The sequence below is a fragment of the Muscardinus avellanarius genome, assembly GCF_963383645.1.
Source record: "Muscardinus avellanarius genome assembly, chromosome: 20".
Taxonomy (NCBI): Eukaryota; Metazoa; Chordata; class Mammalia; order Rodentia; family Gliridae; genus Muscardinus; species Muscardinus avellanarius.
Genome location: NC_137806.1, coordinates 23969471 through 24213263, shown reverse-complemented (window position 1 = coordinate 24213263; position 243793 = coordinate 23969471). Strand labels below are relative to the sequence as shown.

Below are 243793 nucleotides of genomic sequence, written 5' to 3'. Positions count from 1 at the left end.
CTCCCAGGCCGGGGCGTCGACAGCGAGCCCATCGCTCTGCTCCCACGGGGCGGAGCTTTCTCATCGATGCGGTCGGCGCTCGTCTCGTGCTGCCTCGCCCCGGCGGCCGTCCAGCGGGAGGCGGAGCGAGTCCAAAATGGCGGCTCTCAGGCTGGCGCGCTCCGTGCTGCTGGGGCTTTGAGGTGGTCGCCGGGGGCGGCGGGGACGATTTCCCCGCCGCGGGGGCCGCAGAGGATGAATCGCAGGCTCTGCTAAGACCAGGCGGCGGGTCTGGAGAGCAGTGGCAGCGCGGGCTGCGGTGGCGTCCACGCAGCGGGATGTGCGAGAGTTACTCCAGGTCGTTGTTGAGGGTCTCGGTGGCGCAGATCTGCCAGGCGCTGGGCTGGGACTCGGTGCAGCTCAGCGCCTGCCACCTCCTCACCGACGTGCTGCAGCGCTACCTGCAGCAGCTGGGCCGGGGCTGCCATCGGTACTCTGAACTCTGTGAGTACCGGCCGGGCGCGGGAGGGCTGGAGCCCGCGAGCCCCGAGTGACACCTCGGTCTCCCCGGCGCTGCCCCGGCGCTGGGTGCTGGCCCGGCCCGGGGGCCGCCGCCGCCCCGGCCTCGCCGTGCCCTTGCAAACTCTGGGCATCCCTCGCTGCCTCTTCCTCATCCGCTAAGTTCCCGCCACAGCCCCGAGCCGGGTCTCTCGCAGCTCCACACCCTCTTCCCTCCCTCGCCGGGTCTCATTGTCTCCCCTGCGCCCTGCGGGGAGCCGCCCCCGGGATGCCCTGCACCCTCTCTCGCCCTGGTCCTCTTCGTCCTTTGCCCGCAAACTACTACAACTAGTTGTCACAGGCGCTCCGTCTACCGGCCGTTTCTTACAAGACTGGCCCTCCTTGAGCTCCTTAACTCCAGTCTCGTTGACAGCAGCCCGGCTCCGTTAGGGACACTCGTCTCTTCTCGCCGGATCTGCCCCCTCCCTCGGGCAACAGCCCCGCGGGGCTGACTTTCTCCTCGTCTCCGATTCAGTGAGCTTTGACTTCATTTTTTTTTTTTTTTTTTTTGGCTCCCTCTGTGTTTCATGTCAGAAGTGTGGCAGAGGAATCGTAGGTGATTGGCAAGGTTCTCCGGGTAATCTGGATACAGTGTTCGTGGTGTTAAGTGAACGTCTGGAAGTATCTCTCGCTGGTGGTATTTAGTAATTCGGAATATTTTATTTATGTCTTTATTTGCAGTACTGGGGGTGGGGGGATCGAAGCCTGGGTCTCGCGGTTTGGAATATTTGAATACAGGAAGCGCTTTATTTTGGTGACGTGTGAAGTACGCAGGTGTGTTGGAGGGTACCTGTCATTTATATTGCAGGTTACAGTGATCAAGGTGGTAAGCTGGAGAATGAGCGGAAGCATTTGATAGAATACTTTGTCTTGTTGAGGTGGTTACTTCATGAGGAAATTGAGGCCCATAAATAGGCTCCAGCTTTTATTGCCACGTCCATAGCGCTGCCAGAGTCATCTGTCCATAACACAAAGCTGACCCTGTCCTTCTTAGAAGCATTTCAGTTGCTCTCCATTGGTTCCAGGCTAAAAATATAAACTCTTGGTAGCTCCCAATTCTCCTTCTCAGTTCTTATCTTCTCCCGCTCTGCGGTACTAATCTGCAAGCCAGCTGAGCTACCCGCCTTTTCCGAAACATTTTAAGCTATCCACGCCTTTATGCATGCTGTTTCTTAGGGTGTCCATCACCCTCGGGTCCACCAGTAGTACTACTTACATTTCCAGATTCCCTTGCTCTGGGGAACTCATTTCATCTCATTTAATCCCATGTATAGTTCCATTAGGTTATTTATCATGTTGTTTTGTAGTTGTCTCTGCATGTCTCTTTTCCCTCCTCAAGAGAAAAAATGGATTATATTTGTATTCTGTAACCTAGTATGGAACCAAAAATATAATAGGCACCCAGAAAATATTTGCCGAATAAATGAATGAACTTATACGCTACTGCCTTAATAGCTATTTACTGACTTAGTTTTTTGAGTTCCTAAAGTGACCATATTTTCAATGCTTGATTTCCCTGATACTTCTAAACTGAAAACTGCAAAGTAACATTCATTTATTGTTACATTAAAAGTATGTAGCAGCAGATACTCTCCGGGCTCTGGCTTTTCTTTCAGTGGCTCCTCTGTGGTCCTGGTATACTGTTACCAGTATGGGTAGTATAGGTTATATTTTTGCCACCAAGTTCCCAAGTTGTGTACCTTTTGTGACTCAAAATATTTCCTGAATCATAGCTGTCTTTTCTGCCTTATACAGAACCAGAGCGCTTGGCAACTGGGTGTTTTAAAGACATCAAGGAGTCATTCTACAAGGCTTTAATGTGAACCTTTACCCAGTTTCTCTGGTCATTTTCCTAGTTTTAGTGAGAATGCTGTTGTCAGGTGCATCGTTCCCCATCATGGTTTGATGACTTTCAAAAAATGTGAATTTAGGTATACTTATTAGTTTGGGGTTCTCTTTTCAATACTATTCTTACCTTGGAATTAAGTTCTACAAGCCCAGGCTACCACTTTACAGTCTTGTATTCTATCCTGTTCAATTCTGGTTTTTTTGACAGACATTTATTGAGTACCACTTATGAACTAAGGCCTGTGCTAAGTGTTGGAGACATAAAATTACCAAGACACAGTCTGCCCACACAGTGTGTACAAGTATATCAAAATCTCAACACAGTTAAACCAATGGTATTTGTTTCTTTAAAAAAAAAAAAGTTAAAGCAACAATTGGAAGTTACTATTAATTCAACATAAAAGGAGCTTTTAAATTTTTCTAAGGTGACAGTCTCTCCCAAAGTAATAAGGAGCAGATGTTTCTGTATGTGCTTTGCAGATGTGTGTGTGTGTGTGTAGGGGGGATTCTGGGGATTGAACCCAGGGGCAGTCTCACTCCAAGCTACACCCTAGCCCTTTTTAATTTTTTTTCATTTATTTAATAATTTTTTAAACAGTCTTGGTTAGGTCGCTGAGGCTGATCTTGAACCAACGGTCTTCCTGTTTCGGCCTCCCAAATACTGGTATTATGGGTGTGCACCACCACACCCATGTCTGTGTGCTTTCTTATGAATGAAGTACGTGTGTGGGCCCTGAAAGCACAGTGACTCTTGCAGACTCGTAGTCTACCTTAATGATCGCATGGTACCAGCAGTAAATGGAAAAAGGACAGATGTTTGGGGGCTGTAGGTTCCAGGGTAGGATAACCTCGCAGGAAAGGTGAAACTGGAGTTGAGCTACGAAGCATGATTGTATAAAGGTGAGAGTATTCGGTTAGAGAATAGCATAAAGTAAGGTGTCCAAAGGAGGTTAATAAGTGGACCCTTTCAGGCAGCCAGCTGTAGCTTTATGTATGTAGCTAGTTCATTTGAAGGATGTAGAGAGGAAATATTCTGCAGAGTATAATCAGCTTACGGGGGGATCTAAAAGCTTTACAAAAGAAGTGAAACGTAGCAGGAAACTCCTAAATCGGGGAATACTGTGATGAAAGGGGCATTTGAAGAGAATGAACTGGTAGCGAAGCGCGCCAGAGACTGGAGTAGCACAATTTGAAACCATAATAGTGCCCCTCTTACATACAATTTTGCATTCCGAGATTTCAGCTGAGGTTACACGTGGTCTGAAAGTATTACGTGGAATAAGTCTTTAATAAAAATAACTTTGATTAGATTATAGTATCGGAATTGTTCCGTTTTATAATTATTTTCTTAATCTCTTGCTGTGCCTAATTTATAAATTGAGCTTTAACCTGGATCTGTATGTTTAGGGGAAAAAATGGGAGTGTATGGAGGATTCGGTACTCTCTGAGGTTTTGGCCATCTACTGGGGGTATTGGAATGTACACCCCAAGTACATCTATACTGATGTCGTAATAGTAGGTCTGTAGAGTTAAAAAAAAATCCAAAATCTGTAGCAAGAGATGGGGGGGTATGGAAGTGCAGGTCTTGGGTCGAGACTGCATCGCATGTGGAGGAATTTAAGATAATTCTAGTTTTTAGACTGGGAATAATAATGACTCTCGTAAGAATAGAAGCGGTGAAATGCATATCCGTGTTCACTAAGAGGAATAATGAGTATTACTTTTTTTTCTTTTATGCCTCACAGAAGTAACCCTTATTGTAGAAATATTCAGCCTGCAGGTGTTTGAAGTTAGAAGTAAGTCTCCTGCTTCAACCATGATTCTCCTGTGCTGCAGTTTCCACCCGCTGGAACTGTTAATCCTTGGCTGTATATCCTTCCAGACTTTTCTGTGCCCCATGAGCACCTGCAGGTCTATTTCTTGCCAAATTTGGATTCTTCTTTTCCACTTTGCAGTACGATTTAATTTCAGACCCGCTGAGCTTGAGGTGATCATAGAAGAGCTCAGTTAAAAAAAAAAATCCTTTAAACTCATTGGAAATTGAGAACTGGAATTTTCATAGACTTTTAAAGTACATAGGAACCTAGCCGGGCGTGGTAGCGCACGCTTGTAATCCCAGCGCTTGGGAGGCTGAGACAGGAGGATCACACAGGTTCAAAGCCAGCCTCAGCTATTGTGTGAGGCTTTCAGCAACTTAGCGAGACCCTGTTTCTGAATAAAGTATAAAATAGGTCTGGGATATAGCCTGGAGGTAGAAAAGCCCCTGGGTTCTACCCTCCAGTACCACAAAAATAAATAAATATGTAGGAACCTTAAGTTCTATTAAGGATAGGCATAGGAAATAGTTGCTTTTGTAAAGAAACTCACTATATCTAATGCTTTTTTTCTCTCTTTCTGGTCCTGAGGACAGAACCCAAGGGAGTTCTACCACTAAGCTACATCACTAGCCCTTTTTATTTCAGGGCCTCACTAAGTTGCCCAGGCTGGCCTAGAACTTGGAATCCTCCTGTCTCAGCCTCTTAACGTGCTGGGATTATAGGCATGTGTCACCATACCAGGCTTTACTCTACCTAACTTTTAATCATTTATTTTTATCCATTTTATATATTCTTCAAATTACACCTGAAAATTCATGTTCTTCCTTGTAAGTATTTTCTAATGTAAAAATTTGATTCAAGCCAGGTGTGGTGGCACACACTTGTAATCCCAGCATTTAGGAGGCTGAGACCGGAGGATCGCGGTTCGCAGCCAGCCTCAGCTACTTAGTGAGGCCCTCTGCAACTCAGTGAGACCCGGTTTCAAAATAAAGAATAAAAAAAAAAAATAAAAAATAAAAATTTGATTCAAGCCAGGCATGGTGGCACACGCCTGTAATTCTAGTACTTGGAGGTTGAGGCTGGAGGACCACAGGTTTCACCTCCAACTTCAACACCTTAGTGAGACTATCATCACGCTAGAGAAACACTGTTTCAAAATTAAAAATAAGTCTGGAGATGTGGCTCAGAGGTAGAATTCCTCTGGGTTCTGCCTCCAGTACTGAAAACAAAACAACGACCACCAAAAATAAAAATAATAGGGCTGGGGATCTAGCTCAGAGGCAGACCTCTTCCGGGTTCAATCCCCACAACACACACAGTTGATTCAGTGGTATGATTCAACAGGTACGTCCTGAGCATTTGCCAGATGCTGGTCCCCCGTTCTAGGTTCCAGGACCAAATGGGTCAGAGAAGAACAGAAATAGGATGAGCATTTACTTAGTCAGTACAGCATGGGTGATGAAAATAATATGGTGATGAAAATAATGTTAGTGTTTATTGGGCATTTACTGTGTGTTAGCCACTGTTTTCTGGATGCTTTTTGACCATCTGTAGATTTCTTTTTTTCTTTTTCTTGTGGTACTGGGGTTCCAGGCTACACTCCCAGACCTATTTTTAGATTTTTGTTTGGAAACAGAGTCTCTTAAGCCAGCATGGCTGGCTTCGAACCTGCGCGATCCTCCTGTCTCCGCCTCCCAAGCGCGGGGATTACAAGCGTGCACTACCACGCCCAGCCCCCCCCCCTTTTTTTTTTTGTATGTTGGTGTTGGGAATCAAACTTGGACCTCACACATGCTATACAGGAGCTAAACCATTGAGCTATTGCTCTGTAAATTATATTGATATTTGTTCTATACTGAGCTGATAGTATGATTTGACATGTTTTGGCCAATAGAACATGTTTAAAATTGACTTTATGGACTTCAAGAGTGAGTTTTCTATTAAATAATGTAATGCTGTATTTTTAAAAATCTATTAAATTTGAGATAGAAGGATCTCAGGTTTAAGAACAGCCTCAGCAACTAGTGAGACCCTGTATTAAAATAAAATAAAAAGGGCTGGGAGTGTCACACACACACACACACACACACACACACACACACACACACCTATTAAATTCTAGCTAGGTATGATGGCACACACCTGAGATCCCAGGACTTGGGAGGCTGAGACAGGGGAGTGCAGGTTTGACTCCATCTTCAGCAAATTTGTGTGACCCTGTTTCAAAAATTAAAAAGTAAAATTGGGCTGGGGTTGCAGCTCAGGGGTAGAATGCCTCTGGGTTCAATCCCTAACTAAACTACAAAAAAAAAAAAAAAATCTATCAATTGTTTCCAGTAATTAAATTTTAAATACATAGTATATTGATTCTGAGCTGTACATTTTTCTTCATATTTTCAAAAATGTTCCTGGGATTTTCTTAAAATAATTTGATTTGCTTTTGACTTTGTTTCAGATGGCCGAACCGACCCGATTTTGGATGATGTCAGTGAAGCTTTCCAACTTATGGGAGTTAGTCTGCATGAACTAGAAGACTATATTCATAATATTGAGCCTGTCACTTTCCCACATCAAATTCCTTCGTTTCCCGTTAGCAAGAACAATGTACTTCAGTTTCCTCAACCTGGAAGCAAAGATGCCGAGGAGAGAAAAGAATACATTCCCGACTACATGCCGCCCATCCTGTCTTCTCAAGGTTTGTGAGCACACCTCGTGTGTAGTGGCTGCTAATGAGGATTTAACCTTTCTACCTTTCCTTTCTGTGCAGTATACAAATTCTAGAAATGCAGTCAACGTACTTTTATGCTGTTTACAAATTATTCTAACTCCTAAACCAACAAACTTAGAGTTGGCATCACCAAGCAGAGCCACGGTGTAGTTGAGTAACGTCTGATGAGGCGTTTTTCCCCTTTAAATTTTAAGCAGGGGAGAACAGAATGTGTTCACAGAGAAAAGACATGAAGTAGGCATGTTCTGTGAGAGCAGGATGCTGAGTAAATTAGAGAACGTTTAAAACAAAAAGAAAAATTGGGGTAGCGCCCTTCTTCCCCCGTTCTTGTATTATTACTGTGAGATCAGTACCATTGCTGTGTATGCCAGAAACAGTGAGCAGTTGTGAATATCCACTGATATTGTTCAGACTTCGCTCCTTTTTTTATAGCAGGTAGAAATGTTTATTGTTTGATCATGTAGAACTTTTGAGTATAAAAGTAATCAGGCATAGTGATCAATCGCATTGCATAGTTCAGTCCTGCAGCATTTTATATGTAGATCACTAATTTCACAGAGATTCTCAGAAGATACTTGGGTAATTGGTGGAATTGGTGGTCTCACTTATAGATGATATATATACATATATACATGTATATATTTACACACACACACATACATATATACTATAAAAAAATGGAAAAGTTAGAGCCAGGCGTGGTGGTGCACACCTATTATCCCAGTACTTGGGAGGCTGAGATTGGAGGATCGCAGATTCGAAGCCAGCCTTAGCATCTCGTGTCATCTTATCGAAACCCTGTTTCCGAATAAAAAATTGGAAAAAAAATAGAGCTGGGGTTGTAGCTCTGAGGTGGAAGGCCCTGGGTTCAGTCTCCAACACCACACACACACACACACACACACACACACACACACACACACATGGCATTTTTAAAATTCTAAAACCAAGATGATGTAAATTATGCCAGAAATAAATTTATGTCTGTTTTTAATCGTGGCAATGAAATATAATATAAAAGTGACAGTTGTATCCATTTTCCGATGGACAGTTCTTTGACATCATATTACTGTGCAGCCATTTGCACCATCCATCTCTAGAGCTTCGTCAGTCTACTCAAATGTCCCTACTGAGCATAAACCCCGCTCGTCACTTCTCCCAGCCCCTGGAAACTGCTTTCATTTTCTCTTTCTATAAATTTGTCTTTCCTAGTAGTTCTTAGAAGTGGAATCTTACAGTATGTGTCCTGTGTGTGTGTGTGTGTGGGGGGGGGGTTCTGATGGTGAAACCTAGGGCGACCCTGCCACAGAGCTACATCCCCAGCCTTCTTTAGTTTATATACTGAAGGGGTTACGTTACCCAGACTGACCTCAAACTTGCGATCGTCCTGCCTCAGTCTCCCATGTCTTTGGGATGTCAGGCATGCACCAGTGTGCCCAGAAGTGTTTCCCTCTTTATGACTGGATTATTTCACTCAGCGTAATGTCTTCAAGTTTTATCCATGTTGTCGCATGTATCAAAAGTGTCTTGTGTTTGAAGGCAGAATAACCTCACATTCTATGGGTCTTCCACATTTGTTAATCTATCACCAGTCAGTGGACATCGCTGGCGTCTACCTCTTGGCTGTTGTGAATAATGCCGCTCTGAACATTGGTATACAAACGTCTGATTAAGTCCCTGCTTTCAAGTTTTGTTGTTTAGTACTGGAGATTAAACTCAGGAATATTCTACCTCCAAGCTACACCCCTGCTCTCTTCTTTCAGTTCTTTTGGGTACATACTCAGAAGTAGGATTGTCGGATTACACAGCAATTCTGTCTCAAGGTTTTTGTTTGTTTTGGTGCTGGGGACTGAATCCAGGGCCTCGCGCATCAAAGCCAATGCTCTCCCACTCGGCTCTGCTCTCCGCAGCTCTCTGTCTTGTTTTTAAAGACCCAGCATGCCATTTTCAACAGCAACGGCAGAATTTTACCTTCCCACCAGCAGTGCCCAAGGGTTGCAGTTTCTTGCTATATGTTTCTTATAATATCTTATTCTGCTTCACTCTGAGCTAAACCTCTAGCCCCTTTTATCATCATTATTATTATTTTTATTTTAAAACAGTTGCTAATGGTCTCACTAAGTTGCTGAGGCTTTCCTTGAGCCTGTAATCCTCCTGTCTCAACTTCCCAAGTGCTGGGATTACAAGTATGTTCTACTGTGCCCGGCTGACTAGGTTTAAATTTGGATAATTGTTATAACCTCTGCATGCCCATGTTGCTGCATCTGAAAAGCTGGGCACATACTGGACCTAAGTTGTAATGCTGTGTTGGGGATTGGTGGGCCATCATCAGACATTGAATCTTGGGTGCAGTGAGCTTGACTGAATCATGTTAGTGTTATAATTAATTGTGCTCAAGATAAAGCTTTTATTCACCTTTGTTATTAGCCAATGATTAATAATGAGAAGTGTTCACTACAACCTTTTGGAAAGTTTCTATAGTTTCCTTGGGAAACAGACTCTGCTCAACAGCTTAGTAGGTCTTTTTTTCCTATGGTACTGCGATTGAACCCAGGGGCATTGTACCTCTGACCTGCACCTGCAGCCCCATTTTATTTTTGTTTTTGAAACTATCTCACTGGGTTGCTGGGAGTCTTATTAAGTTTCTGAGGCTCGTCTCAAACTTGTGATTCTCCTGTCTCAGCCTCCCGAGTACTGGGATTGTAGGTGTGCGCCACCACGCCTGAGTTTAGTGTTCTTTGGAGTTTAATCATGACTAAAGCCAGAAATCAGCATCAACAGGGCCTAGGATGGTGCCTTAAATAAAGTGTGTCATCAGCAGACATTCTGGAACTGAGTTGGACACTGGAAGGAGGGGGAGGAGAGAAGGGGAAAAGGAGGAAAAAAGGAGATACAATGAGCGCATTTAAATGCCAGTGTTATCAAGGGAGCATTCCTTGGGCAGAGGCTTGTGGTAGTTGGATGGGAAAGAACTCCGTGTTCTAGAGAGGCCTGGAATGTCAGGTGGTCTTGGAACGTCTTTGTTTTCCCTAAGCGTGACTTATTAAACACCCTGGATCTCTTACTGAAGGCTTTTTTTCACTGGAAGGCCACACTTATTAGTTCCCCAAATTAACAATTGTGCTAAGAAAACCTGAATGCAAATCAAACGATGGGAGGAAACAAGTCATTATAGAGGAAGAAACTGAAAAAAGATATGAATGCATAAGTAATTAGTACGTGAATGGTCCTCAGAATGATAGGCGATTATGAGTTTGCTTTTGGTTTTGTGTTCGTGGTACTGGGGAGTGAACCCAGGGACATTCTACCCCAGCCCTAGTTTGCGATCTTTATTACAAAGCAAGGTCTCGATAGGTTGCTGAAAGTCCGCCTACGTTGCTCATCCTCCTGTCTTAGTCTCTCAAGTACCGGGATTAGATTGTGAGCTTTATACCAGCGGATGAGACAGTGATCACGTTTAATAGTCAGAACTTAGGTACATTATCAGGTGGCCTGTGATGGAACCAGAATTGTCTTCTCCATGTTAAAAATTTTATTTTAGTCCATGTTTTCTGTGCCTTCGGTAGCTTTCTATTTTGTGGTTTCTGTCTTCTTAAAGAAGTTTGGACTCATGGGACTGGAGGTGTATTTTAGTGTAGAGTGCTTGCTTAACATGGGAAAAGCTCTGGGTTTAATACCCAGCACTGCAAAAATAAATGAATGAATATATATATATATATCTACCTCTAGACCCTGGATTAATCTTAGTCCTTGGTTAATGCATACAATCTATACTTATTTAGAGTTGTGTAATTATTTTTAATAATATATTAAGCCCCAGGAAATTGACTATGCAAAATTGAAGTTGACTCTTAGATAGTAATTTACCCTTAGTCATTTGGTTTTTATTTTACTTGTGCAGCGTGCAAATATGACACAATAAAATTCCTTTAAAGTTAAGGGTTATCGCGTTTAAATACTGCTAAGGAGCCAGGGTCGGTGGCACATGCTTATAACCCCAATACTTTGGGCGGCTGAGACAGAAGGATCACAGGTTCACAGCTAGCCTCAGCTACTTGGTGAGGCCCCCCCAACAACATGCCCCTGGGTTCTATCCCCAGTACCACAACAGCAAAAGAAAGGCAAGAAGGAAAGGAGGAGGAAGGGAGGGAGGGAGGAATGAAGGAAGGAAGGAAGGAAATAAAGAAAGAAATAAGAAATAGGGCCTTTAGTGTAGCTCGGAGGTAGGACATCGCTGTGTTCAATCTCCAGTACCGCAAAAATAACTAACTAACTAAATAAATAAATACTGCCAAGGTACTGTAACTAAAATATCAGATTTATATTGGATAATGAATGAATGTCAAAAATAGTTGAGTGATTTTTAGATATTGCTGGTGATTATTATATGACAGCAAATTTGGGGGTTTCTTTTCTCGATTATTTGAAGCAAAAGAATATTAATTCATTTAAAGCTCGTATGCAACGTGAACCATAAACGTTTTTAAAAGGTGGTAACAGGAGCTTTGAGAACTCTCTCCTTCCCTCCGCCTCCACTGCCTCCCCTCCTTTTCTCTCTGTGTTTTCGGGATGGCCGTTTCTGTGTTCTCCGCAGGTTACAAGCTCCTGGTCAAGCAGTCCTGCCTCCGCTTTCTGAGTGCTGGAGCTAGAGGTGTGCATCCACACCTGGCCTTCCTTTTCTCATGTCAGCTAACACAGATTATCTAAGGAGCAAAAATATGGCTAATATGCACATGGTTCATAAAGATTTATTAAGTGATAGGTAGAACAATAAGATGCTTATTAAAACCTTTTCCCTGTTCTTGCAGAAAGGATATAAAATGCAATCTTAAGGTTTCTCTTTCTTAATATGGCTACATAAATCAACTTACTAAATCATTTATAATATAATTTTTTTTGTGTGTGTGTGTGTGGTACTGGGGGTTGGAACCCAGGGGCTTTCTACCTCTGGGCTACACCCCAGCCCTATTTTAAAATTTACTTGGAAACAGGGTCTCACTAAGTAGCTGAGGCTGGATTTGAACCTGTGTGATCCTCCTGTCTTAGCCCCCTAAGCACTGGGATTACAAGCGTGCGCCACCACGCCCGGCTACAATATGGTTTTTTTATGGGTGCAGCATGTTAGAATGTTCCTAGTCTTCTGATCACTGGTACAAAGTGTGGTATGTATGTACAGAGGTGGACAACTTTGGTAATGAAATCGCTTATAAATAAAAGGAAAATAAAGTTTTTTATTTTCTTTCTATTTTCTTAAGAGCCACAGGCAGGGCCAAACTTGGTCATAAAATACTGTTAGCAAGCCGGGCGTGGTGGCCCACGCTTGTAAATCCCCGCACTTGGGAGGCGGAGACAGGAGGATCGCGCAGGTTTGAAGCCAGCCGCGCTGGCTTAAGAGGCCCTGTTTCCAAAAAATAAAAAAGTATAAAATAGGTCTGGGAGTGTAGCCCGGAAGTAGAGGGCTTCCAGGAACCCCAGTACCACCAAAAAAAAAAAAAAAAGAAGAAAAGAAAAAAGACTCAGCTTCTTACTGAGTTTATAGTTTTCCCAAGTTATTTTATATTTCTGAACTTTATATTCATCTATAAAGTAGGCAAAATACCGATCAAACTGGCCAAGGGAAGGTCGAGATATTTTACATGACCTTCATATAAAATAGGACAGTGCCAAACATAAAACACTTAGCAGTGGGTGCTAATCCTCTTCCCATCTCCTCATCCTTACTCTTAGGAATTTGCTTACCTTTGACTTGAAATACAAATTTAGCAAGTCACTTTAAAACAAAAATAAATGGAAAGCAGGATTAATATCCCATGCTTCCCGTGGAGGGAGCAGAGACCACGGCTGGCCTGGGGCTGTGTGTGGGGCTGCCTGTTCTCAGCAGTGTGAAGATGGCCGAGAGGAGATGGCAGGGGAAGCGGTTCTTAGCCGTCCGTGCCTCGGCGTGTGTTTAGAAGCCAGACCTCTTGAGACTATTTTATACCCACATGTTTTTTGCTTACAATGGTATAGTTCTGATGGCTGGAACCCAGTGTGAAGTATGGTATCCCACTTGGTCATACATATTTTCAGATTCACACTACTACCGTAATTTTTGCTTTGTTTATTGTGCTGAAGAATGTCTGAAAATAGCGCACGAGGCCAGAGCCCCTGCTGGCGCTCAGACTGTGGTCAGGAGATGCAGGTCTTCCCGGGGTCTGTTGACTGGTTCAGAGAGTTGACGTGAGAAAAGAGAAATAGAAGCCAGGCATTGTGCTTTACCTGCAGAAAACTTAACCAACCTCTGTAACTTTGGCAAAGATACTGGAATGGTGCTACCTTTGGAGGCTCTATTTTAATTTTTTAATTTTTAAATAGACTCTTTTAGAACAGTTATAGAATTACAGAAGAAATAAGAAATACAGAGGGTTCCTTTATATTCTGCTCCCATTTTCCCCTGTTAATGTTTTATACAAGCATGATACATTTGTTATAATTAATTAACCAATATTGATACATTATTATTAATGGAAATCTGCATTTTGTCCATCCATAGCTTTTACCTAATGCCCTTTTTCTGTTCCAAGATCCCATCCATGAAATAGGTTTTCCAGACTTTTATTGTTTTGAGTTTTGAAGATTATGTGTCAGGTATACTATGGAATATTCCTCTATTGAAATTTTTCTGATATTTTCTCATTATTAGACGGGGCTGTGAGTTTTTTTTGGTGAAAGACTACAGAGGTAAAGTATCATTTGATCACATCCTACCAAGGTTATAACATGCGTCAGCATCATTCATCTCTGCTGGCGTTGACCTTGGTCACTTGGCCAGCACGGTGTTTATCGGGGATCTCTACTGCAGTTACTCTTTTTCCCCTCTTTCCGTGCTGTAATCTCTGAAAAGAGGTTACTGTGCAACCCACACTTAATGAATGGAAAGCTGCATTTCCCCTCTTGGAAGGGGAACGTTACATAAATTATTTGGACCTATTTTGAATGAGTAGTTGTCTCATTTCTGCCCAAAGTTTCTATTTTTATTATGAAGCTCTTTTTTTTTTTTTTTTTTTTTTGGTGGTCCTGGGGTTCCTGGAAGCCCTTCTACCTCTGGGCTACACTCCCAGACCTATTTTTTATTTATTTATTTTTTGGAAACAGGGTCTCTTAAGCCAGCGTGGCTGGCTTTGAACCCGCGCGATCCTCCTGTCTCTGCCTCCCAAGCGCGGGGATTACAAGCATGCGCCACCACACCCGGCTATGAAGCTCTTTAAAAAGTAAAAATTCCAGGTTTGAAAAAAATTTAAAAAGTAATACAAACTTGTTGAAAAAAAGCACATCCCCCAAGATACTAAGGCCAGAATGAGAAGCGCGTCCTGTTCTCCTCCTGCACTGGTCTCCTGCCCGCTCTGATCCTCGTGGCTCGCCTCACCTGGAACCCAGGACCCCTCAGCTGCTGTTTCTTGGATGGGATTACTACTGCAGTCCACCTACCCGCCTGTCCTTTGTTCTCTTTATTTCAGGTATTTTTTTTTTATAGCAACAGACCATCCTTTTGTTTGAAACAGCTCTTGGTGAGATCACCAGTTACTATCTAATTGACTGAGCTAAAGAATATTAAAGAGCCGGGCGTGGTGGCCCACGTTGTGATTCCAGTACTTGGGAGGCCAAGACAAGAGGATCACAAGTTCATGGCCAGCCTCAGCTACTTAGTGAGACTCTGTTTCAAAATAAAGAATAAAAAATAGGACTGGGGGTGTAGATCTGAGATAGAATGCCCCTGGAGTCAATCCTCAGTATCACACACACACAAAAGAATATTTGATAGCCTTTTAACTGCCTCCCAGTTCAAGAACTAGAACTTCACAACTGTCTTAGGAGCCCTTATGTGCTCAGCTCTATTCAGAGTCCCCCCTCTTAAAATGGCCACTATCTCAACTTAATAGGAATGACTTTTTGCCTTCGTTTTATTAGCCAAGTGTACATCCCCAGAGCCGTAAATTTAATGTTCCTAGCTTTTAAGTCTTTCAGTTTGAAGGTTTCCTGCCCCCGCCCCCTTCCTTTCTTCATCTAATAGTTTCTGTGTTGAGGACCGTGGGTCATCTGACGCTCAGTTGGATTTTGCTGATTGCGCCCTCAGTGTGGCTCAGCGTCTGCTCTGCGGATGGTCAGTGAGAACGTGAGGCCTGGCCAGACTCGGTCTCAGGCCTTGGCAGGGTGCAAGTAGTATTGTATTCCTTCCTCAGGAAGCTGATGATGTCTGGATTTCACTGTTTTTATATTAGCCGTGTTGATGCTCAGTACTCAGACCCACTAAGTCAGTGGGGGTTGTAAAATAGTGATGTCCTATCATTTTGAGTTCATTCTAGGGTTGGAATAATTTTATAAGGAAACCCTTATCCTCCTCCACTATTTAGTAACCTAGTGGTATAGATCTTATAGGGAAAGCAAGATAAATACTTGTTTTTCTCATTTTAGATGCTCAGTTTTCAGGGCTATGATTGTTTCTTCGCTATCTGTAGAACGTGACCAGGTGGTGGTGGTGGTGTTGTCTTGTGGTACTGGGGATTCAACCCAGACTCATTCTGCCTACGAGCTACATGCCCAGCCCTATTTCATTTTTTATTTGGAAACAGGGTTTTGTGAAATTTTTGAGAGCCTTGCTAAATTTCTGAGGCTGCTTCAAACCTGAGATCCTCCTGTCTCAGCCTGCCAAGCACAGGATGATAGGCATGTGCCACCATACACAGGGAAAGGACTAGTTTTTTAAAATCTATCATTATGAACTCATTATGGTCCTCTAGCCTCGGCCTTTTGAGTAGCTGGAATTACAGGTGTACATCACCATGTCCAGCTCTTTTTATTTTGCTATTTTAATTTTTCTGTATATGTGGTACTAGGGATTGAGGTCAGAGTCATTCTACCTCCAAGCAATACCCAGCTTTATTTTATTTTTAAACAGGGTCTCACCAGGTTAACCACACACTGGCCTCAAACCTGCAATCCTGTCTCAGCCTGCCAAGTAGTAGGGTTACAGGTCTGAGGCCCGCACCCAGCTGGTGCAGTATATTTCAAAGAAGAAGAGGTGGTTCTTCCTAATTGAGGCTTTCTACCTTTGAGCTTTGCGCATGCTCTCCTCCTCCCTCCACACTCCCCTCTGGTAGCGACTATTCTACTTGCTGCATATTTGAGTTGAATTGTTTTGTGTTCCAGGGTCTCATAGTGTTCACCTGTTCATACTGTTGCAGGTGATGAAATTTCTTTTGTAAAGCTGAGTTGTATTGTTGGACAAGCTTGCCACATCCCCCATCACTTCCTCCATGGCTGGACACAGGTGCGTCCGTAGCTGGCCTCGTGAGTGTGGCAGGGAAGGAGGGACACTCCGCCTGAGTGCCGACCTGGGCCTGAGGGACACCCGGAGCGGCCTGCTGTCCAGTCCTTGTTAGTTTTCTCTTTAACTGTACGAGAAGCCCCATACAGTTTTCTATCATGGCTGTGCTAACTTACATCTTGACCAATGGTGTCTAAGGGTGATCTTTTCTCCGTGTCCTTGTTTGCACTTGGCTTTGGGCTTTTGGATAATCGGCCTTCTGGCTGATGTGAAGTGATAGCCCACTGTGGTGTTGTTGTTGTTGTTGTTGTTGTTGTTGTTGTTGTTGTTGTGTTACGTGGGGGCGGTACTGAGGATTGAACCCCGAGACATTCTACCTCCATGCTACACGTCCAGCCCTGTTTTTTATTTTTATTTTTATTTTGAAACAAGGTCTCGCTAGGTTGATGAGTTTCACTGCTTGCTGAGGCTAACCCAGGATCCTCCTAGCTCAGCCTCCCAAGTACCGGGATTGCACCCCTGGCTCTCACTGTGGTTTAACTTGCTTTTCCCTTTTTTTTTTAATAATGTATTTTTTTTATCAAGTAGTATGTAATCAAAAGTTTTATGTTTAAATACCTTCACCTATTGTTTGTAGCATTGTATTATCATAAACTTTATCCTTGGTGGAGACTTAAATTCTGCAGAATGAGTAAGAAAGTTGATTTCTTTTCCATATGAAAAGGCTTCGGGCTCAGTAGGTGGCACTCTCGCCTTTCTTGTTGAGGGTTAATGAATATCCAATTCCCGCCAAAACTTTGTTTCTGAAACCTTCTGGGTGTGTGCCACTCAATCCACTCTTAGCTTGTTTTAGGTGCAGCAGCAATTTCCTGTATTTGTTAGAATGATTGCACTTGAGTATACTTTGTTTTAAATGCCCAGTAACAATTTCCTTCCTAACTTAGCATCAGTGAAACTTAGAGTGATTACACATGAGTGTCCTTAAGATTTCTTTGCCTTTGAGGAAACTGCACGTGCGGAGGAGGAATTACTGGTATTGAACCCTGGGTGCTCTACCGCCCAGCTACATCCCCAGCCAGCCCTTCTTATTTTTGTTTTCAAACAGGGTCTTGCTAAGTTGCTGAGGCTGGCCTTGAACCCCAAAGCCTCTCATCTCTGCTTCCAAATATCGGGATTGCAATTGCATGCTGCCACACCCAGCTTCAGGAAACTTTTAAAAATATTATCATGAAAAGATACTTGAGAAATGAATATACTTCCTCCATTTTAACACAATAACTTTTCTTATTTTAGTGTGCCTTCCTCTTATTTGGGTGTGAAAAGGATATTTGTATAACTGAACTCACTTATACAATTAAGACTCTTTCTTCACATTATCTATGTCCATTTAAAAAAACCTTAATATTACTTATCATGGTGTTTCCTTTTCCTGTATATTTTTTATTTCTTTTTTTTTTTAAAGAATATACCATAAGTTACTATTGCTATTTGCTCTTGGTCTTACTATTTACTAGAATAATTTGCTCTTGGACTTTGTTTTAAAATATTACAGTATCACACCAAATATCCCTGTGCATATTTTCTTTTATGTCATTTCCTTACAGTATATTCTCGGGAGTTTTTTGGCCAGAGGTATGAACACGATTGTTTTCTTGCCATGTATTACACATTGCTTTCCAGGAGAATTGCACCGGTTCCAGTGCCTGCAATGCCATGATGAATGTGTGATTACGCCGGGACTCCAGAAGTCCCACTGGAATTGAATTTCAAAGTGTCATTTTTTTCCCTTTACTAGCTTAGATTAAACATTTTTTTGGGGGGAGGGTCATTTTTGCTTTAAAATTTTTACTTGGAATGTGGGAACTATTTAACCCCCCCCCCCTTGGAATATAACCGCTAATACTGTTTTCGTGTGGTCCTCCAGGCTTTGTGTTTGCCTGTGTGTATGCAGTGCCTCCTTTGGCATAGGTTAATTATAGTGTATAATTCTGTATGCTGCATTTTTCATTTTATTAATTTATCTGCTGTATTCTAACTGGTATCTAAATGTTTTTGCTGGACAGTGGTGAGTGTGAGATAAACAGGAAGTGTATGAAATGGACTGAAATTATCTGTTCTGAGCGGTTTTGTTAATTATGCTGGGGTGTGTAGAAGCAAGAATATCTTTGTCATAGTGTTATGGACGTATGCGGGTTCTTTAGATTTGTTATCTGACATGCTTTTTAAATAAGTATTGGTGAGTATATACCTATAGCAGTGACTGCTTAGTGTTTGTTTTTGTTTTGTGCTGCGTTGCTTTATTGAGATAGATTGTCCACCTCCTGGCCCAAGCGGGCCTCCTGCCTCAGCCTCCCGGAATAGCTGGTATCATGGGCGTGGGCCGCCGCGCCCGGCTGCTATTGGGATCTAACACTACGGTAGAGAGGTCCGATCTGAGGTAAAGGTGAACGTTATTCCATGTTGCTGTATAGACTTTGTAACCATCATTGTAAGTGGCTGTATCGTAGACCGTCCCTAAGTATTGACTATTTAGACTTCTTCTAATTTAAACTTATTCAAATACCACTGCAGAAGTACTTTTATTTACACAGCTTTCTCAATATTATGAATTACTTCTTATGATTAATCTGAAAATTTGAATACTGAGTTTATGAAGCTAAAAATAATTTTTTACAAAATTCCTTTTAAAAAGTGTTCTATTTTTATTTCATCATTGGTGATATGATGTACCCATTTTTTCCCATCCTTCCACTTAAAATAATGTTTCTAATGTTTTATTTGACTCTTTTACTTTTAGTTCTTTGGTGCTAACATTTAATATTATTTGGGAGAAAGATGCTTTTAACTTTTGGTATGCTGTTAGGGTCTACTGGCTCCAAGTTTTATTTTTGAGTTTCTTTTGTGGGCAGTTTTGGCTGTTTAAAAAGATTAGCATTTCAAAAGTTTGTTTTTTAAGGAACTTTACTGGGGATTGAGCCCAAGGGCTCTACGTAGCTCCAAGCTAGACCCTTTTTGATTTTTTGTGTTTCAAAGCAGGATCTCTCACACTGGTTGTTAGGAGTCTCAGTGTGTTACTGAGGCTGACCTCGAACCTTGATACTCCTGGCTCAGCCTCCCAGGTACTGGGATAACAGGCATGTGTCACCATGCCCAGCTTCAAGATTTTTATTCTTAAGTCATCATCCTTCAGTTTTCCTATTGTGGGACCCAGAATATTATATTCAAGAGCGTATTAAAAAGGACTGAGAATATCATTTTTAATCTAGTGTTACCTTTCATTGGAATACATTTGAAAATTTAGAATTTTTTATTTTCTACTTACAATGGAAAAGAGAAAAACTGACATTTCGCATTTATTAGAAGTGAAAATAAATGCAAAAAAAGAGCACTTCTGACCTTTGATACTGCTAGCAATGAAGTTGATAACAGTCGTGGGATTGCAGGCAGTGGGTCTTCAAAGGACAACATCCTGGATAAACTTTTAGATTCAAGAAACAATGTATTTCTTTTTTCTTTTCTTTTCCTCTTCTTTTTTATTTTTGCGATACTGGGGATAGGACTCAGGAGCATCCTACCTCTGAGCTACAACCCCAGCCCTATTTTTTATTATTCTTTATTTTGAAACAGGATCTCACTGAGTTGCAAAGGGCCTTACTAAGTAGCTGAGGCTGGCTGCGAACCGAAGTTCTCCTGTCTCAGCCTCCCGAATGCTGGGATCACAAGCGTGCGCCACCACGCGTGGCTTAAGAGCCAGTATATTTCTAAGAATAATCAGGAAATGCAGTCTTTCATGTAACCAGGAAGGGCTTCATCATACAGCTGTAATTCTGTCCCAACCTAAGTCATCCTGTTTAAAAGGCTGTACATAAAATACAAAGAATATATGCACTAAGATTTTTTTTAAAGGTTTGGTGTATTCAAGTTCATATCACAATTTCTAACAAAATTGTTTCTACTATTCTTTAACATATATATCTGTAAATTATGTATGAAATGACTTAAAGAGATTTGTGGCCTCATTTGTTGGTAATCGCTATGCCTCCTGGTCTGTGAGGGTTGGAGTAAAAGCTGTCTGTCAGCTCTAATGACATCGTGACGTGTTGACACACTTCCTGAGTGCACAGCCCTGATTGTGGCTGGCAGGCCCAACTGGGAATGGTTAGGGGAAGTAGTCCTTCTGGACCCATCGGCTGTGGAATGACACTCTCAGGAAGTCCCCGTGCCCAGGGAAGGGAGAACTCTCACTCTCCATTTCCTCTCCCGCGCGGTGTGCTCAGATTAACTTTAAAGGCGGCCAGAGGCGGGTCAGGAGGCTTGGTCTTCAGCCCAGCGTTACCTGTGTGTGGAGCCCTCGCAGCAGGCCTCGGGTCAGCGCTCACAGGCCCTCCGGCTCCCTTGACGGCTGCCAGCTATCCTGTTGCAAATTAAATAGGAAACAGCGATGGGCTTAGCTTTACATTTAAAGGATTGTTTAGAGTTCAGCTTCCAACGAAGTCGCTCGTGCATTCGCTTCTATTAAAGCTGGCTTCCTTGAGAAGGAAGAGATAGCTAGAATTGTCTCTGTGGTGTTAGGAAACAAATGCTCCGGGAAAATGAAGTGCGTGGCATAAAATTCTGTACTCTGCGTCCCCTTGCGGCACCCGTCCCGACTCGTCCTGGTAGATGCAGTGGTATTGTCAAGCCTGTGAAACTGGTATTTAGCTGTACCGTGGCAGTGCTGCCTGTTGGTAGACATATGCTTTTCACAAGTGTTAAATGCTTTAACAAATGTTTCACAGAAGGGGCTTTTCGAAACTTTCCTTTAACTTTGTCTTTCTAAATTTTAGTAGCAGAGGGAAATAAGACATGGTGAGCTTGGATGACACCTTGAAGGACCAGGCTAGTTTCTGGATTTGATCAAAGTTACTAACTGCAACAGCACTTGTGCGCCCTTACTTAGGTCCCACACACCGATCGGAGGGCTTCACACATATCAGCCTTTAATCCCCGTAATAACCATATTACCATCTGCATTTTGCAGATGAGCAGCATGAGCCGGGGGAGCAGGGTGTGGTGGCGCACACCTGCAGTCCTAGTATTTGGAAGGTGAGACAGGACGATCACAGGTTGGAGACCAGTCTCAGCAACTTAGCAAACGCATGTTTCAAAATAAAAAATCAAAAGAGCTGGGAATGTAGTTCAGAGGTAGAATATCCCTGGGTTCAATCTCCACTACCCACAATAACAAAAAGAATGGTGTATGATATCTGCCTGGCTGCCTATGTATCTCTCTATCTTATTTAGTCCAGGCCATCATCTTTGGAGGTGGGGTCTTGCTGTGTTGCCCAGGATGGTCTCAGATTCTTGGCCCAAGGGATCTTCCTACTTCAGCTTCCGGCAGAGCTAGGAGTGTAGGCGCACACCACCACACCCAGCAAGATGATAGCTTCTGTTTTATTTTATTTTTTGCAGTACTGGGAATGGGGCCTAGGGGCACTCTACCTCTGATCTATACCCCCAGCCCTATTTTTTATTCTTTATTCTGAAACAGGGTCTCGCTGAGTCTCAAAGGGCCTCACTAAGTAGCTGAGGCTGGCTGAGAACCTGCAATCCTCCTGCCTCAGCCCGAATGCTGGGATTACAAGCGTGCGCCACCACGCCCAGCTCCTGCTTCCTGTTTCAAGATGTAATTCCTCCCTCTACACATGCTCTCACCCTTGCGATACCCGGCGTCATAAGGGACTGCATCTGCAGCTAATCCAGCCTCCCCAACACTGCCCTCCCACCTCAACTTAGACTTGAAACTTCTAGCATTGTGAGCCCAAGCAACCTTATTCCTTTATAAAGTAGCCTGCCTTGGGCATTTCATTACAGCAACAAAATGGCACTTCTCTTTTACCCAGTTCATTTAGCACAGGTGTACTGTTCTCGGGTGTGCCGGGCACTACTGAGAACATGGCGCGTATGTAAGGGACCAGAACACGAAAATCCCTGGCCTTGTGTTCACACGGGTGGGTGGGGCCGGCAGGAAACAGTAAGCATAGCACACGACTAGATTATTATGATGAGAAAAAAAGGAGGGACTTTTAGGGGAATGAACGTGCTGGGCCGTGGGGAGGGAGTGTGGTGGCCCGGGGTGCTGTGGGGCACTGAGCAGGCGGGAGTGAGCAGATGGGGAGGGGTCTGAGGAAGGAGCGCTGTGAGCAGAGATCCTGTGCGGGCCCGGGGCGGCCGAGTGCCAGGGCAGGGCCAGGTGGCACCACTCACCACTGGGTGCCTTGGGTTGGGTCTCACCGTACCATCAGTGAGATGGATTGAGGCACTTTAATATACAAAACATTTTATTTTAGAAAATATCAAGTACACAAAAGCAAACAGGCTCGCGTGCTTTGGTCGCAGGCATCCATCGCCCAGTCTCAGCAGTGTCTGCCGGGTCAGCTGGTTCCGTCTGCATTGCTGGCCCGAGGCCAGGTTGATTGTGCCATCTGGGGAGGCTCCTCATAAGTTGCTGCGTCTTCTCCCAGCTCCAGGCTCACGAGCATCCTGTTGGTGTTTGAAATTGGCCCTTGTGAGGCACTTAATTTTATCGTAGAAATCAACAAATGCTGCACCATTCTGGACTTACTGTTTTATTAGTTGTCTGCATTTAGAAAGCGATGCTGAATTTGCTGGAAACATGTATTAAATTTCCAGTGTAAGAGCCACGGCCGCTCCGTTGTAAGTAGTGCCCAAAACGAGGAGATGATCCTCCAGTTTTCTAAAACGGATACCTGGCAAAGCAAAGAAGCCACTCCACTGCGGACGTGAAATTCGGATGTGCACCTCCCTTGCTTCCTCTACATTGAGCCACAAGCGGCCAGCAGGGCCCGGGGCGGCTGAGGCTGCAAGCACGGAGCTTCCGGAGCTCAGCTCTGCCATCCACTTGACAGTCGGCGGCTGCCCTGACACGCAAGGCAAGACTGTACGTCCCACAGGCCCCGATAGGTACCTTTGGCTCTTGAAGTAAAAGTTTACAATCCTCTTGTCTAGAGTGGCATTCACATCAGAATTAGTTCAGTCATCAGCTGCAAAAGCGGCTTGGCCTCTGATGAGTGTGCCATATATCAACAAAAACATTCTGCCAGAATCGGTTGATTCTTATGGAATATGTGATGAGGATGGCTGGGTGGGAGCATGCCTCGGTGGCCCATGGTGCTGCCTTCTGCAGACACGTGGCCGCGCACCCGCGGGGATCACCACGGCAGCGGGACCCGGAGAGATTTATTAGCTTTGCCTTTGAGGTAGCTGAATCGGAAGCTTATGTGGTCACGATGCACCTGCAGCAGCCCATTAGGTGGCTCTCACTTTCTACAATAGATGCAGATCTGAAATTTTGATGTTCAAATTTTATTTTTTATTTATTCATTCATTATTACATTATTATTATTATTATTATTATTTTCTTTTCGTGGTACTGGGGTTCCTGGAAACCTTTCTACCTCCGGGCTACACTCCCAGACCTATTTTTATACTTTTTTGTTTGGAAACAGGGTCTCTTAACCCAGCACGGCTGGCTTCGAACCTGAGCGATCCTCCTGTCTCTGCCTCCCAAGTGCGGGGATTACAAGCGTGCGCCACCATGTCTGGCGATGTTCAAATTTTAAAAACAGATTTTAAAATGAAGACAGAAGCCGGGCGTGTTGGCGCACGCTTGTAATCCCCGCGCTTGGGAGGCGGAGACAGGAGGATCGCGCAGGTTTGAAGCCAGCCTCAGCTACTGAGTGAGGCTCTCAGCAACTTAGTGAGACCCTGTTTCCAAATAAAGTATAAAGTAGGTCTGGGAGGATAGCCCGGAGGTAGAAAAGCCCCTGGGTTCCACCCTCAGTACCAAAAAATAAAAAAAAGATTCTATAATGATAATATTACAGTTCCAGCACTAAAAGTACCTTGAGGACTCTAAATTCCGTAGTGAATTTATTCTTAATGGAAGAAAAGAAATTCCTCTTTTTGTTTGAGTAACATTTAGTACACTAAGTACTTTGTTTCTAAGGTGGTATAATCTGGATGGTCATATTGGCAATAAAATTAATGAATGTGAAAGAAAATAAAGGAAAAAAATACACAAGGTGAATTAAGATGCAGGATCTTTCTGGAACTTTGTCTTTCCTATCACAGGTGCATTGTTTTATCACAACAGCAAATTAGAGCTGTTTCTTACCACTGCTCCCCTACATGATGGGTTCAGGAGAAAGTTCTCTGGGGTTGGAGGAGAAATTGGCAGGATGCCCGCAGAATAGCAACGGGTATTCCCAGAGAGTAAGAGGGTTGGTGCCGGTAAGTATTTGGAACTTAAAGTGGACACTGGATAGTGTAGTTGGTAGGCTGTCTGTCACAGGACTCTACTCAGACTTGTTTGAAAGTTTTTAGGGGCATTTTGATTTTATGTTGCTGGAATTCTTCATCCTATTTGCGAGTTATTTCATGAAAGGGTGATTGTATTTTGATTTGAGGGAAATAATGACTTTTTTCTTTCACACGGATATAAGTATCTACGAAAAGCTCTTAGCTTTCTCTTAGCTTTCCTGCGTGATTATTTACCTCAGTATATTAAGTGATGTTTTTGTTAAGGTCAAGAAAAAAAAAGTAGAAGAGAATTAGAGAAGTTATAAAACTACTTTTAGCTTTTTATATTCATTGGGGGGAAACTGATTTTCAGCTATATCACACCCCAGGGTTCTTTTCAACATTTCTGATTTTTTTTTTTTTTTCCTACCAGCCTTGGGGATTTCTCAGTAACTTTATCTGTCAGTTGAAATTATTTGAAGGAAGTCGGACAGGGAAGAGTAGAATTTGAGGGTGAATGAGGTTGACTGACAACAAATAGATGTAAATTACTCCCGTAGTGTATTAACTTTTGAGCTCTGTTTTATTGCAAATAGAGATATTAAATCATATTACTTTTTCAGGAAATGAGTAATGTATATTATAAGTGACTTACAGTAATTTGTGTCATTTGGATTTGAGCTTGGCTTGGTCATTGTATTTTATATTTAGGTTTCTTTCTGGCTTTGATGCTTTGGAACCTTCTAGATGACATAATACTTACATCAGCCACCATTGGTAGGGGTGATTTGTTCTTGATGTACTTAGTTTTTTTGCTAGTTCTGGTTCTTACTGATTAATTAGAACGTTTAGGCTTTCAGCTTCTACTGAATTGGGAAGCAGAAGAATCTAAAAGTGGTTCCTAAGTTCGTAGACATGGCAACCTTGTCTTAGTTTCTTAATAAAGTTGTCTTTTTGTTTTGACTCTCAGTACACCTGTTTTTAATGAGAACTTTATGGTTGTGAATATATTATATATATATATATGTATATATATATATATATATATATATATATATATATATATGATTTTCTGCCGTTCACTGATCTGATGGCACTTCTTTTATTCTTACCCCGCGTCTCTGCTCTTCATAAAGGCGAGAACTTCAGAGCATCGTTGGCGTGTGAGTGAGGCAGGAAATAGGGAATTCACTTGCCAGTTACACTGCTCTCCACCGTCGTGTATAACGGCTGCACTGTATTTTACCCATTTAGTTTATTTTCTTCCTCTACTAAAATGTCGTCCAGGAGTCTTCTGATGAATGAAGAGAGTGTATCCTTCCATTTCTATACACCTTCTTCAAGTTTTTTAGCCATGTTTTATTGTTCTGAGTGCATCCCTTGTATAAAACTTATAAGCCTACCATTAATATTTCATATTTTGACGTTCCTTTGCATGGCATAGATTTTATCGTACACTGTCTTTAGAGTGGTCTTAGGTTGACAGCAAACCAAGCATAAACTGTAGAGGTCTCCCCTGTCCCTGCACCCCTCTCAGGCTCCTGATCCAGAGCGGAGCCAGATGCCCTCCAGCGGCGCCTGGTATTACTTGGCGTCTGAGTGTGTGCCCATGCTCGTTCTTTTGTACATCCCGCGGGTCTTAACAGATTCCTTCGGCACGTAGCCAGCGCTACAGCACCATAGAGTGGTTTCACAGCCCTAACGTTCTCTGTGCTCCCCGTACTCGCCCTTCCTCTTTCTCTCCCTCCCGCAAAGCACTGGCCACCACTGTTCTTACTACACGTGGTTTTACGTGTCCCAGAGTGTCACGATCAAATTGGCTTCTGAGACTTAGCAGTAAGCACTTAGGGCCCTCCATGTCTAGCCATGACTCGAGAGTGCAGTCATTTTATTTTTATGTTTATATTGAGGATGAAACCCAGGGTCTCCCCCTTCTTAGAAGTTTGACCCCCTTGCATTTCACTTGCTAAAGGCTGCTTTCCAGAGCCTTCAAGTCGTTGCCCTGAGTCCTTTATCCAGAGCTCCTCCTGCTGTCTGAGAAGGGCTGCTGCGTGCCGTCCTCCCCGCTGCTGGGAGGAGGCTCAGGAGCCTGAGCGCCAATGGGCGCCACCTGAGCGGCAGCTGTGGTCTCTTGGTTCGGGCCTTCTCTTTCCTTTCTAAGTTGCTGTTCTCTTTGCTCTTTAGATGCTGGAATGAAAACATTAAAAAATCCTCTTTTCTGAGAATGCTTCTGATTTTATCTGAATAGCTCAGCATTGAGCATCCCACATTGATATTTTCAGGCATCTGTGTCCTCTTTGACCATGGCGCACGCCTGTCACTGTGGTGCCGGGAGGCTCAGCCAGGAGGGTCGCAAGTTTGAGGCCAGAACTCAGTAGCTAAGCAACATCCTGCTTCAACATAAAAATATAAAATAGGGCTGGGGTGTAGCTCAGGTGAATGCCCCGGGGCCATTTCCCAGTAGAAGAACAGTAGCAACAGCAGTAACAGCAGTAGTCAGCCCCTCGGAGGACTGTGCGGCAGTGTCTCAGCGTGCCAGCCGCCGCCTTGGCCTCGCGGCCTGTCTTAGGCCTCTGCTGGCCAGTGTGTTGGGGCTGCGTTGCTCTTTGTCCCTATTTGCGTTTACTTTTAACTTTTTAAATCCCCTCATTTTGACTTTCTCTAGAATTTCCTTCCTTTTCAATTCCTGTAGCTCTTGAGTACATTACTGTGGTTATTTGCACAGTGGGATCTTTTCTAGTTTAGTCTTTGTTTCTAAAATGGTTTCTAAGTTTTTCTAATTTACTTCTCTCGCCTCATTTACGTGTTTTTTCTGCTTTGTAGGGGTTTCCACACCTTATGTAGTTTCTTACAGGCTCTTGGCTTGTTTCAGAGTGGCCCTGTCTGCTTTCCCAGTTTGTTTTGCGGGAGCTGTCATTCTTACAGTGACTGTGGTTTGGGCCCTGATACTCAGTCTCTTTGCCAGCTCCTGGAGCTCCCCCTTCTGGTGCGTTCGTGGAGAGCGGAGCGTGGCCCTTGTTGCTGAGGCTGCCTGTGGTCCTCGCTTTCCCTCCTGGTCTTGAGAGTTCTCCAGCCCGATGGCGATGGCCGATGGCGTGCCGGCCTTGGGCTGGCTGGGATGGCCGGCCCTGCGCTTCCCAGTGAGCGCGGCCTCGCGGTCCTTCTCTTCTCGGGTGGAGGTGGAGCTCTGCTGCTTTGCTCTCCTGTTTCCAGAACAGATGCTGGTAGCAGACAGGTGTCTGTGGTCATCTGTTTACCTCTGCTCATGGAATTCCTTGGGAATTGGTGGGGTTACCGTATTCATTATTTTTGTCATGTGGAGGTTGAGGAAGACCCGAAAGTTGTGTTGCTCCCGCCATTTCTCCAAAGTCTTCAAGAAAAAGTTGACTAAGAAGTGATTTTAAAGTGGAGCCAGCGCATCTGGACATCGTGTTCTAGAACTCAGCCACGCAGAAGAGTGAGGCTGGGAGAGACCAGACACAGGGGACAGGGAGGCACCAGCTAAGTTACACTTTTCATTATTTTAGCCTCTCTCTTGTGTGCATGTGGTCCTGGAAATTGGACCCATGAGCATCCTGCCTTGGACTACTCCCTTAACTTTATTTTATTTTTATTTTGAAACAGGGTCTCACTAGGGTGGTGAGAGTCTTAAAATTTGCTGAGGCTGTCCTCAAACCTGAGATCCTCCTGTCTCGGCCTTCCATGTATGTAATCCATTTTTTATTCCCTTGGCTCCTTTTTTGACAACTAAATGACCATATCTGTATGGAGGAATTGGTTTTGATAAGATTGTTATCAGCCGGGCATGGTGGTGCACGCTTGTAATCCCAATACTTGGGAGACTGGAACAAAAGGATCAAACAGGTTCGAAACCAGCCTCATCTACTTAGTGAGGCTCTCAGCAACATAGTGAGACTCTACTTCGAAATAAAATATAAAATAGGCCTGGGAGTGTAGCCCAGAGGTAGAAGGTCCCCGGTTCCATCTCCAGTACCACACACACGCTCGTGCACGCACCACACACACACACACACACACACACACACACACACAGTTATCAAAGAATAATCAAAGGGAGGATTTCAGTAGAGATTCTGCTAGACTTCTAGAGTTAGTGATATATTTAGGAAGTTTCCAGTTTCTGGCCTCGGAACGAGAGGTTATTGTTTCTGTACAACACTGTAGAAAGTAAATACCTGAAATGGTAATTCCAAACTTAAAAGATAAATTTTGGGGTTCCGGGTGTAGCTCAGTGACACAGCACTGGCCTAACGCGCACGAGGCCCAGGGTTTGGTCCCCAGCCCTGTCAAAAAAATTTTTTAGATGAATACACAGTCTAAATTTCAAACTGGAAAAAAGAAAGTTTTTAAAGGTACAATTTCCAAGCCAGGCATGGTGGCACACACTTCTAATCCCAGTACTCAGGAGGCTGAGATAGAAGGATCACAGGTTTGCAGCTGGTGTCAGCTACTTAGTGAGGCTCTCACAACTTAGTGAGACCCTATTCCCAAATAAAATATAAAATAGGCTGGGAGTGTAGCCCGGAGGTAGAAACCCTCTGGGTTCCATCCGCAGTACCACAAAAAATAATAATAATAAAATAGACCTAGGGTTATACATAAAAGGGAGAATGTCCCTAGGTTTGATTCCCAGTACCAAATAAGTAAATCTATTTTGTATTTGAAGGGGAAAAGTTAGTACTTATTAGTTCATTCATTTATTTTATTTTATTTTATTTTATGGTATTGGGGATTAAACCCAGAGGCATTCTACCTTCAACCTACATCTTCAGTTCAATTCTATTTCTTATTTGGAAACAGGATCTCACTAGGTTGCCGAGAGCCTTGCTAAGTTGCTGAATCTGGCTTTGAACCTGCGATCCTCTTCTCTCAGCCTTCTAAGTCTTGGGATTACAACCTTGCCCAGCTTAGTTCACCATTTCTACTAGATTCATGGTGCTGGTGTTGAAGTTTCAGGGAATTGTTGTTTGAAGTAGAGCTCAAAAATAAATATTTCTTGGCTTATTATAAAATCACTCTGAAGCTGGGCGTGATGGTGCAGGATTGTAATCCCAGTATTTGGGAGGCTGAAACAAGAGAATCGCAGATTCGAAGACAGTCTCAGCAAGAAGTGAGACTCTCATCAACCTACTGAGATCCCTGTTTCCAAATAAAAATAAAATAGGGTTGGTGTGTAGCTCATAGGTAGAGTGCCTCTGGGTTCAATCCCCAGAGCCACAAAAAATAATCTCACTCTGGCTCTGAATTAACCAAGTCACCTCATGTTACCATTACTAAATCCACAGTGTGCTGGAGTATTTATAACATAAAAAGAGATACATTTTCAATTCATCTGTTATTTAAAAATGGAGGCGCAGAGGCTACTAGAAGTTTAAGGATAAGGGATATACTCTTGCGTGTGTTTTGATACGAAGTGAGATTGGCCTGTTGGCTAGCCCGAATGAAGTGTTAGATTTTCACTGTACTCTTTGACAAGTGAAATGTTCTGAAATGAGGATAACGGAAAATCACCACCCAACAATAGTAACAAGAATGGCGTGGGCACAGTGTGGCGGCCATTTCGCAGTGTGGCAGTGGGCCCAGAAGCACCTTGCGCTTTGTAGGTGCATGGTGCTGGGTTCGGGTTCTGGTGAGTTAGGTAAACATCCCAAGTTTTGTTTCCATGCACACAAGCTGTGGATCGTACGTAGTACTACTCACAGGGTCACTGTGCAGAAGAGGTAGTAACCTGTGGGTTCTTAATGCCACGTCTTTTGGTACCTAGAAAGAGTCAACAGTAACAACAGCACTGTATTTAATTTAGTGGTCAATTATAGTTACGTAATTTACTCATAACCCCAAATGGAAGTATTAATACCCCATATTTCAGATAACAAGCACACTTAGAGAGCTTAAAGTGTTTTCTAGGTCACAGAGCTAGGAAATGCAGACATGGGGTTGAATCTTTGAAGATCTGACTCAGCAGTTCATGCCTTAGTCATAACTCCGTACTGTCTTCCCAAAAGCTCCTTCAGGATTGCAACTTAGGCTGTTAGATTAAGAGTTCAAAATGTAAACCATCACATCGTACAACAGTTCTCTACTTTTGTTGTTGTTGTTGTTAATCTGAAGATATCACATTAATATTCTCATGCCTTACTCTCCTAGGTTAAAAGATGTCACTATATAAAAACATGCTAATTTTAGAAAAATTTCAAAATACAGATAAAAGAAAGATATCACAAGCCCACTACGTAAATAAGATACATCTTTACTGGGTCCCCTCCTCAGGTATGTGTGTGAGTGTACATGTCTCTCTCTCACACACACACACACACACACACACACACACACTCACTCACACACTCAGATTGTTTAAAATTTTTCACCATTTTAACATTGATTTTGTTAGCATCCTTAGTCTACACATCTATTTGTACTTTCTAGTGATTTCATTAAGAGAAATGCTGTGTGGATTATGGGGTTTTCGCTAAGCACTGTGGAAAGGGTCTACCAGCGTGCTCCCCTGGGCAGCACGAGACCGCCTCGTGCCCTGCGCCTGCGTCTGTGAAGGTGGTTTTGTTCGTTTTGATCTTTGCCAGACTAGTTGGTGAAAATGGTTCTGTGTTGCACGTCTTTGATTACCAGTGAATGTGTTTATAAACTTTGTATTTTTCCATTATAAATTGCATACACACAAAAACACACGTATCCGTCGCTCATTTTATCATGCCTGATTCTTGAATTTTGGTTGGCCCAGAGAAGAAAGTTTTTTTAAATTCCTTGTGGGTTACTTTTAATCTCATTTTTACACATTGAAACTTATTTGGGCTTTCAGGTGAACATCTTTTTTTAAAAAATTAGAAACTTAAGAGAAAGAGCCAGGTGTGATGGTGCACGCTTGTAATCCCAGTACTTGGGAGACTGAGACAGGAGGATTGCAGGTTTGCTGCTAGCCTCAGCTACTTAGTGAGGCGTCTGAAACTTAGTGAGACCCTGTTTCAAAATAAATAAGCCGGGCGTGGTCGCGCACACTTGTAATCCCAGCATTTGGGAGGCAGAGACCTGAGGATCGCGGTTCACTGACAGCCTCAGCTACTTAGTGAAGCCCTTTGCAATTCAGTGAAACTCTGTTTCAAAATAAAGAATTAAAAATAGGGCTGGGGTATAGCTCGGAGGCAGAATGCCCCTGGGTTCCATCCCCAGACCCGCAAATAAATAAATAAATTAATTAATTAATAAAATTTTAAGTACAAATTTTATTTTTCTATTGACTTTCCATGTAAAATTGGAAATGAAACTGTTAGTGAGAAATGGGGGTCTTTAGTTGAAGCAGTCAGGACAGCAGCTTGTTAAGCCATCATCAGCACACTCTGCCCGCTTGAATGTTTTAGCCCTTACGGAGCCGCAGAGCTCGGCACCCTTTGTCCCATTTCTGCCTCCTGGATCTGAGTCCTCTCCCAAGGACAACAGCCCCAAGACCTGCCGCTCACTCTGGCCCACTGGCTTCTCCTGGGCCCCTCCCTGCTTTGCGATGCTGAGAGAATTATTCCAAGCATCACTTTTCCCAAACCCAGTTTTGTTATGTAAAGACAAACTGGTTTCCCATACAGTTAGGAAGTTCTTGTACTGCTTTTACAAGTGAAATTTCCATGACAGATTGTATGCATCTGTGATCGAAATAACTTGTTCATGTGTAAGAGAAGGCAACAGAATATTTTCTGCAGCCTAGACATGGCAAAGAGTAAAACAGTAATACCTTTGAGATCAGTTTTTTTTGTTGTTGTTGTTTTGTTTTTGTTTTTTTGTTTTTTGGTGGTACTGGGGTTCCTGGAAGCCCTTCTACTTCCGGGCTACACTCCCAGACCTATTTTTTTATATGTATTTTTATTTGGAAATAGGGTCTCTTAAGCCAGTGCGGCTGGCTTCGAACCTGCGCGATTCTCCTGTCTCTGCCTCCCAAGCACGGGGATTACAAGTGTGCGCCACCATGCCTGGAGAGATCAGTTGTTTAATATTCTTGTTCATAAACTTTATTAGTCTACTTTTCAAATGTTTTCTGTCTTAAAATATACAAGTCAAAGGTTTTAAAGTTCATGTCACTTGAAGCCTTGTGGTTTCTTAAAAAATCAAACTCACAAGTAGTAGAGTTTTTATTTCAAAAAAGGAAGTATTCATAAGGATGATGTTTGGTTATTGATATGGATGCGCTAAGTATGCATTGCTAATTGTTGCTAATAGCCTAGGGTATTCTTACAGAAATGTTCATTGGTTTAAAGAAGCAGTCTTCAAAGGAAGTAGGTCCATGTTTTCCCTCATGTGTGGGAGCTCGGGAACAGTTGGGATACAAGAGGGATTTTAGGTAACGGAGGAGAGACCGCAGTAAGGGATGGAGGGTCCAGGGCAGACGCTAGGGGTGGGGAGGTGGAGAATCCATGAAGGAATCACTTCCACTGACGTAACGTGCCTGGGAATCACCACTGCTGAGCTCAGTGTCATCATGGGAGGCTCCCCGAGTGCTGTGTGCCTTGACCTGTCACTCTGAACTGTTAGGATGTGAGGCCACAAAGCACCAATTAAAATGTATTAAAGTAAAAGAAATAGCCGGGCGTGGTGGCACAGGCTTGTAATCCCAGCGCTTGGGAGGCTGAGACAGGAGGATCGCACAGGTTCGAAGCCAGCCTCAGCTACTGAGTGAGGCTCTCAGCAACTTAGTGAGACCCTGTTTCCAAATAAAGTATAAAATAGGTCTGGGAGTATAGCCCGGAGGTAGAAAAGCTCCTGGGTTCCACTCCAAGTACTACACACAAAAAAATTAATTAAATAATATAAAACAAATAAGTGAAGAAATAAATTTTCTCCAAATCTAAACTGATTTCTTATAAGTCTTGCTATTGGACATTGGCTGAAAAATAAAATTTATATCTGCCATATGTGGTAATACATACTTGTAATCGCAGGTAATCGGGAGACTGAGACCAGAGGACTTCAAATTTAAGGCCAGTCTGAGCAACTTAATGAAATCTTGTCTCCGAATAAAATGTAAAGTCATAAAATGAAAGAAAACAGCGGGGAGGCCACTCCGTGGTGGAGCACTGGCCTCACGTTCTAGGTCCCAGGTTCATTCCCAGTACCCCAGAGTGAAATCAGCAAGACATACAAGGAAGGAAACCAGTCTCGCTCCAAATATCTGAACTATAGATTAGGAAATAGTGGGTTATCTAAATGTGTTGAATATCTGTTTGTACTAGAACGTGATTTGCCGCCGAGCCAGTTGGTAGTTAGAAACCACATTTCTACATTTAGTTCTTTCAAAAATATAAATTTAATGAGGGTATATTTTCAAATGTCAGGTTAAATATTTATTTAATTTTAAAATTACATAGGTTGGCTTTAATTATTTACATTTAAAACGGCAGCAGACTTTCAGTAATTAAAATTTGTTTTTCCGGACTGTATTTTCTACCTGCGGAGTCCCGCCCTCGCCGGTAGAGGGCACTGTTGTAACACGGTAGAAGTGTTACCGATGATCAACTCTCATTTGCGTTTGCAGTCTGGAAAGTGTTTTTAACAACAATGTTCTCTATGTAATTAAAATCAGTTCCCTGTATAATTAGCAATCGAGCCTTATTCTTCGTGGCAGAGTTTGTGGATGTCGTTATTTTATTAGTCTGTGCTCATCTGTAGCCAGTGCCCAAACTTGCCTATTAAAATATAGAAAGTTGTATTGCTATTTATCAGTACTAAGCAATACCGTAGATGGAAATAAAAAAAATTACAGTATGTTTCCTTTAGGTGCGTTGGGAAAATTATTCAATAGGGAATGTTTAAAATTCTTGGTTCTATCTTGAGAAATAGCAGAGTTAATGTGCCATGGTAATATCCCGTGTTCAGGTGCCCTGAATAATAAATAATAAAGGACCGCTGACTCTCGCAGGTTTCAGAAAGTCTCTCTGCACTAGTGTACTGCTTGAAAACCACACATCTACTTAGCAAATCCTGTTCAATTTCTTTTCCACCCTTCCTTAAAATCACACAATGTTAATCTAGGTATCAGACTGCTAAAATGGTGACTATTAGGGCACAATTAAAGTTATACCTTTTTCTTATTAGGACACAAATGTTACCTAAGATGTTCCGTAAACTGTTTATTCATTGCCTAGCTACCTTGGGAAATGTCTAGGGGCAATGAAGTTAAAGAGAATCCACACCTGAACTTTGTAGTTGTCATAGGTATCATTCACTAAGGAATAATTCACCCATAAATCCAAAGTCTGCATAAGTAATTTAGAGACAAACAAAAATCTTGTTTCAAAACCAAATTATAAATCATTTGCTCTACGATTTGGAACTGAAAAAAATTATAGTAATTTAATAATCTTTGAAATTAATTTCATCCTATGCTTTAATATTTGTAAGAGAAAATTATTTGACAGTCTGAAATCTTAATGATTTGTTTTTAATCTTTTAATTGGTAGCCATGTAAAATTAGGGAATTAGCATCTTTTGTAGAACTTATTTTTTCACTTTATGAAATACTCTAGGTAAAAGTTTAATTGGCTCTATTAAAACTAATGATTTTGTATCTCAAAATAGGCTTTTCTATACAAGGTGGGAAGGTTCTGCCTTCACAGACTTTGCACATCACAGACTTAGGGACGCTGAATAGGTACTTACACTTCTACTCAGCTCTTTACTTTGTTCATAAAAATGTAGGGGTGACATTTGAGAGAGGAATAAGATTGTTTAGGAACACTATCATGTAACTGAAGAAAAACATTTGGAAATATCTTTTATGCATTAGTCACTGTAGACATAATTTTAGAATATTGCAGTGAAATTGGAATAAAGTGTAAGCTGAAGGTTTGAGTGCTCTTTACGAAAGCTTTCTGTTTGTTTTTGCCTGTGTTTCTCTGATGTTAGCGCGTCCCCAAAGGAGGGCATTCTCGATTTTTCCCTTACTCCCTGCGCTTGGGGGTGAATCTTAAGACAGATGGGGCCAGGTGTTGTGAAGAGCCAGCCGAATAGCGGACTGTGCTGTAGAGGCCGAAGCAGCTTCTTGATTAAAATATGGTAGGTGGATTAGCGGCAGTAACTTAATGCTACTTATCTATTGCTATAAGACTATTGTTTTCTCGTTCCTTATTACCAGAGTGAGAGTGGAGCGAATTTCCATTTCCTTGAAGCGTTTGTATTGGGTACTTACAGTTCCCTCTATCATCTTGCTGGAGATTATCGCTGTGTTTTCCCCCAGAGAGGCCATCACAGGTTTTAGTCTGGGCTATTTGTATTCAGCAAGGTCAAGATAAGTTTTATCTCTCCAGATAAGTCAAGTGCATTAGGATCAATAGGTAATAGTAAAATGCACTGCAAATATTATTGCCCAACTCCTAATGAATTTTTAAAGCCGTGAGCATGTCACATAAATATGCCTCTTACTGTTTTGTTTATTTGAATGAAGTTCAGAAGTGCAATTAATTTTACAGCCCTCTTAAGATGAGTAAAGAAACAGGACCAGATGCAGGTCGCATTTTTGAAAATCATTAATTGCTCTAGATGTAAACCTGTACTGTTGAAGTCTTAGAAACTAGTGGTTTTTTTTTTTTAAAGAAGAAATGCAAAAGAATTAATATTGGAAGGCATTTATAAATTACAAATATAACTTGAGATTACTTGTTAAGATAACCACGTTTTGACATTATATAGATATATATCTTGCCCCTGGGCTTTGATGCATAAGTCAGATTTGTGCCTCTTTAGTTGGGGGCTGATGATGGGGGGAAAAGGCATCTTACACTTACCACGGGACAATGACTAGTATTTTATGTATTATTTTAAGTAATACGACAAATACAGGTATTAAAGACAAAAAGCATTCTAAACATTTTCATTGACTTTATATTGTTTACTCAAAGGAATACTTTTATGGCTTAGATATCATGGATATATTTTAAAATATAGACTCTACAGATGTTTTGTCTGTTTTTAAGTTGGTTAGTTTCCTGCTGGTGACGTGACCACAACATTAGAAATGTAGATTGAATTTATTTTCTTCCTCCGTAAAGATTACAGAGAAAAGTTTTGTCCTAAAAATATCTCGTAACTGTTCAGAAGACATAAAGAAACTGTGTTTTGAACTCGAGTTATTTTCCTCTTTCAGTATTACTTTTAAAAGGAGAGGCCTTCTAAACGTCACGGGTCTGGGACTCTACAGTCCCAGCTTGTCCTTATGCTTTTGAATTCTCTAAACCTTTCCCTTCATACTCACAGATAACGGCTTGTGCATTTTCTGTGTTTTAAATCGAGTTTCCTTATTTTGGGTGGTAACTGACATAAGGAGGCCGACACCCACCTTCCTGTTGGTCCCCAGCGTTATTGCCAGGGACTGTGTGCTCGGTTGTAACTGATGGCCCGCTGCCGTCAGCCATCTCCTGCTCTGTTCTCTCTTCTCAGCACTTCCTACATTGCTTGGTTAACCATTCAAGTGGGAGGCACTGTCAACAGCTGGCACCATTTCTGGAAATTGTAAGCATTTATTTGGAAGTTCCTGTGAATGATGGCCTTTGCGTCTTACGTTTATTAGTCTTTATAACGTAGGTCTACCTTTCTCCCTACTTAGCCATTTCTCTTTCTGCCTGAGAAGTAACACTTTTTCCTCAACACTAGGCCGATTTCCTTTATTGGTGGATTAGATAGATTGTGCTAGAAGAGAGAAACAAAAGGTAAAAAGGTAAGGGACTTGCGAGGGGAGCTGCGAGCCGCTGTGCTGGAGCGAGCAGCCTGAAGGCTGCCGCTGGCCCCCGGAACGTGGCCTCCGGAGCAGTTGACTGGCTCTTCAAAAGTTAGCTTTGTGTGCAGGCCCACTGCAGTATTAGGAAAACTAAAGCTTTAATAATAGAACAATGGTCCTTTTAAGATATATTTAGTTTAGTGAATTTACCCCCCAAAGTCTCTGGTGTCTCATTACTCAAAAAAAAAAAAAAAAAAAAAAAAAGGAGAAATCAGTATCTACTCACTGAAAAATACATTGCAAAAGAAAACGGCAGGTTTTCACAGAGAGCATTTCAATTCTACTTTAATCAGAAGGCAATAAAGAAGCAATTTTTTAATTTATTTTTTCTCATAGGATTAATTTTACTGACAGAAAATAATCAAACTCCAAACAAGCGATAGTAATCTTAGATTGCTATTGAACTTTTAAATTTGTATCTGCAAAAAGGAAGTTTGTTTTCCATTCTTACTTACGATTTCCTCTCCCTGTATAATAGAGCGAGACACCTAATAACAAAAACAAAAATTTTTACATGTCATAAATTAGTTTGTGCCGTCTTATTTTTTGTTCCTTTGTTCCTGAGGAGTCATTAAGTAGAAAATTTTAATAAGAGAAAAATGAGGCCATCGTTTAGGGTTAATTTTCTAAAATAATGTAAAGTGCTTTTTTAATTTAAAAAGATTAATTGTTGCCTGAAAACATTACTTTAACTTAATGTTTAGCGTTCTCATATTTCAGACTATGGACCTGGTCTTCTCTAAATTTAATTAGGAACTTGCGTATAGAAGCATTTCATTTTGAATGAAATGGGCCGTGCATAGGTATTGCAAAATATGTATTTTTTAAAAACATTCCCATTGGTTTTATAAGATTAAATATGAAAGCACAACTTGTATATTGCAACAGCAGCTACTGAGATGCTATTATTAGAACCAAGTTTGCCCACAGTTAGGAGAGAGCAGGAGGGACAGGCGTACAAATTCACACACGTGCGAAGCGTATCCCGAGTTATGGGTGTGAATTATTGCATCACATTTCATGGATTCAGTAAGTTTATTTGAAAATAGATGTTTTGTCCTAAAAGTTGTGAAAGTTCTGCAGGTTCGTTATTCCTCTCTCGGGAGCATGGCCAGCGGCATTCTCAACTGAAATCATCTTCTGCGTCAGCCTTTCTTCCACCTGGGGCAGCTCGGCCCTCGGATGGGGCTGAGACCTGAGAAGTGCAGGGTTCTTCCTCCAGACTTTTCTCTTGCACTGGAAATAGGACAAGGCGGAACCTGTCACTTCTACTTTCATTTGCGTCCTTTATCTTTAGCAAAGCCAAATAAAACTGTCACCTGATTCTCAGGTCTCTCTGAACTTCCATTTACCCAAAAGGCTCACTCTTCTACCTGCTCGCTTTTCTTTCTTTTTTAATGAAAATTCTACATCTGATGTTTATTTTTTACCGTTGCAGTCCTTTCTGGATTTTTAAACTTATTTTATAACTCAGCCGTTCCCCCCCTTTTTTTGTAACCGCAAATTTAATTGAGAATCTTGTAGAATAACTGAGAAACTTGCCAGTCTCAGTGAGTGAGTCTTTAGGAGTCATTGATCCGAGTTTCCTAACTGTTAAAAGATACTTGAGTTTGCAACTAAGAGAACCATCCTGGGGCCAGGGAGAGAGTAGAGCTGCTGATACCCTGGAGCTTTTCTTTCCTGTTTGTACCTGAATGTGTTTCATACAGTTAATTCCTCAGTATCTTTAAAACGAAGTAAATACGTTGAAAATCCTAGATCAGTTCTTTAGCTACATGGAAAAAGTTTACTGTATAAAGTACACAGTTGTGTAATTCCTAAGTACTTTGGATATAAGTGAGAGTATGATATGGTGTATTATTAGAGTTTTCCAATACTATGAATAAAATAATATAAATGTTTTCACTTTCTTTTTATTATTATTATAATATAGTAAGAATCTAAGAATACTCTTAAAAAAATAAGACAGCTGGGGCCCATAGTGATGAGATGGCTCGGCCAGGGTCTTCAGAGCTAGTTAGGGCCAGAGGTAGAGGAAGAATGATGTTTCTTAGTTCTTATTCCACTTCTTAAGTCATATGACAAATGTGCCTGTCTCTCTTTTGAGCATTCCTTTCACACTATTTATGGTGTGTGTGTGTGTGTGTGTGTGTGTGTGTGTGTGTGTAACCTGGGATGGAATCCAGGGGCATTCTACCACTGAGCGACACCCCCAGCCCTATTTTTTATTCTTTATTTTGAAACAGGGTCTCACTGAGTTGCAAGGGCCTCACTCAGTAGCGGAGACTGGCCACGAATCTGCAATCCTCCTGTCTTGGCCTCCCAAATGCTGGAATTACAAGTGTGCGCCACCATGCCCGGCTACCATTTATGTTATTTTAAGAAGGGACTGGCAGCCAGGCATGGTGGCACATGCTTGTAAGCCCAGTACTTGGGAGGCTGAAACAGGAGAACCGCAGGTTTGAGGCCAGCCTCAGCTACTTAGGCCCTCCACAACTTAGTGAGACCTGGATTCAAAATAAAGGATAAAAAAAAATAGGGCTGGGGTATCGCTCAGAGGTAGAATGCCCCTAAGTTCAATCCTCAGTTAAAAAAGATTAAAAAGAGACTGGCTGGAGTGGCTAGAGAGGTAATTCCTCTACAGCAATGGCATTTGAAATTTGAAATCTAAAATAAATGAGAGCTGATGTCTGGGCCGTGTCTTTGAGTATCTTGTCCTGTGCTTTCCAGGTTGGCGCATGCGTCCATGTTCATGTGTGGTATGACATGATTGATCACTAATACTCTACTTCTCAACTTCTCATGCTATGCAGTACTCTCAAGCGTGATTTCAAGAAGAAAGCAAGATAGTAAATCCTATGTTTGTACTCAGGAGCAGATCTTGATTTCCTGAAGCCTAAAGCTTAAATAATTTTCAGAGCCTTTTTAAAGAAAGTAATATAAAGTTGCAAATACAAAGGTAGGTTCAAAGGTCTCTCAACAGCACAATGAATAAATGTATCACTAAATATTATGTAGCAACGATAAAGGATATTCTGCACACAGTATGGGGGAAAATCCCGCAAATAACAAGTTGAGTAAAAGAATCCAGGCTGAAGCAGCATTTCTCACAAGAGACTGGTGGTTGCTTGGGGAGCGTGGTCCGTCCAAGTTCCTGAAGTTAGCTACGGGTGATGTTCCGTTTGGGTCTGGTGCACTAGCTTGTGCAGTCACGGAGCCACACAGATGGCACGGTGTGCCTTGGGTGGGCTCCTGATGCTTGAATAAAAGGTTTTTGGAGTCAGCTGTATCATTTGGACGGCAGTTGTCTAAGTGACCAGCCCAGATACCATTAGTTTATTGGAGTCCTCTGGATAAACTATAATCAGTCAAGTGCATTCACCGTTATTAGCCATGTAGGCTGCTTCCAATACTGTCAAGAGACCTTTTTGATGTCAAAAGTTTAAAATGTTTAAATTTTACAATATCTTCAATATTGTCCATGTTTAGAGTTTTTAAAGCACTATTTCTAAATAATAATGAGGCATCTTTATTTTTTATTTTCCCTTTTTGCCCATTCTGTTTTAAAAGATTATATCTCTAAAATAACATTATCTCTACCAATTATAATTAAGCTGTTTGGCAGGTTACTGGCGACAGCCTTATGTATAAAGTTTTGGAATTGTGCATTATTAGTGACTCCGCCTTGGGCTTCAGTTGGTAAGAAGCTCACAGCACCCTTGATCACACGTTCTCTGTCACAGGCTTTGAGTCAGAGCTGTCATTACCTAGGAAACACACAGTGCTGCTCACCCTTGGCCTTGGCGCAGGCTGAAGTAACCAACAAATAACTTTTAGTGTGAAGAAAGACATGATCTTAGAAAACATTAGGAATGTATTACATTAGTGAGTCCTAACGTGGATGTCTAAAATGAAAGGTGGAATTACAGGATCTTTTAGTGATCTAATTCATACTGCATTGGGGAGAATAGTAGTTGTCTCTAGAATGTCTAGAATTTTCTTTGCTTATTGGGTAAACTGATGGGCCAGTTATTTGCTTTCGTAGATTTATGTCTGACTTTCTACATATCGTTTTCATTTTGGCCTTGTTTTTTAGTCTTAGTTTTACCTATTCATGTCACTAAAGATAATGATGTAGGTAAGGAAAATATATATTAAGAACCTTTAACATTAATTCATTTCCTAGGACTTTGGAGGGAATAAAACCAAATAAATGAAATAAAACCAAGCAATTCACTCTATAGACTTTCGGGGAAGATGAAACTTTAGAATTGTTCCTTCAGAGCCGGGCAGGGTAGTGCACATGTGCAGTCCCAGTACAGGAGGATTGCAGGCTCAAGGACAGCCTCAGAAAGTAGTGAAACTCGTCAACCTAGTGAGACTCTGTTTCAAAATAAAAATAAAATAGGGCTGGGGGTGTAACCCCTGAGTTCAAACCCTACTGCTAAAAAAAAAAAAAAAAAAACAGGGAAAAAAAGGAAAAAGTTCCTTCAGCTAAGCAAGGCCAGCGCTTGGAAGGCTCAGACAGGAGGATCTCAGGTTCGAGACCAGCCTCGGCCATTGATGGAGGCCCTCAGCAGCTTATCGAAGCCCTGTGATGCCGGGCGCGGTGCGCATGCTCGTCATCCCCGCTGGGAGGCGCAGACGGGAGGGCCGCGCAGGCTCCAAGCCAGCCGCGCTGGCGTAAGAGGCCCTGCTTCCAAATAAAAAGTATAAGGCCGGGCGCGGTGGGCACGCTTGTCATCCCCGCTTGGGAGGTGGAGACGGGAGGGCCGCGCAGGTTCGAAGCCAGCCGCGCTGGCGTAAGAGGCCCTGTTTCAAAAATATAAAATGGGTCTGGGTGTGTAGCCCGGAGGTAGAAGGGCTTCCAGGAACCCCAGTACCACCAAAAATAAAAAAAAAAAAAAGAAGAAGAAGGAGAAGGAGAAGGAGAAGGAGAAGGAGAAGAAGGAGAAGGGGAAGGGGAAGGGGAAGGGGAAGAGGAAGAGGAAGAGGAAGAGGAAGAAGAAGAAGAAGAAGAAGAAGAAGAAGAAGAAGAAGAAGAAAGCAAGCCTGTTTCATGCCACGCCACAGCTGGGCATGGTGGCGCATGGTTGTAATCCCAGCATTCGGGAGGCTGACACTGTAGGATCGCGGTTCACAGACAGCCTCAGCTACTTAGTGAGGCCCTCTGCAACTCAGTGAGACCCGGTTTCAAAATAAAAAATAAAAAAATAGGGCAAGGAGTGTAGCTTGGAGGTTGAATGCCCCTGGGTTCCATCCACGGATCCGCAAAAAAAAAAAAAAGTAGGAAGTAGAATGCTGCTAGGTTCCAACCTCAGTACCGTATCTTAAATGGGTAAATAATTGTGCCTTCATTTAACACAATTTTTGTTCACCTAAAACAAAAAGTAAATTTCTAATTAATGCTATCTATAAGTCATAAAATTTAATAGATTAGGTGATGCTCTGGAAGGAGTTGGCAAATGTGAGAAATAAAAGAACAGCCATCCTCCCCGATGCCCCTGACACTCTAAAACAATGCCCAGTGATGCTCCCGGCAGCAGTAGTCGAGTAGCAGAAGCCATCCCAGAACACTCTCCTGCTGCCACGCTCTCGACTTTAAGGCAGGTATTATTCGCCACCACTCTTTCCGGAAGAGTAACTTGCTAGAGATGCGGTCATAGTCTAGAAGGAAGCGCCCTCCAGTGAGCCGGGGCGGCTTTCCATGCCTTCGTGCCCCGCGTGACTGGCTGAGTAGTGTCTCTTCTGACCACCCAGGGTATCAGAACCAGCATCTCGCCACTCGTCACCAAGCATTGACATCGTAACCTGCAAACGTTCGTTTCACTGACGCATATTCTGGCACGTAGGACACTTGAAGTCTATAGCCTGTGAGTAGTAGCGTATCCAGCTTTCTGTAAATGTAGCATATCAGTGGTCAGAGGAACAAAGAGGGAGAAGTTATTCACATTACACAAACAAAGTCCCTTAAAGTTGTATTTCTTCATATATTCTTTTCCCACCTTGTTGCCAGAGTCTTCGGTTCGGTATTCTAAGTCCCTAACCCTAAAGAGCCGTCTTTAATTAATACCTTTCACTCAACAACATATCAGAATTCCAGCATTCTCTTTAAAAGGACCATATATTATAAAATAAGGTGACCTGATCACCCTTGAAAAGAATAAAGGAAACATTTCCCTCGCGTACATACGAGATAGACAGCAAATCTCGGTATAAAATTTAGCAAGAAAATAGGAACTCGATGAATAACCTGTTTTTATATCAAATAGACATTTATATATGTTTTACAAAGAGCATTTCTCGAGGCCCCCGCAAGATGAAATAGAATGACAATTGTGCATTTAAGTGTAATGAGAAAACTGTCTTAGAGGAGACACATTAGCACCAAGTCAGCAGGAAGATGGGGTAGAAGGAGCCCAGGGGGGTGCTTTAAGGCTTCAGTCTCTTCCAACTTTCATTTTTATGATGCTGGAGATCAAACTCAGAGCCTCGTGCATGCTTAAGCATGCACTTTACCACTGAGCTACAATTCCCAGACATATCCCAGCATTAAATCTAATTCGTGAAGCCGGGCATGGTGGTGCCCATCTGTAATCCCAGTCCTTGGGAGGCTGAGACAGGAGGATCACCGGGTCAAGGACAGCCTCAACAACATAGAAAGACTCTGCGACGTAGTGAGGCCCTGTTTCAAAATAAAAAAATAAACAAAACAGGACTGGAGGCCTACCTCAGAGGTACAATATGCATGGATTTAATCCCCAATACCACCTCCACCCCCCAAAAAAACCTAATTCACTGCATAAATTATGCGCCTCCCCTCTATCCTAGATGACTCATTTAAAGGAAGAAGACACAAAAGCAGAACTGCACGTTTGCTTCTTAAGCAGAGACAGGCGCCTAGAGAATGTTTATGGTGGATGTTGGCCGCTCCCGTCCCGGCTGTCCTGCGACTCACAGGTGTGTCCCGGAAGGCACAGCACAGGAAGGAATGTGTTCAGTAAACTACTTGGTCACCTACAGTAGATTCAAAGCTGTGAACCAAGAAGGTTTGATGCTTCTGCAAGTTTTCAGAAACACAACTATTTCCTGAAGCTATACACTAAATATTTTATAGGGTTATGGAGAAGCCATTAGAAATTCATTCAGGTTTTTGTGTGTGCGAGTCTGTAGCATAGAGCAGAGATCTGCTTATTAGAGTCTATCAAAGAAACATTGAGCTGGGCCTGGTGGCATATGCCTGTAGTCCTAGTACTTGATATGCTAAGACAGGAGAATCATAGGTTCAAGACCATCCTGGGCAATTTATTGAGGTCTTGTTAGATTTTGTATGTTTAGTCAGTCCAAAATGTGTATTCCTCCTTGTGGACTTGTTAGTGTGAAGGGTTCATACACTCACCAGTCTTTCGGTCTGAGAGGCTCACAGTTACCTCTTGACAGGGTCTCATCTTAGAGGTCGTCTGGTCCATCTACTTCATTTTATAATAGAGGAAATAATATTGTTTGGGGGATGAGAAAAGGAATCTTCAGAAGCAAGAAATGAGAGCTATGAGGTGTGGTCCTTAAAAAACAGTGTTCTCCCCAGTGCTTGGGAGGCTGAGACAGGAGGATCTCATGGGTTTGAAGCCGGCCTCAGCTACTGAGTGAGGCTCTCAGCAACTTGGTGAGATCCTGTTTACAAATAAAGTATAAAATAGGTCTGGGAGTATAGCCCGAAGGTAAAAAAAAAAAAAAAAAGCTCCTGGGTTCCACCCCCAGTACCACACACACAAAAAATAAAACAATGTTCTTTGGTTTTTTTTTTCTCACTTTCCTCTTGTTCCAATCACTAAATGTTCTATATTCTCCTATAATTTTTAAATCTTGAATATATATATATATATATATATATATATATATATATATATATCTACTATCATTTCTTTCCTTACAGTATATCATAATCAAGGAAAAGTATGGATTTTTGCATTCATAGACCTGACTAAAAATTTTGTTTGGGCAGGGTGTATAGCTCAGTGGTAGAGTTCTTACCAGTGTGCACAAGGCTCCGGGTTCATCCCCAGCACAGTCCCACCACCACAATTCTGGCCATGCTATTTCATGGCTGTATGGTGCTCCTAACTCTGCAAACTGAAGTTTTCCTGTCAGTAAAATGATGGCAATAATAGCTTAGAGCAGATATCCAATAAGTGGCCATTTATTTTGTTTCACCATCTCGATACTAATATTCATTTTAACTTCAGCACTTACAATATCTGCCTGCAAGTACTTCTCTCAGTCTTCACCAGGAAGCAAATCACATGATGTTAACAAGAGATACTATAGATGGATCTTGTATTGAAATTATCTTAGTACCTTCTTGCTAAGGAAAAACTAAGCAACACGTGCTGTTGACATTTTATAACGTGGTGTAGTCGTGACCCCAGTTTAAATTTTGTGTATACAATTTTTGGTAGTATGGAGAGAACTTTTTGTGTTGGCAAAGAGTCAAAAAAAAAAAAAAAGGCTTAATCTTCACAACGAAGTGTGTAGCTCTCCTCTCTCTCTTTTTCCCTCCCTACCTCTGCTGCACTTGGGGAGAGGGAGTGGGGGACAATTCCATGGGTCCCGTGATAGCTGCACTCTGTTCAGGCAGGATGGAGTGACTGCCCGGACTGAACCGTAAGAGCCCGGAGTGTTTTGATGCTGAATCATCTAGAGCTGCAGAACAAGCCGCAGGAAAGGGCTTTTCCATCCCGGCGAAAATTAGGGGTGATAAAGAGGAGTTAGGGATCAGGGTGAACCCCTGATTGTGGCTGGCAAGAGACTGAAAGTCTCTATCATTCTAATTGGCCACTTAGAGCAAAGTAAACGATAGAGTTGAAAAGGGAAGCCCAGTTACCGGGGCTCATTTCAAAGCCTTTATCTGCGCTCTGGGCCAGTGGTCCCAGTTCCATTCCACTAACCAGCAATACCCGAATAAGCTGGGAGCGTCTTTAGAAGTGGAGCTTTCTAGGCCTTTGAATCCATATTTTAAAGCGCCGTTACCCTAAATCCCTGGCATCGCAGTGATCGTGACCGCCTGTCGGCTTGGGGCCTGCGCGCTGCACGTCACTTCCCTTCCCAGCTTTCTCTGTTGGCTCTTCGCCCTCACCTGTAAAGAGGCATAGGTCTCGGGTCTTAAGAGCAGTGTTTAAAGCCTTCTTTAGCTCTGTCTTCCTCTAGGCTAAGATCCACATGCCTTCTTTATTTCACAGCCAAGCTTCCTGAAATGCGGTGCAGACACGTGTCTTTCCTCCCCCTCAACCCTTTGACTTGGTAAACGGTACTTGCTCTTTAACCTTAACAGCGGTTTCCAAAATGGAGCCCACAGAATGAGCCACTGGGACCTGGTGTAAATGTTTAACTTTTGTTTTCATTTATTTACTTATTTATTTTTTGTGCTGGGGATTGAACCCAGAGGCATTCTACCTCCCCCAGCCTGATTTTATTTTTTAATTTTGAAATGGAATCTAAGTTGCGGAGAGCCTTGTTAAGTTGCCACGGCTGGCTTCAAACCTGCGAAACTCCTGCCTCAGCCTCCCAAGTACTGAGATTACAAGCAGGTACCACCACTCCCGGCTCTAAGTGTGTTTTTAAATATTCGGTATATTAGCCGGGCGTGGTGGCGCACGCTTGTAATCCCCGCGCTTGGGAGGCGGAGACAGGAGGATCGCGCAGGTTCGAAGCCAGCCATGCTGGCTTAAAAGACCCTGTTTCCAAATTTTAAAAAGTAATAGGTCTGGAAGTGTAGCCTGGAGGTAGAAGGGTTTCCAGGAACCCCTGTAATACACACACACACACACACACACACACACACACACACACACACTGGCTTCTTCATTCACATTTTTTTTAAATTTTTTACTTTTTTTGTGGTAATGGGGTTCTGGAATCCCTTCTACCTCTGGGCTACACTCTCACACCTATTTTTTATACTTTTCATTTGGAAACAGGGTCTCTTAAGCTAGCATGGCTTCGAACCTGTGTGATCCTCCTGTCTCTGCCTCCCAAGCGCAGGGATTACAAGCATGAGCCACCACACCCAGCTTCATTCACAATTTTAATCTACATTTTTGGAACTTTATTTACTTAGTAGCTTCATAGCCTTCAACATTACAGACTTTTCTTTATCTGAAACTATACATTTCTTAGGTTGTGTGATAACATTCCTCCTTCTTTTTTTTTTAACCTCTTAAACATCAGAGTTTGTGGGACTTCTTCGGTTCTCCTCCCACTCTGCACATTTGGGAGATGATCCCAGCCAAACCAAAAACCTCTTTTACAATAACAACACCTAAAGTAATGCACAGTGACGCACACTGTATGCCAAACATTTATCTGACTTCACAATGACTCTCTGAGGTAAGAACCGTTCTCATCCCTTTGTCAAGAGGAGCAGGCAGAGACAGGCGCAGTCGCTGGCCCACCGGCACAGAGGCGTGTGCAGAGAGCAGATCCACGCAGTCTGGCTGCGGGAACGTGCTCTTAGCTCTCCGGGTCCTGTGCGTGGCCGAGGCCACCTCCAGCTCCTCCTCAAGCCTCGACTTCTTGCAAGTCCAGACTCATCTATTCCGTGGCTTTCTGGGTGAACTCCACCTCAGTCTTTATTTCCTAGCCAGAATTATCACTTCCACTCGTTCTGTTTTCCTCCCATCCACATCTTGTTAAATAGTCTCATCCAGCGTTTCTTGTTTCTCACGGGAAGACTGTGGGGGTCCTGCAGGCTCTTTCTCATCAGCTCTGATTCCTATTGGATCGGCCTCTTAAGTATTAAATCTGTAGCCATATTCTTTTGGGATCCCATGCCCTGTTCTAATCTGGACTGTAATTTTAGCTAGTCTTCCTGCCAGCTCCATCTCCCTCTTCCCTCCCTTTTACCTTTCATACAGAGCCAGATAGAGCTCTCTTTGGTCACCACTAACCTTTTTATTTTGCCTTCCTGGTAAAAGTTAACCCTTGGCTGCTGCAGGCAAGACCTTCCTCGCAGCCCTCACCCTCTGCGTTTACTCATTTCCTCAGCGCTTCCTCAGCGGCCTCTGCTGCGGCAGCCTGGAACTCGCCAGTCTCTCACCTGCCAGCCCGTGTCCTCTGCCTGAGGGCCCTCCTCTTTTCATTTGCCTGCAAACCTTCCATATCTTTTTATTTATTCATTTTCTTAATGGTAGAGGGGATTGAACTCAGGGCCATTTTGCCTCTGAGCTACACCTCAGTCTTATTTTGTTATTTTGAAACAGGGCATCACTATGTTGCTGAAGCTGAGCTCTAACTTGCAATCCTCCTGCCTCAGCCTTCCAATACTGGGATTACAGATCTGCACCATGCCTGGCATGTATCTTATAAGATTCAATTAATTTCATGTTCTTTGGGTCTCTCCCTTGACACCCAAACCCAGTTGGATTTGAACCTCTCAGTCTGAACTCCTCTCATAGGACTCCATCGTCCTGAGTTGTACCGCTCCTCGTTGGTGAACAACTTGTGTTCGTTCTAGGTTCCAACATAATGGGCACAAAGCCTCTAATCCTAGTATAGTTGGTCAACTCATCACAGAAGTTTAAGTAGGGAATGTTTAAAAGGGAAATTTATATGCGAAAACCTTAAACACTACGTTAAGACATTTCTTTGAGTGTTGGTTCTCTGATTGGAATTTAATGTTCTCTGTTTTGCACAGACATACCCTATCTGTTCTATCAAGCATGCTCTTCAGTTTCTGTAAAGTGAAGTTAGACCTTTAAAACAAAGTACTCAGTAAAGAATCCTTCTAAATTTTAACTTACTATCCTTCTAGTTTACTTTGAAATTCTTGTTCATATCTGCATCACAAGGCATTGTTTCCTGTGAACAGTATATTGAGACTTTCTGGAGTGTTCAGTTTAATTTTCATTAGAAATAACTCTCTTTTCTCATTCCATATTTTCTTGGCTAATATTTAATGGGGGTGACCTCACCGCAGTAAAGCGTACAATGGGCCAAAGCTGGTTTGAGGACAGCACGACTGATTTTGTCAGCGTGTGGCTGAAGTCGAGGATGCCAGTGGGGCTGGGGCCAGGTGGAGCAGAGGCAGGGCCCTGGCCGGCTGCGGCAGGCCGCCCCAGCAGACAGGAGGTGTCCACAGACTGGCTGAGCAGAGCCACGTGCAGAGCTCTGTCTAACCAGTGAGTCAGGCAAACGAGCTTGCAGGCTTTTGTTTTTATATTTTGGGGATGGAACCCAGGGACATTCTACCTCTGAGCTACACCCCCAGCCCTATTTTTTATTCTTTATTTTGAAACAGGGTCTCAGAGGGTTGCAGAGGGCCTCACTAAGTAGCTGAGGCTTTCCACAAACCGCGATCCTCCTGTCTCAGCCTCCCAAATGCTGGATGACGTGCGCCACCGCGCCTGGCAGGTCACAGGGTTTTGATGTAGCAGCTCTCATTGTTTGTTTGCTGAGTGGAGTTTTTTTTTAGCTAATATTACAATTTCAGCCATTTGATATGAAAGAATAGTTATGCAAATCAGTTTTATCTAACCTTTCATCTTATTGATTTGTTTATATTTGTACCTCCAGTTACTCCCAGAAAAACACTAAAGAGTCTTATAGTAAGATACAGATGCAACTTAAATTTTGTGCATGCAACAATTTAAGAAAAATCCTATAAATTATATCAATTTCAAAAAGCTTAATATAAAAGTTTTTAGTTGATTATTAAGTGTACTAACTTGTACCATAGTACAAATTAACCAGTATTGTATGTTTTCTATGGCATCTAGTACAATGATAGTATACTAGGCTATAATTTAAAAAAAACATTTTTTCTAAAAATAATACGAAGCTTATGTTCTGTTTCTCTTCGTCTTCTTCACCTTCTTTATACTTTTGTTAGAAATTTTTTTCTTAAGTTATTTGATTATGGTATAAAACAGCTAATTTAAGCATCTGTTTATCGCTGCTTGGCTAGACTGAATGTAAAATTTCCATTGAATTACCTCCCAAGAGAGCTCTGAGCTCTGAGGGTAAAGCACATCATTTTCTGTTCTCTCCCCTGGGACTGTCAGCAGAAAGCATTCATCTAAATAGTTTACATGCATTTTGAAAATGTTGTATCTACTGGACTTGGCTTTGTTGTCTGTGGAACATTGCCAATATAAATGGAATGTCTACTTTGCTTGTTAACTCAAGTAAGAGAGTGTTGTACAGTAATATGTGTATAAATTATAATAGTAAGTAACTTTTGCTGATAGTTAACTATTAACCAGTGCTTATATTAACAAATAAGATATTTTCGTCTTTTTTAAAAAATGCAGTTCCAAAACTTAGGTATTTAATCATTCGTCCATTCATTAAATATCTATTGAACAACTACTCTATATGTAACTTCATATATTTCTTTTGCCACGGGAGAGTTTGGAATTTTCTATGCACTTGTATCTATTTCTTTAAGAAATAAATTATTGAACTAATGAAAAATTTCAATAAGCAAATTCAATGTATATGGCATTCAGGGACTAGAGGATATAATTGGATATAGTTGGTGATGGATTCCTGAGGACCCTTCAACTTTATGTAATATATATATTCCTTTTTTCAAGATTTTGTAAGAAGGCACAATAATTTACTTTTCTTTGTTCTATTTAATTAGAGGAATTTTGAAAATATAATAAAAAATGAAAACTTGATTGCTCTAGTTTTAGGTTGGAATAAAAAAATGATGATTTTTAAGGCACAAATGGTATTTTATAATCTTTCAACATATGAAGGTATCAAATCTTAACCTGGTAAAATATATTCTCAGATTGTTGAAATCAAAATATTTATTACCTCTAATTGTCAGTCCTCCCATAAAATTGTGGTTGGTTTGGTACCACATATATAAAATCCCAACAGAGAGAGTACACGTACTGTCATGATCGGCAGTCGGGAGCGGCCACGCAATTAGTAAATGTCTGTGAGTGCTTCACGTGTTGTGATCGTCCGAATCTCTCTAAGCCCAGGCTTCCTTTTACTGTACCAAGGCTTCTATCCCAAGCGCTTCCCTCGGGCCTGGGCTCTGTCGCCTTGGCCGCTCGCTTTCCTCCTTCCCGTCCATTGTTTCTGCTGCTGCTTCCCTCTCTGGCCAGACCTGTCCTGTCGCCTCTGGCTGTGACGCTGCCACTTCCTTCTCGTCCAGTGCCCTGGCACCGCCCCGGCCTGCCCGCCCTGCCCGCCAAGGATCTCTCCTTCCTCTCCTCTATCTTGCCCATATCAACACTTTATTTGATAATCTCAGCTTGTATTAGCATCCTTCTTATATAAATTGACCTTCACAATGGAAATACCACTTCTTTTCCTATTTCTACATACCCCCAGGTCTGTTGAGTCATCCTTCTCAAAAGACCTCTGAGAAAAATAGAAAGGGATCTGAATTTCTTTCTCCTTTGCCTTTAACCTAATGTTTCCAAGAGCAGAACAGGTTAAAAAAGAAAACTCAAATTACTCCAAGTGTGATCTTCTCCCCCATATCATCAAAGGAATTGCACGTTATATTTTATCAGTACTAAAATTATCCTTTCTCTCTATTTTTGTTGTTACAATAAAATCAAAATCGATTCTAATAGAATAGAATTGATTTTAATAGAAGCAGTAATATGTGAACCAAAGTAATAACCACCCCCCCTTTTTATTTTGGAATGTGGTGCTTTTTTTTTTTTTTGGTACTGGGGGTGGAACCCAGAGGCTTTCTACCTCTGGGCTATACTCCCAGACCTATTTTAGATTATTTTTTGCCTGGAAACAGGTTCTCACTAAGTTGCTGAGAGCCTCACTAAGTAGCTGAGGCTGGCTTTGAACCTGCACAATCCTCCTGTCTCAGCCTCCCAAGCGCAGGAGTTACAATCATGCGCCACCATGCCCAACAAGTGTGGCACATTTTAAAAATGTTTCCTTCCCTAACCAGTACACGTTCTTTTTAATTACCATCAGCAGGGAGGGTCAGCACATGGGTCAAAGAGCAAATAAGAAAAGTATTACAGCCGGGTGTGGTGGCATACACTTGTAATCCAGAATTTGGGAGGCTGAGACAAGAGGATCTAGGTCCGCAGACAGCCTCAGCTACTTAGTGAGGCCCTCCACAAACTTAGTGAAACCCTCTTTCCAAATAAAGAATAAAAAATAGGGCTGGGGGTGTAGCTCGGTGGTAGAATGCCCCTGGGTTCCATCCCCAGTATTGCAAAAAAAAAAAAAAAAAAAGGAAAAGAAAGAAGGAAAGAAAGAAAGAAAGAAAGAAAAGTATTGCCATGTAAGTTAGGAAAATATCATATGGAACGTCAAAATCAACTAAGTATTAGTGGCCTTTGTCATATCCTAATGTGTCTTGTTGTTTTCCTTTCACTTTCTTTTTATACGGGGAACTAAGTCAAGGGGCTCAGTCTCCTCTTAGTTAAGCCCCCAGCCCTTTTTGTTTTATTTTGAAATAGGGTCTTGCTTAGTTGTTGAGGTTCTTACTCAGTTGCTGGGACAGGCCTTAAACCTGTCATCCTCCTGTCTCAGCCTCCCAAGAACTGGGATTCACCTTCACCCCCAGTTCAATGTGTCTGGTGTCTAATAGCAGATGTCTGAGTTGGAGACAGGTGTAATGTGGTACATACTTGCTCAGTGTTTTAAAGCAGAGTTCATTTTCTGGAAGCCTATGTTCTATTTATTTATCAGTCAGTTAATATTTATTGAACATATACTGTAAATTCCAAAATCATCTAAAATTTTATGTCCGTTTGTTGACTATAAAATCAGATATTTGATAGAACTCTTATGTTTTTCTCTTGGAAGACTCTTCTTGATGGGCTAGAGATATAAGAGATGATGGTGTTCTGACCGAAGATGCCGCCTTCCCTTGCTTTATAGCAAACTTTCATCACTCCGGGAGCCTTCAAGAGATTAGACAAAGAGTCTTTTGCTCCCGAAATATTTTGTGGTTTTTTTTTTTTAATGTTAAATCCTAAATGAGGGGCAGTTTCCTTTGTGACTGCCTTAGTATGCCCTCCGTCCATGTTATTGGCCCATTCGACATCTGCCCAGAACATTAGCACTTTCCAGTGATTTCGATTTTTCTAGAAAATTTCTTGTTATGTCTGTAATGGCTTCAGATTCCCACTAAATTTAAGTATCATGACCATTATTTCTTTCCTGAAGCCAGCACACATTTCTTTCTTCTTCAGACTTTTCCTAGCTCTGATCCTAAGTGTCTTGAAGAGTACTTTGTTAAAATCAGTGCATCATTAGCTGAGCGTGGTGGCACGTACTTGTAATCCCAGTACTCGGGAGGCAGAGGCAGGGGGATCTCAGGTTCACGGCCAGTCTCAGCTACTTAGTGAGACCCTTCGCAACTTAGTAAGGCCCCGTTTAAAAATAAACAGTAAAAACTGGGCTGGGAGTGGAGCTCAGAGATAGAATGCCCCTGGGTTCAATCCTTAGTAACACACACAGACACACACACACACACACACACACACACACACACACACACACAGCATCAGATTTTCTTACTGGCACTAGTCAGCTTGTCCGGCCCTGTCTAAGGTCCTTGGAAGTGGTAAGTGTGACTTGTGGTCATGACTGTGGTCTTCTTTATAGCAAAGGGGACATTGGCCATGTAGCAGGTGCATTCAAGGAGGGGTTGTGCCGGGAGGAACGGGAGGGCTAGGCAGGTAAGGAAGGGAGCAGATGATGAGTGGCCGTAACAGCAGCTAGTGCTGCCCGCAGGCCATCATGCCTCCGTTTCCTTACTCTTCAAATGGAATATTGGGCCCTTGTTCTACTGTGTTATGCTATACTATAAGACGAGGTAAAAAGCAGGTCTGTGCCAGCCTTCAGTCTTTACCTGCTCCTCAGCCATCAACTGCGGGCCAGGGGCTGCTCTTGGCTACCCGCTGTGTGCGCCCACCACCCTTAAGCCATCACAAGAGTCCCTGACCTCGGCTCCTGCCGCGGGGCTGGGTCCTCTTCTCTCGTCCTTACCCCTGGGGACACCTGTGCTGAGATGGACCCGCTTCGGAGCCGGCGTGCTGGCGTGGGCGCTGTGGCACCCCCAGCTCTGTGGAGGGGCAGCATGGTGGGAGGCTGTGGGCCGCTGCTAGGGCTTTCCGTGCATGTCTCCATCTGAGGGAGGCAGGGCACTCCCCGCTAGCCCGGACGTGGCTCTGCCAGGGGCCACGGAGGGTCCAGACGCGAGCCCTCGGAGGCCTGCCCGCTCGGAGCGCCCTGGGCCCTTCATGGACGGTGCTCTTGCCGTGAGAGGCCCTTTGTAAGACTCCTCTGCGTGGCACTCGTCTTGTCAAGTCCCTGCCGCAGCCTCCCTTTACTTGACTTTTTTTTAAATTTTTTATTGGTGCACTGTATTCATACATCATAATGGTATAAAGAAAATACTTTTGTAGACATACATGCACACATCACCCAGTCAGCCCCTACCCCATCCCCACCCCGTTCCCTCCCCATCCCTCCTTCCCAGGCTTGGCTTAGTGGTTGACATCTAGTTTTATAGCAATTTATCCAAAATTACCAATGATAATCTCACATAACAGTTTTCATTTGTCTGATACCAAGCTTTTGATGACTTAAAGATAACATTTCAATATTTCTTTTTGCTTTCTTTCTTACCAGAGAATATTTTTATCTTTTTCTTTTTTTTTTAGGTGAAACTATCATATATTTATTTATTTATTTTTCAGAAAAAAATCTATCCTAATATGGAATATGGACTCTAGATACCCAAAACGATCTCGAAAAAGAACAAAGCTAGAAGATGTATAATTTCTGATTTCAAACCTTATAAAGCTACAATAATTGAAACAGTGTAGTGCTGTTCTAAAGGCAGATATATAAACCATTGGAGTTAAATAAAAGCCTAGAGATAAATTCTTCCATATATTGTCAAGTTATTTTTGACGAGGTTTCCACGAACATTTGGTGGAAGAAATACTAATCTTTTAACTAAATATTGTTGAAAATAATAATTGCTAGAGAGTGAACACAGAGGCATTTCTACCTCTGAGCTATACCACCAGCACTTTTGTTTGTTTTGGGTTTGAAACAGGATCTCCCTAGGTTGCTGAGCCTCACTAAGTTGCTAAGACAGGTCTTCAACCTGCCAGCCTCCCGGCTCGGCCTCCCAAGTACTGGGATTACAGGCGTGCGCTGCGGCCCCTGGCTTCTCTCCCTTGACTTGTGAGTCTTTTCTGGAAGACAGACTCCTTTGCCCTGGAAGAAGGGTAGAGGAAATGGCTATGGGGTCTGAAAGCAATAAGTCTATCACACTTTATACTAATTGCTTTGTCTCTTCTTTTTTTAAGGATTTTGCACATTCTCTTACTTTTGGAATAGCTTCTTTTTGTATGTTGAAAATTTTGTTTCTATAAACATGGAATATGAAATCTAATATTGAAAAATATAAAGTGGAAATGAAGTTATTCTAATAGATTTGTTTAATACAGAAAACTTTATTTAATTTTGCGGATCTGGGGATGGAACCCAGGGACATTCGACCTCCGAGCTACACCCCTTCCCTATTTTTTCTTCTTTATTTTGAAAGAGTCTCCCTGAGTTGCGGAGGGCCTCACTGAGTGTCTGAGGCTGTCCGCGAACATCAGTCCTCCAGTCTCAGCCTCCCGAATGCTGGGATGACAAGCGTGCGCCACCACGCCCGGCTAATACAGAGAACATTTAATAAAAATGTTTGCTTATAATGAACATATAAGTAGAAATTTCTTCATTTTGATGAAGGTTACATAATCAAGATATAAGATAGTGTTTAAATGCTGGTTCGCAGAACTTTTTGCTCCATAGGATTCATATTAGGAAAATAAAGATTTTGATTGGAAGCTCATGAATTTTATCCTAAGTTAGCAGAATTTATAAAACATTTTTAACTTTAATAAATTGATCTTAAGATGCCACTGGGGATTGTACTCAAGGGAATTCTACCTCTGAGCTACACCCTCAGCCAGACTTTATTCTTTATTTTGAAACAGGCTCTCACTAAGTAGCGGAAGGCCTCGTCAAACCTGCAGTCTTCCTGTTCCAGCCTCCCAAGTACTGAAATTACAAGTATGTTCCACCAGGCTCAGTTTAAACTACTTTTTTAAGTTAATACTTCATGAATTTCAACATGTTTATGGAAACTTTCCAGATGCTGAGATTTTTTTTTTTTTTTAATGTAGACCAATAGCCAGGTGTGGTGGCGTGTTTGTAATCCCAGTACTTGGAAGACTGAGACATAAGAGGATGTGGTTCCTGGCCAGCCTCAGCTACTTAGTGAGGCTCTTGGCGACTTAGTGAGACCCTGTTTCAAAATAAAGAATAAAAAAATAGGGTTAGGTTATACCTCGGGGATAGAGTAACCTAGGATTTAGTCCCCACTACTGCCAAAAAAAAAAAAGTAGACCAATAATCAAAAAAATGAATTTTTAGGTTACACACTTAGTTACTAAGATCCATTTTTATTTTATTATAATTTATTTTTAATGTACCATATTATAAGCATGTGTTTTATGGTGGTTTATCTAGGAATGTGCTGTCATTGTTATTAATAAAGCTATTTGTAAATGAATTTAGATAGTATAACACAATAGTGTATAATTTTTAGGTAAAGAAAACTATAAAAGAAAAAATTTTAAATAAGTAAATATTTTTTTACAGTGTTTCTAAACCTCAGCATAGTCCATGCCACAAAAGTAAGGAGTCTTTCCTGAATGAAGTTAATTACCCACAGGGTGCATGTTGGTCACTCTTTAAAATTCTTATAAAAACAAAAAAATTAATTATCCAGTATGAAAACGAGTCCTACTCTTTTTGGCAAACATTCAATTAACTTTTTAGTGCTTGCTATTTAATGTTGTTTTTGACCAACCAACCATTGAAAACTACTTTCCTTTGAAATCAGGCTTGAATGGAAAACACCCCTGTGTGTGGCTGCTGCGATGGTCAGCTACATTTGGTCACCAGCTCCTTTCCCATGGTCTTTGAATTCAGTGGCTCATTATATTTTAGACTCGCCCTGAGATGTACTATGAATACGTTTATCTTGTGTATTTAGTGTTTAGCAGAATTAGCTTCTCAGATCTCTTGAGAATAATCAGGAAAAAATTTATTTATTTTATTTTTGAATTGGAGCATTCTACCTCTGAGCTGACACTCCCAGACCTTCTCATTTTATTTTTTAAACTTTAAAACAGGTTCTCACTAAGTAGCTGAGGCTGGTCTCAAACCTACAATCCTCTTGTCTCAGCCTCCCAAGTACTGGGGTTATAGGCATGTACCACCATGCCCCAATTGAAAAATTCTTAAATTAGCATTTTATACTAAGACACTAAAAAATGTAATAATATTTTTAAAACGTTACAAGTGATTTGACTGAGGTTTGTGACAGACATATTCAAATGATTTTTTAGAAAATAGGTATATATCTTTTCTTTATGATATTTTAATCTCACATTATAGATAGATAGATAGATAGATAGTTGGGGGAGGGTGCTAGGGACGTAACCCAGGGCTTTTGTTTTTCTTTTTTCAAGCCCTCTGGGCTACAACCTAACTCTATTTTGTGTGTGTGTGTGTGTGTGTGTGTGTGTGTGTGTGTGTGTGTATGTGTGTGTGTTTGTTTTTAATTTGGAAGCAGGATCTTGCTAAGTTGCTGAGGCCGGTGATCCTCCTGTCTCAGCCTCACAAGCGTTAGGATTACAAGCGTGCACCACCACGCCTGGCTAATCTCCTGTATTTTAGAAGATATATTTAAATTTTAATAATCCTTTCATTTGGTCCCATTGGTTCTCTCTCTCCCTATGAGTATATAGACATGTACATATGTGTACACACACACACACACACACACACACACACACACACTCTCTCTCTCTCTCTCTCTCTCTCTCTTCCTGAACCACTTGAGAATTGGGGGGGACATTTTAACACTTCAGACGTGTGGAATTCAGCAGGTATTTCCTAAGAACAAGGACAATTCTATATAACCACAGATGAGGAAATTTAACATCAGTGCAATTTTACCAGTTTTCAGTCCATCTCCTCTTTCCCGGTCACGCTATTTGTAGCTGTCTACAGGCTTTCATTTGGATCCAGTCACAGATCGGCCACTGCATTAGCGGTCATATCTCTTTATTCCAACAATCTTCCAACTTTTATTTTTTAAAATCTTTTTTCCCTGGGACATTATCGATGAGTCCAGGCCAACATGGATGTGTGTGATTTCACTCCGCTGAAAGCCTTTGGCACCAACTTGTACGTCAATAGTTTCTGCTTCTGTAGATCACATCAGTGAGCACAGCATGTTGGGTATTGGTTTTTAGTGACGATCATTTAATTCAAGTGGTGTCAACCAGATACTTTTCATTATAAAGGTAGCTTTTCCCTTTATAATTAATGAGTAATAAACAACAGTGTTTTGAGGAATAACAAGACAAAGATCTGTTCATGTTCGTGTGTTTTCTAAAATTTTATTTAGCATTCATTATGACTTTTGCTTAAATCATTTCTTATAATGATGGTTGTAAAATGTTGATTTTTCTGTGTTTTTATTTTTTTCACAATGGATGTCTATTCAAAAAGAAACAATTTTTCCCCTATCCATGCCCTTTTTATTTTTTATTATTTATTTATTTACTTACTTACTTTTGTGGGTCTGCAGATGGAACCCAGGGGCATTCGAGTTACACCCCCAGCCCTATTTTTTATTCTTTATTTTGAAACAGGGTCTCACTTAGTTGCAGAAAGGCTCACTAAGTAGCTGGGGCTGTCATCCAACCGTGATCCTCCTGTCTCAGCCTCCCGAATGCTGGGATTACAAGCGTGCGCCACCACGCCCAGCTTCCATGCCCTTTTTAGTCTATATTAGATGGAATTTTTCTTACTGAAAATGTAATAATCTATTCTTATCCTTGTACATGTTGCTGCTCAAACAGTCCCAACTTTGACAAGCCGGCTCCCGTTCCTTGACAACTGCTCTCATTCCGTTTGGCACCAGAGGCCCTGGCTCTCTGTGTACTCGCCTTCTTTGTCTCAGCCTTAGAGCAGCCATTTCTTTACGAAGCCCTTGCTCCTTCTCGTGTAGAAATGCTATTCAGCAAATAAAGTGTATGTGTATGTGTGTGTACATATACATATGTTATTACTAATCATTTTGTGGTGGTACTGGGGGGTTGAACCCTAGGGCATTCTATCTCTGAGCTAAACTCTAGCCTTTTTAAAATTTATTTATTTATTTAGAAACAGAGCATCACTAAGTAGCAGAGGCCTTGCTAAATTGCTGAGGCTGGCCAGAATCCTCCAGTCCTCCTCTCTCCGCCTCTGAAGTACTGGGATTACAAGCGTGCACCAGCATGTTTAGCTATTAATCTATTTTTTGGTGAAACTTATAAGTCAATGGGTAAAAACATTGTAAGGCAATAACATTCCTTTAAAGCTTTAAATTAGGCAAATATTCTGTTTTAGATAGTTTATACCTGTAAAAATGGGGTAGACTGAATGTGGTGGCACATGCCTGTAATCCCAGTACTTGGGAGGTTAAGACAGAAGGATCACAGGTTCCAAGCCAGCTGCAGCAACTTAATGACACTCTCTACAACTTAGTGAGATCCTGTTTCTGAATAAATCTAAGTCTGAGGGTGTCATTCAGGGACTGAAGGCCCCTGGGTTCAAGCCCCAGTACCAAAAAAAGAAGAAAAAAATTCTGGTAAATGCACTGACATTAGAAAGAAAGTCATATTCCAAAGTTTGTTGGCAAATGCTTGTCAGGCAAAAGGAGATTTAATAGAATGTGCAACAGCAAATTGTGTCAGGGAAGTCAAAGGTGCCCTTGGGTTAGTACATAGACTATAAAGATTTTTTTCTTGAAAACTTTAGAATATATTTGTGATAGTTCACCACTTTTCCAATTCTTCCCCCTTCCAACGTTCCTTTAAGTTTTCCTCCTCAAGTTTTAGTTTCATAGTATTTCATCTTCAGTTTCAATATCGGATGGTCACATTACTCTCAGTTATTGGCATATCTTCCTGAGGGGTATAACAAGCAAGATATCTGATAAAGCCCCCGTTTAAATGAAGCAGGACTGGATTACTCAGTATCCTGTGCTTAGAGACAAAGCTGTCAAAACAGGTGGTGACTGCAGCTCCACTCTTAGTTAAAGGAAAAGCCTACATTTGATTGGAGGGAAGGCAATTTGCTGATTAAAATTATTATTCTAAAGCTCTCCTTTCAAAGGAGAAAAAAAAAACAGAAAAATGTGGAAAGGCCTAGAGAAATGGCTATTTTGCAGAACCTTCGAGGTTTCTGCTAATTTGCTTCTACTTTTTATTTTGGAGTGAAAAGGCACCTCATTCTTCTGTTGGTCTCTTAGAGCCTCCAGCCCCTAAGACGGGTTCAGCCTGTCGGTGACTCCCTGCTTTCTCCCATGTGTTTGTGGCAGACACTTAGGCGACTGGTGCCGGGTGATCCGTGTCCCTTGGGCCACCCAGTTTAACTTCCTGTAGTCCTGAATAGTTTAAACAATTTAATATTTTTTTTACAAAAACCAAGCCTAGGCCACGCACACATGGAGTAGCCTTGGCGAACACTGCACTCCTCCAGATGTGCCTGGCCTGCTCGCATCTCCATTGGGCTGCTGTGCCTCAGGGCCCCGTGAGTCCTCCATCCAGAGTTGAAATGCCAAGCCTCGGGGACCCGAGCCCAGCGTTCTCGAGGCATCAGGATGTGCCTGTGCCTGCTGGTAAGCCAGTCATCGGAAGAGAAACAACGCTCAGGTTTTGCCTCAGGCACGCACCTCCATGCCCAGCTAGATCCTTTTTTTTTTTTTTTAACCAGCATTATTGGTTAGAACAAGAGTAAAGTGGGTAGAAATAGATAAAACTAGCTAATTTAAGAGAAAAGGGGTAAAGTGATTTAGATGCTACAGTATTATTGCAAAAAAAATTTTATGAAGATAATACAAGAAATGCCAGAAATTTGGGAAATATTGATTCATCAGTCCAGCCTCAGGAAGAAACATCTTTTCCAGTGTTAGGAGATTTGTAGCAGAATCTTAGTACTTTATCCATTGTCCTGTGCACATATACACATATATAAAAATATATCCCAGGTAAGCCCCCCCCCCTCATGCTATGTCTTAAAATTTGAGAACCCTTGTTAATGTGGAATGAAGGTTTTTCCCGCGCGGGCCAGGTGATAAATCCACAAAGTTCGCTCTGGAGCAGGGGAGAGGTTGGGCTGAAGCTGGAAGAGGCCATAGTCTGCGAACTAGAAAGACAAGGTGTGAGCCTGTCGACAGAAGCTGGAGGGACCTGGACTAAAGCAGCGGTGGCAGGAATAGAAAGGAGGGGATCCTTCAGGAGGGCGAGAGGCAGTGCCGCTCAGAGCCGGGCGGCGCGTCCTGGAATCCCAGGGCTTGGGAGGCTGAGGCAGGAGGACCACGGGTTTGCAGCCAGCCTCAGCTACCTAGTGAGGCCCTCTGCAACAGAGTGAGACCCTGTTTCAAAATAAAGAATAAAAAATAGGGCTGGGGTGTAGGTTGGAGGCAGAAATCCCCTGGGTTCAATCCCTTGTACCACAAAAATAAAAAGAGAAAGAAAAGAAATAGTACTAACTTAGAACACAGCCTGTAGAAGTGGCCCAGAGCCCTGCTACAGGTAATTCCGTATCCGTGCCTTTATTCTGCGTTTCTAGTCTGCTTTAATTCCACAGTTCCATTTCTTCTCTATTGCCATCCCGTCTTGTATAGGCATAAACGTGTACTTTTTTAAAATAAAAGCAAGTGTCACAAATTCAAGTACCTACCAGTATGAGACATTCGTGAGAATGAGCAGGGGGACCTGGGGTGGGGGGTCCGGGAGCTGGAGTGTACCTTTCCTGTGTGGAGTGCGTGGCTGTTGCTTGGCTTCTCATGCAGGAATGTACATTCTAAGTTGACAAGCTTTGTTTTTGTTTTTGTTTTGTTTTTTTTAGTTTTAAAAATAGAAACTAAAATTTCAAATGATTAATTCAAACCTCCTAATTTAAAATTGAATACTTGAAATTCTAAAACTAGCTATGTCATGGGTGTCAATGAGAAATAGGTTAATAAATGCAAAAACTACTACCTAACACCTTGTAAAGGTCACCAGTGGGCATGCTTGTGCACACCTCCAATCTCAGCACTTGGGAAGTAGACATGGGCGTATCATAGGCTTGAAGCCAGCCTCAGCAACTGCACAGAGCTCTTAACAACCTAACAAGACCCTGTTTCCAAGGAAGGGATGGAGAGGAAGCCGAGGGGAGGGGAAGGAAGGTTCGGGTGGCCACTAAGAGGCAGAATACCCCTGGGTTCAATCGCCAGCACCAACAAACATACACAAGGAAGTCGCCGTGGTCACCTGGTACCACCATTCCCTCATCACCATCCCTCTACCTGCCTTTTCTCCTCCTAAACCTGAGTCACAGCTGCTGGGGAAAAGTGCCCTGGCCTTTTCTACCATACAAAACCTCCAAGTTATTCTTTGCTGCCGAGCCGCCAAGCACGCCAGGAGCTGGTATCACACACTTCTCAAGCCACAGAACCCTTTCTTCAACAAACATTTACACGGAAACCTGATATGTAAGAAAGATTAACTTGGATCAGCTCTGTTTGAAGTGGTTATGGGTAGTTGCATCTCTACTAAAGCAGAGGTTCTCAAACTCTAGCTTGCTTCAGAATCACTTAGAGAAGTTATTAAAGCACAGGTTTCTGGGCTCAGCCCCAGAGTTTCTGAGTCAGTCAGTCTGGGATAGAGCCCAAGAATGTGCACTTTTAACAGGTTTCCTGGGGATGCTGCTGCCGCCTGGTGTGGCTGGGGCCTGGGAGAGCTGCAGTGGGGAACCATTGTGCTGGAGGTTAGCAGTTTTATATCCCAAGAGGCTTGATTTGAAAGCCAAAGAGTTGAGGAAAATGTTTTACATATCTGCCATAACTGTGGCTCTTTTCTCTTCCTTGGAGGCCTGCTGCGCGAGTGTACTTGCTGGCCGGGCCACGTGTGGTCCAAGGACCAGCAGCATCGGCTGGCGCCTCCTCGTGATGCCAGCTCATGGGCCCTGCTAGATCTATCGAACCCAATGCTGGGGGCCCAGGGTCTGTATTTTTTAGAACTCTCTCGTTCAGATTCGTATGCATGCCCGTTTGAGAACTGTTAGCACGCATACATGCCATTCAGAAGCCAGGGGGAAGGTGAAGAAACTACTCATGGATACAACTAAATGGACCACGTCCCAGGCTTGTGTTACAGCTCAGGACAGCACTTCTGCCAAATTCAAGGCCCGAAGCTTCCCAGGCCTTCACTGCACTGGTATCATTGGATAAAATGCTCTATCAATTAGCCCCATTTCAAAATGATACAAGACAAAGAAAAGAAAAATATGGAGGCTTGAACCCATTATGTAGAAAGGATGAATTGTATTTTCGAAATAGCAGTGGATCCAGGACGAAAAGAAACGGACACTGCTTAGAACTCTCATACGTGCCAGATACTCGCCTAGGCCCATGAGTCTTCCTCAAGGCGCGGAGTCGCCAGTGTGCAGCAAGTACAGGTGTCTGCGTATCCGATGGGGATCTGCAGGGACAGGCAGGGCTAGGATTTGGACCTGTACTTTGTCCGTCGTCCTGTGCACATACACGTGTAAGTGATTGTTTGGCTGATTTATTACTTCCCTGAACTCCGAGGGTCCTTTAACCGTCTCTTTATGCTGAGCACTTAGTACTTGTAAACACTGAAACTTTCCCACTTTTACCCAGATATGAAGTATATAATTATAGATTTATTGTTCAGTATGCTGGGTTGCAAATGGATGACACTACAAGAATATTCCTAAAAATCAAGAATCTGGAAATCATTTCTGCACTACGTTATTTTAATGTTAAATCATTTTTTCGGAGATGTTAACATAACTACTAACTAAAAGCTAGGAATAATTTGGTGAATTCTTAATTGTATTTACATATTTGTATACTGGATCATAGCCAGATCAGAACTTTTAAATAAAGGTGTGTGTGTGTGTGTGTGTGTGTGTGTGTGTGTGTGTGTGTGTGTGTCTCAGTAAGTTCAAACCATAACGAATGCATCATTTCTGAAGTTGAGGCTCTCACCTCACTGACAGTGGGATACCCTGACATTTGTGCTGCTCCATGGCACGCAGAGTGCACTGCGTTGCCTACACAGTGTTCTCGCCAAATCACTGGAAGCTGAGTGTAAACAAGGCTTCAGCGGCGTCGGGAGTGCAGGGGATGGAGACCACGGGGCCCCAGGAGGAGGGAGCGACTGCATCCAGCAGGGGCTCTTCAGTCAAGCAAATGGCCTGTGTTCTTCAGCAAATGAATGACTTGAAGACAAAGAGGAGGAACCATTATTGCTTAAAAGAGATTTCTGTGGCATATCAAACAATTACATTTTGTGCCCCTGTTTTACTGTCCCATCAAAGAACTAGATTAAAATGTGTTTTTTGCCGGGCGTGGTGGCGCACGCTTGTAATCCCCGCGCTTGGGAGGCTGAGACAGGAGGATCGCACAGGTTCGAAGCCAGCCTCAGCTACTTAGTGAGGCTCTCAGCAGCTTAGTGAGACCCTGTTTCCAAATAAAATATAAAAAAGATCTGGGAGTGTAGTCCGGAGGTAGAAAGCCTCTGGGTTCCACCCCCAGTACCACCTAAATAAATAAATAAATAAATAACATTTTTTGTGATTTTTGAAGAAAGCTGTATATGAGACAGATATTAAAATAACTAGATTAATAACAGGATTGTGGCTGTACATATTCTTAGAATATCTTTTCTCTTAGATATACATATGGGAGTATTTACTGGTGAAAGCATAGGACGTCTGACTTTTGTGTTCCAGTACACCCAGGATGAGAGAGGAAAGTGGTTGCCCACCTGTCAGACCCCCGCCCGTCTTGCCTTGTCTGCAGAGGAGCGGGTTGAGGGGTACCCTGGCCAACGCGGGGGGCTGCCCTTGCCCATCCGTCCTGATCGCCTCACGCCATTGCCTTAACAGCATGCAGTTTTGTGTTGATTTGTTCATTGTTTCTTACCCTGGGTTATGTGAACTCCGGGAGGACGGGCCACCTCTGCTCAGCCACTTCCTGCTCAGCTTGACACTCTGTGGCGTGTGCCCAGCTTCCACTGCGTGTTTATCAGAAGGATAACAGAGTGACTTTGATTTCCTCTACCGCCTGCATTTTAGTATTTCCAGTTTGGACTCTTCTCTGTAGCCCGCTGAAGCTCTCTGTAGCTGGTCCTCCTCACCTTCGTAGATGTTCTGAGGGGAGGGGCCATTAAGAACTCAAATAGCACATTCTTAAACAGCAGTTGCTTTAATATTTGGTGCTTGACGTTAGAACTTAAAGTAAAAATGGAGTTATTAAGGAATTGATATGTAGGTGTTTCCTTATCTGAGCAGATGTGTGGAATCACACCTGTGCGCGGCGGGTCCCCAACGCCTCGGAGAGAGGCGCTCGCCCTTCTCTGCCCTCGCTCACTGCAGGTTAGAGTTCAGGGCAAGGACCCTCTAGGCTCCTAGAGAGTATACCTATGTTTATTCTACCACATGGCTTTTCAGGTCCTGGTCTTGTTAAGGGTCTCCGCAATCCAAATGAGTGAACATATTATAAATTGTTCTAGAGTAGCTTCCCCATCTCACCTAGAAGCCGTTAGGTGGAGGCTCTACACAGTAGCTGCGTATCAAGGTCCTATACAAAGTAGGAATTTCGCTTTCATTCAGCTGGACTTTGTTAATGTACTGTTGCATTATGTCTTTGTCTTAATCTTTCTGGTTATTAGTGTATATATTACTACTCGGACCACATTTCTAAGTTGCATTCAAACGTAGAAACTATTACACACCAAAGTAGCGTAGTGTAATGAACCTCCTTGTCTGCCCTCCTTTGACACATCGTCGCGCACAGTATCTTAGCTGTGGTATCAGATAACTACAAGACCTCAGTTGTGAGACTGTAATGCACCAGGAAAAGCACATCGATATATCTTCAAAAAAAGACCTCAGCTCATTTCAAAAAATGTAAGAACTATGTCGTGTGCGTGTAATTCTAAAAGTCAGTATTATCTGTTAACATATCTATACATATCTCAGTTTTAGTATTTTAGTATCTCGGTTTTGTTTATAATAATGAACACTATGTCTAACACAGAATTTTCTACTTAATGGAGCTTTCAAATAGCTAAGCTTGCCAAAGGCATGCTTCTCATAATAGGGGAGTTCTGTATTAAAGCACATATTTATTTTATGGATCAGTTCCTAGTTCAGGTGCTCTAGTACAACTTGAGGTGTAAAGCAGTCTTCTTAAAAATCAGTTCTATGTTTGTGTTTATAAATTTAGTCTGTTATATCTCGTTGCCTTAAACCAACTCAGGGTCGCACATAGTTGTCTTTTTTTAACAGTGGTATTTTTCTGTTTTGTTTAGTATTTGAGGCATATTCTTTAATATACAATAAATGCTTTTGAAGTAAGTTCATTGGCTAGCAAAAAGAAATTCAGTTGGCTTCATATTCACTTGCCTAGACTGTCCAGTATCCAGCGTGCTGTGTCCTGGAAGGAACAGGGCTTGGACCGGCTGGACCCGGTTCCAGGCTGAGCCGGCCTCGGGCCAGTTCCTTGCAACTGAGCCCTCCTGGTGCTTACAGGGAGCAGCAGATACTTCAGGGAAAGTGGCAAGGTTCTCTCCCTGGCGATTCCTGCAGTTCCTTTGCTGAAATAGATAATATAAAAGTAACTAAATAAACGTGGTAAGAGTCCAGGCCGTAAAAGGGATGAGTAAAAGGTAAAGCCAGGTGGGGAAAGACCGAGGCGGGTGGATTTGGAAAGGAGCCCCGGCCTGCGTCCCAGGGTGGCAGGTAGCGTGGCAGGTAGCCGGGTTTGAGGAGGTAATGAGTTGCTCTCAGGAGACCCGCGGGCCTAGAATGGAAGGGAGTTGGGGTTTTTCTGATCTCGGCGCGGTTTTGGCCAAGGGAGAGGCAGGATCAGCCTCGCTCTGTCTGGCTTGTGGGGGAGAGGGTCGGTTGGGTTGGGAGGTGGTTGGAGGGGATGCACAGGTTGGTCCTTCAGGGTGGCAGTGGAGGGCTGAGCCGTGGGCCTACTGCTGGATTGGGTAGGCGTGATCTCTGGAACCCGGGCTGGAGTGAGAGGACCCGGGCCTGAGCGTGTGGTTGGGCCAGACCGATTCCCTCTGCTCCGGCTGGCCCGGGAGGCGCATGCCAGCCAGGCGGCTCCGAAGTGGGCACCCCACCTCTGCAGCTAAGCTCTGTACCCCGTGTAGACGCCGTCTCCTGTCGCTCAGGATCCCTGAGCAGCAGCGTTGAGAACAGTAAGCCAGGTGCGACATCTTCAACAGATGAAGAGGAGTGACCCTGGCGACCCAGCGGTGACTGCGGTAAGGACGGTGGCAGGGGACCCCAGCTAAGCGCACCCCTGGCCCTCGGTGTCTGCGGGGGGGGGGGGGCAGGTTAGCTGCAGCCCGTCCAGGGCTACAGCGGAAGCAGCATCCTGGTGGGCTTGGCAGGAAGGAGAAGGAACCGTTCTTTGAAGATGGCAGGCGTCGGGGAGACTTCCTCGCTGCTGGACCACAAGTGCCGGAGGGCACGCGGGGCGGGGGCGGAGCTTCTGGAAACCGTGTAGATCAGGATCCGGGCGATGATGGAGAGCACAGCATCATGGGAGGCTAGCCCCCGCGCTGTCCTGAGCGGTGTCCTCTGTCTCGCCTAGGCCCCTCCTGGGGCTCGGCCTCTTTGGCAGGGTTTGGTAGGTAATGAGGTCGAGTTGGTCCCGGAGAAGGGGTGCTCATCCCAGGACCCCAGGGTCCTTGCTTAAATCGTGCAGAGGGTGCCGCCCCGGTGGTGCACAGATCCACGCATGCGCGTACTGTGAGCAGGGCCTGTGGCCTTCCCCGGCCGCGGTGCCTTCCCTGTAAAATGGAGATGAGTCTAGTCTTGCAGGTATCGAAGATTCACAGATGATCTCCCCTGAGCCCTAGCAGGGCCCGGGTCGTATGGAGACTTAGTTCTTCCTTGTATACACTTAGAAAATGTCTGTGCGTTTCTAGTCCTCCCCTCTCATTCTGCAATGGTTGGTTCGATGTTGATTTTAACATCAAACTGTTTTTAATTTAGAGATGCTTTTATACAGATGCTTGGTTCGGCTGTCGGGTTCAGCGAGCGCTGCGGGTGAGTGTGTGGTTCCGTGTTTGTCGTAATGGTGAGCTTTTCATGCTGTGCATTTTGTTCTGATATAGAAAAGATAAAATGTATTTCTAGCCATCCTGTCCCAAATAAAGTCATTGATTTTTGTGTAACATATAATGAAATAGAAAATTATCTCCCAGGGTCTATTCTGTATTATTCACAGAAACAATTTTAAAGAACAAGCCTGAATTTGTACTATATAAATGTCTTATCTTGTTTATTTGATACAAACTGGCATTTTTAAAGCCAGAACAGAGATAAAAATCACAGTTAATTGTTTTCGTTCCTTAAAATAATGCAGTTAAGCCTGAAAAGCTTTTTTATTTACAGTTAAAACATTTTTTTAATAAAACTTGCCAAATATATTGAGGAAATTTGGTAGCGTTGAAATCGAGTGAGACTGTTTTTGTCCAGTTAGAAAGTTAATAATTTTTTACAGTGATTTATACTGTAGCCAAAGAGACATCTCTGGTTTTTTGAGTCTTCAAGCTGACTGACCCTCCATTTGAACCCGTCTGTAATGTAAACATTTCCTCGAGGTGGTTGGGCTGGGCCACCAATCTGGAGGGCATTAGTGGGTTCTCTGAGGGAAGTCAGAGTCCCTGGATAATTCTCAGGAGCTTTTTTTTTTTAAGGCCAAAAGCTGCCTCAGACATATATATTTCTTACTTTTTCCTTGGTTTTGTTAATAATGCCTACTGTGTCTCCTGGAAATCTAATTAGTAAAAGATATAATTAACTTTACTTTGAAGTTGAAGGTAAGGGTAGTTTTATTGGTAGTTTTCCTATGCTTTCCACTCGAGTTGGTAAAATACATAATGTAGCTTTCAGGCTCCTGAAGTTGACATTATTGCCCTGTTCCCTTTAAAAATTCTTTTTTTAAGTCACCTATTACGTATCCAAAATAGTTTTGCTCAAAACTAAGTTCTCTATCAACTATCTTTAATCTGCTGCCCCTCCGACTTTTGAGACCTTGTGAGCAGGGCTTTTCAAACTCCAGGCCATGGTTGTTAAATTAGTTCAGTGGGTTGAAATGAACATTTTTTTTTTAATTAGAATACATCACTCATAGTAAGGGCTAGTATTGTCTCCTAATACTTTTGTTGGGTTTCTACAGATATATTTGTGTGCATCTACATGTAAATATGAGAAACAAAATACTTTGTCACTGTGGGTCAGTCACCATTCAAAGGCTGGAAACTCTTACTATTTCAGGTAAAGACTTTCTAGTCTCTCTTTGGGAATCATTTACAGTTTTAAAATCTTGAGCTGTCAACTATATGGCCAGTATCATTGTTTCAGTAAAAAATTTGGAAGGCAAGTTTAAGTAATATATATATTTTTAAAAGGTGATTTTTCTCTTCTAATTCTGACATTGCCATGTGATCAAAAGCTGAATGTCAGAACCATGCTAATTAGGAGTGTACTGAAAAATGTGAGGTACAGATTGCCATCTCTAGGACAGCGCCGTCGAATTGTTGCCAGACGTGTTGGGATGTAGCGTGTTCATGTTTGCTCTCCTGTATCTCTTTTTAAATGGCTGCCTGTCCACTCTCCATATTCAAAATCAAAATAATTTAAAGCTATATTTGCCCCTCGAATGTAGTCAGATCTCGCAAGCCTGTAATTGAACACTCCTTCCTAATTGAATTTTTCTGCCTATTAAATAAACAAGCTATCATTGAACTATTGTTAATTGCTAAACGTCTTTAGACTAGGTTTGTATTTGGCTCCTGACATGGTCGATGTCTTTATTGTTCCTGGAATCAAAGGACCCACTTGTGAGTTTTAAACTTACAGGATTTTTCCATCGTGAAATTTGTCCTATCAGAATCCCAGCTCTCAATTTCGCCAAACCTCGTTCTCTTCTGTAAAACGTAGATGTAATCAAGTTGTATTCCAAATATCAAACAGATGCTTCAGTATCTTTTTATATCCTTAAGACACTGCAAATCATAATGTGCTGACTAAAACTATGAGGCATGATGTTTCTCTGTTAAGTACTGTTAAATGTACAACATTCGGAAACTACTGCCTGGTGATTAGGATTTTATTGTGATTCAAACCAGCGATGTACTCTTTTCTCCTTTAAGTAAGATGTTTGTAAAGCAGTGTGTGTGTGACTGGAGATTGAATCCAGGGCCATTCTACCTTTCAGCCACACTCCCAGCCTTGCTTTATTTCTTATTTTGAAACAGGATCTCAGTAGGTTTCCCAGGGCCTCTCCAGATATCAGAGGCTGGCCTCAAACCTATGATCCTCCCATCTCAGCCTCCCAAGTACCAAGGATTAAAGACGTGCAACACCACGCTCGGCTGCAACAGTCTCTTGATCATAGTTTATTGATTAGTTATTGATAATTGACTACAAATGCCAGTGTTACATCTCGGTACATACTCTCTTTTCAAGTTACAGAGCAATAATACTCTCCTTGAAACATTTAGAGCCACTGGGAGTTCATTTTATCACGGCAATATCACTTTAGAGATAAGAAAAGCAGGACAAAATGCATAATTGGAGGACTGGCTTATATCTCCCAATATCGACATTTAAGCCAGTTAATGTTAGTTTCTCTCGATGTATATAAATCATTTATATAAGCTGTCTGCTTTGCTTAACAGTGAATTTTCTTCTACTATTTTTACTGAAAGCATTTTCTCTTGATATGTGTAAACAAAAGTTGTGCGTATGGTAGAAACGCCAATTCAAGGTGAAAGCTGACATTCTTTATCTTTTCTTTATAGTGTATGAATTAAAATAGATTAATAGTAAGAACAAACTGTCAGGTGTGATTTAAAATTGCTTTATGTCACATCTTAAGTAATATAATATGGTTTGTGTGCTTGTCGTGAAAATAGTATCTTGTGTACTTTCGGGTGGAACTTAACGTCTGTGCTCTGTGATACTGCTTGTATGAAGGCTAGTGCGGATTTTTATTCTTCCAGTGTTTGCCGCATCATTCTCTTCAAAGTGTCTCAAGATCAGCTTAATCATTTTTCTATTTTATTTTTGAAATTAGTATTGTTGTTTACTATACCTCCAAAAAAACCACTTTTTCTCCTCTCTCAGTTGCTGTTAAATAGATTAGTTGATACATGATAAAATTTTTTGTTAAGTATAAAATGTGCTGGAAATGTAAACAAAATATGGACTCCCCCAATTAAATATGGACTCCCCCAATTATTTTTTATTCACTACACAAATATTGTTGCAGTTGATCATCCATTGTATTGGAATAATAGAGAAAGAATTGAATTTTTGCTCATGTGATTGACTTTTTCTTACAGAAACCAAGGCTAGATGTCTTGAATAGGAAATTTGTGTAGAGTTAACATTTGATAATAATGAAATAAAGAAATAATAATGAAACTTAATTTTCATCTGAAAATAGTAAGGTAGCATTCCAAAGTATAAAAGACATTTTAGACTTGAAGTTTATAATATTCGATAAAAAAGTTAGAAGAGTTGAACTAGGCAGTTGACAATATTGAGGTTATTTTCATAGAAGCCAGATTCCTTTTGAGCACCCTAATGCTACTAAAAAGACAGTGCCCAGTGCCTTTCCTAGCAACATGAATAAGTTTGCATATATCATTTTAGACATTGTTAGTTACTATTCTGTACTTAGTTCCAGAGTATTTGGGAAAGTATGAGGGAGAAATGCAAAGCTAAAACTTCTCTTTGGTGTGGTAAACAAAGTTTTATTTTATTTTGTGCTAACCTGATAGGAAAGTATATTGGTATAAAAATACTGAGGAAAGTGGCACTTCTCTGCTAGCATGTTTGTGTGTGTGTGTGTGTGTGTGTGTGTGTGTGTGTGTGTAATATGATTAGATAGACAAATGGATGGACAGACGGGCAGACAACAGATCGATAAATGGATGGTATATTCTGGGGCTTGAACGAGTATCCACCGAGAGGCAATTTACCTCTGAGCTACACCCCTAGCTCCACTTTATTATTTATTTTGAAACTGGGTCTCACTAAGTTGCTGAGGCTAGCCTTGAACCTGCGATCCTCCTGTCTCAGCCTCCAAGATACTGGGATTACAGGCAGGCACCATCATGCCCAGCTTGTTGATTTTAAAAACATCTCAGTAACATGGTCTTTTCATTGTATAAAGTTAACAGGTTTGACATAGTGGATATTTGTGCTTTCTTTTTCATTTAGAAGTTTGAAATTCCCTGTGAGCTTTGCCTGTAAAGTCTGGTGAACTATCAAATAATCAAAGACATGGAAGTCAAGTGTGTAGATTATTTACACATCTTCTTTGAATATGCCTGCCTTCTTTTCGTTAACCTTTATCAACACTAAATTCATTTCTTTTGGTCAAAGTTGTTCAGTATCTTGGTAGTGGCGCTATAAACAAATATTCTTTAAAACTTTTTAATTATGCACATTACAGAAAAGATGCAAAGTAGAAATTAAAAACACCATTCTTTCACCACCCTGATGCAACTCACTCTCTCCCCCCTTCCCCCCCCCTCTCTCTCCCTCTTTCTTTTTCTCTCCCTTCCTTTCCTTTCTCTTCCCTCTCCCTCCCCTCCCTCTCCTTCCCCCTCCCTCCCTCTCTCCCCCTTTTTCTTCAGGAGGATCAACTTTAAAACACAGAAACCTCCCTACTTCTCTAGTCTCGCCTTAGTTTCATGCTAACTTGGCACACTGGTGTGTCCACTTTTATTTAAAAGCCAGGCTGTTCAGAAATTACATGTTCTTAAAGATTCTACTTTTGGGGTAGAATCGTGATGCCCATCTTTCATGCTTTTAAGAGTGAAAAATACCCTACAGCCTTAATGCCCAAACTAGATTAGTGATTCTTTTTAAAATCACTTGTACAAGGGTATAAGGTACCAAATTATAACCCTTAGGAGCCTACCAAGATTTAACTAATACTGGCAGTCCAACACATCTCTTGCCAACCTTGGGATAAAGCTCTAGCCTTAGAAATATGTACATGTCAAGAAGCGTGTGTGTGTGTGTGTGTGTGTGTGTGTGTGTGTGTTCCTTACACATTTGCTCTCAGAAACACTGACCAGGGACACCTGTTCCCAGCACCCGCGAGTGGCCTGGCCACGGTAGGCAGACTGCGCCATCCACGAAGCATGGGCTTTCCCTGTGGGCTTTGTTCTCACCTTGATTTATTTGTAAAGTAACGAGTAAGTGTGTCTGGGTATGTTTTGTCATAAAGACACTGAAGTTGGGACGTTTTAGCCTCTTTCATAAATACAGAGTGCTTTTTGTCTGACTTGGGTGTTTCAAAGTGATTTTTTTTATGTGTGTGTGTGTGTGTGTGTGTGTGTGTGTGTGTGTGTGTGTGTGGTGCTGGGGGGTGGAACCCAGAGATTTTCTACCTCTGGGCTATTATATGCCTAGAACTATTTTTATGCTTTTCTTTGGAAACAGGCCTCGCTAAGTTGCTGAGAGCCTCACTAAATAGCTGAGGCTGGCTTCGAACCTGTGCGATCCTCCTGTCTCAGCCTCCCAAGCGTGGGGATTACAAGTGTGCGCCACCACGCCCAGCCTCCTATCCTGATTTAATTGGAGAATATTCTGAAATCACAAAGTAAGCTGTTAAGGTTATTAAATAATACCTGTTTTAGTTGTGTATAAAATTTGCTTTAAAAAGGATTTCATTAAGCCATGTGCATGCCTGAGTAATTCCAGTACTTGGGAGGCTGAAACAGGAGGATCGCAGGTTCTCCGCCAGCCTCAGCTACTTAGTGAGGCCCTCTGCAACTTAGTGAGACCCTGTTTCCAAAAATAAAAAGAGTAATATAGGGCTGGAGGTGCAGTACAGAGGCAGAGCACCCCTGAGCTTAATCCCCAGGATCACAAGGAAAAGAGTTTGTTAATAAATATTGAAAATTCAATCTAAGAAATAAAAAGTGAGAAAGAACAAATACGGGCACCCATATGATATAGAGAAATTGGACGTCCAATGGGAGTAACATTTTAAATAAGCCAGTCAAATGAACTATAGATGTGATTGGTCTGACTTCTGAGAGAATGAATTAGTTTGTAAGTATTCTGTGAATGATTCGGATAACTTTATGGTATTCCTCTCACTTTCATGATGCCCTTCAGTGGATTATAGCTTCATTTTTTATATCAAATTCTTTTACTAGATCAAGGAAAAAGTGGATGGGCTACTACAGTATCATAGATATTATGGATGTTCAGTGACTGTTGCCTACGTGTGTGTGTGTGTGTGCGTGTGTGTGCGTGTGTGTGCGTGTGTGTGTGTGTGCGTGCGTGTGTGTGTGTAAATGCATAACCAGTAGTGGTATTCTATATGCTAAAGGTTCGAAGATGAAATTGTCTACCGATGAAAATATTATATAGGTGGGAAGAGGGATGGTGCAGCCAAAGGCCAGGTCATTGTGGTGGCTCAGAAGTGATAGGGACGCCGTGTACTGCCCATGCCCGAGTCCTGCGGCGGCCACTCGTTCAGCTTTAAAATGCGGAGAACACTTCCTGAGCCAGTGTTACAGTTCACCTGTCGAGTCTACTGACGTTAACGTTCTGAAGAGCTGAGTCGAGAGGAGGGCGTGGCGCAAGCCCCTGGCCGGGGCGTCCTGCGGCCGTGGAACTCGTTCTCTTTCCCCTCGCCCTTCTCCACCTGGATTTTCCTCTTTCCACATGAACCTGCTCCCGCCTGTCGGCTATTGGAAGACATCCAAGGAGTCCTTGCGACTCGCCTTTGAATTTTAAATCATTGTTAGCTCAGAAACTTAAGCGTGAACATGGGAGAGAAAGTCTCAGCTCTCTCTTGCGAGTCTCGCCACCCTCGCCCTCTGGCCTCTTCTCCCCAGCCGCACCCGGGTCCCCAGTGCCTGGCGTCAATACGCAGGGCACACAATTTCATGAAGGCTCTCAAACAGGAGAGAACGGATTTTTTTTGTTTGTCCGGTGATTGTAAAATGGACTTCCTAGATATTTTTATTTTAAGCCTATTTTCCCAAACCTTCGGTTATTATAACATCGTATGCGCTGCAGTTTATGTGAAGTTCTAGGCAATTAGGCAACAGTTATAAATACCAAGCACTCGTCCTATTCGTCCCACAAACGTGGACAGTTACTAATCCGCCAGCGATATACAGGAGTCACCATGTATTTCCTGCCCTCTTGAAGTCTTGTTGCGAAGTGCTTGACTCGGGTTCAGTCCCCAGGGCCTTGGAGGGGACGAAAGCGCGTGCGGGCGACTGCAGTGCCGGCCTCGCTAGCACCAGCGTGATGTGCCCGTTAATCTCGTTTTCTCCTGACCCTCCATTTCCTCCCCTCCCCTTCCCACCGTGTCTTTGCACTCTTGGAGGGAAGGAAGTACCTAGATCAGTCAGTGTGACAACTGATCCAGTTTAAAGCTATGTAAGAACAGGTCTGCTCACTGCAGAGTGGCATCGGCCTTCACCTGGGCGGGGAGCCCCTCTCCATCCCTCTGCCCCAGTACACACAGAAGCTCGCTAGTACGCCGATCGCACTGGCCACACCTGCGCCCACTCCACCCGAGAAACCGGCGTGAGAGAGCACGAGCCTCGGATGTCCTGACGAGGTGCTTTGGGCAGCAAATACCCAGAAGCTGGCAGACAGCAGAGGGCGAGAGGGTTTGTGGAAGCGAGGAGGAAAGAGAGTGACTGAGTGTGGGCTTAAGTATTCCAGCTATGCATCCAGAATCACCAATAAAACAAACACGTTTCCCTCTTCTCTAGCTTGGTGCCATCCCACGTGTAAAGACCCTCCGTGTCAACCTCATGCTTCGCCCCAGACGCACATGTTTAGCTGATGCTGGTTTACGTTCTACTTAATATTAAGTGAGAGGGGCCAGGAGGAAACCCAGCTCTGCTCAACCCTTGGCGTTTGAGTCCGACAGCCTCGCTGCCTGAAGCGGGGCCGGGGTTTAAATAATAAAGCAGGCCAAAAAATAGCAGGAGACTTGGTAACGAGTAGGTATTGTATTTTCTTCAAGGTTCCCTTCATCCCTGTTGTATATTTGTATCATGAGAACACCTTTTCTTAAAGTGTGCCCAGAATTTCACTCAGAGAACACAAGCACTATGACACTGTGCTTTATAAAATGTCAACTCATGAAAATACAAATGGCGACATGAAATAGAGCCAAGGTCAGAGGCGCAGGATGGGGAGTCGCTCTCCCCCTGCGCACGCCACTCACCTCCTCCATGCAGCAGTTCTGTGGCACCACTGAAGGAGCGGAGATGCCCAGCCGGCCGGATCGCCTCGGGAGCTCCTGTGCCGGGTCCCTTTCTTCCTCCCACCATTTTTTTTTTTTAATACTTAGGGATGGAACCCAGGGGCATTCTACCTCCGAGCTACACCCCAGCCCTATTTTTATTCTTTATTTTGAAACAGGGTCTCACTGAGTTGCAATGGCCCTCACTAAGTAGCTGAGGCTGTCCTCAAACCCAGATCCTCCTGTCTCAGCCTCCCAAATGCTGGGGTTACAAGGGTGCGCCACCACGCCCGGCTCTTCCCTTCCATCTTAAATCTGACCGGAAAGAAAGCAGGACACTCTTGACGGTGATAGAGTCGCAGTGAAAATGTTCTCGTTTGCTTACACACACGCGCGCACACCATCTTTTGTTGGTTTCTGGAGGTGATTCTGCTATGATCCTGGGAGTGGAAGAGCGTAGATAAAACAAATATGAAGTACAAACCATAAAATTATGGAAAACATCTTTTTTTAATTTTTTATTTTTAATTTATTTATTTATTTATTTATTTATTTGGTGGTGGTACTGGGGTTCCTGGAAGCCCTTCTACTTCCGGGCTACACTCCCAGACCTATTTTTACATTTTTATTTGGAAACAGGGTCTCCTAAGCCAGCGCGTGCAGCTGGCTTCGAACCTGCGCGATCCTCCTGTCTCTGCCTCCCAAGCGCGGGGATTACAAGCGTGCGCCACCACGCCCGGCCTATGGAAAACATCTTAAGCCTGTCTCCAGCTGCTCTGTGTTGGGGAGTAAAACGTGTTCTCGGGTTTTAAGAGCCATGCCCTTAGACGCACGTGTTCTCCCGTCTCCACCTTTCCGAGTCCAGATGCCCCTCGCAGTCGCCGCCTGGCAGCTGCCGTGACATGGCTGTTGTCGACTGTCCGCGCGCACCAGGACTTGCAGAATGAGTGTCGGTGGCTTGAAGGAAACCCCAGAGGTGCTCAGTGAGCCGCAGGCCGTCTCTAACTTCTTGGTGGCACCTAGACTGACACGTGGTAAAGCGTGGATCTTGACAGCTCAGGCTGAAGAATACCTTGGAGGAATTGACACTGAAAGAAAGTTTGAGGACCACCTTACTCAGTTCACTTCACTTTCTAATGTTATAAGTGAGGAATTTATTGAAATCGAAGTAATCCTCGGACAGCTTTTTGCAGTTAGTGTGAAATAAAATTCACAAGTGATGGAAAATGCATTGTTGTAATTGACAGTTTTTTTCTTTAATGGTACATAAAATGCGTTTTAAAATTGACGTTTTAGATTCAAAGACATTCAGTAGTTCTCCTTATGTATAATATTTACTGAGAAGTGATGATTGTTAATAAACACCAAATGCTATGAGTTTGCTAACTGGTCTCTTGGCCAGTACTTACCGTGAGGCAGGCACTGTTCTGGGAGCGGGGGATACACCAGGGAGCCAAGCCAAAGTCTCTATTGTCGAAAAGCCTGTGTTCCAGGGTAAACAATAAATATTAATGACAGGTAACAAATACTAAGAAGAAAAATAAAGCTAGGTAGAGGAGCAGAGGATAATGGGGATCGTTAGTATATTTCATATAGCTAATTCAGGGAAGGGCTCTCTGACCAGTGAGAATTAAATAGGATTTTTTTTTTCAGCACTGGGGACTGAACCACGGGGCATTCTACCCCCGAGCTACACACCCAGCCCTAATTTTTGTTCTTTGTTTTGAAACAGGGTCTCACTGAGTTGCAGAGGGCCTCATGAAGTGGCTGAGGCTAACTGCGAACCCAGATCCTCATGTCTCAGCCTCCTGAATGCTGGGATTATAAGCGTGCGCCACCACACCCAGCTCAGTACATGCCTTTGGCAATCTTGGAGTTTATTAATCCTGGATAACATGCCTAAATGTAAACAAATGTAATAAGCGCAAGGGTTCCCATAAAGTTAGAAAGTGCGATGGGGACTTAGGGACTGGAAAGCTATAATCTGATTGGGAGTAAGGTTTCATGAAGGGAATAATTATTTAAGATATCTCTCATAAAGTCAGAGTTTGACAATCAGATAAAGGGGGGGGAAAGCATTCTAGTCAAGAAGTAATATAACCAGGAAAGCTAGCCTCCTACTGAAGAAGTCCAGGGCTGCTGTAAAGAAGAGTCGGCAGGAGACACGTTATAGAGAGCCACTCGTACCTGGCTGGTAGTGTGAGGCCACCCTTAGCTCACAGGGCAGAGTAAGAGCTTCGGAGGGATTTCTGTCCGAGAGCGGCTTTCAGAATTGACCTTGCAGACTGACAGTGTTTTGCCCACTAGACGTAACTCATTAGCAGGTGCTTAAGATTTGTTGAATTGAACTTTGAATGAATCTAATAAAAGAATTTCAAGAAAGAGGAAAGGCAGTCAGTGGTCATTTCTAGATAGAGGGTGGTGAGTGTTTGTAATTAGAAGTAGGGGGTGCTCCACGGGACCAGCGGGCACATTTCAGGTGAGTGGCGGGGCAGGTCCGACAGGGGAGAGCCAGAAAGGGAGGAGCGGTGCGGGGGCATCCGGGCCGCCAGTGCCCTTGCCCCACTGTGCCGACGGTCCCGGCACCCTCCCCGCTGCACGGACGTCCACCGGGCTGCAAAATACTGTTTCCCTCAGGTCTGAGCGGTGGCAAGTTCTGAAGCAGTCAGTCACTGGATTCGAGGGAGTATTTGTCTGGCTGCAGAGCAGTGTTGTCAAAGCAGAAAGTCCACGTGGCTGGGCGTTCACAATGGCGGGCGCTGAAGGTGCGCGTGAGCGGCGTGGGAAGAGGCCCTCCGCCGGGTCTGGCGCACTGCTCCTCCTTGCTTAAGCGAAGTGGAATATTTCTTGGGAACATTTTTTTTATTTTAATAGGTTCATTGCAATTACTTCTTGCCATTTCCCCTCCCAAAGTGTCAAATTTAGTACAGCATCAAGGGGTCGGGAAAATTTCCTGCTTAACAAGTGGGGTGTCGTGTGCTTCCACTTCAGTTATATTTCAAAAGGTGACAGGTTGACGTTTTTATTAGGTTCTATAATATCCTATTAGTTATGTTCTTATAACTCATAACTCTGATTTGGAAGAAATCTGTCCATGAGAGCCAGGGAAAAAGAGAGTCAACCTAGCCGTCACCCATGACGATATGTAAATTCCCTTTTGTAGTTTTCAGGAGGGCTCTCCCATATAGGAAGCGTATATAAATATTACTTGTCCAAAAAGATACTTATGGTAGGTATCTTATCAAATATATTTAGTCCATCTGCTTTAATTAAGTTTCACTGGCATATTTATAGGACTTATATCTTGGTAGTTCAGGCTTCTTATTTTCAGCTAAAAATGATGATACTTTTTCAACCTAAAGTATTAAAATTTATGTCCACATTCGTGCGGTACTGCTTGGATAGTGGCAGTATAGCGGGCCTCTCCTCCCCTTCTTCGTAACTGACTTCTTTCCCGGTGTCTGATGCTGCTGCTCTGGTTTTCTCCTCCCGGCACCCGCCAGCCATGTCCTGGTCTCTGCCCGCTTCTCCAGCGTCGACCCCAGTGGTCCTAAGAAAGCTCTAGACCCGCGAGTTTGGCATGGCCGCCACCAATCAGAGTATCTGGGGAGCGCATGGAGTGTGCTCATCTGGGGGCTGAAACTTTCATTCCATATTACTTAGTTTAAATTAAAATTTTAAAACCAGTAATTTATTCATGACAGAGAAACTTAAGTATGTTTGGAACATCACAGATGTATGCATTACTTTTTCTGCTCTAAATTTCACAAAATCCACATACCGCTCAAGTATTTTCAGTCAAAATGTAGCATCTGAATTTGATATGCAAATTATACCTTATTTCAGAAGGTTAGTAGGAAAAAAGGAAACTCACAATCATTATTTGCACATTGATCACATATTGACAGTTTTGATATGAGTTAAATATATGACTAAAATTAGTTTCACCTGTTTTAATATTGTAATACGGCTTCTGGATAATCTAAAATTGTGATATATGGCTCATGTTCTATTTCTCTTAGACCAAGCGGCTCTAAGAATTTGTTTCTAATAAACTTCTCACTCGGCTCACTCCTAATTACTGTGGACTATCACATTTCACATGATAGGCTTGCTTTCCGCTTCGTAAACTTCTTGTGGGCGAACATTTGAAGGGCGTCTTCTATTGACTCCCGGCACCCAGCAGCACCAGCACGCAGTCGGTGGACAGCCAGCGCTGCTCGAGGGAAGGCACCTGCTGCGCCTTCCGCTGGGTCCCACCTGAACTGCGCCCCGCCCGGGCCACTTCCCTGCTGCCTGGCAGGGGTGTGTGCCAGGCACGGACCTGGACACGGGCTTGAAGAGCTAACGCCTTGCCTTTCCTGAGCTCAAGGTACATACACGACAGGGCCGGGAGAACTAAACGCGTGGCTCGTGCCCTTGGTTCTTACTTCGGGGGCAATTAAGTAGAGTTCCAAGAGGAGCTAAAGTAAGCTAAAATTCTTTATATGCGTTTTCATAGTAGAGGGCACGCCAAGGCAATTCTAATGAATTTAAACCTATTGTTATCATTTCCAGCCATTAGCAAAGACTTAAGTATTGATGCGACTGATTTGCTTATTTGGAGGATAACTAATTTTTTAAAAAAATTATTACTGCATAGTAAACAGTTTGAATCAACTTAGTATCATAGGATTCTTTATACACTGAAATGGGAGTGAGTTCTCTTGTTTTACTTGCAACCAGTATGTCTAAGAGGAAGAATGCAAAACCGTGAATCCATTCTTAAAGTGGACTTTTGAAATTATTCACTCCTGTCTTAAGATGCTCATGCGTGTGTGTGTGTGTGTGTGTGTTGGGGAAGTTAGAGGTAGAGGAAGAAACTGACCTGTGTAGGCATGACTGTCAGTTTTCTTTTCTTTTCTGCCTACTTACTGCTTTGGATAAACAGACTGGAATGCTGCCAAAACTTCAGGTGGCTGAATACTAATTTTGCTGAAATTAGATGCAACAGCCATCCCTGCCAAATTTCTATCTAAATTATGCAGAAATTTGACTCTTGTAAAACATAAATCTGGTCAAAAATAGAGTTCTAATTTTCTAGTTAGTAAGACCTTCAACAGACTAATTACTGTTGCTTCAGCATTTACTTTTTCCTTAAAAAAAAGAAATCAAAGAAAAACAAAAGCAGAGTAAAAGTAACTGGGTTTTTTATATATAACCAAATGTAGATTTTCAGTGCTAAAGGACTGTAACACTTAACACTTTTTCTGAATAAAGCAGGAGCAAGCCTCAGAAAACAATTAGTGCATCTTTCAAACGTACTATAGTTATTGAATAATTACTCAAATAATGGTCAGTAATGGAATACAAAGGGTTATCTCGTAGCTAATCCTCAAGTAATGGAATTGGTATATCTCTGATTTTTCTCTTAGCCTTCCAGGGTTTAGAAGAATGAGACAAACGTGATTACGGGAACTAGAAGGAGCCACTGGAGGCCACGAGGAAAAGGAGACCTTATCTTAAGCAATTAATCAAGAAACTCATATTGTGGGACAATTATTCAGAGTTAATTCTAAAATAGCTTTAGAGCCCCAGGTCTTGAGATATTTTTTTCCAGAATTTTGTCAAGGTCATTTATAGCACTGGGACCATCTTAAATTAGAATAAAGGTTTGGTTAGAAGCATATAGATTACCCCTAACAACGTGTGCAGCAGGCAGGTGCAGTGTCGGATGATGTAAGTGCAGCTGTAACTTTTTGTTTTATTTTGGTTTTTATGTACAAAATAAAATCAGGCTTAGTCCCAAAGGTACACAGGCTGTCTTGCCGGCCTCTGGCCTCTGCGGCACTGGGCCTCACCCAGGGGAGGTCGGAGAGTGCGCTTGCTCCTCCTGTGTGTCTAGTGAGTGTTCGGGTGTGTGTCATCTCATAGAATAATGATTTCCTATTGGGTATGGTTACTTTTTTTTTTTTTTTTCTGTACTGGGGATATACCCAGGGGCTTTCTACCTCTGGCCTACACTCCCAGACCTATTTTCTATTTTATTTGGGAACAGGGTCTCACCAGGTCACTGAGCCTCGCTCAGTTGCCGAGGCTGGCTTCGAACTTGTGCGGTCCTCCTGTCTCAAGTCTCCCGTGCGCTGGGATCACCGTGCGCCACCACGCCCGGCGTGGGCATGGTTAATTCTGACCCGTCATCGTCCACTTCGTATTCCTAGACTTTCCATTAGTGAAATGGAGAGCAGCTGTTTTCTCGTGCGCTTGTTTATGTGTCTCGTCTAATCATGTGCCGGGCTCGTCTGTTTGGTGAACATGCGAGGCCTTCCCTGAGCTTCTCCACTTGCCTCGCGGGGTCTTTCCCTTTCTTCCAGTCCAGGGGGTGGCGGCGGCCCCTTTGCTGTCAGCGCCTCTCAGTGCCCCGGGCAGTGGCCTGGGCCTGGGCCCCTCCACACACAGCCTGCTGCCCCACCTCTCCTACCCCCATGGCCCTACAGCCCCGGATTCCGCCTGGGGCATCCTCCCTCCAAGCTCCGCCCCTTGATTTTCTGAGCCCTCACTTGCCCTTTCTGCGCTGTGGGCTGTGGGCTGTGGGCTGTGGGCTGTGGGCCGCACTTTGCGTCGACCAGCTTGCAGCCCTGGGCTCGCTCACGTCAGCGTCAGCGGTGGCAAGTTTCCCAGGCTCACCAGAGCGAGTTCCAGCGCGCATGTGCTTTACCTGCTGGCGGCAGGTCTGCCAGATGCGACCAGGGCAAAGGAAGCCTTGGGCTCCTCCAACTCGGGCGGCTCCGCCTCCTGGCCACGCCCCCAGGGGGACAGGGACGCGAGGGAGGACCTCTGCCCCGTTTTCAGTCGCTTTAGATGCTCAACACTTGGCTGGGTTCTGCACATACCTTGTCTTACTGTTACTCAGAAGCCAGGGAGGTCTGCTCTCTGGCCACTCCAATTGGCACGGAAGGAAGTTGCAGGTCAAGGATTTAATGACAGGCGCCCCGCAGTGATGATGCCATCACAAGGCTTTATTTTTTCTTACTCCACTTCTGATAGAGAAATGGCTAGTTTGTCTTATACTGGGTCTGAGGGGCAGCAGTAAGATTAGTTGTATCAGGGCAGGAAAGGAACGGCTGCCATTGTTTGTCTTGGGTGAGAAACTGCATCCTGCGCGCGGTCTCCCTATTGTGGTGAGATGAAGGCAAAGGTGATGGTGATTTGTGAACGCGTGCCACTTGATTATAAATTTGATTTGCACCAAGGGCATCCTGGATATGGAATCTTAGCTGTAGCAGAATTTATTCTGAAAGACTTAAAGGAAGATGATGAAAATATTAGAAATGTTGACGTTGTCTGAAGAGATCTACTTGTATTTGTACATGTAAAAGAAAACCCACAATATTACCCTAGCGAGGCCTATTATGCTTTTGTAATCACAGTTGAACCAAGAAGGGTGATTAACGTTAGCGATGTATTGTATCTGAGGAGGAGAGAAAATAGGAGATGTTGTCGTTATCATAAATCATATCATAAATAACCACAAAGCAGCTCTCAGAGTGCGCGCGTGGTGTCAGCAGCCGCCTCCCAGGCCCGGGAGCCCGCGACGTAGCCATAGAAACCCCAAAGTCATATTGTTATCTTAGTCGTGCTGCAGTTATGCGATACAACAGTATTAACATATAGATTAGGCCATTTATAATGCTAGGTGTCATTCCAGGTTGGCTGCCTCTATAGCCCTTTAGTTTGTCTGCAGAATGTTGGTGAAATGGCACTTTTTACAGGTCAGTGTGGGTATCCATATGTTTACACATCAGTTTCACTCCGATGTTAATGTACCCTGTTGCTGATTGGTTACACGGTATCAGTTGTCATTGGCTAATTGTCTTGTCTTTGCTAGTAATTTTGTTTTTTAGTAAATTGGTTTTTTGTTTGTTTTTTGCGGGTCTGGGAATGGAACCCAGGGGCATTCGACTTCCAAGCTACACCCCCTGCCCTATTTTTTATTCTGTATTTTGAAACCGGGTCTCACTGAGTTGCGGAGGGCCTCACTGAGTAGCTGAGGCTGTCCGCGAACCGTGATCCTCCTGTCTCAGCCTCCCGAATGCTGGGATTACAAGTGTGCACCACCACGCCCGGCTTAAATTGGTTATTTTTTTTTAAAGCACATGCTCACTTAGATTTGTTGAACTGTGCTTTGTGTGTGTGTGTGTGTGTGTGTGTGTGTGTGTGTGTATGTGTGTGTGTGTTACTGGGGATGGAGCCCAGGGAGCATTCTACCTTCAAGCTACACCCCTAGTTCTCTTTTCTCCTTTTTATTTTGAAACAGAATCTCACGAAGTTGCTGAGGCTGGCCTCAAACCTGCGATTCTCCTTTCTTAGCCTCTCAAGGATTACAACTGTGCACCACCACATCTGGCTCAGGGTCTGATTCCTATTACATTATAAACAGAAAATAAATTTAAATATTTTATGAAGAAATGTAGATGGAGCCTGGCATGGTGGCACATGCTTGTAATCCCAGCATTCGGGAGGTGGAGACCGGAGGATCATGTTTTGCAGAGAGCCTCAGCTACTTAGCGAGGCTCTCCACAACTCGGTGAGACCCTGTTTAAAAAAAAAAAAAAAAGTAAAAAAAAAATAGGACCAGGGTTGTAGCTTAGAGGTAAAATGCCCCTGGGTTCCCAGTGCCGCAAAAAAAAAAAAAAAAAAAAATGTAGATGGGATTAAATTTCTGTGGCCTCATCTAGAACTAAAAGGTAGAATGTTGAAGCGGGTTGTGATAGCTCCACAGACACTGCTCCTCCTTTCCTTCCCGGGGTCCAGCGTCTGTCTCCTGTTATTTGCCCACTGTGCCGGCTCCCTTTCCTCCTCACAGCATCCGCCTCACCCTGACAATACCATGTCCAGACCCCACTGGTCTTTACCAGTCCGTCCGGTTATTTCACTTATGTTCCATTTCTCCGTTTCCTCGCCCCAAAATGTAGGTCAGCTTGATTGTTAGCTTCACTGTCTTAAAAGTATTTTGAAGCAACGTTTTAAAAGTACTGTCTTTATCCAAAGACATAATCACGTGGTCACTATCCCAGGCACTGTTGTGTGTTTTCAGTGATATACTTAGGGGCGGCGGGATCTATCCCTCTACTGCCCTCTAGAACAGCCACATACTTGTTCAACTACAGGTAAAGTTGACCTTAATAATTAAGATCTCCAAGTCTTAGAAGCAGGAAGTCCGAGCCAGTCATGGTGGCACACGCCTGTAATCCCACTACTTGGGAAGCTGAGCAGGAGAATCACATGTTCGAGGACAGCCTCAACAAGTAGTGAGACATGCGTCATCCCAGCCGGATCCTGTTTTAAAATAAGAATGAAAAGACTGAGTGAATTGCTTGCAGAAGAATGTCCCTGGGTTCCATCCCCAGGACCATCAAAAGAAAGAAAAATGAAAGGACATTAACACTTGTACTTCAAGATGAGGCCCCGTAGGTCCTGGGAGATTAAATGGGCGGCGGCAGGTGAGTGGCCTCGTCGCTGTGGCCAGCCCTGACGCTGGCCAGCCCTCTCGCCCCTCCCCTGGATTCTCGCCGGCGCCTCCTGCACATCCGCCCACCGCTGACCTGACCACCGTGGAGCGAGTCTTCCAGACAGGAAGGCTGTGTCTTGCCTGACTTTGTGCTCCTGGGGCCCAGTGCTCACCTGGGGGTGGTCAAAGGTCACTCTGCATGCAAATGAGTGAACAAATGACTGAGCGAATGAATGAAGGCGTGGAAGCCAGTAGCACTGAGTCACTTCCAGGAGCTGATCACAGTAAATGTCCAATATACCTAACATCCAGAGCAATTTAGAGACGGGGCTTCCTAAAGGAGGAAAAAGAGCAATTTTTTATTATTATTTTTATTTTTATTTTTTGTGGTACTGGGGTTCCTGGAACCCCTTCTACCTCCGGGCTACACTCCCAGACCTATTTTATATTTTTATTTGGAAACAAGGTCTCCTAAGCCAGTCAGCACGCGCAGCTGGCTTCAAACCTGCGTGATCCTCCTGTCTCCACCTCCCAAGCGTGGGGATTACAGGCATGGGCCACCACCACCCGCTTTTTTTTTTTTTGTGTGGTACTTGGGGTGAAACCCAGGGACTTTCTACCTCCGGGCTATACTCCCAGACCCATTTATATTTTATTTGGAACCACGGTCTCACTAGGTTGCTGACAGCTTCACTAAGTAGCTGAGGCTGGCTTTGAACCTGTGCGATCCTCCTGTCTCAGCCTCCCAAGCACCGGAATTACAAGCATGCGCCACCACGCCCGGCTGCAATTTAAATCATTTTTTCATACTTAATAAAAGGAGTTTTGTTATAAATCAGTAGGGTGAATAGACTCATAAAAAGACAATAAAGTAATGTCATCTTTGTAGAAATTAACTTTTACATGGTGCTTGTTTGTTTTGGGTATTGGGGATGGAACCCAGGGGCATTCTACCTTTGAGCTACACCCCTAGCCCTATTTTCATTTTTTATTTCAAAACAGGGTCTCACTAAGTTGCTGAGGTTGACCTCCAAACCGCACTCCTCCTATCTCAGCCTCCCAAGTACTGGGGAGAGGCCCATCTTGCATGTATTTTTAATACTAAGAAATTTAACTTTAAATACATTTAATTTGGAGGAAAATGTATACGTTGAACCTTTTAGCGTCCTTTTATTTAAAGTTTAAAAATGGAAGTGTATTTTCTGCCTAGTTTGAGAACACACCACTGAATTTTAAAAGTTGCATGCATCTGTGTAGTTAATGAGATAAAAAGCTTTCATGCCATGTGCAAACAATTTCCTTTTTTTTCCTAATGTCTATGAGCTCTTTAGATTATAGTGTTTCTTTAAAGGCATTTACTATTCCAGTTTAAAAGATATTTTGTTCTAAGTCAATATTTATAGTAGCTTGGAATTAACCTTCCTGAAATCCTTGTGGTTTTTTCAGACCTCATTGCCGACTTGTTTTGTTTTTGTTTGAGAAGTTTGGTAAAGAAGCATGTTTTTCTCATTATTCCTCAGGGAAATGTAGGCAGTGTGGATTATTTGTTTGTGTCATTAATGAAAAAAATTGGAGTGGAGTTCATAGTGCCCTGGCGCTGCCAACATCAGTGAAGTTTTAAAAGGATGGATACCGGTATGGGTAGTTTATTTCTTTTATGTGATTAAAAGACAATTTGACTATTGTTCTGTAGTCTCTCGTTGATGCATTTAGGATAAAGAACCATTAATAACTTATTTTCAAACAGTTATAAAAATCACGATAAAATTACATAATTGTATAATATGTAATTATCATATAATTATGAGGCAAATATAAGTAATTGGTGAGTCAGTGTGAAAGGTATTTGTGAGTTTTTTATATTTCTTTTTAAGTTATGATAAGCTTTCCTGCTACAATTAAATATGTTTTAAATTGTCAATTCAACTGTGGTGATAAACTTGTGATGATTCATTCATATTATTTCATATTGTTTCCCTTTTTTGACTAATGAAAAGCATGCCATGTATGCCAGTCAACTTTACTTGCTGTAACAAATATCTGAGAAGACCAGTTTATGAAGAGAAAAGGTTTTTTGGCCCACAGTTTTGGAAGTGTCTATCCATGATTGGTTGGTTGGCCTTGTTGTTTTAGGCCCATGGCAGAGAACCACGTGACTGCTGGAGTTCTTGGTCGACCAAAACTGCTCACCTTGTTGCCAGGAACTGAAAAAGAGAAAGAAGAGCCTGGGGCCCCGCAGCCCCATTTGAGGGCACATTTAAGTGACTGAAATACCTCCCGCTAGGCGCTGCCTCTTAAAATGGCCACCAGCTCCCATAGTGCCAAGCTGGGGCCCAAGCTGTTGACACATGGGCCTTTGGAGATGGGTAAGATCCACCTGTCGCACCATCTGCAGAAGCGTTTGGCAGAGTGAGAAGTTCCTTCTTACTGTGGCAGGCTTCTCTCTGGTTGAACTATAGCATTCACGTTTTAGTGAATCTCTGAAAAGTAGAGCTGTCAGTAGTAGACATGAACCTTAACCAGTAATTTAAAATTTTTGAGAATAGGGATTGCCACCCTGGGCTGCGTGTGATTCATTATGTTTTGTTGCTGTTAGTGCCTTCGTCTTTTCTCCTGAAAGCATCGGGCTATGTCATAATGCATGGTATTCTTCGTGAATGACAATGATAATAACCAATCATAACAAGTGTCCTAATTTTTTTTCGGTACTAGAGATTGAACTCAGGGGCATTCTACCTCTGAGCTCCATCCCTAGCCTGATGTTTTATTCTCTATTTTGAAACAGGGTCTCACTAAGTTGTGGAAAGCCTCACTCAGTAGCTGAGGCTGGCCATGAACCAGTGATTCTCCTGTTTCAGCCTCCCAGGAACTGGAATTACAAGCATGCACCGCCACGTCTGGACACATATCATAATTTGTAATTCTCACAGAAAGGAAAAATACATTAAAAGTCTTGTCATAGCTGGGCACAATAGCATACACCAGTAATACCAGCACTTGAGAGGCTGAGACAGAAAGATTACAGGATCAAGGCTAGCCTCAACAACTTAGGGAAACCCTGTTCTCATTAAAAACGTAAGGCTTTTTTTTTCACACCGAAGTTCTTTGTTCATTTTGATTGATTCTGATGCTGCAGTCAAAGCTCTCTACAAAATCTTTAAATTATAGATTAATCTAATACTGTTTTGAATCTATCATAAAATACATTTGTATTTTAGGTATTCTTTAATCAACATTTATAATAGTTTAGCTCTATAACTAATGCCTGTCATTTAAATTATATAAAACCACCAGATCAATGCAACTTGGCAGCAGGGACTTAAAATCAACAAAAAATAAGAACAAAAATAAAAAATCAAAATGTACCCTCCTGCCTTGTGGGGATGTAACGTCAAGCCTTACGTTGCGTGTTTGATTACATTAGACATGAACGCTTGGGTCCTGGATGGTGGCGGTGCCGTTATCGAGTCATGGGCCATAGGTACGTGTTGAGGTCGCCTTGTTCTTTATGGTCTACGGAACGCTTTCAAACACATCACCTCACGTGTTCTCTCTCAGTCACCACTAAACACGTGTAGCCCAATCGCTGCCATTAGCTTCATTCTCTTCTTATCTTTATTTTTTGAGGGGGGAAGTGCGGTCTTACCACGCTGCCCAGGCGGTCTGAACTCCTGATCCCCCTGCCTCAGCCTCCTTGGCTGGCGTTTCAGGCGTGCCCCTCCGTGTCTGCCTGGCCTCCATCCTCACTGACCTCTAAAGCATCGACTCTGCTCACTGGGTGTGCTAATCAGCTTTTCGGTTCCGTGACCAAAACTCTTGACACAAACAACTTAGAGAAGTTTATGTGGTTTCACGGTCTCAGAGGCTCCGTGCAGAGTCAGCCGGTTCCGAGGCAGCAGCAAGGCAGCAGGACCCGGTGGGGGGGGTTGCTCAGCTCATGGCGGCCGGAAGCAGAGGGAGAAGATGGAGGGGGCCAGGGCCGTCCCCGGGGCCCCGCCTCCAGCTGGTCCCCAGCTCTGAGGCTTGCTGTCCTGGACACCAGGCTTCTACACGTGAGCTTGGGGGTCCCTCCACACCCACCATGACACGGAGCTCCGCTGTAAAACCTCGCCCTGCTGCTGTGCTTGCCATCTGCTCCTCCTGGTGTTTCTTCAGTTCTTCCTCTTATAGCTAGGTATTTTTCAAAATATCTGAACCCACTACCTCATATTTCACTGTTGCTCACACAGCTATTACTATGGTTTCAACGATCTCAACAAAGACCCTCAAGCGCGCACCACCGTGCCCTGTTTTCTGAGCCTCCGAATGATATTTTTAGCTGTTTCCTAGACATCACTGACCGATTGCCAAACTCTGTGTCTAGGGATTGAGCTAATAATCCATCATCCTTCTCTATTTCCTTATTTCCTATTTCTGTTAGTGATTGCATTTATTGCTCCCTAGGCCCCAAACCTTGAAATTGTGCTTGAATCCTCTTATATCTGATCATTATTGGATTCTATTTTATCTTCAAAATATCATTTACCTCTGTAACTTTCTGTGTGTTACCACTATTCTAATTTCCACTCTGGTTGTCTCTTACCCTATAGCATTTCATAGCTTTACCCTCTCTCCTTTAGTATCTGTTACCTACATAATTTTTCTTTTTTTTTTTTTTTTTTTTTTTTGCGGGTCTGGGTTTGAAACCCAGGGGCATTTAACCTCCGAGCTATACCCCCTGCCCTATTTATTATTCCTTATTTTGAAACCGGGTCTCACTGAGTTGCAGAGGGCCTCACTAAGTAGCTGAGGCTGTCCACGAACCGCGATCCTCCAGGTCTCAGCCTCTCGAATGCTGGAATTACAAGCGTGAGCCACCATGCCCGGCTACCTACATAATTTTTCTAATTCAACTATCTTCCCTAATTTTCTCCAGTGTTGGCTTCGTTTGGCCTCCCTAGCTTCAAACTACCAGTAGAATAAAGATCATGTCCTTTTTCTGGATCTGGATGTAATTTTATTAAATTTCCCTCCTTTGATCTCCATCTTGCGCCCTACCTTCTAAACAAATTAGATTATTCTCTGATTCTTATACATTTCCGGTGTTCCACCTCCATCTCTTTATCATTTGATCCTTTATCCTGGACTTTGCCACTCTCTACTCTAAATATTCCGAACAATGCATAACACCAAAGTCCTCACCACACGTGTGCTTGGCATTGCAGTAATCTGTTTCTCGTACGGACTCAAGCAGTGTTTTTTCCGTCTATGGCACTAGTCACTTTCTAGGTCCTACATTACTTCCCCACTGTGAGTCCTGTTAGGTCGTGAATGACCCCTGAGCTCTTCCAGCCATTATCACTGCACACTGTTTGCATCGTTAATATGTGTAGAAAGAAATAATCCAATCTTACAACAACTCAGCCAAGTCGGCAGGGCAGGTAACAGAAGCCCCTTTTGAAAGGTCCGGAAACAGGCTCCCAGAGGTTGAGAGAAGGCCTGAGGCCGGGTGCTCTAAAGGGCCAGACCCAGCTGTAGAAACAGCTGTCCTGTGCCTGTCTGTAATTTCTAAGGATAATTGTCATAGAATTAGAATCCATCTTTTAGATGTGTGTATGGGGGGAAGGGGAGAGAGAATGAATGTGTGTGTGAAGGGCATGGACACAGTATTTACTCAGGTTAGAAAAATAATAAAGGCAGCAGGAGACAGACTGGAGATACTTAGCCAAGGCCTGAAGTGCGAGCAGACCGCTTGGCAGCACAGTGATCAGAACATGCGCCCTGGCCGATGGCCGGTCTTAAAAGTGTGCCAGCCCTCGAGCTAGGAGGATTCTTGAGAACTTACTGCTTCCCCCGCTAAGTACTCGGTTTCCTTCCTTTACTACAAATCATGTTGGGAGCATCGGTCTTACTTACGAGGTTCCGTGGGCTTGCGGTAATACTCTTTCCTCTTTCTTTACCAGAGGAAGAAGAGGAACAGGTGCCCACTGATGGCGGCACATCAGCTGAAGCCATGCAGGTTCCCCTGGAAGAAGACGATGAACTGGAGGAGGAGGAAGTTATCAACGACGAGAATTTCTTGGGTAAAAGGCCGTTGGACAGTCCTGAAGCTGAGGAAATGCCAGCCATGAAGCGGCCACGGCTGCTGAGCACCAAAGGGGATGCCCTAGACGTGGTGTTACTGGAAGCCCGAGAACCGCTCAGCTCCATAAACACACAAAAGATCCCACCGATGCTGTCCCCGGTCCACGTTCAGGACAGCACAGACCTCGCACCGCCATCCCCAGAGCCGCCGATGTTGGCTCCAGTTGCCAAGTCCCAGGTACCAACTGCAAAGCCATTAGAAGCAAAGTCATTTACACCTAAAACAAAGACTAAATCTAGTTCTCCCGGACAGAAAACGAAATCACCCAAAACTACCCAGTCACCAGCAATGGTTGGGAGCCCTATTAGGTCACCAAAAACTATATCCAAAGAAAAGAAATCACCGGGGCGTTCTAAGAGCCCCAAGAGCCCCAAGATGATGACGCCTGTACCCCAGGCGCCTGGCAGGCCTGAAACACCAAACAGGACTCCTTCAGCTATAGTAAGTGAAAAGATTAATAAAGAGGCCGTCCCGGTGAAACAGATCCAGACGCCCCCCGAGGCCGGGAAGCTCAACAACGACGCTCCACCGAGAAAGGCCGCGGTGACCGACAAAACCATCGACGACTCCATCGACGCCGTGATCGCGCGAGCCTGCGCCGAGCGGGAGCCAGACCCTTTCGAGTTCTCTTCTGGGTCGGAATCCGAAGGAGACATCTTCACCAGCCCGAAGAGGGTGCCAGGTTCGGAGGGCGCCACCCCCAAAGCTTCCACTTCCGCCAACAATTTCCTGAAGTCGGGGCCCACCCCGCTGCCTCTGTCGGGCGGCACGTCGGGCTCCGACAACTCGTGGACCATGGACGCCTCCATCGACGAGGTGGTGCGGAAGGCGAAGCTGGGCGCCCCCGCCGGCCTGCCCCCCGGCTTCCCCTACGCCGCCTCCTCGCCCTCCACGTCGCCCCCCACGCCCGAGCCGCCGCCCCAGGCCTACGAGGAGAGAGCCAAGCCGCCCTCCTCGCTGGAGGTGAAGAAGAAGCTGAAGAAGGAGCTGAGGACGAAGCTGAAAAAGAAAGAGAAGCAGAGAGAGCGGGAGAGGGAGAAGGACAGAAGCAAAGACAGAACGAGAGAGAGAGAGCGAGCGAAAGAGCGCGAGAGAGAGAGGGACGCCGGCAGGGAGGCCCGGTACCCGTGGAAGGAGTTTCTCAAGGACCAGGAGGCCGACCCCTACAAGTTCAAAATAAAAGACTTCGAAGACGCGGATCCCAAAGGGAGACTGAAAGATGGAATTGTGAGGAAGGAGAAGGAGAAGCATAAAGATAAGAAGAAAGATAGAGAAAAGGGCAGAAAAGACAGAGAGAAGAGAGAGAAGGAGAGAGCTAAGGATAAAGGGAGGGAGGAGAAGGCCAAGGCCCCGCCGGCCCCTCTGCTGCTGTCCCCGAAAGAAATGGCCCTGCCCCTGTTCAGCCCCGCGGCCGCCCGCGCGCCCGGCCTGCTGCCCGCGTTGTCGCCACTGCTCCCCGAGAAGCTGTTTGAGGAGAAAGAGAAGCCCAAGGAGAAAGAGAGGAAAAGGGACAAAAAGGAGAAGAAGAAAAAGAAGGAGAAAGAGAAGGAAAAGGAGAAGAAAGAGAAGGAGAGGGAGAAGGAGAAGAGAGAGAGGGAGAAGAGAGAAAAGGAAAAGGAGAAATACAAGCACGAAAAGGTAAGTGGCGGAGTAGAGTCCCCGCGCACAGGTGAGCAGGGCCCCCAGGACCGCAGGTGAGCAGGGCCCCCGGGACCGCAGGTGAGCAGGGCCCCCAGGACCACACATGAGCAGGGCCCCCAGGACCGCACGTGAGCAGGGCCCCCAGGACCACAGGTGAGCAGGGCACCCAGGACCCCAGGTGAGCAGAGCCCCCAGGACCCCAGGTGAGCAGAACCCCCAGGACTGCACGTGAGCAGAGCACCCAGGACTGAAGGTGAGCAGAGCCCCCAGGACTCCAGGTGAGCAGGGCCTCCAGGACCACATGTGAGCAGGGCTCCCAGGACCGCACTTGAGCAGGGCCCCCAGGACCACAGGTGAGCAGGGCACCCAGGACCCCAGGTGAGCAGAGCCCCCAGGACCCCAGGTGAGCAGAACCCCCAGGACTGCACGTGAGCAGAGCACCCAGGACTGAAGGTGAGCAGAGCCCCCAGGACTCCAGGTGAGCAGGGCCTCCAGGACCACATGTGAGCAGGGCCCCCAGGACCGCGGGTGAGCTGGGGCCCCCAGGACCGCATGTGAATGGGGCCCCCAGGACTGCAGATGAACAGAGCCCGGAGCCCCTGCGATGGGGCGACCCCGGCACCTACCTGGAGCGCGCATCTAGTGAGGCTACAAAGCTCAATTTTAGTCCTGAGAGCCACGAGCTTCTAACCAAGCCCCATATACTCAAAGATATCAAAATGATGCTCATAAGCTTGGGTGGGGGTGTGTATGCACACTTGTAATCCCAGTACTTGGGAGGCTGAGACAGGAAGATCAGGGTTTGCTACCAGCCTGTCAAGCCTGCTACATAATTTTATTTTTTTTTATTTTTTTATTTTTTTTGGTGGTACTGGGGGTGGAACCCAGAGGCTTTCTACCTCCGGGCTATACTCCCAGCTCTTTTTTATATTTTATTTTGAAGCAGGGTCTCACTAAGTTGCTGAAAGCCTCACTAAGTAGCTGAGGCTGGCTCCGAACTGGCGCGATCCTCCTGTCTCCGCCTCCCAAGCGCGGGGATTACAAGCGTGCGCCACCACGCCCGGCAAGTGTCCCTTTTTCTAAGTGAAGGTAAAACCATGTCCTACGTTAAGAGGCTAGCGAGGCCCGCTGGAAAGCCTTGATTTGGGTTTCTTTCTGGAGAGCCATTCTGGCCTTTGTTGAGGGCTGCGGCTAGCAGGAGAGAGTCTATCCAGAGAAACCGATGCGATCCTGCCACTTCACAGGAGCAGGACCTCCATCCGCTTGGCATAGGATGTGGCCTCCGCTCTGCCACTTTGCTTTATTGGCTCTTAAAATTATTATCGTTGTTGACTGACTGAAATTTTCTTTTAAACTTACCAAAAAGGTAACTTGGTATTCGTGGTGCTGTCCCTAGAGCTGCTCAGAGATCCTTTCCTTGGCCTCTAGAAACAATCCTCTATCTGAGCTTTGCTACAAAATAGTACCTAGTAATTTTCCCCACATAATAAATACAGGATGTATTTGACCTACAAAATACCTATTGCCAACATTTTGGGATACTATGAACTAAGACCTAACTAGAAAGTTAGTTCAGCTGACAGCAGAGATGGCAACTCTCACATTTTTTTCTGCCTAATTTCATTCTTTGTCTCCTTCAGCTATTCTAAAATATAAAAAAGTTGACTGGGCATAGTGACACATACTTGTGATCCCAGGACTTGGGAGGCTGAGACAGGAGGACCACAGATTCAAAGACAGTCTCAGCAAGTTGTGGGACTCATCAACCTAGAGACCCTGTTTCTAAAATAGGGCTCATGGTATAGCTCAGAGATAGAATTCCCCTGGGTTCAGTCCTCAATACACACCCCCAAAAATAGGGATATATATATACATCTGTTTGTATACATGTATGTATACCTGTCAAATGACAATTCTGATGTCAGTAACCGAAATCCATAACTTAACTAGACACAAAACCCCAACTTTTATTGACATTTTAGGAATCATCTCATTGCATTATTGTTATTTCCGAAACCTGACAAGGTGTCGAGTTCTGAAGCTCCCCTCCCGGCACACCTGTTGCGTATCCAGCAGGTGTTGCCATGAGCTGTGAACTGGCCCAAGAGCGAGAGCAGCTCATTCGAGGTCATCACGCAGCTGGCCAGCAAGAGCCCCGTCAGCTGCAGCGCAGAAGCACGTCCCCTTTTAAGGTGCTCGCTGCTGGTGTCCTGTGTGACAGCAGCCAGCCTGCTCCCATCACACAGACTTAGCAGCTGCGCCTTCAGTAGATCAAGCACGGGGCTGTTGCTCTCGTTACCATCATGACTTTGGAAGTCAGTGGCTTTGTTTCAACAGCATTATGAATTTGAGGGAAGCCCGTCAAATTAGGTTTGCAGCAGCAGTCCCTGACTTTCTCCAGCATCTGCCTGGCTATCGGCAGGAAAAGCCCCTCAGACTCAGAGGCCCAGTCGGAGCAGCACAGATTCCATCTGATAGCAAGATACAAGCTCTCGTTTCAGTCTTAAGGGGTCATGGATCAGAGCTATGACGAAAGATAAAAAGTTGTCAATGTCAGTTGTCTTACAAGAACTTGGGAGGCTGAGACAGGAGGATCACAGGTTCCTGGACAGCCTCAGCAAAGAGACTTTCATCAACCTAGCGAGACCCTGTTTCAAAATAAAAATAGGGCTGCGGATATAGCTCAGAGGTAGAATGCCCCTGGGTTCTGTCCCTTGGAACACACACACACACAATAACAATAATAATAATAATTGTTATTATTGTTATTATTATTATTATTATTATTATTATAAAAGGTATGGTTTGTAGAGTTAGACCTGAATTCAAATCCTGACTTTTGTGGACCTGGGCATTTTGCCCATATGAGGGTTAAAGAGGGTAGCACATAGACTGTGCGTGGTGCTGTAGCTTGCACTAAGTAACCGCATCCAGAAAGTGCAGCTGAGTGGAAGGGGTGATGTTTTCCTTCCATTTCGAATCAACCTAGAAGATTGTAAGACTAGAAGTTTCTTACTTCATTGGACTATAGTAGACAACCTGTTAGTACAGGTGAGTCAACTACTGTTAAAAATATATTTCTACTTTCTTAGCATTCACTTGAATTTTAGTCTTTTATACAGAGAGGAAAGGGTAAAGTCTAGTACAACCCATGACATGTCCTGACAAGGAGTAGAAATTGAGGGATTGCTGTAATCAACCCCACTTTAACTCCCCCAAGTAGCAAGTAAAATGAGTAATTGAAGGTAGACCTGACAAGCGGGCGTGGGGGCGTGCACCAGGAACCCCAGGACCTGAGAGGCTGAGACTGGAGGATTGCAGGTTGGTGACCAGCCTTGGCAACTTAGTGAGGCCCTGTTTCAAAAAAATAAAATAAAATAAAATAAAATAGAACTGAGGGCACAGATCAGAGATAGAATCTCCCTAGGTTCAATCAGAGAGAAAGAAAAGAAAAGAAAGACCTGAAATGGAATTACATCTATGAATTTTTTTTTACATAAGCACAGAATTAAGACAATGAGGATAAATTTTTAACTCTCCTCCACTTTTTGCTGCTTATGAAGTTTTAACCAGCTATATCCACAGTGATCAAATCCAATGGCCAATAAAGTCAACACTAATTCAGTGAGAACTTGTTGAGCGGAAGGGCTCAGGGTTCAGAATCCAACATACCTGGGCCAGAACCCGTATTTTAGCTTCTTTAGTCCTTAGGTATTTTGTCTTTAAAATAGAGATAATGATAAAAGTAAAAATAGCAAAATATTAAGTTAACATTGAGTAATTACTGTGTGCTAAACGCCATGCTGAGCCCCCTGTGTAAGTTTTAAGTCTTTACCATAACCCTCTAAGAAGTAGTGACACCCTCATCAACCTAGCAAGACCCTGTTTCAAAATGAAAATAAAATAGGGCTGGGGGTGTAACTCAAAGGTAGAATGTCTTTGGGTTCAATTCCCAGTAACACACACACACACACACACACACACACACACACACACACACACCTGTTTTCTCATAGAAAACGCTAAGTGAAGACTAGTTTGTGTCATTTAATAATGAGTAGATGACTGACAACTCAGAATTATTGTATAAATAACTGATAATGTTGAAGCCGGGCATGGTGGCACAGGTTTGTAATCCCAGTATGTTGGAGGCTGAGACAGGAGGATCGCTGTTCGCAGCCAGCCTCAGCTACTTAGGTCCTTCACAACCTACTGAGACCTTGTTTCAAAATAAAGATAAAAAAAATAGGGCTGGGGGTGTAGCTCAGAGGTAGAATGCCCCTGGGTTCCATCCCAGTACCAAAAAAAAAAAACAAACTGATAATGTTGATCAGTAACCTGTGGATACTCAACGCTGTTTATAATAGAAAGCCCATCATCTTTATTTTAGCCAGCTGATTGATGAATTGTTTTATTTGAGCTGTCATTAGCTATCGAATGAACTAACCTGACTAGCAAATAGTTTTAGCAGCTATGGTGTACTGAGCTCATTCAAGTACCAGGCCCAGTATGTCATCCTCTCAACAGCCCTGTGGGTCTGGTCTGCCTCTTCCTGCTCTGTAACTGGACAAGCCGAGTGCAGAAGGCCAAGTGACTTACTGTGGCTGCACCAGGCCCGCCCGACCTCGGCCCGGGCCCTCCCACGCCAGGCAGCTTTCTCAGGCCAGTTACCCGGCTCACCAGTGATGAGATGGGAACAGGCGAGGGAGGTCAGCACTCAGGAGTAAGGTGACATCGTGGCGTGATGAAAACTCCAGTACTGAAGGAGCCTTCGAGCGCTCCTGTTTGACTGCCATTTAAAAAAAAAAATTTTGTACTTTTATTGGCACATCAAAGACTTATAGTGTCATGGCACAATGTCGTTGTTCGTGAGGAAGCATACAAGCACGGCACGTGGGGGGCTTCCCTCCGAAACCGTGTGTTTCAAAGAACTGGAAAGCGATGTCCTCGGTGCCTTGATAACTTCAGCAATCAGAGCAGTTAAAATTGTTAATGTTTCTTTAATCTATCCCCAATTTCTTTAGGATTTCCCTCAAATCATCTTTATTGAATTTAAACAGTTTATTCAGGGAGTAATAAATAGTCTCACTCATATTCCCCTTTAACAAAAGATTTCCATTTTTCTTCTGTGTAATACAGTCTCATTTCTAGCCTTTCCTCATCAACTATCATAACTAGTGAAACAAAGGATTTTCAGTAAAACGGGGGGGAGGGGGGCTTCCCTTCCTGTTTCTCATAACTGTATTCCAAGAAGGAGCCAGTAACTTAAGGTTTGAATGAGGATGTCTGAGTTTCTGGGCGTTGCCAAGGCCATCTCCAAAAGAGCCCCCTTGTTCCAGAATCCACGCAGGAAGCCACTCGCCATACTTAACCCCACAACCTTCTACCATCTTTGGGCTGTCTTCTTAATATTTTAAATAGCTTATCAGTGTTAGGTTAGACTGTGTTCCTAAAAGGAAATAACGTAAAAGCCTTAATTGCTACGAAAGGCAACAGAAGGGTTACCAGTCATAGCTTAGCATCCAGAATGCTAGGTGATTAAAATTGGCTTTTCATCAGAGCAATTATGGGTTTTTACTGACATATCAGCATAGATGGGAATCTGAACTAGTGCCTGCTGAACTTGCTGCTGCCATAGCTAGTACGCATATAGGGTGCATTTTTTTTTAATGAAAGGAGTTTAACATTAAAAAAATAAACTTGGACAGACTATATTGACAAAGCTGCCCATTACCTTTGTAGAAAGTCCCTGTCAAAAGATAAACTTTAAAGCTGGAATGCATGAAAGAGTTCCAAGATAGAATTTAAATTTAAACTGATTCCTTATAGATAAGCTTTTTAAAAATCCACCTCTTTGCTTCAAGTCAGGATTTTAAAAATAAATTTCCCCTTTAAATCTCTTGAGCGATTTTCATTTTTTGCAAGGCCGCACTGCTGGTGTCCTGGAAAAATGGAGAGTTAGAGCTTTATCAGTTGGTGCCCTGAGGTATGTGGCAAAGAAGCTAAATCCTTGAAGATTAGCAAAAAAAATGCAGCACATGGCAATAAGGGGCTTATATGACTACTAGTATTAGTTCAGGTGAAAGAAGTATTGCTTATACATAAAACTGGACAAATCCACTGACAATGTATTTTTAGTTGGCTACAAAGGAGTCTTATATTGCTGGACTTTACCTCTTTGGTGAATTGGGAAGTTTAGTAATCCACTGTAAACGCTCTCTGCTCGCCCCAATTCTCAGCATTACTCCAAAGTGCTGTTCTTTCATTTTAACCCTTAAGAACTCATCTTGTCCCCAGATCTGGGCCCTGCCTCAGAGGAGGGCAGGAGCCACACTGCCTTAGCCACAGTCATCCTCACTCTGTGCTGTTTCTTGGGGAGTACACTTGGGAAAATTGTTTCTGTAACTGTAACAAGTATCTCTTTTGATGAGCATTTAGATAGTTATCATAAACAAAAATATGAGAAGAAATTTTTATTTACAAATCACACCTGCTAAAGCCAAGGCATGGTGGTTGCAAGCCTGTAATCACAGTACTCAGGAGGCCAAGACAGGAGGGTCACAGATTCAAGGACAGCCTCAGTAAGTAGTGAGATTCTCATCAACTTAACAAGACCCTGTTTCAAAGTAAAAATAAAAAATAGGACTGGCGGTGTAGCTTGGAGGTAGAAAACTCCTGGGTTCAATCCTCGATACTACAAAAATAAAGAAGTAAAAGAAAGAAATTATACTTTCTATATTGTTAGCATCTTCATTAATCCTTTTTTCTTTTTTAAAATTTTCTTATTGAAGCTAGATGTGGAGGCTTACAGGTTTCAGCAACTTAGAAGAACCCTGTTTCAAAACAAAAAGGCACCAGGTGTGGCAGCACACGCTTGTAATCCCAGTCCTTGGGAGGCTGAGACAGGAGGATCGCAGGCTCACGGCCAGCCTCAGCTACTTAGTGAGGCTCTCTGCAACTCAGTGAGACCCTGTTTCAAAATAAAGAATGAAAAATAGGGCTGGGGGTAGAGCTCAGAGGTAGAGTGCCCCTGGGTTCCATCCCCAGACCCGCAAAAAGTAAAAAAAATAAAAAAAATAAAGGCTAGGGGTGTCGCTTGGAAGTTGAATGCCTATGCTTTCACTTTCTAGTACCACAACCAAAACAAACAAACCAAAAAGTCCTCAGACATGATGTTTGCTCTCACCTGGGTGAGCCAGGGCCACATAGCAGATCGCGTTGGAAGCATCCATACAGTTGGGGTTTTACATTTTTTTTCTTTAGTGCTCTGGAGGATGGTTTTAGGTTGGTCCTGGATGGATAATGGAATACCCAAGAGGCGAGAGATTGAGGGTCTCTTCAGGATGAGTTTGTTACTTCAACAAACACTCATTGAGCACCTTCTGCCTGGCAGGAACTGCTCAAGAAAGTGGCCAGAGCAGAGGTTGATACCGATGGATTTTAAAGAGTGAGCAGGCGAGCCGGGCGCGGTGGCGCAGCTTGTCACCCCAGCACTCGGGAGGCTGAGACCGGAGGATCGCGGTTCGCGGACAGCCTCAGCTACTTAGTGAGGCCCTCCGCAACTCAGTGAGACCTGGTTTCAAAATAAAGAATAAAATTTTTAAAAATAGGGCAGGGGGTGTAGCGCAGAGGTCGAATTCCCCTGGGTTCCATCCCCAAACCCGCAAAAAAAAAAAAAAAAAAAAGAGTAAGGAGGCGACAGGTAAATAGGAATGCGAAACAGAGGAGCTGCTGTGGTGAATCACCACGTGATACCGTGCACCGGGCAGTCTTTGGGTTGATTCTTCCATTGCGCCATCACAGTCTTCCGTTGGGATTTCATTATTGAACTGGAAAGGTAGAAGTCAGTAGTTTGCAGCCAGGTATCAGGGACTAGCAGTAAAACCACCACTGCGTAATACTCCAAGGCCAGAGACGGTAAACATCTGGCAGTGCTTAGGACAGTCTCTTGCAACAAAGAATCGCGCACCCAGAGTGCCAGTCAGATCCACTGGAAACTGACGTCGGTAACAATTTGGAACCACAGAGTTTTTGTTTAGTTTGTTTACTTAAAAAGTATTTATTACTCCATAAGATCTTCAAACCAAAAATTGCGAAGAGACCTTTTAATGTCATACTTAATCTCTGTGGTTATGAATTTTTTAGCTTTTTCAACAATCATTGCCTTCACAACTCCTTTCTAAAAAGAGAGTGTATGTTTCTTTTTCCTTTCACAGCCTTTCAGATCATTTTACTCGAGCCAAAAATGAAATAATTTGATGCTGTAATTGCACGTGGCAGTTCAGCCCTCTCGTTGGATAAAGCAAGCTTAGAGTGAGCATAACGTTTGCCGGGTCCCGTAAAGTGACGCATTTTATCTTATAAAGACGTTACCATCACAGATTTTTCTATTTACGTTCTGTCCGACAACTACATGAATGACAATTTTTGTTGAAAATCCTAATAAAATCCTGAAAATTCTAACACCAAATGAAACCCTGGCCTGGGGATATAGCTCAGTGGTAGAGCACTTGCCTAGCATGCAGGAGGCTCTGGGTTCAATACCCAGGATCCCCACCGCCACCAAAATAAAAAGTCTGCTATAAATAAAACCCAAGAAATTAGCCTAAGCTAATAAAAGAGAAATACTCATGCAATGTGCTTATATTGAACCGTATTCATATGTGGTTAAACTTCATAGTTTCTCATGATGTCAGATAGCCTTCACTTGTTGAGAAACAATAATTCAGATGGGCTTTTTGTCTGACATTAGCCTTATTTGTGTCTTCAGCCTGTTAAGTGCGTGGGGGTGGAAAGACGGAAGAGGTACGTGTAGAAAACTCGCTCACATCATGCTAAACGGTAATGTACTGACTCCTGCAGGTAAAAGTGGAGCCAGTCGTCCCAGCCCCAAGTCCAGTCATACCCAGATTGACCCTGCGAGTCGGCGCTGGCCAAGACAAGATGTGAGTACCAACGTTTTGGATTGGAGTGAAGCGAGTGGAGCTTGACCTCCTCTCTCCGCTCTTGATAGAGTTAGAACTCTAGAGCTGTGTGCAGGCATAAACAGAGCCGGGAGTTGAGTGGAGCGTTTGCTTTCTTTAACATTCAGGATCCTTTACATCCTTTTTCTTCTTATTATTTTTATCTTTTGAAAGACTAGCGCATGTTACTGTCTCTGCATAGTGTTTAAGGCCCTATTTAACTGAAAAATAAGAAGTGGATCAACTAATGGCCATGTTTCACCCACATAGATGTAATGTTATACCTTCTCAGATTAAGTCACACCATCCGTCACTGTAACGGAGAGTGGAGGTCCGGGTGAGCCAGGCACACCGGCCCACGCCTGCAAGCCCGGGACTCGGGAGGAGACGGGAGGATCGGGCCCGAAGCCAGCCTCAGCAACGTAGCAAGACCCTGTTGTAAAATACAGAATGAAAAGGAGGTCTGGGGTGTGGTCTACAGGTAGAATGCCCTTGGGTTCAATCTCCAGTAACAACAACAAAAATTCAGCTGACACATAGTTTTATTCTCCATCTATAAAAGACAGACGTTGCCAGAGGCTGGGTGAAACGGTATAAGAGGAACCGCTGAAGTAGAGGTTGTTCGCTGAGGAAGCGTAGGGCTGGGGGCCCAGCTCCCTGGTAGAGGCTGGCCTCGTGCACGCAGGACCTGGGCCATACCCAGTACCCCAGGGGAAAGCTGGGCTGGGCTAAAATGGTGAATGTAAATCTCATGTTTGCTCTTATTTTATTTTATTTTATTGTGATACTGAGGGTGGAACCCAGGGGCTTTTCTACCTCTGGGCTATACTCCCAGACCTGCTTTTATACTTTATTTGGAAACAGGGTCTCACTAAGTTCCTGAGGCTGGCTTCGAACTTGTGCGATCCTCCTGTCTCAGCCTCCCAAGCGCGGGGATGACAAGCGTGCGCCACCACGCCCGGCTTGCTGCTTTTGTTTTTGTTTTTTTAATTTTCACTGAATCATTTTCTCAGTCCCATCCTTCTTTAAATGAGTTGGACATTTTTCTTTTATTTATCTTTTGAGGAAGTGTAAGCCCTACATTGCTCTTCCATGATCCTGATAGGGTATGAAGCACTGACTTCTTTTGCAAGTCATGTTGAAAAGAATTTCCCTTGTTCTGTGAAGCATTGTCATTTAAATGAAAATCACAGCTCAGAGTATAAGCTTACAGCCTTATTTTTTCCCAGTAAGTCTGAAAATGGAGTCTCACTTGGTAAGTCAGCCCAGTGTATGGGGCGGCGTACCTGATCGTACACTTGCTTGAGAGCAGGGCTGTAGGCGTGTTGACAGGTAGAGCAGATCAGAAGTCACTGTGTTCTTGGTGGGTCATTTCATCTTGGTTTGTGTATGTTCTGTGCTGCTTCTCTGGGCCCAGTACAGTTGGAGGGAGAGGAGGCCAGTGGCTGGTGAGCTGCTGGACAGAGGTTCCAGGGGAGGAGCTGCTCCTGACACTTAATGGCGATGCGCCACATGGCCCGCATTTTTCTCTCTAAGCTCTCTGGAGAATTTCCACATTATTCTTTTTGCTTGTGCCAGTAGTGACCAGGACAGCGCGTGGTAGTGTTACAGACAAGCTTAGAAAATGGAAAGCTGGGCGTGGTGGCGCACACTTGTAATCCCAGCACTTGGGAGGCTGAGACGGGAGGATCACAGTTCGTGGCCAGCCTCAGGTACTGAGTGAGGCTCTCAGCAACTTAGTGAGACCCTGTTTCCAAATAAAGACTAAAAGATAGGGCTGGGGGTGTAGCTCGGAGGTAGAGTGCCCCTGGGTTCCATCCCCAGACCCGCAAAAAAAATAATAATAATATTTTTTAAAATGTGAGCAATAATATTGTGGATTCAGATCTTTTTAAACCAGGTTTCTGATATATGTGCCTAGTGCACTCCGTTTCACTTATAAAAGTTTGAATAATGTCCTCATCTCTCAACCAAGAGGACAGGGGCCCACCAAAACAATTGTCCCCCCCATTCCCGGGGAGTCTGGGTATTGTCTCGCTTCCCCAAGGGGAAGATGCTCTTCCTCGTCATTTAGGTGAATTCTCCCTTCAGTTCATATTTAATTCCTATTTTCTCAGTAGCTCGCCAGTACTTAATCTTAACTCCCACACAGAAGTCTGGCCTGCTCACTCTATTTGGAGAAATTAGGTTTGTAAAGAGGCATTGAGAGCCACCTACACCACTCCTGGGTATCTTTCCAAAAGGACTGAAAGAAAATTATAGTAATGTATGCATGTCCATGTTTATAGTAGCCAAATCAGGGAACCAGCCTGGGTGTCCAGCAACAGAAGAATGGACTACAAATTATGAGATATGTACACAGTAGAATTTACTCAGCCATACAGAAGAACAAAATGATGTCATTTGCAGGAAAATGGATGGACCTGGAGAACATTATGTTAAGTGAGATCAGCCGGTCACCAAAAGTGAAGGGTCGTGTGTCTTCTCTAATACGTGGAAGCTGGGGAGTAACCGGGACACCAGAGGGGCTTCGGTTCATGGAAACTCCAGGGGAGCCGGGGAGGCCGGGGCCGGGGAGGTGGTCTAGGGGAAGGCCGGGGAAAGAGGGAGGATCAGGGAAGGAATCACTTCCATCGCCATCCCAGTCCCCTGTGTGGGGGGAAAGGGAGGAAGGGAGGAAGCGGAAAGCCGGCCGAGTGCTGTGCGCAGGAGTGTCGGCGTCACTGTGAACCGCAGGGTGATGTGAGGCGAGAGTGCACCAGTAATAGCACTTAAGACTGTTTAATATAAAAAAACAGGCCTGGGTAGTTACAGTCTTCTTTCTGCCCGTACACACCTTTCAGTCACTGTTGATTATTGTATTTTCATCTTTTTTTTTTCTTGCGGTACTGGGGATAAAACCCAGGTCCATTTTACCTTTGAGCTACACCCCCAACCCTATATTTTATTCTTTATTTTGAAACTGGGTCTCACTGAGTCCGCAAAGGGCCTCACTAAGTAGCTAAGGCTGGCCGCGAACCGGGATCCTTGGTCTCAGCCTCCTGAATGCTGGGATTACAAGCATGTGCCACCACGCCCAGATTATTCTTTATTTTGAAACAGGGTCTCACTGAGTTGCAACAGCCTCACTAAGTAGCTGAGGCTGTCTGTGAACCGCGATCCTTCTGTCTCAGCCTCCCAAATGCTGGGATTACAAGCATGCGCCACCACGCCCAGCATATTTTTATCTTGTAAAACACTCATGAGCCGGGCATGGTGACGCACACTTGTAATTCCTGTACTTGGGAGGCTGAGACAGGAGGATCAAAGGTTCACAGCCAGCATCAACTACATAGTGAGTCCCTCTGCAACTGAGTGAGACCCTGTTTCAAAAATAAAGAATAAAAATAGGGTTGGGGTTATAGCTTAGAAGTAGAATGCCTCTGGGTTTCAAATCCCCAACACCGAACAAAAAAAATCACTCATACACCTAAGATATTAAAAGATGTGAGAAATAGGTCCTGTTACTCTAGAACAAAATGTCCAGTTCAAGGGAAATTATAATAACCAGAGATTCTAGACAAATTGCCCTTGAAAGCCCAGTATTATATAACATGTAAGCTTTGAGATACTTAGGTAAATGACCCAGTGCTTATGAAAGATTCATCATTTGATCAAAGCACATGCAAAAAAAAAATCCTTACAGTGAGCAAAAGATTAATAAGTAAATATATTACATTTTACGTTACATTAAAAGAGAAAGAGACAGAGCCAAAGTCCAATAGTAATAGGATTTTGTGTAAAATAGAACTAAGTGGCATTTTGGGGGGGAGATAGCCCCTTGTGTGTGTGGTTTTTTTGTGTGCATGTTGTGTGTGTGTGTGTGTGTGTGTGTGTGGTGCTGGGGGTGGAACCCAGGGGCTTTTCTACCTCCAGGCTACACTCCCAGACCTATTTTTATACTTTTATTTGGAAACAGGGTCTCACTAAGTTGCTGAGAGCCTCACTCAGTAGCTGAGGCTGGCTTCGAACCTGTGCGCTCCTCCTGTCTCAGCCTCCCAAGCGCGGGGGATTACAAGCGTGCGCCGCCACGCCTGGCTCCCTGTGTGTTTTTATGTGACCCTCAAACTAAGAATACTTTTTGCATTTTCAAATGGCAGAAAAATTTAGAAAAAATATTTTGTGACACCCAAATATTCTGTGACATTTAAATTTTAATCATCTTTTACAGCTGTAGCATTAGGATACACGGCTTGTTCCAGGGCTGTGATGATGGGAAAGATTCATCTGGATGTGCCTTGAGTTACTTAGTTTGTACACACGTAGCGATAAACTTACAGTCTTCTAAAGTGAAATTAGTGAGCAGAGTGGGATTCACAAATGAAGGGGATTGAATCTTCCAGGGATACGGAGAAGTCTTTATTGCCAAAGGACAAGCAGAAAATAGTCTTTGGAAATTATGAGAAAAAGAAAAAGCTTTACAAGGTTGGAAGAACTTTAAAATAATATTTAATTTCTAAGTCTCAAATAAAGAAGTTATGTCTTCTGCCCTTGATCCAGAAAAGTGCTTTGAGGTGAGATCTTTTCCTGTGTTCTCTATTACTGTATTTTGAAGAAGACAGTTTAACAGAAACTGTGTTGTAAAGGGGCATATGAGGAGGCCCGTACCTCTTCCTGACAGGGCCAGAATTCGAGACAACTTTCCAAAGACCTCAGAAATCCGTTTAGCAAGTCCTCCAGTAACGGGCGTCCTCAGTTCCCTGCAGTCTACATCGAAGATGAAAATACAGTCCTAACCCTAAAATTACAGTCTCAACACCTTTAGGTGTGAGCGGGGAAGCTGGTGTGGTGGTACACACCTATAATGCCAGTGCTTGGGAGGCTAGAAGCAGAAGGATTGCAAAGCCGGGCGTGGTGGCACACGCTTGTAATCCCCGCACTTGGGAGGCTGAGGCAGGAGGATCGTGCAGGTTCGAAGCCAGCCTCTGCTGGCTTAAGAGACCGTGTTTCCAAATAAAAATATAAAAAAAAAAAGGTCTGGGAATGTCGTAAAAATAAAAAGGTCTGTGAGGTATAGCTCAGAGGTAGAATGTCCCTGGATTCAATCCCCAGTACGAAAAAAAAAAAAAAAAAGTATGAATGGGAAAACCACACATTGGAGGTAATTGCCGAGGTCTCTGAGTCTAGCCTAACAGCCAGGTTGCCTTGCTACCAGATAGCACATAGGTTGTGCTTGGCCGGAGCAGCTGCCTGCAGTTTGTTGCTCAGGCTTCTAGATTCCAGCTGGACAACGTCACAGAGCATGAGTGGAATGTCCAAGGTGTTGCAATGGGTCAGTGGCATCACAGTCTGTGTGTGTGTGTGTGTGTGTGTGTGTGTGTGTGTGTGTGTGTGTGTGATTATTTGCTGGATTATTTTGAGCAAGCGTAGAAGGAGTTAGGATGTTCGTTCTTATATTTGTTTCTATAAGGCAAGAAGAATCAAGCAAACTGATAGAATTTCCCAGGGACAGGGACTATTTCAAGAAAATTGTCAGGGAGGACATGGCAGACTAGGACTTGCAGCTCTTCTAAGTTTTAAATGTATGACTGGATTTATAGATCTCAAAATTCTTTTACAGGAGCCTTATGTAAAAAGGTATTTTACATACGGGTAAAATATTAAGAAAAATGTAATACAAATTTACATAACATTTTTGGAGTAAATAATCATAGGGCTGAGCAATAAGCATTCTTCCCCATAACTCCAAATTCTCTATGAAAGTTCATAAAGAAGAGTCTGTTTGACAAATTTAACCCTGTTTTTAAATACTCAGATTATGTTGAGATATAGTTCAGGAACTAACTTTACCTGCTGGCAGTTCTCTTTTCACTTGCTCATGCTCTGGTTTCCAGAGGCCCCTGCCTGGGTTGACATCTTAAATTCAGGAAGGTCTTTCCTCCCCAGTCCTCTCAAGACAGCCATGCTGGAAATTCCATATGTTTCTTTTTTGCAATTCTCAAAGTGTAGCTTCTACCTGGTGGGGTCTTTTTAAACACTGTAACTAGCCAGGCGTGATGGCACACCTTGTAATTCCAGTACTTCTGAGACAGGAGGATCACAGGTTTGAGATCAGCCTCAGCAACTTAGTGAGACCCTGTTTCAAAATGAAGGATAAAATAGGGCTGAGGGTATCGCTCAGAGGTAGAAAGACCCTGGGTTCCATCCCCAGTTCTACAAAACAACAACAGCAACAACAAAAGTTGTAATTGCTAAATTATTTCTGTGCACTGTGAAAATGGGAACCAGGGCTATGCTTATTAATCTTGAAAAAATTAGAAAGTTAAATCTTTTAAAACCTAAAATATGTATAGATATTTGTCATCTTTCTATGATCCAAACTTTTCAACAATTGAAATAGAAAACAATCATGGGATATTATAGAAATAATCATTTAGAGTATATTTGAGGAAAATAAGTATTTTTTAATACTTTGAGATGTCTCCAGATTCAGCCAAAAGACACTGAAGAGGCTGGAAGGGGCATGGGGCATATCAGTGATCGATTCCTCCGAGTAATAACTGCAAATGGCGTTTACTCTGCTTTCCATATTTTCTACCTGTGCTTGAAATGGTTTTCCTTTCTAAGTGGTTTTAGGGTAATTTAATGAGAAGACGTACAGGAGGATGTAGACGTAGGAAACTAAGATCAAAGAGAAGAAAAAGAAGCCTTTTGCCTCCTACTTTTAATTTGTTTCCCTTCCAATAAAACTTCTGCTTTTGATTGTTTTTAACTGAAAAGTATGGATAGTTTTCTTTGGCTGGCCCTGGTTAACTTGTTACTAAACCTGAAATATTTCCTAGGGATTTTGCTCATGTTAGAAGTTAAATAGCAAAAGCAATGACAAAAATGTCTTTAAAATTACTGTGCTTATACTTTTAAAATGGCATTTAAATTTTAATCACTGTATTTGAAACTTTAAAAACTGTCCTGTTTTAAGCTGGGCTTGGTAGCGCACACCTGTAATCCCAGTACTTGAGAAGCTGAGACAGGAGGATCGCAGGTTCGCATCCAGCCTAAGCTACTTAGTGAAGCCCCCTGCAACTTAGTGAGACCCTGTTTCCAAATAAAATATAAAAAAGGTCTGGGAGTATAGCCCGGAGGTAGAAAGCCTCTGGGTTCCATCCCCAGTACCACCAAAAAAATAAAATAAAGGATAAAAAATAGGGCTAGGGGTAGAGCTCGGGGGTAGAATGCCCCTGGGTTCAATCCCCTGTACCACAAAAACAAAAAGAGTGTCCTGTTTTTAATGCTAGCAAGATGCTAACATTACTCGTGAAATTTCCTGGCTGCTGAACAGCTGGACCAGAAGCTGTGGGGTGCACATGTTGGCTTTGCTACCTCCCCAAAGCCATATATCTCTGCAGTAATTCTGAGCCAACTCCAAGAGGAAGCAGGTAGTTAAAATGTTTATTTCAGTCTTGAGCCATTTTCTGGGTTTTCCAGGCAAGGAGTTCTTGACTTCCTTGTAGCACGCTCTCATTTTGACTGACCTAAAATTATGAAGTCTCAATTTATATCCCCCCCCCCCCCGGTGCATAGTAGTTTGTTGCTTAACACCAAAGATGCAGTATGTTTAAGGGGAAAAAATAGTATACTGTCAGAAAAACTAGCTTTTGGTTTGGGGAAATGTTTTTACGACCCAGTAAAACAAGTGGAAAGATCATAATCAAAGCATTTCCATCTTACTTGTAAACAATTACAGCAGCTCTTACATGATGCCACATTAGAAGACTTGGGAAAATTTACTGGATTTCATTCTAATGCAATTAGAGCTAATTTTGTTCTTTAAATGAATAAAAGGTCAGCTAGTAAATCTAGCTTATCTTGAGTCCAGACTTCAATAAATTGTTTTATTTAATTTGTTGTAAAAGATCTTATCCTTAATGGGTCTAGGTCTTATTAGTTCACTTAGGTTTTAAAATATTTATGACCACCTTTTTAGATATGATTTGAATGATAGTTGGAAAGTTTCTCTCTGCGGTGTTATCAAGGCCCAGGATCACTAATTGAGTGAATATAGGAAGGTACTTAAGATTTGTTATCTGGAAAAAGCTGATGTGAACTTCCAGAATTTAAATGTCCTTTAACCTGTGACAGGGAGAGATAATTTAGCTATATTATGCTAACCTTTAGGATACTATCTGAGTATAATTTCCCCTAAAGATCAAACTCCTCACACTTCTGGCATTTGAAAGAATATGTACCTACTGAGGAAACACTTAAGCATTCTTATTTATTTCAACAACGAAGAAAATTAAATTCTTTGTGTTTTCTTATTTCCCGTTGCCCTGTGGGGTCAGATTCTCCCGTGTAGACTCTGGATGCTTAGGGCACCATTTCTTCTCTCTGTCGCTGCTACGTTGGATGTTCACGTCGCTGCAGGACTCCTGAGCTTAGGAATTGGGGCAGCCTCTTCTTATCGTGGTGGCCAAAGCCTCCACCTGTGGAACTGAGCGGCCACGTTGCCCGCTGGCTGTGCTCCTTGGGTCCCAAGCCGCGAGAGCCTGGCCTGGCCGGGAGGCTCCACGTCCTCTCGCTGTCTGCACCCGTCTTCAGTTCTCTTTCATTCTCACCGTCTTCCAGGCTTCCACTCGTAAGTGCACCGCACTCTGGCTTTGGCCCTAGAGACTTTTCTGCGCCTTTTCATTAAGTTCATGAAATGCATCCCAGTCCCAAGTCCAGCGACTGGCTGCAGCCTTGGTTTGCTAAGCATGTCTGCTGTGTTGGGCCCCGTTGCCCGGGCCCTTTGGAAACTCTGTTATTCCTGATTCTGCACTCAGCCGAGTCTCTCTTTGATCATCCCTTTTCTTTTTCTTCTGTAGGCTCCTTTCCTTTCCTTTCTTACTCTAGCTACTTACTGTGTTCTTCTTCTTATCCACGCTAGCTTCAGTTAGGCAAGGATAATTCCCAACTCTTTATTTCCAGCTAGATCCCCCTCCCCCGGGATTCGCACTAGTCTGCCCACTTTCCCTCTAGAAAGTTCTGCTGGATGAACCAAGGGCACCTAAACATGCCGCTCAAAACGAGCGCACGCGAGGCCCGAGCCGGTCTCTCGTGTTCCTGTTGTTGGTGACGAGACTCCGCTTCCATGCCATGTCGGTACAGGCTTCGGGGAGCTGGGGAGAAGGCAGCAACTGCCTGCCTGCCAGGATGGGGTTTTATGCTGGGATGCCAGGCTGGACCTCCTGAACAGACACGAACGTCTCCCTAGCTCCAAAGCTGAGCAGAACAGGAGCGAGAAAGATGCTCGCTCTGCTCCCACCTGGATCTCAGCATCTTCAAGCTGGGGTCACGCCTTACCCAGACATAGTCAGTAGTACAGTAACATGAGGAAAAGGTGGTCATAGCCTTATCCACACGCAGCCCTAGCTCACCCCAAGCACAGCTACTTTTAACTAAGGGGGAAAGAAGCCGTCTGTAGCTAGGAATTTTTATTTTTTATTTTTAATAAGAGACAGGATCTCACTGTCACTGAGGCTAGCCCGGAACTCAGGATCCTCCTGCCTCAGCCAGCTGAGTAGCTGGGACTACAAGCACGTACTCTTCCACCCAGCTACAGCTAGGGTTTCACAAACTAGGATTACATAAGAATATCTGGGAAACAAAAACTTAAAATACTGATTTGAACATGATAGACCTTCAGTCAGTGTTAGCTGTATATTTTCCTTCTTTTATTTTATTAATTTATTTATTTTTATTGCGGGTCTGGGGATGGAACCCAGGGGCATTCGACCTCCAGGCTACACCCCCTGCCCTATTTTTTATTCTTTTTTGGGGGAAGGAGGTACTGGGGGTAGAACCTAGGGGCTTCTTTTACCTCCGAGCTATACTCCCAGACCTGTTTTATTCTTTATTTGAAAACAGGGTCTCACTAAGTTACTGAGAGCCTCATTAAGTAGCTGAGGCTGGCTTTGAACCTGTGTCATCCTCCTGTCTCAGCCTTCCAAGCGCTGGAATTACAAGCGTGCACCACCACGCCCGGCTTATTCTTTATTTTGAAACCGGGTCTCACTAAGTTGCAGAGGGCCTCACAAAGTAGCTGAGACTGTCCGCAAACCGCGATCATCTGGTCTCAGCCTCCCAAATGCTGGGATTACAAGTGTGCACCACCTCGCCCAGCTTTATTTTCCTTTTTTTAATGCTGATTGTAAACATTTACTTTAAAGATAACTACTTTTCATAAAGCTATGATTACCTGCGACCTTTTATATCCTTTGGATCAAATCAGATATAAAAAGCCCAGGAGGCTGTTGGAGGAGGGTGTACTGAGGATTGAACCCGGGGCATTCCACCTCTCACCTACGCCCTCAGCCCTTTTGGTTTTGAAAGAGGGTCTCTAGGTTGCTCAGAGACTCACCGCATTGCTGAGATCAACCTCCAACCTGCAATTCTCCTGTCTTCGCCTCCCAAGTACTGGGAGTACAGGTGTGCACCACCATGCCCAGCTAGTGGGCTTTTTAAAGAACATTGTGAGCAAGTACTGCTAAATGTGGAAGTACTTGGATTTGTTTTCAAGTCCTTTTTTCTGATTACAAAAATAATAAATGGTCAGTTTTTTTAAAGAAATGAACTGTTTAGACTGAAATGGATGGTGACACAAGCCTGTAACCCCAGTACTTGGGAGACCCTGTTTCAAAATAAAGAGTAAGAGCCGGGCGTGGTGGCACACGCTTGTAATCCCCAGCACTTGGGAGGCTGAGACAGGAGGATCGCACGGGTTTGAAGACAGCCTCTGTTACTTAGGCTCTCAGCAACGTAGTGAGACCCTGTTTTCAAAAAAAGTATAAAATAGGTCTAAGAGTATAGCCCGGAGGTAGAAAAGCCCCTGGGTTCCACCCCTAGTTCCACCAAAAAGAAAAAGAAGAAGAAAAAATAGGGCTGGGAGTGTAGCTTGGAGATAGAATGCCCCTGGGTTCTATCCCAGTACCACCAAAAAAAAAAGAAGTAAATGTTCCATTTTCTGCTTGTTTTTATGTCATTGTATAGTTTTTATAGACTGCTGTCAAGCTCAGCTTGGCCCCAAGTGGCAGCCTATTGACAATTCAAGCACATACTCTACCAGGGAAGAGGCTCCGGGGTCCCAGTGCAGGCCCTCAGCAAGCCGCTGCGACCATGTGCCCAGCCCTGAACAGTCACTGCGCTTACGGGGCTGGGGTGCTCCAGCTGGCCTGGCCCAAGTGTCCATCTAGAGCCAGGGGCAGGCAGGTAGAAAGCCTCCCTGGGCCGGATGTGGTGGCACACACTTGTAATCCCCGCACTTGGGAGGCAGAGACAGGAGGATCGCACAGGTTCGAAGCCAGAGACCCTGTTTCCACATAAAAAAAAAAATTTTTTTTAAATGGGTCTGGGCATGTAGCCCGGAGGTAGAAGAGTTTCCAGGAACCCCAGTACCACCAAAAGAAGGAAGGAAGGAAGGAAGGAAGGAAGGAAGGAAGGAAGGAAGGAAGGAAGGAAGGAAGGAAGGAAGGAAGGCTGGCTCCCAAGACCGTATGCACTGACCAGGATGGGCAAAGGGGAGGAAGCACGAGACGGCTATTTAGCACAGAAATAGATGAGCACCGCGCGCACCTGCTCTACAGCGGAAAGGTGTGGTTTCTAAGTTTTCTCCTGTTTTGTTTCGATCCTCTGGCATGCTGACTGTATTTTGTTGTTGTTGTTGTTTTAAAATTTCTATTTGTTATTAAATTTCTTAGTCAAATTTAATATTGTTTAGCTTGAAATTTTAATTCATATAAGTCTTATTGATAATATTAATAAGCTTTTTGAAGGAAAATTTTAGTTTTCCCCTGCAGTCCTATATATATGTTATAAAAACTAAATTAAAACATATTTGATAGAGCCAGGCGTGGTGGTGCACACTTGTAATCCCAGCATTTGGGAGGCTGAGACAGGAGGATCCGGGTTTGCACCAGCCTCAGCTACTTAGTGAGGTCCTTTGCAACTCAGTGAGACCCTGTTTCAAAATAAAGAATAAAAGGCGGGCGTGGCGGCGCACGTTTGTAATCCCACGTTTGGGAGGCGGAGACAGGAGGATCGCACAGGTTCAAAGCCAGCCTCGCCGGCTTAAGAGACCCTGTTTTCAAATAAAGTATTTAAAAAAATAGCTCTGGGAGTGTAGCCCAGAGGTAGAAGGGTTCCATCCCCAGTACCAGCAAAAAATAAAAAATAAATACAGAATAAGAAATAGGGCTGGGGTTCAGAATAGAATACCCCTGGGTTGTACCCTAAGTGCTGCAAAAAAAAAAAATGACAGTATTTTAAAGAAATTGTTGCAGTTTTTATTTTAGCGTAACTGTTAGAGCACTTCTGGCTAATGTTGGACCTCAGCCTGTTTGTAAATAGAGCTCTAATGTATATTATGACCCACTTGAGAAGCACTGATTAGTCTGTGTGGACATGTGAGTTCTGCTCAGACACAGAGCAGCATTCAGAGTAACTAATGCTATTAGGCTCATTTGTTCTGAACTAATATGAACAGAGCGGGTAAATCACAGTTGTAAGAGGTAAATGACTCTGTTCTGTTTTTTCCTCATCGAACCATTCAAAGCCAATTTAGTAAGGCAGCAGAATATCTGCTACTTTATATTGTTTTCATTGTTCTGTTTATTTGCCTTACAATAAAATACAAGGAAATTTACATTTATAAACACAGACCATGTCCAGAGGATGTCCAGAGGATGTTCACTGTGTAAACTTAGAATTCCTCTGCTGCTTTTTTTTTTTTTTTTTGGGCCTTTCTATCACAAACCATTTTTCTGTATGCATGCATACATCTGTCAATCGGTACTTACATTTTATTTTTATTATTTAATTTTTATTAAATGGAAACAAGATAGAGGTCTAAATAAGGACTATGTTTTCAGATTACCTGACATTTGCTATTCTGCTAATTTGTGCTCTCTTAATAAACACCTAAATTAAAACAGTTCAGCCAGCCATGGTGGCACACACTTGTAATCCCAGTACTTGGAAGACTAAAACAGGAGGATCACAGGTTCAAGGCCAGCCTCAACTACTTAGTGAGGCCCTGTTACAAAACAAAAAGAAATAAGAAAGGCAGGGAGTAGGGAGTATACCTCAGTGTAGAATGCCCCTGGGTTTAATCCCAGCATCCCACACTAAAATCATATAATAGGTATATGAATCACGTATATGTAAGAACATTTGTGCACACATATGTATTTATTGTTTGTGTATAATTTTTTTGCTTTTACTCTCCCTTAGATACGTTATTAATAGATACTTGGATACCTTATTAATGAAAACTTTTCATATTCGTAAAAGGCCTTTAAATCCTAAAGCAACCAAAATGAGATTCAGTGAGTATTTTATTAATGTCTATTGTAACTTATTCCTCTGGAGTGTGGAAAAGTCTATATTCTCATGCCGTATTTTACAGTCTAGGCATTGTACATGTTCTTTTCCAAACTAATTATTAAAATCCTTTTCACTCCCATTGGAAAATAATTTTTAATTATCAAAGATATATTTTTCAAAGATATATTTTTCAAAGATTATATTAAAGAGATAATCTAAAAGAATGACAAAGTATGACACACATGCATTTTTATACGTATACACATCTGTGCACATAAAGAATCTAGTCATTTATTATTTGTTTTATCCACACAGATGAGTGTGTTTGTGTACGTATGTGCCTTAAGTGGTATAAATATATGTTACTGTATTTTTTAATGCTTTAACAAAGGAAGATAAGAATTCATATAAACCATGTTGGTTTTTGGTGAACACCAGCAGCTGTTTTTAAATTTTAATATATTTTGAAGTGGTAACGTTGGGTTTTCCAGGCATGACTTCAGTAATGACTGGAGTTCATGACACTCCAGTGAGATGCAAATCTTAGTCAGAACCTTGTTCATTTTGCAGGTTCACTGGGTATCACCTTACTGTTCTTAATGTTTTCAAATAACTTGGGGTGTTGACTCTAAAAAATAGTAAAGGTGTGTCTTTTATGGTTAACTTGCAAGTTTAAAGTATTTTTATGTAAAAGCATCTTTTACTAAGTAATTACTCATCCTCCTCTATAGAGTGTAGGCTCGGGGTCTATTGAAAGTTTCATTTCATCCCAAATGAATTTCATTTGGCTTTGCTTTTTCTTACTAACCAGCTTCTTGCTGGCTATAAAGAAGCGTGTGTGTGTGTGTGTGTGTGTGTGTGTGTGTGTGTGTGTGTAAACATATATACATATGTGTGAGTGTATGTGTATACATGTGTACATATATGTATGTTTAAAATAAAGTTTCTAAATTATTTTTCTGAAAAGACTTGAAGCCGGGTACAGCAGTACATGCCTGTGATCCCCGTGCATGGTGGCTGAAACAAGCGGGTTGCAGGTTCAAAGCCAGCCTCAGCAAATTAATAAGGCCATGTTTCAAAATGAAAAATTAGTAGCCAGGCGTGGCGGTGCACACTTGTAATCCCAGCATTCGGGAGGCTGAGATTGGAGGATCACAGTTCGAGGACAGCCTCAGCTACTTAGTGAGGTCCTTTGCAACTCAGTGAGACCCAGTTTCAAAATAAAGAATAAAAAATGGGGATGGGGGTGTAGCTCAGAGGTAGAATGCCCCTCTGTCCCATCTCTAGTATTGCAAAAAATAAACTAAGAAGAAAGAAAAAAAAGACTTGAAATCACAATCATTTAGAAGTTCTGACTCCAGGAAACTTGGGTATTTGAAAAGACCCTTGAGAGCCGGGAGTGGTGGCACACACTTATAATCCCAGCATTCGGGAGGCTGAGACCGGGGGATTGTGGTTCGCAAACAGCCTCAGCTACTTAGTGAGGCCCTTTGCAACTCAGTGAGACCCTGTTTCAAAATAAAGAATAAAAAATAGGGCAGAGGGTGTAGGTCGGAGGTCGAATGCCCCTGGGTTCCATCCCCAGACCCGCAAAAAAAAAAACCTTCAAAGTGCCCCAGCCAACACTGCCAGGGCTTAGATTTTTTTTAAGTTGATGTATATTTATCAAATATTAATTCTGACAACATACACAGTACAAACTATGCCAGAGGAGATAGTCTTGAACCTGAGAGGTTTGAATCAGATAGATATCCAGGCTCAGAAACAGAAAGGTAAATTTCGCAGTAGAAGGTAGGATGTATGCGTGGCTAGAAGAGGCGCAGCTAAGCGTGTACAGAAGTGATCACTTCCGCTGGGCAGAGCCCAGAGAGTGGCAGGAGGAAAGAGTGAAATGGAGACGACGGGAACGCAGGGTAGATACTTTGAGATAACTACCACATTACTAAGCGGTTTGCACGTCCTCTGTTGACTTAGTGGCACAAATACACTGTAGCCTTAATCTTCTGATCCTAAGTCCTGCCTGATAGAATGCACGTCACCGCTCTTTTAACTTACATTTTTTAATTAACGTTTTTAAACACCAGCAAAAGACTGGAATAATATGTTTTCATATACCCATCACCTGGATAGACTTAACAGTTTTTGAAATTTTGTCATGCTTGATCCTTCTTTTTGTCATAAAGTATTTCCAAACAGATCAGGCCTGACGTCTTCTTACTTCGTACTTCATGATACTGCCTTTAAAAATATCAGTTTTTTTATTTAATCAGGATGCTGTTATACCTAAAATATATGAACATTTTTCTAAGTTTTATCTAATAACTAGTTTATATTTACATTCTCTGTTTCAAAAGTAACTTTCCTGTGTGTATGGGGGAGGTACTGGGAATTCTAAGTCCTAGCTACTTCTATTTTTATTTTATTTTTGAAACAAGTTCTTGTAGGTTGGTGAGAGTCTCACTCCTTGCTGAGGCTGTCCTCAAACCTGTGATCCTCATGTCTCAGCCTCCTGAGTACTAGGATTACAGGTGTGCACCACACTATACCATACCACACCATACCATACCATACCATATCATACCATATCATACCATACCACCACCACCACGACTCCAGCCATAAGTAACTTTGTGTGTGTGTGTGTGGTACTGGGGGTGGAACTCAGGGGCTTACTCCGGGTTATACTCCCAGACCTATTTTATATTTTATTTGGAAACAGGGTCTCACTAAGTTGCTGAGAGGCTCACTAAGTAACTGAGGCTGGTTTCGAACCCGTGCGATCCTCCTGTCTCAGCCTCCCAAGCGCAGGGATTACAAGCGTGCACCACCACGCCCGGCCAAAAGTAACTTTTGATAGTTGATTTGAGTCAGGATCCAAACCACATTCAAGCCTCTTAAGAACCTTTATCTAGAAGTGTTTCTCCACTTTCTCTCCTTCCCCTCCTTGCTATGCTGTTGATTTGCTGAAGAGAATCAGGGCCTTTGTCCCGTGAGATGTCTCACTTTCTAGGTTTTCCTGATGACTTCCTTTCAGTGTACTTTGGATTGTTGTTCTGTCCTTTTAGCTCGGAAGATTTGATTAGGTTCAAGTTCAACCATGCTTTTTGCATATCTTGATGCTGTATTTTCATTACCTCACAGCAGTAGACACATACCCGAGTATCACATTCTTCAGTGATGCGGAATCAGTTGTTTCCTTTACATTTCTTAACTGAAACCCTTTAATAAAGGTGTGCTTTTCTTTATCAGCAGGAAATTTTGGTTATTCTGCAGTCCAGGAGAGGCAGGGTAGTGCTTGCTTCCTTTCTTTTTACCTGCCAGAGTTAGCACCGTGGTCCCCTCTCTGGTGAGGGCAGGCCTCTCCCGCCTGCTTTCTCCTCCTCCTCCCGCTCTCCTCTCCTTTAGTCTTTTCCATGTCCAGACTGTCCCTTCTTGACCAACGGCAACTGCTTTGTGCTGTCTGTTGTCTTTTGACACAGCCTCATTGTGTTCCAAGTTTATCGTGTGTGTGTGTGTGTGTGTGTGTGTGTGTGTGTGTGTGTGTGTGTATACTGGGGATTGCCCCTGGCTTGGTGCATGCTAGGCCAGCGCTCTACCACTGAGCTCTATCCCCAGACCCCCGCTGGCCTCGTCGTGTACTTCCTCCGTATGCTTAGATATTTCCACAGACCTGGAGTTAGCCATTCCCCCAAGAACATGGATTCCTTAAGTGGGCAGTGCTTTCTAGGAATCACAGTCTGGCGCACCTATAGGTGCCCATTGCTACCAGGGTGCCATTACTTCCAGGTCTGTCCAAGGGACAGAACTACAAAACAAGTATATTTGAAAAGAAAACAATGACAAGTTTATGTTATTTCTGGTTTAAATTTAATATTACTATTATTTCTTTGAGTTTTCGGGGGGGGGGTCATTTTTTTCTTCTTCTTTTTCTTCTTGTCTTTTCGGAACCAGAGATTCAACCCAGGACTGTGCCCTTGCAAGACAAGCACTTTGCCATGAGCTACATCTCAGTCCCAAATTTATTTCTATGTCTTTTATATTAACAACAGTCTCATAATTATTTGCTTTATTTTACAAGAACTATATAACATAGTCTGAAAGTAAATATCACTGTTACTACTAATCCTATTGAATGAAGTTAAAAATTAAGATTTTCAGCTGGCCGGGCGTGGTGGCGCAAGCTTGTAATCCCCGCACTTGGGAGGCAGAGACAGGAGGATCGCGCAGGTTCGAAGCCAGCCGCGCTGGCGTAAGAGACCCTGTTTCAAAAATATAAAATAGGTCTGGGAGTGTAGCCCGGAGGTAGAAGGGCTTCCAGGAACCCCAGTACCACCAAAAAAAAAAAAAAAAAAAAAAAGATTTTCAGCTGGCTGTGGTGGTGCATACCTGTATTATCAGTACCGAGGAGACTGAGGCACAAGAATCACGGGTTCACAGCCAGCCTAATGAAACTTCCTGAGACCCTGTTTCAAAATAAAAAATAAGCCGGATGTGGTAGCACACCCTTTTAAGTCCCATACTTGGGAAGCTGAAACAGGAGAATCGCGGTTCACGGCCAGCCTCAGCGACTTAGTAAGGCCCTCTCCAACTCAGTGAGACTGTATTTCAAAGTAAAAGAATAAAATCAGGCTGGGAGTATAGCTTGGAGGTAGAATGCCCCTGGGTTTCATCCTCAGCATCACAAAGAGAAATAAATAAATTAATAAAATAGGGGTAGAGGCATAGCTGAGAGGCAGAATGCCCCTGGGTTTAATTCTCAGCACCACGGAAGAAAACAAAAAGATCAAGAGTTTCTCACTGCGTTTGCTCTTACAGTAAGACCTGCTGTGGATGTGTGGACTGAATACTGTCCCCCTGAAGCCACCTGAAGGGACTTTTTCAGCACGATTGGCACACACTGAGGTTCATTCACTTGTTTATTTTCCGTTCAAAGGCAATTTTTAAATTTCACTTTCTGAACACACAGCTGGTTTGCCCAACTGCAGTTGGACCCGTCGGGTAAGTCACATCCAGAGGCTTCTTGCTTTTTACAGTTCTCACCCGAGAGGTGACCATTGGGGTTCCTTTCATTTTCATTATTACTGTCACCCCACTAGCGTATCTTTTTGCAAACATGAGGAACTGTGCATTATTCGTTGCATATCTGAGTCTTAGTGCCCTTTCGGGTATTTTACAGATTTTGAACACTTGACAATGGAAGTCTGATCATTGGGGCCTCTCCCATGGAAATGAAGGTTCTGGAATGGCTGTGTTTTTCTCTAATTACTCCCTGCAGTTTGTTTCATTTTTCAAATAGGTCATGCCTGCATTAAAAGATAAAATGTTTGCTACTTGATGTGTACTTGGGCTGTGACAAGATAAAATATTCACTTTATGAGATGATGTAAATATTCAAGAGGCAAACCTTGGGCTCGAGGAATTAAATCCATTTATAGTTGTTATAATTACATGAATGTTAAAATTTGAGCTGTGGGGATCAAGAAGAATAAGGAATAATGATTGATTTGAAGAATCAACATAAAACTGATTCTCGTAATTGTCCGCATATTTGATCAATGTGAAATATGGAAATGGCTGCGCTATAGTTTAGCATCTTAAGCACTGATACTGTAAAATATAATTTCTTCCAAAGTTTTGAATATGTATTTGTAGACCCAGGTTAGAGGTGTTGAATACTAGGTTTATTAGCTTTTTGTTTCCACACAACAAATGATCTCAAAACTTAGCCATTTTCTTCAGTATGCTTTTACTGGCTCATCCTCCTTACGGCCCTAGAGAGGCTCAAGGTCGCACATACGCCTCAGCACGTGCCGTGACCCTCGGCCTCCGCCCACTTCCCTTGCCCATAAAAAACAAAAAGATTTTTTTTTTTTTGGCGAGAGCAGTGGAGCCGCCTTCACACGTGGCCATGGCAGCCTTCCTCGGGCCCCCTCTTCCCCGCCCACTGCTCTATCCCCTCTCCTCACTTACCTGAAGCCCCTGTGTTTCCTGTTTTCTCTCTGGCTTCCTCATGTGAGAGAGAGCTTGCGACCCTTGATTTCCCAACACTGACTGATCTCACCTAGCAGAATACTCTAGTTCTACCCCTTTTCCTACAAGTGGCATAATTTTGTTCTGTATGGCTGAGTACACACTGTGTGTATCCACCACTTTCTTTTTTCTTTTCGTGAGACTGGGCTCGAACCCAGGGGCATTCTGCCTCTGAGCTACAACTCTAGCCCTTTTTGTGTGTTTGGGGGGGGGGTACTGGGGGTGGAACCCAGGGCTTTTTCTACCTCTGGGCTATACTCCCAGACCTATTTTTTTATACTTTATTTGGAAACAGGGTCTCACTAAGTTGCTGAGAGCCTCACTAAGTAACTGAGGCTGGCTTTGAACCTGTGCAGTCATCCTGTCTCAGCCTCCCAAGCATGGGGATTACAAGCATTCACCACCAGCCTGGCTAGCCTTTTTTTTTTTTTTTTAATGGTCTTACTGCATTGCTAAGGGTCTTGCTAAGTTGCTGAGGCTGGCCTCAAACCTGCAATCCTTCTGTCTCAGCCTCTCCAGTACAAGTGAGGATTATAAGCCAAAGTCACTATACCTGGCCTCTTCCACATTTTCTTTATCCATCTATCTGTTGACGGACATCTAGGTTTGTTCTGTGAATTGAGTTGTTACAAACGTGATTATGCATGTATGGTTATAGTGTTCTGACTTTAATTCTTTTGGGAAGTTAACATGGAGTGGTTTGCTGGGTCATAAGGTGCTTCTGTCCCTGGTCTTTTGCGGAACCTCCATATCCGTCTCCATCAGACTGTGCTAATTTATGCCCCAGCAACAGTGTATAGGAGTTCCTGTTACCTCATTTCCTCACCAGCATTTATTATTGTTTGTGTTCTTTTTTTCTTTTCTTTTCTTTTTTGAATACTAGGGATCCAGCCCAGGGGCAACCTACCTCTGAGCTACACCTCAACCCCTATTTTTTATTTTTATTTTGAAACAGGGTCTCACTAGGTTGATGAGAGTCTCACTACTTGCTCAGGCTGGCTGCAAGCCTGCGATCCTCCGGTCTCAGCCTCCCAAGTACCAGGATTAAAAGCCTGCGCCACCACACCCGGCTTATTTGTATTCTTGATAATCTCCATTCTGACTGGAGTTAGATGGAATCTCACTATAGTGCAGAACTTAGCAATTTAATACAATATTTATTCAAGTTTCTCAAGAGTGTAAATGGTTCTGGCCCAGGTTTCTGAGCCAGCTGCTGGCTGAGATTGCGGTCATCTGAAGGGCTCAGGGAGGCTGCAGAGTCTGCTTACCACGCACACGCACAGACCCTTCAGCATCCTCTCCCCTTGAGGAGCTGGCTCCCCAGCAGATGATCCACAGAGAACAAGAAAGGAGCCACAGGTCTCGGGGGTCACATGTAGCGATCTTCACAGTCCACTGGCAACCTGTTCAGTTGACAAGCATATGAATGCCAGGACCACCACACCAGGGTTCGGTATTCTGGGACTTACAATAAAACTAAGAAAGCAAAATGTGAAGACTAACCAACTATAAGGTTTTATAGTAAGATTATAGTGAAATCTCAATGATATTACAGGTTGTTATTGTTGTTTTTTCCATTTGTTGTGAGAATGGTTAGTTTAAGATACAACATAGGACTCTGTCTCTAAAGTGGAAGGTATTTCTGAGATTAATTAAGAGATCTGCCAGGTGCTGTGGTACACACCTGTACTGTAATCCCAGCTACTCAGGAGGCTGAGGTAGGAAGATCGCAAGTTCAAGGCCAGCCTGGGCAACATAGCTCAACCCTATCTCAAAATAAAAAATAAAAAGATCTGAGACATAGCCCAGTGGTAGAACACCCCTTGGATTCAATCCCCCGTGACACCAGAAGAATTTTATTTTATCTAAGAAAAGCCAGTTGTGACATAAGAAACATTTTTTCTCATCCTAGTGTTTTTTCTCCTTTGAATAATTTCTCAATTCAAAAAAAAAAAAGATTATGTGAAATCTGTGGATGTGATTGCAGTAATTCTTACCTGTGGTCTCATTTTGTTACCATTTAAAAATGGCCATTTGCCAGGCATGGTGGCGCACGCTTGTAATCCCACCACTTGGGAGGCTGAGACCTGAGGATCGCGGTTCGCAGACAGCCTCAGCTACTTAGTGAGGCCCTCTGCAACTTAGTGAGACCCTGTTTCAAAATAAAGAATAAAACATAAGGCGGGGGTGTGGCTTGGAGGTCAAATGCCCCTGGGTTCCATCCCCAGACCCGCCAAAAAAAAAAAAAAAAAAAGCCATTCACTTTTAGGGTAAATAAGTAAGTAAGTAAGCAAGCCACTGTGAAGGAGCTTTTGAACTTTTCATGCAGTTTCGGAGCCAGTTACTCTGACTTTGACAATTGAGGCTCTGGGTTTCATAGTGTTTGCACACAATCGCTGGCTAATGAGGCTCCTTAGACCCCTGTGCGGAGCACGCCCAGGTGTGTTTCCCTCTACCCGTGGAAGCAGGAGGCTGGGGCGGGGAGGCCCACTCTTTATTGACTTGTGGAGCTGTGAGTTTGCAGTACCGGCCAAGCAGCTCCTGACCCGCTCGGTTTGTTTCGCTGCTTTGCGATGGGGAAACAGGTAAAGAAATCCCACTGAGAGTACCTCCTTCTGCGCGATGTGAATGAGGCCAGTGTTTATAGCAGGTAGGGCACTGACCAGACCTCCAAAGGATGTAACGCTAGCAGCAAGGAGCCTTTGTGGGACGCAGCTGCGGGTGGTGTTGCTTTCTCTGCGGGACGCTGCACATTTGACAGAAAGCTCTGGAGAAGAACTTGCTGCGCGGTTAAATAGGAGGGAAAAGTGATAGTTCAGGGAGCAGGTTCCGGTGGCAACGCTGGCTCCCAGTGCAGAGCAGGAGAGCGGCGACGAAGGTAGCCAGTCAGAACCCAAAATTATTTTTACAATGATCAAATTAGGTTGAATATTGATAGTTTATCTCACCAGGGATGAGATGTTATGTTATACTGATACATATTTTTCTGCAATGCTAATAAAGAAATAATAAAAGGATTGCTTTTACAACTGTATATTCAATTACCACAAATCCCGTAGAAGCTGGAATCAAAATAGCTCAAACTCTAGTGAATTTTCTCTTAAACTTCAAGAATTGAGAAAAATGGCTCACTTCAGTGTCTACGTAATACCAGTTGAACCCTTTGAAAACAGTAGTAGGATAGTCTGTCTCATCAACACTGAATGGTTGAAAATAGAGGTAGGGGGTTTAGGAGGGAGGTAAAAACACCAACCAGGTTATCAGAGACCACTGCTTTATGCGGACTCGGCCCCTCCGGAGAGTCAGCCGGCCGTGGGGAGGGACCAACGGGCCACGCGTCTGGAGAGTTGCCGGCTGCGTCACAAGGTGGATCGGAGGCACCGAGGTTTTATGAGCATGCTGATTCTATCGCGACATCTGTAGTCTCACAATGTTTAGAGTCTCAAGGCACCTGGAGTCTCGTGACATCTCTGCTTCTGGTTTCTGGGGTTCTGCCTCCTGTTCCCACTAACCTCACGTGGGAGAGGGACCTAACTTATTAAACACTTCAATAATTTTTCTTTTCGTTACTTAAACCTGAGTGAGAACTGTGTGTGTGTGTGTGTGTGTGTGTATGTGTGTGTGTGTGTGTGCAAACACACATGCACACAAGTTACCTTGCACTAAACCCCACCTCCTAAAGATTCTTCCCATTGCTCACATCTCCGTACTGAGCCCCAATAGATGAACACCTGAACCTTCTGGTTCAGGCCACAACCAGAATACTGCTACAGCTAAAGGCAGCCCAACTTGTTGCTTCTGTAAAAAAAGAGTGTAGTTACTTTTTTGTTGAGACAGGGCCTCACTACATTGCTGAAGCTGACCTCAAACCTACAATCCTGTCTCCGCCTCCCAAGTACTGGCATTACCGGGTGCACCTCCATGCCCAGCAGCTAGTAAATTATTAAATTACGGCACACAAACAATTACTTCAAATGAGTGTCCTTAGCATGTATCCGTCGTGTCTCAGTAAAGTTGACTTTGAACGGAAGGAAGCAGCCGCACTTGCGGGCGCAGTGAGACACGGCGGGTAAGGTTTGGACGGTGTTCGGGGCGGGGACAGAATGCCGGGCTGCACCTGGCCCCAACAGTGAAGTCAATACTGGTGGGCTTTGGGGAAAATCTGCTGTGTGTGTTTTGGGTGGGAATACAAAGAATCAGCTGTTTTTAGTGAAGGTGTACGCCGCACGGGGTCAGAGGGCCGTGGTGATTCCTGGCGCGGCAGGGAGGGCCCTCGTGTTGTGCCAGGACCAGCGCTCTGCATCTGCACGTGGGCTAACGTGTCCAGACGCGCCGAGGTCCTCACTACAAAAAGCAGGGCCTCAGAAGCTCAGCGCGTAGAGGGCGTGAGCTGCACAGGTGGTCTCGCCCACACTCCAGCCCCAGCAAACTCAGGTCAGACAGCAGCTTGGTGATTCCCTGTGGAGGGAGGGTGGGCACAATCTGTGACCCAAGCTGCAGCAGGACAATGGGCAAATACTGTTGGCTCTTCATGTGGTAATTAATATAAGCCAGGCATAGTGGTGCAAACTTGTAATTCCAGTACTTGGGAGGCTGGAATAGGAGGATCGCAGGTTCAAGGACAGCCTCAGCAAGTAGTGAGACTCTCATCAACCTAGTGAGACCCTATTTCAACACAAACACATAAAAATGGCTAGAGGTATAGCCCAGAAGTAGATTGTCCCCGGGTTCAGTCCCCAGTACCACAAAAAAATTAAGTACATTAATAATATAGATCTCTGTGTATCAATATGGATAAATCAGGAGACATAAAACTGGTTACAAAGTTAAATACAGTGTGGTGCTATTTCTTTGTAAATTAGAAAACCTCAAATAATGACAGTATCTATTGTTTGTAGATACCTACAAAGACCAAAAAATCAGTCTGAATAAGTTGAGGTTAATTGATGAAGGGCCTTGAACTCTGGGTTCTGTGTGTGTGTGTGTGTGTGTGTGTGTGTGTGTGTGTGTACTGGAGATTAAATCCAGAGCTATACTCCCAGCCCTATTTTGTTTTATAAGCATAGTCTCAGTAAGTTGCAGAGGGCCTCACAAGGTTGCTGAGGCTGTCCTCAACCCTGTGATCCTCCTGTCTCAGCCTCCCAAGGACTGGGATTACAAATGCAGAGTATGTTAAGAGTTCAGAGAACGGCGCGGCGGCACACACCTGTAAGCCCAGCACTTGGAGGCTGAAACAGAGCAGCACAGGTTTGCAGCCAGCTCCAGCAACTTAGACTCTCAGAAACCTAGTGAGACCCTGTTTCAAAACAGAATTAAAAATGGCTTTGGATATAGTTCAGATGTAGAATGCCCCTGCACTATACATACCAAATCCCCAATACCAAAAAAAAAAAAGACTTTGCTATTAGAAGAAAGTTATCCTGTGATACGCTTTTAAGTGCAGGATTTGGTTGAGTTCTCCTGTTTTGACTTTGACTCTTCTCTCTTTGGTTGGCAGCGTCATCAGCAAAGTGGTTCCAGCCCCGGAGGCTAAGGCAGCCCCGGCTCTGCACAGACCTAGAACTCCCCCGCCAGGCCCGGCGCCCGCGCCCGCGCACGCCAGCCCGGGGCCTCTGCCCCTGCCGCTCCTCGCCCAGGCCGCAGCCTGCCCGGCGCTGCTGCCGTCGCCCTCCCCTGCCCTCTCGGCCGCCGGGAGCGCCAAGGCCCCAGTGCGAAGCGTGGTGACCGAGACCGTCAGCACCTACGTGGTACGTGTGCGCCGCCTCGCGGAGCCGGGGGCCCGCTGAGCACCCCTCGTGGGTCGCAGGCGGTCCCTGTGACTGGAGAAGTGTTTTCAGGGCATTTTCAAGTTCAGGTTGAAAAGCCTCATCTTGCAGTATCTGCCGGTCCGGTCTCCACGAGTGACGTCAGAGCAGTTTCTCATGGCGTCACATCATTCTGTATTATCTGACACGGACAGTAACACCAGGGTATACATAAGTCATATAGATGAAAGGTGAGATGTAAACCCCACGCCGACTTGCTTGATCAAACAATTAAATTATTCACTTAAGAGTATAATGCGTGTCACGTGCTCAGATTTTTATGAGCCAGATGGTGTTTCTGAGTTACAGCGCTGATTATAATATTTTATTGGCTAAGATCCAGAGGCTTGCATATTAAATGGAAAAGAACTTTTAGACCAGAGCTTCCTGAGTATTCAGGCGTAACTTGAGATTATAAAACCCACTGTGGTGGATGAGCGGGGGACTGGCTTGGGGGTTTCCCCGGACTTCATAGTATCAGATCTTATTCAAGCCCCGACTTCAGCTTAGTAATGAACTATTTATGGAGATACATGCTGGGGCACTGGAGAATGACTCTCAAACACAAGAGAATATTTTCATGCATAGAAGCATGGACAGCGGGTGGCTCCCTGCCTTGACACCGCCACCCATTAGCCTACGATGGTATTGACTTTTCCAGACTGATAAATGACCGGGAAGTGGTGGGCAGGACTCGGGGATGTGTCTCTTTACATCATAAAACATAGCCAGGGTGATGACACACGCTTGCAATCCCAGTACGTGGAGGCTGAGACAGGAGGATGGCAGGTTTGATACTAGCTCCAGCAACTTTAGCAAGACGCTGTTTCAGACTTTAAAAAAACTTAAAAAAAATCAAAAATCAAACATTACATACGTGAAGGGGTTAAGAAGAGGATTTCAGCAAATTATTAAATATTTAGAATATTATAATGAAATGAAGAAGTATAAAAAGAAAGTTAAAGCTGGGCCTGGTGTGCATCCTGTCTCAGCTCGGGAGGCTGAGACAGGAGGACCAGGGTTTGTGGGCAGCCTCAGCTACTAGTAAGGTCCTTTGCGACTCAGTGAGACCCTGTTTCAGAAGAAAGAATAAAAAATAGGGCTGGGCGTGCAGCTTGAGTAGAATGGCCCTGGGTTCCTTCCCCAGTACTGGAAAAAAAAAAAAAAAATTTGGCTTCCAGTAGGCTTTTGGAGTTTTAATGAACGTGGAAATGTGTCTGACTAGAAAAGAAAATGGGCTGAAAAATCTAATTCCTAGAGACCCTCTGCAGACAGGACAGACGTGCAGCTTAGGCAAAAGGCTGATTTCTGTCTGCCTAACCGTGTGCTTTGAGCCATCGCCTGAATCCCATGGCTCTAACTGCCGTGTTCATCACCTAACCCAGGGCCATTTGATGAAGGCCGACTTAGCAGTCTTGAAGCAGCACGACTGCTCGGGCAAGTTTCTTGTGTAGCAGAGTCACAGCTTGCTAATTCCAAGAATGGTCAGGCCATCATCTACACACGATGGCTCCGAGGCTGAATCACAGCGGGACTGAGCTGTTAGACAGTGGGCAGTGTGCCGGCTGGATCTCTGCCCTTGTTACAGGACCCCACACACACACACTAGTGGGGGTTTGGGGCAGAGTCGTAGCTGCCTTCAGATTTCTTTAGGAACTTTTCACATGAACATAGTTTGCCTCTGTAGAGATGTTTTCAAAAGTGTAGGCCCTTGCCAGGCGTGATGGCGCACACTTGTAATCCCAGCATTTGGGAGGCTAAGACAGGAGGATCACGGTTCAAGGCCAGCCTCAACTACTTAGTGAGGCCCTTTGCAACTCAGTGAGAACCTGTTTCAAACTAAAAAATAAAAAGTAGAGCTGGATCCAAGTGTGGTTACGCACGCTTATAATCTCAGCGCTTGGGAGGCTGAGACAAGAGGATCATACAGGTTCAAAACCAGCCTCAGCTACTTAGACTCTCAGCAGCTTAGTGAAGCCGTTTCCAAATAAAGTATAAAATAGGTCTGGGAGTATAGCCCATAGGTAGAAACCCCCCTGGGTCCACCCCCAGTACCACACACAAACACACACACACACACACACACACACACACACACGCACTAAAAGTAGGGCTGGGGTGTAGCTCAGAGGTAGAATGCTCCTGGGTTCCATCTCCAGTATAAGAAAGAAAGAAAGAAAGAAAGAAAGAAAGAAAGAAAGAAAGAAAGAAAGAAAGAAAGAAAGAAAGAAAGAAAGAAAGGAAGGAAGGAAGGAAGGAAGGAAGGGGGAGAGAGAGAGAGAGAAAAGAAAAGAAAGAAAGAGGGAGGGAGAGAGCCTTAAATGAGTTCATTCATAGAATGAAACACGCAAAGCAACCTTCCCACATGAAAAAAGCATTTCTCTTTTACGTATCTACTCACTACTGGACATAAAAGCATAGGCAGAGTGCATACCTTGCAAAATAAGTTGGATATAATTATGTGCTGTCTTAAGAGGTTTTTTGTGTGTGTGTGATACTGGGGATTGAACCCAGGGGCATTCTACCTCCAGGCTATACCCACAGCCCTATTTTATTCCTTATTTTGAAACAAGGCCTCACAAGTTGGAATTCTCCTGGCTCAGCCTTCCAAGTACTGGGATTACAAGTGTGTGTCACCACACCCAGCTGTGAAAACTTTTTAAAAATCAGCTTTTGAGTCGGGTGCAGTGGTACACATCTACAATCCCAGTGCTGGGGAGACCGAGACAGAAGGCTCCTGATTCAGAGGCAGCTTGGGCGACGTCTCGAGGCCCTGTCTCAAAAGAAAAAGGGCGGCCGGGCGTGATGGCGCACCTTTGTAATCCCTGCGCTTGGCAGGCGGAGACCAGAGGATCACACAGGTTCAAAGCCAGCCTCAGCTACTTAGTGAGGCTCTCAGCAACTTAGTGAGACTCTGTTTCCAAATAAAATATAAAATAGGTCTGGGAGTGTAGCCCAGAGGTAGAAGGCCCCTGGTTTTCATCCCCAGTACCACCAAAAAAAGAAGGGGGGCTGTGAGTGTAGCTCAGAGTGAGTTCAATCTCCAGTACCAAAAAAAAAAAAAAATTAAGCTTTTACTTATTGCCATCTTTCAGAATCATTTCCTCCAGACTGATTTTGAGCACATGGAGATTGAGGGAGTAGGATGTCCCCTACTCAGCACTGCTAAGGGGAGAATCCAGAGCCCGCGGTGTGCGCAGCCAGACCGCGCTCAGCGGCGGCGCCTTGGCCTCCTGAACCGCTGGTTCCATTTGTCCTTTAGTTGATTGCACTTTTGTAAAAAATGTCATAAAGGGAATGGAAAGTTACTTAGTAACCACTCTTTTATATCCTTGATCTTATCAGCTAGTTCAGGAGAAGGGTTTGGCTAATAAGTAATGAGGGATACATGCACATTCGGCTGTAGATATTAGTGCCATGCCTTCGAGTGTGATTGAGGAAACCGCACATAGGTGAGCTCTGCAGCTCTCAAAAATACCAATTATTACTACCATAAAGACCCTGATCATTAGGAATGTATGTGGTTATGGGATTTTTTAGATGAAGCAGATTATAGGTCACATTATCATATTGCTCACAGAAATGGTTATAAAATGCTTTGATTTTTATGACTTGTAACACAGAGTTTAGAATATTCATTAGAATTAACACATAGCATTTTCTTTTGCACCTGACTCCAGGACAGTGATGACCGTGCTCATGACTTTAACAAAGTGCTAATCTACGATTTTTACCTTAATTTGTCAATTTATTGGGGTACAGCATAAAGTAATGACTCTCTGCCTCTCCCCCTGCCCCGCGGGGCTCCTTCCGCCCTCGTAGATCCGAGACGAGTGGGGCAATCAGATCTGGATCTGCCCCGGGTGCAACAAGCCTGATGATGGGAGCCCCATGATCGGCTGCGACGACTGTGACGACTGGTACCACTGGTGAGTGGCCGAGCCCGTGGCCCTGGGGGGTCTGTGGTCAGCGTGGTGTCTACACCGCGCAGTGGAGCCTGAGAGTTGCGTGCGCGGAGCCCAGCCGCAGAGGCCACGGGAAGAGTAGCCGCAGACACTGAGTCTTGCTGCTGGTGTTATTTGACCTAAATTCTGAATATTCCACGTACTTATCTGTTCTAATTATAACAGTGAATGAGAGGAGGTGGGCACAATGGCAGACACCTGTGCTCGGGCATGAGGATTGCGAGTTCAATGCCAGCCTAGGCAACTTAGCAAGACCTTATCTCAAAATAAAGTAAAAACAGGAGTGTGTGTAGCTCAGTGGTAGAGCACCCCTGAACTCAGTCCTCAGTGCTGAAAAAAAAAAAAAAAAAGAAACAAAATAGAGGAAACCTAGGAGTCACCCTTTCCTTCCTCTCCAGAATGTTCTCTAAGACCTGCAGTGCTTGACCAGTAGCATTGAGGGGTGACCCCTTTGGAAACGTGTGCAAAAATAAAGACAGCTTGTCAGTGTTTAAACCACTTCCTACAATTTCCCAAAACTAAGGAAGTTTGACCAAAACATATGCAGTCTTATTTTTTATTTTTAAGATATCAGATGTGAAAAGATAAAGTCGTTGTGAATTATACTACACCTGGCTGAAGCGATGCACTGAGGGAGAGCCTGGCACACCTGGAGTCCCGGTGCTTGGGAGGCTGAGACAAGAGGACCGCAGGTTGTGCCGGGCGTGGTGGCACACACTTGTAATCCCAGCATTCATCAGGCTGAGACCGGAGGATCGCGGTTCGCGGACAGCCTCAGCTACTTTGTGAGGCCCTCCGCAACTTAGTGAAACCGTGTTTCAAAATACAGAATAAAAAATAGGGCTGGGTATAGTTCAGAGGTAGAATTCCCCTGGGCTTAATTCTTAATACCAAAAAAGCAGGGGTGGGCCTGCTTTCTCCAGTGGGGCCTATAAAAAAGGCATTATGTAATACAGTCATCCAAATGCCCAGCGGTAGTGCGACATAAATTAGAGCCCTTTGACTTGGGTTTCTGGCAAATGTATCATAGACTTCAAAAATTACTTTAAAGCCGGGCATGGTAGCACACACCTATAATCCCAGTAGGTACTTGGGAGGCTGAGACAGGAAGATTGCAGGTTTGCAACCCGCCTCAGCAACTTGGTGAGAACCTGGTTCAAAATAAAGAATAAAAAAGTAGATGGGGGTTAAATCGGTGATGTGTACATGTATGTACAAACAAGTAGTCTTTTACCCCAATATGATATATGAATATAATGTACCAATAAAAATTTAAAAAAAAAAGTAGGGCCGGGGTGCGGCTTTGAGGTAGAATGGCCCTGGGTTCCATCCCCAGCACCACACACACACACACACACACACACACACACACACACACACCCCACATCAGTATTTTGAAACATAAAAGGTAGAGAATAAGCACACACAACTCGTGTCTCTGCATTTGCTTTTCACGCCAGGCCCTGTGTTGGAATCATGGCTGCGCCCCCAGAGGAGATGCAGTGGTTCTGCCCCAAGTGTGCCAACAAGAAGAAAGACAAGAAGCACAAGAAAAGGAAGCACCGCGCGCACTGACCCGGCGGGCGGCCTCCGCGCCCCGGCCCGGCCCAGGAGGCCTCCGGGGAGGCCGCGGCAAGGCCGCCTGCCCTGGACTCCGCGAGCGGGACCGCATAACGGGGCCTGGCCGCCCTCCTCCTCCTTCCATCTCCAGCGACAGTAGTATTAATAAGAAGACCACACAGCTCCCCTCTCCAGCTCCTCGACTCTCTCCAGGCCTTTGCATTAAGATATTAGCCGAGAAGATAACGTGTGACCTGCCTTGACTGTCATTTAAGGACGGTATCGTTAGTCTGAACACCGTTTTCAGCTCCCTTTCCTCTATACTGAGATAATCATAATAACAAAAGAAAACTCCAGTTGGAGTATTGGTAAATATTTTTGTGATGAGAATATATGAATCTCCCCCCCCCCGCCCCGTTTTTAGTACTAACATGTAAAATGTTCAAGCTTTTGTGAAATACCTTATATTTTTTAAGAAAAAAAGTTTCTATCATGTCCCGTTTGCTTCTGTGCAAATTATTTTTGTTTGGCGTGTTTTATAGCTTTGTTGCGTTCTAATTTTGCCCTTCTTTAAACGGCCAGAGTCTCTTCTCACTGCTTGTACATTTCATCAACTTGTATAAAAACTCTTCATACTAAAAAAAAAAATTCCCCTAATGTAAATAATAAATATTTATGAAGTAGTTATTTTTAAAATTTTTATCGTGTTTAATTCTGGCTCCCTGAAATCCACCGTGATTTCAGCCATGTCTGTAATTACTGCTGTACATAAGCAGAGAAGCCTAGAAAAAAAGAGCCATAGTTGAGCGAATGGGCCTGCACAGTCCTGGGCGCGGAGGGTTCAAGGAGCCCTCGCCGAGGGCTGGAAGGAAAAAACAGAGCGAGTTGGATCCAGAGTTCATCATCGGAACCTGTTCTGTTTGTTACCTGTTTTGTTTCTGTCAATTTCTTTGACTTTTATTAAAAGGACACGTAGGTTTCACAGAAGTAAAAAAAACAAACATATACCGTAGCATTTTGTGTTTCTATTGCTTTATTTTTATAGATTTGTTCATTGATGATATTGTGCTTTAAGACTGAAATTAAGTATGTTAGGAATTTTTTAAAAAAAAACTCATCAAATTTCAGGGCATCTCAAAACTTTATTATATTACTATATTGCCCACTATTTATTATATGTTATAGATATCTGAAAGGTAAACCAAATGTTTTATTTTTAATGTAAAAACATCAAATTTAACTTTATTAGCATATTTTAACAACTTTGGAATAAATATGAACCTTTACTTGATTTTGAAGTAATCCCAGTTTGGGCCCGTGTATTGGATACCGTGGATGGGCTTTAACCCTAATACAAATATATTAATACAAAATGTGAATTTTTAATTGCCAAGTCAATTGATATCAGTATGTGAATTAGTCATATTTTAAAACGTATTATGTGATTACAGAAATGCGGTGTTCTGCCATGAATGTCAAGTTGCAAACCAGTGGGATTGGAGTGGACCTTTTAAGAGTGCAGGATATCATTACCCTCCTTGTTCTAGAGGCCAGAATTTTTCTATCCATCCAAAAAAAAAAAAAAGCATCTATGTATGTTGAGATTTGTGTTCTTTGTTTCATTAATTTGCAATCATTCAAAATACTTTATACAATATTTTCACATGCACAGATTTACCCATTAGTGCTTTTTTGAGAGGGTTGAGGGGTGGGGGAAGTACAAAATAAAGATTATTGGCTATTTCATAGTTTGCTTTTCCATTTTCTTTATTTAGGATTTAGTTCCTCGAGGCATGGCCAGTGGACCTGGAGTTGCCACGTTTAAGTGAGCAGGTCATGCTACTGAAATAAGAATGGTGGTGCCTGTATATAACTTTTCCCCCGTCCTCCCGTCTCTGAGACTTCAGCCCACCGTACATTTAAGGAATTTCAATCAGTTTGTTGTCCCCGCTATTTCATGGTTGCCTTCCTAAATCCAGTTCATGATTTTATAAATGGCCTTTGCAATAATAAAACCAAAGAATCATTTTCAGGGGGCTGGATGGCTCAAGGGATTAGTAATGGAATACAGAGCCTTTCACCTGCAGGTCAGTGAGTCGAATCCAGTCCAGGTCACTAGAGACCAAAAGTTGTCACCATCTTAGGAATGCTCAGCGGCCTGTGTGAAATGAACTGGTGGCCTCGGTCTCTATCGATGGCTGGCTGTGACACCAACCAGATGGACTTCAAGAAGCTGCAGAAGGAAATGTGACTTCGAAAATAAAACCTCTGTGGTACAAAGGAAAGTTAGAGAGTTGGTGGTAGCCATTCTCCTTCAAGTAATACAGAAGAAAACACAACTCATTAACACCGTAAACGTTACAAGAGAATGCAAGTAGATTTTCACTCCTTATATGAAGACCAACAACACAGGAAGAGAAGAGGCCTATATTGGTTGAAAAAGGAGAGAAATGAATGCATTGAGTGGAAGATTTAATCAGGGGAAAAACTGTAGAGAGCCCTTGCTTATAAGGAAAAAAAATAGGTTCGTTCTCTCTCTCTCTCTCTCTATCTCTCTCTCTCTCTCTCTCTCTCTCTCTCTCTCTCTCTCTCTCTCTCCCTCTCTCTCCTCTCTCTCCTCTCTCTCCTCTCTCTCTCTCTCTCTCTCTCTCTCTCTCTCTCTCTCTCTCTCTCTCTTACTGAGGATGGAACCAAGGGGGCATTCTACACCCCCAGCCCTATTTTTTACACTTTATTTTAAAACGGTCTCACTGAGTTGCAAAGGGCCTCACTAAGTAAGTAGCTGAGGCTGTTCGCGAACCATAATCCTTTCTCGGCCTCCAAATGCTGGGATTACCCGCATGCACCACCATGCTCAGCTCCCATCTTATTTTTTATTTTAAAACAGGATCTCTCCAGGTTGCTAAGAGCCTCTCTGCATTGCTGAGGCTAACTGGGAGCCCTCGATCCTCCTGTCTCAGCTTCCCAAGGACTGGGATTCCAGGTGTATGCCACCACACCCAGCTGAGTTTGTCTTTTGAAGGAGAAGGAAATCAAAAACCGCAGCCATGTGAGGAATGACCATAACTGAAATGAGACGCAAAGGAATGAGAAGTATGGCCCTTTGCAGAGTTAGATGTTTCCCAGCTACAAGCAGAATTGGGACCTGTGTTTACCCCCACGCTACCATTTGAATAGCATCCATACTTTATAAAGAGATTGTTGGAGACGGAGGGGAGAAGGAACTTATCCTGGTTGGTGATTCTGTTGGAAGTTAGGGCATTTAAGAAATGGTCACAGGAAACTGGGCCTCCCTCCTGGAGTAGTGATCTGCCTTAGGGCCAGGTTTGGCCGGCAAAGACCACCACCCATGGGAGACTGCGCTTCTCTGACGGTGCCTGCCGTCCTGCAGAGAGAGGATCTTTATCCCCCGACCGATTTGAGGTTCCAAATATCCTGAAGAAAATCAGAGGATGTCAGAGTATTATGACTTTGTTGGGCTTTTTGTCAAAGAAAAAATATAGTGCATTACTCTACAGCGTCACCTAAGCCTTTGTTCCCCTCTCAATAGGACGATGAAACAAAGACCTGCCAACCAAATTAAAGTATAAAACGAACCCCAAGATAAGGAACTCTGGCCATGGGGTGCTGATGAATGCATGCGCTGGCGGCATGCTGGCTAAGTTTTTAATACAAATAGTTTTACGGCCAATCTCTTTAGATCATTGCAGTTCCCTTTAGAAGTTGAAGTCGAAAAGGTAGATGAGTTACTTTGCCAAAGAGTGAAATAGATAATGCCCTGAATAACATCTCTCTCCACAATGGTATCAGCCGCTGCTGCAAGGAAACGGTTTCTCTCTCTGATAATCTTGCATTAGTTATGGCCTAGAAAGTATAAAGTAACCGTTACTCCATGTAAGCAAGCCGGTGGGAGACATTGAAATTGGATATTTTTTAGATGGTCAGCTGGGCAGTTCACTCTTCATTTCTTTATTTTTTTTTCTCTCTCTCTCTCTCTCTCTCTCTCTCTTTTTTTTTTTTTTTTTTGTGCTGGGTATTGAACCCAGAAGCATTCTACCTCTGAGCTACACCCCCAGCCCTATTTTATATTTATTTGGAAACAGTCTTGCTAAATTGCTGAGATTGATTTCAAACCTGCCATCCTCCTGGCTCACGTAGCTCAATGGGGCAGCGTGTGCTTAGAGGTATGAGGCCTTGGATTCAATTGCCAGCACTAAATAAAGAGAACAAAACTTTTAGTAGACATATGAGTTACTAGTATGAAAGTTACGCTGGAAAAAAATAATTTAAAAAAGGGCTGGGGGTTTAGCTCAGAGATAGAATTTGCCTGGGTCCAATTCCCAGCATTTCTTTCTCTCTCTCTCTCTCTCTCTCTCTCTCTCTCTCTCTCTCTCTCTCTCTCTCTCTCTCTCTCACACACACACACACACACACACACACACACACACTTGTAATCTCAGTACTTGGGAGGCTAAGACAAGAGGATCCTGTGTTTGAGGCCAGCCTCAGCTAGTTATTGACGCCCTCTGCAACTTAGTGAGACCCTGTTTCAAAATAAAGAATAAAATATTGGGATGGGGGTGTAGCTCAGAGATAGACTGCCCCTGGGTTCAATCCCCAGCACCACACACACACACACACACACAAAAAAAAAAAAAAAAAAAAAAAACCTTACACTGATTATTTTCTTCATTCTAGACACCTAAATTTTTAGTTTTGTGGGAGAACAGTATTAAACATTTTTATTTATTTATAGAAAGGACAAAGATGAGGCAAAGGGCCTCACTAAGTAGCTGAGACTGGCCCTGAACCGCGATCCTCGGGTCTCCGCCTCCAGAATGCTGGGATTACAAGCCTGCACCACCACACCCGGCCCTCATTTTTTTCTATACACAATCTTCTTATCCACCTTAGACTGCAAGTAGTTTTGATGTTAATACAGCTTTATGCTTTGAAATGTTTGTATTTACAACAAAATCATTAAAAGCGTAGCAAATGCTCGCACAAACTATTCCAGGAACTAGGAGAGTCGACATTCATTCCATGAAAACATAGTGGCGTAAAAATACATACTCTCTGCAAGATATAAATGTGCTGGATGTTCAAGACAGAAACATATCTTAGCCCTAAGCAACGATTTCCTACTGCATCTTTTGTTAACCTTTTGAAGGCTGGTGGGATTTTGGTTTGGTCTTGTTTCCGATTAACGAAACATATAGAGCCGGGCGTGGTGGCGCACGCTTGTAATCCCCGCGCTTGGGAGGCTGAGACAGGAGGATCGCACAGGTTCGAAGCCAGCCTCAGCTACTTAGTGAGGCTCTCAGCAACTTAGTGAGACGCTGTTTCAAAAGAAAGTATAATATAGGTCTGGGAGTATAGCCTGGAGGTAGAAAAGCCCCTGGGTTCCACCCCCAGTACTGCAAAAAGGAGCGGGGAGGACATGTAACAAAACAATATTGACCTGAACAGTGTCATTGTGCCTGTCCTTAATGAGTTAACGATTGCCAAGGTAAATGGCGTGAAGGAAATGTTTGTGCATTCTATCAAGCTCATGTAGAGCTATAGAAGAACTTCCACAGGAAGTTCACATGTCCAACTGCACTCTCCAGCTGTGTTCCGGTTCTTTCTTCTGTGTGTGTGTATGGGGGGGGGGGGGTGACAGTCGGGATTTAACCCAGGGGAATTCTGCTCTGAGCTGCACCCCCACCCAGCCCTTTCTATTTTCTTATTGTTTATACCACTGGGGATAGAACTGAGGGGCATTTTACCTCCAAATACACCCCCCACCCCAATTTATTTTATTTTGAAACAGGGTCTCTCTAGGTTGATTACATCTCACCATGGAGGCTGTCCTTGAACTGCAATCCTCCTGTCTCAATCTCCCAAGTCCTGGGATTTCAGGCATTGTGCCATCACGCCTGGCTTTTATTTTTTGTTCTGAAACAGGGTCTCATTAGGTTGCTGGGAATTTTGCTTAGTTGCTGAGACTAGTCTTGAACCTGCGACCCGCCTACCTCAGCCTCCCAAGTACTGGAATTACAGGCATGTGCCACCACGCCAGCTGATTATTTCTTACACCACTTGGGACAGTGATTAAACTTTTATTTGCCTGCTTTTAGAAAGTAGATTGGTTTTGTAACTGGATTTCTAGGTGCCAGATTTCTTATCTTTCATTTTATTAATTTCTGACATGGCTATTTACAACATTCACAAAAACAAATCTGAGGGGCTAGGAATGTAGCTCAGTGGTCCAGTGTTTGCTTAGCATGAACAAGGCCCTAGGTCCAATCCCAAGCAGTACAAAATATACCTACATAATATATGTACAGTATATATTATTAGCCTGAGAATATCCGGCACTCAGCCATATGCATACATTTCTCAAGAAAATGTTCCTAGCTGTGTGTGGTAACTCACGCTTGTAATCCCAGCGTTTGGGGATCACAGGTTCGCAGCCAGCTTCAGCTATTTAGTGAGACCCTGTTTCAAAATAAAGAATAAAATATAGGGCTGGGGGTGAAGTTCAGAGGTAGAATGCCCCTGAGTTCTATCCCCAGTACTGCAAAGAAAACAAAATGTTCATCTGTCATCTCTCTGGGCAAGATCGTCGCCACTGTAAGGATGGACACCGTCGTAGAAAACATGTCAAAAGAGGCTCATAGCTCAAGACTGGTTGCCAACCAGAATTCAAGGACGGAATATCATTTCTGTTCAGCTACAGCTTAATGAGGTGTAAAAGGCTACAAAGCAACACAGATTAAGAACACATATGATTCCTTGCAAATTTCAAAAGGAGACATTACTACTCTAATTGGGGGAGGAGCCTGTGGAGCTGAGGATGGACCCAGGGGCATTCTACCTCCAAGCTACGTCCCCAGCCCTATTTTATTCTTTCATTTGGAAACAGGGTCCCACAGTTGTTAAGAGTCTTACTAAATTGCTGAGGCTGAAGCTGGCTCTGAACGTGTGATCCTCCTGTCTCGACCTCCCAAGTACTAGAATGGTAGGTGTGTGCCACCACGCCCAGCTTTACACTGTATTCCAATGTTATATTGTGTAGAGGAGGAGGAAGAAGAGGAAAAGGAGAAGGAGGAGGAGGAGGAGGAGGAGGAGGCTCTTTGCTGCTTGGCTCATACCTGGTGGTAGAGTGTCGGTAAATGCACTTACTCTGTCAGTGTCCTGGCCACAACCACTAAGGAGCCATTTCTTCTTCTTCTTCTTCTTCTTCTTCTTCTTCTTCTTCTTCTTCTTCTTCTTCTCCTTCTCCTTCTCCTTCTCCTTCTCCTTCTCCTTCTTCTTCTTCTTCTTCTTCTTTCTTCTCCTCCTCCTCCTCCTCCTCCTCCTCCTCCTCCTCCTCCTCCTCCTCCCTTTCCCCTTCCCCTTCCCCTTCCCCTTCTCCTTCTTCTGTACTGGGGATGGAGCCCAGGGACATTCTACCTCTGAGCTACACCTCCAGCCCTATTTTTTTTTTAATTCTTTATTTGGAAACAGGGTCTCGCTAGGTTGCTGAGAGCCTTGGTTCATTGCTGAGGCTGGTCTCGAGCCTACAGAGGCATGTATATCGCTTCACTGCCAATAAAATTCATGAAAGCCAGTGGACAGAGTTTGGCATTTTCTCTCACTCATTTTTCGTCAAGTACACATTTTATGAGCCGGGTGTGGGGACGCACACCTGTAATCCCAGTACTTGGGAGCTGAGACTGGAGGATCGTAGGTTCAAAGCCAGCCTCAGCAATGTAGGGAGACTCAGGAACTTAGCAAAATCCTGTTTCCAAATTTAAAAAAAACTAAAATAGGACTTGGGGAGGTAGAAGGCCCCTGGGTTTCATTCCTAGTACTGCCAAGAAAGTACACATTTTATGCATCCAAGAGTCAGCACCTATTTACAAAAATATCAGTTGTCAGGGGTTTACTTAAGATTTAATAAAAACTGTCTACCATATTGACGTAGCTACTGATATATACATAGAAGATACTTCTTCACAGCCGGGCCTGGGGGCGCACACCTGTGACCCCACTACTTAGGAGGCTGAGACAAGAAGACCGCAGGCTCAAGGACAGCCTCAGCAAGTAGTGAGATCCACCAGTCCAGCAAGACCCTGTTTCAAAATAAAAATAAAACAGGACTGGAGGTGTATCTCAGAGGTAGAAGGAAGGAAGGAAGGGAAAGAGAGAGAGAGAGAGAGAGAGAGAGAGAGAGAGAGAGAGGGAGGGAGGGAGAATATACTTGTTCACACTTATACTCTGAGTCTCTGCTGCATCTATGGACACCTAAAGGCTTCCTGTGGTGTCTAGCACTTAGGAACTAATTAATCTAAACCTTTTCAACATCTACTCCATTTCCTGGATAGTCTGCTACTTGTTCTCGTTTTAAGTACAAACCATTGTCACTAAAACTTTGTTTCAGTTTACTAAAAACAAAGAAGTTCCCCCAGTGGGTTACAAAATATCAAAACCCCTCTCAGAGTTTCAAATGACCAGACTACCAAAGCAAAGCCAGGCGGTGTTTCAGTTTGTAGGCACAGACAATACGGCAATTTAATGCAGCAGACCTCCTGGCTGCGTTCAAAAGATGGTATTTAGGCCACCAGAGGCTATCCACTTCCGTGCCTGGCCACCGGCTACTGTTAGGGCTCCACAGAGACCCATTTTGTCTTCCAGAAACATCTCCAAGTATGAAGGGTGGTTATATAAAAATATAGTGTCACAGCCGGGCGTAGTGGCGCCCGCCTGGGATCCCAGTGCTTAGGAGGCTGAGACAGAAGGATCACAGATTCAAGACCAGCCTGGGCAATTTACCAAGACTTTCTGCAACCTGGCAAGACCCTGTTGCAAAAAGCAAAAACATAAGCCGGGTATGGTGGTGCACACTTGTGATCCCAGTACTTGAGAGGCTGAGACAGGAGGGTCGCAGGTTCCCAGCCAACCTCAGCTACTTAGAGAGGCCCTCTGCAACTTAGCAAGACCTTGTTTCAAAATAAAGAATAAAAGTAGGGCTGGGGGTGTAGCTCAGAAGTAGAATGCCCCGAGGTTCAATCCCCAGTACTGAGAAAAAAAAAAAAAAAAGCAAAAACATAAATAGGGCTGGGGGTGTAGCTCAGAGGTAGGTATAATGTCCCTGGGTTGAATCCCCGGTACCACAAATAATAATAATTAATATTTATTAATATTTATTAATAATAATTTACTTGTTTTATTCAGTTCACAATACTTCATATTTTTGGGGGTTGGGTGGTACTGGGGTTCCTGGAAGTCTTTCTACCTCCAGGCTACACTCCCAGACCTATTTTTTATATTTTTTTAATTTGGAAACAGGGTCTCTTAAGCCAGTGAGGCTGGCTTCGAGCCAGCACGATCCTCCTGTCTCCGCCTCCCAAGCACGGGGATTACAAGCGTCTGCCACCACGCCCGGCTCATATATATATTTTTATATATTCATGTCATATTTTTCTAGTTATACGCTTTAGACTTAAAACAACATTAAATGGCCATGGTTTGGAATAGGTATAATCCATTTGAAGACAAAGCATGAGCCGGGGATGGTGGTGCACCAATCTAATCCCAGTGTTTGGGAGGCTGAGATTGGAGGACCACAGGTTCACAGCCAGGCTCAGAAACGTAGGGAGACTGTTTCCAAATAAGAACTAGGGCTGGGGGGATAGCTCAGAGGTGGGATGCCCCTGGATTCCATCCCCAGAAAGAAGGGAGGGAGGGAGGAAAGGGAGCATGGCTAAGAGTTTGCAAGCTCACACTGCATTCAGTTCATCAGTGCTCAGACATCAGAAGACAATGAAAAGTTTGGAGTAAAGGTCAGGAGCGGCCCAGGTGAGCTGTCTCCCTCCTCTCCGCTCCATCAGCAAGACGGTGAGGACAGCCCGTCACTGACCCCAGCAAACTCAAGCGGCCCTGGCTGTCTTCACTGATGGTCGCTCTCTCTCTCTCTCTCTCTCTCTCTCTCTCTCTCTCTCTCTCTCTCTCTCTCTCTCTCTCTCTCTTTCTCTCTCTTCCTTCCTTCCTTCCTTTTTTCCTTCCTTCCCTTTTTTCTTTCTTCCTTTCTTTTTTCCTTCTTTTCTTTCTTTTTTCCTTCCTTCCTTCCCTTTCTTTCTTCTTTCTTTTACCTTCCTTCCTTCCTTCCTTTCTTCTTCCTTTCTTCTACCTTCCTTCCTTCCTTCCTTTCTTCTTCCTTTCTTCTACAAAAAAGCTGATCTTTTATATTAAGCAGAGTATCGTCCCCATTAGACAGTGTGTGTGAAGTCAGGGGAACAGTGCACCTTACTGAAAGATTGAGCACAAGATTTTTTTTTAAAAAAAGTGCTAGAATTTCAGTAACTGATTGTTTCGACTCAGGTGAGGACACTAACTCTTAGAGCCAAGAGAGAAAAAGAAAAGGGGTGGGGGGTTGCGGGGAGGGAAGGGAAGGAAAGAAAAGAAACATTCAAAACGAAACATCGATCACGTTGTACTTAAGCCAAGCCAGTAATCAGGAATACAAAATATAGAGTGCTAAGATATTAGGGCGCTATAGAGATGGCGCTGAATCCTGAACATGAAAGTTAACATTCCCAGCTCCCCGGCCCAACGCCACCTAATCTGATAGAACCACCCAATGGCTTTGCAGGAGGTAAGCAAAGCTGGCTCCTCTGGCCAACTATCGCAGGCTTCTAAATGGATTTCTATGAAAAGCCTGAGTGGACGTATCTCCTGGGATCTGCGTGGCGTTCAGTTGCCGGCTGGCCCCAAAGAGTTCCAGCCACCCCTGCGGCCCCCGCTCTTGCGGATTGCCAAGGTTCACCCCCGGCTCTGTTTTCAAGGTCTTTCCTGAAAGTTGGCCACGGAGATAACCTGGTTTCCATGCTATTTATTGCCTAGGAAGGAGGAAAGGTTGCGCCCAACCCCTCTGGGATGTGAACTTGTGGTTCCAGGGAGTCTAGAAAGTCAAATCTGATGCTTTTAGGGCTGAGCCGCCCCATAGAGCGAACCCAACTGGAGTTTTCTCTGAGAACTAAAAGGAAACTGCATTACAATAGCTCTTTCTTCTTATGTGTAACACATTAAAAAAAAAAAAAGAAATAGAAAAAAAGTCCTTTCCTACCTTCCCCATTTCTTTAGAATGTATTTAACCTGTGGCTTTTGCAAATAGTGATTTTTTTTCTACATTAAGAATGAATTCTGTTTAATATTCTTTTTATTAACTCAAACGTCATTTCACCCAGGACCTCCATTTAAGAATGGCGAATCTGGTTAACTTCCGAGGCCCAATATCGCTTCTCCCATCAAAATTGATTGGTCTGCAGGTTAGAGAGATTATAAGGTCGGGTCAAACCCCTTCTCTTTCTCCCCAGCCGGTTTTAGCAAAGATAAAATTCAAATGATGTTTTTAGTCAAAATGATTGCCTTCTTTTAAAAGATGGCATTAAAGATAACGGTGTAATAATACTTTTTCAACAGCAGAAAAGTTTTGCTCTCTTTGTAACTGAGTTTATGAAACTGCTGACTTTCATTTTTATGGCTTTTGGACACAGCGTCACTCCAAAGCCCCAATTCCTTGAAGGAAATTAAGTACGACATAGAAGAGAGAGAATTTAAAAACAGCAAAAAATGCTGGAGGTGGTGGCACACGCCTGTAACCCCAGTACTCGGGAGGCTGAGACAGGAGGATCGCGTGTTTGAGGCCGGCCAGCTTCAAGCAACTTTGTAAGACCCTCCACAATTTAGACTCTGTTTGAAAAATAAAAAATAAAAAATAAAGTCTGGGGATGTAGCTCAGAGGTAGAGTGCCCCTGGGTTTATTTTCCATTACAAAAAAAAAAAAAAAAAAACACACAGTTGCTGTTAAAAAAATAAAGAAAACATACCTTTTAAAGTGTGTGTGTGTGTGTGTGTGTGTGTGTGTGTGTGTTACTAGGGATTGAATCAGAGGCATTCTACCTCTGAGCTAAACCCCCAGCCTCATTTTATTTTTTGTTTTGAAACAGTCTCACTAAGTTGCCCAGGCTGGCTTTCAAACCTGCAATCCTCCTGTCTCAGCCTCCCAGGTACTATGATTAATTATTATTATTATTATTATTAATTATTTTGCAGTACTGGAGCTTGAACCCAGGGGCATTCAACCTCCAAGCTACACTTCCAGCCCTACTATTTTTTATTTATTTATTTATTGATTGATTGATTGATTTTCCAAAACTGGAGACTGAACCCAGGGACATTTTACCTCTAAGCTATATCCCCCAGCCCTATTTTTCATTATTTTTTATTTTTATTTTTACTTTTTTATTTATTTTTGGTGGTGCTGGGGGTGGAACTCAGGGGCTTTCTACCTCCAGGCTATAGTCCCAGACCTATTTTTTTATATATTTTTATTTGGAACCAGGGTCTCACTAAGCTGCTGAGAGCCTCACTAAGTAGCTGAGGCTGGCTTCGCACCTGTGCGATCCTCCTGTCTCAGCCTCCCAAGCGTGAGGATTACAAGTGTGCGCCACCACGCCCGGCTTCATTCTTTATTTTTGAAACAGGGTCTCACTTAAGTTGCAGAGGGCCTCACTAAGTAGCTGAGGCTGGCCACGAACCGCGATCCTCCTGTGACAGCCTCCCAAGTACTGGGATTACAGCATGTGCCATCATGTCCTGCTCTCCTTGACTTTTAAAAATAAATCTTTATTCAGCAATAAACTTTGGGTAAGACTTTTTTTTTTTTTTTTTGCAGGTCTAGGGATGGAACCCAGGGGCATTCGACCTCCGGGCTATACCCCCTGCCCTATTTTTTATTCTTTATTTTGAAACGGGCTCTCACTGAGTTGCAGAGGGCCTCACTAAGTAGCTGAGGCTGTCCGGGAATCGCGATCCTCCGGGCTCAGCCTCCCGAATGCTGGGATGACAAGCGTGCGCCACCACGTCCGGCTTGGGTAAGACTTTTTAACTTGCGACCTGTCACAGAGACTGACCGCACTTGCCCCCGTCTAACTTGCAAGTATTAGAAAGCGTGTATTGAACGGCCATACCACCCTGAAGGTGCCCGATCTCCAAAGACTTGTGAGATCCTGTGTCTTGGCTCCCTGCAAATTCTACATGTTCACAACATCCCACACCATGGGGAAAAAAAAACAAAAACAAAACAGACAATCCAGTTCAGAATTTCAGCTGGTGCTTTAAAATTGGGTAGCTGCTACTGTGTCTCCTATGACACAGAAAAAAAAGAAAAAAATAACCTTGTTCTTCATGCAGAAGAGTGAAAAATGTAGGCCCCATTTCTAGCCTTGAAATAAAGTTCCCTGTTCCAGGATTATTTATCATGGTTAGTGGTTGCCATCAGTCAAGAAAAGTTAACAAAGACCTATGGGGTTTATCTATAGGCTGGGAAACAAACATATCTTGCTCTCCGTTATCTTCTTGTTAACAAAGCCCTATCAGGATGTTCTAAGCATCACCATTTACGGCCCACTGGCCCTTTATCTGGGATGATATATAGGAAGCCCATCAATTAGTGGAAGGGTCCGCAGATACCTGCCATATATTCATGAGAGAGGATTCCCTGTTCCTCCCTCTCCCCGTCACAGCTGTCCGGATCCCGAGGTGCTGTCCCTTTAAGCTTGGGTTCATCCCCGTTGCAGGAGTTAAACCATCAAGAGAGTGTGTGTTCCAAGCAAATAGTGCCTTGAACAAAGCCATGCACGGGGCTGTTCCCAACATATTTAGTGCCCCCCCCCTCCAGGACTTACATCCTACGCATTACTCTGGAACTAATACCAGCTTGGGTCAAAGTGTTGCTTTTACTGAAACTTTTTTTTTTTTTTTTTTTTTTTTTTTTTTTTTTGCAAAAACAACAGTACTAGCTGGGCGCGGTGGCGCATGCTTGTAATCGCAGCATTCGGGAGGCTGAGACAGGAGGATCGCAGTTCGAGGACAGGCTCAGCTACTTAGTGAGGCCTTCGCAATTCAGTGAGACCCTGTTTCAAAATAATGAATAAAAAATAGGGCTTGGGGTGTAGCTCGGTGGTAGAATGCCCCTGGGTTCCATTCCCAGTACTGTAAAAAAAAAAAAAAAAAAAAGAATAGAAAATAAGGCTAGGGTGGGGGTGTAGCTCAGAGGTAGAATGCCCCTTGAGTTCCTTCCCCAGTGCTGCCCCCCAAAAAAAATTAGGGCTGAGGATGTAGCTTGGAGGTAGAATGCCCCTGGGTTCAATCCCCAGTACCACACACACACAAAAAGGAATGAATGAGTCGCGTGTGGTGGCTCATGCCTATAATCTTGGTGCTTGGATGGCTGAAATAGTTTTACAGGTTCATACCAGCCCCAGAAATTTTGTGAGGCCCTTTGCAACTTAGTGAGACACTGCTTTGAAATTAATAAATAAAAATAAAATCGGGCCGGAGGTGTAGCTCAGAGGTAAAATTCCCCTTCATTCAATCCCCAGTCCCCCCAAAAAGGTAATGAGGTGTGGGTGTGGTGGTGCACACCTGTAACCCCCGGTACTTGGGAGGCTGAGAAAGGAGGATCCTAGGTTTGAGCAACTTGGCGGGGCCCTCTGCAGCTTAGTGAGACCCTCTTTCAAGATAAAAATAAAATAATATAAAAAGTGGTGGGGGGCCGGGCGTGGTGGTGCACCTTGGAGGCTGAGACCGGAGGATTGCAGTTCGCGGACAGCCTCAGCCTACTTAGTGAGGCCGTCTGCAACTCAGTGAGACCCGGATTCAAAATAAAGAATAAAAAATAGGGCAGGGGGTGTAGCTTGGAGGTCAAATGCCCCTGGGTTCCATCACCAGACCCGCCCCTCCAAAAAAAAGTGGTGGGGGGATCTGGATGTGGTGATGCACGCTTGTAATCCCAGTTGTATTCCCAGCATTCTAGAGACTGAGACTTTACGATCGCAGTTCGCAGACAGCCTCAGCTACTTAGTGAGGCCCTCTGTAACTCAGTGAGACCTGTTTTAAAATTAAGAATAAAAAAAAAAATTAGGGCATGGGGTATAGCTTGGAGGTTGAAGGCCCCTGGGTTTCACCCTCAGACCCACAAAAATAAAAAAAGGGCTGGGGGTGTAGCTCAGAGGTAGAACACTTCTGGGTTCAATTCCCAGGACCACAAAAAGAAAAAAAAAAAAAAAAACACTAACAAAGGGTGAATAAATAGATAATAAATAAATGTCCTTAACTCTATTGATATTCCTTAATATACTCTGAGATCTGTCTGAAGAAAAGAGAATCCGAGGGACAGTGAGAGTAATATCGTGTTCAAACAAATTGTGTCACTCGTACAAAAGAGAGGAAGGATGTCCTGGCTATTGAGATAGTGCTTGTAACTTAGTTTATGATGTGATTCTATAATAATAGTGGTCCACCTTTTGGAGCAAGAACCAGCACTTTCATTAATTTGGGCAGCCTCTGTCCTGGGGCAGAATATCCATCCATTTGGTTTACCCCCAAAGCTCCCCACCACAGGTAACTCAGTTGGTGAGGGGCTGCGCAGCGCTTGCAAGGGCAGCCCTGGACGGAAAGCGGACAGGAAGGATTCGGGTGGTGACAGCGCTACAGTCAGTAGTTCACACCACGCACTGCCTCCAGTTAAACAGTGGAGTGAAAAGAGCCCGCCAGCCCCTTAGACTGTGGCCGACCCCAGCTGTGGGCCCAGAGCCAGGTCCCAGCCCCTCCTGTCTAAAGTATGGTCACAGCCAGCCATGGTGGCGCACACCTGTAATCCCAGTATTTGGGAGGCTGAGACACATGGGGATTGAAGGTTTGAGAGCAGCCTGGGCTGCTAAACTCTCAGCAACCTAACGAGACCCTATTTCAAAAGAAAACAATAAGCCAGGTGGGGTGGTACACACCTGTAATCCCAGTATTTGGGAGGCTGAGACCTCCAGGAGGATCGCAGGTTCCAGGACAGCCTCAGCAAGGAGTGAGACTCTCACTAGCCTAGCAAGGCTCTGTTTCCAAATAAAAATAAAATAGGTGCTGGCGGTGTAGCTCAGAGGTAGAATGCCCCTGGGTTCCATTCTCAGTACTGCTAAATAAATAAATAAATAAATAAATAAATAAATAAAAATAGGAGCTGGGTGTGGTGGCACATGCTTGTAATCCCAGCATTCAGGAGACTGAGACAGGAAGATCCTGGTTCATGGACAGCCTCAGCTACTTAGTGAGGGAGGCCCTTTGTAATTCGGTGAGACCCTGTTTTAAAATAAAAAATAAAAAATAGGGCTGGGTGTGTAGCTTGGAGGTAGAAGGCCCCTGGGTTTCATCCCCAGTACTGCAAATAAATAAATAAATAAATAAATAAATAAATAAATAAATAAAATAAATAAATAAATAAATAAATAAAGCAAGCAAGCAAGCAAGCAAGCTGGGCTGTATCTCGGAAGTAGAATGCCCCTAGGTTCAGTCCCCAGTGCCAATAAATAAATAAATAAACAAACAACCCCACTGACTGCAAAGGGAAGGGTTCACTTCTGGGTCCCAGGCTCTACTGACCCAGGCAGGGGTGCTGTTCTGTGGCTGGAGGCTGGGCACGGCAGCCGGGCTCCTGGGGATAGGCTGCCAGTGGGTTACCCCAAGTATCAGACAGCCCAGGCCACTGGCATTTCTGGGCTCTGGGAAGGAGGCTGACCCCTACAGCCCTTTGCAGCACTTTCTACCTGCCACCTAGCAGCACACACCTGTCATCTGCCGTGTGTCTGGCCCTGCCCGGCTCTATCCCGGGCATAGCGCGTGTCCGCTTGAGGCCTGGTTCTGGCTTGTGGGTGCACGCAGTTCATGTGATCCAGCCAAAGAGGGCTCCTTTGGGGTGTGCTGTTATGCTGTTAGCCATCCCTGGGTTGGGGCGAGGAAGATGGCATGGGCCAGGCCTCCCCCAGTCAAATTCACAGAGATCCTGCAGGGGAGAATAGCCCTGGAGCCCCGGTGAGCCCGGGCTTCCATTAAACAACCACAAAGCCTGGTGTGGTGGCGCACGCTTGTAGTCCCAGCATTTGGGAGGCTGAGACAGGAGGATTGGGGTTCCATCAGCCTCAGCTACTTAGGCCCTCTGCAACATAGTGAGGCCCTGTTTCAAAATAAGGACTAAAAAGGACTGTGGGTGTAGCTGGGAGGTAGAATGACCCTGGGTTCCATCCCCAGTAATGCAAAACAACAAATAAAACAAACAACAAACAATCCCCCCAAAGCAAACAACAACAGTAAAACCAAATGGGCTGGGCTCACTGGGGCCAGCTGGTAACCCCAGCTACTCCTGGAGGCTGAGGCGGGAAGATCAGGATCACAAACTGGAGGCCCACCCCAGCAACTTAGTGAGACCTTGTCTCAAAACACATTGAAGGATGGGGCCTGGTGGCGCACGCTTGTAATCCCAGCATTCGGGAGGCTGAGACAGGAGGATAGCAATTCGCAGACAGCCTCAGCTACTTAGTGAGGCCCTCTGCAACTCAGTGACACCCTGTTTCAAAATAAAGAATAAAAAAATAGGGCTGGGGGTGTAGCTCTGAGGCAGAATGCCCCTGGGGGCCCCGGTACCAATAAAAAAGAAAAAAGAAAAATATAAAGGAATGTGGATATGGTTCGGTGGTAGGCGCCCTTGGGTTCAGTCCTCAGGACGCAGGGGGGCGGGGCGGCAACATGGGGGAGGAGGCCGGGGTACCAAAACCCGAGCAAAGGAAAAGGGACAGGGAGGGGAAAAGGAGAGGAAGGAGTTGAGGACACGGGAGGAAATAGGGACCTCGCCATCAGTGGCCTTTATAACAGCCCTGAAGGTTCTTGGGGGCTTGGAGGTTGGAACGGAAACGCTCGCGGCTCTTGCTTTGATGGAGACGGTCCCCTGCGCCGTCCTGGGGTGGGTGTCCTTAGCCCCTCCGGCTTCCTACCGACGCCCGGGCGGCCCCCGACGGTCTGGCCTGCGCAGGAGCCTGCGCGGCCGCAGGCGGCGTTTCCTGGCCAGGCGGGAGGAGGAAACCTTAGACCCGGGCGCTCCCGGCAGGTGGCTTTCTCCGGAGCCTGGGCGGCCCGCGCGGCGCCGCTGGACCCGACCCGGCTTCTGCCGGCGCCCGGGAGGGCCTCGACCCTCGACCCTCGACCCTGCGGCTCCCCGGGAGGGGAGGGGAGGAGAGAGAGCGCAGGGGAGGCGTGCAGGAAAAAGCTACAAGAAAGTGGGGCGGAGGATGGCTTTATTTTGGAAGGTACCCTGAGAAGGCGCCTCCCGGTTCTCCAAGTCCGCGGTGCAGAAGATTCCTTCTCCGAATGCTGAAGGTCCACGAGGTGGTCCGAGGATCTCTGCCGGAGGATGGGGGCCAGGCAGACAGGCCGCGGTGTAAAGAAACAGCCGGGCGGGGCCCACAAACGCCAGTGCAGTTGTTACCAATACAGAGCAGGATAATACTACCCCCTTCCCGTACAAGTGCGAACTAGTTTCTGTGTTGGGGTGGGGGGAGAGAATAAAAGTTTAATAAACGTGCGCTGTGTTGTGGATGACTTTGTGACGACCTCTGTTGCAAATGGCCTATGCATGCGGAATAATGGTCTCCTTGCAAGAGAGGGAAATAGCTTAGTGCTATCATGGTTGCCTCGGTAACCATCAGAGTCCCCATCTAGCAAGAGAGAAATGAGTTATGAAAAGGCTTGAGTGAAGAACGGATTAACACATGATCCCAGGGACAGTATGTCAATCAAATCAACTGAGAAATTACACTGCTTTATTGGAGAATTTCTCCGGAACCCAGAACGCTAGTGGAGTTCCCTGCGTGTTTCTTTTTCTTTCTCTCTCTCTCTCTCTCTCTCTCTCTCTCTCTCTCTCTCTCTCTCATTTGAGAAGGAAGGGGGTAACACACCATCACGATTATTCTTCATCGTGACTATCTCTTAAGAATTACACTTAGGGAAGGAAAAGCTCATAAAAACGAGGGTTACTTAAGAAGCCAGGCCCACCCTCCCCTGCACGCCGGGCGCCTCCTCTTGGGTCCCCTCTGCCTGTCCCTCCTATCTCCTGCAGGAACCCCACTCCTCAGCTCCAGTCCACTGGCCGCACTTTTGCGCTGGGCCTTGGGCGGCCCTGCGTGGCCGGTAGGATGGGGTGGAGGAGAGCCCTGCGGCCTGGATCCTGCGCCCACATCTTAGCTCTCCGATTTTCCGCTCAGTATCTGCTCAAACAAAGAGAGTTTGGTGCACATCCCAGCCTCCCCTATCCCCAGGTGTGAGACCCTCTTCCCGCCCAGAAACACCCGCGCGCGCGCACACGCAGCCCTCCCCACAGGACACCCAGGCTCAGTACAGGGGAAAGACCCCGCCCGAAGCTAAGGAGCTTGGGGTACTCGACTTCAAACACCGCACATAGTGGGGCTCAGCTCCCCGCTGCGCCCAGGGGCTGGGGCTGGGGGGATTTCAGCTCTGACGTTTGGGTCAGAAATGTTGAGATAAATCTCAATCTGCTCTTCCACCTCACACCCCCCCCCTCAAAAAAAAAAGGGAAATGTTCTGTTTGGGCACACCTGAGAGGCGAACTTGGGCTCCTGAGCACGGTCACCCCAGAATAAGCAACAGTGAGCCTGACCCCGGGCGCTGGGTTTGGGGTCAAGCCCTTCCGTAGCTCTCTGGACAGTTTGGTGCTCTTTCTTGGGGGGACTTCCTCAGCAGCGTCCGCCACCAGGGTACCCGGGGTCACCTGGGTCTGAAGCAGGCCCCCAGCCCTACTTCCTGCTCCAGGGACCTTGGCCACCATCTTGTTCAGCCCTCCTTAATGAGCAGATGGGGAAACTGAGGCCCAGGAAGGCTATGGTCATGAAGGCCATACATTGTCAGAAACCGGGGACCAGGGCCCAGTTTTCTGGACTTTGGTTGAGAAGATTAGCCTCACTCCAAAGAGAAAGGAAAAGTTTTAAGACAGCAGGGTGTGGTGGCGCATGCTTGTCATCCCAGCATTTCGGTGGCTGAGACAGGATAGCCGTTTGCAGACAGCCTCAGCTACTTAGTGAGGCCCTCTGCAACTCAGTGAGACCCTGTTTCAAAATAAAGAATAAAAAATAGGGCTGGGGGTGTCTCTCGGAGGTAGAAGGCCCCTGGGTTCCATTCCCAGTACCAAAAAAAAAAAAAAAAAGTTTTAAGAGCACTTTTCTAGAACTGAGGGCTTTAATGTTGGATGTGCCAGAGGCTGGGGCTGAGAAGGGAGCTGGCGCCTGGCTCCCTCCAGCTCGGCCTGGGCCATTTCTCATTCATTCGTTCGTTCATTCATTCCTGCGCCCCCCCAGCCGCCGCGCCCCTCCCCCGCCGAGCCGCGCTGGGGTCCCGAGAGCCAAGCGTCCCAATGGTTAACTAAATCGCCTTGACCCCGGCGCTATTCGATATCTGCCTCCTTGACACTCACTTCGAGGCTCGCAGCGGTAACGCAGACATTGGACAAGTCCAGCCTGAAACCGAAGCCTCGTGAAAGCGGGGGATGGGGAGAACCTGATAGCTGGAGACACGTTTTCTCCAAAGGCTTTCGGGACATTTTAGCCCGGCTCCAGGTCCGCAGAGCGCCAGGGCGCCGCCAGCGCGGGTGTAGACGTTAAATGTTAGCTATTTGTTCCGAGGATTGGCATGAAAATCGACTCTTTCTCGTCTTCTTTCTTTCCCCCCTCTCGCCCTTCCCTTTCTCTCTTCCCCCTCCGGATTCCCACAAAGGCTAACAGCCAGTGGCTCCTCGAATCCGCCAGCCCTTGCTATGGCTGCCACTCAAGTCAGAAACTCCCACTTTAGAGGGAAAAAAAAAATTAACAATAACAACCAGGGCTAGGCCAGTGGGTGGGGTGAGCTTTTGGGGGTTTGCTTCAGTTTTGGAGATAACACTATTCATCCATCCACCCTCTTCCCCCTCCCTCTCTTTCTCTCTCTCTCTCTCTCTCTCTCTCTCTCTCTCTCTCTCTCTCTCTCTCCTTGTATTTCTTTTAAACGGGGGCTGAAGAATAAAAAGTATTCATAGCATATTAGTAATTCAGGAGCGCCATGCTCTCTATGAACAAGAGACAAACAGATGGGCAGATAAAAAGCCTGCTTTTAAAAGTTCCACTGTCCGTTTAAGATGTGTTACTGGGGGCAATTACCGCCTTTCCAGAAAGATGGAGAACCCACATTTGAGGCTGGGGACCAATCACACTGCCTACGCCCCATCCGTTGCCCGGCTCCTTACCCAATCTCCCTCAATCCCACTCCCTAACCCCACTCCCGCCTTCTCTAAATAATAACGCATTTAGTACACGCTCCAGGTCCAAAGGGGTGCGGTCTGCCTCTCCCCACCCCCAGGGCACCCTAATCCCCATTCACCCACCATCCCGTCTGTACCTACACCTTCTGCCAGGGTAACCTTTCCCATCTCGGATCAGTGGGGCTTCATTCTCCTCACCCACGATTTCCCTCCCTCTCCCCCCTCAAGCCTCCTCCCTCTCCCTCCTTAAAAAGATTTTGGAGCCGGGAAGATAAGATAGACAATTCTCTATCGGGAATGCTGTGATATTAAAGATCAAACGTGGCATCGGTGGGAGACCAAATGCAGGGGAAACAAAGGGGGGAGGCTGGGAGATGCTCATCAGCTAATTACAGCTGCAAATATTATGCAAATTTATCTTGGCACAGAAATGGAGAAAGCGAGTTTAAGTGCGGAGATAATGCTGGGAAATTGAATGCTCATCTGAACATGGGGAACGGCCCAGTAGGCTCCGCTGGTCTGTCTCATCAAGGGAATCTCTGTTTTATGCCCCTATCAGATCTCTGCACTCCGCTGGTTGGGCTGAGAAATTAATATTACTTATAATTGATACTTGAAATTCTTGGAGTGAGGTGAAATGGAGGGGGTAGAAGAAGGGACGGGGAGAGGAAAGACACCGTGAAATATTACATTGGGGATTGTACCAGAAGCCTGAAGTCCACTTTCACAGGAGTAAAGCATCCAGACTGATAAAGGGGGAAAGGCCCGGAAAGTGAACCTCCAGCTTCCCCGCCATCTACAACCGGACACAGTCTTATCATCAAAACTCACGTTTTTTATTTTTTAAAACAGGCTATAATTTTGTGGCTGCCTCTTTGGCTGGAGAGGATGGGACAGGCTCTGGAATTGAGACTGGAACTTGAGAGGGTTGGTAACCTTGGGCAATCCCAAGGTGTGTGGGAGGGTGGGCGGGGTAACCACTCCAGGTCTGTTTTCTAGACCTGAGCAGAAGAGAAGAAAGGATGCTGTGTCTCTATAGACCTCCATCCTTTCTCCTGCTTCAACAACATCTCCATTTCCTCCATCTTTATTGGTCCAGGTGAACATTTTCAGTCTACTTGAGAATGGTCTGGGCAGTTACAGTCCCAAGAAGCAAACACCAGATTCTTATACATCAAGAAGTAAACATTAATCGTGGAGATAATAGGATCTGCAAGGTGAACAGAAAGTAATTCTTTAAAAAAAAATAAAAGTCCTCCTCCCACTTTCCAATACAAAATCTACTGCAACCTTTTAAAAAAATTGTGGAGAATTTCTGACATGCAGTGTTCAGGTGTAAGCCATCCAATTACCAAAACATTATGATGTGATGTAGGAAAAACGTTTGGAGAGCAAGTGGGGATGAATCTCCTCTCTTGCTGGTTTGCGGATGTGCAACTACTGTTTTATCCAAGCAACCGGAAAGTAATCAAGTGTAATAACAGCAAGTTACCAAGGACTCCAGATTCGGTTCCCCTAAACGGGAGTGTCTGAAGGGGACCCCTGGTTTAGCCCTGGATTCTGAAGTCTGTCCCCCTCTAAGATGCAGTAAAGCCTGTTGCGTCTAGACAGCTTTTGTTCTTCTGGTATTAGAACGAAAGACAAAAGGAACAAAAATGCCAATTATTGGAAGTAATTAGCCATTAAATGAGATGTGTGCCCTCTCTTACTCTAAACTGGAAGTTGATGAGGACGGGGTGGGAGGGGCTTCTGAGAGACCTACCTACCTCTGGTTCTCTAGAAAAATTAAACCTATGCATTCATTATGTGATAATAAAGCCAGGAAATGTATAGATATATAATACACATCATCTTTATGAATAATACATATAAATAGAATATGTATTATAGTAGATATAATCTAAAACTATATTATATTGAATATAATATATATGAATAAATTATATATTGCTATACATATGCTGCTCTTGTGTGTGTGTGTGTATATATATATATATATATATATATGAGTGATGAATATTCAAAGAAACCTGGAATTGATTTTTTCCTATTTATTTGAAATAGGGCTGGAGTGGGTAACCCAGGTAAGAGTTATATGGGAGAGAGAGAGAGACAGAGAGGGAGAGAGAGAGAGAGAGAGACAGGGAGAGAGAGAGAGAGAGAGAGAGAGAGAGAGAGAGAGAGAGAGAGAGAGCTCAGAAAAAATCAACGTTATTGGTATCTTTCTATATAAAGATGCAAATGACATTTTATCTTAACTTGGCCCTGCGCTTTAGTCAGTGTTTATGATTAATTATCTCCTTTTTCATAAAAATAAATCATGTTAAAAATTAGGATCTCGGCACTGGGAAGAAAAGTAAGCGCTGGTTTCAGGTCGATCTTGTTAATTTCAGCCTGAAATTGACACACTAATTAAAGAGCAGCGTGGTAACGCAGGAGCGGGCAAGATTATACCCAGCTCTTTTTTTTTTTATCAGATCTACCTTATATTTTCCCAATTAAAAACTGCAAAAAGCAGTTTCATTGCCCCGGGATAAAAAATAAGGGCCCCCTTTTCAGAACGTTGGCCATCACTTTCCACCATCAGATTCATTGTGATGTATTAGATGCAATAAATTATCCCATGTAACAAAACATTGGAAGCTGAAAGGCAGATAATCTGGAAAGCAGAGATAAGGATTCATTATTCCAAATCATTATGAATCCAACGTTGCCTCTGACTTCTTTCTTAATCAGCTCCTCTGATCCTGGATATGTGAGCAGGGCAGATAAGGAAGAGTCGTTTATAATTCTCCACCTCGTCTAATATTTTAAAATAAAGTCAGAGGCAAGAAAACGCCATAAAACACTGGTGAGCAGGCAAGCGCCGAATGAAAAATCACTTCCATGTTATTATATCCACAGTAAGATTTAATTAAAATTCTCCACGTCCACGTGCTTCATTTTCAGATAGGATTTTTTCCCATCACGTAATAATTGATAGGAATTTGCAAACGGGGCTATTTATTTAGGGCGCCTGGTGGAATAGGTCTGGGTGTGTGTTTTTTTAATTTCTAGTCATCGCTTTTGAAACTTTTATTTGAGGGGTCCCTAGTCCCCTACCCCTGGCCCCCACTGCCATCTGCCCCCCCACCAGGCTGCAGATCCCAGTCAGGAAAACAGCAAAGAAACAGTTCTGAAAGTTGAGTTTAATAAAAATGTTCTGTTCAAAAAAGGGGGGGGGGTGAGGGGGAGAAAAAATGAAATAATTGAGTTCCGTACCTCACTTACCTTCTGTTAGTGTTTCCAATAGCCCCTTCCTCTGCACAGTCCCATAAAACCAATCCCAATAAATGGGATTGAAAAATTAGAATTTTTAAGACAAGGATAGTATTTGAGTGTATTCTCATTTCAGTGTGTGTGTATTTACATATGTGTGTGTATATATATATAGTAAGGTTTAAAAATGGAAAGGGGCAATGACACTGAAGATGGATGGGAAGAAAGAAAACTGCTCTGTTTTAGGAAAAAGAAATAGGATATTGGGTACCTGTATGAACAAATACAGTGCAAAGATTGGCCCCCTAGCTCTACCTCTAGCATGACTCTGAGTGGCCTCACATTCTTAGAAAGCGCAGAAAGTATGCCAGCGATTATTTCTGGGTCTTCTTTTCCTTTTTCCAACAGGTGAACTGCCCATGTCCACAGCCATCTCAGAGGTCTGGACACATACTTTCTACGTCGTTTACTAATCACCTTTTACCTCCACAGGCCCAGTGACTTCCCTGTCTTTTAAAAATCCAAACAAATGACCTCAAAAAAAAAAAAGAAAAAAAGAAAGAAAAGAAAAAAACCTTGGTAAATGTACCACAGGATTCAAGGCTGTTGACGTTGGTGCCCTTTAGGATTAGGACGCTGACTTTGCCTCCAGGAGGAGTCCCAAAGCCCAGCTCTGTCCCCAGGTTCAGGAGACTCGGCATTCTGTTCTGAGAAGGGTGGTTGCTCACCCAAGAGATTAAGGGGCTAAAAGGCAGGTGGTGGATGTTCCGTGGAGGGGAAATGGGGTCAGGTGAAGCAGAAGCAGGGTGCAGGGGTGTCGGGTGCAGAAAAAGATGACCTGCACTGGGGTCCCTGTGTCTGAGTGGCTGTGCGCTGCTCTGTGCCTTGAACCGGTGCTCTGGGACCCTCAGGACTCCATGGAAAGGTGCACTGGAATCTTGGAAGGGTCACCTTGTCCCCGCAGAGGGGAAGCGCCCCTAGACACCTCTGAGCAGCTGGCTCCTTTGCCCCCAGGTGGGCAACACCTAGACAGTCGATTACTCGGGAGTGACATTCTCTCTCCCGCCGGTGTACACCCACACACAGACTAGAGCGGCGAATCAGCGAGCCAGAGTGGTAGGTTTTAAAATTCAGATAGCGACTTATAGCTTCATTAAACAATATCTTTGCAGCGTGCCAGGAGGGAGGACGTCGTCGTCCACTGATCGGAATAAATGTTCAGTCCCCCTGCTCAGGAAGTGTGACTATGCGACTAGGTTTTCCCTGACTCTGTTTCACTTCTGAGAATAAATTCTCTCATTTCTTTACCCCACACTCCCTCTCCACCCTCAAACCTCTCCTAACTCCAGGAATAATTATACCCCAATTAGAAGCATTCCACCCCCAAGTCCATCAAGATACCAAGCCATATATAGCTGTCTACATCTTGCTGGCTGGCTGACCAAGCTAGCTGGGGGGAAAAAATGTATATATCAATTTTATTTTTATGAAGTCTTTTGGGTTTTTCTTTTAAAGGCCCAGTTCCTTTGGCAGGCGAATTTCCTTCAATTAAGGCTTCTTTTGCTGATGGTAAAATTGGGGTGATGAGGGACCCTGAGTAGGTTCCCCGGTCACATCGGCAGCCCCTTACCGCTTTAGACCTGGCGACCACCAAGAGCCGGGCCACCAGAGGAGGAGAACTGGGAGGAGGACCACGGTGCGGGTGACTAGGTGGTCAGGATGTTTGTGAGAGGGCCAGAAAGTCCGTCCGGGGTCTCAGAAAGTCCCCCTGGGGTCTGCATCCTTGCAGATGCAGAAAATGCGGCTCCAGGTGCCAGGGGGAGAAGGCTTCCCGATTGGAAGCGAAGTCAGAGGGAGGGAGAGAGGAGGACCCGGAGACTGGCAAACTAGCCGGGGGCCCAGAGCCTTCGCAAAGACGCAAATGGCCTCCCAGACCGCGAGTCTGGCCGGCCAAGGAGACAGTGGTCACCACCTGGATGACAAATGCGTTCCTCCCCGGGTCTCTGCCCCAGTTCCCAGCTCGCAGCCCTCTGGAGATGGCGCGACCCCGGCGGGCCCCGGGGTGCCGGCGCCGCGCTCTTCCCGGGGGTCGAGGCTCCCTGGGCGCTGCGGGCCAACAGGTGGGGCCTGGGCTGGGGAGAGGTGACCTTCTTCGCTGCCGCCCCGAAGTGGATCTGCCACTGGGTGGCAGAAGGCGGGAGGGAGAGAGCAGGCTGCAGAGGAGGGGCTGCGTTCGTGACGCCGGGTGGGCTTTGGGGCTCCCCAGAGGGCAGGGAGACCCCCTTCTCTCTCCCCCGTCTGGTTAACCAAAGACCTTCCCTCGCTCCCGCCAGAAGGATGCGCTGCTGGGGCGCAAACCTGTTGGGGGACTGGTTGGTGGCTTGTTAAAGAACAGGAGAGTTTCCAGTTTATGGGGCTAGAGACCCACCCAGGGCCCCAACCCAGGACGCAGGACGCCCATGGCAGACAGCTGCCTCCCCGCAAGGTGCCATCGCCCCATTTGCTATCTGCACCCGAGGGTCCCCAGCTCTCTGCACCCCAGGCAGATTCGACCCTCACCCTGCACTCCACACACCCACACACCGGCGCCACTGACCAGGGAGTGGCCACCCCCAAGCACCATTGCTTATGAAAGGGCTACTCCTTCTTACCCAACCGGTCAGGGCACCCGAAACTTCTTGACTTCCCGGGCCCAGCCATGGATACATTTTGTTTTATTTCTCCCCAAAGACTGATTTATTTTTTAAAGTCGGTCTCCATATTCTTATTGTATAAATATTGTGAAGGGAAAACTCTACCTGTCAAAACAAATGGACCCTGACCTTTCTACCCCAATGTTTATGGAGTTTCATTTTACTCTGGCTGAATTTATTCAGGACAGATTCTCTGCACGGATGATTTTGACCTCCTCTCACCACGGGGGTAGGGATGAAAGCTTTGAAAGGGAGAACAGAAGTTTGGTCGCTAGCCACCTAGAACAATTTCCCTTCACTTTATCTCTGGGTGCCCACTGATTCTTGCTCCTGCATTTTCCTCTCCTTGAGAGTAGATTTCCCCTGGAAGTCTCCTTTAAAAAAAAAATGGTGGAGGGCCCCATGGATCCCACTCCCTAACTCCCAGTCTGTATTCCGTATCTTCAAATATTATTCTGCCACTATAGAAAGGGTGGCCCAGCAACAGAACACCCTGCTTTGAACTTTTCCTACAGCTATAGAAGAATGAAGGTAGGCTCGGGGCTTGTGGATGGTGTCCTCATAATCAGAAACAGGAGAAAGGGCGGACAGGGAGGACCCCCCCCCCCCCGTGGGGACAGGGGCGCGATTTTGGTGGCCCTGCTAACCGCAGTCCCCGGCTGTACCTCGAGCGGTTCCCACTTATTCCAGAGGTGGGAAGCAAAGGCCACAGATGTATTTCTACTTTTTGGTAATGACCCAGTCTGCACGACTGATGACATTTATAGTGTTAATTCCAGAACCCGGCCAGAAGACAGTGTGCCGGCTTTGTAGGCGCCAGGGGCTGGTCACATTTCAGGCACTCTCTCTGGTCCTCCACCCCTCCTCGCCAACTCTCCAGTTTCACACACCCCTGATGTGCGGTTTGAATGTTTGCAAAAGGGGGTGAAATTCGCTCCCTCCCTCTCCCATCCCTCCCTCCCTTTCCTCTCCGCAACCCGGAAGAGCTCGGCTCTCCACAGCAGCGGGGAAGGCGGAGGGGAGGGGGCTCTGGGAAGGGTGCACATCACCCAGGTTTTACCTCTCGCTGGGAGCCCGCCTGAGCTGCCGTAAGCGGTTCCAGCGGTGGCGCGGAGGACAGCAGCGGCCGCTGGGGAGAATTCTGCTGTCATTTCTGCTTTCAGATCTGCGGCAAGCCAGGGGGGAAATAAAAAACAGCTGGCCCTCGGGAGCAAGCTGCCCAGGTCAGTGAACACAGCCCTCTTCCCTCTCTGACTTGTGCACTCTCGTTTCCTTACTCCACGTGAAGAGAATTAGAAAGAGGTCTTGCCTCCAAACGGGACGGCTGGCTCTGGAAGAAAGTGAACTAGACCTCGGTCCTCATTGTTCCTTCGGGTCACTGGAAATGTTTGGCGTTCTGCAGTGACCTTGGGCGTGCGTGGTGTGTGAGCCTGTGGATGTCCTTGTTTGGGGCGGAGGGAGGGAAAGCAAGTAACTAGAAATGCAAGGAGCGACTGGGAGGCGCAAATTAAGAGCTACCGGGGGATGGTCGGGAAGGGCCAGACACATGTCGTCCATGGCTAGCGGGTTGGAGCAGCCCAGGAGCCTTCTCCCGAAGGTGGCGGCAGTGTCCGAGTGTCAAGTCCGTGTTTATTTTCCTCTGCTTACAAGTGGATGTTTAGGCTTATTGTCTCTGCATCTAATTAAAGAAACAGATGTGCGCTAGAAGATAAAGTTGGAGCCCAGATGTGTCGGCATCTGGCATCTTCTCAGGGAGCTGGTGGTCCTTGAGGCGCCTTTGCATTATCAAAGCGCCCTGTGGATGAGAACACCACAGCTTCTGCAGAGAGTGAGGGAGAGACAGTGGGGACAGGATTTGGACTTTCTCCGGGGACAGAGGCAGTTCCCCATGAAGACAGAGACTGTGAGAGAAGCCTAGTGACTCTTGGCAGGAATCTTGCTTTCATATCCGTAATTTCTTCCTCCTAGATACTGCAGGGGGCCCCGAGGTAAGAGATGCTGGTGGATTCTGTCCAGGTTAGGAGGTGAAAGTGGGTCTAACCGTAGCAGCTGTGGACCAGGCAATCAGCCAGGCAGATTGAGTCCATCCAGGTATCTGTAAATAAGGTACATGGGGGCTCAACTTGCTTTTTGTGGGGAGGAGGCTTCCCATTAAATGACGTTCCATTAAGAAGAATATAATTTGTGCCTGCTGGTTTCAGCCCGGGTTGGGATGTGGTCTCAGTTCAGAGCAAGTTCCAAGTGGGTGTCTGGTCGCATGGGCTCTGATTATTGATTGATGGAGCCAAAGGCCCAGCACCCAGCTTGGTCCACGCGGACCACTCTGGGAGGTCTCAGGAGCGGCTGGGCAGGGAGGGTGCGGGTCAGTGGATGTGGTCCCCCCACTCCCCATCGGTTCTCAGGAGTGGCCTCGGACAGTACTGAGGGAACCATGCTGTGGCTACGCTCTTCCCACTGAAGGCCCGGACACAGGGCACTCTGCATTTTTCTCTTTAAAATATTTTTACTCTTTCTTTTTGCAGCAGATGCTGCGAGGTGGGGGTCAGGTTGGGGTGCATATAGGAATGGGAGTGGGGGCTCCTGGGCACTCATTGGCAGAGCAGGTCTAGTGAATGCCCACCAGCCCACAGCTACACAGAGAGCCCAAGGAAGCGGTAGGTATAAGGGAGCGGGTTCTGGGGCTCCTTCTGGCCATTTGTGTCCAGAAACTGTAGAAGGTGGTACAGAATTGGGGCTCTTGATAACGAATGTATGTGGGGTGGAGAGAGAAGCCTCTCTGTTCTCCGGCTTCAGCTATTTCTCAGCTGCCGCGGGTGATAGCTCGTTGTTTTGGCTTCTGAGACATTTTACTCACGAGGGTATATTTGTCTCCTTTGTCTGCTGATCAAATATTTCTGATCATCTCTCTCTCTCTCTCCTAATGGTTGGAGTAAACAGAGAGAGACTCGGCCAACAGTGAGGGGAGCGCCCTCTGCTTGGCTGCTGGAGCTGCGGGTGCTGTTGGCGGGTACTAGTGGGTGGGTGGGTACGGTATACGGCAGTCAGGAGGAATAAGACGCAGTTGCCAATGCGTCCAAGCCCAAGGTGTCTGGTAGCTGTTTTATTTTATATAACAAATCGTTGCGGGTCCATGAGGTGGCAGGGACCGAGAGACCAGCACAAGCCTGGCTGGTAGAAGCTGTGGGCATAGTTCAGCCCTTGACCCACCGAGGGTCAGGATAAGGGTGCCCAAGAAGGATTCTTTGCACCTCTGAGCTTGGCAGATTCTTGGCTTTTAATAGGGGGATCTGCAGTGCATCCAAAGACTCACAGGAATGGCTGGTGCTTCTAGAACCCTGCCCGTGTGGTCTCTGGGACCAGATTACCTCTATCTCTGCTGGAATGACACCCCCCCCCACTGATGCCCACGGTTGATTGTCCTGCAGAAATCACCCAGTTCCTTGGACTAATCTATAGGAATAAAAACATAATATCTCCAAGATAAACCCCCCTAAAATGCAAACCAGAGCTCCCAGAGCTGCAGGAGTAGTGGAGTAGAGCTGGGGCTATGGCTGGCTCAGGAGGGAGACGGGTGACCAGTGACGGGTGACCAGTGAGGTCGTGGATGACCAGCTGGGGGGGGTGGTCAGAAAGATCACAGCAGGTGGCCAGACCCCCACAAGCACCACTTCACCCCCAAATACTAGAACCTGGCATCCTGTGTGTTCAAGTGGTGAATTCCACAGCCTGGCTCCTGACTTTCTAGTTCAGGATTCAGGGATTGAGCAGTTTGGCCTGGGAGGAGAGGCTGGCTCTCCAAACAGGAGGACCAGGCTAAGCTAGAGTGATGTGGAGTAGGAGAGGCAGGTGCTGCCTGCTGGACCACTGCATCCCTTCACCCTCCCCCCGGGGCTCCCCCATTCCCCCAATCTCCAAGGCCAGGAGGGAGAAAGGAGAGAAGCACCCTTCCTCCAGGGCGAATCGAATTCTTTTCAGCTCATCTTCCAGGGAGGAGCGCTTTCTCTCCCTCGCCGGGGGCTCCGCACTTTCCTACCCACCTCCCAGGTACATTGTTAAACCCAAAAGCAGAAATCCCCGGTCTTCTCCCGGTCAGACACCCCTTCCCACTTTACCCCATGCCTACTCAAATTTTATCTAGCTACAATCGGGGGTTTTCTCAACGGGGCGGGGCGGGGACCGGAGGTGGCGGTGGAGGAGGAGGCAGGGCCAGGGTCCCTCGACGTTGGGGGCCCGGCCGGGGCTGGGGCGGGGTGCGAGGGGTAATCGCCCAAGAGCATCTCCTGACTCTCCACGTCGCTGGCCACTTCGGGTTTCCTTCCGAGTTTTAATCGGTGATAGATGAATACAGAGAGAGAGAGAGAGAGAGAGAGAGAGAGAGAGAGAGAGAGAGAGGAGAAAAGGGTAAATCAAACCACATACCACCCCCAAAGAGGTGGTGGCTAGTTTCCCAGGAAAGGTGGGCCCCAGGCCTGGTCGGGTGGGCGTGGGAGCCGGGTGGAGCGCGCCCTAGCTTTTCCGCCGACTTCCTAGGGCTTCCCTTCGCACGCATCGCATCACCTTCCCGTCGCCGGTGTCTTTTTGAGGTCCCCCTATTTTTGTATTAAGTCTCCTGCCTTGGGGTTTTATTGGGAAAGGATCCACATTGCGAGCCGGAATCCTGGGGCAGCGAGGCCCACTCTCCCCTCGCACCGCGTTTTAATTTCGCTCCCCAGTCTGCATTTCAGCTCCTGCGGGGGCACGGAGGCGCGGGGCCCGGGGGGGAGCCGCGGCCACGCGCGGCGTGTATTTAACCTGCGCGGGGGGCGCCGCCCGCAGCGGTCTCGCCAGCGCGGCCGGGCCGGCGGTGGCGCCTCGGGCAGGCGGTGTCCCCGGCGTAACCCGCCCGCCCGGCAGCCGGCGAGCTGTTTATACAGCTTTACCTGTGCTTTTCTGGTACCCAGTAAAAATCCTCGCTCGGCCACGGAAACCTAATCCCGGGGGCCGAGGCGGAGAGGGGGCAGTGAGCGACCCCCCACCCCGGGAAGAGGGGGGCGTGTGCGCGCCCCGAGCCGGGGTCTCTGTCTTTTGCTCCTCCTCCCCGGGTAAGGAAAGGTACTCGGAGGTGGCTGGGGTGTCCGAGGCGGGGGCCCGGGGCTACGGAGGAAGGAGGCCGGTTTCCACGGCCGGTGCTGCGGGCTTTTCCCTCTCTGCCCGCACTGCGACCCGCGCGCGGCTGCTGCAGCCGGGACGCGCGCGGCCCCCCGGCCGGGCCCAGGATGCCCCCGCCCCAGCCTCCCCTCCAGGGCTTCCCAGCCTAAAGGAAACCGAGCCTGGAAACGAACCTGCGGCTCAACGCTGACCGTCCCGGCCGGGCAGCTCGCGCCAGGCGTCCCCAGCGTCGGGTCTCGGCGGCGGCCGGCGAGAGGCCTCGAATTAAATGCCGCGGGCTGGTTATTGTCTCTGGCTAATTGCTCCAACAATGGCCACGGTTAAAATGCAGACACCCAATTAAAAGCCGCGCAGGGTGCCCGGCCGCGAACTGGACCCGGGGCTGAGGCTTGCAGACCGCCGGGCCGCGAACCCGGCTGGGAAAGGGGGCGCCGGCCTCGACACCTCTCGGCCCCCAGTTTCTCCCCAGACCCCAGGCGACCGCGGAGGCTTCACACCATTTTTTATTGACCGATCGCAGCCGAGCAAGATTGATCGCGGTGGCTGGGGAAGCCGGGGCCTGGCTGCAGGGTCTGGCCTTCGCCGCCTCTCTGTGCGGCCCCCCCCCTACCCCCCACCCCCGGCCTCGCAGGTCCCCGGCTGCTTTTCAGCCCCCGCAGCGCGGCCGGGTCCGCCCAGGCCGGCGCCGGGGCTCCGGGGGGAGGGACGCGGCGGCGCGGCCCGGCTCCGCTTCTTTCTCCAGCCCGCAAATATTTGCTGCCTCGCTGGGAATCCGACTATTTCGCGCGCGCTCGGCTTGCAAAGTCCTTAAGTAAACACGCTCAAATGACCGCCCCGGGCGGTCTGAGGCACGCTCGCTACCCCAGCGCAGGATTAGTAACTTTAGGACCGGGACCCCCCCCCCACCTCTGCAGATTACCCTGGGCGGGAGCGCTCGAGCCCCGGGGTGGCTTCTCCCCGCTTCTCCGCCCCGCGGGGCTCGCCGGGACGCGCCGGTGGCCAGGCTCGGGGGACGGGGTGATGCTGGCTGCCTGGATCCCGCCTCTGGGGTCCGCGCCCCAAGGCTGGGGCCGTGGGTCCCGCTCCGGTCCCTTGCTTAAGGGCCTCCGGTTTCTGTGCTAGGCTGGGCTTCCCCCTTTCCACGGGGGTCGGGGGTCTCTGCACCCCTGGGGGGTGGTTGGAGACGTGTGGGGGAACCTGCAGAGGGCCTGTGTTTGGGGATGTGTGTGGGTCCCAGGTTAACCCCGACCGAGTAGAAATAGACTCCATTTCTTACCCTTTCCCCAAGAGGGCACACATACCCCGCTCAACCTGACTCCCTGGAGGCCCGGGCTTACGGAGACCCAGCGGCTCCGGTCGCCCCGCGCCCCGCCCCGGGCCCGGCTCCGCGCCGGGGAAGGCTGCGCGGTCCCCAGCTCGGCTCCAAGATGCTGGGGTCGCAGGCGCCGAGGTCTTTCGCCAGCCCCTTACCCTAGTGAGGGAGGCCTGGCGCGCCACGGGGGCCCGGGGCCCTAGGCGGCGGCCCGGGGCAGCGCTCTCCTCGGTCGCCGCCTCCTTCCTCCACCCGAGCTCCGCCGGCTGATCGCAGACCCGAGGGGGGCACTGGCTAGACCCGGCTGGGGCCCGGGGAGGGGGTGCAGCCGGGCCGCACGAGGGCTCCGAGGCGTCTCCGCAGGAGGCCTGGATCAGCTTTGTGGGCTCCGGCTAGGGCAGAATCAGGACCACCGTTTCCCTCCGTCTCCCCTCCCTCCCCGGCTGGCAGCCCCCTCCCCTCCCCCGCGCGCCCGGGAGGAGGAAGCCGGGCCTGCATTTGCCCGCGAGGCGGGTCAGGCCGGCGCCTGGCCAGGCCCAGACCCCCGCAGCCTCGCTGTCCGCCTCGGGCCACGCGCCGCAGCCTCCGGGTCCCGGCTCCCTTCCCCCTCCCGTCCCCGCGGGTCCCCGGCCGACCTCGCCCCGCTCCCCGGTGTCCCCCTCCCCCCTGAGCTCCCGACTCTGGGCTGGGCCCGTGACGTCAAACCCAGTGTGGCGTCGGCGAGACTGGCCGGCGCGGGCCTTCAAAAGAGCAACGTCCTTTTTCCCAATTACCCACTGTCAGTCCGGGAACAGGGGCGGACCGGCTGGGAATTACATGTTAAATACCCCCTACCGGCTGGCTCCATTACCCGGGGCGTCCAGTCCCAAGCCCCCACCAAGCCCCGCCGGCCCCCCACCATCCAGACTCGGAGAGGCCTTGGAGAGCTTTTATTTTTCCAACTGTGGGGGGATTTTGCCCAGCTCCATCCCAGATCCAGTGCTGGCGATCGAATTAAAACGAGGAACTCCCCGTGCACTCCCAGTCCCAAAGTGACCAGAGAGGCGCTCCCACGCGGGAAGGCCTTTCTTTCTCACAAACCTTTTCTCTTTGTCTTTCGCATCGTTCTTGGTCTCAGAAGCTGACATTTTAAAGCCCAGGCGTGAGCAGTGTTTTGTCCGAAGGATGGCTCTTTCTTTGCCTCTTGGATCTCTAGGCCTCGGTGTCTGGGCCCAAGAATTCGCTTGGGGTTCTCCGAGAGGCTGGGGACTGGAATCGGCATAGCTGGTACCCACGTTCCGACTGATGCATGAATGAGCGCTTCATTTTTTTTTTAACCTTTCTACTTTCATCCTTAAATCTTAATCCCGAGCTTCTTGGCAAAAATAAATGTGTGCTTTCGTCTCTCCTTGTTTATGGAGTGGTTTCGGATTAATGTTAGACAGCAACTAAATAATTAAAAGGTTTGAGAGCACCGGGAGTTGGAGAAGATGCTGGCAGCTTGGCTGGCCCAGGAGAGACGAGCGGTCAGAGATTGAAAGGCGAATCGATGTTCCTTGACTGGGCCGCCCTCATAAGCCGGAGCCCAAGTAGGCGCGGGAAGGAGCCATTTTTAAAAACTAATTTAAGGATTTTTCTTCCTGTTTCATTTCTGAAACGAACAAACAAACAAAAAAAAACCATGCTGATCTCGAACAAACATGACATTCGAGGTGAGGATTCCAGAGAAGGTCCAGATCTCAGAGGGGGAGGACCCACTCTTCCGACTACATTTTAAAACCTTTCTCTAAGGATTGTGTTTTTTTTTTTTTTTAAAAAGGCATTCCGCGCACAACAAATAGAATACTTTTTTCCCCATTTCTGCACGGAAGAAATCCTTAAGAACTTGCTTAATCCCTAAGAACTTGCTTCTTAGGGATGGCTTCTCGTGCAGCTATTTCTATTTGTGGAGGATTTTATGCGGTAGAGGGGTGAAGAGGAACAATGTCTTCAGTTCAAATACAATCCCCCCATCAAGCTGTGAACCCAGTCGGTGGGGAAGGCGGCCGGGAAACCCACACTGTCTTTGCACACACAGTCTTGGGGTTGGCCCTGGAGCCTTCCTTTCCCGCGTGACCCCGCAGGCCCAGGGCGCTCTTTTGGGCGGGCGGCTGCAGGAGCCGCAGAGCCGCTAGGGGGTGCAGGGGCTCAAAGGACCGCGCCGGCCGCCGAGGTTGGAGCCGGCGGGGCGGGCCCCTGGCGGCCAACCGCAGCCTCGCCCCCTGATTGGCCCTCCCAGCGACCACACCCCCGTGTGGCCACGCCCTCCCGCGGAGCCCGGCTCCCTCCGCCAGGGTCTGCACAGTCCGCTGAGCCGGGCCCGGAGCCCGGAGGAGCCCCGGGAGGAGCCCCGGGAGGAGCCCCGGGAGGAGCCCCGGGAGGAGCCCCGGGAGGAGCCCCGGGAGGAGCCCCGGGAGGAGCCCCGGGAGGCGGCGGCCGAGTCCCAGCCCCCCGGCCCGGGGTTGGGGGTCTCTGCAGGGGCTGTTTTCCTAGGCTGGGGCGCAAACGCCCGGAGCTGGAGCGAGAAGGGAAAAGTTCGGTGACTGGAGCGAAGACAGAGTTCTTGGCTTCTTCTCGGACTGTAACTGGGGGGGGGGGGGCGCGAGTGAGGCTGCTCCCCCATCGCCCATCAATGTTGTCAATCAAAAAAAGCACACATCGATTACAAATATTATGAGGTCCGGGAAGGACAGCGGCGACAGCTGAGCCATTTTTATTGGAGAGGCTCGTGAAAGGCAGAGCCGGGGGCGACCGGGGCGAGGACGACCGAGGGCGGCGGGCGTGCGATCGCACGCGCCCCCCGGGCCGGATCCCTCGCCCCCCGAAGGAAACTGGCCCCGGAGGCCGCGTTGCCGGCACATTGACCTTAGACAGCTTTTTCTCCCCGGTCACTTTTACGTGCACAGAGCTCCCAAGCGATAAAGTCTCCAAAATACCCTCGACTGAATCATCATCAGAAAGTTTGTCCGCGAATTAAGAAAAAGAGTCCGAAAAAGAAAAAGTCAGCCTGCGAAATTAACTTTATGAATGGGGCGGGCGGGTCTCCCCGGGACCTAAGAGTCTAACCCGGCCGCGGGGAAGGGGCCGGAGGGGCCCGGGCTGCTTTTAAAGGGCCAGAGTCCGCATTCCCTCCCGCCCGCCCCCTCCGCCCCCAGCCCCAGCCGGCCGCGCCCACCCTGCCCGCCGCCCCTCCGCCCCGGGCGGCCCTCCGCGGCGCCCCTTTCCGGTCAGCGGCGGGGCGGGGGGAGGGGCGCTTGCGGGGGATGGGGGCGAAGTCCTGGCGCGGGTTTGGGTTGCAGTTTCCTGGTGCTGGGGATCCGTCCCCTCCTCGCCGCGCCAGGCTCCTCCCCTCGGCGCGAATGACACTGGAACCTCCTTAAGTTGCGTCGCGCCACAGCTGTCTGCGAACACTGAGCTGCCTGGCGCCGTCTTGATACTTTCAGAAAGAATGCATTCCCTGTAAAAAAAAAAAAATACCGAGAGAGGGAGAGAGAGAGGAAGAAAGAAAGAGAGAGAGAGAGAGAGGAAAAGAGAAAGAAAGGCGCAGGGAGAGGGGGACAGTGCGAGCTACACGATCCGAGCGGGCAGGTTGCACGCCTCCTCCTCCTCCTCCTCTGCTCCTCGCTACCCAGGTCGGTACTGGAACTTTTCTTTTCTCTCTTTCTTTCCTGTTTTAATTTTTTTTAAAAAGTTTAGTCCCTTTTCTTGGGGAAGGGAGGACTTGACCCCCCCCCCCAAACCTACAACCGCATCTTCTTTGGGAGGGTTTCCAGAAGCTGGAAGGCAGGCCGGGCACCCGCGTCCCCGAGGGAGGGACTGTCTTCCAAGTCGTGACCGGTCGGTCCCGGGCTGCCGCGGCTCGTGCGGATGGAGAGCCTTCCGAGGCTGCGCCCTCGCCAGCTGGGCTCGGGTGCGCCGGGTGCCCCGCGGCTCGGGGCGGCGGCCCCAGCCCCCGGAGCTCGGGTCCTCCCGCGCCCAGCGGCTCACCTAGGTCTCCCCTTTCTCTCCTTTGCAGGTGACGGGAGCAGAGCCTCGGTCTGTGAGCGCTGCGGAACCGCGGGGCAGAGGACCCTCACTTACACAAGACCATCGTCCTTGACAGTCGGGTCCCCATTTACCCTGCTAATACCTAGCTTTGGGATTTTTACCCCTTTCTCTTCTTTTTGTTATTATTTAATTTTTTTTTTTTTTTGGCCAAACTACCCCTCAAAGATCTCTCTCCACCAAACCCCATTGGCTCATTTCCCCTCCCCAGCCTTCCCATTCCCCCCTCCCTACTGAAAGCCAGCCATTAGACGACCCCCAGGCCCTCCGAGCGCAGGAGCCCGCGGACCTCCCAGGCCGACCGCCCTCCCTCTGCGCGCGCGGGTTCCGGGCCCGGCGAGAGGGCGCGAGCAGCCCAGGACATGGAGGTGACCGCAGACCAGCCGCGCTGGGTGAGCCACCACCACCCCGCGGTGCTCAACGGGCAGCACCCGGACACGCACCACCCGGGCCTCGGCCACTCCTACATGGACCCGGCGCAGTACCCCCTGCCCGAGGAGGTGGATGTACTTTTTAACATCGACGGTCAAGGCAACCACGTCCCGTCCTACTACGGAAACTCGGTCCGGGCCACGGTGCAGCGGTACCCACCGACCCACCATGGTGAGTGAGTGTTCCCGGAGTCCCGGCTCTGCTGGGGCAGGGAGACCCAGCGAAAGCCCTGCAGTGCTGTTACTGGTGCATTAAAAAAAAAAAAAAAAAATTGGGGCCCGGAAATGGGCGATGAAGCTGTCTCACTGGTGAGACTGTGTGTGTGTGTGTGTGTGTGTGTGTGTGTGTGTGTGTGTGTGTGTGTTTAAAGAGTCCAGCCGGCGTCTCTGCTGGATGGTGGCCCCTGGGCCTGCGCTCACCTGCCGGGCGCAGAGATGCAGCCCTCGGTCCCCGAGCGACCCCAGGATCTGGGCCCCGGGAGGTCCCAGCGCGGGGCGCCAGGGCTCCCTGGGCCGGGGCTCCCGCGCCGGCCAAACCGGCCTCGAACTCGGCTCTGCTGCGGAGCCTCCAGCTCCCGGTTAGCTCCGAAGTTCTCCTTAGCTTTTGCGGGCACCCCTTGATTTGTTTTTTTCCCATAGCCTTTACAGAAAGGCCCATTCTCTTCGACCTTTCCCCAGAGCCTTTGGGTTTTAGGCAGATCTCCTACCCCGCCGGTGTCGGGATCGGAACTGTGGTGCTTGACCCGTCTACCGGGAAAGGCCACACTGCCTTACATCTGAGAGATTTTAGGTTCCCTGTTACCCGGCTGCACAGAATTTTCCTGCGACTTCGCTTTCACGTTTCTTCGTGGCTTGAAACTCTGGCCACATTCTCTGCTGCGGCCTACAACAGTTTCCTTACTCTCCCCTTAGAAGCCCCCTTAGAAGATTTAGGATGATACAGAAGGGTGTTTTTTTTTTTTTTTTTAAGTAGGAGCCGGTTCCAGGTGCCTCCCCCTTCTACCTTGAGAAGTTCGGGAGAGTTCCAAAATGTGAAATAAGTAAATAAGTAAATAAATAAACCCAGCCCCAGTGTAGTGAAAGGGAGGGGGAAAAGCGTCTAACACTTTCAGTTGTAAAATTGTTCTTAAAAAATACCTGGGACCAAAAATTCAGGGGCAGAAAATAAATGCGGGGCTGTGTCAGCCCAGCGAGATAGAGTTCTGCCGGGTCCCCCTTACTCAGCGCTGGCTTTGCGGATGACAGAGCCCCTCCGGCCCCAGGCGTCCTCTGCCCTGCGGTTCCCAGGTGTCATTTCTGCGGATGGGGCGCTCTTTGACCATCCTGGGGCAAACTGCAGTTAAGTGGAAAGGCGGTAGACTGCAGACTTAATATTATTTACTATACAACTTCCTGCATTAGCGGAGTCTTAACCCTTGGCGTTCAGAGAATTCTGTCCTCCTACACTCCCCTCCCTTTCCTCTTAAGATTTTAGTTTCAGTATTGTTCTTAATGGTTGAAGAGAGTGTCAAACAGAGAAGCAGGTACTGGATTATAAGATCTATGCGTGTGTGATTGTGCTCTGGCATTTTACCATACCCCTCTCAGAGAGCGTGGGCTGCTGTTATGGCCGCCCTAAAAACTGAGTATTTTAAAAGGAAGGCTTAAGCGTATGCCCTCCGAATTAGTCACCCTCAGTTTAAAATAGACGCACAAACTGGGACTTTGTGTCTGGAGGGGGCGGCTCAGGTGAGAATTCACATACTGCTCTGGTGGGAGCTCAGCTTTGAGAGCACCTGGGGCTTGTTTTAGTTTCTTCTCTTATAGGGCTTGGGAGGGTGTACGAAACCAGAGAAACTGCCATCCCCGGGGTCAGCCCTGAAAAGTTTCTATCAGCCACTTGGGCAATGAAAATCTCCTTGCCAATCCCACTTGGGGCCTTTTGGAAGCAGCCTTTGCCAATCCTGAGCGGAGCGCCGCAGTGGGTTTCTTGGAGATAACCCTAAAACATCCCCTGTCCCTTTTTCCAAGCCTCTGGGCCTCTCCCTGGGCCGGGGCATCTCTGGGTGCTGAGCAGTGCTGTGATTCTGTCTTTAGGCCTCCTTATTCACAGCTAAATCTCTTATCAGGCTGCCTGGGATTAAGCCTGGGATGGGGGACTCCCGGGGCTATTGAAAGAAGCCAATAAATCAAGTCAGCGTCTAGAGAGGGGCCTCACCGAATGTGATTTAGACAGTGGATCTGTAGAGGCCAAATAGTCCAAGGGACCTTCCTTTTCTCCTCAGCACCTCCCCAATGCCAGGCACCGGCCTTTTGGGCTGCTGGACTGGGTGGGCTGTGGATGCAGGATAGAGGGGTGCGGGATAGAGGGGTGCTCAGGGTCTGCTCCCAACCCAAGGTGTGCTGGCCAGGTTTTCTTGCCACCGTGGGCGTTAGAGAGTAGGCCTGAACCCTGGTTTTCATGCTGGGAGTTTTGCAAAAAAGAGTCTGGGGGGCGCTCCAGGAAGGGTCCCCAGGTGTGTCCGTGGCCGCCCTCACCTGCATCTCTCTCTCTTCCATCTCTTCCCGCCCGCGCTGCAGGGAGCCAGGTGTGCCGCCCGCCTCTGCTGCACGGATCGCTGCCCTGGCTGGACGGCGGCAAAGCCCTGGGCAGCCACCACACCGCTTCGCCCTGGAACCTCAGCCCCTTCTCCAAGACGCCCATCCACCACGGCTCTCCGGGGCCGCTCTCCGTCTACCCGCCGGCCTCGTCCTCTTCCCTGGCGGCCGGCCACTCCAGCCCGCACCTCTTCACCTTCCCGCCTACCCCGCCGAAGGACGTCTCTCCGGACCCGTCCCTGTCCACCCCGGGCTCGGCCGGCTCGGCCCGGCAAGACGAGAAAGAGTGCCTCAAATACCAGGTGCCGCTGCCCGACAGCATGAAGCTGGAGGCGTCGCACTCTCGGGGCAGCATGACCACCCTCGGGGGAGCCTCGTCGTCCGCGCACCACCCCATCACCACCTACCCGCCCTACGTGCCCGAGTACAGCTCCGGACTTTTCCCGCCCAGCAGTCTCCTGGGCGGCTCACCCACCGGCTTCGGCTGTAAGTCCAGGCCCAAGGCGCGATCCAGCACAGGTAAGGACCACCTCCGCCCGGGCTCCCTTCTGCATCCTCCACCTGCTCCCTCTTCCTTCCAAACCCAGGGCCGGGCCAAAGGGCCCGCAGAAGGGGGCTCTCCCAAGGATCTGGGGTACTGCAGGCCTTGGAGAGGACCTGCCTTCCCATTCTCCCTGCCCGGGGAGAGTGAGGTGTGTGTGTCCTATCTTCGCTGGGGTCTCGGGGTCTCGGGAAGCTGGCCCTGGTTAGAACCCCCACCCCCCACACCCCCAGTGTGAGCTGAAAAAGCAAAAAAGACAAAAACAAAAGCCACGCCCTCTCCTGCCCGGCCAGGCAGGGAGGATTCTGCCGGTAACCTTCGCCGGTCTCCCAGACCAAAAGGAAGGCCCCGGGAATAAATCTTGAGTGTTTAATGCTAAAATCGAAACCTCCTCAAACCTAAACAAACACAGGTCCCTCCTCTGACCCCTTTGGCCTCCGTCAGTCTGACCGCTGCTCTCCGCCCAGCTCAAAGGGGGCCACGCAGACTATAGCCCAGGACAGCGCGTGTTCTGATTTGGGGAGAAAAGGCCAGAGAGACCTCGTTAAAAGCAGCCCCATTTTCTTTGCTGCCAAAGGGACTCTTAGCCCAACCTCTGGGCGCAGGAGGCGGCTTCTCTTTAGGGTGGCAGAGTTGAATAAAAACCCAAATCCTTGCAATGCGATTCATTGCGCTAGGTGTAGACACGGGCAGAAAGCCCCGTGGAAACCCATTCCTCCAGTGATGGGAGGAAAGAATCCCCCCAGGTGTGTTTCTGCTAACCCTGCTTAGGCTATCTCCAAACAGCAAGGAAGTACGCCGCATATTTATTTATCCTATTGCTGTAGCCGCTTGCCTTTAAAAGAAACACAGGCACATGTTTAAAAACCAAAATAACCCCTCCCCAATTTTGTGTCTGACGGAGGGAGGCAAGGGTGTCGAGACAGGGATTCTCTGGGACAGGATGGAAGTGTGTGTTTTTAGATAGAGTTCTCGCCATATTTCCTAAGGTGCGTTCATTTTAAGATGGGCATCTATCTGCTGCCCGGTCCGCCGTGCCAACGGTCTCTGCTCTGTCTGTACAGATCTTAGAAAAGGCAGTGGTGGAAATCAGTTTTCTTTGAACTGAGATGAGCAGTCTTCAAGAGGCAGGAACCCAGGCTCCCGGTTTGCAAAACTTCAGAGGGAGGCTCTGAAGCCCAATGACCATGAGATCAGTTTTCAGGGGATATTTTTTTTTCCAGGGTGACATTCACTCCGACTGCCTGAGCAGGACTGTCTCTATTTAGTTGATATGTTTTAGCTAATCCAATTATTTTCAGACTGCTGCACGCGACAGTTGCATTGTTTATCCAGAGCCAGGAACTTTAATAGAGTCCGGATGCGGTTAGGCTGACAGAAAAACTCAGACCTGCGTGTTCAGTACACGAAAGTAGGCAGGAGGGAGAGGGAGTCAGAAAGAAAGCAGAGATGAGGGAGGAGAGGTTTGGGGAGCAGAGCCGCCCTGTGCCTTGCCAGCGACCTGGCTTGGGGTGCAGGAGGAGGGTTGGAGGGAAGTGGGCATTGCCCCTCAGAATGACGGGCTGTGCATTTAGAGGTCGTGATGAGCTACAGATTTTTGAAAAGTCTCTTTGACGGGTAGATCTGGGTGGCTGGGGGAAGGTTGAGGCCGGGTGGTGGTTTTTTTTTGGGGGGGGTGAGGAAGGAGGAGACACAGGCTTTTCCAAAAGCCTCTGGTTTCTTTGCCCCAGCTTCCGCGTTTGATTTCCACCCCCTCGGCTCTGCACACACTATTGGTCTCCGCTTTGGTCGGTCCCTTTCTCTCTCTTTCCTTAAAATGGTGACCGGGGAAGAGGCACTTTCCCTCCGACACAGCTTGGGATGCCTGTGCATCTATTTTTTAAATTTATTTATTTGTGGTGAGGGAGAAAGCAGGCCCTTGAAATTTGGGTCTCGATTTCCTCCTTCTGGCTCTTTTCTCACAGTTTTAGAAACCAAGAATGGTACACCTGGCCCGAGTGGAGGGGAAGTTTCCAGAAGCCCTCCGTGGGCAGAGGGCGGACTGGTGGGCATCCTTTCAGAGGAGAATTGTCTTGGTTTTAATCTCTCTTTTCTCCCTTCCTTCTTTTTTCTTTCCTTTTCTTTACAAATTGCATTTATTGAAGGAGGAGACAGAGAAGACAGGGTTGTCAAGGTTGCGTTTTGGAGACGGTTGAGGCTGTGGTTAGGCACGATTGCTTTCTTTCTTAACGGGGTTTTCGGTCCTGGGATAGCTCTCTGCAAACAGAAGACAAAGGCTTTTTGCAGAGGGCCATTTCTCAGCTTTCCCCACCACCTTTTGGACTTCCGGGCATCTCTCTTTACCCTCCTTTGAAAAATTTTCCTGAATCTCCTACCCACTTCACAGCCCAGCTTCAGGGTTTCAGCATGAAGCCCAAGGGGCATTTGAAAAAGGCTGTTGAATGTCAAGAGGCCTCGCAGCTTTGTGGTTCTTGTCACCTAAGAGAGAGAGGTGTCTGCCTGAGCCACTCACAGCAGGCAGGGCAGGAGGAGAGGAGAAAGACAAAATGCTGGAAGAGAGAATGAGAGAAGGGGGGGGGAGCCCACACAGAGCAATCGGCAATCATAAACTTGTGGAGTGAATCAAGACAAAATTGCTTTAGTTTGCAGACAGCCCTGCAGAGGAGCAACCTGTCTGAAAAGGAAACTGTCATCCTCCCTCCTGCCTGACAAAGGAGAGGAAATCAGACTGGCCATGGGGCTGGGAGAGCCCCCGTGCCAGGGGCCCTGGGAACAGCTGCCCAGACCGCTCTTGGCGGTGGTCACTCACAGCACTTAGCAGCTGGTAACTCAGGGGGCTTGGAGCCCGGAGCCCCACTCTGTTCTCTGCCCAGCGCCCCAGTAGGGAAGGAATCTAAGAAGCCCCTGTCTGAGCAGAAAGGAGAGTTGGCCTGGCAGCCCCAGCGAGACCAGGGTGGATGCTTCAGGCCCCAGAAAGAGGCTGCGGACCCAGTGTCCACGTCTGCTTGGCACACGGAAACGGCAGGGCCTGCAGCCTCCTGGCTGACCACAGCCGGCACCTCCTGGCCCACTCTCTCCTTCCTCTCTCCTCCATGATTCCCCACCTCCAGTCTGCCATGTCCTGGGGCTCTTGACCCCAAACGAGGTATAGCTGGGTATGATCTACTCCTAAAGCCTTTTTAGAGATCCCAGAAGAGCTATTGGATACCCAGGAAAGTGCCTTTGGCTTCCATGTGTGAGATCCTTGTTAAGTCAGGGGTTCATGGACACTCTCTGTAGACCCCAGGCTTCGATGTTTTTTGGAATCTGGAGCAAACACCAAAGGAAAAAATTTTTTTTGCTCAAAAATGTTTTGGAGCCGTGTGTGGTGGCGCACGCTTGTAATCCCCGCACCGGGAGAGGCTGAGACAGAAGGATCATGGTTCACGGCCAGCCTCAGCTACTTAGTGAGACCCTTTGCAACTCAGTGAGACCCTTTCAAAATAAAGAATAAAAAATAGGGCTGGGTGTGGGGGCGTGTAGCTCAAGAGGTAGAATGCCCCTGGGCTCAATCCCCAGAACCACCACCAAAAAAAAAAAAAAAAAGTTTTAGAAAAACGGGACAAAAACTAGTCATTCCATTCCTGACTCTAGAGGACTCTAAGGGGGCCAAGGCTCGCCTCCACGCTTCCATGCGCCAGGGCTTTGAGCTTTCCTACATACAGATTGTCCCTGCAGAAGACGGGGGGCAGCAGGCAGGGCAGACACCCCTTGTTCCCTCAGGCTAGAGCTGGGAGTTTCCAAAGGCCAGTAGGCCCCAGGGCTGCAAGTTTCCAAGAGTCCTTCTGGGTTTTCTCTCCTTCCTTGTCTTCCTGGTAGGCTGGTGTTAAAATGATGAATTTCTCCAGACAAGGCGATCTGTGAGCTCATCTTCCACCCCGCCCACCCTGCACGTCCCCCTCCCTGCCTCTCTGAGGAAATTGGGGTCCCAGCGCTGAGAAAATGTCACTGCAGGCCCTCCCCCAGCCATCGTGCCCCAAAGTGGAGTAGGTTCTCCTAGAAAGCGCCCCTCTTCTCCTGCAGAAGTTGGAAAGAGATCGGCCTGCAGGCCATCCCGGGTCCCACGGTGGGAACTGAAGGGAATCTTTCAAGGAACTTTCTGGGGTGGGGGAGGGTCTGGGTCACTCTTAGGCCTCAGTTCTGCTGGGAGTGAAGGCCGCTGGAACAAACCTGGCCTAGCCGGATTTTCTGTTTATTTTGTTTGTTTGTGGTTTTGGAGAAAGAGAAACTGTAGGCAAGCCTTGGTTAATGAGCTGCCCAACAACCCAGCGCTCTCTGGCTAACTTGCCTCTTTGGCTTCTGGTCTTAATTCTCTTCCTTCTAACCCTTCTTTTCGCCTCTTCTTCCCACTCCGGTCCCCCCTCCCTCTTTTTCTAGGTTCCTAGCCTAACTGTATTTCCCTCCAGCAATTCCTGGCTGATCAGGCTGGTCTTATAGTTTTGTGTGTGTGTGTGTGTGTGTGTGTGTGTGTGTGTGTGTGTGTAGTCCCAGGAATTGAATCAAGGGGCATTTGACCTCTGAGTTACACCCCCAGCCCTTTTTATTTTCTTGTTTTGAAACAGGATCTTACTAGGTTACTGAGGCTGTCCTCGAACCTGTGATCCTCCTGTGTCAGCCTCCCCAAGTACTGGGATTGTAGACGTGTGCCACCATGTCTTTCTGTGTGGACTCATAGTTGTATTTCTGTTCTCATAACAGTGACTGGGGAGTAGAAAACCTTGGCATTTAAGGGGGGGGGGGCTGAAGGAACGAGTGGACCCTGCTTACTTTTCATCTGTTACGTTGCAACCAGGGTTTCACTGGAAGTAAATCTAAAGCCCCTGGTTCCTCAAATCAGCCAGCCAATTGATGGGTCCATAATGTCTATTTATTATCCGTCTATCGGGCCATGGATTAATCATTCCTTCTCCCCCATTCTAACCTCCGTTAATCAATCTCTAGAGACAGACCCAGTGACAATAATGGGTCGTTTTGTTTTCCTTTTTCTTCCTTTGAGGGAAATGAAAGAAATGTTTTGCTTTTGCTCCCTTCTGGGGCTGAGGATTCTCTTCGGGAAGTGTCCCACCTTGAATCGGCCTGCCTTCTTCTCTTGGCCTGATCTTCCCCATCAACAAAGTTCTGTTGCTATTTATTTATCTGCCACTTCTCTGGACATGATCTATGTGTACAGGGAATGATTATTCCATCAGCGGAGGCAGTGGGCCTGCTTAAAAGGCAGTGGGGGCCAGATGTGGTGATGCACACTTGTAATCCCAGTATTTGGGAGGCCGAGACAGGAGGATTGCCGATTGGAGGACAGCCTTGGCAAGTAATGAGATTCTCATAGCAATCTAGTGAGACCCTGTTTTAAACTAACTAACTAACTAACTAACTAACTAACTAAGGCTGCGGGGTGTAGCTCAGAGGTAGAATGCCCCGGGGTTCAATCTCCAGTACCATGGAGAAGGTGGAAATGTTCTCCTAAAAAGAGAAAGGAATGAAGATTCCAGTTCTATTTTTCTTGCTCCTAATTCCAAATGCCATCTGCCTTCCATAAGTGACTTATCTGTGATCTTGTTTCCAGAAGGCAGGGAGTGTGTGAATTGCGGGGCGACCTCGACCCCCCTGTGGCGGCGGGATGGGACCGGCCACTACCTTTGCAATGCCTGCGGGCTTTACCACAAAATGAACGGACAGAACCGGCCCCTTATCAAGCCCAAGCGACGGCTGGTAAGTGCAATGGGGGACTTCTTAAGTCACTCCTTTTTTCTCCCCAGTGATAATGACTTGGAGATGATCAAATCTGAAAGGTATCTCTCATTAGAAGAATTGTGTTCGAACACCGTATATTTAGATGCCTTGGTTCTCTCAGTGCTGTAGACAGAGCCACGGGGATGAGGATGGAAGGTTCCAGGAACCATGGAGAACTTGCCCCCACAGTGGCAGAAGGTGGGCTTTGGGGAAGCAGTTCAGACTCTGCCGTGAAGGCGGCTGTTGTGCGAAGTTTAAAGATTGTTGGTCTCACCTAGCAGTTGGTCTTAGCTTCTCTTTGAACTACGATCAGTGGGGGTGATAACTCCCCTTCCTCTTCTCTTTTTTTTTTCTTTGTTAAACCTCTCGATTATTAGAAATCCTTGAGAAAACTTGGCACCGGCAGGCACTTATAGAGAAAACTAACAGGACGGGTTCATTTGTAGAGCCCGTCTTCTTCAGAACCTTAGGGCAGACTGAACAGCAAGATGAGGCGCAGAGACAAATCAAAGCAGGCTTGGCAGATGACAAGAAGCCAGTCGAGACCCAAATGCTTGCTGCAGTGCTGAAACTCACCGAGCGCCGAGGGGAGACGGGGGAGTTTCCCCATGTCGATCCGTGGATGAATTGGCACCCATCAAAGTCGAAGGGGAAAGCGGCCACATCATTGTCAAAACCCATGAACACAAGGCACAACAAAGCGTACTTTAAGAGTCCCTCTGCCTCCTTTTTAAAGCATTATTTATCCCCTCGAGCAGATTATAGTGCAATGCAACACCTTTCACATCCTCTTTAGAAAAAAAAAGGAACAACTTTCTAGAGATGGAAGTGCCACGTGACTTTAATTTTTGACAATCCTAGGTCTCTAGGCTTTATTCTTTCTGATCTTTGCCCCCGACTCTGACTTTCTCACCTTCCCCCAACTTCTCTCCACGCAGTTTGGGGTGTGTGTGTGTGTGTGTGTGTGTGTGTGTGTGTGTGTGTGTGTGTTTTCCTTTCTCTCATGTGCAAAGCTGACTTCCTAGGAAAAAGCTGCCGGATATCTGAGCACTAGAGATAACTCATAAACAACAACTCAGCTTCCCCAACCTAAACATCAAGATGTTTGGACGGATCAGAACAAGAAGTGTTTTAAAAAAAAAATGGCTGGAGGTGTTAGCACAGAATGAACATGATCACACCACAAAAGAATGTTCTGAATCACCCAAAACCTGGCCTTAGTAAAAAAAAAAAAAAAAAAAAAAAAATAGAAAAAGAGAGACGGAAAGAGAGAGAGAGGGAAAAACCTTCTTGTTAAAATAAATCAGGATACTATTCTAGTTTGGTTTTTGTTGCTGTTGTTTTTAGGTGGAGCAGGAGCGAGGTGTAAAGGTCTCCTGCCCTCGGTGGTGTTGAGCGAGAGCTCCTTTGACATTTTCTTCTGTGTATACAGACTGCAGAGGAAGGTTCTGCTTCTGTTTCTTATAATTTTGCCTTTGCTCACCTTTCAGAGGAAATCTGTAGCGCTATGAATAATAATTGCTTTTGATGCTGGCGGTTATTGGCTGTCCCGTTTGAAGCCGTCTTTTCTGTCTTAATCATCTGTCCTGGGTGGGCTGATATTTCTAGTTCCAGAGAATTCCTACACCCTAGGGAGATATTCAGAGGTGTGTTTTAGTGTTTTGTTTTAGCTCTTACCTATATTTGACTCCTGAAAACCAAGGATTCTTCCTTTCTTTCTTTCCTTCTTTCTTTTCTTTTCTTTTCTTTTCTTTTCTTTTCTTTTCTTTTCTTTTCTTTTCTTTTCTGGTGCTGGGGATGGACCACTGGGCTTCACCTCCAGCCCCAGAACCTTTCCTTTTTCTTTTTTCTTGTGATTTCTATCCCATCGCTGCAGCCCTTCAACTTGTTATTTTTTTGTTTTACACATTTGTGGATTCACTGAAGACCACCCAGCCCATAATGTAGCTAGCTCTTGCGTGAGAGGCCTATCGGACACTCAATAAACAAATGCAGGAGACAGAAGAAACGGCTGAAGGGGAGAGCCACAGATTCCGTCCCACGTCCCGGCCATACTGCCAGGGTGCTCCCGGCCATACTGCCTGGGTTCTCCTGTGTCTTCCAACCAGCACAAGGCCGGGCAGCTTGCTTGGTTAATCTTCTCTGCTCCTGCCAGCAAACCAGACTGTGGCTTTGAGAGACTGTGTAAGTTTGCATCAAGTCTGTAGTACTGGAGACACTCGGAGCCTGCTCGTACTGATATTTTCAGTATTCTGCAGGCGATTACATACTGAAGCAGGTTGTTTGCAACTCCAATTTGATGAGTTGGCATTATGTGTTTGTAGTATACATTCGAAATTGTTGGGCTGGGAAATCTGGGTGCCCGGGTAGATATTCGTCTGCTATATCAAAGACAAAAATTTATAGGGGCATGATAATCATCACATGCACCACATTGTCAGAAGCCATTAAGTACGGGTTTTAACTAGTGCTTCCTGCCCAGGAGTACATAAGGGTAACAGTTATTTAAGTATGAAATTATCATGGATCATAAAGACAGGTGCACATAGGCGTGTGGAATTACAATCGACATTCTTGTGCTTGGGAAATCATTTTCAAAATGACAGCAAAAATATAATGCACCAATTATATATATATATATAATAAATATATAAATGTATATAAAATAAATATTTATATATAATATATATAATTTATATATAAAAATATATATAAAAATAAAAACTCCCCCCCCGAAAAAAATGACAGGAAAAAAAAAAGTAATACCTTCTCCATTTTGGATAGGTAAGGGTGGCTTTTAATTTTCAATTCCTTAGAATACAGAAAAGAAAACAACCACTTAAAAAAAAAAAGTTCGAACTCTTCTATTTAAAGCCCCTAAGAGTATAGCTAAGGCTCAGTTTAGTGACTTTGACAGGAAAGGACTCAGTCTGGTTAATTCACAATTGCCGCTGGGTTTGGCAGTTTGGTACGCGACCTAACTTTTTGCTTGACGAAATATTGATAAAAAGCCGGGTGTGGTGGCACATGTCTGGAATCCCAGGGACTTGGGAGGGCTGAGACAGGATTGCAGGTCTGAGGCCAGCCTGGACAACTTAGTGAAACTTTGGGGGATATGTATACGTGTATGTGGATGTGTATGCACGCGTGTAACATGTATATGATCTGTCTGGGGAAGCAGAGAAGTTGGCAGCACACTAGTGTGGCGTCTGCAAACCCCTGGGTTTAACCAAGCAGTAGAAAGAGAGAAAAATCGAGATAGAAAAGGGCACCGGGAACTCTAGTTTGGGCTCTGTGTTCTTATAATCACACCAGAATTCTTTTTCTTTCCTTTTTGATCCTTTCTTTATTTTTCTCTCTCTCTCTTCTGTTCCTTTCTTTTCTTGTACTGGACAGCCAGCCCAGGGCCTTGTGTGTGAGCAGCGTGTGCTGAGCACCGAACTCCACCCAGTTCTTATCCGAGTCTCCATCGCCACTGATGGAGGCTGGCCGGGTTCTCCCCCTTCTCTTGCCTTTTCTTTGATGAGCACTTTGCGTCTAGGAGCAGGAAGGCTTTTGCAGCTCAACTTTGCTTTTGACGGTGGAATGTGGAAAAGAGGAGAGATGCCTGTCAGAAATGACCCAGTGCTACTTTATTTCCATACTTTTGATTTTATTGTTTTTTTTTTTGTATAAACTATGGACACGAAAGACAGTCACCCGATAAATTTAAATGCATCAAAAAGTGAAAGAAATATCTCCCTATTTAAAAAAAAAATGAAGGCAGGACCACACCAAGGAATTGGAATGCAAGTTTAGGCTGACCTGTCGCTCTTCCCGGGCACAGTGGATACGAAACCCCTAATTTCACATAGGCAAAGGGCAGGATTCCTACTGAACACCCCCCCCCCAAAAAAAAAGTCACTTGTAGTTTGTCTCATTAAGTGACCTAAAGAGAGCGAGGGTGGCCGTCTGGGGGTGGAAGTGACTGGGTCCAAAAGTGGCGATGGCGTACAGTTACGATGTGGAAAACTTTGGGCCTTGTTGATGCGGGTTGCCCTGCTTGGTACTTTCTAAACCGTGCCACCCCCAGTGCCACACACACACACACACACACACACACACACACACACACACAGCATTCCATTCTCCCTTCTCAAAACCTGGCACTTCTTTGATGGAAGGCCTACCAGGTGCCTTCAGTGCCCAGCTTTGCTCCCGTTTGCTGTCCCTGTATCCTGAGGACCAGGAGCCTATTTGAGGATTGACGTTCACGGGACCTGTGCTTGGGAAAGGTCTCTCCGGGGCCTGAACAGGACAATTGAAAGCCTGTTACCCAAATCAGTCTGCTATTTCAAACAACCGGTCCCAAGAAGAGCGCTGCAGTGCCCTTTGTGGGATGGGGGTAGGGGCCGGGGTGCTCAGAAAGGTGCCTCTGGCTTCCTGCTTCTCCCCATTCTGCTCTGGAGAACAGCAGGTTAAATTCTCACTCTCTTCCGATCATCCCGGGCAGTCCTGTCCAGGGGATCGGCTACATTTTTCTTCTTCAGGCAGATCTGGGGATCTTTATGACTTTCATGTGGGAAACTTGCTAGTTTTGATTTCAGTGATAAGGTTTGCATTTTTTTTCCTCTTCAAGCCTGTCTTGAAAGAAGAAGAAGAAGAAGAAAAAGTCATATTTCTGATAACACATTTAACATTTGTTTTGATTTGACCCGCTCCTCTCTCCCCACCCCCAGTCAGCAGCAAGGAGAGCGGGGACTTCCTGCGCCAACTGTCAGACCACCACTACCACCCTCTGGAGGAGGAATGCCAACGGAGACCCCGTCTGCAACGCCTGCGGGCTGTACTACAAACTGCACAATGTAAGTGGGGCTGGGGCCGCCAAGGACGGGCTCTCTCTCGGATGGCGTCCTTTATGTATTTATTTATCTGTTATTATTTTTGGGATACTAGAGATGAGACGTTAGGGGCATTCTACCTCTGAGCTACATCCCCAGCCCTATTCTTATTTTTATTTTGAAACAGGATCTAGTAGATCGATGACAGTATCGGTACTTGCCGAGGGCTGGCCTTAAACCTTCCATCCTCCTGTCTCAGCCTCCCCCCAAAAAACCCTTCATCCCCATCACCCTGTGAAGAACCTGTGACCCATCTGAATCTCCCTCTTTGGGGTCATCTAAGGGGCCTCGGAGAATCGATGCAGTAGGACCGAGCTTGGGACACAGTTTTGACGGTTGCAGCCCTACTGAGTCAGAAAGGGTTTAAAGACAGAGCAACACACCCCACTTAGTATGTACTGAATATACTATACGCGGTGTGGCAATCCCAAATGCTTTGTGGGGCTGTCTGAGTTTTTAAGGGGGGAAAAAATCTTCCCCTTAAAAAATGCAAAAAAGTCACCATTTCTATTTTGATATTTCCTTGCATTTTAAACTTTTTGCAAAGAGAGACATGGAAGGAGGAAAGAGGGAGGGAGGGAGGGAGAATATAAGGGTGAGCTCTTTAGGGAGAGAGTGAAAGAGAAAGGTAAATAGAATTGTAACGCGTGGCACAGCAATGCCTGAAACACAGAGGACTGATTCTGTTACCGAAGGGTAAAATGTCTTGGCTAACCCTGGGCTGTGATTTTCAAATGGGTCTAAAACATTTCGTGAAATGAAATGTCTTTGAGATTTCATCTGATGTCTTTGTCCTAACCAGCTTTCACATGCAGAGAGCTCTTGGGGAAAGATGTCCCAGGGAGGTTGTCATAGCAGGAAAAAGAAACCGTTTTTTTTTTTCCTTCTTCTTTATTAGCAGACTGATAGTTGCCAGTGATTTTAGCTGTGTCGTTTTCAATCTTTTAATCTGGGGTCCTCCCATTTTGTAATATCTTTACCTTAAAATTTTTTCAGTCGGGCGTGGTGGCGCACGCTTGTTATCCCAGTATGTAGGGAGGCTGAGACAGGAGGATCACAGTTCGCGGACAGCCTCAACTACTTAGTGAGGCCCTTTGAAACTCATTGAGACTCTGTTTCAAAATAAAGCATAAAAAATAGGGCTGGAGGTGTCACTCAGAGGTAGAATGCCCCTGGGTTCCATCCTCAGTACCGCCACCCCCCAAAAAAAATTATATATATTACATAATTTTTTTTCCCTGAAACAACTTTGGCCAACAGGTCATGACCCAAATTAGGCCTCAAATTTACATTACCCCCACCCCCCGCACAAGATTGCCCCCCCTTTCTCTCTCCGACATTTTCTTCTCTTCTTCAGCCTTTTCCGATTCTCCCGAAGTCTCTTTGCCAATGCAACTTTGGCAAAGTCTGGGACTGAACAGGAAAGAGGAAAAGTTTGTGCTTGGGGCCTTCTGGCAATAAATTGTCCCCAGGGACACCTGGGGAGTGGAGAGGAAGGTTTGGGACTGGATGTTTTGAGTCTCAGAGAATTTCTCAAGGGACCCCCAGCTCCCTACTCCTCTTTCATTTTCTGACAAGTTCCTGAGATGCCCAGGGTCCCTATAAACTCGCCCTGGCTGAAACTGCCATCGTCTCTCGACACGTCCTGGTACAGTGCCCAGGACCAATGAAACTGGAGCCTCGCTGTGCACGATCTTTTGTCCCCCCCCGGATCCTGGAGCTGCTAGGTATATATCCATTTATCAGCAATTAAACCCAAGTCCCGGTTTCACTTTGGGGACATTTACTTGTTCCCTGCAGCGGAGATAGATTTGTGATTAAAAAAAAATCTGGCAGATTTGGGGCATCCGTGTTTATTAGCTGTCTAGTCATCTACACGGCCTAGGAAGTAAGTTTTTGAAGTTGTCATTTATGACTTTCCAAGAACTTTCAAGTGACTTGGTCGCATTTGAACTTCTGATCGTCCCATGATGCAGACGGGGCAGAGATTCTTTGTATTTCAGTTTTACTTGGAGAAATTATGACTCAGTAAACAGAGCAGCTTGTGCAGGTCACGTGACTGATGAGGTAGGAGAGTCAGGCTGGTTTCAGAGCATCAGAAGTCCTTGCAAGGCCGGTGGCATCGGGACGGATGGGAGAATCTTGGAAAATAAAGGTTCACCCTCGCACTTTGGCATATAACAAAATTGTAGTGAATTATGTGCATGCATATGTTTTCTGTTTCCACGGAAGTATAAGAATCATGGAAAATTACCTGTAATTTTTTGATACTTAGTCACGACAAGATATAATCTCACTTATATCTAATCTGAATACATATTTCTGAAGAATATGATTTATTTTCCCCCCCTGTAGCACTAGGGATGAAACCCAGGCACATTCTGACTCTGAGCTACACCCCCAGCCCTACTTTATTTTTCTTTCTGAAACAGAGTCTCACTAAGTTGTGGAGGGCCTCACTAAGTTAAGTAGCTGAGTATTTTTTTTCTCTTCTTTTTTTAAATTTTTTGAGATACTGGGGATGGAACGCCGGGGCATTCTATCTCTGAGCTATAAGCCCAGACCTATTTTTTATTCTTTACTTTGAAACAGGGTCTCACTGAGTTGCAAAGGGCCTCACTAAGTAGCTGAGGCTGTGATCCAGCTGTCTCAGCCTCCTAAATGCTGGGATTAGGAGCGTGCACCACCACGCCCATTGCCGAGTTATTGTTATTATTTTTTATTTTGAAATAGGGTCTTACTAAATTGCTGAGAGCCTCACTAAGTTGCTGAGGCTGGCCGCGAACCTGCGGGTCCTCCTGTCTCAGCCTCCCAAGCTACTCTATTCTTAACTGTCTTCATGGCTGGGGTCCACAGTTTGGGGAAAAAGAGAGAAACTCCCTCAACCTCAAGTGTTTTTCCCCCTGGTCTTCTCAAGAGGCGATTTATGTGTATTTAACAAGAGATAGTAATCTACTTCCATTTTCCTACCTTGCTTCTGGTTTTGTTCTCTATGCAGATATCCACCCGTGTATGCCCTTAGTTGCTTTCTTCTTATCTAGACATTTAGATAACTGGCTATCTCAGCATCAGCGGATCTAGGTGGTGTTGCCACTAGTTATCTGGGGCCTGTGTGGCTCTAGTTATCTGGGGCCTGTGTGGCTCTCCGTGTAACCAGATATTATATTCAGATACCTGGCTGGTGTATCTAGATAGCAGCGTGCACATGGTGTATCTGGACATTATCTCTGTGCAGATTTGATGTGGGGGTAGATTCCTGTCATCTCAGAACGGTGCCTTTTTATCTCAGTGAGAGCTTGAAGGAGGAACCCTGAGTTCTGGCGTGACCCTTCTGACACCCCTCCTGTCGCCTTCCTGGCACAGAGATGGGGCACTGGGGTCTCTGCTCCAGGGTGGCGGCTCTGTCCCCGTCAGGTGACCTCCCCCAGCTTCAGGAAGTTGTGCCCAGCAGCCAACTAAGTTTTGGCCATGAGCTCCTTTTTTCCTTCACAGTCCTCTTTTAGCTTTGGGTACAGACAGGTAGATTCCGGGGCTGTCCCTCTTTCTTCACTCTTGAGAAAAGAAGACTGGCAGAAGGGGCCGGTTCCCCTTAGAAGTCAGGGACTGGGGCCCGGCTCTCCTTGAGTTTCTCTGCCGCATTCCCTGGGAACACAACCACATGTGCAGTTGGCTCCTGAGGTCGACCTGCCTCACTCCTTGCAGAGAGAAAGGCCTCTGTTTGCTTTGTAAAGCCCCCACCCCCAAGCCAATGATTTAAAAAGAGCAAACAAGGTTTATCAGGAAGCGCGGGATGGCAGGCCGTCTCTGAGAGTAAAGCCTAGGAATCTACAGAGGGAGGGTTCGCATCTCTCTCTTGGCTGTTTTTTTCTGGTCTGTGGTTTTTAGGATGTGCACACTTCCATGCTAAGGGACTGTCTCAGACCCCCTAGGTGGTTATTAAATATTTGTTGATTGGTTTTTAGCTTTTTGTCTAATTCAAAGCCAGGAGTCAGAAAAAGGGAAAAGTAGCCACTTTTATTCATGGCAGCTGTTACGGGATGATAGAGGCAAGGAATTAAAATCTGACAAGAGGCGACCAAAAACTGAAAAGAAGGTACAACCCCGATTTCTCCCAGGCAGATAAACGTTAGCACTTGAGGATCGTTACCCTGGCTGGGCTTTTAGAGTCCTACAGCAGATTTGTCAGATGAGCGAACAAAAGGGTATTTTCTTCTTAAAGGTTCCTCAATGGCATTTATTCTCGTGAAATATTCTAAAGTATTTCTTTGGGTGTCTGCGTGCAGTGCTGGGGATCGAACCCAGGGGCCCTTAATCTAGAGAATTTTTTTTTTTGTGTGTGTGTGGCACTGAGGATTGAACCCAGGGGCATTCTACCTCCAAGCTACACTCCCAGCCTTATTTTTATTCTTTATTTTGAAACAGGGTCTCACTAACTCACAGAGGGCCTCACTAAGTAGCTGGCTGCGAACCTGTGATCCTCCTGCCTCAGCCTCCCAAGTACTTAGTATTACAAGTGTGTGCCACCATGCTGGGCCAATCTAAGGAAATTCCAAAGAAATAGGACAGGTTATTCTGTTTCAGTTACAGGAGAAATATAATCATACTAGATGGGTCCCTGAACATGCAAACGTCCTGAAGGAACAATTTTCTTCATATTATGGATATCGATAATCTTGATTGATAAACTAGAGTCCAGCATGGTGGCGCATGCTTGTAATCCCAGCGCTTGGGAGGCTGAGACAGGAGGATGGCAGGTTTGCAGCCAGCCTCAGCTACTTAGTGAGGCTCTCTGCAACTTAGTAAGAACTTGTTATGAAATAAAGAGTAAAAATTAGGGCAGGAGAGATAGCTCAGAGGTAGAATGCCTCTGGGTTCTATCCCTAGTTTCATAAAAACAAAAAACAAAAAAAGTGATAAGGTATGCTTGGAACACCTCACCGTGGTGTCCGAAATCCATCAAAGCTGACAGTCAGCACCCCACTGTCCCCTGACACCTAGTCTACACTACTCTGGGCCCCTAGAACGGTAAGGAAGGAACCCACAGACTGCACCATGCTTGTAATCCCAGCATCTGGGGAGTTGAGACGAGGATCGTGGCTGGAGGACAGCCTCAGCTACTTAGTAAGACCCTTTGCAACTCAGTGAGACCCAGTTTCAAAATCAAAGGGTAAAAAACAGAGCTAGGGGTGTAGCTCGGAGGTAGAATGCCCCCCGAATTCCATCCCAAGTACTGCAAAATAAATAAATAAATAAATAAATAAATAAAATAAAGCAGAAAAGTAAAAAAATAAAGAAAATAAAAATATTGATCTTTGTTTAGATTAACAGACCCCTGACCATGAAGAAGGAAGGCATCCAGACGAGAAACCGAAAAATGTCTAGCAAGTCCAAAAAATGCAAAAAAGTCCACGACACGCTGGAGGACTTCCCCAAGAGCAGCTCGTTCAACCCGGCCGCCCTGTCTAGACACATGTCTTCCCTGAGTCACATCTCGCCCTTCGGCCACTCCAGCCACATGCTGACCACGCCCACGCCCATGCACCCGCCCTCCGGCCTCTCCTTCGGACCCCACCACCCTTCCAGCATGGTCACCGCCATGGGCTAGGGCCCTGCTGCTGCGCACAGGTCTCCGAGTGAGAGAGAGAGAGAGAGAGAGAGAGACAGAGAGAGAGTGAGAGAGGGAGAGAGAGGCCATCACTCGGGCCCTTTCTACTTGCGTTCTTTTTTTTGCAGGAGCAGTATCATGAAGTCTAAAAGCGATGGATATATGTTTTTTGAAGGCAGACCGCGAAATGACGTTTGCCCCTTTTGCAAAGGAGCTTACTGTGGTGTTTGTATTGCAACTGCTGAATCTGGGTCCCATTTGTGAATAAGCCATTCAGACTCACATTCCCTATTTAACAGGGTCTCTAGTGCTGTGAAAAAGAATAATTTTTTTTTTTTTTGCTGAACATTGCATATAACTTATATTGTAAGAAATACTGTACATTTGAGGAAGACTTTATTGCACCCGGGTAGCTGTAAGGAAGGCATGAAGGGCGCCAAGATTTTTAAGAAATATGGGGGAAATTAAGTCTGGACAGAAAACTAAAGTCTAATATCCAAATGGACAAACTGCCAGTTCTGTTTCCTTTCACTGACCACAGTTTGATGCATTACAAGAAAAAGAGAAAAAAAAAACACAAAAAAACAACAAAAAAAGAAAAAAATAATGATAAAAAAATAAAGTCATAGGCAAATCATTTGTTCAAAGCTGTGGGTCCCCGCAAAAGAACGACCATTTGGGGCAATCGGTGTTCAAACTCCCAAATTGCCTTCGAGGGTGGGGGGGGTTCAATTTGTCATTTCTAGACCCACACGCTTTGTGAACAAGTCGCTGTAATTGTTGTTTGTATGTATAATTCAAAGCACCAAAATAAGAAAAGATGTAGATTTATTTCATCATATTATACAGACTGAATTGTTGTACAAATTTATTTACTGCTAGTGTTAAGAACTGCCTTTTTTTTGGTTTTAATATTTTCCTTCTCTCTCGATTTTCGGTTGAATAAATTAGATTCCATTCAGTTGACCTAAGGTGGTTGTACTCTGAAGGGTTTACTTACTTTCTTTTTCTTTTTCTTGTTTTTTTTTTTTTGATGATATTTATTAAATAGCTTTTAAGGCTACAGCAGTATCTGTCTTCTCTCTCCTGCGGCCTCTGAGGGTAGCGGCGTCTGAGCTACCAGATGTGCATGTCAGTGACCTTGGCCAACAGGCCGCCCCAGGAGCATCCTGGCGGGCCACTCACCCTGTCCTGTTCCTGTTAACCAGTCTGTTGAAACAATACTATAATGATAATAATAATAATAATAATAATAATAAAGTTAAAATACAATAATAATAAAGTTAAAATATTTTAAAGCAACCCAGTGACATCGTATCGCGGGGGTGGCGGCCGAGCTCTTAGCAAATGTGGTAGCTCCTGCTAATTTAAGAGCAAGGACCTTTAAAAAAAAACAAGACAGAAGCAGATAAGCGTTCAGTTGTGCATCAGGGGACAGTGTGAACCCAGGACGAGCAACATCTATTCCTTTGAGAAACTGGGGGGGTGTTTGGAGTTTTATTACAACCCAGAGGAATTTGTCCCCGGGGCGGTGACAACTTCTAGGGTCCCCTTAGTGAGCTGCAGATTCTCTCGCTCCTGTCCCTGGAGTAGACAACCTGCTCAAAGCAGAAGTGGGAAAGTTTTCTTGGCTGGGGCTCACAGGCCCCACTGCATGCAGCCGAGGCTTCTGCCGGGAGCCGGGAGCCGGGAGCCGGCTGGGCCGCCCTTAGTGCATTTCTGTTTGGCTTTTCTACTGTCAAAGGCAGCCAGCCAGCAGAAGGGTTATCGGGATGTTTGCAAAACCTGAATTAATCATTTTGTAACTCGACGCTGTATAGTTTCCGTTTTACGCTGTTGACAGAATGTGTAACCGTGGCACACACATTTAAAGAGAAAAAGAAAGACCTCTGTTAATTGCCTCTCTGCTTTCTTAGCACATATTTTAAACCTAAAACGAACTGTTGAAATAAGAAAGTAAGGAATTAGCGATTGCACCTGGAGATCCCCCTGGCTCCTAACTTCCAGTGTTCCCAGTTACTTTTGAAACACCAAAGGAAACCGGCATCGCTTGCCATAGTCAACTTGGGAGAGTTGATTGTGTGGGTTCAGGGCTCAGGACCTGCCACCCCTTTTTCTTGCTGAGCAGATTTAATGCCCTTTCACCTTAAGAACAGGGAGTTCAAATTCTTGACATTCTTGGAGCAGGGAAGGGATGGGGTCGGGGACACTTAGGAAAATCACAAAGTCAGTACCTCTGCTGAGTTTTGTTTTAGGTACTGAATCTAAGATGGGATATCTCACCCTATTCCTTCTTCAAAGAGAAGCCATCTCATCATCCTGTACATCGACTTAACCTTCGAAGATGTGTTTACAAGATGCAAAAGCTTTACAATATTACATCTATCTATAACAGTGTTTCAGTGTCTCCTTTAGAATGTTCATGGCTTTATGAGCTTTTCTCCTTTATAAAAAAAAATCAGGCATAGTAAAAGAGTAATATTAGCTAGGGTTAAATCTAGAAAAAGGGACCAAGACCGTGCATCTAATATGTTGCTGCGGGGTGTGGGGGTGCACTCTTTGTAATCCCAGTACTTGGGAGGCTGAGACAGGAGGATAACAAATTTGAGGACAGCCTCAGCAAGTAGTGAGACTCTCATCAACATAGCAAGTCCCTGTCTCCAAAAAATAAAAAATAAAATAGAACCGGGGACACAGTTTCGGGGTAGACTACCCATGGGCTCAATCCCCAGTACCACACACACACACACACATGAAAAAAATTGCTAAAATATTTTAGATTAAATTGTACCCTTAATTCTTTTTAAGTCAGTTTTGTTTCACTTTTAGAATAGTTGTATTAGCTCATCCAAGGAAGAATATTTGAAATTTTTATTTGAAAAATAAATGGTGATTTGTGTTAGTTCTTTTAAACATTCTAAAAGCTAACTTCTTTTTTTTTTTTTTATGGTGCTGAGGATTGAACCCAGGGGCATTCTACTTCCGAGGTACACTCCCACATGGATTTAGTTTTTAGTTTGGAAACAGGATCTCACTAAATTGCTGAGAGCCTTACTCTGAGGCTGGCTTCAAACCTGCAATCCTCCTGTCTCAGCCTCCCAAGTACTGGGATTATAGGTGTGGGCTACCACACCTGGCTGCTAACTTCTTACTAGAAAACAAAAAACAAACAAACAAAAAAAACCCTACTTTTTTTTTTTTTTTTGGTGGTACTGGGGTTCCTGGAAGCCCTTCTACCTCCGGGCTACACTCCCAGACCTATTTTATATTTTTGAAACAGGGTCTCTTACGCCAGCGCCGCTGGCTTCGAACCTGGGCGATCCTCCTGTCTCCGCCTCCCAAGCGCGGGGATTACAAGCGTGCGCCACCACGCCTGGTTAAAACCCTACTTTTTTGAAGGAGATTGAACCCAGGGGCATTCTAGCTCTGAGCTATATATACCCCTGGCCCTTTTATATTCTCTCTAAATCGCTGAGTCTGTTCTCGAACCTTCAATTCTGTCTCAGCCTCCCAAGGACTGGGATTAGATGTATGTGCCACCATGCGCAGAGAAACCCTACATTTTTTTTTCTATTTATAAACTCATATACCTAACAGAATTTCATGAATTAATCATTTTAGATTTAAGCGTATCTTTAATTTACTCCACAAATATCTATTGAGTGTCTAGGCTGAAGTTCACGTAAAACCACCTGTTAAAGCTGGGTGCATGCTTGTAACCCCATTATTTGGGAGGCTGAGACAGGAGGATCGCAGATGGAGGACAGCCTCAGCTACTACTTAGTGAGGCCCTTTGCAACTCAGTGAGACCCTGTTTCAAAGTGAAGAATAAGAAATAGGGCTAGGAGTGTAGCTCAAAGGTAGAATGCCCTGGTACTAATATATGTGTGTGTGTGTGTGTGTGTGTGTGTGTGTGTGTGTGTATTACACATACATATACTAGGAGCTGAGTGTGGTGGCGCACGCTTGTAATCCCGGCATTTGGGAGGCTGAGACAGGAAGATCTGGGTTCGCGGCCAGACTCAGCTGCTTAGTGAGGCCCTGTTTTAAAATAAAGAATAAAAAATAGGGTTGGGGATGTAGCTCGGAGGTAGACTGCCCCTAGGTTCAATCTCCAGCACCACAAAACAGAACAAAACAAAACAAAAATGCTAGGGGGGAAAAAAAAGCAGACCAAGAAACAGAGAAAGCCAGACCCCGGGGATGTCACTGTGACGTGACATTTGCGTTGTTATCCCCCTGTCTAAAGAACGACAGGAGCGGTGGCGAGGCTCCGGGCTGGGCCTCCGGGCGAGCAGACAGCAGACAGGTGGGGTCCCCAGAGCCTCCCGTCTGCGGCCAGGATCTATTATCTAAGGTTCAAACAGTATTCTTAAAGTTTCTTGCTCATTGTGAAACTTCACGTCAGTGTTTCAGAGGTTTGAAACTGCAAAGGGACTGGATTCTTCCCAGGTGGTACACACCCGACCTGAGTGTTTGAAGACACCAGTGTGGAAACTCCAGGCTCACGAGCTCGGATGCAAGCCGGCGGTTGGTGGCACACACGCCGTGATCCCAGCATTCAGGAGGCTGAGACAGGAGGATTGCGGGTTTGAGCAGAGCCTCAGCAAGGAGCGAGACTCTCTAACCCAGTGAGATGCTGCTTCAAATTAAAAATAAAATACGATAGGGGGTGTAGCTTGAAGGTCGAATGCCTCTAGGTTCATACACAAAAAAGAAAGAAAAAGTAAAAAAAAATCCTCTGATGCAATTTATTGCTTGCCTTTGATGTGCTCTTAAAACAATCGTCGTTTTTTTGACATTGCCAATGTTTAAAGGCACTATTCTTTCTTTTTCTAATTTGTTCCACCCCCCTGTCCCATACTTACCCCAAGTTCACCCCATTTGCTAGAGTCAATTCTTTCTGGACAAAAGTTATTCTCCACCCTCTGCAATTCCCAAGCTATGAAGTGATTAAAAACTCCAAAGAACCCAGATACGTTTGCACGTTTGTAATTGCAGTACTCGGGAGGCCGAGACCAGAGGATCTCAGGTTCAAGGACAGTTTCGGCAAGTAGTGAGACTCCATCAATCTGGCAAGATCCTGCTTCAGAATAAAAATTAAGCCTGGCATGGTGGTGCACGCTTATAATCCCTGCGCTTGGGAGGCTGAGACAGGAGGATCGCACAGGTTCGAAGCCAGCCTCAGCTACTCAGTGAGGCCTTCAGCAACTTAGTAAGACTCTGTTTCCAAATAAAATATAAAATAGGTCTGGGAATGTAGCCTGGAGGTAGAAAGCCCCTGGGTTCCATCCCCAGGACCACACAAACAAACAAACAAACAAACAAACAAACAAATAAATATAAAAATATAAAAATAAATAGGGCTGGAGGTATAGCTCGGGTAGAATGTCATTAAGTTCAAATCCCAGTGTCGCACACACAAATAAATAAACCAACCAATCAACAAATAAATAAATTAATAAGTAAATGAATAAATAGAGTCAGGCGAGGTGGTGCACGCTTGTAACCCCAGTACTTGGGAGGCTGAGACAGGAGGATCGCAGGTTCACTGCCAGCCTCAGCAACTTAGTGAGGCCCTCCATAACTAAATTAGTGAGACCCTGTTTCGAAATAAATAATAATAATTTAAAAAACAGAACTGGGGATGTAGCTTGGAAGTAGATTGTCCCTGTACCGCACACACACACACACACTCACACATGCTCACACACACAAAATAAGATTGCGCCCAGTGTGGTGGCGCATGCCTATGATCCCAGCATTGGGGAGGCTGAGACAGGAGGATCTGGGTTTGCGGCCAGCCTCAGCTACTTAGTGAGGCCTTCTGCAACTTAATGAGACCCTGTTTCAAAATAAAAGAAAAAAAAAAAGGGCCGGGGGTGTCGCTTGGAGGTAGAATGACCCTGGGTCCATCTCCCCCTCCAAAAAAAGATTGCAGTGGACCTGGACCTGGCAGCGCCACGCCCACCCGGCCTCCCTACTGTCTCCAGGTCTGGTCTGGGCAACTTGAGGTCCTCCTGCCCGCTGCGATGGACACAGCCCAGAGTCTCTGCTTTTTGAAACGCGTCCCGGCTACTCTGGAGCTGAGCACACAGGACCTGTGTGCTGCTGCTGACTCTGGCAGCCCGGCCCATAGTTCTCTCATGCATTGTTTAAAGAAATTCTGCCTGAATTGCTTACAGGCTGCTCTCGGGATATGGCCAGAGCCCCACTTTTCCTTTTCCTTGTCCTCTCTCTCTCTCTTTCCCTATGCACAAGGGGGTCAAGTAGAGTAGATCAGCGCTCCAGAGAAGAAAAGAAAAGGGAAGGGCGCTGCTGTCGGGGGTGCCGTTGGGCTTCTGGGGCCGTCCCTTCCTGGCTGGCGCTGGGGCTCCTTTGCAGGGGACCCTGGTCCATTAGCTACATTGTCTGCGGTGCATTCTGACAATCCCCTGTCATGTCTGTGTGCACGGTTTGGCAGGCTGCGCATTGCAGCAGGGATTTGGGGAGCGGGGCCGCTCACCCCAGCCCGCCCGCCCGCCCAGGTCCCCGGCTAAGCCCAAACCATGGGCTGCGTCCCTCCCCGCGGGGACAGTGACCCTCCCAGCAAGGCCCAAAGGCGTGTGACACCTGCGAGGAGCTGTTCTTTCCTGTTACCAAGGAAGCTGCGGTGGCTTTGGGGTCCTATAAGTCAAGGGTGTAGAAATATAAAGCCACTGGCTCCTGGGACTGTTAATTCAACGACAGGGTCCCAAGGCGACTCCGTGGCAGAAATTTGGTCTGTGCAGCCCTGAACTGCCAAGTGGCCTACAGAGAAACCAGCCCATCAGGGCTTTTTAATTTTTTAATTTAATTTATTATTTATTTATTTATTTTGCGGTACTGGGGATGGAACCCTGGGGCATTCACCTTCAAGCTCTAACCCCAGTACTGGTTTTTATTTTTTATTTTGAAACAGGGTCTCACTGAGTTGCAAAGGGCCTCACTAAGTAGCTGAGGCTGGCTGCAAACCGCAATCCTCCTGTCTCAGCCTCCCAAATGCTGAGATTACAAGTGTGCGTCACCACGCCTTTTTTTTTTTTTTTTTTTTTTTTTAGAGCAGAGGAGAAGCTCTGTGGATACAATAAACTTCCAGAAAAATGAAAGTTTTGGGGTTTTTTTCCCCATTATAAAATTACATAATATTTATTGACCAAATTTATTAAGCCTCAAAACATCTTTATTTTTTTTTTTGGTACTGGGGATGGAACCCATGGGCATTCTACCTCTGAGCGATACCCCCAGCCCTATTTTTATTCTTTATTTTAAAACAGAGTCTCACTGAGTTGCAAAGGGCCTCATTAAGTAGCTGAGGCTGGTCATGAACCATAATTCTCCTGTCTCAGCCTCCCAAATGCTGGGATTACAAGCGTGCACCACCATGTCTGGCTTCCTCCTTCTTTTCATTCCGAGGATGAACCCAGGGCCTTGTGCATGCGAGGCAACTCATCTACCTCTGAACTACATCTTCAGCTCCAGCCCCAGCGTTTGGGTTTTGAGGGGCTCTGAGGATCATGAACCACCAGCTTACTGAACCCCAGGGGTTGGTATTAGAAGGCAGAATGTGAACGGTGGCCTCCATAGTGGGGCGTGGTGGTGCATGCTTGTAATCCCAGCATTCGTGAGTCTGAGACAGGAGGATCATGGTTCACAGCCAGCCTCAGCTACTCAGTGAGGCCCTTTGCAACTCAGTGATACCCTGTTTCAAAATAAAGAATAAAAAATAGGGCTGGGGGTATAGCTCAGAGGTAGAATGCCCCTGAATTTTATCCCCAGTATCTAAAAAAAAAAAAAAAAGTAGGCTCCTGTCTCTTCTGTCGGGGGAGGCTCCACTGCCCTTTGTCAGGGACCACGACACAGCCTTGCCAAGGCAGCTTAGGTACCCCTTTGACGTTGGCAGCAGCGGCGGCTGGCAGCGCTCCGAACACATCTGCAGCCCTGCTGTGGCCACTGCTAGCTCCAACCCCTGCAGAATCTGCTTGGCTTTCTCTCCTATGAAAACCTGATAATCATAGCTCCTGCTGAGTGTGGTGGCTCACGCTTGTAATCCCCGCGCTTGGGAGGCGGAGACAGGAGGATTGCGCAGATTGGAAGCTAGCCAGCCACGCTGGCTTAAGAGACCCTGTTTCCAAATAAAAAAAATATATAAAAATAGGTCTGGCCCATGCCTCATAATTGTCAAAATGACCAATGTGGAAGCCAAGCAGAGAATCTTAAAGGCAACAAAAGCAAAGGGCCAAGTGACATTCAGAGGCAAACCAATTAGAATCACTCCAGACTTCCCAAAACAAGTCATGAGAGCCAGAAGGGCTTGGAGTAACATATTCCAAACTCTGAAAGAAAACAACTTCCAGCCAAAAATTTCCTACCCAGCAAAACTTTCTATCAAATTAGATGGGGAAATAAGAAGCTTCCACGACAAACAGAAACTGAAGGAATTTATGTCTTCAAAACCAGTGCTAGAGAAAATACTCAAAGAGATTAACTGCAAAGAAGAAATAGGTAACACACACCAGAACCAGAGAAACAAGATTTTCCATTCAACAGACAACTAAGATTGGTTATCTGTGGAGATTCATTATTTATGTTAGTCTTTTACCTATCTCTAAATTGTATTGTTTGCTTTTATTGTTGCTAATTTTTAGGATTTCTATTTGGAATATTAATATACCTTCAGATATAGCATTTGGAAATATTTTATCCCATTCTATTAGTAACTTTTAACTCTGTTTACATTGTCTTTGGATATACAATATTTTTTTATTTTTTAGGGAGTTTGTATACTCTTCTGTTGCCTGTGCCATTGAAATCATATCCAAGAAATCACTGCCAATTTCTATGTTGTGAGGTTTTATGACCCAGATTTTCTTCTATAAGTTTATAGTATTAAGATTTATATTTAGGTCTTTTATCTTTTTGAGTTAATATTTGTATATGTGTTAGGTAAGGGTCCAATTTTATTCTTTTTCATGTAATTATTATTTTTCAACAATATTTAATTAAAAGATTAGTATTTCCTCCACCAAATGTTCGTGGAAACCTTGTCAAAATAACTTGACAATATATGGCTTTTATTTAACTCCAATGGTTTATATATCTGCCTTTAGAACAGTACTACACTGTTTCAATTATTGTAGCTTTTTATGGTTTGAAATCAGAAAATATACATCTTCTAGCTTTGTTCTTCTTGGAGATTGTTTTGGGTATCTAGAGTCCATATTCCATATCAGGATAGATTTTTTTCTGAAAAATAAATAAATAAATAAATAAATATATGATAGTTTCACCTAAAAAAAAAAAGAAAAAATATTCTCTGGTAAGAAAAAAAGCAAAAAGGAATATTGAAATGTTATCTTTTAGTCATCAAAAGCTTGGTATCAGACAAATGAAACTGTTATGTGAGATTATCATCGTTAATATTGGATAAATTGCTATAAAACTAGATGTCAACCACTAAGCCAAGCATGGGAAGGAGGAATGGAGAGGGAATGGGGTGGGGATCGGGTGGGGGCTGACTGGGCGATGTGTGCATGTATGTCTACAAAAGTATTTTCTTTATACCATTATGATGTATGAATACACTGCACCAATAAAAAATAAATAAATAAAAAATAGATGAAATATAAATAAATAAAAAAATAAAAATAGGTCTGGGAGTGTAGCCCGGAAGTAGAAGGGCTTCCAGGAACCCCAGAACCACACACACACACACACACAAAATAAAATTAAAAAAAAAAAATCACAGCTCCTACGGATGTTCCACTCCACTGTTCCTGTGCGGGCCACAGAAACTGAGATTTCTTCAAAAATCTCAGGTCCAAGTGCACAAGCTCCTGGTCCTGCACACACATCTGTGTGTAAGTGTGTGTGTGTGTGTGTGTGTGTGTGTGTGTGTGTGGTGCTGGGGATTGAACCTAGGGCAACGGCTGAGCTACACCACCTCTAGTCCTATTTTATCTTTTCCTCTTATTTTTTTGTGGTGCTGGAACCCAGAGGCATTCTACCTTCGAGAAACATCCCAGTCTGACCTTATTTCTTATTTTAAAACAGGGTTGTTTGTTTGTTTTTGCGGTACTGGGGATGGAAACCAGGAGTATTCTACCTCCAAGCTATATCCCCTGCCCTATTTTTATTCTTTCTTTATTTTTGTGGGTCTGGGGATGGAACCCAGGGGCATTCGACCTCTGAGCTACACCCCCTGTCCTATTTTTTATTCTTTATTTAGAAACAGGGTCTCACTTGCCGGGCGTGGTGGCGCACGCTTGTAATCCCCTTGCTTGGGAGGCTGAGACTGGAGGATCACACGGGTTCGAAGCCAGCCTCAGCTACTTAGTGAGGCTCTCAGCAACTTAGTGAGACCCTGTTTCCAAATAAAATATAAAATAGGTCTGGGAGTATAGCCCGGAGGTAGAAAAGCCCCTGGGTTCCACCCCCAGTACCACCAAAAAAAAAAAAAAAAAAAAAAAGAAACAGGGTCTCACTGAGTTGTGGAGGGCCTCAGTAAGTAGCCGAGGCTGTCCACAAACTGTGATCCTCTGGTCTCAGCCTCCGAACGCTGGGATTACAAGTGTGCGCTACCACGCCCGGCTGAAAACTGGGTTCACACAACTTGTTCTTTCACTAAATCCGTCCAGGATCTGCGATCCTCCTGGCTCAGGCTCAGGCTCCCACATATAGTGTTCATAGGCATGTGCCACCATGCCTGGCATTGCTTGTTTATTTATTTATTATTTATTTTTATTTATTTATGACAGCCTTAGCAACCTAAGCGAGACTCTCACGAACTAGTAAGATCCTGTTTCAAAACAAAATAAAATAGGGCTGGGGTGTAGCTTGGTGGTAGAATGCGCCTGGGTTCAATCCCTAGTACTCCATAAAAAAAAAAAAAAAGGACTCATATACCACGCTCAGATTTTATTATTTTATTATTTTATTTATTTATTTTCCTTTGTGGTACTGGGGATGAAACCTTTGAGCTAGACCACCAGCCCTACTTTTTATTCTTTATTTTTGCAACAGGGTCTCATTGCGTTGTAAAGGGCCTCACTAAGGAGCTGAGGTTGTCCTCAAATCACATCCTCCTATCTCAGCCTCACAAATTCTGGGATTACAAGCGTGCACCACCATGACCGGCTATTTTATTTTATTTTATTTTATTTTATTTTATTTTATTTTATATGAAACAAGGTCTTGCTAGGTTGCGGAGAGTCTTGCTACATTGCTGAGGCTAACCTCAAACCTGTAATCCTCTTGTCTCAGTCTCCCGAGTACTGGAATTACTGGCATGTGCCACCACGCCCATCTCATAAATCATCATCACGGTGTTCTCTCTCCCCTCTCCCCTCTCTCCTCTTTTCTTTTCTTTTCTTTTCTTCTTCTTCTTCTTCTTCTTCTTCTTCTTCTTCTTCTTCTTCTTCTTCTTCCTCTCTCTCTCTCTCTCTCTCTCTCTCTCTCTCTCTCTCTCTCTCTCATACTGGGAATGGAAGCCTTCTACCTCCAGGCTACATCCCCAGACCTATTTTTATTTTATTTATTTATTATTATTTATTTATTTATTTATTGCAGCTCTAGGGATGGAACCCAGGGGCATTCTACCTCCGAGCTACACCTCCAGCCCTATTTTTTATTCTTTATTTTGAAACAGGGTCTCACTGAGTTGCTGACGGCCTCACTAAGTAGCTGAGGCTGTCCGCGAACTGCGATCCTCCCGTCTCAGCCTCCCAAATGCTGGGATGACAAGCGTGCGCCACCACGCCCAGCGTATTTTTATTTTTTATTTGGAAACAGGGTCCTTGCTAAGTTGCTGAGGCTGGCTTGGAACCTGCGATCTTCCTGTCTCCACCTCCCAAACACTGGGATTCGCAGGCATGTGCCACCGTGCCTGGACTGAATACGTGTTTTCAAAGGCCAGCTGAGTTGCTTGTTTGCTCTCGCTTGAAGGTGCCACAGAACCGCACTAAGCCCAAATCCTTCTCTTTGGGTTCTGTGTTATTATGCCGCCGCGCAGTCTGATACCTTTTAATCTTGACAAATTACAGGCATCAACCAAGAGATCTGAGGCTCAGCTAACACTGGCATCATGACTGTAGTTCATTTTTGTGCCAAGCTATTGGTTAAAGAAATCAGGAAACGAACAACAATTTCTTTACTTATGTAAGCCTAAGATAGTTTTTTTTTCTTTTTTTTTTTTTTTAATTGGGGTTTGGAACCCAGGGGCTTTCTTCTTCCAAACTGTACCTCTAGCTCTTTATCTTTTATCTTTTCTTTTCTTTTCCTTCATTGAGGTACTGGGTGTTTGAACCCAGGGACATTCTACCTCCGAGCTACACCCCTAGTTTTTAATTTTTTTTAAAAATTTAAAACAGGGCCTTACTAAGTTACTGAGGTGGCCTCAAACCTGCAGTCCTCCTGTCTCAGACTCCTAAATACTGGGATTGCAGTGGTCCACCACTATGCCCCCAGGCAGTGATATATGTGGCTTCTCACCCCGTGGAGGTGACCCTGGTTCCTTAGTTCCCAGAGTGAAGAGGGAACTTGAGCTTGTCCATTTAAATTTATTATTTATTTATGTATTTATGTATTTATTTAGGCACTGGGGATGGAACCCAGGGGCATTCTACCTCTGAGATAAACCCCCAGCCCTATTTTTCATTCTTTATTTTGAAACAGGGTCTCACTGAGTTGCAGAGGGCCTCACTAAGTAGCTGACGCTGTCGGCGAACTGCGATCCTCCGGTCTCAGCCTCCCGAATGCTGGGATGACAAGCGTGCGCCACCACGCCCGGCTAAGCTTTTAGAGGTTATAACAGAGGCATGTTGACATCGCGCTCCAAGCAAGATGACTCCGTAGGGTGGAGGAAGTCCTTTCTGTATGTTTTTGCCATTTGGGGGTCTCCCAGTAACGGTGAAAGATAATAAAATGACAATGACCTCGTTATTCTCTCCTTTTCATTGTATGTAACCAAAGGCACTTCCATAAGAAGATTTAACACAAATGAAGATTTTTTTTTTACATGGAATTTTGAGCTGCGCATGCTTGTTAATTCCTGCACTTGGGAGGCTGAGACAGGAGGATCGCACAGGTTCGAAGCCAGCCTTGGCAAGTTAGGTCCTCTGCAACTTAGTGAGACTGTTTCCAAAAAAGAAATAAAAAATTGGGTTGGGGATATAACTGGGAAGTGGAGTGCCTCTGAGTACCAAAATAAATAAATTTAAAAAAGTGGAATTTTGGAGGCCAGGCATGATAGTTCATGCCTGTGATCCTAGTACTTGGTAGACTGAAACGGGAGGATCACAGGTTCAAAGCCAGCCTAAGCAACTTAGTGAGGCTCTCAGCAGCTGAGAGAAGAACCTGTTTCTAAACAAAAATAAAAAGGGCTGATGGTGCACGCTTGAAAACCCAGCATTCAGGAGGCTGAGTCTGGAGGATTGCGGTTTGAGGACAGCCTCAGTTACTTAGTGAGGCTCTTTGCAACTCAGTGAGACCCTGTTTCAAAATAAAGAATAAAGGTGAGCCAGTGTGGTGGCGCACGCTTGTAATCCCAGCATTTGGGAGGTCGAGACAGGAGAATTGCGGCTCGCGGCCAGCCTCAGCTACTACTTAGTGAGCCCCTTTGCAACTCAGTGAGACCCTGTTTTAAAATAAAGAACAAAAAATAGAGCTGGGGGGTGTAGCTTGCAGGTAGAATGCCTCCTGGCTTCCATCCCCAGTACCGAAAAAAGAAAAAGAAAAAGAAAAAAGAATCAAACATGGAGCTGGGAATTTAGCTCGAAGGTACAAGGTCCCTGGGTTCCATCCCAATCCTGCAAAAATAAAATAAAATAAAATTTAAAAATAGGTCTGAGGAATATAACTTGGAGGTAGAATGTCTCCGGGTTCCATCATCAGTAACACACACACACACACACACACACACACACACACACACACACACTCACACAGAAGAGGAGGCCCGTCTCGGGATGGGAGCAGGGGCCAGAATCTCCCAGGACTCCACATGTGACTGTGGGCTGCAGGAGGGCATGAACCTGGAGCTGGCGCCCCTCCCTGGCGCCCCTGCGGGCGCCATGCCTCCACCCAGTCTGTGGGTCAGCTAGACCTTCCTTCTGAACACTGTCCTCCCCATTCCAGACCCCGGCCCACTCCCCAGGGCGCCCAGAGAAGGGAGAAGGAGACGCCATCACGCCAGCCTGCCTTGCTAATCGCCGGCAGCGCTGATGGAGGTGAAGGTTTTAAACTACAGCCCGGTCTAAGATGAAGTTTGAGGATTAAGTGTCTCTGCTTTCCGTTACCCTAGACAGAGGAGCCCAGCGGAATGTCTGCCCTCATGGCCAGCTGGCTGGCCAAAGGCAAAAGGAGAGGAGGAAAAGAAGCGGCGTGTATCAATCCACTTTTTCCATCAGCGCGGCCCTCTAAGGTAGACTGCTGGCCTGTGTTTTCTGTCTGTCACGACCTGGGAAATTGAAGCTCTGGGGATGTATCTGAGTTACCCAAGGACACAGGAAGCCCTGTCCCCAAGGGCCTGTCCTAGATGTGGGAGTGCTGGGGTATCTGTTCTCAGTGTCAGCAGTAAAAAATCAAAAAGAAAAGTCCGCGGGTGTGTTAAATTTAAGGGAAATACTGCCTTGGCTTAACACTGAGGTAGAGACGTTTGGTATGGAGATAAAGGTATCCCTACTGGAAATGGCCACCTCGACTCCTTCTCTTCCTCTTCCTTCTCCTTCTTTTTCTCTCCTTTTTTCTTCAGTGCTGGAGATTGAGCCCAAGAACATCCTACCTCCAAGCTATACTCTTGGTCCTATTTTTATTTTATTTTATTTATTCATTTATTTATTTTTTGCGGTACTAGTGATCGAACCTAGGGCCATTCTACCTCCAAGTTACACCCAGCCCTATTTTTTAAATTAATTAATTCATTTATTTATTTATTCTGCGGTACTGGAAATGAAACCCAGGGCCATTCTACCTCCGAGCTACACCCCCAGCCTTATTTTTTTTCTTTATTTTGAAATAGGGTCTCACTGAGTTGCAAAGAGCCTAAGTAGCTGAGGCTGTCTGTGAACTGCGATCCTCCTGTCTCAGCCTCCCAAGTACCGGGATTAGAAGTAGGCACCACTATGCCCAGCTCTGATTTCTTCTTCTTTTTTTTAAATAATAGTCTTACTGGGTGTGGTGGTACAAGCTTGTAATACCAGTACTTGAGATAGGAGGATTGCAAGTTTGAGGACAGCCTCAGCAATTTAGTGAAGCCCTAAGCAACTTAGTGAGACCCTGTTTCAAAATAGGGCTGGGGGTGGAGCTGAGAGGTAGAATGTCCCTGGGTTCCATCCCCAGTACCGCAAAAAACCAAAAAAACAAAAAGTCTCAGCCAGACGTGGTGGCACACACCTGGAATCCCAGTACTTTGGAAGGCTGAAACAGGAAGATTACAGGTTCAAAACCAGCCTCAGCAACTTAGTGAGGCTCTCAGCAACCTAACAAGACCCTGTATCCAAATAAGAAATAAAATCAGAGGTGAGTGTGGTGACGCACACTCGTAACCCAAGCATTTGGGAGGCTGAGACAGGAAGGATTGCGAGTTCTCAGCCAGCCTCAGCTACTTAGTGAGGCCCTCCACAATTTAATGAGACCCTGTTTCAAAATGAAGAATAAAAAATAGGGCTGAGGGTATAGCTTGGAGTTAGAATGCCCCTGGGTTCTATCCTCAGTACCAAAAAGAAAGAAAAGAAAAGAAAGAAAGAAAATCAAGCTGGGGTGTAGTTCGAAGGTAGAATGTCCCTGGGTTCAATCCCAGTACCACACATTTAAAAAAAAAAATCTTATTTTTGCTAACGGATATCCCGTGACATGTTTTCAGGCTGCACTTTGTACCCATCAGCCGTTGAATTTAATGCCAGTTGAGGGTGTGACAGGAGTCCCGGCTTGATCCTACGGTCTGAATGGCCAACATGAATTTTTATGGAACACCAACAGCTGTAATTTAGGGAGGAAAGGATACCCAAGTCGGGCTGAAGCTTGCAAATCAATACAATGTGTTGGCTTGCTGGGAACGTCCCTCATTTTGTTAAGGCTTACATTTCTACATGGTTTGCAGACTAGATGTTAATCGGTGGCTGTTGGCCAGAGAGGGCAAGCCCCACTAGCAAATAAATGCATTTAAGATGTGAAAGAGGCGATCTGAAGGAGTATATATTCAGGGACCTAAAAAATATGAAACCAGTTAAGAACTTAAAGGTCATTTTGTTCAGGGCAAAATTCTTGTGCACGGTGCTGACAGTTTGCCCTCTGGGTGTTTTCAGAGCTTAAAGGATCAAACTCGTCCACAAGAAATATGGAATGTCTAATACAGAGGCCCCGTGCACCCCTCCTGCCCAACCTTTCTGAAGCCTTATAATTAGCCCGGCTCCAACTTCACGCGGGATACCACCCTGCCTGTGGCCGTAGCTTGGGCGTGGCCCAGCTCCAATGACTGCCCAGTACTATCAGGGGATACTTTAGAGGATTCTTAGGTAATAAAACCAAACAGAAGCACGCTTGCAATCCCAGCATTCGGGAGGCTGAGATGGGAGGATTGTGGTTCCCAGCCAGCCTCAGCTACTACTTAGCGAGGCCCTTTGCAACTCAGTGAGACCCTATTTCAAAATAAAGAATGAAAAATAGGGCTGGGGGTGTAGCTTGGAGGTAGAATGCCCCTGGGTTCCATTCCCAGTACCGCCAATAAAATAAAATAAAATAAAATAAAATAAAATAAAGGGCTGAGGTTGGAGCTCGGGGGTAGAATGCCCCTGAGTTAAAGCCTCAGTACCAGAAGAAAAAGTTGTTGATTTTCCTTCAGGCTGGTAGGACATAGTAGGCGTGTGTGCAGAGAGGGATGGGATCACAGAATATGAGTTTTGCCAAGAGGTGGGCTACCAGAGCTGACCGACTCAGAGCGCTGGGTTGGCCTGGGATCCATTTCCACCTGGTTTTGGGGGCCCTGCCTGCTCCCTTCTGAGTTTGTCTAAGGCTGAGTCCCTGGTACCGAGCCTCACTGAGCTGCCGAACCTTGTCACCGCAGAGCTTGATTCTCTGGGCTGATGTCAACGGCTCCTTCTTTCTCAGAACAAGCCTGAGCGATGTTCGGAGGAATCCTACTCCATGCTAAATCTGAGCCACTACACTCTTTTGAGCTGAACTATTGATGATTCTTAATGGCTTAATGTTATCCCTCTGTGTTGAGCTTTGCATTACAAAGAAGTCTATAATGCCTTTGAAAGTGAATGAAGCAGGTGAATCCTGTGGGAATTCTAGGTGCCCAGGGAAATAGAGTATTTGGGGGCAGAGGGATCTTTAGGTCTCTCTCAACACGCAGCACAGTGCGCCTTACTGCATTATCGTTACCAGCTGATATACGGGGTGGCCACCAGACCTCCAAATGCAGATACTATTTTATCATATAAAGAACTGAGTATCAATATGCCATTATGTGTTCCCCTGTTTCTAGACCTGGTAGACATCCTGAACTTTTTAGGGTGCTGGGGATTGATCCCAGGGATAGTCTGCCTCCCAGCTACACTCCTAGCCCTTTATATTTTATATATATGTTTGCGGTACTGGGAATGGAACCCAGGGACATTCTAGCTTTGAGCTACCCCAGCCCTGTTTTTCATTCTTTATTTTGAAACAGTGTCTCACTGAGTTGCAAAGGGCCTCACTAAGTAGTTGAGGCTGGCTGTGAACCATGATCCTTGTCTCAGCCTCCCAAATGCTGGGATTACAAGCGTGCGCTTGTAAACAAATAAAGGCTCTACATCTTTTATTTTGAAACAGGGTCTTGCAAGGTTGCTGCTACTCTCACTAAGGTGCTGAGGCTGGTCTCAAACTTGCAATTCTCCTGTCTCAGCTTCCCAAGTACTGAGATTACAGAAGTGCCCCCCCCACCCAGCTCTATCCTGAGAATTACGCACTTATTATGTTCTCTCTCTGGATCTGTCTCTCTCTCTATTTATATATATATATATATATTTATTTATTTATTTATTTATTTATTTATTTATTTTTGCGGGTCTGGGGATGGAACCCAGGGGCATTTGACCTCCGAGCTACGCCCCCTGCCCTATTTTTTATTCTTTATTTTGAAACCGGGTCTCACTGAGTTGCAGAGGGCCTCACTAAGTAGTTGAGGCTGTCCGCGAACCGCGATCCTCCAGGTCTCAGCCTCCCGAATGCTGGGATTACAAGTGTGCGCCACCACACCTGGCTTATATATATTTATATAAATATACATATATACTCACATACTCTATATGCATATATATATACATATACTCATACACACATATATAATGTCATTTATAATATATGTGTATATAGAGCCGGGTGTAGTGATGTACGCTTATAATCTTAACATTTGGGAGGCTGAGACAGAAGGATTGCAGTTTGCGGCCAGCCTCAGCTACTTAGTGAGGCCTTTTGCAACTCAGTGAGATCCTGTTTTAAAATAAACAATAAAAATAGGGCTGGAGGTAAAGCTCGGAAGTAGAATGCCCCTGGGTTCCATCCCCAGTACAACACACACATACACACACACACACAAGCACACACACAAGCACACACACATATACTATATATATACACACACAATGTGTGTGTGTGTGTGTGTGTGTGCGTGCGTGATCTACCTACCTACCTACCTACCTACCTACCTACCTACCTACTTACTTACTTACCTACCTACCTATATAATGCTATTTCCCTTAATCCTCCCAACAACCCTATGGTATAGGTCTGATCATCCTATCTTACACAGGCTTGGAAAGCCACAGTGATTAACTCATGGTTTGTCTCTAAAGCTGTCTTGCTACCCCATACTCTGTATACTGAGAAGCTCCCCCTCCTCAATCAAAAAGAGAAGCAAAGCATAGGCCCCCGCGCCCTGGGTCCTCAGGATTCTGGGCTCTTTTCTTGGTATGCGTTACTGTGGTCCTTTCTGCTGAGCGATCGTCTTGCAGTTTTTCCTTGTGAGGCCGCCTAATCGTTGAACTCTCCCTTCCCAAAGGTTAAGTTACGTGCCCAATGTCTCCAGGCAGGCAAAGGTCGGCTCTGGGGTGAAAACTCAGAGCCATAATGCTTAGGGCCAGGGTCCCCTGGGGAATGTTCTCAGTGGAGGCAGGTTATGTTTATATTTGATGGCTGGTGGTCATTAGCGTTTTTGGGAGCCCAGCATAATCTTCAGTATGGAAGCTCTGGTTTTAGAATTCCCTTCCAAGACAGACGGCGGGGCGGGTGTGTTTTCCGATTGGACAGCCTTCCAAGAGTGATCATTTTCTTTCAAATGGTGTGCTTGCCTGCACCCTGGACAGATAACGGGGTTTCAGGCGCCACGTGGAGACCTGTCGCCCTTAATTATGTTTAGGCTGGTAAAACTCAACCAGAGGAATCACAAAGCACTCAGTCCAATAAAAGAACCCTCTTCTTATAATGGAGAAATTAACCAGGAGGTTGAACAGTAGGGGTTAGAGAAATCATCATAAAATATAATTATAATAATAGTAATATTAATAGTGGAATATTCTCCATGGCCTCTCGCCTTTTATCCCAGATCAGAGCATGGCTGGCTAGTGTTAATTAAAATGCTTTGGCCTGGTTAGAACTATATGTGGGTCTAAAGCCAGTTGTGGTGGTTCAGTCTTGTAATCCTAGTACTTGGGAGGACAAGACAGGAGGCAGGTTCATGGCCAGCCTCAGCTACCTAGGCAGTTTTCAACTTAGTGAGACCTTATTTTAAAATAAAGAATGAAAAATAGGGCTGGAAGGTAGCATGGAGGTAGAATGCTCCTGGATTTGATCCCTGGTACCGCAAAAAGAGAGAGAGAGGGAGAGAGAGAGAGAGAGAGAGAGAGAGAGAGAGAGAGAGAGAGAGAGAGAGAGGCCTAGAAAATGAAACGGGTCTATGTTTTTATTGTTTTTTGGGGGGGCTGTCTTGCTTCTCTCTCTGGGGAGTTGAGGTGGTGGTGGACTTAATACAGTACCTTCCCCTCTGCAAGTGAACAGAACTAAGACAAGGACAGAATTTTATTTGATTTTCTCTCTTTCTCTTTCTTTCTTTCTTTCCTTTCTTCTTTCTCTATCTCTCTTTTCTTTCTTTCTCTATCTCTCTCCTTCCTTCCTTCCTTCCTTCCTTCCTTCCTTCCTTCCTTCCTTCCTTCCTTCCTCCAAGCTAGACCTTCAGCCCTTTATATTTTTTATTTTGAAGTGGTCTTGCTAATTTGCTGAGAGCCTTGCTAAATTTCTGAGGCTGGTTTCAAACCTCTGACCCTCCTCTCTCAGCCTCCCAAGTACTGGGATTACAGGCAACATTGTAGAATTAGTTTTTCTCTTACGGTGTTGTGTACTTTGCTGTTGTGTATGTTTGTTTTCTATCTCAAGGCTTGTTGAGCTTGGTTAGTGGTTGAAACGGACTCTTGAGGACCCAGATTACGGATGCTGTTGCCTTGGGAGGAAGAAAGCAGGAGAGAGGGAGGACCGAGCCTATGGGCTTATTTTCACAAAGTGGTGCGTCAGGCTGTGTTTCTTTAATCTTCATGAGTCTGGGGTGGGAGGGTGACAGCCAGAAAGAAGACCTGGTTAGTAAAGATAAGGATGAAAAGGGCCAAATAGATTGTGTGTGTGTGTGTGTGTGTGTGTGTGTGTGTGTGTGTGTGTTACTGGGGATTAAACCTAGGGGTATTCTGCCTCTGAGTTACACCTCCAGCCCTATTTTATTCTTTATTTTGAACTAGGATCTCTTTAGGTTGACAAAAGTCTCACTATTTGCTGAGGCTGTCCTCAAATCTGTGATCCTCTTGTCTCAGTATACCTGGCTAGTTGTTCTAATTTTTTTTTTTATTGGTGCACTGTATTCATACATCATAGTAGGATACATACTTTTGTAGACATACTTGCACACTTTTCCCAGTCAGCCCCCACCCAATCCCCACCCCATTCTCTCCCTATCCCTCCCTCCCATGCTTGGCTTAGTAGTTGACATCTAGTATTATGGCAATTTATCTAAAATTAAAAATGATAATCTCACATAACAGTTTCATTTGTCTGATACCAAGCTTTTGATGACTTAAAGATGACATTTCAATATTTCTTTTTGCTTTCTTTCTTACCAGAGAATATTTTTTTTTCTATTTTTTAGGTGAAACTATCATATATTTGTATATTTATTTTTCAGAAAAAAATCTATCCTAAAATGGAATATGGACTCTAGGTACCCAAAACGATCTTGAAAAAGAACAAAGCTAGAAGATATATATTTTCTGATTTCAAACCATATAAAGCTACAATAATTGAAACAGTGTAGTACTATTCTAAAGGCAGATATATAAACCATTGGAGTTAAATAAAAGCCTAGAGCTAAATTCTTCCCTATATTGTCAAGTTATTTTTGACAAGGTTTCCACGAACATTTGGTGGTGGAAATATTAATCTTTTAACTAAATATTGTTGAAACATAATAATTACATGGAAAAGAATAAAATTGGACCCTTACCTAATCCCATATACAAATATTAACTCAAAATAGATAGAAGACCTAAATATAAATCTTAAGACTATAAACTTTTAGGAGAAAATCTGGGTCATTAAACCTCACAACATTGAAATTGGCAGTGATTTCTTGGTTATGATTTCAATGGCACAGGCAACAGAAGCGTATACAAACTCCCTAAAAAATAAAAAAAATATTGTATATCCAAAGACAATGTAAACAGAGTTAACAGTTACTAATAAGAAAATGGGATAAAATATTTCTAATTGCTATATCTGAAGGTATATTAATATTCCAACTAGAAATCCTAAAAATTAACAACAATAAAGGCAAACAATACCCTTTAGAGATAGGTAAAAGACTAACATAAATAATGAATCTCCACAGATAATCAGTCTTAGTTGTCTGTTGGATGGAAAATCTTGTTTCTCTAGTTCTGGTGTGTGTTACCTATTTCTTCTTTGTAGTTAATCTCTTTGAGTATTTTCTCTAGCGCTGGTTTTGAAGACATAAATTCCTTCAGTTTCTGTTTGTCATGGAAGCTTCTTATTTCTCCATCTAATTTGATAGAAAGTTTTGCTGGGTAGGAAATTTTTGGCTGGAAGTTGTTTTCTTTCAGAGTTTGGAATATGTTACTCCAAGCCCTTCTGGCTCTCATGACTTGGTTGGGGAAGTCTGGAGTGATTCTAATTGGTTTGCCTCTGAATGTCACTTGGCCCTTTGCTTTTGTTGCCTTTAAGATTCTCTGCTTGGCTTCCACATTGGTCATTTTGACAATTATGTGGCATGGGGATCCTCTTCTCCGATCTTGTCTAAAGGGAGTTCTATAAGTTTCCTGGACCTGTGTATCGACCTCTTGCTCTATGTCTGGAAAATTTTCTGCTATTACTTCCTTGAAGAGATTGTTGATCCCTTTGGTTTCACTTTCTTTTCCCTCCTCTATTCCAATTATTCTTAGGTTAGCTCTCTTAAAATGGGCCCATATTTCTTCACTGTCAGATTCCTGCTGTCGGATATTTTTTTCTAGATTAGAAACTATGCATTCATTTTTGGATTGCTCATCTTCTAAGAGCGAGATTCTGTTCTCCACGTGTTCTAATCGGTTGTTTGTGCTTTGAATTGAGGCCTTTACTTCATTAATTGCATCCTTTATCTCTTTTTGGCTCTCTCTGAGTTCTTTTCGAAGCACCTCTATTATTTCTACAGTTATTTTCCTGATTTGATCTTCTAGAAATCTCTGATTTTCTGTTTTATCAGGTTCTGATGTTGTGGGGTTGTGGGCATTCATTGCTCCAGTATTATTCCTCTTTCCCATGATTTCGGATGTTTGTGCCTTCTCTGGGTTCTTCCCTTGGGTCACTATGACTTCACTTAAGGTGTTCTGGATCTCGAGTCAGTAGTATCTCAGACCCCACTACTCCTTTACTGGGTTTTATCACAGAGTCTCCGACCCAGAGAGTCGATAGAGGCTGCTTTAGACTGTGGGGGGTGCCAGGTTGCACGTTCTCCTATGGTGTGATATCTCTGCCACCGCCCCTCCCCCACTGGATCAAGTCCCAGTGAGTACAGTACTGGGATTTCTCCTCTGTGGCCCGCAATTTGACTCACTGTTCTTGAGTGCGCAGATGTAGCTGTACTGGCCTCGCTGAATTTGCTGCTGCTGCCGCCGGTGGCAATATGGCGCCGCTGCTACACCCTCGGCTATGGGGCTGGCGTTTTCTTCTTGGTTTTGATTTCGACTCTGAATCCCTGCAGCGTGTGCTGAGCTCAGCCACTGGGAGCTTTAGATGCTCTCTGCGCGGAGAAATCCCGCCTGGCTGTTCCGCAGTGGCTCACCTCGGCTTGCTGTAGCCGTCCCGTGAATTCACCGGTGCCTCCGGCAGTATGGCGCTGCTGCCGCGTCTGCCGCGTCCTCGGGCGCGAGGCCGGTGTATCTCCTCTGTGGCTCTGTTCTCAGTCTGCTTTCTCTCTGGAGCCTGGTGATTTTTTGTTTCACTGGTGATGGTGTTTTCTGGCTATGAAAGGCGCTGATTTTGTGGTAATGGAGATTTGTTGTTAGCGGGGCTCTTAAGCCCCGCTTTTCTCGGTCGCCATCTTCCCGGAAGTTGTTCTAATTTTAATGTAGTTCAGAAATGTGTGTGTGTGTGTGTGTGTGTGTGTGTGTGTGTGTGTGTGTGAATTACTAGGAATAGTACCCAGGGGCCTTCTGCCTTTGAGCTATACCCTCAGTCCTGATTTATATTTTATTTGAAAACAGGGTCTCAGCTGGACGTGGTGGTACACATTTGTAATCCCAGCATTTTGGGAGGCCGAGACAGGAGAATTGCAGGTTTGCGGCCAGCCTCAGCTAGTTAGTGAGGCCCTTTGGAACTCAGTGAGACTCTGTTTCAAAAAAAAAAAAAAAAAAGTAGCCGGGCATGGTGGCGCATACCTGTAATTCGGGTGGCTGAGACCAGAGGATCGCGGTTTGCAGACAGCCTCAACTACTTAGTGAGGCCCTCTGCAACTCAGTGAGACCCTGTTTCAAAATAAAGAATAAAAAGTAGCTCGGAGGTCAAATGCCCCAGGGTTTCATCCCCAGACCCACCAAAATTAAATAAAAATAATTAAAAAAATAAAAAATAGGGCCAGGGGGTGTAGTTTTAAGGTAGAAGGCCCCAGAATTCCACCCCCAGTACAGGGAAAAAAAAAAAAAAAAGAAAGAAAGAAAAGAAAACAGGGTCTTGATTAGTCAATGAGAGTCTCACTACTTGCTGAGGCTGTTCATAAGCCTTTGATCTTTCTAACTTAGCAAAAATAAAAAGCAACGTGCCTTTCTTGGAGTTGGAGTTTAAAAAAAAAAAGCGATTATTGGAAAGTAAAATCTGTTTTGCAGCCGGGCGTGGTGGCGCTTGGGAGGCGGAGATAGGAGGATCGCGCAGGTTCGAAGCCAGCCACGCGCGCTGGCTTAGGAGACCCTGTTTCCAAAAATAAAAAATGTAAAAATAGGTCTGGGAGTGTAGCACGGAGGTAGAAGGGCTTCCAGGAACCCCAGTACCACAAAAAAAAAAAAAAAAAAAAAAATCTGTATTGCATCGAGCCAGTTAATGTGAAAGCTTCTCCCCATCAGGAACTGGCCAAGGAAGTCAAAGTTCCAAAATGCCTGATGTTTGAGAACTTATTTTCTATTCGGAGTCCCTAGAGTTCTAGCGATTTGTATAGCCATCCTAAGCACAATTCAGGTTTTCATGTCTATTTTTCTCTGTCAGTGCTAGAAAAAGGCGAGAGAGAAGATCATCGGTAGGGAGAAACAATGGCTATCGGCCAAGGGCTTGGATTGGATGCTTCTACTTTTCTTCTTCCTGGAGTCACTAGGTTTCGTGAAAGAAAGCCATGATGAAGGGGCGGAACCTGAGCGATTCTTCCTCTTTGTCCGACATGATCCCAGACAAGAGGCTCGCCTTGCTTGGCCTCCAGTTTCTTCGTTTCAAGACCATGGAACGTCATGGTAATTATGGCTCATGGGTCCTTTGGTGAAGGGTGTAATTGATAAGAAAGCGGCGTCAGCGCCATTGTGGACTATTTTGTTACCCTCAGGGTTGTTCATCCAGCCCAGAATGAGGTCAGATAGTTGAACGATACTGAACAGTGTTTTAACACAAAGCGCTGTTTGACCCACTGTTTAAACGAACTCTTGGCATTCAGAGTCAAATACTGGTCGTATGAACCCTGAATGTGAGCCCCACGTGCATCCAGGAGACCCTCACGAGGGAAACGGGCAATCAAGCCGAACGCAACTGGGCCAACGACCTCCAGTAATAGGATCAGCTTCTAACCCTGCGGAGGGTGGTCTCCAAACTGGGTGCCGATGTCCAGGTGCCGGGTGCTGTTGTTGAATCCGCGTCCTGTCTCCTATGTTAGTCGTTTGTCTGGACATTCTAAACCCACATGTAAATTAATTTAGTTCCTTTTGCTATCTGACCATATCTGAATTTTTTTTCTTCCATCAAAGCAGATATTGGAAGCTCAGTGTTTGGGTAGGGAAGAGAATATTGGTTAGGGTTGCCTCTCCTTTGCACAGGGCTGACCTCACTGGAGGACACGGGCCATGACCTGCTCTCTGAGTCCCTGGTGTTTGGGTTGAGAACCCTGTTCTCCCTCTGTGAAGCAGAGGCAGGGGCGTTTGCTGTCTTCTCTAGAGACAGGGTTCTGCTCTGCGAGGTTGTGGCCTCATGGTCTCTGTAGAGCCCAGGGACCACAAAGAGTGCTTGGGACTTAGTTTAAAAGCTAATCTCAAGCCGGGCGTGGTGGTGCACCCTTGTAATCCCAGCTTTCGGGAGGCTGAGACAGGAGGATTGTGGTTCACGGACAGCCTCAGCTACTTAGTAAAGCCCTCTACAATTTAGTGAGACCCTGTTTCAAAATAAAGAATTAAAAAAAAATAGGGCAGGTGGTGTAGCTCGGTGGTCAAATGCCCTGGGTTTCATCCCCAGGCCTGCCTAATAATAATAATAATAATAATAATAATAATAATAATAATAAATTAAAAAAGTAAAAGCTAATCTCAAACTGGGCGTGGTGGCGCACGCTGGTAATCCTAGTATTCGGGAAGCTGAGACAGGAGGATTGAGGTTTGCGGACAGCCTCAGCTACTTAGTGAGGCCCTCTGCAACTCAGTGAGACCCTGTTTCAAAATAAGGAATAAAAAATTGGGTTGAGGGTATAGCTTGGAGGTAGAATGCCCCGGGGTTCCATGTCCAGAATCACAAAGAGAAAGAGAGAAGAGAGAAGAGAGAAGAGAGAAGAGAGAAGAGAGAGAGAGAGAGAGAGAGAGAGAGAGAGAGAGAGAGAAAGCGCTAATCGCTAATCTCCCCTGAGCTCTTATCTCAAGCATTCTGCCGAGGCCTGCCACCAGTCATTATCTAAGACTCAAGTCCCCAACTCTCCCAAATATGGAAATTTCAGACTCCTCTGGAACACATGTTTCCGGGGAGCGAGGTAAACTTGTGTGCTTATGCGTTTCAGGTATGCACGCACAATGTTCAATTACATCCCAAGAAGAAAAAAAAAAAACAAGAAAAGTATTAAGCGCTAACGATGTCCCAGGCATGGTGCCATGCCTTCAGTGGTGATCCAGGAGTGAGAACGAACCATCGAACTCCAACACTGAGAAAGAAATGATTCAGAGCCGGGCGTGGTGACGCACGCTTGCAATCCCAGCATTCGGGAGGCTGAGACGGGAGGATCACGGTTGGCAAACAGTCTCAGCTACTTAGTGAGGCCCTCCGCAACTCAGTGAGACCCTGTTTCAAAATAAAGAATAAAAAAATAGGGCTGGGGGTGTAGGTCGGAGGTAGAATGCCCCTGGGTCTGTCCCTAATTCCACAAAAAGAAAAAAGAAAGAAATGATTCAGACCCATTAAGACAAACAGGTTTGACTGCTTCTCCTGCCTCTGATATCATATTGACTTGCGGGCTAGAGCTGATTAGTAGCAGTGGCAAATTCCGTACGAGTGGCTCTTCATGAAGGGAATTAGTGGCTGTATAAACTCAGATAGTCTTAAAATTAGACACCTAGGTGAATTACCACAGAACTCGCCAGCTTCCAGAGTTTATGTAGAGCTTCTAAGGGCGGGCTGGAAGTGGGAGGCGCTGAATCACACTGGCAGGTTGTAGGGAATACTTTCTCCTCTGTCAACGACTGTCTATGAAGATTCGAGGAAGTAACATTTACCATTTACCTACAACATGGCACAGATGTTCAACAGATAGAGACCCTTACTATTATAGAAAACCTCAACCATCTATACATGTATTAAATACCTTTGAAAAGACTGTATTAGCCGGGCGTGGTGGTGCACACCTGTAATCCCAGTACTTGGGAGGCTGAGACAGGAGGATGCCAGGTTCACCCCTAGCCTCAGCAACTTAGTGAGGCCCTTTGCAACTCAGTTAAACCCTGTTTCAAAATAAAGAATAAAGCCGGGCGTGGCGGCGCACGCTTGTAATCCTCGCACTTGGGAGGCAGAGACAGGAGGATGGCGCAGGTTCGAAGCCAGCCGCGCGTGCTGGTTTAGGAGACCCTGTTTCCAAAATGAAAATGTAAAAATAGGTCTGGGAGTGTAGCCCGGAGGTAGAAGGGCTTCCAGGAGCCCCAGTACCAGCAAAAAAAAAAAAATAATAATAATAATAAAAAAATAAAATAAAGAATTAAAAAATAGGGCTGAGAGCCAGGCGTGGTGGTGCAGGTTTGTAATCCTCGTGTTTGGGAGGCTGAGACAGGAGGATCGCACAGGTTTGAAGCTAGCCTCAGCTACTTAATGAGGCTCTCAGCAATTTAGTGAGACTGTTTTCAAATAAAATATAAAATAGGTCTGGGAGTATAGCCTGGAGGTAGAAAAGCCCCTGGGTTCTACCCCCAGTACCACCAAAAAAAAAAAAAAATTAGGGTTGAGGGTGTAGTTCAGAGGTACCCTTGGGTCCAATCCAGAGTACCACACACACACACACACACAAAAAAAAAAAAAAAAAAAAAAAAAAAAAAAAAGGAGGGAGGGAAGAAAAAGAAGGAAGAAAAAGAAAAAAAGAGAATATATCGCTACTAGCAGGGTGTGGTGGCACACATCCGTAATCCCAATATTTGGGAGATTGAGACATGCGGATCGCAGGTTTGAGGAAAGCCTCAGCAATGTAGCAGGACGCTCAGCAACCTGGTGCGACCCTGTTTCCAAACAAAAATTTAAAAAGGGCTGGAGATGTAGCTTGGAATGCCCTGGGTTCAATCCCTAGTACAAAGAAAAAAAAAAAAAGAAAGAAAGAAAGAAAAAAAGAAAGAGAAAGTACTGTTACTTCTGCTGATGTGTACATTTCCACAAAACAAAGATGTCCATGACCCAGGTGTCCATGTCAAGGTCTTTATAGCCAGAGCAACTTGTAGAAACACTTTCCAATCCCGGATGTGGTGGCGCACACTTGTAATCCCAGCATTTGGGAGGTTGGGATGGTTGGGATGGGAGGATTGTGGTTTGAGGACAGCCTCAGCTACTTAGTGAGGTCCTTTGCAACTCAGAGAGACCCTGTTTCAAAATAAAGAATAAAATCTAGAGTTGGGGGTGTGGCTTGGAGGTAGAATGCCCCTGGGTTCCATCCCCAGTGCCACACACACAAACAGAAACACATTCCACGGGTACAATCAATAGTGCCTGCCCGGAGCCAGGGGTGCTGGGAAGACAGAGGGGTGAGGAGGAGCCAGAGGCCCACCGGTGGCTTTGTTGCTGGCTGTGAATATATCTACTCAAATTTTACTTTAAAATAAAATAATAAGAATCCACATACCAAGTCAATTTAGGAAAACAGGTGAGTCTGTTTTTTTTCTTTTCCGAAGCCCCTGGGGCACAACCTACAATTAATTAGCGGCTATCACACAGTATGGAGATGAGCAGAATGAGAACGGCTAATGAATAAGTGGGGGGTTAATTATGAGTCTGGAAGTCAGAGAAGAAATCTGAGATGATTTAGTAAATACTGCGTTTTTGACGGGCTCACTGCCTTCTTTGTGAACAACGCAGTGGTGCATTGCAATTACCCACCCTAGTGGGACTGACTTGTACCTACATAATTCCGTGAATCTACTTCTCAGCGCCTCCCCTTCCCCACCCCTGGGGCCTTGCGTCTACTTTCCTGGCCTTCATTCTGTTTTTATGAGATCCTCCTTCTTTCCTCTCTAGCTTCCACATATTAGAAAATAAAATTGATTTTCTTTCTGAGACCAGCTTATTTCACTTAACGCGATGTTCTCCAGCCCATCCATTTTTCTGCAAATGGCATGATTTTGTTCTTCTTTGTGGCTGAGACAAACCCCTGTGTGTAGTTTTGATTATCCATTCATCTTTTCACAGATATCTAGGCTGCTTCCATAATGTGGCGTGTGTGTGTGTGTGTGTGTGTGTGTGTGTGTGTGTGTGTGTTTGTGTTCATACATACCCTGTATGTTGGCCGGGCGTGGTGGCGCACGCTTGTAATCCCCGCGCTTGGGAGGCTGAGACAGGAGGATCGCGCAGGTTCGAAGGCAGCCTCAGCTACTTAGTGAGGCTCTCAGCAACTTAGTGAGACCCTGTTTCCAAATAAAATATAAACTAGGTCTGGGAGTATAGCCCGGAGGTAGAAAGCCTCTGGGTTCCACCCCCAGTACCACCAAAACAAAACAAAAAACAAACAAAAAACACATACCCTGCATGTTCGTCTGGGGGTGGAACCCAGGGGTATTCCCCCTCTGAGCTCCGCCCCTACTTTACTTGTTTAGAGTTCTGCCACATGGTCTTGCTCCGTGTCTCAAACCTCTGACCTTTCTTTTTACTTACTTACTTGTTTATTTTTGTGGCACTGGGGGTTGAGCGCAGGGGTATTCTACCTCGGAGCTACACTTGCAGCCCTATTTTACTTTTGTTTTGAAACAGGGTCTCATTAGGTTGGTGAAAGTCTCACTGCTTGCTGAGGCTGTCCTCTAACCTGCAGTCCTCCTATCTCAGCCTCCTAAGTACTGGAATTACAACCATGTGCCACCACGCCCGGCTCAATTTTTGCTCCTTCTGTCTCAACATCCCAAATACAGGGATGAGAGAATTGTACCACCACACCCCCCTGTAGCTTGGCCACCGTGACTCGCTCTCCTGTAAACATAGAAATGTGTGTATTTCTGTGGGATGCTGACTTTAGTTCTTTTGGACAAATACCAATGAATGTGTAGTGGGGTTGTATGGTAGTTCTATCCCTAGTCTTAAAAAAAATACTGGACTAGGAGGAATGGCGCACGCTTGTAATCCCAGCATTCCGGAGGCTGAGACTGGAGAGGATCGCGGTTCGCGGACAGCCTCAGCTACTTTGTGAGGCCCTCTGCAACTCAGTGAGACCCGGTTTCAAAATAAAGAATAAAAAATAAGGCAGGGGGTGTAGCTTGGAGGCCAAATGCCCCTGGGTTCCACCCCCAGACCCGCAAAAAAAAATTGGACTGGGGAGATGGCACACGCTTGTAATCCAAGCATTTGGGAGTCTGAGACAGGAGGATTGCCATTCACGGACAGCCTCAGCTACTTCTTATGCCCTTTGCAACTCAGCGAGATTCTGTTTCAAAAAATAAAGAATAAAAACTAAGGCTGAGGGTGTAGCTTGGAGGTAGAATGTCCCTGGGTCCCATACCCAGGACCAAAAAAAATATATATATATATAGAGGCAGAAAGATGGGCCCAGTGGAGAGAAACCATATAGAATGTAGGAGAGACAGGCCTTGGGAAGGGAGGTAGAATCAGCCCATTACTGAGGCGATGAAAAGGGATTCTGAATTTGGAAGAGAGGGTAAACGTGTTTCCACCATGCGGATGTGACGCCTGCGGTCGCTGGAGTTCATGCCGCCCAGGGAGGTTGAAGGGGGTCATGGCAGGAACCACGTTTTCAGTGAGGTAAGAAGCCAGGCGGTCCACAGGCAGGACCGCAGGACCAGACAGGCTGGAGATTCCCGGGAACTGTTTGCAAATTCCATGGGGAGCAGGGTGATGAGTCAGGGGTGGGCGAGCAGCTGGACGGGCCTGGGGGAAATCAGGGATTTCCTACAGCCATGCTCAGAAACCTGGAGACCAGAAGGGAGGAGTTAGACTTGAGATGGCAGGCTGGCTAGGAACGCAGAGTCCATCTTCAAAGGCAGTAAATATCGCCAGCGAGGCTGGACGTGGCACCCGTGTGAAATCCCAGTACTTGGGAGGCTGAGGCAGGAAGATCGCATGTTTGGACAGTCTTAGCAGTTTAGCCCTTAAAAAAAAAAATCTGTGTGTGGTAGGCACTTGTAATCCCAATCCCAGTACTTGGGAGGCTGAGACAGCAGGATCACAGGTTCGCAGACAGCTTTAGCTACTTAGTGAGGCCCTCTGCAACTTAGTGAGACCTTGTTTCAAAATAAATAATAAAAAAAATAGGGATGGGGTGTAGCTCAGAGGTAGAATGCCCCTTGCTTCCATCCCCAGTACCACAAAAAGGGGGGGCATGGTGGCACACACTTGTAATCACAGTACTTGGGAGGCTGAGACAGGAGAATTACAGGTTTGAGGCCAGCCTCGGCAATTTAATGAGGCCATTTGAGACTTAGTGAGATCCTGCTTCCAAATAAAAGAGGTCTGGGGGAAGCTGAGAGTCATGGCTCAAGCTTGTAATTCCAGCATTTGGGAAGCTGAGACACTTTACGGACAGCCTCAGCTACTTAGTGAGGCCCTCTGCAACTCAGTGAGACCCGGTTTCAAAATGAATAAAAAACAGGGCAGGTATGTAGCTCGGAGGTTGAATGCTCCTGGGTTCCATCCCAGACATGAAAAATAAATAAAAAATAAAAAATAAAAATAAAAATAAAAATGAAATAAAGAATAAGAAATAGGGCTGGGAAGCTGGGTGTGGTGGTGCACACTTGTAATCTCAGCATTTAGGAGACAGACAGGAGGATTGTGGTTCACAAACAGCTTCAGCTACTTAGTGAGGTCCTTTGCAACTCAATGAGACCCTGTTTCAAAATAAAGAATCAAAAATAGGGCTGGGGATGTAGCTTGGAGGTAGAATGCCCCTGGATTCAATTCCCAGCAGCGCGCGCGCACACACACACACACACACACACACACACACACACACACACACTTCCAAAAATAGAAAGCTGATGTGGATTCAGAAATCAAAGTGGGCCGGGTGTGGCGGTGCACACTTGTAATCCCAGTCCTTGGGAGGCTGAAATTGGAGGATCATAGGTTCACAGCCAGCCTCAGCTACTTGGTGAAGTCCTCTGCAACTTAGTGAGACCCTGTTTCAAAAATAAAGAATAAAAAAATAGGACCGGAGCCGGGCGTGGTGGCGCACACTTGTAATCCCCGCGCTTGGGAGGCAGAGACAGGAGGATCACGCAGGTTCGAAGCCAGTTGTGCTGGCTTAAGAGACCCTGTTTCCAAAAAAAAAAAAAAAAAAAGCATAAAATAGGTCTGGGAGTGTAGCCCAAAGGTAGAAGGGCTTCCAGGAACCCCAGAACCACCAAAAAAAAAAAAAAAAAAAAAAAAAAGGACCGGGGTGAGGGTGTAGCTCAGAGGCAGAATGCCCCTTTCTATCTCCAGTACCGAAAAAAAAAAAAAAAGCAACAACAAATAAAACAAAAAAACCCAACAGAAATCAAATGGCTCTTCGCTTCTTAGCTGGAGGTGGGAACGTGGGTGGGGAAGTATCGGTAGGCGCCGGTGTTGGGGTACCTCCCTGGGCGTGTTCCTGGTCCCTTTCGTTCATTCTGCGAGTGCGATTTTTCCCCCTCTCCTCTCTCTGAAAGCCGAGTGAGTGACTCCCCCGGGAGACAGGAAAGCCTGGGCTATTGTTTGCGCTCTCTTCTCTGCATCCGAGCAGGATGTCTGGCCTCTTTATGGCTCCGCTAATAGGCAATGTTTAACCATCACTGTCAGCCCACGAGGGCTCGCATCACCAGCAATGCCCCATGGTGCTTTACGGTCCCAGGGCCATATGTCCCAGTGTGACAGTCAAGGTTGCAAAGCTGTAATGACAAAGACCACGTGGCCCGTGACGGATAAGAATCCACAGGTTCTTCTGCACCAGCCCGGCAACTCTTGCCCCGGACTCTGCCCCTTAGACTTGGAGCGGCGGTCTTATCCTTGGAAGCCCACTCGAAATTTGGTGGGTCCGACAAGGGGAGGCTGAGGCATGTGGTTTCAGAGCACTGTGGTTGGACTCAAAAGACCTGGGTTCGAGTCCTCCCGGTGACCTCTAGACCTCAGACTTATCATCTAAAGTGGGTGCGTTAATATCACCTCGGAGCATCACTGGCATGACGCGGGAGGTCATCTGCAGAGAGGCGATGCGGTCATTGTGCTTTACATCATGTGTCACCCCCAATAGGCTATCACCACCCGGAGGGTAGAAAGCACGGAGCCGCAGAAGTACGCTGGTCAGCAGTAAACAACTGTGGGGCGTGCGAGTTGCTGGCCTTACCCATGCCGCTAAGGGTGTAAGTGCCAGGGTCTGCACCCGCAGCATCACTTGGAATCTTCACAACGAACTTACAAGAGACATATCATTATTATTACTTATGGAGAAGGATATAGAGACTCCTGGCTTCCAGCGCTATTTTTTATTCTTTATTTTGAGACAGGGTCTCACTGAGTTGCAAAGAGCCTCACTAAGTAGTTGAGGCTGGCAGTGAAACTGTGATCCTCTTGTCTCGGCCCCCCAAGTACTAGAATTAAAGTGTGTGCCACTGCTGGGCGTGGCGGCGCATGCTTGTAATCCCCACGCTTGGGAGGCGGAGACAGGAGGACGGCGCTGGTTCGAAGTCAGCCTCTCTGGCTTAAGAGACCTTGTTTCCAAATAAAAATATAAAATAGGTCTGGGAGTGTAGCCCAGAGGTAGAAGGGTTTCTAGGAACCCCAGTACCCCCCCCCAAAAAAAAGTGAGTGCCACTATACCTGGCCTTTTTTTTTTTTTTTTTAATACTGAGGATTAAACTCAGGGACATTTTACCTCTGAGCTACACCCCTAGGCCTTTTTATTATTATTTTATTTATTATTTTAGGATCTCAGTAAGTTGCCAAGGTTGTCCTCAAACCTGTGATCCTCCTATCTCAGCCTCCCAAGTACTAGGATTACAGGTATGCATCACTCCACTGGGCCATCTCACGGGGGGGGGGGGGGGGGTGTAGGAAAATGTGTCCTGAAAGTCACATCTCAGGGACACGTGGCCCTGTGAATCTGAGCTGGGGAAGAAGAAGCTTTGCTCACAGGTTCTCCAAGATGTCTCTCTACTGGAGAGACAAAGCCACCCCGCCTGCCACGCAGCTCAGGAATCATGCAAAAAGCCATCTTGAGACCAGCTGTTCATACAAAGCTACATCCATCAGGGGCCATACCATGGATGGCGATACCAGCAGGGAAATGGTAACTAATGGCGGTTAACTAAGGGTGGGTCTTACGCCCTGGGATGCCTGCCCTGGAGTTTCCTGCTCCCAGCCCCAAGCTCTCATGATTAATGGGCCAGTGGAAAATTCCCCTCTTGATTCATTTTTTCTCTCTGAGCTGTGAGTGCCCCAGGGTGATACCTTCCCATTTGTCAGGACTGGGACTGGAGGGCTCCACCCTAATCTGGACAGGTCTCACGTTGCAGGAGGGCCAGGTGGAGGCTGGGCCGGGCGCAGCCGCCTGGGGTTGGCCTGCTCCAGGGGGGAGAGGCCCTGGGAATGTGGAGTTGTGATTTTCCAGGTCTCTAAGCTTTCGTCATCTTGAAGCTTGGAATGCAAAGTCTTGGGTGGCAGGAACTAGAATTTAGCACTCTGCGTCTCTCGATATGGAAAGAAAGTGTCTTGCCCCACAATGTGCCGTCTCTTATGCTGTTTTGGAAAGCAAGGAACATTTTCTGTCTTTAAAGTGTCTAAGCCGGGTGTGGTGGCGCACACTTGTAATCCCAGTGCTTGGGAAGCTGAGACAGGAGGATCGCACAGGTTCGAAACCAGCCTCAGCTACTTAGTGAGGCTCCCAGCAACTTAGTGAGACCCTGTTTCCAAATAAAATATATAATAGGTCTGGGAGTGTATTCCAGAGGTAGAAAGAAAGTCCCTGGGTTCCATCCCAGTACCATAAAAAAAAAAAATTTGAGCTGGAGGTGTAGCTCGGAGGTAGAAAGCCCCTGGGTTTCACTCTCAGTACTGCACAAACAAACAAACAAACAAATCCCCCAAAACAAAAAACAAATAACTGGCTACTCATATGTTGGGATTATGGGTTGTTTTCTTCCTCCTCCTCCTCCTCCTCTTCTTCCTCTTCTTCTTCTTCTTCTTCTTCTTCTTCTTCTTCTTCTTCTTCTTCTTCTTCTTCTCCTTCTCCTTCTCCTTCTCCTTCTTCTTCTTCTCCTCCCCCTCCTTCTTCTCCTTCTTCTCCTTCTCCTTCTCCTCCTCCTCCTTCTTCTTCTCCTCCTCCTCCTCCTCCTCTTCCTCTTCCTCCTCTTCCTCCTCCTTCTTCTTCTCCTTCTCCTTCTTCTCCCTCTTCCTCCTCCACCTGTCACTGGTACTAGGGACTGAACCCAGAGGCACTCTACCTTTAAACTATACCTCAATCCTTTCTTTGAAAAAAATTATAATAGGCTCTTCCTAAGATGCTGAGGGGTCTCTGTAAGTTGGTGAAAGTCTTGCTAAATTGCTGAGGCCGGCCTGGAGCCTGCGATCCTCCTGTCTCAGCCTCCTAAGTACTGGGATTACAGGCAGGCTCCACCATGCCCGGCGACTCTGTTTCAGTTTTGCGTGTCTATCTTGGGTTCTCCCTCTTGTGCCCTCCCTTTGGGGAGATGCTGCTGAGAATTAGTACTGCCTTTCCACATATTCTTCACCTTAAAACAGTTTCCTTGTCTACCCTGTTAATAATTATCTTCCTCCCGTAAAATTCCTTCAGAGTCTTTATATAGGACTTTATCATGGCTGAGGCTTTGCCGTTCTATCTGATTCACCTCCCAGATCTACCCCTACTCAAATGCCTTTTCCCCAAGCTGCTCCCAGAGTGATGTCCCTTACGGAGTCTGGGCTGCGTTCAGAATTATATGAGGATAGCTGAGCCTGGTGGCCCATGCTTGTAATCCCAGTCCATGGGAGGCTGAGACAGAAGGATTACAAGTTCAAGGCCAGCCTCAGCAAGTAGTGAAACTCTCAGCAACCTAGCAAGACTCTGTTTCAAAATAAAATAAAATAAACCGGGTGTGATGGTGCACACTTGTAATCCCAGTACTTAGGAGGCTGAGACAGGAGGTTCAAGGCCAGCCTTAGCTACTTAGTGAGGCCCTGTTTCAAAATAAAGAATAAAAGCTGGGCATGGTGGTGCACTCTTGTGATCCCAGTACTTAGGAGGCTGAGACAGGAGGATACCAGCTTGCAGCCAGCCTCAGCTACTTAGTGAGGCCCGCCACAACTTAGTGAAACTCTATTTCAAAATAAAGAATAAAAATCAGGATGAGGGTGTAACTCAGAGGTAGAATGTCCCTGGGTTCAATCCCCAGCAGCACCACACACAAAAAGGTAGAGTTGGAGGTGTAGCTGGGACGTAGAATGTCCCTGGATTCAATGCCAAATAAAATAAAATAAAATAAAATAAGGTCAGATAGAATGCCCTAGGTTCAACCTCGAGTATCACACACACACACACACACACACACACACACACACACACACAAAATTATATGAGGATTAGCTTTCAGCACACACACATACATACTTCAGTTTAAAGTAAAATGATTTATGAGCATCAGGAGGAATTACTTGCTTTGCTGGCTGCTTTACTAATCAAGAGGATTCGCCATTGGATTACTTTATACAGCCAGCTCCCCATGCATTCACGTGACATCACGACAAAGATTACCTGTAAATGTGGTAGTGTCTTTGCAAGGAGCAAGCCTTATCTGCCCTGTCTGTGTCCTTCTGAAACCCGATGGCATGTTTTTCTATTGAGACTTTGCAATCACTGTTTTTGTTTTTGTTTTTTACTCCAAAGATGAGGTCGCTGTCAGTACCAAGTAACTCAAATTGTGGTTACTGGGTTAAAATCATAAGCACCGTGCTGACCGATTCTATCGCAGCCAGGATCGAGGGGCTGCCACAGCACTGTGGTGCCGAGTTCTTCTGAAATCAGGGGGCTGGGACGGAATGGTGGCTCAGTCAATTCCTAGTGAGTGCCCTGGCCTTGGGGAGCTGTCCCTTCCTCCCTCTTGTCATCACCCCCTTTTCTTTCTTTCCATTTTCTTTTTTTATGCATGGGGGTGAAATGCAGGGGCATTCTACTTCTGACCTACACCCCCAGCTCTATTTCTTATTCTTTATTTTATTCTTTCTTTATTTTTGCAGTACTGGGGTTGGAACCCAGGGGCATTCTACCTCGGAGCTATACCCCCAGCCCTATTTTTTATTCTTTATTTTGAAACAGGGTCTCACTGAGTTGCAAAGGGCCTCACTAAGTGGCTGAGGCTGTCTGTGAACCGTGACCCTCCTGTCTCAGCCTCCCAAAGGCTGGGATTACAAGCGTGCGCCACCATGCCCAGCTTTCTAGTTCTTTTTTATTTGGAAACAGGGTCTCACTAAGTTGCGGAGGGCCTCCAAAAAGTGGCTGAGACTGGTAGCAAAACTGCCATCCTCCTGTCTCAGCCTCCCAAGTCCTGGGATTATAGATGTGTGCCACCACGCCTGGATGGACGTCTTTTCTTCACCTGTCCAACCAGAGGTCATGGCCCGGAGAGTCTCTGAAGACCTTTCTGGATCAAATTTACTTATTCTTTGATCCCATTCAGTTTTGGATAAGAAACTAAGAGTCTCTTTGGAGTTGTATAAGACAGTTTGAAATTTTACATTCATTACCTTATTGTAGTTCTATTTCTTTGCCTTTTCTTAATTAATTAATTACATTTTGCGTGTGTGTGTGTGTGTGTGTGTGTGTGTGTGTGTGTGTGTGTATTGTGATGCTGTGAATTGGATTCAGGGGCATTCTACCTTTGAGCTATAGCCTCAGCCCTTTTTATTTTGAAGCTGGGTCTTGCTAAGTTGCTGAGGGTGTCAATAAGGTGCTGGGAGCCGGGCACAGTGATGCACGCTTGTAATCCCAGTACTTGGGAGGCTGAGACAGGAGGACTGCAAGTTTGTGGCCATCTTCAGCTACTTAGTGAGGCCCTCTGCAACTTAGTGAGACCTTGTTTTGAAATAAAGAATAAAAAATAGGGCTAGGGGTGTAGCTCAGAGATAGAATGCCCCTGGGTTTAATTCCCAGTACTACAAACAAACGAACAGAAATATGCTCAGACTGACCTCAAACCTGTGTTCCTCCTGTCTCTGCCTCAGAGTACTGGGATTACAGGCATGCACCACCACGCTTGGCTACTTTATTGCTTTTAAGGAATTTTATGGAAAGTTATAGAGTTAAGAAACAACATTTCTAGAAGATAGTGCTGATTGATGATTACATATTTTCAGAAGGGATGTTAAAAACTCAGTCTGAGCCGGGTCTAGTAGCACACGCCTGTGATCCTAGTACTTGGAAGACTGAGACAGGAGGGTTGCAGGTTCCAGGCCAGCCTCAAAAAACTTAGTGAGGCCTTTAAAAACTTAGTAAGACCCTGTTTCAAAATAAAAAAATAAAATAGGGCGGGGGGTGTAGCTCAGAGGTAAAATATTCCTGGGTTCAATCGCCAGCAGCGCACCAAAATATGAACAAAGGAACTCAGCCTATATTGCCCCGAGATGAGGGATGGGATATTCCAGATGTGCCAATTCTCCCTACAGGACCTAGAAAGGAATGGACAGTAGAGTCCTGCTCACACTGGAGGTGGGAGCCACGCAGCCTCCCGGAGATGAAGTCTCCTTTACTATGGCTCTTGCCATCCACAAGATGTACCACATGCCCCCCCGCCCCTTTTATTTTGCAGTACTGAGGATGGAACCCAGGGGCATTCTACTTTTGAGCTACTCCCCCAGCCCCTATCTTTCTTTCTTTCTCTCTTTCTTTCTTTCTCTCTCTCTCTCTCTTTCTTTCTTTCTTTCTTTCTCTTTCTTTCTTTCTTTCTTTCTTTCTTTCTTTCTTTCTTTCTTTCTTTCTTTCTTTCTTTCTTTCTTTGTACTGGGGGTGGAACTCAGAGGCTTTCTACCTCCAGGCTATACTCCCAGACCTTTTTTTATATTTTATTTGGAAACAGGGTCTCACTAAGTTGCTGAAAGCCTCACTAAGTAGCTGAGGCTGGCTTCGAACCCGTGCGATCCTCCTGTCTCAGCCTCCCAAGCGCAGGGATTACAAGCGTGCGCCACCACGCCCGGCATTTTTAAAACAGGGTTTCACTAAGTTGCAGAGGGTCTCACTAAGTAGCTGAGGCTGTCCTCGAACCGTGATCCCCCTGTCTCAGCCTCACTACATCCGTTTTTAAGACCTCAGCGTCCCTGTCTGTAAAATGGCACCACCGTTTGTCAGTTGTCAACCTGACTTAGAACATTGTTTGCAAGCCGGGTGTGGTGGTACACGCTTGTAATCCTCGTCATTGGGAGGCTGAGACAGGAGGATTGCAGCTAGGAGGCCAGCCTTAACAATTTAGAAAGATCCTGTTTCCAAATAAAACATAAAATAGGGTTAGGGTTAGGTGAATCCTCAAGAAATTCCCTTTCCTTGTCCTTCCCAGGTATGGGGGAGAAGAGGTTCCTTCTTCCATAATCCAGTTCTGGCCCTGGTGGGCCAATACGGTGGGAATTCATCAAGCTGGGGCCTTGGGGTGACTTCCCACATCACGAGTGCCTGGAGACCAGGCCACCACCTGCATCTGTGGGCTCAGCTCAGCTCAGCTGCCGGTCCAGGGGTGGGTGCCACAGCCGGTGTCAGCCACAGCAACGGGCTGACTGTGTGTAGACGGCAGAGCCCCCGGAGCCCCGACAGCTGCAGTGAATTTCTATTTCCCAGGTAGCATTCCAAAGGGGCTTGGAGGTAGGAATCTGGGCCTCCATACCAGAAACGTCCGGAAGCACAGCGGGAGGGTGTGGTTTGGACTGTGGAGTTGGTAGCGCAGGGCCCTCCCTAAGCCACCGTCCCCCTGGGGGCCAGAGGGAGCCATCCAGGCACCTCCCTTGACACCCACTCCCACCACGAGGGAAACAGGAGTGGCAGGAGGCACCTGCATCTGCCTCTCGCCCCAGGAGGAAAGCCTGAGACACCTGCTGGGGCCGTCCCCTCCCTCTCTGGGTAAGAGGGTGGGCGTGACCACCTCCCGCCGCTGCTTGCCCGCCCCAGGGGGGAGAGCTGGGAGCCCAGAGATGCCTTCAAGGGTTTAAAGAAGCCAGAGAACTTTTTTTTTTTTTTTTAAGAAGCCTGGAGAACTTTCTAGAATTTTCTAGGCCCGTGGTGCTGGCCCTATGCAGGCAGTTCAGAATAGGGAAGAATGCCATTCTGGAAGAGAGAACTAAAAGGCAGGAGAATCATCCTCTTCTTCCCTGTGTTGGGCTCCTGCCTGTTGGGATCTGCCCCGGGATCCAGCTTGTGCCTGGTTCCCATCTTTATTCTTAGTTGGGGTGTCTGGGGAGCAGCAGAGACCGGATGGTTCAGCCAGTTCCAACCTTGAATCCCCCCCCCCCCTTCTCCGAAGGCAGCTACTCATCTACCTGCCTCGGTTTTGGTTAGAACACTCCAAGCATCAGGGCAGGGTGACTTGGCTAATATTCGACGCCCGTCTCTGCCATTTACGGCACCTTGGCTTATGGGATGCTGCTGCCATCGAATCTTGCTTTCATATGCAAGCTCTCAATCGCTCTTAGGGTGTGTGTGTGTGTGTGTTTGACTAATGAAAGACTGTTTTAAATTTTATTATTTTGGCTCCAAAGTTGAGAATCTGAAATAATCCCCATCCTACCCCACATCAGAGCTGCAAAGAACTGTACCAGGGATGGATCTCAAATACCAGTCAGAGAAGATGGAAAGGGTCACTTCCCTAAAGTGTAGCTGCTTCTTCTAGTTCGCAACTCACGCTGAAAGTCAGACACTTGGCTCCCTGGACCGGGCCCAGTCTCCTCAGCCATCACCCCCGCCCCGCCCCTAGCGAGAGCCGCCAACCCTAGTTACCTGCCAGAGATGGAGACCGAGGCCTCTGGGCTGGCCAGCTCATAAATATTGTGATTGAATATTAAATAGGGGATTGAGTTAACCCCGCAGGCCACACAGCACCTTACTGGCTTGCGAGGAGCCATTAAAGAGACAGAAATTCTGTTCTGGAGAAGACAGGACTGAGACCCAAGGAAACTTCAAGAAGCCAGGGTCTAGCCGGGCGGGTGGTGCACGCTTGTAATCCCAGCGCTTGGGAGGCTGAGACAGGAGGATCGCAGGTTCTTGGCCAGCCTGAGCTGTTGAGTGAGGCCCTCAGCAATTTAGTGAGACCCTGTTTCAAAATAAAGAACAAGAAAAATACGGCTGTGGGTGTAGCTCGGAGGTAGAATGGTCCTGGGTTCAATCTTGAGTACTGCAATAAAAAAAAAAAAAGGAAAAGAAAAAGAAAGAAAAAAAAATGGGTCTTGCTAAGTTTCTGAAGCTGGCCTCAAAGCTTCAATTCTCTTGTTTCAGCCCTTGTCTCAGCCTCCCAAGTACTTAGATTAGATTACCTGAAGTCATGCCTGGCTATCTTTTTTTTTTTTTTTTTTTTTTTTAGCAATGGACCTCTATTTGGTGGCCTAAGACTGATGTCCTTAGATAGACATAAAGTACTTTTTTGTGTGTGTGGCACTGGGGATGGAACCCAGGGGCATTGTGCCTCTGAAACAAGGTCTCACTGAGTTGCTAAGGGCCTCACTAAGTAGCTGAGGCTGTCTATGAATCATGATCCTCCGGTCTCAGAAAGTCCTTTGTTGATGTTTGTTTTACCTTTATTTTTATTTTTATTTTTTTGTGGGACTGGGAATTGGATCCAGGAGCATCTGGATCCATCTTCTGAGCTACACCTCCAGCCCTATTTTTATTCTTTGTTTTGAAACAAGGTCTCACTAAGTTGCAAAGGGCCTCACTAAGTAGCTGAGGCTGTCCTCCATCCCAGATCCTCCTGTCTCAGCCTCCCAGTACCGGGATTACAAGCATGTGCCACCAAGCCCAGCTTGATGTTTGTGTTAGTAACTGGTGGTGTTCACTTCTTTGCAGACCCTGGGAAAAGAAGCTGCTTGCCTGCGGCCTCCAGGATAGGAGCAAATCCTAGGACCTGGGGAGTCAGAAGGGAGCCAGGCAGGGTAGGGAGCTGGCCAGAGCAGATAGTCACCTCCCAAGACTCCGCCTTATCCGCAGGAAGATCTCACACATCAAAAAGAACGCACATTAGGAGGAATCAGATGCCTACCTGGAATCAAATACTGGAGGAGTTTCCAGCCCAGGTAGCTGAAACTTATAATCTAGCCATTATCTGATGTTGGCAAGGGGCAGCCTGAGCTGACTCCCCTTAGAATAACCAGGGGGCATTCCCCACCCGAAGAACCCGCTGAACATGCAGCAGACGGCCTGCAAATAACACTCATCAGGGCCAGCTCCCACTCCTGAGGTCCTTTCTCCAACCACCGGCACCCTCTTCCATCACAGAGGAGGGGAGCAGGCCTCTGATAACTCCCAAAACCCTGATCTGCGGAGATAATCCATCCCTTCATCCTCACGCTTAGAACTGGGGCTCGGAAGGAATCAGCTGCGTGCGGGGTGTTTTTTAGATGCCCTTCTTGTCTTCACAGCTTTGGCTGCCCTGGGCTTGTTTTCTTTAGAAACCTAAGTCCAAAAAATACCCCCTTAGCCAGGCACAGTGGCGTATGCTTGTAATCCCAGTACTTGGGGGGCTGAGACCAGAGAACTGCAGGTTTGCGGCCAGCCTTGGCTACTTATTGAGGCCCTCTGCAACTTAGTGAGACCCTGTTTCAAAGTAAAGAATAAAAAGTAGGGCTGGGGGTGCAACTCAGAGGTAGAAGACTCCTGCATTCAATCTCCAGTACTGAAAAAAAAAAAAAGAAAGAAAGAAAGAAAAAGAAACCCTGGTAGAGTGCTAAGCTCCAATACCTTTTGCTCCTCCTGGCTTTGAACTGTATCCCGGGCAAAAACACCTTCACTCTCTGGTGATGGTCAGATCTCCTCCCTGGCTCCCTCTACCCTCCTGCAAAAACAGGAGGGTAAACAAACAGGTTTACAGCGAGGGTTTGCACCTGCTTAGGGATGTGTTCCCAAATCCCAGCCTCAGAGATGCTCACAGTAAGGTATTTCAATGGGGGGGGGGACTCTTTCAGTTGCTATGGAGACCCTGTTTCAGGGGCAGCCTTGTAGAATTGTTCTGGATGTGTGTTCCCTTCTTGGATGGGCTCATCATGAAACTTAAGAACAAAGTACTGGGATCCCAGACCACCATCATGCCACCTCCTCTATTCTTGTTTTTTTAAAATTATTATTATTATTATTATTATTATTATTATTATTATTATTTTCAGAACTGGGGATTGAACCCAGGGACATTCTATCTCCGAGCTACACTGCCAGCCCCATTCTTCCTTCCTTCTTTCTTTCTTTCTCTCTTTCTCTCTTTCTTCCTTTCTTTTCTTTCTTTTGCAGTACTGAGGGTGGCACCCAGGAACAATGTACCTCCAAGCTACATCCCCAGTTCTGTTTTTTAAGTCTTATTTATTTATTTATTTATTTTTTTTGCGGGTCTGGTGATGGAACCCAGGGGCATTTGACCTCTGAGCTACACCCCCTGCCCTATTTTTTATTCTTTATTTTGAAACCGGGTCTCACTGAGTTGCAGAGGGCCTCACTAAGTAGCTGAGGCTGTCCGTGAACCATGATCCTCCAGTCTCAGCCTCCCGAATGCTGGGATTACAAGCGTGCGCCACCACGCCCGGGTATTTATTTATTTATTGGCACTAGAGATGGAGCCCAGCAGCTTTCTACCCCTGGGCTATACTCCTAGACCCATTTTTTAAATATTTTATTTGGAAACAGGGTCTCACTAAGTTGCTGAGAGCCTCACTAAGTAGCTGGGGCTGGCTTTGAACCCACGAGATCCTCCTGTCTCAGCCTCCCAAGCACAGGGATTACAAGCGTGCGGCACCATGCCCGGTTAACCCTTTCCTCTTGAAAAGCAATCTAACTCTGTTCCCAAAGCAAATACCAGAAGAGAAAAAGATCATAAATAGCAAAGTGACCAGTCCCTCCTTGGACATGTGTGAGAAGTAGTTCTTGGCAACTAAGTGGCTGCATTCAGGGGACGTTTGTTTTTGGTTTTGTTTTTATTGAATTAACTATCAGAATTAAAACAATTAAATGCTATTAGCTTAAGAGTTCTTGATTATCCTAATAGGCCAGGCTTGAAGCAGGTCAGTTCAAACTGGATTTCAGATCCCACTGTGTATTCGGGCCTTGAACTCTGTTTTACTTCCTATGGAGGGAAAGTGGAGCCCAGAGAGAATCACTAAGTGGCCTGAAACGGGAAAGATCAAGCTGTGTGTTACGGCACACGCTTGTAATCCTAGTACTTGTAGGCTGAGATGGGAAGATCGCAGGTTCAAAGCCAGCCTCACTAAGTCGTGAGACTCCCACCAACCCAGAGAGACCCTGTTTCCAAATAAATAGGACTGGGGGTGTAGCTCAGATGTAGAATGCTTGTGGGTTCAAACCCTACACCACCAAAACAAAACAAACAAAACCCCCCCAAAAAACAAAAAATCCCCCCAAAACTCGAATATTTGTTTCCAATCCTTGATATTCAAAACAAAACAAAGCTGGGTGTGGTGGCACACACCTTTAATCCTAGTACTTGGGAGGCTGAGACAGGAGGATCTCAGGTCTGAGAACAGCCTCAGCTACTTAACCAGACTCTTAGCAACCGAGTGAAATTCTATTTTAACCAAACCAAAACCCAAAAAGGGCTGGGAGTGTAGCTTGGAGCTAGAACTCCCCTCGGTTCACCAGTACCTTGAAGGAAAAAAAAAAAAAAAGTCAACCCAAATCCTAAACCCACCATGCTGAATGAGATGTGGGCTTTTATTCTGTCCTAATTATTAGACTCCGTGATCAGTAGTTAAACATCTTGAGTTTCCTTTCAGAGAGTTTGAGTCATGCAGTTTTTTTGCCAAACAAATCAACCAAGGTTTCCTACTTCCTACCTTTCCTTCTAAGACCGGAAGTGTGAATCCTCCAGATCACGTTGTGCTGGGTCTCTGGACTGTGGTTAGTTATTATTATTATTATTATTATTATTATTATTATTATTATTATTGTTACTAATGGAGGATTCCCAGAGCTTCAAGTTTTACCTCTTTTCTCTTTCTCCTTCTCCTTCTCTCTCTTTCTTCTTTTTTTTTTCAGTACTGGCAATTGAACTCAAGGTCATTCTACTTCTGAGCTACACCTCCAGTCCTTTTTATTTTTTTTATAAAATTGTTTAAAGTTTCACTTGCCTTTTTTATTTTATTTTATTTTACTTTATGTTTTTGGTGATACTGGGGTTTCTGGAAACCTTTCTACCTCTGGGCTACACTCCCAGACCTATTTTTATATTTTTATTTGGAAACAGGGTCTCTTAAGCCAGCTGAGGCTGGCTTTGCACCTGCGGGATCCTCCCGTCTCTGCCTCCCAGGCACTGGGATTACAAGCATGCGCCACCATGCCCAGCTTTATTTTTTATATTTACTTATTTATTTAGTAGTGAAGGTTGAAGCTAGGGGCATCCTATCTCTGAGTGACACCCTCAGTCTTATTTTATTTTTTGAAATTGCAGAGACTGGTCTCAAATCTGTGATCCTCCTGTCTCAGTCTCCCAAGTACTGAGATAAACAGGCAGAGGCCACCACACCTGGCTCCCCTCTCTCTCTCTCTCTCTCTCTCTCTCTCTCTCTCTCTCTCTCTCTCTCTCTCTCCCTCTCCCTCTCCCTCTCCCTCTTCCTCTTCCTCTCCCTCTCTCTCTGTAATACTGGGGGTGGAACCCAGGGGCATTCTACCTCCAAGCTACACCCACAGCCCCATTTTTAATTCTTTCTTTATTTATTTTGGTGATACTAGGGGTGGAACCCAGGGGCTTTACTTCCAGCCCTATTTTATATTTTATTTGGAAACAGGGTCTCACTAAGTTGCTGAGGCTGGCTTCAAACATGTGCAATCCTCCTGTCTCAGCCTCCCAAGCATGGGGATTACAAGCGTGCACCATCACACCTGGCTTACTCTTTATTTTGAAACAGGGTCTCACTGAGTTGCAAAGTAGCTGAGGCTGGCCACAAATCGCAATTCTCCTGTCTCAGCCTCCCAAATGCTGGGATTACAAGCATGTGTCACCATGCCCGGCTCTAATCTAGTGGTTTTAACACAGAATTATGCACCTGCAACTTGTAATTCCAGCTCAGAAGCTGACTCTCGTCTGTGGCAGCTCTTTGGACACCTGCCTCGGTTTCCCGATCCGTCAAGTGGGAATTATAACTGTAGTCACCAGGGCAGGGCTGTGCCTTAATTAGCTAATGGTACCAAGAGGCTTTGAAGAGGTTCCCAGAGGCGGCCGTTGAAGGGTGAGCATTCTACATGACCACGCCATCAGGCAGGCAGGCCTGGGGAGACCGCCTGCGGGCTGGAGCCTCTGGACGTGCGCATGGGCTGTACTTCCAAACGCCCTGGGGAGGAGGGACCCATGACGCCACCGGGCAGGGAGTGACCAGCGAGACGCCGTGCTGGGTACTGGCAGGGGCCAAGGGCACCAGGGTTCCTCGGGCCAGGCAGGCAGAGGGAAGGAGGGAGGGGCTGCCCTGCGAGCCGCAACCTCATCTTCAACAGTGCTTAGGAAAGGCTGAGGGTGCCCAGAAGACGAACAGGTCCTCTCTTCCCTCCCTCCTCCCTTCCCTCCTCCCTTCCTCCCTCCTCCCTTCCTCCCTCCTCCCTTCCCTCCTCCCTCCTCCCTTCCCTCCTCCCTCCTCCCTTCCCTCCTCCCTCCCCTCCTCCCTTCCCTCCTCCCTTCCCTCCTCCCTTCCTCCCTTCCCTCCTCCCTCCTCCCTTCCCTCCTCCCTCCCCTCCTCCCTTCCCTCCTCCCTTCCCTCCTCCCTTCCTCCCTCCCCCCTTCCTCCCTCCCCCCTTCCTCCCTCCTCTCTTCCTCCCTTCCCTCCTCCCTTCCTTCCTTAGCTGAGATTACAAATGTACGTTGCCATGCGCAGCTTATTTATTTATTTATTTATTTAGTTAGTTAGTTAGTTGTTTTTGGTGGTACTGGGGTTCCTGGAAGCCCTTCTACCTCCGGGCTACACTCCCAGACCTATTTTATACTTTTCATTTGGAAACAGGGTCTCTTCTTAAGCCAGCACGGCTGGCTTTGAACCTGCACCATCCTCCTGTCTCCGCTTCCCAAGCGCAGGAGATTACAAGCGTGCGCCACCACGCCCGGCTATTTATTTATTTATTGTACTGGGAATAGAACCCTGGGGCCTTCTATCTCTGAGCTACACCCCCAACCCGAATTTTTTTTGTGTGGTACTGGGTATGGAACCCAGGGGCCTTCTACACTCCCAGACCTATTTTATATTTTATTTGAAAATGGGGTCTCTTAAACCAGCTAAGGCTGGCTTCAAACTTTCATGATCCTCCTGTCTCAGCCTCCCAAGCGGGGATTACAAGCTTGTGCAACCACACCCAGCCCCAGCCCGAACTTTCATTCTTTATTTTGAAACAGGGTCTCACTGAGTTGCAAAGGGCCTCACTAAGCTGAGGCTGTCTGTTAACCATGATCCTCCTGTCTCAGCCTCCCGAGTGCTGGAATTACAAGCATGCACCACCACAAATGGCTCTATTTTTATTTTTATTATTTATTTATTTATTTATTTATTTATTTATTTATTTATTGGGTACTGGGGGTGGAACCCAGAGGCTTTCTACCTCCGGGCTATACCTTTTTTATATTTTATTTGGAAACAGGGTCTCACTAAGTTGCTGAAAGCCTCACTAAGTAGCTGAGGCTGGCTTTGAACCCGTGCGATCCTCCTGTCTCAGCCTCCCAAGCGCGGGGATTACAAGCATGCGCCACCACGCCCAGCTCTATTTTTATTTTTGAAACAGGGTCTCACTATGTTAATGAGAACCTCACCACTTGCTGAGGTTATCCTCAAATCGGCCATCCTCCTGTTTCAGCCTCCCAAGTACTGGGATTACAAATGTATGCCATCATGTGTGGCTAGTTAATTTTTTTATTTTGAAACAGAGACTCAGAGTTGCTGAGGCTAGCTTCGAACCTGTGATCCTCTGATCCCAGCCTCCCAAGTACCTGAGATTCCAGGCGCACCCGCCATGCCCAGCTTCATCTTTCTCTTGACTGGCTTGTTCTCTGGCCACAGATTCTTGGGGCCCTCTTTCCCTCCTGATTTGCCTGGAGAACAAAGCTGTGCCTCCCAGTATGGCTTCGACGACGGCCCCCTCTGTGTGCAGCCCACCCTGCAGGGGCACAGCCACTACAAAAAAAGAAATCATGCTTGGAATCTCAGTACTTAGGAGGCTGAGACAGGAAGATTGTAGGTTCACGGACAGTCTCCTTAGTGAGGCCCTCTGCAACTTAATGAGACCCCGTTTCAAAATAATGAATAAAAACTAGGGCTGGGGGTGTAGCTTGGAGGTTGAATGCCCCTAGGTTCCATTCCTGGTACTGGGAAAAAAAAATTTAGATCCACTTATTTAAGGGCCTGCTTTGTGCCAAAGGGTGAGGCTGATTTCCAAGTAACTACTAATGATGAATTTAAAACCATTGCCCCTATTATTAAGTATGAATTATTATAAGGACATGTATTGACACTGGTCATGCACACATACCAAACTATCTTTTTAATATATAATTCTGGGGATTAAACCCAGGGATATTTTTCCTCTGAACTATATCTCCCAGCCCTATTTTTTTTTTTTTTTTAAATTTGGAAACAGGGTCTCACTAAGTTGGGCTTAGTTGCTGAGGCTGGCCTTGAACCTGTGACCCTCCTGTCTCATCCTCCCAAATACTGGAATTATTGACTTCTGCTACAACACGCAGCTTATCTTAACCTTTCAATTGATATTTATTTTAGAGATGTAGCCCAGCGGTAGAATGCCCCTAGGTTCAATCTCAGTATCAAACAAACAACCCACCCATCTAAGACAGAAAGTTTCTCTTCTTCTTCTTCTTCTTCTTCTTCTTCTTCTTCTTCTTCTTCTTATTATTATTATTATTATTATTATTATTCTTTGCAATACTGGAGATGGACCCCAGGGACATTCTATTTCTGAGCTACACTCCCATCCCCATTTTTTTTTTTTTTTTTTTTTGGTGGTGCTGGGGGTGGAACCCAGAGGCTTTCTGCCTCTGGGCTATACTCCCAGACCTTTTTTATATTTTATTTGTTTTGTTTTGTTTTGCAGGTCTGGGATGGAACCCAGGGGCATTCGACCTCCGAGCTACACCCCCTGCCCATTTTTTTATTCTTTATTTTGAAACCGGGTCTCACTGAGTTGCAGAGGGCCTCACTAAGTAGCTGAGGCTGTCCGCGAACCGCGATCCTCCGGTCTCAGCCTCCCAAATTCTGGGATTACAAGCGTGTGCCACCACGTCCGGCCTTATATTTTATTTGGAAACAGGGTCTCACTAAGTTGCTGAGAGCCTCACTAAGTAGCTGAGGCTGGCTTCGAACCCGTGTGATCCTCCTGTCTCAGCCTCCCAAGCGCAGGGATTACAAATGTGCGCCACCACGCCCGGCTCCCATCCCCATTTTTTATTCTCTATTTTGAACCAGGGTCTCACTGAGTTGCAGAGGGCCTCACTAAGTAGCTGAGGCTGTCCGCAAACCCAAACCACACTCCTCAAGTCTCATCCTCCCGAATGCTGGAATTACAAGCGTGTGCCACCACGCCCGGCTTTTATTCTTTATTTGGAACCAGAGTCTCACTAAGTAGCAGACGCTGTCCGGGAACCAAGATCCTCCTGTCTCAGTCTCCCGAATGCTGGGATTAAAAGTGTGCGAGATAGTTTCATCGTGCGTGCGTGCATGTGTGCGTGCGTGCGTGCGTGTGTGTTGCTGGGGATGGAACCCAGGGCTTTGAGCATGCTGGACAAATGTTTTACTGCTGAGCCATATCCCTGACGCTATGACTGTATTTACAAATGTTGGCCAACGTCAAAACCTTGGTGAGGGTCAGAGCCAGAACTCAGCCCAGGCTCCGGCGCGTGGTTTTGGCCCCCACTCATTTGCTATCAGCCTCGTCCTCCATCAGGTGGCAGAGGGAGGGCCTCCGGATGAGCGGCTCTCTTAGGTCCTGTATCAAACGCCTCGACCTCCTGGGATTGGGATTGCAGAGCCCGGGACTTGCAGCCTAGTGCTCTTGGTGACAGGGTAGAGCACGTCCTCTATCCCTGCCGGAAACCGGCCCCCAAGCCCCACACCCCCTGCACAGCAGAGGGTCGCCAACAGCGCACCTTCTGCAGTTTCAGGCCTAAGGACCCTCGGTCATCGCCCTTTGATCCGAGGTAGTCTCTTCAAAGTGAGATGGCGAAACACATAATAGCTTCTTCCCACCCAGGGATGCGCTCCCTTGATGCCTAATCTTTCATGATAGACGGTCACACAGAGACACCACCCCAGTGGAGGGACACTCCCCCTTCCCACTTTCCTTCCTTTTGGGATTTTCCCCAGGGGCGACACCCCCCAGCCCTTTTTCTGGGCTCCAAGGGACGATTGTCACGAGTCCTTCCTGACTCAGCCTCCTTTTCCTGTGGCTACACATTCCTAAAGGTGGAGTCAGTGGGGAAAAGATGCTCTCAAGCAGCGCAGCGCCCCTCGAATTTGGGGGTTGGGAGGTGGCCTTAGCATCAGGACCCGGGACCATCTCCTGGCCCTTTGTTCTAAGTCTCCTTCCTTTAACTTCTGAGCAATTAACCTTCTCCCCCCTCCACACCAGGGAGGTTTGAAGGGAATGCAGGCTCCTGTGTCCTCCAGCTGCTGCCGCATTGGGCACAGACAGTACTTTGGGGTTTCTTTTTTTTTAAACTTTATGGGCAGCCAGGCGTGGTGGCACACACTTGTAACCCCAGTACTTGGCAGGCTGAGACAGGAGGATTCAGGTTTGCAGACAGCCTCAGCTACTTAGCTGAGGTCCTTTGCAACTTAGTGAGACCCTGTTTCAAAATAAAAGAATAAAAAATCGGGCTGGACGTGTAGCTCCGAGGTAGAATGCCCCTGGGTTTCATCCCAAGTACCACAAAAAAAGAAAGAAAGAAAAAAGAGCCGGGCGTGGTGGCGCACACTTGTAATCCCAGCATTCGGGAGGCTGAGACCTGGAGGATCGCGGTTCGCGGACAGCCTCAGCTACTTAGTGAGGCCCTCTGCAACTCAGTGAGACCCGGTTTCAAAATAAAGAATAAAAAATAGGGCAGGGGGTGTAGCCCGGAGGTCAAACGCCCCTGGGTTCCATCCCCAGACCCGCAAAAAAAAAAAAAAAAAAAAAGAAAAAAGAAAGAAAGAAAGAAAGAAAGAAAGAGGGTTGGAGGTGTAACTTGGAGCTAGAATGGTCCTGGGTTCAATCTCCAGTATCACCAAAAAAAAAAAAAAAAAAAAAAAGAAGGAAAGAAAGAAAGAAAGAAAAGATAGGTTTGGAGGTGTAACTCAGAGCTAGAATGGTCCTGGGATCAATCCCAAGTACCACAAAAGTAAATACATAAATAAATAAATAGATAATTGCCAGCGAGGTGGCACATGCTTGTAATCCCAGCATTCGGGAGGCTGACACAGGAGGATCCGTGTTTGCGGACAGCCTCAGTTAGTTAGTGAGGCTTTCTGAAACTTAGAGAGACCCTGTTTCAAAATAGAGAATAAAGCCGGGCGTGGCGGCGCACGACTGTAATCCCCGTGCTTAGGAGGCAGAGACAGGAGGATCGCGCAGGTTCGGAGTCAGCCGCGCTGGCTTAAGAGACCCTGTTTCCAAATAAAAAAAAGTATAAAATGGGTCTGGGAGTGTAGCCCGGAGGTAGAAGGGCTTCCAGGAACCCCAGTACCCCCCACCAAAAAAAAAGAATAAAAAATTGGGGCTGGGGGTGTAGCTTGAAGGTAGAATGCCCCTGGGTTCTATTCCCAGAACAACAACAACAAAATAAACAAAAATAAATAAAAAACAAATAAATACAACTTTACAGGGCACACGCTTGTTCCCGCCCCCTTGTTATCTGCACATTGATAACTGCCAGCTCACTCCAGCTCACTCCAGGGTTAATTCTCCTAAATCCTCAAGCTCTTAGGTCCTTCCCTTCCCTCTGGCCAGGGGAATGAGTCAGTTCAGGCCCCTGGCGAAGGGAACCTCCCCACTCTGTTCCTTCTCCTTTAACGATCCCCGAGGACTAGTAATTCCTCCACAGAATCATAAAGAGGCCGGTCTGAGGTCATTTGGACCCGGTGTCTCCCTTGGCCAGCGCTAGCTGGTTTTTGCCAGGATTTCATTCTCAGACATCTCCATTCTCACCGAAACGCTAACGTTGCACCTTGTTGAGTAGCTTGTAAGTGCAAGGCGCTGTGCTTGGCACTGTAGGTACGATTCCATTTAATCTCCATTTTAATTCTGCTGAGACAGGAGGATCGCAGGTTCGAGGCCAGCCTCAGCAACTTAGTGAGACCTTGATTCCAAATCAAAAATAAGAAG

At 45.6% G+C, this 243793-nt stretch overlaps 2 protein-coding genes across 5 annotated transcripts; both read left to right on the top strand.

Moving 5' to 3' along the window:
• Window positions 1-317: 317 nt before the first annotated feature.
• TAF3 (TATA-box binding protein associated factor 3) lies at window positions 318-133670 on the top strand (the record flags this gene model as incomplete). Its single annotated transcript, XM_080717014.1, has 7 exons — window positions 318-483; window positions 6658-6897; window positions 92173-93992; window positions 102858-102940; window positions 127824-128073; window positions 131953-132059; window positions 133556-133670. The coding sequence occupies 7 exons, from the start codon at window positions 318-320 to the stop codon at window positions 133668-133670; spliced, it is 2781 nt and encodes a 926-aa protein (XP_080573140.1).
• A 37974-nt stretch (window positions 133671-171644) lies between these two features.
• GATA3 (GATA binding protein 3) lies at window positions 171645-191085 on the top strand (the record flags this gene model as incomplete). Of its 4 annotated transcripts, none has more annotated exons than XM_080717067.1 (5): window positions 171645-171885; window positions 174273-174809; window positions 180437-180579; window positions 185319-185444; window positions 190801-191085. In XM_080717067.1, the coding sequence occupies 5 exons, from the start codon at window positions 171645-171647 to the stop codon at window positions 191083-191085; spliced, it is 1332 nt and encodes a 443-aa protein (XP_080573193.1). The 4 variants fall into 4 exon arrangements, with proteins under 4 accessions (XP_080573193.1, XP_080573192.1, XP_080573195.1 ...); XM_080717066.1 differs by having other exon boundaries at window positions 180434-180579; XM_080717069.1 differs by having other exon boundaries at window positions 190809-190862.
• Between the last annotated feature and the right edge of the window lie 52708 nt (window positions 191086-243793).